Genomic DNA, 218,861 nt, shown 5'->3' with positions numbered 1-218,861 from the left:
AACTTCTTAATTATTGTATCTATTTAATTAAGGATTCCCCTTTAAGAAGGCTGAACTCCCATGAGCCTTTGTTCTTTTTTAAACAGGTAGAGGGTTGAAGGGAGGCAGGTTTTGTGTTCTGGGTTCCTCCATTTTGTGTATGGTGGTGTGGTTTGTGTGCAGGTTCTCAATGGGTTCCAGTTGACTTTCAGGATTTTATTTACAAGAAAATTATATTAAATAAGAACTATACCTACCTTGGAGCATCTCTTGGACAACTTGTTGCTGTTGGACTGCCACTGGAACTACAGAATAAGCATCAACAAACAAACAGTCAGGTGAGATCATTCTGGGGTTGTTTCCATTTTTTGCATTTGTTTCTTTTTTGCTCGGTTGGATTACTTGGATTGTTTTTTGGGCTTGATTTGTTCGGGACATTGTTTTGCATGAGTGATATGTGTGTGATAATTTTTGTTATATATATATATAACTTATACATTTATAAGTTTTTTTTACTATATTAGTAATTGGCTATTTCATATCTTTATTTCCTTGCCAGACTTTAAAATTGTTTGTTGCTTTACCCTCTACTATTTGTGGGCTTGTCTTAAATCATTTGTGATTCACTTGTGTGTAGTTTACTGGTGTGTGTGGCATTAAATTTGTTAATTGAGGACCCTCGTTTTTTTTTTTTGTTTTATTCGCTGTTGGCTGAAGCTTTTAGTTTCAAACCGTTACAATGTGGCAACCAATTGCAAAAGTAGAAGTTATGAGTCATGAAGATAATTTTGAGCCACCCTTTTGACTGTCTGTTCTACTAAAAATATGGTCTCTGTCTCCTCTGTATGCAAGAGTTTTGCTCAAGTTGCTACATGCCCAACTGTCACATAGACAGTTTGTGGAGGTACCTATAAATATCCAAGTTTGGCAGTGTTATGTGGGCTTGTTCTCAAACTGACTCTGCACTGAGTGTTGTGACAGGCTCCAGGTTTGCAAATCTTAATAAAGCTTGCTGTTTGAGAATCTACAGTCTCTCTTCCTTTCAATAGAATTTCCAAGACAGTTATTTCAATAAGTCAAGTGAAATCTGTTTTTTGCAAAAATTTCAAGGAATCTCCAAAAGGGTTCTTTAATTATTCAGGGGTCTAAAGGGTTAAAATGTATAAAAGAAAATAAAATGTATATCCTAAAAGGTTGAAGGGCTCATAAGTGAATGGTCATGGGTCAAGAGGCAGTGGTCGGGGGGGGGTGGTCTATGTCCAATGTGGAGGGGCGCGGAGGATGAAGAGGGGCAAAGACGAGCCACGCGCGTCAAAAAGACCAGCGCGCGCTGGCCTTTTTGACGCGCGTGGCTCGTCTTTGCCCCTCTTCATCCTCCGCGCCCCTCCACATTGTCCCTCTCTCTTCTTCCCATCTCTCCACCCCCCCCCCTTTCCTTTCCTGGGGGGCTCCCATCTCTCTCTCTCTCTCCAACCAGCCTTCTTTCTCAGCACTGTATTTACTCACACACATTCAATCTCAGCCACTTCACTCATACCAAGCACAATCACTAGCTCAAGCCACACAGCTCTTGCTATATAATATATAAAGAGTTCAATTGTTATTTATAACTCATATAATTAGTCCAAAGTCTATTTGTGGTTAAATTTTATTACAGTATATTTCTATCTTAAAATGATAAAAAATATTATATTGTCACCAAAGTGGTCATTGAGGATTATATGGTTAATGTTTTATACAATTTTAATTCTTTAAAATAAAAAATATATATCTATATCTATATATTACACATAACTTTTGATTTATTTCTCACAAATCAGTAATTTTACAATTCAGGATAATTGGGAGATATGCTAATTACATCATTCCAATAGCTATTTATAATTCGTATAACTAAGTAAAATTCAATTTAGGGTTACTACCTATTAATTTATATATTAAAATAAGTTCAAATATTATATTGTTACCAAAACGGCGTTTGTGGATAATATATGTTCAATGTTTTATACAATTTTAATTATTAAAAATATATATTTAATTTTAAATATATGTACCTTTCGAGTTAAGTGTCACAAATTGAATTATGGGTAATATGAAAATATACGGGATATGGAGAAACCCATTGAATTATTCTGCCGTAAACACCGCAATTAACCACCAGGGGGAGATGTTCGGAAACTGCATGCAATCTTGTATTTGACCAAATGTAAACAATTATCATTTTGTCTACGAACATCCGATCCAGACGCATGATACGTCTTTGGAAAGCCACAAAACGGCTTTTTTAATATAAAAAAAATAACCCCTGCATATTGAGCTACAGGGCACAGCACGAGCAGTGAAACCGGGGTCCCCACAGACTTCTATCAGGCGCGTTCACGGTCATAACAAAGCCTACGTCAGCATGCGCGCTTCACAGAATGTCCGCCCCCATGCTTGCCTGGAGTTTCACATCGCAATAGGAGGATTCTCCTCAGGTAAAACAAAACCCTATTGTTATTTATACCTGTTTAAGGGGCTTGTGTTTTGGCTGTACGGCTTCATCTCATCCTTTTTGTTTGTCATAATCGAAAGCGCGCCAGCCTCCGTTTTCTGTGTTTGTTTTTACCCTTTGCAGTCCATTTATTAAGTGCGCAACAGGCACGTCAGGTTTTCACACGCGCAGTTCATTTTAGACGCGCTGTTTAAAAGTATTTTTTTTTCACAGTCAAACGGGTTTAAATGGCCCTGCATATCAACAAAGCACTCACTAGGCATCTCCAGCCCCGCCCCAGCCTTTCGTTTGCTATAGCGTTTACCTATGTAAGAAATAATAATAATAATAATAATAATAATAATAATAATAATAATAATAGTCGTACATACCGATCGATCATCTCCGGATCACTCGTTTTATCACCAAACTCCTCAATAATGCGATCCAAGTCATTATTTTATTACAATAACATCTGAAAAAAGCTCTACAAATGTCCATGATAGTCTCTGTGCGCTGACGCACTCAGCCAGCTTGTTTACTATGAACGCCCCGTTATCTGATACCTGATACCATGTATGACTATTCATGAGATACGCCTTTTTTTTTTTTTTTTTTTTTTCCGACTTGTCTCGGCTCCTGTCGCTCCCACTCGGCAATTGAATGGTTTTCTCGGCTTTTTCCGGAGAAAAAACGACTAAACACCCGTTTATTGCGTTGCTATAATGATGTCGGACTCAGTCCGACAAAGGACCTGTGAGGAATAATTGCAATGTCGGACCCAGAACGACAATGGACCACAAATTAATGTTGCTGTGTTGTTTTTTGCTATGGATGATTTATCTGATTGCCCCGCTAATGCTTTATTGTGCACACACGAGGTTGTTGCCTCTTCATGGTTTTAATATCACCGGGTGTGTGTTAATTTCTTTTTATTGTTGGGAGTTCGCTGCACACGAGTTGTGAAGGAGTGGCGTCGCTGTTTATTATATTGTTGTTCTTGTTCCCTGCAGCATTGATTGTTGGCCAATCTGTATCTATCATTTTGGGATCCATGGTGGTTGATTACATTAGTCACTTAAACTGTAATTTCTGATTAGAATTCACTGTGTTGTTTATGTATTTGTGTGGAGTTTATTGTTTTAATTAATATAGTTTTCTGTTTTAACAAGATATATACATGAAAACACACAATGTGTGGGATTTGTCAGTGTGTGCCTCGTAATCACGTGACCCACGATTTAAGAATACAGGGGGTGCGTTCACGAGAGGCAGACTTTGTTAAGTCTGCGCAGATTCTGCAAAGATTCCGAAAATTCATTGGCTACTTGCTCCGATTCTGTGCGGATTCTACGCAGAATGACGGAAGTCTGCGTGTCGTGAACGCACCCGAACTCTCTCCACACACAACACACAGCGTTCTTACGCCTGCCGTCACTCCAGCACACGTGAGGGGAATACATGCAGGCTAGAGTGTCTCACGCGTGTAGGGCTGTGTGTTGAAATGAACCTGGAAACAAATTCAAATCCATGCGTTTCCAGCAGATGTGTCCGTCCTCGCCTCTTGCTTTGCTCGACTACCTCTAAGAGAAATGTGTTGGGCTTGTATCTTCACCTCAGTGTTGCTATTGTGTTTAAATTGACATATTGTTTTCGGCCCTTGCATTAAATGTCGGTTCATCTGTGAGACTGAGAAATAATTCACACACAATATTATGGCTGTAGACCAAGAGCAAGTTCATAATACTGGTCTGTGACAATGTGAAGCACTTCCAGTGTATTTATTTATTTATTTATTTATTTATTGCATTTATATAGCGATTTTTGTACAAGCGTTTCACAAAGCACTGTACAGTACAGAGCACAAAAAAAGAACAAACCACAATACATTTCTATAGCATGCCACACATACAGACCATAATAATACAAAAGCAGCAGTTTTTATAAAAGTGTGTTTTTGCTCTTGACAATACTCGACCGTCCCCTCGCTAGATTGCTCTGATACTGTGTGTGTGTGTGTGTGTGTGTGTCTGTGTGTGTGTGTGTGTGTGTGTGTGTGTGTGTGTGTGTGTGTGTGTGTGTGTGTGTCTGTGTGTGTTCTTGTCTCTCGCCTGTCCGGTGAGGATGAAGATGTGGTTTCAGTGTTTAATGCTCATCCCCTCACTGTGTGTTCTTGCCTCTTGACAGGTCTGTGAGGATGAGAAGGTCTCCACAGTCTGGAGTCTGGTCTCTGACAGGCTCAACATACCTGTCAATCAACAGGGACTCCTCTACAAAGGCAAGGCGCTGGCAGGTAGGCTGAACAGCACAGCACAGCACAGCACAGCACAGATCACCCCTCATCTCGCCCCTCACCTCACCCCTCCTCTCACGCCTCGCCTCACCCCGGGTCAGTGTGGCACAGCCTGCCTGCTCTTCTGAACAAACACTTCAGCCCTGCAGACGCAGTGAGAGTCTGGAGCAGCTACACAAGGTAACCTGAACACAATAAACACACACACTGCTATACACACAGACACACACACACACACACACACACACACACAGTGAGAGTCTGGAGCAGCTACACAAGCTAACCTGAACACAATAAACACACACACTGCTATATACACACACACACACACACAGACACACAGTGAGAGTCTGGAGCAGCTACACAAGCTAACCTGAACACAATAAACACACACACACACACACACACACACAGACACAGTGAGAGTCTGGAGCAGCAACACAAGGTAACCTGAACACAGTAGACACACACACTGCTATATACACACACACACACACACACACACACACACACAGACACACAGTGAGAGACTGGAGCAGCTACACAAGGTAACCTGAACACAATAAACACACACTGCTATATACACACACACACACACACACACAGTGAGAGTCTGGAGCAGCTACACAAGGTAACCTGAACACAATAAACACACACGCACGCACACACACACACACACACACACACAGTGAGAGTCTGGAGCAGCTACACAAGGTAACCTGAACACAATAAACACACACACTGCTATATACACACACACACACACACACACACACACACACACACACACACACAGTGAGAGACTGGAGCAGCTACACAAGGTAACCTGAACACAATAAACACACACTGCTATATACACACACACACACACACACACACACACACACAGTGAGAGTCTGGAGCAGCTACACAAGGTAACCTGAACACAATAATCACACACACTGTTATACACACACACACACACACACACACACACACACACACACACACACTGCTACAATGCACACCGGATTTAAAAGTATGTTCTGTATTACAGTGCCACATGTCGTCTCTTTTGGCAAGTGATATTTTCAAAATAATATTGAGTGGCAATAAAGAGTGCTGACTGTATTTGAACCCGGAGTAACTGTTTGTTAAGGTAGTTAGTAACACTTGTGATTGTATTTAATGATTCTTTATATAGCCGTGATTGTCTTCATTTCAATGCAGTTAATTAACGCAGAAGTTGTTCTTCCCTGCAACTATTGTAAGGATTAATGCTGCCTCTTTCAACTTGGGGTGCATGCTATGTATTTTTTGGGGGACACTTGTGGGACAGGTAAAGTTGTATATAATGTCCAACTAGGCTAAAAGCATTTATAGATTGCTTAATTTTTTTTTATTATTATTTTAGGTGATGAAGTGACACTTTGAATATGGGGCCTGATGAGAGAAGTATCCTTTTCATGTGGTTTTGGTTTTGCCGTTGTGAGCAGGTGTGGGAGACAGCACCGTGTCTGCATGTGAAATAACAAAGTCATCGCAGTGGAGGGACTCTCTGAAGGCTGCTGTTTGTGGATTTGTCTTTTAATGTGAGTGATCTACTGTACTGTGATGCCACTGACTGTACGCACGCTGCACTGCAGGGGAGACACCGCTGGCATTCACAGGGCATGCTAGTTCATTTAAAGCACGCTGCACTGCAGGGGAGACACCGCTGGCATTCACAGGGCATGCTTGTTCATTTAAAGCACGCTGCACTGCAGGGGAGACACCGCTGGCATTCACAGGGCATGCTTGTTCATTTAAAGCACGCTGCACTGCAGGGGAGACACCGCTGGCATTCACAGGGCATGCTTGTTCATTTAAAGCATGCTGCTGTGGGATGTTTGCACAGTGATCTTGTATCTTATTTTCAGGTGAAGTTTTGAATGCATCAAGTTAGAAGACTTGGCTTAAGATAATGAACTCCACTTTTCATAATGTAAATTGTTTAGTTTGCATGATTTGATAATACAGGTGGATTTAATTAGACAACAAAACCAAGATGCGCCATGTGAGGGAATAATGATATTTTTATTCTCAAACTTATATACCTCCATTGAATTACTTTACAACAACATCTGCACACACACACACACACATATATATATATGTATAATGTATGTATATATCAATACATGTATATATGTGTTCTTATCTAGTGTCGTGGTAGAACAGTTTTGGCCTTAGCAATAGTCAATGCTAGTAATTGGAAATGCTAGTAATTGAAAGTATTTTATGTGTTTCACTGATCTGTCATGAGGGGTGTTTGTGCTGCACTGTGGGTCACTGATCTGTCATGTGGGGTGTTTGTGTTTCACTGATCTGTCATGAGGGGTGTTTGTGTTTCACTGATCTGTCATGAGGGGTGTTTGTGTTTCACTGATCTGTCATGTGGGGTGTTTGTGTTTCACTGATCTGTCATGTGGGGTGTTTGTGCTGCACTGTGGGTCACTGATCTGTCATGAGGGGTGTTTGTGCTGCACTGTGGGTCACTGATCTGTCATGAGGGGTGTTTGTGCTGCACCGTGTTTCACTGATCTGTCATGTGGGTTGTTTGTGCTGCACTGTGGGTCACTGATCTGTCATGAGGGGTGTTTGTGCTGCACCGTGGGTCACTGATCTGTCATGTGGGGTGTTTATGCTGCACTGTGGGTCACTGATCTGTCATGTGGGGTGTTTGTGTTTCACTGATCTGTCATGTGGGGTGTTTGTGCTGCACCGTGTTTCACTGATCTGTCATGTGGGTTGTTTGTGCTGCACTGTGGGTCACTGATCTGTCATGAGGGGTGTTTGTGCTGCACCGTGGGTCACTGATCTGTCATGTGGGGTGTTTATGCTGCACTGTGGGTCACTGATCTGTCATGTGGGGTGTTTGTGTTTCACTGATCTGTCATGTGGGGTGTTTGTGCTGCACTGTGGGTCACTGATCTGTCATGAGGGGTGTTTGTGCTGCACTGTGTTTCACTGATCTGTCATGAGGGGTGTTTGTGCTGCACCGTGTTTCACTGATCTGTCATGAGGGGTGTTTGTGCTGCACTGTGGGTCACTGATCTGTCATGAGGGGTGTTTGTGCTGCACTGTGGGTCACTGATCTGTCATGAGGGGTGTTTGTGTTTCACTGATCTGTCATGAGGGGTGTTTGTGCTGCACCGTGTTTCACTGATCTGTCATGAGGGGTGTTTGTGCTGCACTGTGGGTCACTGATCTGTCATGTTGGGTGTTTGTGTTTCACTGATCTGTCATGTGGGGTGTTTGTGCTGCACTGTGTTTCACTGATCTGTCATGTGGGGTGTTTGTGCTGCACTGTGGGTCACTGATCTGTCATGAGGGGTGTTTGTGCTGCACTGTGGGTCACTGATCTGTCATGAGGGGTGTTTGTGTTTCACTGATCTGTCATGAGGGGTGTTTGTGCTGCACTGTGGGTCACTGATCTGTCATGAGGGGTGTTTGTGCTGCACTGTGGGTCACTGATCTGTCATGAGGGGTGTTTGTGCTGCACTGTGTTTCACTGATCTGTCATGTGGGGTGTTTGTGCTGCACTGTGGGTCACTGATCTGTCATGAGGGGTGTTTGTGCTGCACTGTGGGTCACTGATCTGTCATGTGGGGTGTTTGTGTTTCACTGATCTGTCATGAGGGGTGTTTGTGCTGCACTGTGTTTCACTGATCTGTCATGAGGGGTGTTTGTGTTTCACTGATCTGTCATGAGGGGTGTTTGTGCTGCACTGTGGGTCACTGCCACACAGGGTCACTGTATTTTGGATCATGTTTTTTTGTTTTTTTTAAAACCTTTATTGAACCAGGAAGTCACGTTAAGATTCAAAATCTCTTTTTGGAGACAGATCTGACCAAGAGGGCAGCAATACAGAAACAATCACACACATTAACAGATTAACAGAAACATTTAAAAAATAATAATACCATTAAACAGTAATTAATCAGGACATTTCATTGGATCATTGGATTATTGGGTTAGGGTTGGGGTTAGGGTTAGGGTTAGGGTGGAGGTTAGGAGGAGGAGTTTGGCTGGAGTCGGAGGTGGGTTCAGAGGGTCCAGTAGGTGTGTGTACTGGCAGTCGTAACCAGGATCTCCCCGGTTCAAATCCCGGCTCACTCAGGTACTCATTGTGTGACCCTGAGCAAGTCACTGAACTTCATTGTGCTCTGTTAGATGAGACGTTGGTGTAAGTGGCTCTGCAGCTGATGCAGAGTTCACACACCCTAGTCTCTGTAAGTCACCTTGGATAAAAGCATCTGCTTAATAAACAAATGATTTATTTATATACAGTGTGTGTACAAATGTATATGTATTTCTGAGTATAAAACCTTTAAACATTACATTTAAAATTACGACTCTAAACTTGCTTTTAACAGATTATTGTTTAAACTATTATACAAACGAGAAACTGTTGCATTTCCATAGAATTGGCAACCAGGCATTAAATAAGCAAGCATCTTTTTAAATAATGTAGTTATTGTTTTAAAAAGTTGATATTCCTTGTTCCCTCACCAAAGCAATTCCCACAACAGCTAGAAGGGTGGTTAACCAACCAGCTACTTCCTCTATTGACTGACATATTCAGTAGCCAGTAATGTGCTTGGAGCTGAAGACTGAGGTGAAGGGAGGTGCCATGTTTGCTATACCATGCGTGTCTTCCATTCACTACAGGTAAGATTTATGAAATGGTTGTGCTGACTACAGCTGCTCGAATGAGAACGAGTCATTGCATGGAGACAGTACCTGGACTACACAGGAGTCCAGAGCCCTAACCACTACTCCAGCAGTGTGGAGTAGTGTTTAGGGCTCTGGACTCTTGACCGGAGGGTTGTGGGTTCAATCCCTAGTGGGAGACACTGCTGTTGTACCCTTGAGCAAGGTACTTTACCTAGATTGCTCCAGTAAAAACCCAACTGTATAAATGGGTAATTGTATGTAAAAAAAAAAAAAATGGGGATATCTGTATAATGTGAAATAATGTATAATGTGATATCTTGTAACAATTGTAAGTCGCCCTGGATAAGGGTGTCTGTGAAGAAATAAATAATAATAATAATAAAAACCCAACTGTATAAATGGGTAATTGTATGTAAAAATAATGTGATACCTTTTAACAATTGTAAGCCGCCCTGGATAAGGGCGTTTGCTAAGAAATAATAATAGTAATACACGAGTCACTGCATTTGTCTGAGCTAATGAAAACACATCAGCACACACATTGGAGGAACACATATTCCACAGAGGTCATGTTTAGATATGTTTTTTTTTTTGTTTGTTTTTTTTGTAAAAAGTTCATTTGAAATTAAAAATACAAAATGCAAGTGTGTTTCACATTGATATTTTATTGATTATTGCCGATTGCATCTACATAGAAATATAGGGAGCATTAAAAACTATAAAATATGCAAATTCAAAAGGCACTTGAAGTTGCATAACTCGTGATCTTTCAGCAGTATTACATACATAGTGTTAGTAGCAGCATTTAATGGGTAAAATCATTTGCAAATAAACAAAGAAAATCAAATCACTGCATCTAGTGCTTGAAGAATAATGACATGTCCTATGTGCGTATGTATGTGTATAGTATAATTATGTAAATATAAAATGTCATTTTATTTTTAGGTACGCAATTTTTGTCCATATACAAAAAAAGCCAAATAATAATATAAGTGGATACAAAATATATAATGACCTGTCTGGTTACAGGAAGACTTCAATTATTCTTATTGGTAGGAAAACAAAAAAGCCTGTAACTAAAGACCCTTTAGTTACAGTACTGTTTCAAATAACCAGTAATGATGTCATTTCATAACTAAATAACACCACGTGACATCACTCAAACCATCTGTTCTTCTATTAAATTGAGTGTGGCAAGCTGTATTCAAAGTGCTCAGACTTAAACACACCACTCACCCAGCAGGCAGTATGAAGGTTCAAACCAGCACTTGGTAAAATGTGAGCTGGTTTTGTATTAATAATGTATATTGCTTATACTACTGGCATTGGCTACATGGTTCAAAAACTAAAACAAAGTCTCTGTACTCCTGAATTGTGCACCGAAGCCCAGACTCAGAGTGCAGTACATTGCTGTTAACTGATCAAATATCTTAAATTGCCAAAGGGCACGTTTAATGCATAATCAGGGTGCAGAAAGTCTTACTGTAAATAAGGCTGCTATTTAAATGTGTGGGGTTGTTTTATGCCGCTACTTAGATTCTTAAAATACTGTGGTTCCCATTTCCAATGAAGCTCTTTACAAACTGCCCTACCACGTGGTCTGAGTGCCAGCTCTGCTACCTTGAGTTAGTTTGGGCAGATTACGGAGTGACAAGTTTCATTGTGTTACATTATCTGTATGTTGTACTGTACGGGACAAAAGAATGGACAGTCAGGATTCTCACTGGTCAGAAACCATTCCTGAATCGAGAGTAATTATCCAGCTTAGCGAAGGAATACAAAACATCAAGGCTGTAAATTTGCTTTGAACAGCTTACTGTTTAAACTATCATATAAAATGTATTTAGTATATGTAATATTTTGTTACATATATTTTAATACAGTATTCAATTACAGTGGTTTCCAATGTATCCACATTGTCTAAATTTAAAATGCTGCTTCAGGAAGGGAAGTGCTGAGCCAAGCTGAAGGTTATAGTGTGACTAGAAACCAGTAAAAAAGGACTTTTGTCATTTTAAACATCTCATTATTTAAATACTATTATTTAAATTATTTAAAAGGGCTCTTGCTGCTCATTGAAGACAAGCACAGTCAAATTAAAAACCCTTTTCTGTTGTAAGAAATCTGATTTAATACCCTGAATTCATCGTGGATTGTCTTGACGATTCATTGATCCCAGGAAACAGGAGTCATAGTAAAAGCACTTCTCAAAAGAGAGCTTTACCAAGGCCAACGTCTTTCTTTCCTCTGTTTCTTATTTTATTGCTGATACAGTTAAGCACCATTAGAAAAAGGCTTCCGATTAGTGGAAAAGCAAAGAAAAACGACAACCTCAATGCATCCCAAACCCAAGAACTTTTTGCAGAGTAATATTGAAATGCTGGTACAGCTGTGCAGAGTAATATTTAAATGCTGGTACAGGTGTGCACCGTACAGTGCATGTTCATGGTTACACTTGGTCAAGAGGCTGATTTCATGTCTACAGACAATCATCCATTACAACAGAAGCTTATTTCTATAACCCTGTTTCTTACATGCGGATATTCAGGTGAGCTATAAAGGGAATATGAAAAGGGTTGAAAGGCAAACGTCACTATTTGAGTCGCAGATCATTCGTATAAATCAGTGAGATTACGAATGTCAGGAAGCGCATGAACAGAAAACACAGCAAACAGCAGCTTGAAAAACAAGATCAGGTTCTCTTTTCACCCCTAGTGTCTTCATGTTATATAAAATATTTATATTAAAAAAAAAAAGATACATTACAAAATGGTGTCCATTATCATTTGCTTTTTAGCTAACAATAAAAAATTCAGTGTATCTGCTAGTGAATAAATCTACTACATGGCATAAAAATAGATGAACTGACAATGTCAAGTGATTTTGGTCCTATGTACTGAAACTACAAATGACTTCAAGTATTTGCAACTTCTACAGGTATAGAACAGTTAATAGAAGGAGGAGCACAATATAAAGTCTGTTTTAAATACATTCTCATTTGGTTTCATTCGAAAGAGATTTAGATGAACACCTGGAGTGATGCGGGGATTGTGGGTGGCAGTTTGTAGTAATAATTGGCAGGCACTTATTTAATTGGAAAACTACCCAAGTCCGTGTTCGACTTTCACATTTATATGGTGAGGCATAGGAAGAAGAGTCACGGGTGTAAAATACGAGCGAAATAAAAATAAATCTAAAAAAAAACAATGATCCACTTAATCTATTAGAAAAATAAATAACAAGTAAAACAGTGTTTCTGTAAACTGGGATTAGGAGCGAGCGGTTCAGTTAGCTGCTTGTTGGCATCATTAGATCAAGATCTTTGCCCATCTCCACCATGCTGCTGTTCAGGCAGCAGCTGTTCGGCAAGTCTGCGGTGGAAACCAGCTGGCTTGTTGGGCTGGACGACTTGGTCGAGGGATTTGGAGACGCTGGCGACTGGGAAAGTCCCGGCTTTTTGGGTGGAATGGGGGGTGGGTTTCCCCGTTCAGACCTGGGCATAGTCGGGGATTTGATCCCTGGTGACAGGGGACTCAAAGGGCTGGAGTGACTCGACTCTCCCTTGGGAGAGCTGCTGGAGGCCAAGGTTCTATAGTCCGTGCCGAACGGCGAGCTGTTTGGGGAAGTGGGTTTGCCCGATTGGTTGGTGAATCTGGACAAGACTTGGGTCACTGTATTGCGAGCCATCTGCTTGGCGGCAGTGTTATCCACAGCGGTAGGGGACAAATCCCGGGGAGAATGCGGAGCGCCGTCTTGTTCAGACTGAGCTTGGAACTTATGACGAGCTGCATGGAAGCGCTGGTTGATTCCTGCCTGGTACGAGGACTGATATCCAGGACTGCCAGCTGGAATCCCCCCCAGCCGCTTGGTTAACACCGGAGAGGAACATGGAGATGAGGTCAGAGAGGAAGAGGCCGTGCTGCTTGGCGAGACGCTCATCAGAAGCTGTGAAGCCACCTGCGCTGGTGAATGAATGCCACTGGAGCTGCCATTCTCCAAGCCGTTCTCTTGGTTTACAAACGCTTTGTCCTGGGGATCGGTTTCACTTCCTGCAGGTAGATCATTGGCTTTCAGTGTGGCGGAGCTGCAATGGCCGTTCACACGGCTGTGCGGAGCAGGAAGGGCAGAGGGCTTGGTTGCTGCAGGTGATGTCGACTCGCTCGGCCCGCCTGTGGTTTCCATTCGGGAGCTTTCGGTTTGGCAGGTGGTAGAGATCAGATCAACACAGTCGAACCCAGTCGCTACAGACACCAGATTGTGAGTTTCCTGCAGAGCCTGTCCTGCTGATTGTAGTTCTGCAAGGGCTTTCTTTAACTGCTCCACTTCTTCCTCCAGACCCCTCGTCCTGCTCTCTTCTCTCTTCAGTCTGGCTCGCAGCTGTTCCCGTTCGGTATCGAACTCCGACAGCTGTTTCTCAGCCTGTGCCTCCATGTGCAGGCCTCGCTTCCTCTCTGCCTGCAGCTCTTCCTCTCGCTGGTGCACGGTACTCTTCTCTCGCTCCAGCACCTGTACCAGCTCCGCGGCTGTCTTCTCTTCCTCTGCTGCTTTGGCTTTTGCTTGTTTGCATTCTTTGGTCAAAGCCTTGGAAAGCTGCTTGTGTTGAGCGCGCTCCTCCTCCAGCTGAACCCAGTGTTTCTTCTGCTCCTTTTCGAGCTTCTTTACCTGCGACTTCTCAAAGTCCAGCTGGAATTTAAAATGAAAAATGAACACCAGATCTCATGCATTTGTTTTCAAATTCTCACATCCAATGACTAGATTTAAAAAAAAATGAAATCCATTGCTTTCTTAAAATGCAAAACATTTCCCCAATACATTGAGTTTTGCATTATGCATGCTGTGTTTTTTTCACTTCTATCTAGTTCAATTGACACAAGTTATATTTTACGTCTGTGTAAAACCTTATAGTTCGATAACTGTAAAAACAGCCCTATTACTTTCCAAATTCTATGGCTGCATTCAGTCAATTTTCAGAGGTGCTTATATATTTTAATTGAAGGGCTTTAAGATCACAAATGTAACCTGTTTGTTCAGGCAGGAACATGTTTATGAAGTATTTTCCTATGCTTGGATGTTTGCTTGAATAGCACCGTAGAATAAGGAAATCACATCAGCCGTGTTTTACAAAAGTTTATTTAAAATCATGTTTTTCTATTGTACAACTATGGCCAAAATGTAGGATTGACACAATTCTGTAACTATGAAGCGGTATGCAATTCAATATGTTAACGCTGTGGGGCTCTCCAGATACCTGCTGTAGGAGACGCTCCCGATCCTTCTCCAGCATGTAAGTGACATCGTCTCCCTCGGCAGAGTCCTGAGCGTGCCTGTGCCTCTCCTCCTCCAGATCCACGATCACCTGCAAGCAACAAGCAGATCCATCAGCAGCGTGCTCAGAACACACTGGATGAGAACAGCAACAAGCAGATCCATCAGCAGCGTGCTCAGAATAACACCTCATATGGTGCTAGCAACAAGCCAACACTGTGAGGGGAGTGATGAAGGCTGTGAATGCCCTACACTGTGAGGAGAGATGAAGGCTGTGAATGCCCTACACTGTGAGGGGAGTGATGAAGGCTGTGAATGCCCTACACTGTGAGGGGAGTGATGAAGGCTGTGAATGCCCTACACTGTGAGGGGAGTGATGAAGGCTGTGAATGCCCTACACTGTGAGGGGAGATGAAGGCTGTGAATGCCCTACACTGTGAGGGGAGTGATGAAGGCTGTGAATGCCCTACACTGTGAGGAGAGATGAAGGCTGTGAATGCCCTACACTGTGAGGGGAGTGATGAAGGCTGTGAATGCCCTACACTGTGAGGGGAGTGATGAAGGCTGTGAATGCCCTACACTGTGAGGGGAGTGATGAAGGCTGTGAATGCCCTACACTGTGAGGGGAGATGAAGGCTGTGAATGCCCTACACTGTGAGAGGAATGAAGAAGGATGCTTCACGCATCTTTGACTTGTTCGGTGGCGTGCTGGACTTTATACTGCACATATATTTATTTTTCATATTTCAGTGGCGACCTTATAACAGAGTGAGGCCACAGTAGCGGCTTCACTACGCTTTGAATTCATTACTTAATTCAGTGTATCATGTAAATAAACAGTTAATTCTGTGTGGTATAAACAGGAAACACAATGGCTCTTTGTGAGTAACTTCAAAATAATGTGTGAATAAAAAGACACAAACATCAGTGGACTTCATCACTCTGTGTTTATGTCTTCCATGGCGCATTGATTATTTTTGTGTTACCCACTTAACTGCAGCCCAGTTTGGTACTAGAAGGAGAGGAGACGGACAGAGCGGTGTAGGGTGCAGGTGGAAACGTGGCTGAAGTGACCTCGTACCTTCCTGTGCCTGCTCTCTGCAGCAGCCAGCTGAGACAACATCTTCTCCTGCATGGTCTTGCAGTGCGACATGACTAGCTTAAGCACGGAGAGGGGGTTAGGGCAGGCTGCTCTCTCCTCTTCTCGTCTGTCCTTCGGGATGGTCTCATAGTCTCTCTGCAGGGCCAGGAAGGGGTCGCTCACATTGTATTTCCCATAGCGCTTCTGGATGAACAATTCCCTTTGCTGTGCCTGGAAGAGGAGAAAGCAAACACTCCAGTTACATTACGTGATGCACAAATCATGCTGTTCACAATACCATGTGTCAAGAGAGCAGAAGCGAGTCTGGAATCCCAGAGAAGAGTATATGGTGGTGTTCCAGTACTAGACCAGAGAAGCTAAGCCTTATACCAACAGGTGGAACGGAATTACCTCTATTGAAACTTAACCAGACATAGCACAGTTCATCTAATAAACAGCACCTTCAAATCTGCTTTCATAACAGCAACGAGGCATTAAGCACACATTCTCGTGTTATGTTTTACAGGGTTCCTATTGAGCTGTAGCGAACACATTCTCGTGTTATGTTTTACAGGGTTCCTATTGAGCTGTAGCGAACACATTCTCGTGTTATGTTTTACAGGGTTCCTATTGAGCTGTAGCGAACACATTCTCGTGTTATGTTTTACAGGGTTCCTATTGAGCTGTAGCGAACACATTCTCGTGTTATGTTTTACAGGGTTCCTATTGAGCTGTAGCGAACACATTCTCATGTTATGATTTACAGGGTTCCTATTGAGCTGTAGCGAACACATTCTCATGTTATGTTTTACAGGGTTTCTACTGAACTGTAATGAACACATTTTAAAGTGCAAGAAGAATGCTAACATGACACTGAGCAGTTTGATGTTTAAGAGTTATTGTGACTCTGTCACCAAGGAAGAGAACGAGTTTCCAAAACATTTGAACAGGGCTACAAATGCAGGAAAACCGGTTTAGTAACAAAACCTTCCTGTGAAGAAATTGTTATGGAAAAGTCCCATTCCTTTAACTAAAGCATGGTATGTGGTACACAGATTGACGTAACATGGAGTTTTACTGAATACATTACTTCCAAGTTATATATAAAAAAAAAAGACTGCATTGAAAAGAAATGCTGAAGCAGTAGATTTCAACTCCTATTATTCCAGGAAGCTTATCTTCAACCCTCCGTGTGTTCTCGTATTCCTAAACAGGAAATTAGGACCCAGCAAAGAAGTGTCAAAACAAAACCGTTTTTGGAGGTGTTCAGCTGGTGCCAAATAAAACAAAGCATGAAGAGACTGAAAATGATTTAACCCTTTAGTGGCAAAAGAATGTCCTGGTTTGAGAAGGAATAGCAACAGATGGCTTCTATTTGTGGACGGCCCTCGACCTGAGGCTGTGGTCTCATCTGGGACGTGCCAGACTTTGTGAAACCGGTTTTTATTATTAGGGTTAAAAAGAGCAGTATTTTGTTGTTTAATGGAAGCGTTGTTTTGCCTTACAAAACCAACTCAATGGACAACATACCCTTCATCACTCCCATTGAGCACACTGCTTCATCTGCAATTGCACCAATACAACATACCCTTCATATCCCATTGAGCACACTGCTTTATCTGCAATTGCACCAATACAATATACCCTTCATCTCCCATTGAGCACACTGCTTCATCTGCAATTGCACCAATACAACATACCCTTCATCTCTCCCATTGAGCACACTGCTTTATCTGCAATTGCACCAATAAAATCAAGGGCTGTGTTAAGGTAACATTATTCAGCAGGTTTCATTGGACTTTGTTAATTCTACAGGATGATGCTAAACGTTTGTCCGTAGCTGTAGACGGGCACTCCCTTGGCATTGTGTTCAAGAAGGGTTTGGCTATTCTTGCACTGAATCACTGAATCTCTGGGTAGTTGCTTCGCTAACTCAAGGCTGTCTCTCCTATCCTTCCATTTCTAGTAGCATTTACTCCCTTGCTTATCTTGCGGTTCATACAGTAACTTCCTCTGTTAGTTATAAGTGGCTGTGTCAGAATTGGACTTTAGACACCATTTCCTGTTTTTCTCAGACTGCTGAGCTGTGATTTCTGTGGAAAGGGAAATGAATACAAGATCAAAACCAGGGATTCAATCATGGATTTAAATAGGACTCTGGTGATAGAATAAGCAGCCATAGGAAATCAATGCACATTTCAAATAACAGCGATTGAAAACAATAACACTGGCTACTATTGGTCTTCACATCAGAGGTCTAAATGAGGGACCCCACATTCACCCAAACCCTGAATGAGCCTCGAACCCTCAAGGTAGCTCTTACCGAATCACACCAACTCCAAAGCACTCTGTGAGAAGGTAAAATACAGCCGCTTCTTTACTCCCTTTATATCCCTGAATGTATCTGTGCACAGATCAGGTGGATCCATGCACTGTGAAACACAGGAATCTGTGCGGAAGCATACTTTAACAATGCAGCAGGTCTTGAACTTCCCTCTGTGAAGTGTGATTAAAAATGTTAGTTAACAGATCACTGATTTGATCATCAGCAGTCAGCATGCTCTTCATTGCTAAATGATCGATATCCCAAAATGGCACGCACCCTGGACTGCCGTAGTGTTAGTATAAAATGGCTGTGACATCGTTCATTTATTAGCTGTTACAATGTGGCAGAACATCCGTCTTAGATACAATACTGTTACATATCCGATGGACCGCTGGAGCCAATTAAAATCAGATACGATGGCTTCTACTGTAATACAAATATCAGTGGTTGAGCAGAACATTCAGCCTGTTGGTAACAGAATATGAAGCGGCGCTTTCTAAATGGGAATTGTTAGGTGTAATTATCCTACTGTCTATGACTTCATACTAGAAACACAGGCTTTACTTGGATCAATGTGCCATCTCTCTGCTACAAAGGTGAAGTGATTATAAATGGAATGAGAAAGACTTGCAATGTAAAGTCCAGACATACTGTTTAAACCTGGGTTATATTTATAGCTCTATCTGTATTGCAGTCATTTTCATCTGATGAATAGTGTGTCTGGGGGAAGCATTACTAAACACTCTGCCTGCCTGTCTGTCGTGTTTCATCTTTCAATTACACTGGCATGTGAAAACACGAAGCGGCCAGCCTGCAAACAAGTCAAACAATGACTTCCCAAGACTAGCGGCACACACCCAGCGCTCAGTGATCCTGCTACAACAGCATTCAGCTGAGATCCCAAAGCCAGCGCTCAGTCATCCTGCTACAACAGCATTCAGCTGAGATCCCAAAGCCAGCGCTCAGTGATCCTGCTACAACAGCATTCAACTGAGATCCCAAAGCCAGCGCTCAGTGATCCTGCTACAACAGCATTCAACTGAGATCCCAAAGCCAGCGCTCAGTGATCCTGCTACAACAGCATTCAACTGAGATCCCAAAGCCAGCGCTCAGTGATCCTGCTACAACAGCATTCAACTGAGATCCCAAAGCCAGCGCTCAGTGATCCTGCTACAACAGCATTCAACTGAGATCCCAAAGCCAGCGCTCAGTGATCCTGCTACAACAGCATTCAACTGAGATCCCAAAGCCAGCGCTCAGTGATCCTGCTACAACAGCATTCAACTGAGATCCCAAAGCCAGCTCTCAGTGATCCTGCTACAACAGCATTCAACTGAGATCCCAAAGAATGAGAGTAATCGAACTCAAAAGAAACTCACTATTACAGAACTTGTAGACGTTACTCAGAAATCTTTATTGTTGCATTGTTCTGTTGTGAATCACTTCCCCCAGATAGTGCACAGTGACTAACTCACGAGATCAGAACCCTGTATTTGAATTTACACACCCATTAGTTAAATAAATACTGTAGCTATTGTTACACGCAAGACTACAGCGTACTATTAAATGGAGTTTAATTATCACGCACCAAAGCAATTAGATCCTATTTGTTTAATAAAGAAAAAACTCCTTCGAATTCATGTTCACGCATTATAATTCCTAAATATATATTTTACAAAGGAAACCACTAATTCCTAATAATACGATTCGGAGTTAAACCAGGAGGCCACTACAAAAACAAAGTCTGAGCCAAGTAAGGCAGAATAAAGTAATTCATCCAGGACTGTTAATAAAAAAAAATAACTCAGTACAGTAACTTTGGAACCATACTGAAGCACCAAACATCTATTAGTACTTTATGGTCTATTTAAAACAACAGTTTAATGAAAAATCAGTATATTGTATGGTTCCAAAGTTCCTGTAAATATCTATCCTGAAAACACAATTCTTTGTGTACCTTCTAAACAGTGTTTGCACGAGTAAGATTTGAAACATTTAAAGAGTGTTTTCTTGCATTGTTCTTGTGTTTTCAATCGTTCTTTATTTTGCTTAGTCTGGTTAAAGGGTTTTCACCAGGAGTTCAGGAGATGCTCTTCTGTTCAAGTTGCCTGTCATTGATACACTGGTGTGTGAAACGTAGGTTAGATCAATCAGATTGTCTATATCTGAGTAAGCGACAGCACCACGTAAAGCACTGTACTTCCAGAGTGCTCCTGCACATCCTGGGGCTGGCTCTCACTTCTATAAAAGCACTGCTGATCCATCCTCAATGGAATGCAGAGCAGCTCCGGAACTCCAATGAAAGAACCGGAACACAGCCTGGCAATTAGAACCACACAGAGCGGGTAGTAAAAAAATGCACCATTACATAATCCTAGTGCTTGAAACGTCCATTTGAGAACAATCAGAGAGACGTTAAATCAAGGAGACAGGAAAAGCCTGCCTTCCATTTGTAAAGATTAGCTGCATTCAATCCAGCAGCGACATGAGCCTCCCTGGAGAGGAAAACAGGCATTCCCACAGTCCCTGTTTCAGGCTGTTCATTTAAAACAAACTACACAATACTTCCTCCCTCCCTCTCTCTCTCTCACCACCACTGTGCCAAGAATGAATGGGAAGATTAGTAGCATTCTGGAATGAAGAACTCAGCATTTCATTAGAACATCACAAGCAAGAACTACAGAATAAACACTCCTCATGATCAGACAACAATACAACAACACTAGAACATCACAAGCAAGAACTACACAATAAACACTCCTCATGATCAGACAACAATACATTATACAACAACACCAGAACATCACAAGCAAGAACTACACAATAAACACTCACCTCCCATGATCACGCAACAATACATTATACAACAACACCAGAACATCACAAGCAAGAACTACACAATAAACACTCACCTCCCATGATCACGCAACAATACATTATACAACAACACCAGAACATCACAAGCAAGAACTACACAATAAACACTCACCTCCCATGATCACGCAACAATACATTATACAACAACACCAGAACATCACAAGCAAGAACTACACAATAAACACTCACCTCCCATGATCACGCAACAATACATTACACAACAACACTAGAACACCACAAGCAAGAACTACACAATAAACACTCACCTCCCATGATCACGCAACAATACATTATACAACAACATCACAAGCAAGAACTACACAATAAACACTCACCTCCCATGATCACACAACAATACATTATACAACAACACCACAAGCAAGAACTACACAATAAACACTCACCTCCCATGATCACACAACAATCCGTGAAAGAGATTCATGAAGGAATCAATGTAATTGAGTATTCAGAAGAGTTCTGGAGTAACCTACCCGAAGAGCTTCAATGACCAGGTCTCTTGCTTCAAGTTCACCCTCAAGGACACTGAACAGCATCAGCAGCTCTGCCTTGCTCAGGGTTTCCATGTTCATCCTGGCTTTCTGGGAAATCAAATATGTTTGCAATTATTTATTAAAAGGAATAACAGAGAAGCTGCCTAACAATACAAAGCTGCACAGGTACAAAATCATGCAGGGAAAACAAACAGACATTTCTAATTAGTATCTGAGGTCATCAAAGCATTGCTCAGACACAGGCCATGTGGACATGTATACTGGATGAAATTGTGTAGCTCTGAGGCACAACCAGCCTTGGGAACAACACCCACTTATTTCACCATGGTCCCAAAACCTGGGACTTGGCATAGTTTGAGTGTGATAGAATGTATGCTATTTAAACAAAGCAAATGTTACTGTTTTGTGTACTTAAAGCTGTGTTGTTGTATTTGTCTGTCCACAGCAGTGTCCTGCTAATTAAAAATGGTCATATTGAAATCCATCACACTGTTTGTACACTGTTGAGAAATGCTAAATGACCCCTAATTTAGGGTTGAACACAGGGGTCCTGTGCTGGAGTATCACAGTACCCTTTAATTAAGTCACATCTGGTTGACCAGAGTTACACTCAATCAGATACAATAAGAGACACATCACTTTTTACTGGTTTTGCAGCCTATTTACTATTGGCAACTATGAGCTTTTTACCAAAGGTCTGTCCCGAGTTTCAGCAGTATATCGTTGGGTCCAAAATAAATATGCTGTGTATTGCAAGATAAACAAAAATAAACTTGAGTCAAAGTGACAGATCACTTCGTATGATCTGGCTTAAGTTACATATATCTATGGCAGGCAACTAGTAATTAAGAACAAACCCTGAACTCAGAGGAACGCCGCACTGTACTCAAGGCATTTCAATGCAGACACTGTCAATGCAGTTCACTGTGATCACAGGAGCCCCTCAAGCATCAACGCAGTTCACTGTGATCACAGGAGCCCCTCAAGCATCAACGCAGTTCACTGTGATCACAGGAGCCCCTCAAGCATCAACGCAGTTCACTGTGATCACAGGAGCCCCTCAAGCATCAACGCAGTTCACTGTGATCACAGGAGCCCCTCAAGCATCAACGCAGTTCACTGTGATCACAGGAGCCCCTCAAGCATCAACGCAGTTCACTGTGATCACAGGAGCCCCTCAAGCATCAACGCAGTTCACTGTGATCACAGGAGCCCCTCAAGCATCAACGCAGTTCACTGTGATCACAGGAGCCCCTCAAGCATCAACGCAGTTCACTGTGATCACAGGAGCCCCTCAAGCATCAACGCAGTTCACTGTGATCACAGGAGCCCCTCAAGCATCAACGCAGTTCACTGTGATCACAGGAGCCCCTCAAGCATCAACGCTGTTCACTGTGATCACAGGAGCCCCTCAAGCATCAACGCAGTTCACTGTGATCACAGGAGCCCCTCAAGCATCAACGCAGTTCACTGTGATCACAGGAGCCCCTCAAGCATCAACGCAGTTCACTGTGATCACAGGAGCCCCTCAAGCGACAGGGAAATCATTCCACTCCCTGCTGCTCATTAAATCAACCGTGCAAGTCGACCAACTGAGCAAGACACAACAGGACTTCCAAGTGCAGCGTCAGTGCAAACACAAGCCCAGCAACATTCCTCATGTGCTGTAGGAGTCCAGGAGCAGCAGCTAGATCTCAGAGTTCATCTACTGAACTTCAAGGAGTAACACCCATTTCTGAGTCATTGCTCTCTGCCCTCGATGCAGCCTGTTCACTTTGAACAGGCCACAGGAAATTATTACCTGCCCTGATAAAAGGGCTGGATACTTAGTGTAAGGGTGACAGTAACTGACTGACAATACCGTATACTAAAACTTTAGATACTTTGTTTAGGATGATCAATGGTAAGTCCTACTGATAATGTGGTATACTAAACTGTATATTACATTACAAATAAATAAATAATAAATACATGGAACCACAACACTAGGCAATTCACTTCTGGTACAAATTCTGCTCCTGTCACAAATAAGAATCTATTGTGAACCTTCATCCATAACTATTAAAACACTCAACAGTGTTGAATTTAGAAATACTTTAGAAAGCTCCGGATTATTTTGACATGAAAATGAACTAGAGAGGAATATGAACATGTTGGGTTGGTACTCATGGGAGATCGATGACTACAAAGCGGACACGAGGGCTCCATGGTTGTTTAGGCAGGTGGGTAAATCCACGAATACATGTACAATAAATCACCACCGACTGCAACGTTTAACAAATGCACAAAACACGCCGATTCGACTGGCTGTAACTGAAGCTCATTCATTACAGAGGATGGATACAGTTTCAAAACTCAGCAAGCTGCTACTTCCAACCTGCAATGCAACGACTGAAACAGCGTTCCGCAACCCATCAAAATCACAGCACATTGGTTATGTGTGCGCAACCCGTACCGCCATCACTGCGGTACATTATTACAGCGATTAAACTGATTGCAGCGACATACATCTGAAAATGTGTTTCGTAAATCAACAGTGTTCGTTTATTAGTTTGCAACCCAAGCAATGGTAGTTCTGCTTTACCGGTTTCACCAAAACACCCCCTTTCTCAGTCTAAAATGCGCGTTAGTTTAGTTAGCAAGTTACAGCTCACTGCCTATACGTGGAACGTGTCTAATGTAATGAAGACGGTGTTTATATTAAAATAATGCACACAAAGCACACAGAAACACACAGAAATGTACCTTTCTACTCCAAGCCGCTGATTGTTTACCGGTATTTTTCCTCCATCCAAAAAATAAATCTCTGAACACTGTAGCAATCGCAGCGGAAACTGGACCACGTTGACTGACATTGTCACAGACAAATAAGTCAGATGGATTTGGAGGGATGGAAGGTCCGCGCAGCCTATGGGCAGCGGCAGTGGGCGGGTTGAAGGCAGTCGCTCAAGCTTTGGCTAAATCTCTTTGTTTAGGGTGGATTTTTTTTGTAGCCCAGTTCTGATTGATGAAGTAATTTCCGGCAAATACTTATCTTCCACAATACACCTTTTCTTAAGTTTGTGGGCGTGGCGTTTTCCAGAACACATTTTTTTTTTTCCTGGTCCGGTAACACCCTCAGAATATGCGTCTAAAACAGGATCGCCTTGTTCAGCGAGGCGGTGGCTGCGCAAAGGGGTGGGATCGGAGCGCCTCCAAACAAGACTTCTCCTGCTGATCGTCAACACTACTGCAGCGGAAGCTGTTGTAATTGCAGTGAAGTCTGTGTGTGTATTAAAAAAGAAGGTGCAATGTTAATGCAGGTCTTCAAAATAACAGTACATCGACCCAGAAAACGAGACTGCATGCATACAAAGCAGGGAACGGAGCAGCCTTCACAGCAGGTGAATTGGAGCCGGAAAATATGACTGACACCGCTGACAATAAACTCCCCCTGCTGGTGAATCTTATACAGTTCACTTGAACCTGCTTTAAAGTCAAGTTTCTTATCAGCGCATTCTTACCAGATTTTATTTTTAAATTTGAGATACAATGCAATGCTATAGTAACTGTGCCCTGATACCTGTGCTTTAGGGCACACTGTTTGGTCTACAGTCACCAGGATGTGATGGTTTATGATTGCTAGATCTAGATGAGATATAAGCACCTGCCAACCAAGCACCTTCATGTACTCTCACTCCATTTTTGTGTCCAATGTCCAGTATATCCATTAAAAAGCAAAGTGTAATTAAGCACAGTGAAAGCATGGTAAAGCATAAGTAAGCATTGTAAAACACAGAGGTATGGTAAAGCGCACACACACACACACACACACACACACACACACACACACACACACACACACACACACACACACACACACACACACACGGCTAAGCATGGTAAATGCATACGAAAACTGAAAATCTACCATGCAAAAATACTGTGGTAAAGTTATATAAGGGACTCCCTTGAGTTTTAGCTATAAATGACTGGTAAGGTTATTGAAGCATTAGATTGCAATTGCAATTGCAAATAATGTATGTCTGAATTTTTAACATAGGATACTGTTTGTAGCTAATACCAAATACAAGAAGACATTTATAATACAATTACAAACACCCAGGAATATACATTGCCTTTCATATTTTGTCATTACAGACAAATATACCGCAAGCACAATAAGTGAACACTTTGTGACAAAGAGAATAAATGAATTATTGACTTGGAGGTGGGATCTAATTTGCTGTCTATAAAAAACATGAATAGATTTCATTTCACTCCATATTCCACCCACACTATTTGTATCAATCAATAACACTCTCAGACAGCTTATTTGTCAAGCCGAAGACAATTAAATTGTACCAGTGTGTAGGAAACTGCCCAGACAAGTCTAAAAGAAAAGATATTAAGTGTATAAAAAAATTAAAATAAAAACCAATTTTGGAAGAGTGACTCAGAATACTGACCAATATTCTCAGAAAGACCAGACAAGGGACAGTGGTTTTTGAAGAGGTGGCCTTTATTCAGTACACTGATTACATCAGTGGAGAAATACTCTAAAGAAACCTGTTTCACCCCAGCAGTGTCTGCTGGGTCATATTACTGGCATGTAAGCACATCAGTGAACAGGGAAGCAGCTGGCTGGCTAATGACAGGATTTGGGGGGGATAACCATCCCTCCCTTATTAAGGAGAGTGTCTCCCCAGTGGGTTACTCTCCATTTCCTTTTCAGCCTGCATTGGCCCATTTTGACCAAACGACACTGATGGCATCCTGTCTCAATGTTAACAGTGATAGAAATACAGTCTTTGAATAAATTGCATTAAGAACCACTCATAAAACACCATGACAATGGGGACAGTAAAACAGGTTAATATACTAGAATACCAGATTGAAAAGATCTTAACAGTAAAATAAAAACAGAAATACGTATCTACACCTGAATTCAGTTCATTTAATACAGAAAGCAATAAGAAAATATTGATACTAACCTGTCTCTTAACAGACATGATCCAGAGTGGGCCTCACAATAAGCAATTTTCTAGACCCCTAGTCTAGAATCATTAGACACATTTTCAGTTTCTACAGTCACCCAGTAGGTGGCAGCACACAGCTGCTAGACTTCACATTAAGGACTATGAGTGATTCATTCAGTGTGCTGGTTGACTGTCAAAGCTGACATCACCAGAATACAGTCCTGTTAGAAATTACATCACCAGAACACAGTACTGTCAGAAATGACATCACCAGAACACAGTCCTGTTAGAAATTACATCACCAAAACACAGTCCTGTCAGAAATGACATCACCAGAACACAGTCCTGTCATAAAATGCAGAAGGATGAGAGAACTATAGACAGATGAAAAATGTAATAAAAAATATGCTGGAGTTTCATATGCAGATATAAATTCATAAACGGTTGTTTGAAAGTGTAAAAAATCGTACTATCTTAAAAATTATCTCCCAAACAATGTAATTGTTTTCTGATAAATATTCCCAATGATCTTGTTCATATCATCTTTATTTAGAATATGTAATTACTTACCTGTTTGATAAATCATTAAATATATTGTGTATGATTAATTCACTATCAATGTTACTGATTAGATAGCCATGCCACAACTTGCTTCTGAAAAGACTCCTCAAGCCATATAGAGGGGAATTGAGGTGGGAAATTACTTTGTTTAACAGTTCATAAATAAGTGTGATTTTCTACCTTTACCTGCTTTGAGCTTGTCTGGAGAACCATAAGTGCCGGGACTGAAGTGCCTTAGAATCATGTGACAATGTGACCTTGTGAACTCTGTCAGCTCACCTGCGCTGTAAATCTATCAGGAGAGCTCTGTAGTGTGCAGAATGGAGCTGTGTCCTCATTAGAAGCAGCAAGCAGTGTAGGTACAAGCGGCTGTCCTCCCTGCTCACAGTGCACTTCATTGAGGTCTAGGAGATTCAATTAGAACTGACTGTCTCGTAACTTAAAACAAAAAACAAAGCAGCTGTAACTTTGTGATACTTCAGCGTGTCAACAGCAAAACAGTGTGCTGCAGTGTGCTGCAGTGTGCTGCAGTGTGTTGCAGTGTGCTGCAGTGTGTTGCAGTGTGCTGCAGTGTGTTGCAGTGTGCTGCAGTGTGTTGCAGTGTGCTGCAGTGTGTTGCAGTGTGCTGCAGTGTGTTGCAGTGTGCTGCAGTGTGCTGCAGTGTGCTGCACTGGCTTAGGAAGAGACCGGGGATGCAGATCGGTGCTGCAACACAACACTGCTTATTGTTTGTATTTGTGTTGATCATCTCTTAGCAGTTAAACTAATATTCATGCATTCCAAATTCATTTCAAACTGACTGAAATAGTTCCCAGATAGCTCCTTCAATCACGGCTCTGAAGAACAATGTGGATTTCATTTTCAAACGTCTACTAAACTCATCATTCATTATCGCCTTCCTCACTTAAAGGCCCTACAGACTCCCCATTGCTCCTCAGCTGAGTGGCAGTGATAAAGCGGAGCTCCAATGCATTTGTAATATACATTTCACACCTGCCATTCAGCAGGAGGTGCCAAGCTTGCAATGACACACAAAGCAGTGCATTGATCACAGCGCTAAAAATAGAACAGGCATCTTCAAGAGATTGCGACTGCCAATTCCCGGAGTAATTTAGACCGCTTATCTGCATCTGTTTGGCAGAGAATCACTGTGTATTGTGGGCTGATTAGCTATTTATTAGTGGCATTCCTTAGGAAGGCTGCAGAGTCCTTGTCTAAGCATTAGCTCAAAGGCTTTATAATATCATTCTCCATTTCCATATTAAATACTGACTGACGTCACAGGGCAGGTATATTTGTCAGTTCATATTATCCCTGATGTGGAGTTAGAACTGAATAGCCTTGAAACGAGAGGACAATGAATCCACGTTTTCACTTGCAGTGCCTGGGACCCTTGCATTTAATACATTTAAGCACGTAAAGCAAGCGGTGCAATCAGGCTTCTGTTTACGCTGTTTTGTTTGATGCTGCTGTGGTACAGTGGGAGCGGATGGCACAGTGTTCCCTTACTCTTCTATATGAACACATGGTTTATCAGCCATAATCATCTCCTGAAGCGTTGTGCTTGAAGAGCATCTCAGGAAGTGCACGTGAGTGTACATAACAAAGCAATTCCATCAATCTTACCTGCTTTGCACTTCTATTAACTACAGAGGTCTCACATGTGCAGTTTGGAAAGAAACACATGCTACAGAAAACATGCACTTTGATTTTTAAAAATTGATATCTGGTACTGAACTAAAGAAAGTTCCATGCCTTACTCTCAGGAAGCCTGTTACACTTGCACTTCCTAGGTCATTTCCCCTCAGCAGTGTCTGAAAGCATGTCAGTCACTAGAGGAAGCAGCTGGTTGGTTAAGACAGGAAATAAGCTGCTGAAGGGGCGGGGACACCTGCAGACCCACCCGACTGATTGTAAACCCCACACAATACAAGGGAATATAAATCTCTAAAAAGCAATCTGAATGACATCGCCTTAGTCTTTAAGATCCACCCCCTGCTGGCTTTGTTCTGCAGGTGTTGAAGAAATATGAAACACTAATTTGCTACAAGGACATTTAGTGCTTGTACAGTAACTTAGTATTAATGACTATGGATTTGGCAGCTGATTTGTTCAGTGAAAGATGTTCGTCCTTTATAAAAGCCCAGAGGAGTCCATGCTTTCCTTCTTCCTTCACTGATGAAGGTAGCTGTCCACTCGTATGTCACTGCCATGTCTGCTTTGCAAAGCAACGGCTCACTGCTAAACAAATACACGAGCCAAATGCACCTTATCCTGTGCTAATCAATATGGCTCGTTAATATGATGAGACAATCATGTCTTCTGTGTCTGGAGCCCAGAACCTCTGAATAATAGCTTGCCAAGGCAATGTAATTATACCAGTGTCTTACAAGTGAAGCAGAAAAAAGCTAGCATAGTGATTTAGTGTTTTTTAATCATGCTGGAATTGCTTGTGTGGTGTTGATGGCTCGGAGCACAGAGGAAGCTGCTGTGGTATAATAAACAAACACAGAGGCCTATGAATTACACTGATAGCTTTGCTTATAGTGCTGGCCCATTCCCTTTGAGAGCCACAACTGCCACCCCTTTCCACCTCATACACCCAGCAATTCCCTGAGCTTCACTGGGAGTCCCATATCATTCCCTTCTCTGCTATTTGGCATGTTTGTTAAGATGATGAATGATAATGAGAAAGTCAGAAATGTTTCTTCAGCTCTTTTGTATCAAGATTAATGACCTTGTTTTATTGCTTTGTTCCATGAGTTAACTTGCCCTTGTAATTACAGCACCTTTGTATTCACTTCTTTATTTATTGCGCCTGTTTTTATGCTGTTGTTGGGATCATTTGATACCATTCCATACTACTAGGCTTCAAACTACAGTACAGCCTGTTCTGCACTTACTGTGGCTATCAGTCATGATCGCCAAGCTTTCCATCACACTGATAGCTCTAATCTTGAATGTACTGGCGTGGCAGGAGCCTGGAGCAAAGAATTATAGGAGGGGCATGACTGAAGCCTTTAACATCTTAAAAGGAGCTGACATAGTTAACCTAAACCAATACTTTAATCTTAAAAGGAGCTGACATAGTTAACCTAAACCAATACTTTAATCTTAAAAGGAGCTGACATAGTTAACCTAAACCAACACTTTAACATCTTAAAAGGAGCTGACGTAGTTAACTTGAACCAATACTTTAACATCTTAAAAGGAGCTGACATAGTTAACCTAAACCAACACTTTAACATCTTAAAAGGAGCTGACATAGTTAACCTGAACCAACACTTTAACATCTTAAAAGGAGCTGACATAGTTAACTTGAACCAACACTTTAACATCTTAAAAGGAGCTGACATAGTTAACCTAAACCAATACTTTAATCTTAAAAGGAGCTGACATAGTTAACCTAAACCAACACTTTAACATCTTAAAAGGAGCTGACGTAGTTAACTTGAACCAACACTTTAACATCTTAAAAGGAGCTGACATAGTTAACTTGAACCAATACTTTAACATTTTAAAAGGAGCTGACATAGTTAACTTGAACCAACACTTTAACATCTTAAAAGGAGCTGACATAGTTAACCTGAACCAATACCCTGAACCTTTTAGAACTGGAACTCCACCTCAGAACTGTGTGTGTCACAGTGTTCTTAGAACATTCATCTGTAATTCACTGTAACCACATCAGTCTACCAGCTATTTCTACCATGCTATCTGAAGACATGGGCTGATAGCAAGTCATCTCAGGTAGCATTTTCTGCGATGCCAGACTTTCTACAAATGAAATCAATGTTAGGACGGACGAGTCCCAATGTTGCATTTGTGTTTTTCAGCTGTGAACACAGGGACAGGAACACCTGTTTAATGCCGTTATCGTTTCCACGGTGAATCAGAAACAGCAGCACGTATCCATCTCAAAGCCTATCACTCCATGTGGTTCCTAGTACACTCCACTGCCATTGCCAGTCCTATACAAACACAGCCAGCTGACAGGTACATTACTGGAAAGCAACCAAGCAGTTAAATATTGGAGTGACAAAATAGAAATTGTAATTTAATCACACAATCACGTTGGCACTCCAGCAAGCTAATTTCTTCTTCTGCCTCATTTCACCCACTCTACTATATGAATGTTAATGAATGACACGATGCAGATCACATTTTTTTGATCAATTTAGCGATCTTTAACACAGCTCTAATAAATAAATCACTTCACAGTCCATCTACAATACATTGAATTTACTGAAAGCCTCAAGCTCTCGGTTCTGCATCGACCAGGTTTATTAAAGTTTAACCAGGAACTGTCTTCATACTCTGCTTTAAGTGACACTGATTTGAGTGCAGCTGAAAGACTGTGAACATTACTGAGAGTGCTCTGAACATTACTGAGAGTGCTGTGAACATTACTGAGAGTGCTGTGAACATTACTGAGAGTGCTGTGAACATTACTGAGAGTGCTCTGAACATCACTGAGAGTGCTCTGAACATCACTGAGAGTGCTCTGAACATCACTGAGAGTGCTCTGAACATCACTGAGTGTGCTGTGAACATCACTGAGAGTGCTCTGAACATTATTGAGAGTGCTCTGAACATCACTGAGTGTGCTCTGAACATCACTGAGAGTGCTCTGAACATCACTGAGAGTGCTGTGAACATCACTGAGAGTGCTGTGAACATTATTGAGAGTGCTGTAAAGTTCACTTAGTGTGCCACTGGCCTGCTGGGCTCCGGGTAGCAAAGTCATTTCACAGGTTTTCCACCAGGTGGCAGTGATGTAAAGTGCAGATTCAGTACCTGCATAAGACACTCTGTCAGCCTCTTACCACGTCCATACATTGCACTTAACATATAATAGGTATTGCATGAATCACACCCTGACTCCACCACCCAAAACGCCATTAACAAAGCGGCCTCTTAATTCTGTGAGAGGATGAAGCCGTGGGAGGAATGTGAATGCAGGGCCGACAAATACACAAGTAGGGGCTGAGGAGCATCAGTTATGTATCTTACTTCAAATATTTATATAGCCCTCATCGCTGTTGCTTATATTATACTTGACAGCAAAGGACATCTAGAGCAGGGGTTACTCCAGGCTGAGTAACTTTACATCTTTACATCCTTGCATCATGTTGCCTTTGCCTTTGCTCGGGGGGGGGGGGGGGGGGGGCGGGGTCTCCAGGACAACAATCATTTCTCTTCTAAGGATCTCAGTGTATCCAGATCATGCTCCCTCTTGTCACAATGCTGCTTTTTTTAAAACTTGATTCTGCTTAGAACAAGGGAGAATCAGAGGGGACTCTGTAGAAGAGATTTGAGATCAATCAGCTAGCAGTAACTGGATGAGCACCGATGGGCCAAACGACTTCCTCTTGTTCTCAAAGGTTATTCAGAGCTAGCGCTCTCAACACAGAAGATGCTCCATTCCAAAATATTTATTTAGATGTTTTGTAAAATAAAGATACAGATGTCAGGACTGCCCAGTCCCTGACCACATTCTCCTCAAGATTCACCTCTTCAGAAAGCACCTGTAGAACTCCTCTGTTTTTCCCCTGGGACACTTATCATCCTTCCTTAAATGTGCTTTACTTGCTTTTATCTGCCCCCTATTTTACTGCATTTAATCCTGTACTTTAGAGTACTGTAATCTGTCAAGTGTTATTTAATCTGTAGTATTTTGTATTTAATTATATCCTGATGTAACTATCACTGACACTGACATCTGCTGTATTATTGAATCGTATTTTGTCATACTTGTACTTGCTAGAACCAAAGTCATTGTATTTATCTTGCTCTTAATTGTATTATTACTTGTACTGTGATTCTTGAAATGTATTTGTTTTACGACTGTAAGTCGCCCTGGATAAGGGTGTCTGCTAAGAAATAAATAATAATAATAATAATAATAATAATAATAATAATAATAATAATAATAATAATAATAATAAAAATTATAATAATAATAATAATCCCGTCATTTTAAATTCAGCCTTCAGCCTTGTCCTTGGGTTGTCAAAACAAGACCCTCTCCCTCCTCTTTCATCTGATTGAGTGACATTCCTGGCCTGCAGGTGAGATGCAAATAGGATAAGAGCTGGTTTGCAGCTGCTGCCCTGGAGACTCTCCCCGCTGCAATGCAGCATGTTATGGCATGTCATGTTTGCATTTTAATGCCTTTCTGACATTTGAAATGAAATGAGTAATAAAGTCAACATGTATCCTTATCCTTTACTCCTGAGGAATGTGTTCCTCGTCCTGCATAACTAAACACACTCCGGAGCGTCTCAAACCACGCTTCCTGTGTTCAGAGCTCACTGTGTCATCCACAATATCACCAGAATCCATCCAGTCATCCCAGCTGCATTGTGTTTAAATGCAAGCAGTGAGTCGTGTGTCAAAGAACACTGTGATATGAACACGTGTGCTGTGATATGAACACATGTGCTGTGATATGAACACGTGTGTTGTGCTATGAACAAGTGTGTTGTGCTATGAACACGTGTGCTGTGATATGAACACGTGTGTTGTGAAATGAACACGTGTGCTGTGATATGAACATGTGTGTTGTGAAATGAACACGTGTGCTGTGATATCAACACCCACACCGCCTGTGTCTCAGCCAATGATCCTGATCCTTTTTGTAAAAAAAACCAGAAAGGTAATAAGTGTATTAATATGGAGTTATATTCAAATGTAAGATATACCTTCAAATTACAATCTCTTTTAGATATATGTATGGTGTAAGGTGATACATTGTGTTTCAATGCACTGAAGGGCCTATTTTTTATGGTTATTTGTTTAAAATTGTCCACGCTGTGAGAGGCTGTCAGATATCAGGAGAATGGTAGACTTTCAATTCTATTCCCAGGAAATGAAGTCCCAAGGTCATAAGCAATAGTGCCTGTCGACGGCTCACTCCTGCATCACAGCCGGGTGGGTTTTCTCTAAACTCCACAATATTTCCATCCCCCGTCTCGCTCAGTTTAATTTACATTTGAAGTGCCCATCAAGGTGATTGATAGCAGTGCTGAGGGACGGAAAGCGTCATATCGCTGCCAGAGGGAGCATTGCATTGGCTCTAGCACTCCCACAGGTTAGGGAGGCAAAACCCTCAGAGACTGCAGCAGTTACACCAAATAAAGCTCAGCTTCAAGCACTGAATAGACCTCAATGTCTCGTGAGGTCATGTGAGCATTGTCACCGAATAACAAAACTGATGGCTTAAGCAGGGCAATGAACAGGACTGCTGGCAATTATCCATTGAGCAAGAAGTCCTTCACTTTACAATGGGATTGTTCTCAAAGCCAAATTGAAGTAATGATTAATAAAGAAGTCAGGGCACACAGGGCTTAATGGGGAGTGAGAACCCAGCCAATGGTAAGAGAGAAGATCACAATTCAGGGATAAAGTGCATCATTAGCAAGCATTGTGTGCACAAAGCACAGTGAACTGTAATGGCATGGTCAGGCTCAGCTGGGTAAGGAATTATCATGTAGAGCTGTGTAGTGAACTAGCTTCCTCCTTTGCACTGCCAGTGGATAACGCTTCTTCAATTCCTGTAAGGATCTAGCAGTTACTGTAACTTCCAGAAATAAAAAGCCCTGGAAGTTTAAAGACAGTGATAGCATAACCCTTACCTGTTCCATTCATTATATACAGTCAATCCTCATTAAGACAAACTTGATTAAAACAAACTCAAACACATTTCCTGATACTATGGATTTCCTACAGTCCCACACATATGTAGCAGTTGCTTATTATAAATGACTTCTTATAATATAAATTCACTTAACACCAATTTCCTGGTTGTACTAATTATTATGGAGCATTGTTAATTACACTGATTGCCCTAGTTCAAACAGCTGAGTGTAAAGTATATTGAGAAATTAACTTGCATCCAGCTTACCACCTCTGTACTGTATTTTGGTGCTGTTTTGGGACTATTGATTCTATGATGCATTTCGAATTGCAATAGACACAGTTTTCAAGTTGCTATAGTGCTCATGCATCAATGCCATTTCCATGAAGGATTGAATAAAAAAAACACATGCATTATCCTTGCAGACAAACGTGGAGATGTTGCAAGCAGTGAATAATGCAGCACCGTACAAGAAAAAGAAAGATGCTGCTGCAGATTTCAACATGCCCACAAACACTTTATCAACCATCCTGAAAGACCAGGATACAATAATACAGGCCTGTGAACAGCAACCTGTGGATGCAAGTGCACTGGAGACAGAGAGATGTAGTTCAGTAGTTCAGAGGGACAGAAAACTACATCTCCCAGAAGGCAATGGTCAATTGGGTATAACAAATTAGCTAATTATGCAGCTGGTTACAATTAACTAGACTAGGCTGGTATTAAAGACCAGTTCAAACAGTCCTTGGTTGGTGGTGTTTGTTTGGGGTGTGGTTGCACTGCTGAAGGAAACCAAGGTGTAAAGGCAGTGAAACGATATACAAAGGTAAAACTAAAGATTGCCTTTTGGTTTAAGAAAGAGGGAACAGGAATTAGTCAGGGATAAATGGGTGAAATCACCCAAGTTAAGGTAGAGCTCAGAGTGAGACAGGTTTTTCTTTGAATTTTGTACACCGTGTTTTTTTGTTTGTATTTAAAGGGCTAGTCACCCTATTGCTGTGGTTTAGACAGTGAAAAACAGAACACTTATTCACTGCATGTTATGTGTCAGTAGTCTGCCTACAGCCTGGAAACCCTGGAAATGACGTGACTGTGAGGACAGCAGCCTAGCCACACTACCAAAACAGGTATGAATGCAGTATTGTATAAATCAGCAGTGTTCACTTTTGAAAGAAATATATTTTTGCAGCAGCTGGTTGGCTGAAGACAGGAAATAAGCTTTTTAAAGGGGCAGGGGCAGTGCCACCCTCCAGGTGAAATCGAGGGAGTGCAGCATGTTCACTGTATCACATGTTTCTTGCAAAACTGAGTGTCGCACATCATGTTAGATTTATGGGAGTATTTTATCAGCTATGCAATCACTTTAATGCATACACTTAATATATAACCAAGAATCCTGATTGCCTCTTGTAATTTCCTGGGTTGCAAAGAGTCCATTACAACTCCAGAGTTTCACTCCAACCTGCATTTGTGGCAGGCAGGAAGAGCGTCTGTGAGGAAACCACAACCGCTGGCACCTTGTATCAGGCTGAACCAACAAATACAGAACATGAAACACAAGGTGTGGGGCCAGGAGAAGAAGAATGGAACTCAAGAAGTGTGATGCTAAAGGAAACTGTAGGGGAGCGCTGGAAAGCTTATTAAAAAAACATACCAAATGGTATGTCTATTAGTCTAACGCAGTCATAATTCCCATTAATCTGTGCTCCTGTCTGCTTCAAGACATTTTCTAAATGAACAGTAATTGAATGGACTTCACTGTTGTGGTTGAGTGTCCTTTACAACACATTAATGAGGTGCGCACGATGGGGGCTGTAATCAATACAGAGAGTCCTTTTTACAGAACACGGTGAACCAAATGTCAGCCATTCTTGCAGGGACCACTAGATGGAGTTTGTGGGCAAGAGAAAGAAACTCTGAAAGTTTGCTTCATTGCCTTTTATGGGTTTACAAGTTTTATTCTTGAGCCTCGCCGATACCTACATGACTTGGCATGAGAGAGACATTTTAACATAAATACTAATCCAGAACTACAGTGTGATGTATTGGCTTTTGCAAAGCTCATATCTCATCACCTACACAAGCTCATGAAATATTAGGATCAGTGTGTTAATATATTCCTGTTCCGCAGAATAATGTTGCTTTAGAATACACTCCTTTTTCTGTTATTAAAATAGCAGGCAAATCAAGCATTTCTTTGCCCCTGTTGGTGTAATGTACTAGATTTTCAATACAGAAATATTTTGTTGCTGTTGCATGTTTTTCAATATTTTAATTTAAGAGGATAACACTAATGAAATGAAATTCATTTTTCCTGTCATGCAATTCAATAACTATGCAAAAGGTAAAATGTACAATAAACATAAGTTTAATTCATATTTTGAAGGTCACTAATTCTTATGTTTTTGATAGTCCTTTTTAAGCCACAATCAGTACTAACAGTGTAATTATTAAATACAGATGCTTCAGTAAATGTTGTACACACCATCCTGGAAAGACACTCCCTTTCCACTTTCTGCCTACTTCTCTGCACCAGTTGCATGAAATATTAAAAACTGAATGGATTCCTTTGACACCTTCCAGCACCTTGTGGCGTCTATGCAAGTCCTGATCTGGAACAGCAGCACAACTAATATGAGGCATGGGTCCTGATGCCTGCACAGTTTAATAGATAATTATGCAAACAATATGCTATTCAACTGGGCAAATACTCATTTAGGAAAATCTAGAGAATGATATAAAGTCTCTGTTTTAATTGCATGCCTAATGTTTGTTTTTTGAGACTCATTTCCACTGACATTTATAAAATAAAGGAGCCTGGGGGCCTAGTTTTCAGAAGCAGGGAAAGCTGTTTGTTAATTGCATCAACTTTGCCACACTTGTTACTTTGCCACACTTGTTCTATTTCCTCCGTCCATCTGAATACCACAGACCAGGCTGTGTCCAGTTCTGCTCTGTCACAATGAGCCTCCAAACATGGAAGCTAATTCATAGCTTTCACTGCTGGATCAAAAACAAGCTTCCTGCAAACCAGAAGAGACCTTTTAATCTGCAGTTGGTTCAGTGCAGGATTTGGCACAGAAACCATCTTATTTGGCTTTTAATGGCTAGTTCATGAATATAAAGTTTCAAAAGCAGCAGTTTCTCGTAATGTATTGCAATTTTAATGCTGGTTAATTTTAGAAATATTAAAAAGAGCTTCCAGTGGCAGAGTCTTTCTCAATGTTGCAGTGAGTTCTGCTTCCCATTCTTATCTCCTTCCAGGGGTGGAAGCTTACTGAAATCTGCAGTCGAGCTCTTGGGTGTGAGGTGAGGCTGGGGTTGGGATCAGAGTACACCCACTGACCTTCACTTTGCTGTGGGGTGTTGCTGCACAGAGGGAACATACATTTCCCATAATGTGTGCAGATTTCATATAAGAATAAGTAAGACCTAGCCAACGACAGTAATTAGTATTCGGTATGATTTACTGGAATTATTGTATTCACTCCATGTCCTTTTAAATAAAGCTGACAGCTGGGATTCTCTGCAGTTTAGTCAAAGATTGGATTTAAATGTTAAGTGACATTTATAATCATTTTTCTAATTGTTTGAGTTTAATAGACTCCTTAACTCTCTTCACAATATTAATGGATTCATTTAATGTACAGTGTGTTCTGGTGTTTGTTTGATTTAATTAGTCCTTTTCCAGTCTCAGCCAGGACCTCATTTAAAGTGTACAAAGATCTTCATTATTTAGAGTAAATGTGATTTCTGAGTTCTTAAGTCTTTATGTTGATTAAGTCTTCCACGGTGTAGAACGAATGCACAGGATTCCAGTACAGAATATCTTTCAGCTTGCATTCTCCAGGCTCTACAAGCAGCACGTGATGCAAAATGGACACATTTCACCTTGGACCCAGTACTGGGGATTTGAGAATAAGTTATGTCTATAAATCTGAATGGGACTGAAATGTGTGGAACAGGCAGAATGTATGCCAGCCAAAGTGTAAGAAAACTATTTAAAAGCGACAATTAAGAAATGCTTCCGAGTTGAATGACAGGAATAGGCCATGTGCTTCTATGATTCACTGCAGGCCCTGTCATCTCCAATCCTATTTGTTATTCACATATCTCGTGAGATCCCTTGGTGTGCCACTGAAGGACTTCATCTCTGTTCTTCCAGTACTGCACAGCCCCTTGGTGTGCCACTGAAGGACTTCATCTCTGTTCTTTCAGTACTGCACAGCCCCTTGGTGTGCCACTCAAGGACTTCATCTCTGTTCTTCCAGTACTCCACAGCCCCTTGGTGTGCCACTGAAGGACTTCATTTTTGTTCTTTCAGTACTCCATAGCTGTCTTACCTGCATTTATTGTTCAACACAACCTTATTTTCAAGGCTATTTTCACATTTTCTGAATATTTCTGGATATTTGCACTGTGTGTCTTGCAGTACAGCCTAGACCAGACAGTAAAATAAAACACATGACCTGTGATTTAAAACAAATGAAAGGCTGAGGCCACTCCTCTATCAAGCCTTGAATAAACTTTTCAGGAACATGACACTCCTTAATGTGAGTAATGAGTTTAATGATAGAAGACCTCGATGCTGGAAACTGAATGCTGCTGTATCTTAATAAGAGACAAGTAATTATGAGATATTAGCTCAGTACATGGTTCATTTTCTTTCACAAATGCTCCATTGTGAATCCACAGAGCTTCATCATTATTACACCACTTTCCAGGCTTAGTCTGTTAGTAAGCACTGGATCATCTCAGAGTTTTCTGCTTAATCTGTTCAACTTCACACTCTTTTAAATTACTGTCGCTTCTGTCAACCAACAGAAGTGCTGTCGACTTTAAACAGTGAAATGCCATGATGAGATTTACTTTTTATAAAAAGATACCACTTCAATTCTGCCACAGTCAAGCGCAGGATGCACACTTTTACTGAAGTTAATCAAACCAAAAGTCCCCTTACTGTAGCCTTAAAAAAAAAAAAAAAAAAAAAAAAAAAAGAATATTCGCATATACAGTGTGCTCTCGCTCCTGAGCTCTGAACTGTATATTCGCATATACAGTGTGCTCTCGCTCCTGAGCTCTGAACTGTATATTCACATATACAGTGTGATCTCGCTCCTGAGCTCCTCCTGAACCAAAGTGCTCAGCTGGTTACAGACTTCTATAATCACCTGGATTGATTAACCCTTGATTGATTAATCACACTGCCAATCAAAGCTGATCTATGAATTTGAATAAGGGGGGGGGGGGGGGGGCTGAGTCTTATCATCTTAAAGAACAGATCACTGGGTGTTAAAATGTTTTTGTGCTGTCCTTCTAATTTAAAGGATATATTTTCAACAGATTGATAAATAATGGATTATGATTGTGTTGTATCCTATTAGAATTCACTGGATTTGTATTTATTTACTGACTCCTACTCGCTCAAACAATTCTCCTGCCAGCATATTCATATTATATTTACTGAGTGAAAAATAAAATGAGTTCTTGTAGAACAGACACGTTGTACACAATGAATGCATTGCTTTGCCATGTAATTGACATTTACACTGAACTGGGATTGAGCGAGACCATTACTGCTTACTGAGATTCATGTGCTGATTTCATGCTGTTTTCATATTATCCTTCTTTCCTACTTTTGTACTGCCTCCTATTCACAAACTTGATAAGTTTTGAAAGATCTATACCCGCGTTGAGTGTTTTATTGTGCAAGTGTTTCCTTGGGATCTTGAGCTCGTTCGGGAGAGATGTGTAACTGAGAGGGCTAACTGAATGAAACCATTCTGCACATGAATAGTCTTCGTTGGGTATTAAACCCCCGTACTGCCCCCATAGGCACCGGACTCCCCTGATTGACGCATACAACACTGGATCCTCCGCTAATGCGCTATCCTTGCACTATTGCACTGCTATTATGTCATTATTGATATAACTTGCTGCAACCTCATTCATTTTGTCTTTTAGTGGCATTATTTGCACTTACTGTAACTATATTATAGATGAAGCTTGTGTGTGTGTGCATATATATATATATATATTTGTAAACCCTCCTTCTGAAAGCACAGATTCATAAAACATGTTTCTAAAAATACAGATGACATTACAGTATGACAGTTTTTCTATCAGCATGATTCTCTTTTCTTTCTGTATCTTAGCAACAAGTGCTAGGCAACCTATTGTTGGTAATCATGGGTTGAGAGGGAGGCCTTTCTCATGTGAAAACCCCCAATTTAGTCTCTCTTCGGTACTCTAAATATGTTCTTGCTGAAAGACAAGGTCATACAATCTATAAACAGGTTCTGTTATTTTTGCAGTCAAATCTGTATTGGCCTAGATAATTGGGACAGGGGGGTGTTTGTAGAATTGACTGGTTAATTTAATTATGCAAAGTGGTTAATTTGACATTCCCTATCACTTCAGAAAAAATGACATACAGTAGTCTCCTGCACTTTCAATAGAGTATTGAAAGGTGCTTCTGTACAGACAAGGTCAACTGCCAAGGCAATGTCCAGTAATCAAAGTGTTCCTGAATGTGGTAAACAAGGACCCCTTACTGTTATTTTCAACAGTCCCTGACCACACAGGAATCCCCAGAGAAGACTTCATACAGCCAGGACGTGAACCTGCGCTGTCCTGAATGTGTGACTCACCCTTTAAGTGCTCCCCGAGTGTTCCCCCAGTGGCTAATCACTGTACACAAACAGCACAAGACCGTTTCTGCATCTTCATTAAGCATCTTAATTAATAAAAACATTCCCCTCTATATATTACAATGTGTTCTTAGTTTGACTGTTGCACTGCTACACTGCAGTGCAGGATCACTACAGTGGTAGAAGTTCTGACTGAATTATATAACATCCGTTCTGAAGTTGCTTTCAAGCTTCACAAGTTAATTTAGGTAATGCAAGTTTAAGGCACACAAGACAGCAGTTACAAATCAGTCCAATTTAATTACAGCACCGCTTGTGTGATTCCAAATTAAATGAAGAAGAGATTTGATTGTTTTGATTCACTTTGAACTTCATAAAACTTCAAACCTGACCAAACAGCAGCTGGCAAGCAAAGCCTTCCAGACAAATACTAATGCTGCAGAGTCCTGATTTTCATTGGTTTTGTCATTCTAAAATATTACAGGCAAGTTTTCCCATTTTTTTCATTTAAAAAGAACACTGTATGAAATGAGTCCCTCCAGAAAGAGGTTTTAAATCTCCCCTTTCCAGTTCTTTTGCTTACTGTGCTGATTGATTAATTAATAATATGTTCTGCAGTACCGCTGAGCAGCTGTTCTGTTGTGTGTTACCTCAACCACAAGCATTTCATAAATAATCAACGACCCTCCAAAGGCTTGGATGCAGACAGGACTGATGCACTGGCCTTTTGCCACTGGCTGTTGGATTTAAATCTAACAAAGTCCAAAGAGGCCAGAGAAGCTGCAGTTGTTCTGTGGTGAAGGACTTGCAGGCGCCTCAGCACTTGGAAGTACACAGCTCATCAGGCACATCATTCTCTACTAAGCAGAAGAGCGCAGACACCTCCGCTCACATCTTCTTGGGGTCCACAGGACGCTTCAGCAGGCAGTTAGCTTCTTGGTAGCTATTGAGGATTATTGCTTGTGACGAGGAGCCTCCATTAATTTGATCAGACCTCATCACAATGCTCACTCCTTTTTTAACTTGGGTAATTTAGGTCGTCCACAGTTCAGACAGCATCCGCTTCTGTCAAAGCTGATTACAGTACACACACTCTGAGTTCAAGTCTACAGTATAATGCTTCTACTACTGACTGAAAAATGACACTTTCCTAGGAAGAAACCATGCGAAATCAAAAGCCCTACTAGTGCCATTTACCGCTCGCATCCAATTCAAGACTCTTGTACTAGCCTACAGATGCCTTGACCAGTCTGCACCCAGCTACCTCCAGACCCTCATCTCTCCCTACACCCCCACTCGACCTCTCCGCTCCGCCTGCACTAGAAGACTAGCTCTACCACCGCTACGCTCCCCTGCCTCCAAAGCCCGCTCCTTCTCCACCCTTGCTCCGCAGTGGTGGAATGACCTTCCTACAGATGTCAGGACTGCCCAGTCCCTGACCACATTCCGGCGCCTCCTTAAGACTCACCTCTTCAAAGAGCACCTGTAGAACTCCTCTGTTTGTATCCTGGGACACTATCACCCTTCATGTAAATGTGCTTTATTTTGCTCTTATCAGCCCCTATTTTACTGCATTTAATCCTGTACTTCAGAATACTGTAATCTGCCAAGTTTTTAACCTGTAGTACTTTGTATTTAATCACATCCTGATGTAACTATCACTATTTAATCATATCCTGATGTAACTATCACTATTACCTGCTGTATTATTGAATTGTGGTTTGTCAAACTTGTACTTTGCTTGAACAAAAGTTATTGTATTTCTTGCTCTTATTGTATTACTTGTATTGTAACGCTTGAAATGTTTTTGCTTACGATTGTAAGTCGCCCTGGATAAGGGCGTCTGCTAAGAAATAAATAATAATAATAATAATAATTTACAATAAGGAAAATGGAATAGTCTTTGCTAAACCAGGGGGGAGAGGGTCTTTTTAGGTCACAGATGAAGGCACTTAATGCTTTGAACCAAAAGCATTCTGAAGCACTCGATCATTCAAAGTCACTTTGCACAGTAGCTGAAGAACCCTTTCCATTCCACCATAGAGCTGAAATATATCATTTCTAATAAACTGCCCTCGTAGGACTTTATAAAAAAAAAGCCCTATATTCAGAACACCTGTTTACCAGAAAGGATGGTGTGTGTGTTTGTGTACATGCACATTGTTAATTAGGATGCCACTTCACTTGGCACACTAATATAAATGTTTACACTGCTCAGTGGCCCACAGTGACCTTCTCATTTCACAGACTGCACACCCGACAAATCCCTGACAAGCCTCTCAAAATGATTTCGAGTGTCGCCTCAGTGCAGTGGAAATTACAAAACCATTTTAGACAAAACAAGAACTCCAACAACTACTCTGTCCCTTCTATACTGTCCATATTCATCTCATTTCAAAAGTCTTCTATCATAGATAACTGTACAGCACTGTACCTTCAAATGAGTCAGGGTAGCTGCAAGATTCTTACTGATATCTTGTTTATAGAAAATGTAAACATTCGTGGTATAAACAGGATGTGCTTCTGCCACACATTCATCATGAATCATTTGAACTATGATGGTTCAGAATAACTGTAGCATTCTGCTAACATTTCCAGTGTCAGAGGACTTTGCTTAGGGATAGCTGGCTGTGTATTTCTTCAGTCATGATTGTGACATTGGCTTCCCAGGTATGAATGTCTTTCAGACACTTTTGCTGTTTTCTATTAATGCCTAATTTCTTGTGTTCTGTGATTCAAACCAATGTAGTTGTCTGTTGGTAAGGTTTTAATAATCTGTCACTATAACAGACTGTGCTGTGACCCTTTCTGGAACTAATAGTGTTCCAATCATGTTAGTATACTAACATGATCTGGAGCTGAATGGGGCCCTATAGTGAAATGAATGCACGGTTCTTTCTTTTGCATCTTTTACATGTTTATTTTGTTAGAAATCAAAAATGGGGAAAGATGTAACAGCGTTGGAAAGAGGCATGATTGTGGGTGCTAAATATCATCTTCTAAAGTAAAAAATAAGGTTAAAAAATAGTTTTCAAATTGCTGTAGCCAAGTGCCAGTAGATGATTTCCACCTTGAATGAAGCCATCCTCATGTCTGAAGATAAAGGTAATTCAAGCCGTCCTGATGTGTGAACATAAAGACAGTTCAAGGGCAACCAGTTGTTGTTAATGTCAGTTAGTACAGTAAATCACAGAGACATGTAATTACATTCTGAAGTAAGTTTACCTTCCTGCTTTATAAATCCTCTAATGCCAGGCTGCTTGACTGAGCTGGATGGAACGAGCACCCCTGCCAGGCTGTACTGCAGGGATGCAATTCCAAGGCAACTTGCCCATCGGCATCCAGAGAATGAAAGCTCCCTTTATTGCTGCATTTAAAGAGGTGCTGACATCCCCAGTTCAGAAATCCTAACTCAGAAGGTACTTGAAGAACACATCTGCTCTCCAGGGCCCAAGAACAGTGTATCATAATGGGACTTTAAGGCTTTTATTATGATGACCTATAAAGTGCCAAGCTCTTGGAAAATTGAAACTATACAGAGCAGCATTATGCCCAGCATGCAATTTATAAACCATTATCCCATGTCAGGTGACGGCCTATTTAACTAATAAGATTGCAAAACTAACTGTGATTTAGGAGCAATATGGATGTGAATGTTTACTACCTTAATACATAGATTTCTGTCAAAACTACACATTCACATCTATAGTGAATAAGGACACTGGGTGAACAGAGAAGTGTGTTCTTCTCCTTGACTTTATTTGCATTCAGGGTTTCCATTTCTAAATCCCAGGAACGGTAATGGAAAGGGGCAATTCTGAAAGCAAAGCAGTGAATGGGGAAACAGAATCTCCGTTAAATAAAACTGACCTGTTACCATATCTTTGCCTGATGCATTGCCTGGCTGCCTCTCTCTCTCTCATTCTCAAAAGGATCACAAGCAAATTGGCTTCTAACCTGTTTCCGCCTTCGCAAGCCTCGACTGGATTTCCAATCACTCCCTCTTCTGACACATAAGAAATAGCCTATTTCTGTGTGGGAGAAAGAACAGCATGATCGAAAACTAATGAGTGTCCTTGAGCTCTTGAAACATCTATTCCATACAAGACCACTGGGTGCCTTCACTCTCTGTGCCTGCTTTCTGATAAAATATCAAATAAATTAATGGGTTCTGTCACATAATAAATTCCTTCCCAGGAAACTCATATCCAAAAAATAGACCATAATGACAAAGACTTTTTCTCCCCTTTGTGAATGCTTGATCTTTTTTCTGTTGCTATGGGAGATGCAGTCCACACACTGTAAGGAATGGGAAATACACTTCATCAAAGTTGAATCTAAAAAGTGTTCAGGAAAGTAAAATGATACCGTGACAAGCTGTCAACGAGCCCATTAGGAAATATTAGCTTATCGACAATCATAGATCTCCCATTTATAGTTCATAAAAAGGTTGAAATGTTTAGAGACAAATGTTATTGAGGTCACAGTAAACATTTCGCTGTGATCTCCATATAGCGACACTACCTACAGTTTATAAAAGGAAACATCCCATGTGTTCTTGCTGGTAGTCAGACTTAAGGACCGATTGACATAAACCTGTTTCTCTAACAGCTGTAGATAATAAGTGATGAGGTATATGCACAGCTATAGTCAGAGAAATAGCCTTATATCCTATGAGATTGTCCCTAGAATTCAGGGCACAGTAAATTAGTCTGTCATGAATTGCATTTCCCTTCATTTGTTTGATCTAAATACATTAATTTTGCAAACCCAGCAGCTAGACAATCAGAAAATGAATTTTAAAATCATGAAAAATGTCTGGAATAGCTTAAAATGATAGAATAGGTGGAATATTTAAAGTAGCAAGATGTTTAGTGTGTTGAGGGGGAGGGGCACACATTTTATAACCATGTCATGATTTGCAATCACGCCTCAACTTGATTGACACTGCGTAACCACGAGTGGAACAGCATTAGAGCTGTTCGTTTAATCAGAGATTTGCATTCAAAAATAATAGGCTCACTTCTAATCTTTTACAATATGGGAGTGTAATATGCTCCATCGTAGCTTCCATTCTAATTACTGCTGTCCAACAAAAGTATTTTCCACAGTCTAAGAAGAGACCTGAACCACTCACAGTGGTGATTATAGAACAAAAATTCATAGTAATTAATGGAATTATTTCTATTCAATAAATCAGAAACATGATCAACTTAAAACATATATCAGAAATATCAAATCACACAGAGTATACCCACATCCTGTGTGCCATGCATATTAAAACCAAACCACACGGAGTAAAGACTGGCAGCACTGGAGCTAACAGTCCAGATCTGATTTCAGAGCCTCCGCAGTGTTATTGAGTGCCTGCCTGCTCAGCAGAGCTGAAGGGCAGTGGGCCTCCTCTGATCCCATAACCAAGCCATTGTATCTTTACACCCAGGAGTGTGAGACTGCCCTCGCCCTGCGTGTGCTCACCCAGCGATCAGCTCCCTTGACTGGAGGACTCACCCTGCACACCACACGGCTCTGCCTTTACCTTTAACAAAACTAGTTATTGATACACAGCAGTTTCCACAGTCCCATCACCAGCGAACAAGACCCTTTGAATTCAGTGAACTTAGCAAAGGTTGAAGTAGACTCACAGGGATTGGAAGCAGTTCACAATTGCAGACATGTGGCACTGTGATCATGTTTCCATTCAGCTTCCTGGGAATATTGGGGAATATTTAATTATAGGTGTTTTTCTTATTTTACAAAAAGTGATTGATTCAAACTGTTTCACGCCTTCCTTATGTTTGATTAAACAGTCCTAAAATGGTACAAAATACAATATGATGCATCTGTATTTTCTCAGTTTGTTCCTAGTAACACAGCTGGAGTGCTTGCTGCATATGTTAGCTTTGTATTAAAGCTGAACAAAATGCAATGGATCATAATAATAATTTAGGATAATGAAATCTGTCAGCACTGTCAAATTACACTTTGCAATAAACACAGTAAACAGGTTTCAATTTCCTTTTTTCTTGTTTTTGTAATGATACAAGTTTAAATAATACAGTATATTACCCTTATTTGCAATGTTAAAGAACACAAATATGTCTTGAATAAAGAATATGTGTTGGTGCTGTTGCTTGTAGGTAATAATAAATCCAATATTTACATGTACAGTTTGTATTGGATGCTGTGTGTGTTACATACTGTCTAAGATGTGTTGGATGCTGTGTGTGTGTTACTGTACAGTTTGTATTGGATGCTGTGTGTGTTACATACTGTGTAAGATGTATTGGATGCTGTGTGTGTGTTACTGTACAGTATGTATTGGATGCTGTGTGTATGTTACTGTACAGTATGTATTGGATGCTGTGTGTGTTACATACTGTGTAAGATGTATTGGATGCTGTGTGTGTGTTACTGTACAGTATGTATTGGATGCTGTGTGTATGTTACTGTACAGTATGTATTGGATGCTGTGTGTGTTACATACTGTGTAAGATGTGTTGGATGCTGTGTGTGTGTTACTGTACAGTATGTATTGGATGCTGTGTGTATTACATACTGTGTGAGATGTATTGGATGCTGTGTGTGTGTTACTGTACAGTTTGTATTGGATGCTGTGTGTGTTACATACTGTGTAAGATGTGTTGGATGTTGTGTGTGTGTTACTGTACAGTATGTATTGGATGCTGTGTGTGTGTTACTGTACAGTTTGTATTGGATGCTGTGTGTATTACATACTGTGTAAGATGTGTTGGATGCTGTGTGTGTGTTACTGTACAGTATGTATTGGATGCTGTGTGTGTGTTACTGTACAGTATGTATTGGATGCTGTGTGTGTGTTACTGTACAGTTTGTATTGGATGCTGTGTGTGTTACATACTGTGTAAGATGTGTTGGATGCTGTGTGTGTGTTACTGTACAGTATGTATTGGATGCTGTGTGTGTTACATACTGTGTAAGATGTGTTGGATGCTGTGTGTGTGTTACTGTACAGTATGTATTGGATGCTGTGTGTGTTACATACTGTGTAAGATGTGTTGGATGCTGTGTGTGTGTTACTGTACAGTTTGTATTGGATGCTGTGTGTGTTACATACTGTGTAAGATGTGTTGGATGCTGTGTGTGTGTTACTGTACAGTATGTATTGGATGCTGTGTGTGTTACATACTGTGTAAGATGTGTTGGATGCTGTGTGTGTGTTACTGTACAGTTTGTATTGGATGCTGTGTGTGTTACATACTGTGTAAGATGTGTTGGATGCTGTGTGTGTGTTACTGTACAGTATGTATTGGATGCTGTGTGTGTTACATACTGTGTAAGATGTGTTGGATGCTGTGTGTGTGTTACTGTACAGTATGTATTGGATGCTGTGTGTGTTACATACTGTGTAAGATGTGTTGGATGCTGTGTGTGTGTTACTGTACAGTATGTATTGGATGCTGTGTGTGTGTTACTGTACAGTATGTATTGGATGCTGTGTGTATTACATACTGTGTAAGATGTGTTGGATGCTGTGTGTGTGTTACTGTACAGTTTGTATTGGATGCTGTGTGTGTTACATACTGTGTAAGATGTGTTGGATGCTGTGTGTGTGTTACTGTACAGTTTGTATTGGATGCTGTGTGTGTTACATACTGTGTAAGATGTGTTGGATGCTGTGTGTGTGTTACTGTACAGTATGTATTGGATGCTGTGTGTGTTACATACTGTGTGAGATGTGTTGGATGCTGTGTGTGTGTTACTGTACAGTTTGTATTGGATGCTGTGTGTGTTACATACTGTGTGAGATGTGTTGGATGCTGTGTGTGTGTTACTGTACAGTATGTATTGGATGCTGTGTGTGTGTTACTGTACAGTATGTATTGGATGCTGTGTGTGTTACATACTGTGTAAGATGTGTTGGATGCTGTGTGTGTGTTACTGTACAGTTTGTATTGGATGCTGTGTGTATTACATACTGTGTAAGATGTATTGGATGCTGTGTGTGTGTTACTGTACAGTATGTATTGGATGCTGTGTGTGTTACATACTGTGTAAGATGTGTTGGATGCTGTGTGTGTGTTACTGTACAGTATTTATTGGATGCTGTGTGTGTTACATACTGTGTAAGATGTGTTGGATGCTGTGTGTGTGTTACTGTACAGTATGTATTGGATGCTGTGTGTGTTACATACTGTGTAAGATGTGTTGGATGCTGTGTGTGTGTTACTGTACAGTTTGTATTGGATGCTGTGTGTATTACATACTGTGTAAGATGTGTTGGATGCTGTGTGTGTGTTACTGTACAGTATGTATTGGATGCTGTGTGTGTTACATACTGTGTAAGATGTATTGGATGCTGTGTGTGTGTTACTGTACAGTATGTATTGGATGCTGTGTGTGTTACATACTGTGTAAGATGTATTGGATGCTGTGTGTGTGTTACTGTACAGTATGTATTGGATGCTGTGTGTGTGTTACTGTACAGTATGTATTGGATGCTGTGTGTGTGTTACTGTACAGTATGTATTGGATGCTGTGTGTGTTACTGTACAGTTTGTATTGGATGCTGTGTGTGTTACATACTGTGTAAGATGTGTTGGATGCTGTGTGTGTGTTACTGTACAGTATGTATTGGATGCTGTGTGTGTTACATACTGTGTAAGATGTGTTGGATGCTGTGTGTGTGTTACTGTACAGTTTGTATTGGATGCTGTGTGTATTACATACTGTGTAAGATGTGTTGGATGCTGTGTGTGTGTTACTGTACAGTATGTATTGGATGCTGTGTGTGTTACATACTGTGTAAGATGTATTGGATGCTGTGTGTGTGTTACTGTACAGTATGTATTGGATGCTGTGTGTGTGTTACTGTACAGTATGTATTGGATGCTGTCTGTGTTACTGTACAGTTTGTATTGGATGCTGTGTGTGTTACATACTGTGTAAGATGTGTTGGATGCTGTGTGTGTGTTACTGTACAGTATGTATTGGATGCTGTGTGTGTTACATACTGTGTAAGATGTATTGGATGCTGTGTGTGTGTTACTGTACAGTATGTATTGGATGTTGTGTGTGTGTTACTGTACAGTATGTATTGGATGCTGTGTGTGTTACTGTACAGTATGTATTGGATGCTGTGTGTATTACATACTGTGTAAGATGTGTTGGATGCTGTGTGTGTGTTACTGTACAGTATGTATTGGATGCTGTGTGTGTTACATACTGTGTAAGATGTGTTGGATGCTGTGTGTGTGTTACTGTACAGTATGTATTGGATGCTGTGTGTGTGTTACTGTACAGTTTGTATTGGATGCTGTGTGTGTTACATACTGTGTAAGATGTGTTGGATGCTGTGTGTGTGTTACTGTACAGTATGTATTGGATGCTGTGTGTGTGTTACTGTACAGTTTGTATTGGATGCTGTGTGTATTACATACTGTGTAAGATGTATTGGATGCTGTGTGTGTGTTACTGTACAGTATGTATTGGATGCTGTGTGTGTTACATACTGTGTAAGATGTGTTGGATGCTGTGTGTGTGTTACTGTACAATATGTATTGGATGCTGTGTGTGTTACATACTGTGTAAGATGTGTTGGATGCTGTGTGTGTGTTACTGTACAGTATGTATTGGATGCTGTGTGTGTTACATACTGTGTAAGATGTGTTGGGTTTGCTCTATGTACCGCTATAGTGTAAACCCTTATAAAAGTTTGCAAGTAAAAGCATAGCAAAGTGTAATAAAGCAGAGTGAAAGCATGGTAAGGCATAGGTAACCGTTCTAAAGACTAGCGAAGCATGGTAAAGCATATTAATAAACATGGTAAACTATGGTAAATGAATAGTATTATCAATGGAAAAAAATGGGAAAGCTACAAACGTGCCATGATTTTATAAGGGAAAAAACAAAGGACAGAAATAATAGTATAACAACAAAGGTCAGCTGTGTTTGTATTTATAATCGAAATGCAGTTTCAAGACTGTAAGCAAGACTTCTGCTGTTGTGACTTTCAAATAACTTAATTAAATAATTCTAATGAGCAGCAATGTACAGCCTTGTATCAGAGGTCTCTTATAGCATCCCCTATCATTCTAATGAACAGCAATGTACAGCCTTGTATCAGAGGTCTCTTATAGCATCCCCTATCATTCTAATGAACAGCAATGTACAGCCTTGTATCAGAGGTCTCTTATAGCATCCTGTCAGGGTATCATCAATGTCTCGGTAAAGACTTGACAAACGGTCTGTGATTAATGCAAATCAGGATACCATCATCCATCGTATTTGGTAAAATGCAAGCTAGTTCCCACTGACCTTATACAGTATACTGATTTCATCCTGGAGTGAAACATGTCACCAGATAATTGTCTGCATATCAAGGTGCCTTGTATGAAATGACTTTCCAAAGTCTGCAAATGAAACAGATTTGCTTCGGCTAGCCAGTAACTGCTTTTAATGGGGAAGACAGATCCTCCTGCCTTTACAGTATATTAATTAATTGCATATCACAGGAACAGAATGGTGTCTTCCTAGTGGCTTTAATAATAGCTTTCCATAGCCACTGATTTGCATTGCACTGCCACTGAGAACACAGCCATTAATTTACAGTAATGATGTTTTTAAATGTAAAATTGCCCTGGAGTCACATGCATTAAAGGAAATGCAAACAAAGGACTTTTAAATGCTAGATTAAAAAAAAACACAAATATACGATTTCCACATTGCAAACAAAGAGTTCCAAACACAGGGTTTACTGAACCTCTTCTATTTAACATCATCATAACAAAATCCCAAGAATACAAAGAGAACTAGTTTTGGTTTTCTTCCCGTAGTTACTGCACAAATGAGGCTGCATACCTAGCGAGCCCCCATAGGCTGCATAGAGCCATCCTCATGAATGAGAAACAGCACCACGAACTTTCACTGAAATTCTGTGTTTATGACAATGTAAGGAAAAGAAAGTAGTTTTAAACCAATTAAACAGATGAATCTGCAGGCTGTCCTGGGAAATGAATGAACGCAATTCCAATTCCAAAATGGGAAGCTAGGTTCCAACTGCAAGGAACAAATCAAGGTCAACACGGCCATCAAAAACAGGCCCTGTTTGCGTGGGACTGACCGTCTGTTTAGATCAAAGGTGTACAGTATGCTGGTGCAGATTGAAGCACTCTGGAAAGGTGAAGCACAGCTAGCTACAGGCCCCACAAGAGCCTCGCCTCAGTCCTGCTCTGAGCACCCCCTGCCATTTACTGCTTCCCTCAAGCTGCTTCCTTGATATTCACTCATTTCCACTGAGACCACCAAACTGAAATTACTCCTGACCTCGGCCAATCCCACTCCTCCTGAGGCAAATGCTTTGCTAGTGAGTTGTGAGCCCCCACTGCCACCTAACTGAAATAAAGAAAGAAAATGTCTTAATGGTTAAGACGGGTCAGCTCACATTCCTTCTAATAAATAAATCAATGATGGTTGCACCAATTTCATTACACCACCAACCGTGTGTGACGGATAGTGTTTAACACACAAAGGGAGAGCTGTTGCAGCCCACTATTTATAGTGCTTCTGGGCTCCAGCTTTCTATTAACGGCAAAGCAACACGATGCTATATCCTTCAGCAATGCTCCGATGCTAATGCTCTCGGCCACCGCAATGTGGTTCATTGTGTTCCTTGGACCTCAGCATCTGACATTGATCATTCTTTGGTGCGACAGGATAGATATCATCTATTACTTCAAGCACTCATCGTAAAATAATGAGTGATATTTCCAAAGGTGCAGCGATTCTTTAAAGAATCTATATAAGTTTGAACGATACCTGGGAGATGTATTGGACCTTGTTGTTTCCGGGGGTCGCTTGAATAACTTTCAGCACTTTTCAGATTTCTGTACAGCTTCGATCATTCCAGAAATGGCAGTGCATCACAAATATGACAGGTTTTTTGGTTGCTTAAATACATTAGTGTCAGAAATTATGAAGCACTTATGGGTCATTCCAGGTCACATGGATCCAATTCTAGGGAACTGTTTCCTCCATTTGTAGTTGCTGATAAATAAAGCACATGTTCTTGGGAACATGATGCCAGGGCAGGTGCTGTGTGAATGCGAGAGAGGATAGCTGTGGAACTCCTGCCCCTCACGGTGACAAAGTGTCTGCAGGTGTCTAAACTAAGTTTCATCACAGTTGATTTAGCACTTCCTTAGAACGGAGAGAGACATACTGGAATGACAGAGACAGACAGTGGATCAGTGATACTCTAAATAGCTATAACAGTGTCTTTAGCACGTTCCATCACAATCAGACAAGCGCTTCTCTAGATCTATGCAAACATATACACATACACAGAGCAGACCTTAGGGGCAAGGCAAGAACATCCACAAGACAAGCAGGAGTGAACACCTTGTTAGTGTGGTGTGATGGAAAGAACGATGAATGAAGAGCAGATAAATCAAGGGAATTCGATGCAGGATGTTTTTACCTGGCGCTTTAGATTACTTGCTAAGCTGCAGGCCTTTGAAAATGGAACTCCATCCTCGGCTGCGTCGCAGGGCGATAGTTCATATTAGAGATAGTGTTTTCATTGCCCATTTTCTCCAGAATAGATTGGAGTTAATAGCTGTAAAAGTTTTCTGAGGAATTCATCAGAACTGTATAAACTGTGAGATAAAAGGTCATGCTCACCCTGCAGGATTATTTTGGGAAATGAGTCTTTGAATTTCTTTTTATATTATTATTATTATATTATTATATGGAATAATGAAATGTTAAATATTTAACTCAAGTCACATTTTCTACACTTAGTATTGTATGATCTTGGCAATCATTCCCGGTCAGTCTGTTATTCCTCTGATATTGAATTATTATCATTCTCTAAATCTGACTACCTTTGAGCTTGTCTGGAGAATCCTAAGTGTCTGCACTCAACAGCGTTCCTCGTTTCTACAAGTCTTAAGACATAATTTTATAAATCGAGTCTCTTTTGCACTTCCATTACCCACATAGGTCTTGAAAGTCCAGATTGGAAAGAAGCATGAAGCATACAGCAAACATGTGTTCTTTTTTTATTTTAAAACGTTACATATAATATCAAATCTCTGTTTGCAAAGCCGTGCTTTCAGTTAGTGTTGTGCTTGCTTGGTCACCTGGAGGGTGAAATGGTCCCGACTCCTTCAGTAACTTCTTTCCTGTTGTAAACCTCTTTGCTGTTGCAAGCTGCTTCCCCTATGGACTGACATGCTTTCAGCCAGTAACATGACCCAGAAGACACTGCTGAGGTGAAGTGACCCAAGAAGTGCAACAGATGATGTGAAAAAGGCATATAAACTGATAACTTCCTTTAACCTAAACATATCACATTTAAAACAGAAAATACATGTTTGCTATTATTTAAAAACTGCATATTTAGCACTGATGTTAACAAAAGTGCAAAATAGGCCTATGGAATTCTTTAGCTGCAATTACTCCAACATTAAAGACATAGCTGAGGTTTTAGTCGTATTACATTTTCATACAGACAGCTGTTGTAGCAACAGCTCTGGGGACTTGGTCTCATAGTCTCCCTTTCTGCAATTCACTTTGATGTCCACAGCATACATACTGGGATCATTTCAAAAACCATTCCCACAATCAGCTACTGAGATGAGGTTACACAGTTAATAAGGATTCTTAATGAGTTTAGATCTAAATGTAATTACACTGAATTGCTATGTGATCTGTACTGTTCTCTAATTCATGGCTTGTTCTTGATTGAGTTTAGCAATCTTCACCTAAGCACAGTGACCAGGAGGGGGAGCACTGTGCCTTAATCAATGTATCAATATAATGTGACCACATTCCCACACATTGATCCTCATTCACCCACAATTAGCCCAGGCCTATTCAAACACACACACTTTCTTTGGATGGCCTCCCAGCTGGAGTGGAAGTATCTGTTTGCATTTGCTCTTTTCACCTCCGCAGTTTTGCTTAACTCTTACATTTCGTACCATATAAGCATTTTGAGGCAGAGATTTCCATTCTTGAGTTGTTTCTAGAGCTGTTAAAACACACAATGCAAAGCAAAGATGAAATTAACATTCTCCAGGCATAGTGTGTCTTATCTTTAAAAATGAACATGAAAGAAAAGATATGAAATTCTCTGCATGCTTTGAAGTTGGTATACACATTGATTACATTCTGCCCTTCAGCACAGAAAAATACTGAAGAAAATTTCAAATGACACCAGTATGGGACTCGAATGATATTTTCTATGTAAGGAAATAAAGTAAGGTCAAAAAGTTTCTTTACAGGTTAACTGGCTTTTCATACACCAACATAGTCAATACAATATCGAAGATTACTAGTCAATCAAAGAATGCTGAAAGCTTGCTCCAGGCCAGGTAAAGAGAGCTGGACTTGAATATGAGAGGAACAGATCCTAGAAGTAATCAGAAAGATAGAAATCACCATGAGATAGTAAGGGAAAAGTAAGACACATATTAAAATGACATCAAGCTACACTTGCTCTTTAAGTAAAAGGCTTTGGGGATTTCTCCCATAGAAATCTCTCCTTATCATCCTCCGGCCCATATGTGCATTCCTAATGTATGACTTGACCCATCACATTGGATTTGCTTTCAGTAATGGCTTTTCCATGTTCACAGAGTCTGCTTACGGGTCCTCTGCAAACTCTGGCAGCAGCTGGAAGGAAGCTGTCAATATCACCCGGGGCTAAGACCTTGAAATACATCATATTAACGGCTATTCTTTCAGACTCGCTGTTTCTAAGCTCACACATCACAAAGCTATCGTTTGTGAAATTATTTTCAATATAATCTGGTCATAAATGTATTCTTTGAGTTTCATCAGTAGTTGGACTTAATGGAAAACAAAAAAGTGGAGATGTAGAGAAGTTCCTTGTCAAGAACGCAAAATAGAAGCAAACCATTGGACACAAGAGCTGGGTTGAAGCAGCCCAACTATGCCTTACTATCCAGTGTGCGGGTGTCTAAGCAAAGCTTCATTTAGCAAGGGAATACACCCCAGTTACTAACAATGTGTAACAAGGGGCACAGACCAGCCACCACACAGACCACAGACAAGTGCTTTAACCACTATGCAAAAGAGCCCGGCTCATCTGCAGGAGTGGGGATAGAGCTGTATCAGTTAAAGCAGATTATGACCTCCATCCACTGTAGCAGAAGTTACAGATAGATGCCTCTATATAGCACCCGTTTCTTATACATTCTGCTAAAGCTAACCAAATATCATCACAACTGAGTAAGTGCATCTGTAGATATGCAACAGCAATGCACTGATAAAAGACAAATACAGCCCCAACTTTATTTGACACTGTAAGTCCTCTCAGATACTGCAACATTACAAATTATTTTACAGTGGTTTAGGTAGTGGAATTGTAGCTTTTAAAACCTCAGACAAAGCATACCATATTGAATAGCGCCTGGGTTCAATGTTACCCTCAGGAATTGGCTCTTTCAGTATGAAGCGAGGTTCCAGTGCCTCTGCCTAATCAACCAAAGGACACGTTTGATTGTGTCAGATTGTTCTGGGGTTTGGGGAAGTCTCAGATGGCTCCCTACATTATAGCACCGAGCAGAACTTACATTTCTGTCGCAGGCATGCTGAGTAACAAACTGTTATTAGGAAACCTGCTAGAAACCAGATGCAGATACTCTGCAGTCAAATAGATCGACCAGTCCCCACTGCTGCCTTTGCAATAGGGTTTTATTATTATTAAGAAATGTTGTTATTAAGACTGAACGCTAATGCAGGTCAGAGAGACTGGGTTCACTGCACCTGCTGTCAAGTTGTTGTGTTTGTTCTGGGTCTTGTTAATAATGTCACCTGTAGCAGGTGATACACGGCACTGGTGCTGAGCAGAGGAGATGTTTTTTTTAGCACTTTATCATTATTTGATTGTGAAGTTTCTGTGTCGATCACAACATTGTGAGTCCACACTGTGACACAGGGATCTCGGTTACTCTTGTGGTTTCAAATCAAACAGGTCCTAGTGGGATACTTAGTGGCAACAATATGAGGGAGGTACCAAGGTAACGAGTTGTGGGGGAGGAAGATTCTCTTTCCCATTTTAGTCTTCAAAGTTTTGCATCACCTAGAATGTTAGGATTGAGACAATTTAAAAACAAACTCAACTATATGAACATCATTTATATATTTTATTCAACATCATGTAATCAAACAAACTACAAAATGAAATCATAAAAGTCTACCGGAAGCCATAATAGTAGTACAGAATTTCATGTTAGTTTTTCGTTAAGTATATGTAAAACTACAAAGCGTGTGTAATTCAATATAAACGTAACATTATTCCGCAAGTTTCATTCGACTTTATAAAGCAAAATTTGTTAATTCTTTAGGGCGATGCAAAACTTTTGGCCATAGTTGTAGAGTGCAGATTGTTGAAACTCAGATTCCCCTTGGAGGAGAAAACAGCAGGTGGTAAACATATAGTGAAGGCGAATTCCAAGGAGTTTGCAATTCATTAAAAAAATATGAATATTATTCTGGTTTTAGAAGGTCAAGTTTTGAAAAGAAAAGGACAAATTCATTGCCTATTCTCACAGGAGTCTCTGTTATAATTTTAATGAATGTGAAATTTCCCCTGAACAACTAAGAACAATTACTTAAGCAAATTACATTTTCTAAAATGTTTAGCATTTGGGAAATCTCAGTGCCAATTTGTGAAAAACAGACAACTTCTGTCAGTGTTAATGAGTGCAGTCCTCATATCTGCAGCACTGTGTTAATGAGTGCAGTCCTCATATCTGCAGCACTGTGTTAATGAGTGCAGTCCTCATATCTGCAGCACTGTGTTAATGAGTGCAGTCCTCATATCTGCAGCACTGTGTTAATGAGTGCAGTCCTCATATCTGCAGCACTGTGTTAATGAGTGCAGTCCTCATATCTGCAGCACTGTGTTAATGAGTGCAGTCCTCATATCTGCAGCACTGTGTTAATGAGTGCAGTCCTCATATCTGCAGCACTGTGTTAATGAGTGCAGTCCTCATATCTACAGCACTGTGTTAATGAGTGCAGTCCTCATATCTACAGCACTGTGTTAATGAGTGCAGTCCTCATATCTACAGCACTGTGTTAATGAGTGCAGTCCTCATATCTGCAGCACTGTGTTAATGAGTGCAGTCCTCATATCTGCAGCACTGTGTTAATGAGTGCAGTCCTCATATCTACAGCACTGTGTTAATGAGTGCAGTCCTCATATCTGCAGCACTGTGTTAATGAGTGCAGTCCTCATATCTGCAGCACTGTGTTAATGAGTGCAGTCCTCATATCTGCAGCACTGTGTTAATGAGTGCAGTCCTCATATCTGCAGCACTGTGGTGCTGATCGTATATCATGTATTAAAGGATTAGTCCTATCGTCGGCTGTATCATTTCTGCTAGAACATATGATTTTGCTGCTGTGATATTTTTGCTTTGCGATATTCTTTTCTTGTAAGAAGTGTTTCGCACCTCCAGGCTGCTGCATGCAGTGGTTTTATGAATGATAGCTTTGAAATGAATGCTTTCATTTCCAGAAGATGTTTTTTTCTGTTATTTGGCAATATGCACGAATTTCTAACAGCATTTGGAAGTATGAAATTACCAAGTCAGAATATTGATGCACCTTGTTGGCAGCCTACAGCAAGAATCACACGTACTTGATAAAACACTATTTCGGATAAAAAATTAGTGAGCCTAAATTAAATTACAAAACCAATCTACCTGGACGCATTACCCTCCAGTCCTGATCTAATGGAATATGGAAGCTGTTTACCATCTTAGACCTATTTCGTCTTCCAAATACATTTTATTTAACATATCAAATATTTAGTAGATATAATATTAATCCAGCTGCCAACATTGTTCAGTTTTTGGGGTTGTAATTTGATCCAAAAAGAACACCAAACCCACTTTCCTTACACATATCAAATTAAAGGCATATGTGTTTTTTTCAATCATTTTAAAATATGAGTGAAAGACCTTTTTAATGTAGCTTGAAGCACAGAAACTCATCTTTCCCCGACAATCAGTTAAATGTAATCCATAAAGAGCAGACAGAGTGGGTGTTTTAATACTCCAGAATAAACCAGTGCTTTGACATTGTAACCCTGCTTCCAGGTGACAGAAAGATGGATTTGCTGACAAAGTGCTTCATTTTGTAATGCTGTTCTTTCAAAGGTTAATAGCTTAAATGAATTGCAGCTAACAAAGTCATTCCATAAATACGACCTGTTCTTCCATTCGCTACATAGGCCTCAAATGTGCAGTTCTGAAAGAAATATGTGTTACAGTAACAACATGCAGGTGATTTCACCTCCGTGTCTTACAGCTCTCAGCAGACTAAGATACTGACGAAGATTTCCAATGTCAAGGTAGTATCCCTATAAACCAAAGTTTAATGGAAGCAATTCCAACAAAGATTTGTCACATAAATGTAAGCAGAGAGAGACACACAAAGAAAATCAATGACCCGTGACAAGACATTGAAAAGGCCCTCTAGTGGGAAGTGTTTGTCATTGTATTTCTCTCCTTTAGTGTTTCTAAATGTATCACTGTTGAGTGTGTAATAGTTCTGAATGATGCATATAAGCATGGAAATCCTTTACTGGTGAAGGGGATTATGGGAACTCATATTTCACTGACATGAATCGCAGTTTGTTTCTCACTTCCACAATCATTCATTTCATTTTCATACTTCTTTATCAAGTGTCATTGGTGAAGCTGTATCACGTTATTCACAGGTATTTCCTATTGGCAGCATTGATTACATGAATCAATTACATACGTAGCTTTCACAAAGCCTCCCAACAACTGAAACGAATACCACGTCTTAAACTCTGAATGACAAAGCAGGCTTGACAGAAACTACTAAAACAACAATGGAAAAATTGATGCAGCATCTACAAAACCCAATTGGACGTGAGCTACGTCTGCACAGATCGTATATAAAAACAACCTCTTTAAAGCTGAAAGGACATATCAGGTTCATTTGCTTTAATCTGTTTCAATCCGGCTCCTGCTGAAAGAGATGCAAATGAAGGGGTGACCTGATTCACTTGCTAATAGATTGGCTTTTAATTTAAGGAATGAAATCACAGAGACTTCAAGATGATACCTGAAACACAGATGATAAATAATGGAGAGCTAGGCTGTTACCCTAGAGACATATAAAATAACTGCTCCAATGAGCTCACTAGGATCTACAAGAGAGACAGGACACATCGGAAGCGTGTTTGTTTAGAGAGAGCGTTGTGCAAGTTCAGTTAGAACAGCAGCACTGTATTGAAAGCTAAGTGGAACAAATCAAGATGAACTGATTTCCATATTCATGTTGCTTTTCTACAGGATCAGTTGAAAAGCAGGTATCAGGTCAAGCCTTGATTCAGAAAACAGTCAGCTGGTTTACAAGTACAGTTGCCAATATAGAAAGTCATTATTATATATTTAAAGTAGCTGCATCATATGTACTCTTTGGGGTTGGAGGAGGTGGGGTTTGACAAACTTGTCTAATTTCTACGTTCCTGAATTCATACAGTACAGTCGCATGGTAAATGTTTTAATGTTCAATGAAATGTGAAGTCAACTCTGGTTCTACACAAAACAGTACCACACAAGTGCTGTGCGTGTGAGATGCACAGTGACACCCACAGCTCCCCTGGCTTGTGTTAATGTGTCCTTACATTTCCACAGTAAATGAATTACTGGTGTACACCTAAAGGCGACTGGAGCTTTGACCTCATTACATCTGGTTAAAAAAAAGCCTTGGGACTGTTTGTGTGTCTCAGAATAGTGTTATAGACCACAGAGGAAGGCAAATGCTAAATGATTCTTTCTGTAGGCAAGAAAATGATATACGCAAGTAATATACTTTTGTTTTATAAGTATAATATACTTTTGTTTTATACGTATAATATACTTTTGTTTTAAACCGAGCAATAAACCGAACTCCTGATGCCAGTTAATAATAATCCAGTAGCCAGGTGGCCCAATAAATATGCATGGGGACAGCATTAATAAACACAAGAGGAAGGTTACCAGACACAACCAGTCAATTAATTCATTTATGAAGCACTTTGAAATAAAAACCACCCTGTAACATTAAATCATCCTCAATAATATTAGTGCTGACGGTTCATTATATCTGTGTGGTTTTAGAAAGGGCAGATGTTTGAGGTCTGAGGAGGCTGGTCCAGCACAGATGTACAGCTAGGCTTTGCATCACCCTCTAGAATTAAATAAATTCCAAGGAAACCTGCTGAATAATGTTCCGTTAACATATTGAATTGAATGCCGCTTTGCAGTTTTCCAGATACTTAACAAAAAAACTGACAAAAATTGAAAAATGTGACATTTCGAAATGTAACATGAAATACTATACAATTATTATGGCTTCCGGTAGAACTCTTGTAATGTAATTTTGTAGTCATTCTGCAACACTTTTGGCCATAGCTGTAGACAATGTGAATGGCTGTGCGCGACAGGTAAGATTGATGGCAATTCATTAGCTGGAACAATTTAAACAGCAGGGGCTCCATTCAAAAGCACTACATCATGAGGTATTTGAAGCACGTTTTGATAGATTAAAGACATCTTGATATTCACAAAACAGTTCTGGACTGTTGTTGGGTTCTTTTAAAGCTTTGTGATATTGCCACATATTATTCATTAATTATGGAAGTGGTTAGTATTAATAAATAATATGTAGGCAATACTTCAAAATGCTCAACAGCAGCTTCCCTCATTAGACTTGCCATTGATTTATTCTTTATGTATTATTTATCTTTGGTGTTTTCATTAGGGGTAGACAAGCACTCCTGGTCTTCTAGCTCCATTATTAAAGCAGGGATTTAAATATTACAGTATTATTTTGGAACAAGCAGTTACGTTATCACCAGAAGAGAGATCCAGGACCTTATGAGAAATACAGAAATGTGACTACTGATTTAAAAGAAGTGCCAACTAATTTCAAGCTTAGAATTACTTGTAGAAATGGTCAGGAAGTCAAGGTGACATGGCAGGGAAGTGGGTCATTTCACACTGACCAGATTCACTGGCATAATCTCTGTCCCAAGTTGTTTTAATGACTGGCATCATTATCTGACTCCGCCTAGCAGTATTGCACTGACATCAAAGATCTGAATAGTAAGCCTCAGGACAGACTGAACTCACAGAACCAGGTTACCAGCAAGCCTCAGGGCAGACTGAACTCACAGAACCAGGTTACCAGCAAGCCTCAGGGCAGACTGAACTCACAGGACCAGGTTACCAGCAAGCCTCAGGGCAGACTGAACTCACAGAACCAGGTTACCAGCAAGCCTCAGGACAGACTGAACTCACAGAACCAGGTTACCAGCAAGCCTCAGGGCAGACTGAACTCACAGAACCAGTTTACCAGCAAGCCTCAGGACAGACTGAACTCACAGAACCAGGTTACCAGCAAGCCTCAGGGCAGACTGAACTCACAGAACCAGGTTACCAGCAAGCCTCAGGACAGACTGAACTCACAGAACCAGGTTACCAGCAAGCCTCAGGACAGACTGAACTCACAGAACCAGGTTACCAGCAAGCCTCAGGACAGACTGAACTCACAGAACCAGGTTACCAGCAAGCCTCAGGACAGACTGAACTCACAGAACCAGGTTACCAGCAAGCCTCAGGGCAGACTGAACTCACAGAACCAGGTTACCAGCAAGCCTCAGGACAGACTGAACTCACAGAACCAGGTTACCAGCAAGCCTCAGGACAGACTGAACTCACAGAACCAGGTTACCAGCAAGCCTCAGGACAGACTGAACTCACAGAACCAGGTTACCAGCAAGCCTCAGGACAGACTGAACTCACAGAACCAGGTTACCAGCAAGCCTCAGGACAGACTGAACTCACAGAACTAGGTTACCAGCCTGTATGGAAAACAATCGGACCTGTGAAATACAAAACAAACATTTCTTCAGAAATGACAACACTAGTTCCTCAAGACTGCCGGCATTCCCATGAATAATTAAAATATCGGATGAAAACCCATTATTTAAATAAATGATGATATCCATTCCCCTCTCGGTTTGACATTTGTTTTATGATTAAGTTTGCCTTCGACATCCATTTTACAAGCCTACAGCCGACTGGAAAATCCGGGCACCAATCTGTGCCGTTTACAGCTGCAGAATCACAGAGGCATTTCATTCTGTGTTCCTCACAATTTGGGGACTCCTGCGCTCCCCTGACTGTATGACTCACCCTGCACGTAACGCGACCGTGCTTTTACCAGGGGAGACCTCGGGGGCCCCTGCGCTCCCCTGACTGTGACTCACCCTGCACGTAACGCGACCGTGCTTTTACCAGGGGAGACCTCGGGGGCCCCTGCGCTCCCCTGACTGTATGACTCACCCTGCACGTCAAGCAGCCATGCTTTTACCAGGGGAGACAATCTGGCACTAATATTATAAGGTAATGTATCCTAATTTTAAAAAGTTTTAAACGAAATGACCCATCTCAAAATCTGCACATCCTTTACATGTATGCTCTATCACATAGTATTCCTCTATCCAGCATTCTTTGATCTAGAATGTACACTGGATGCATTATGTATGGAACTGTGTAGAAGAGCAACACCTTCTGTACAGTGGTGCCTTTGGGATTACTCTTAGTAATCTCAGTAGGAGGACAAAGGGAAGAAACAGCATCTTCAAAAGATTTCTCAGCAACAGCACTGGATTGAGAAGAACTTGGTATTCTCAGCACATTGCTAGTATTGATGTACTGCTTCTGCAAGAAGCTCAGAAATGCCATACAGATAAACCCCCTGCTGACAGCAGTAGGCTATTGTCACATCCTGTACCAGGGATGCAACACGATGGCGGATTCCGGTTTACAACATTCTTGTGCATACCAGCCTATTATTATTATTATTATTATTATTATTATTATTATTATTATTATTATTATTATTATTAATAGCAAGACCTATAGAAACATTTCTCTTGCCGGTGCCTTGACTTACATAGACCAGTTTCTTCTGCCACTCTTGTTGCTTGATAACAACTTCTTCTTCTTCTTCTTCTTCTTGTTCTTCTTCTTCTTGTTCTTCTTCTTCTTCTTCTTCTTCTTCTTCTTCACTGGGCTTGTGGTCCATCTCATTTGGAGTACACATTGTGTTATTCACCTATTTAGAAGTGAACTGTCATTTTCCAGTAGGATTCTGTGAAGAAGGAGCAAGCGGCTCTTACTGAGGTCTGTGAGGAGAGACCCAGTAGGGGCTGTACATACGTTTACACAAACTGAAAACACAAAGGGGCGTACCGAGATAGACTACAAAGTGCACACTTAACTAGGGGTGCACAATTCAGTTAAGATGAACTTTTAAAAAAGCCTTTAAACAAATATGTGTTATAAAAGCAGAACCCATCTTTAAAGAAATGCATGACGGTTTGTGTACCTGCTGCAATCTGATGCCAAGTTACTTTGTAATTGAGTCTGGGATGAGATTCCTGCTGTAATGCATTCTCTAGTCTCTTCTAGTTAAGCGTTTCTCCGTTGGTTATAGAATATGGCAGTTTCTATCAAATCTGTTCAAACTACCAAACGCAAATGTATTCATCAATATAGCAGATCTCATTCTCCTCCCCAAATTGAAAAATCCATCTGCTGGGTGATTTGTGCTTCAGTGATATGAAATATTTAAAACGGTCATGGTGCTTTAGCCCTCACTGAGGTATGTAATAATATTCAGATTGTTGAGAGTTGAGCGGAAGCCATTCAATAAGAAAAAGCAGATAATATTCTTGTGTTGATGGCTGGAGTGCTAACCATGGTTTAAAATCCCTTTTTAGTACTTGTGCCAATATTCTCACTGCTCCTCTGTCCACTGTTGGTTCTTTGCTTGTTTACCAAAATACAAATGCTTTTCATTTCAAAGCTATATCTTCACTTGTGTGGTTTATAGTAAGTTAATATACCATGTGTACGGTGTCTCTTGTAGGAATTTTGTAATAGTTCACAGATATTAGAACAACTATTTCTTTATAAATGTTATTTTCTACAACAGAACATTGAGAAGCTGGGTGGGGTGCTTGAGCTCAGAAATGCATGAGGGGCAAAGGAATGTCTCTGTGTTGCTTTGGCTGTATTGCCTATGCAGAACAGACAGTGCCGTGTTTGCAGGAAATAGAGAGAAGGGGGTCATACATGACGTCACTACAAGCGTGTGTGTTGAAAGTTATTAACTGCATTGAATGTATTTCTCAGAGCTCAGGTGAATCTTGCTGTAGCCCAGAGCCTATAACTCTATCCATTTAAAGTTATTCTTTTCTGAGCTATACAAATAAACATATGTTTGAGTAATACTGTTTATCAGTTTTATTTTTCCCTGCACTCTTATTGTGCACAGTTTTAGCAGTCAGAATGGCTCAGCATTGCTTTGCATTCATCTCACCCAAACTGATTGCTTTGCAGTCCTCTCACCCAACCTGCTTGCAACTCTTATGCAGTGAGAGACACCTGCACTCAACATATTCACTTAGACAGTCAAATACAAGTGCTTTTGTTGGATTTTCAAAATCCTTGCTGGAGTTGAACTGACAGCAGAGAATTGATTGCAGATTAGGATGAATCCCTTTGCACAACCGCCAGTCCCTTTACAAGTTCATTAAAAAGTACCTGGTTCATTCAGTGGCAATCCAGTGGCTAACTATTCCCTGATACACTGCCATGCACCTTCCTAAAGCCCAGTGTTGGGTTTAGAATGCTTAGCATACACATTTCAACAGAAACCGTTTGCAGAACTTGAAGTAAGCAATGTATTTCCTCAATGGGAACATTAAAGGGATATTTCTGGCAGTTTTATTAAACCAGAGGTCAGTTTGCAAAGCCCAGATGGAGGACTGTTGAAGCATGCTGCTGAAAAAGCCACCTGCAGTTTCCGCCTAATTGGCATAACCTTGCCATAAGCAACATGTAGTCCCCTGTTATTCAGCCAGAGCCTCCAGTGTGTCTCCTCCTAATAATCAGCTTGTCTAATAAGCTGTGGAAACAACAAAGCGATTCTCTCTTCATTTAAACTTCAGCAGGCTGGCAATGTGTAGGAATTTACCTTGCTTTAAACATCCCTCTACATCAGTGCTTCTCAACTAGGAGGGCACAGTGAGTGTTCTAATGATACAGTAATTACAGCAATAAGAAAACATTTCAAAAGAACATTTTACAACTAAATAACATTTACAAACTCACTGTGCTGCCATATCAGTACTACAGTGTGGTACAGTCTCCAGACCACTATAATAATAAACTCACTGTGCTGCCATGTCAGTGTGATACGGTCTCCAGACCACTATAATACTAATCCCTGGTTAGTTTATTCACTTTGCACCTGCCAACCCCAGCACAGGTCATTGACATACAATAAGCATTATCAACTTGCATTTTAAAACTAAACAATCATTAACTTTAGAACAAAACTTTATAGGAAAAACATCTGCTTCTGAGAGAAGTCTGCTGTCAGCATTGGCTGCTATTCAGCACCATGGATCAGAGAAGCCAATAGAAACTAGCAGAGTGCGTCGGCTCTCCTTCCGTCTGTCAGCGACTTGCATTCAAACTAATTGGGGCGCTGATGTGAACGAAGGAACAAGATTCAAACCAACTTCCACTTGCGTCAATGAACCACTTGAAATCAAACCTAAAGCCATAATGTAATGTTGAACTTCCTCACACATCAAGCCACTTATCAAAATATCTTTGTATTTATTTATCAATGATGAATGTATTGTAGCAGTCCTGTGGGGTTGCTTATAAAATGACTTATTTCAGGGATATTTTTGGTGTTTGGCAGTAGTTTTCAACAGTTTTCAGAGTTTTACATGCACTAAAACAGATGTTAGTCAAGACCTAAAGCTTCTCACCAAATGACATGGCTGTCACGAAAAGTATTGAAAACTGTAAATATGCAATGAATTAGTCTGCTTTACACACAAACATAATTCATCCTGTTTAGTCACTAAACTACAACACCACTGGCTGGGTTGCACTGGTGCTACACTTGGGTCATGGAATCTCTGTTTCAGGCCTCTCATGGTCATTTACCTGGGGAGTGAAACTGGACACCATGTGTTAGCTCCTACAGCTGAACCAGTGAGCACACTGTGAAGTGTTTATGGACAGGCACTGGATAGAGTGTCACACAGTGGAAGCTGGCAGCTCTCACTAATGCACTTACTTTAGCTCTGGAGGCCAATGTGATGGAGCCAAGCTGTCTGCAATTCTATTACTGGTCCAGTTCATTTCATCAACTGGGCCCAGCTGACCTGTTTAGATGCATTTAAGTCTTACCCTTCTGCTCAGAGACTGGCAAGTAAAAGATACGAGTGGACAGTTTGCATGATTTATAGGATGAAATCCCAGAAGACACTTGCTTTTTATTTTAGCATGTACTACTCTTCATTCAGGAGAGTGGAGCAGAGCCGCACCAGAGCGCCTTCAAAGTGTAGCACATTTCTATAAATAAGGCAATGATGAAGATCTCTGGTGTATGAATTCTATGGAGTGCCACAACAACACTGTGTGTGATGAAACAGTACCTGACATGTGAAGCTGGACCTCAGTATGTAAATAGTGCCCATGAAACATATCTTTTTTTATTTTGTGTGCCCAATTATTTTATACCCGATTCCAGTTAAGTTCTTTCACCTCAGCAATTCCCCTCACAGCCTAGGAAAACCCCATGCCCCTGGAGGATAATGTCCAGGTCAGAAGGTGTCTGCTTGAGCTCACCAGACCCCAGGCCTGTAGGGGAGAAACACTTCCTAACCCACAGAATGCAGAGCCCATGTGACTCCCTCTGGAATCCCAGTGAAGTCAAATGGAACACTGCGCTTAGAATTTGATGTGTTTATGAGATTTGCTTCTTGGTCTGTTTTTCTTTGCATCTAAATATAAAAAGGAAATTAAAATGACATTTGAAGGTAAAAAAAAAACGGTTCACCTGGATCTTATTTAAAACATAATAACCAATATGGACAGGGATCAACACTTCAAACTTTAAAACTGAATTTTTAAATTGTCATTGGAAATATGCTATCATGTGACTCAATGCTCAGATAATAACCTTCCCTACAGCAGAAGTATCTTATGTATTAACCCTGAAAAAATGTAATTAACCTTAACAGAAGCACAGAACAATTGCTGAAACCACGGCTCTCTGAGTCACAAATACAATACAACAATGGCCTCTCTTCTGCCAAGTAAGTATGACACACACTCACACAAACACACACACGCACACACACACACACACACACACATATACACACACACACACACAGCTGCCCAATGTTTAGATATGTTGTACATATCTTAAGGGAGCATGTGTTTGAATTAAAACATTGGAGGTATTTATAGGTTTTTGACGGCATGACAACTATCAACACAAACTCAACAGCTGTAATTAAAGAGCTCTGAAGCAGTGTTCCTTATTGATACCAGAAAAGAAGATCCCCATTTGCTTACTATAACGATGCTGCATCTCTGGGCTCAAGGCCAACTCGTGCCAAGAGAATGATTATCCTCAATCGAACCATTTCAAAGTGACAGCCGACAGCTTTAGCCCAATCAGTAATGTATTTGCTGGCCAGTGAGATCAAAGTGCTGGTTGTGGAGTTTCTTTTCCTAAGGGCTAGTGTCATAAAGATAAGCATTACATTGAGGTTGGCTATGAACAGAACACAAGTACTGTAGGACAGTGACTGCTGCTTTTAAATGGGTGTTTAACACTGGGTTGGCTATTGAACACAGTATGTTGAAAAGAGTATTCAGTCTAAAGCACTTAAATAGCTGCATTGACAGTCCCTCCCTGGCCTGAGCGCATTGACAGTCCCTCCCTGGCCTGAGCGCATTGACAGTCCCTCCCTGGCCTGAGCGCGTTGACAGTCCCTCCCTGGAGTGAGCGCGTTGACAGTCCCTCCCTGGCCTGAGCGCGTTGACAGTCCCTCCCTGGCCTGAGCGTGTTGACAGTCCCTCCCTGGCCTGAGCGTGTTGACAGTCCCTCCCTGGCCTGAGCGCGTTGACAGTCCCTCCCTGGCCTGAGCGCGTTGACAGTCCCTCCCTGGCCTGAGCGTGTTGACAGTCCCTCCCTGGCCTGAGCGCATTGACAGTCCCTCCCTGGCCTGAGCGCGTTGACAGTCCCTCCCTGGCCTGAGCGTGTTGACAGTCCCTCCCTGGCCTGAGCGTGTTGACAGTCCCTCCCTGGCCTGAGCGCGTTGACAGTCCCTCCCTGGCCTGAGCGCGTTGACAGTCCCTCCCTGGCCTGAGCGCGTTGACAGTCCCTCCCTGGCCTGAGCGTGTTGACAGTCCCTCCCTGGCCTGAGCGCATTGACAGTCCCTCCCTGGCCTGAGCGCATTGACAGTCCCTCCCTGGCCTGAGCGCATTGACAGTCCCTCCCTGGCCTGAGCGCGTTGACAGTCCCTCCCTGGCCTGAGCGCGTTGACAGTCCCTCCCTGGCCTGAGCGCGTTGACAGTCCCTCCCTGGCCTGAGCGCGTTGACAGTCCCTCCCTGGACTGAGCGCGTTGACAGTCCCTCCCTGGCCTGAGCGCGTTGACAGTCCCTCCCTGGCCTGAGCGCGTTGACAGTCCCTCCCTGGCCTGAGCGCGTTGACAGTCCCTCCCTGGCCTGAGCGCGTTGACAGTCCCTCCCTGGCCTGAGCGCGTTGACAGTCCCTCCCTGGCCTGAGCGCATTGACAGTCCCTCCCTGGCCTGAGCGCATTGACAGTCCCTCCCTGGACTGAGCGTGTTGACAGTCCCTCCCTGGCCTGAGCGCGTTGACAGTCCCTCCCTGGACTGAGCGCGTTGACAGTCCCTCCCTGGCCTGAGCGCGTTGACAGTCCCTCCCTGGCCTGAGCGCGTTGACAGTCCCTCCCTGGCCTGAGCGCGTTGACAGTCCCTCCCTGGCCTGAGCGCGTTGACAGTCCCTCCCTGGCCTGAGCGCGTTGACAGTCCCTCCCTGGCCTGAGCGCGTTGACAGTCCCTCCCTGGCCTGAGCGCGTTGACAGTCCCTCCCTGGCCTGAGCGCGTTGACAGTCCCTCCCTGGCCTGAGCGCGTTGACAGTCCCTCCCTGGCCTGAGCGCCTTGACAGTCCCTCCCTGGCCTGAGCGCCTTGACAGTCCCTCCCTGGCCTGAGCGCATTGACAGTCCCTCCCTGGCCTGAGCGCATTGACAGTCCCTCCCTGGCCTGAGCGCATTGACAGTCCCTCCCTGGCCTGAGCGCGTTGACAGTCCCTCCCTGGCCTGAGCGCGTTGACAGTCCCTCCCTGGCCTGAGCGCGTTGACAGTCCCTCCCTGGCCTGAGCGTGTTGACAGTCCCTCCCTGGCCTGAGCGCATTGACAGTCCCTCCCTGGCCTGAGCGCATTGACAGTCCCTCCCTGGCCTGAGTGCATTGACAGTCCCTCCCTGGACTGAGCGCGTTGACAGTCCCTCCCTGGCCTGAGCGCGTTGACAGTCCCTCCCTGGACTGAGCGCGTTGACAGTCCCTCCCTGGACTGAGCGCGTTGACAGTCCCTCCCTGGCCTGAGTGCATTGACAGTCCCTCCCTGGCCTGAGTGCATTGACAGTCCCTCCCTGGCCTGAGCGCGTTGACAGTCCCTCCCTGGCCTGAGCGCGTTGACAGTCCCTCCCTGGCCTGAGCGCGTTGACAGTCCCTCCCTGGCCTGAGCGCATTGACAGTCCCTCCCTGGCCTGAGCGCGTTGACAGTCCCTCCCTGGCCTGAGTGCATTGACAGTCCCTCCCTGGCCTGAGCGTGTTGACAGTCCCTCCCTGGCAGTTATTAAAGTGTTTAAACAATATGTAAGGTATAACCCACAATGGGCTGTACTGTTTTTATGTGTTCAAGCTGTATGATTAAGACTTAGCCAGTAGACACCGGCAGCTCCCCCATCTTCATTAAGTGGAGTGTACCATATACGTGCCCCACAGTGATATATATCAAGACCTGTCAAGCGTGTTATTTAGTATTATAGTTATTTAGCTAGATTGCAACATGGCTGCATACTCGCTCACTGTGTATTGTTGATTTAATATTTCTGCAGTGAGTCTCAAGTGGTAATGATGTTGAGCAGGTTTATCAGTGAATACAGAGTCTATAGGGGCAGCATTGAAGGGTATTACAGAAAAGCAGTTGCTGAACCAGGGAGTATAGAAAGAGAAATTACTCCACGATAATTTAGATTGATATGTAAACTTCTATTAGAGATACTCCTTTTATTGGCTTCAAGAGGATAATGCAAGCAGCTGCGTCAATAACTGAAGACAGTTTATTAACCGACTTGAAATACACAAGGCAACACGAGGAATGATTGATGGTGAACAGAAGCTAGTTTGAACATTTTACATATAATCTGAGGTTAGCACCTTTTGTGTCGTAACCTTCACGGGCAACAGTAAAGATTTATGAGACATAACGGTATACCAATTAAGCAAACTATGATGTGAATAGGAGTACAGGATATTAAACTGTAATTCAATTACCAAGGTGTCACCCAATTCATTTCAAAGACTTGAATCCCTATATCTGAAAGAGGCATTAAAGATCCAGAATTGAAAGCACTGATGCCTTCCTGTAGTGCTGCATTTCTGCAAGATGCTGAGCCAGTCGGCTGCCCCTGGAACTCCTTGACAAGAGTTTCTTCTGTCTCAGTAACCCCTCATTGTACAGACTGGATCTACACAATCAATTCTGAATATTTCCAAGAGACCATCAGCAGGTAAAACACCCACAGCTGTTTAACTCAATACCCTTCCAAGCCAACCTGTCTCATGGGAGCTCTGTGGACTGTGAGGACTGTGATTCAAGCCAACCTGTCTCATGGGAGCTCTGTGGGCTGCGAGGACTGTGATTCAGATGGAAATCTGCACTGAATGAGCCGACTAACTCCTCCACCATCTCCTCATTTCAATTCTCTCCATATTCCTACTCCTGGAAGCTTTACAGCTATGGCCAAATGTTTTGCATCACCTAGCATTTTAGGATTGAGACATAATTTAAAAAAATATATATGAACATAATTTAGATCTTTTATTTAACATCATGTAATCAAAGAAACTACAAAATGATATCGCAATTTGTGTCAGTGTTTTGTTAAGAATATGGAAAACTACAAAGCTGTACCAAGACTATTTCTAAGCCCCTAAAATACAGTTGTTTATTTCTGGTTTGGTAAATTGAGTGTGTGCTTGAGAATCTAGCCCATCTTCTTTTGAACCTGAAGGGATGAACCATTTTCTCAGCAGGAGAGAGGACAGACAAACGGACAAATGGACGGACGGGGGGGGGCTGTCTTTAAGCCCTTCGTCTGCCTACAGTCATTTATGAATTTGTATTTCAGTAACCTGTGATGACAGTGAGGCACCGACAGCTTCCTGTGACTGATCTACAGCTTGACACAGCAGGGAAACGGCACTCATGTGCATCACACACAGCACTCTCGTGCCCTAAATACAGACCAGCATTGGTTGGCAGATGCATCTCCACAGGTACCAGGTGGCAGGGTTACATTTGCAATTGGATCCAGTGCAGTTCCTCAGTTATTTACTTTGCCCTGTCTCTGTACAATAATGTCAGCATTAGCGCTAATCATCACAATCTCTGTTTCCCATTGCCAGAGTCTCAGGGGGTAAGCAGTTGCTGTATTGTTTTCTTGTGGCTGTCTGCTTTATTTTCTGATCTGCTAGGGAACCCCGGCTATCAAGTTTATTGTCCTCCCCCAGTTCAAACAGTAGTTCAATTCACCAACAAACATAAAGGTGACACAAGTTTTATGAGTCACATATTCTTGAGACCCATTATCATGGGTTTAGCTTTTTAGGTTACTTCCCTTCTGATTTTATTTGGGAAAATAACTATTTTGAAATGTAATGTGCTGTGACAAACAAATGGATAGCTGCATCCGCTTTTACTGTGAGTTTATTTAACAAGGATGATAGAGTCATGAATAGAATGGTTGTAATGTTTTAACAGCAGCACTGGTTGATGTTAGAAAGGTGTAATGAAATTGCTTTCCACATTAGGTTGACCCCCAACATGTAGAACTTCACCCCTATAATGTACAATATTTAATCTGCAGTACACAAGACAAGAGATGTGTCACAAGTCATAAGACACCGATGAAATTTTAATGATTTTCTATCTTCATTTAAATATATATTTGATCTATTATACATTTGCTGAAGGAGGCATGGTAGCTCTTGGGAAAACATGGCTCAAAGGCTAAGTGGTTTGAATCTCATAAAGAATTATGAGAGATTTAATATGGAATTAAACTAATGCCATTGTACAATTGTACTGCACAATGAGACCAGACAGCATGTCTCTCCTCTAGTTTCTATATCAAACTGGGAGTCTTTATCAGTGCCTTCAAAGACTTTGCAATGCTCAAAACATTGAAGTATTTTAGTACCCCTCCAGTTTAGTTGCATATTGTAGCTTTAGTAATTGCAACTTTATTACTGAACAGCATGCCCTACAGAAGCCTGTTGCCAATCCTGTAGCTCTCCCCAGCTCTCTTACCGCTACCTGGGACCTAACTATATACCCACAGGAAGTCCCTCCCTCCAGGGGCAGCCCAGCCTATCAGGTGTCCAAAACAACCCCAACAACAAAGCCGTGGGCCTCGGTACACAATCAAGAACCCATTGCGTGCCAAAAATACTGCCCAATCCCCATAGCCTCAGGTGAAGCCCCATGGCTTGGCATCACTGCCAGCTGAGTTAGGTTCTCCATGGCTCTGCCATCCCATACACCCCTGGGGGTGGGATGCTATAAAATATGCACAAATATGAGCAGCAACTTGAACATTCAAACTGTGGCTCTTTTTCCTAAACATATTTTTTTTGTTGTTGTTGTTCACTGTGGTGTAGAACAGTCAATATTTAAAACAGAGAAAGTTATGTAGCTGTGGAGCCAAACAGCTTAGTTCAATCCGACACAAACTGCCAGAAGGACTCTCTAATTGAGCTGGGCTGAGCTCCAGGCTATCACATGTGACTGGAGCTACACAGCGGCATGACCAGCCTGCGTTCTGCATGGTCTGGAACACAAGCCACGGTAATCCAAATGCTTGATCCCAATTAAACTGCAATTCCATTGCCCACTGTGCTTCGACCCATTGCTTAAAGCTCTTCTTGCTAAGCACTTACAGGTAAAGGTGATAGTTCCCACCTCCAAGGCTGTGCTTTGAGGTAGAAGTTCGCTTGTGTGTGGGAATGCCCCTCTTTAGAATGTTCAATTACAGAAACTCCATCAGGAAGCTTAATAGAACTGGTCAGTGGCGCCCCCCGATCCCCAAGGCAACCTCCTGTTTTACACCCAGAATTATGACACTTGATGGGGATTCAGCTGGCTTGAATGCAGTGTATAAGAATATAGCCTGTCAGCCGCATATACTATTCCAGAAACTTTTGTCTCGGTTTCAAAAATAATTTGTCTGCACTATTGACCCCTGAAAAGAAGACAATTGTCTATTCAGGCATCAAGGCATTCATTGAAAACACAAGGAGGTAAAATGGACAGCAAATGCCCACCTGCAGTCATTCTCCATGTATTCCTCCCAGTACTCCTAGGAGGATTCATTAGTCTTCCTTGATAGTGCCAGTCAGTCAAATATAGACTGCATGCTTAAATCCACGCCTCTTACTGACGTGACTTAAGGGATCATTTCCTTGCAAATTTAAAGTCGTCTCTGTCACTGAGGTGCCAGATGTTTACTCTTCAGCTTCTCTGACAGATTCTCTTACAGTGGATGACAGATTAAGGGCATACAACCCAAGGACATTTTTCTTGTCATTTTGATGATAAGACCCACATTTATTCTTTGCTAATACAGGACATAGGTTTGATGACAGCTTCAGTGTGTTGCCCAACATTATGAGATGTGATTAATATTAAAATATATTTAAAAAATGACCTTAAAATGAGAATGATTGAACAAGTATGAACCTACTTAGAATTCACTGCACATAGAACATAAAACATAAGAATGTGATATAGGTCAGGTTCACTTCTGCAAATGCACTCAATGGTAGATCCGTTAAAGGCGAAACAGCCATAGAAAAGATCTTTCTCGCAGGCCAGATTCCCTTTGCAATCTGACGTCTTAATAGCCGCAGCAGTCTGTGTGAATACAAATATCAAAACAATTGTGGTTATGTTGAAAACGACGGAGACAGCAATGGCAAGTAAAGCCTGTTGTGGCATCCCTTGAAGTGGTGAATTTGTCAGCAGTGTTTTTTGGGGTGGGAAGCTCACTAGCAGCTGAGCTGTGCTTGAGCAGCGGTGGCAGACCTATTAGAATGGGATTCAGAATGTGTGTAAATGGATATCCATTCTGAGAGGGGTGACACAGACCCAGCTGCTGTATCAATAAAGAGATATGTTATGAAGTGCTTGTATAGATCTTTCCCAATCCGAACACTGATCTAGCAGATCAAGGTCAGGACTGCTGTGTGAAATGACCACTTGGGTCTCCCGTATTTTCTCCTGCACAGTGAATGTTGTTTCCTCGCTACAGCTTTCTGTTATCTGCAGCTGCTGTTTTATCCCAGGGAGAGGCATTCATGGGCATCGGGCTGCATCGCTGCCTTTCTAACTTGCAATGATAGCTCACTTCTGTGGGCAGACACACTCACTGTGCAGCTCAAAAGGGTTCTTTTCCGCCAAGTGAAAATGAATGACCTTTAAAACCATAACCTCAAACTTTATTCCACATGTTTTTTCCCTCTCGTTCTCTCTGCCATTTGGAATAATTCATCTTTATTAATGTAATGTGTCTACATAGTCTGGCACTGGCTTCCTTCGAAGAAACAGCCCTCTTGTATTACTGAAGTAACCCAAACAGAGCTATTATCAGACTCTGATAGCTGGTGCAAGCAGGCCAGCAGACACTTAGCAATCACACAGAGAGAATAGATGGAGTTCTGCACATTCTGTTTGAACAACACAGCCCATGTTATTGCAAACATGCGCTCCCCTGACTGTATGACTCACCCTGCACACCACGCGGTCGTGTCTTTACCAGGGGAGACCCTCTGGGACCCCGGCGTTCCCCTGACTGTATGACTCACCCTGCGTGCCACGCCGTCGTGCCTTTACCAGGGGAGACCCTCTGGGACCCCGGCACTCCCCTGACTGTATGACTCACCCTGCGTGCCACGCCGTCGTGCCTTTACCAGGGGAGACCCTCTGGGACCCCGGCGCTCCCCTGACTGTATGACTCACCCTGCACGCCACGCCGTCGTGCCTTTACCAGGGGAGACCCTCTGGGACCCTGGCGCTCCCCTGACTGTATGACTCACCCTGCACACCACGCGGTCATGTCTTTACCAGGGGAGACCCTCTGGGACCCCGGCACTCCCCTGACTGTATGACTCACCCTGCACGCCACGCGGTCATGTCTTTACCAGGGGAGACCCTCTGGGACCCCGGCGCTCCCCTGACTGTATGACTCACCCTGCGTGCCACGCCGTCGTGCCTTTACCAGGGGAGACCCTTGGGCACCCATTGCCAGTGTTGTGCTACTTCTGCATTGCCATTGAAGATCCACTGGATTCTCTAATGTACGAAACAAAAAAGCAGTAGTTAAAAATTATATCCTACCCCAGGGATCTTTTTGGAGATGAATTTAAGAGCAATAATCCGGAATCTGGAATGAATATGTTAAAGCTTACTTTGATAACCAGCTTTCAAAACTTCATGTTCTTTTCTAAACCCCAATCTTTCCCCAAATGGAATAAATGAGTTTGAAACGTTGCATATGCAGAACATCCCCATGTTCTGTCCCTCAAGCTAAATAGAAGCCATATGCTGTGTGTGTTTGTGCTGCCAAAGAAATTGAGCTGTTTGATGGATAAAGCCTGGGCAGGGCTGACAAGCAAAGCACTCTTTTCTGAAAGTTTAGACTGAACATTGATCTCTATGGGAGATTAAAAAGACAAAATCTGATCATTCAAGAGCCACTGACCCGCGGCTTCATCCACTGAAACTCCACTGAAATTGTCATTTGGAAATTACAGCATCACACTTTTTATTGGGTCCTATATTATCTGCTTATTCAAAGAGGCACAGACACAAGGCACTTTTTTTTCTTTGAACTGAACATACTTGTAATACCAGCATACTTTGTGGGAATCTCTTTTCTTCCTGGAAGGCTTTCGTTGCTGGGATGTCAGCTGGGGTTCAGCTTGCTAGGCTGCAGGATGGGATGCTGGGAAGGTCCATATTCTCAGTGCATGGGATATCTAATGAAGACAGAAATTAATTGAATATTCTGCGCCATCCTTCCTACCTGACAATGTTTCTGACAGACACCCAGCTTTGAAGGCAGTTCATATGGCAAGCATTTATCAGAAAACAAACAAAAACTGCATTTATTTTTTGGCACCTTTAGCATGATATAATTACACAGCTGTTATTTGGTGCTTCTTGGAAGCTGGTATAGAAGCACCATAATTACAATGTAATGGTGGCCTATGAACACAGTCCATTTCCTAAATTACAGTATGTGCTCCTTTCTGCTGATAAGCATGGCTGCACAATTCTTATTTGCATTCCCTTCTCCCCAGCCCCTATGTTTGCTGAAGATATTTGGGTTCTTTGCTTGAATTTTGAAATAAGAAGCTATAGATGAACAGTTTCAGCTTCCCTGTCGTTGTGTGGAATTGCAGTAAAAGTACTGAAGTGAATGTGACCTACAGCACAGGAAAAGGTTTGGAATCAGGAAGCAACAGCATCTTTCAGTGTATTGTGCTGCAGAAGGAACGGGTGATAATGGGGCATATTGAGCAAGAACATGTTTTTTAATCCTTTTGGTTTACAGTTTGAATCCAAAATGTGAGCCCCATTAAACTTTCCAAACGCTGTCAGTGACCCCCGTTACTGCGTCATCGTCCAGAGGAGGCTGTGTTTTATATGTGGTTACATTTACAGAAGATCCTATATATCCTATATCTATATCATTTGAGTTTTTACCTTCACTGAGTAGATACTAAAATAGAATGATCCATATTGTAATAATGCTAGCGTATAAGGTCAAACTGAACAAATAGCTGATGTGGCAAAATATGATTTAGCTGATACAGCAAGTTAGAAATCCATTTTCTTTTACCTTAAGGAAAGTGCAATGTGCCCCTTTTCTGCAGAAGTAGGGTAGCTGCTTCCCATTGTGCAGCTGTAGCCTGCAATGTAAACGTTATCTTAATAAACTTACAGGATGCAAAAACCACTTAGGAATAGTACAGTGTTGCAAATTTAATTTGGGACATTTATATTAATTACTGAGGAAACATGCTGAGTAAATCGATGTTTATCTGAAATTCAAACTTGTTTGTGTTTCAGATGTAATTAATACATTTTCAAAGTGGATCCCCTGCTGTTCACATTAAGCTGTGTGTGAACTATCACTTTGCAACTGGATTTGAACTGTATCTCTGGGACAGCTTGTTATATTGATTTGAAACTTGGTCTAACTATCGTCTATGTTATGTCACCACTGTTATTTTAATTTAAAAGAGTTCAAACCACTATCTGCTGAACCATTAAAAGGTTAGTTAGTTCCCCACAATGGAACATTCTTTTTCTAGATTCGTGATGTCATGGTGCTGTAGTTCGTTTTCTAGATTTGTGATGTCATGATGCTGTAGTTCTTTTTCTAGACTCGTGATGTCATGGTGCTGTAGTTCTTTTTCTAGATTTGTGATGTAATGGTGCTGTAGTTCTTTTTCTAGATTTGTGATGTCATGATGCTATGGTTTTCTAGATTTTGGAAATAAACTAATGAATAAATAAATACATGCTGTCTTCACCTTGTCCCTGTCCTTCGTCGCTTCTTTAAAGAATCTCTCTGATCTCTGAGATGCAAGGCATTGTGCAATGCAATACATTGAAGTGTAATCACTGTAAGTCCAGTCTATGCATCTATTGTGCTTTGTACCTTGAGTGAGTCACAGGCTTGATACGTTTTCTCTCCAACACAATGAAAGCTAGATGTGTCCTTGGGAAAGCTGTGCTTTATTCATAGCCATTATTCTTACTGTGCAGGTAACAAAAAAACAGTACATTTTTCAGAAGGACCTTCTTGATCATTCTTTTCAAACACATTCGTTTTTCAATGAGTTTCTTTTGCAAGAGATCACTGTTTATCCACCGGGGTTTCAAGTGAGTTATGCTGACAATGCTTTCCTTGAAGTTTACAGAACACCCTGCAAAGTTCGCAAGAAACACATTACATTCCCTTTGCTGTGTCCCGTGTCGTCTATCTCAGCCTTATATATTTTTAAATATGTTGCAAACTCTCTTACATTTTTTACTCACACATCGTGGGTCATAAATCAACTGGGCAACATCTCAACATTTACTCTAGAGAAGTGTGAGGGGTGAGTCAGCTGCTAAATGCACCACTATCCATAATCTTCATATTGGATTACCATCATTGTTCACTTAATGCAGCATAGTGGAAACCGATCAGAGGACAAGAACTAAAACTTCAGTATGCACATTGTTACAATGTAATCAGCCATTGCCATTCCAGCAATCTTATCCATAATGCACATTGTTACAATGTAATCAGCCATTCCAGCATTCCAGCAATCTTATCCATAATGCACATTGTTACAATGCAATCAGCCATTGCTGTTCCTACAGCATTCTAGCAATCTTATTTGTATGAATACAACCCAGGGGTAGATGCCCTCTTTTGATAATTGAGGTTTGTTATGATATATTTTCAAGCCGCAAACAAACTTTTCTATAAGAACACAATGTGCGAGTTTTTCACATGAAGCATTACAAAGCTCTTCATTTAGTTTCAAGTGGCAATATAAAATTTGAAAAATGCATATTCCCATTCAAGTGCAGATGGACAGCTCATACACAGGAGATGAGGATAATTATCAAAACACATAACAATTGTACACATTTTTATTGCACAATATGGACAATTACCAGAGGTACGTGTGAACCCTAAAACTGACTGTTCTCATTCAAAATTAGTTATGAGAATTAAAAAAAAACTGTAAAGCCACACATTGTGCTATTATCCTGCTGTGTGTTTCTCAGTATTTGCTAGGACCCTCAAGCCGCTAGGAGTGGCCAGCTATGGTCCTGGAGAGCCACAGGGTCTTCTGGTTTTCATTCCATCTGAGTGAACCAATTATTTTCTTAATGTGTCAACACTGACACATTTTACAGGTCTTCAGACTCCAGGTCTCCAGGTCTCCAGTTCTCCAGATTTAAAGATACCCAGAAAACCTGCAGGATTGTGGCTCTCCGGGACCAGGGTTGGCCCCCCATGTAGGTGACTGAAAGCAGGACTGCTGCTTTCAATCATCTACTGCTGGGGTTTTTATTCAGGGACATGGGGAACGAATGACAGCTTCCACTCATGCTGGTGCTTCTAGGGCCTCACTGAATTCTCATATATATTGTCATTGTTAATCGTATGCACATAATCATTCATTTTTAGCAATGCAGCGACAGGCTTCTACAGTGCGGATGTTTATGTTTGGCAGGGATAGGGTTCAAATTCCCGACTCTCTCCATTCCAGCCTTCTGGGATTGTAATTGAGGAAATGGGAGCCTTGATTGGCTGGCTAATTGGACAATCAGTAAATCAATGCAATGAACTGCTGTTTACTAGCTGCAGAAGGTCCAGCCAGGGAGGTAGGCTTTGCAGATAGTTTGTGAAGGAAGCTGTTTCACTGCAGACACAAGGGCTACCAGAGAGGACTATTGAAAGTGCTTTAAGGTTTAAGACAGAAGCTCAGACCTCATATTTCTCTGCTAGTGAAAGGGTTGTAAGAGCAAGCCAGATAGCTGCAGATAGGCAATATGTTACGACTGTAAATCTGTCAACTCCAACTAAGGCACACACAGTGGCATCGGGCAGGCTACAGTGTGGCATTGCTTTTGATTTAAGGCCAAAATGATGGGGCCTGCTATGTCATTGGAAGAATAATACAAGTAATCTTGTGTTAATTCTTCAATGAGAAACGCAAATTGAAAAGTTCAGTTTGGTGCATATGCAGTTCAGCTGTTCCAGGTATTTTTTTTTTTTTTTTGGAGAAAGCTCTTCCTACTGTTTCTAGGTTCTGTGCATGCATGAATATTAAAAAGTCAAAATGTTACTGTAGTTATTGAAAAAAAGGCTTTGCCACTTTCAATGTTGACCACTCCCCTTTGATGTAACCCTTCTGAGCAGTAGAGGGAGTGCATTGAACCTGCATGTCTTACAGAACGTATTTCAGTGTGAATCCTTGTCTGGGATTGTACCTTGTCCTAGATTGTTTCTAGGAAATGTTTATATACTTCCATGTCTATACTCTCTAATAAATCATATCTAAGCGGCTGATGGTCATTGATACTGACATCAGTATCATTTAGTGGCATTGTAAGACGTTCGTCTTTGAAAGGTATAGTTTTGCGTTTCACCTTAATTCAGTAGTTGAGATGCAGTGCTCTGATGCTGTCAGTGTGCCGGTAGTAACCTTTATCCAATGAAGGTTACAGCCAAAGAGAAATAGAAAAAATACCACACAAAAAGTACCAGACAGCACACTCTGTACTGCAGGAGTTCAAAAACACAAGAAAATGAGCAACCTGAATAGAAGAGGGAGGAAAAGAATCAGCACAGAGGACAAGACCATGCCAGTGTTACCAAGGTCAGAGAAACAGGGAAGTGAGTGCTTCAGATATCGTGCAGGAGCTAGCTGAAGAATAAGCTGCTATGGTGTCAGTGCAAACAGTAAGAAATAGATTGAAAGAGAAGAGATTCAATGGATGGGTTTCTAGAAAGAAGACATTCATCAGTGCAGTAAAGAGGAGGAAGAGGAGGACAAGGAGGAAGTGGAAGAAGAAGAGGAAGAAGAGGAAGAGGAGGAAGAGGAAGAAGATGAGGAAGAAGAGGAAGAGGAGGAAGAGGAGGAAGAGGAAGAAGATGAGGAAGAAGAGGAGGAGGAAGAGGAGGAGGAAGATGAAGAGCTTTTACCAAAAAATACCCCCAGAAGCCAGAAGCTTTTTTCAAAGTAATTTGGTCAGTTGGGTCTAAATGTAATTTGCTTGCCTTATGTTGTTTCCTTCTGGTTTATATCACTTATTGTTTTATTCCTCTCTCGCTTCCACTGGTTCAACAGGTTTTGTTATTTATAACCCTAAAATAATAAACACATTATAGCAAACTGTTTCAGAGGCAAATAACTCATTTAAATGGATGGTAATACATTATTAGCATCAAAACAGGACTAGAATTGACTTAGCCCCCAAGGGAGTTTTAAATTAACATGTTATTTTCCCACTGCGATACTTGCATTCACAAGGGGGTGGTAAATTAAACCACTGTGTGCGAATGACCAGAGCTGAACAAAACCCTGACAAGAACAGAAATGTAATCGGGACATTTGTGGAGAACTGCATTGCAGGTTTTGAGTTCTGAGATTAATTAATGTAACCCCAGGTAACACACATATCAAACGGCAGTCAACACAGCTGCCACAGGTTTCACACGCACTGAGAGTACACAGAGCAGAACAATTCCAGTAAATCTCACGCAGTACTGGATGGGTCCTGAATTCAGCTGATGTCAAGCCCAGAGTCTGGTGTTTTACTGTTTCTGCAGTGAGAAGGAGAAACACCTTTTAATCAGAAACACGGGTATCTTTATTGTGAAATTACAGGATATGGCAAGACTAGGGCCAGTGCATTTTCAATAAGTACCTTTTCAAGAACTACATGTGTTATAATTCCAGATTGCTTTAAATTAGCTTTGGACTCAAAATACCCGTCTGACAATTACAACAAATGGAAATATTTAATTACAACAACATAAAAACAAAAAACATGCCAGTATTTTTTATTATTTTAAAAATAACAAACATTAATTGAAATTGTACATCAGGGCCTTCTGGCAGTGCACTGTTTACATTGTGTTGTGATTTGTTTTGCCGCTTGCAGCTCAGTACAGCTAAGGCCAAAAGTTTCGCATCACCTTGAATTTTAGGATTGAGACATAATTTTTTAAAAAAAGGTGCAGAAGTCTACTGGAAGTCATAATAGTCGCACAGTATTTCATGGTTGATTTCAAAATGTCAAATTTTTCAATTGTTGTCAGTTTGTCGTTAAGTATATGGAAAACTACAAAGTGGTGTGTAATTCAATATGTTAACGTAACATTCTTCAGCAAGTTTCGTTCGACTTTATGAGCAAAATGAGTTAATTCTACAGGCTGATGGTGAAGCTTTTGGCCAGAGCTGTGCAGTATAATTGTGATGGATTACTGGTGTATTTGAAACACTTTTGATGTCTGGATTCAGGCTGTGTAGCCCAGCATGGAGAGGCTTGACAGCCAGTTGCCTGGTTACTGGATAAGCAATTCCCTTTCAATTTCCTTCCTATTTGGTTATGCTAGCTGCACAGTCTGAAAAGGGGAGTTAAGGGTTTGCGTGTTCTTCTGGTCTTAATAAATCTCCACCTAGTACACATCGCTTATTCCTGTGGATGCTTGGCATTTTAATTCAATCCACCAACAACTGCTGTTTTTTGTTTTCTTGTTTCCTATACACACTGAGGGGGATGTTTAGCAGATTTGGAGCGCCGCTGTAGTTGTATACTCCAGCATTGGACAGCGATCGGGGCATTTGTAAGGAAAGTAATCTAATGTGCAAGAGGACTTGCTTTTAAATGCAGATTCAGAATTATTATTATTATTATTATTATTATTATTATTATTATTTTATAAAAACACATCCAGTTGGCCACTAACCCAGTGCTGCATGGCAGACATCGCAACTGGAGATCAAATCAACCATTTTACTGTAAAACCAGTACAAGATACAACTAGAGTGTTCTGTTAAGTGGATGCACAGATTGTGACAGTGTGAGTTTTCTTTCTAGAGCCCTCTGAGCATGCCTCAGGCCTGCGTTGTAGAGGCCCTCCTCTGCGGGAGTGAGGGAGCATTTCAGTCCCTCTCCCCCTTGCCTGCACACACTGTATTACCCTGTTGAATTTGGCATTGCACTGGTGTGGGTGCGGGGGCATGTTCTCTGTGTATCCTGGGTTCCTTGATTACCCTGGAAGGGCATATTGTCATTTTCTTCATCATTGTTGTGATCAAATTCACTCAACAATGCTGCACTTGTACCTTGATGGGCAGTGGCTCCATGCAATATGATAACACACATATCCACAGTGCCAGAATTGTGCGTGAATCCTTTGTGGAGCGTGACAAAGACCCACAATCCCTGGATCTCAATCCCATTGAGCATATTTGAGATGAAATGGCAGCCCAATACTGTTTAATTACATCTCAATCCTAAAACTCTCAATCGCTGCCCCAGGGAGCCACAGATCAATTTTCATGATAAAGATTTTTAACCGCCACCAAAACACAAAATATACACTTACAATGTCAGTGAGAACATCTCACCCTATGAATCAAAGTGTCAAAATAAACAAACACACACAAATATACACACAATGCACAGATGGTAAATGCTACCAAACATGACATTAGATATGCTAGACAGAATATAATAATTTCGTTTTGTGTAAACATAATTAGCAGCACTGAGATTCTGGAATTCTGGGTCTTAATAGGAGCATGAACAGGTAGCTAGGCTTGTTTTTTCCTCTTTTTTGTTTTCAGCTGACCCAATTTTTTCCCAACAAACAGCTGAGCAAAAAAACAGTTTAGTGAAAAACTACTGCTTTTGGTCAGCATCCCAGTGTGAATCCGGGATTTAATAAACATCCCAGGAAAATGTACTTGAGAGCCTGAACCTTTGCCCTAACATGGCTGCCATATAGACCCATGTGACTGTTTGGTTTCCAGACGAGAGAGACTACATCACATTGCCTTGTCCCCTGAGTACATTTGATGCGATGCAGTGATAAACATCACTAGTGATGATGACTGGATAGTCAAACACTGTACTGTGGTCACATTACTGAAAACCCATAGCAGTCTTGTGCTTTGTAATGTTTATGAAGCAGAGACATGCTGGTAATACAAAGCGGGCATGTAACAGTGCACACAATCAAACTACAAAAAAGAAATGCCATTTTATACAACATTTAGCTGGTTAATGGAAAGTGAAGTACATTTTATCGACTAGGTGGAAGCTTTAGACCGATGTGTAGCTTTACACAAAGGGCCCAGCTAATATCCTTTGTGATCATTCACTGCGGGTTTGAAAAGATGCAGAATGCCCAACAGTGGCTTGTACAGGAGAGATACATTTACTAGAGCAGCTTCAATCTAACCCCATACAGCATCAAAAAAGAGTCTGCAGATCTAATGATAAGGACAAGTCCATCCTGATCCTGAAACTCAGCTCGACATGCTCCTTTGTTACAGAATTGATCTGCTGTTTTTCTTTAGCTTCATTTCTTTTTGTGACCTTTCAGTTGAAAATGAGCCACTTGTGGCGTCTGTGGGCGTGTTCTTGTTTGAGTGTTCCAGTACTGTGACCAGGTGTCTCGATGGCTCTCCTGGTAAGGCATGAGTGTGGGGTGTGCAGAGTGGACTAGCATTCGCTCTGGCGCGCCCGCAAACTTCTCAACAAACCCCCTGCAGGGCTCGCCTTTGTCCTCTGGGGGGCGCTAGCTCGCCAACATCCACCGTTAAGCCCTTGGGTGTAACGAGGGGATTGGCTTTGTACTGAGATCACACCAACTGATCTTCAGTTCTGCTGAGCAGTTGTGGGGAGTTACTGTGATGAGAACATAACTGTCTACTTCCCTTATTATTATTATTATTATTATTATTATTATTATTATTATTATTATTAGTTTTATTATTATTATTATTATTATTATTATTATTATTATTATTATTATTATTATTATTATTATTATTAGTTTTATTATTATCATTTAATCCTTTTAAATAATTATAACTCAAAATGTTATCTCCACATCTTCAATTTAAAGATATTTCTTTAAGAGCTTGTTTCAGAAGCAATACTGTATTGGGGCGTTAAAAACCTGTTGAAAGTAATCTTTTAATTGTATCTCTTTCAGTTTCTGATTGGTGTTGAAGTACATGTTTATCTTAATTACTACACTACAGGATCTTGCAGTTAATTAACAGTTATTTTATCTCAGTTCCTAAATCTAAATAACGGGCCATTTTGGTTGAGAATAATTTGCCAGATGAATGCCAATGAGAGAGCACCAAATCTGTAACACTGATAGAAAACCTCATACCTTGCAAAAGATTTGTATTTCTGTATTTAAACTGCACTTGCAAGTTTACAATTAGAAATCTTCACTGGTAAAGACATGGTAAGTTCATACCATAAGGCTAATAATTTATTGAGATATAATATGTATATGTGTGTGTGTATATATATATATATATATATATATATATATATATATATATATATATACTGCAGCCTCAATGCAGGTTCTTAGTTTAAAAAATCTAAATGAAATATTAAGGCTTTATTTCTTATTTATTTTCTACTGTCTTCTCCTGTATAACTTGTGCTGTATTTATGTGTTTGTCATTGACAGTAATCGTTGTATAGCACACATTTTATATCCATTACAGTGATGTAGTGGGGACCCATAGTTATGGGACTTTGAGCCTTGCCAGTGGAATGGAATTATAGGGCAGCTGGGAGCCACGACCGTGCAGGCCCTTATACCTGACTCAATGATATGAAGGGCTGTCTTTAAAGGGGAGCAGTGCACAGACATGTGGGTGTTTTCACATTAACAATACAAGTATTGGGACCCCGTATTATTTTCTGTGCTTTTTTACATTGAAATATATGAAATTTCATGAAAAAGAACAATCTAACACAAACACACAGACAGGCATATGAAAATTATGTTTTTGATACATAGCATGGACAGTGCCATTTTGTTTTGTTTGCCCCATGGGTTGAAAAACTGCATGGACAGACCTCTGTTATAATGAATAGGACAAGCACGACACACTGCAGATTCACTGCTTCAGTCTAAAAGCTCTCCTTGTCTTGACTAAGAAGATTGACGGAGGGTAATCCTATAAGATGAGCTCACAAGTTCCAGAAAAGGTGTAATTAAGGGGCACGCTTCGACTCTTCACGCCGCATGGGACTGGTCATTTCTGGAGGGATTCCCCTGAACGTGGTGTGGATTTGTACTCCTGTGCTTTGCAATGCTTTCAAGAAGGCTTGGCTTTCCTCGTTCTGCTGTGCTCCAGCTGACTGGCATTCTGCACTACTGAGCTCACACCTAGTATGATAAAATGACGACGGTTCCAGTGGCAAGGCTTTTATATCGCTCTAAAAACCAGTGTGAATGCTTGAGCTGTGACCAAACCAACTTGTTGAATCTAATTTAGTTCCCCCTCCTCAGAATCCAGCAAGTGTTAAACCGCAAATTGGATTTCTAAATGTTTTCTATGTGGATGCCCCCACTGCTTTTCAATTGACCATTATATCCTAGGAGGCCAGCTGTTATTTTCATAACTGCAGGGGCTCGGAAAAAGAGCTCAGCCCAGCTGGTTCGACTCAGTTTAATGCCCCTCTCTCGGTTCAGATGGTTTGACCCAGTTTACTGTCCATCTCTGTCCAGATGGTTTGACCCAGTTTACTGTCCCTCTCTGTTCAGATGGTTTGACCCAGTTTACTGTTCCTCTCTCGGTTGAGATGGTTTGACCCAGTTTATTGCCCCTCTCCCGGTTCAGATGGTTTAACCCAGTTTAATGCCCCTCTCTCAGTTCAGATGGTTTGACCCAGTTTATTGCCCCTCTCCCGGTTCAGATGGTTTAACCCAGTTTAATGCCCCTCTCTCCGTTCAGATGGTTTGAACCAGTTGCTGCTCAAGTATAGCCCTGTATGATTTGCTGCTGTTGGTTCTGCTTCGATGATTATCTACCAAACTTCCATGTCAAACTGACCCTGAAAAGACACCTCAAGGATAATATGCTTCCCCTCTTCCCCATTAACAGTCTGGTATGAATGATGAGCCAAGAGAATCATACAGGGCCCCGATAAAATGATCTAAGCAGGAAATTCAGAAGCAATGTTGATATATAAAGTATGCCCCTTTAACTTCAATTCCCACCTATTTGTTTTATCAGACACAAGCATGGCTTCCTGTAACTCCCTCTTCAAACCCTTGTTTACCAAAATAAGAAAAACACTGAAGGTTCTATTATTAACTTTTTATTAGAACGTTTGAAAAGGCGATTGCCATGGTTACCCAGTTCAAACGGCTCCTTTAGCCCCTTCCTCTTGTTGTTATCCTAAAAATGAAAAGTTTGGATGGTTGTCTTTTTATTTTAGCCCTCACTGCTGAAGAACTCTGTACACAAACGGTCCATTTAAATGTCTGACAGTTTGATTGCAGATTCAATTTCATCTTTGGTAGCCTGAAGGGGGAAAAAAGACAACTACAGTATTGTGTGGGCTTCTTTCCCAACATTTCACAATTTGATTTTATTGTACAAGATAAGAAAAACACTAAGGTTTGAATCCGCGATGTATTTTTTTGTCAACAGCAATGATGAAAAAAAAAAAAACTACCTAAACAATTATTCTGTGTGTTATAAACCCGAGACTCTCTGAGCTGTCTGTGTTCCTGTTATTTTTGAATATGCACTTCACAGGTGCTTTATGCATGGCAGGGTTCAGGTTTGAAGTGCAGAGCAATACAGAGAGCACTTGAGCAGCTTGCTGCCTCTATATCTATATAGGCAGTCTACAGGATTGGCAGAAACCCTCCGCAATGCCATAGAGAAGGGAATTACAACACATAACAAGCCCTGAGGCACACAATGACCATTGTACCATTGGAAAAACAAATGTACCAACTGTGTAGTCCCTTAGGGCTTGAAAGACAGACCAAGCCAGGTGTAATGTAATTGTACCGAGGCATGCAACACACATTCACATAAATAAATCACAGGGGGGATGTAAATAGATGAGTAAATAAATCATCCTTGGTAGAAAACACCAGCAAGATTAATACATGTATGCTTTCAGTGTCAGTGTATGAGCCTGCACTGCAAGCCTGTTAACATTAATACATGTATGCTTTCAGTGTCAGTGTATGAGCCTGCACTGCAAGCCTGTTCAGATTAATACATGTATGCTTTCAGTGTCAGTGTATGAGCCTGCACTGCAAGCCTGTTAACATTAATACATGTATGCTTTCAGTGTCAGTGTATGAGCCTGCACTGCAAGCCTGTTAACATTAATACATGTATGCTTTCAGTGTCAGTGTATGAGCCTGCACTGCAAGCCTGTTAACATTAATACATGTATGCTTTCAGTGTCAGTGTATGAGCCTGCACTGCAAGCCTGTTAAGATTAATACATGTATGCTTTCAGTGTCAGTGTATGAGCCTGCACTGCAAGCCTGTTAACATTAATACATGTATGCTTTCAGTGTCAGTGTATGAGCCTGCACTGCAAGCCTGTTAACATTAATACATGTATGCTTTCAGTGTCGGTGTATGAGCCTGCACTGCAAGCCTGTTAACATTAATACATGTATGCTTTCAGTGTCGGTGTATGAGCCTGCACTGCAAGCCTGTTAAGGGACAGACATGTTAAGAACACACGCTGGCAACAGGGGGGTGGGTTGGGGTTGGGGTTTGCAGGGCTTGGTGTGAGTTCAGTCACACCAAGAACGCAAGAGCAAAACACTATGAAGAATCAAATGCACAGTTAACACAATGTGAGCATTTTTTCACCCAGGAAAAGGGGACCTCTTCAAAGTGATTGAAATGCACATGAGAGGTGCTGAAATGATTTTGGTAGCTCTGTGGCCTTTAAAGGTGTAACGGAAATGCAGTGCAGAAAATCACATTAAAAGAAGCAAACCCCCAGTAAAGCACAGCAGCAAAACGATAAGGCACGTGGGAGGTAGTTATGCTAAGAGCATGTTTCTAAAGTCTGGATTGTTATCACCTCTTTAATTCTGATTAAACTGAAATTGTTTTTCGTCCAGCAGTAAGCCTAATCAGCTGGAGGTACGTCTTTATAACCCATTGAGGCTCAGCTCACACTGTTAATGCACAAATCAGCTGAGGGATATTGACTCATTTTCAATGCTGCTGTATTTAATTACACCACAGTGAAGTACCATACATGGCTGTGTTCTCTGGTGTGTGATTTGCATAGTGTTTAGGACCTCTGAATACAGATGTTTACATTAATGCATGTTATGTGGGTCATGTGCATCGAGATGAATGAGCATGTTTATTCAAAACACTGAATCTTGATGCATAATGTTGATCGCATTATGATGGCATGCTATTAAGAAACCATTTTGTTTTAATTTGCAAGTCATTTTTAGCACCTGGCTGCTTTGTGTAATTTCAAGAGGTTTAAATCTCAGTGCCAGGATCTTTGTGCATTGATTAGGTTTATGTGATTTGTTACAAAACCTGTTGGGTTACCCCTATACTGTAAAAAGGGGTCATGACAGTTTGTTCTAAAAAGACTATTTGAAGGTATCTCGAGGTGTTGTTGCTCCAATACTAAGCTGTTATAATGTATGTGTGTTTACCTGGCCGCTGGGAGCTTATCTGGAGAATCCTAGAAGCCAGATCTGAACAGCCTTCCTCATTCTATTCCATTAATGTGACTTTACTAGCCACCCCTCATGTGTCACCTTTTCATTTTGAGAAAGTGGATTGTGTCCTTGTACACATAGCTGCTCTCTAAATAGAAACAAAACCGTGGAAAATAATAGAAAAAAAACCCTAAGCACAGGACAGCTCCATCAGCTATTACATGTATTCTCTGTCCTTCTCGATCTCTGGCCTCTGTGCTGCAGGAGTCCCTACAGCAGTAATACAGTCTGGAGCGCACAGGCTCACATCCTTTCTGTGTGAGCTTACTGATCTTCATCAGGGATTCCAATGAGGAATGTAGCATTTCAAAACTGCAGTAAAACCATCATTAAACTATACAGCAATTCAATTAATTAATACATTTGCTGTATTTTAAGATTCTTTTTTATTTTTAACTGCGATTTTGCAGCACAAGTTTGATTTTGCAGTTTTACTGAAAAGTCACAACGTCCAGAATACGTTATCGTAAAATAACACCATCCAATTTGTAACCTGCTTTCTCGGCTGTACCCTTTGAGAATTCAACCCTCAGTTATGGCTATGATGAAGCAGCTGAGGGCCCAGTCTTGTTGATTTATAATGTAGAAACACTCATTCATCACAGAGGGTATGAGCCAGAAGCAGTGTCCGAGACAAAAAGCCACTCAAGGTGTAATCATGCCACGCCCCGGAGGGGACGGGAGATCCATGAACATTTCCCACGGCAAGGCATTTCACATTGGAATGAACACAGTTCCAGGATCTTGTCAAAGAACCAGACATTTCAAATTCAGACATTTGTTACAATGTATATGCATAATAAGGCTGCATTTGTATCAGTCTGGTTGCATTTATAAACCACAAGAACGAAAAACCCTGAAAGGAAACTCAGCTGTGGTGTTTGATGGCACCTACAACATATACAATGATTTATTCTTAGTCATTTTTATTTACATCACAGTGTCACATAGTCACATGGCATCTGCAACTGAGACTGGATTGAAAACCTTTAGAAATCAGTCCTGTTTGTTTCCTTAGCAGCGGACTGTGATCAAACTACTTTGTCAGTCCCAGCTGGGATTCAGTATGCTTGAAAGTTTAACAGAGAGACACAGGAAATGAGGTCATTGCTGTGAACAGGTTGAGCTGCAATCTAGAACTACTTCAGGCTCCTCCCCTTTTGCTGCTACACATTCCTGTTCCACAAAGTCTGTCAGGGCTGCTAGTCTTGACTCTGTAGATACTGGGTTAGAGGAGAGTGTGTTGGTTGACCGGGCAGAGGCAGACCCATGACTTTGAATTCGCAGCAGCTATTCTGAGTCTATTGTTTAGAAGTACAATCCCTATGAGAGTGAGATAGAAGATGGAGGCAGTAAAGATGACACAGCACAATGTGATTTAGAGAGGATGGCTGGAGTATTCAGTGCTCGAACTACAAGGCATGTTTCTTCTGTCTCTTGGTCTAAATCTCCCCTTGACTTTACTGCAAAATCTACAATTATTATTTATTTATTTTCATCCAGGGTGACTTACAATTGTTACAAGGTATCACGTTATTTTTACATACAATTACCCATTTATACAGTTGGGGTTTTACTGGAGCAATCTAGGTAAAGTACCTTGCTCAAGGGTACAGCAGCAGTGTCCCCCACCAGGGATTGAACCCATGACCCTCAGATCAAGAGTCCAGAGCCCTAACCACTACTCCACACTGCTGCCCCCACTGCTGTGGTCTCTGAATTCAAACAGAGACCACAATAAGAATGAAGGGAAATCTTTATGTTCAGGTGAAATAAATGTGGTACGCAATGAACCAGGATGGTATTACTCCTGGAGAGTTTACATTTAAATATTCTAGGGAGCTGCCTTTTCAAAGTCTCATCTATCACGCGCTTCTCGTCTCAAACGTGGTGCAACAAGAAGCTACTGGAAATGTGTAATGCTGCCGTCCTAGAAGCTGGCATCGTCAGCTGCATGAAATACAGAGTACGGAAAATAAAAACCCTGCCTTCACTTTGCTGGTGGTTATTTATCTATTAAAAATGAATACAAATCGATTTTAAAAAAGAAAAACACTTGGCTTTGTCTGCCTACAGGTTATAGGGTAACCTTGAAGAGTTTGCATGCTGTTTACTTTTTGACTGGAATTAAAACCCTTGATACTTCAAGCTTTGATCCAATTTTAATATCGCTGGGCTCAGGAACTCAGTGAACCCCCTCAAAAATCACAATTAAAATGGTTTACATTGCAGTAAATGATTCCTTCCTTTACAAATCTCCAGTGCTACATTACATTCTGCACGGTCCCATATACAAGTACCCCATAGTAAAAGCATAGCCAGTGTCAAAGCAAGGGAAAGCATTTTGAAGCCCAGAGAGGAATGCTACGGGATATTCAATCCATAGTATAACCATGGGAAATAAGCATGCAGAAAAGTGTACTGTGGTAAACTTTTACAAGGGCTCCCTGTCCACACCAAATTGATAACCCGTACTACTACAAATACATTACTGTACATGTTTGGATGACACTTTACATGAAGTGTCTCCAATTACTGTGCATTTACATTTAGTAGGTAGGCAGTAACTGCTTCAGATAAAGGTAACGAACCTCTGTCGACTGTTAATAATAAACACTTCATCATAGCGCATCAACTTATTAAAAAGAACGAAACAGACAGCGTGGCCGTGGCTGAATTCCAATACCAGTTCCAGCAGAATTCTGGAATAAAAAATATTATTATTGATAACAAATATTCAAATTTGTATGAGCATGTTTAATTAAAAAACACACGTGCTGAGACTCAAAGAAAAACCAGAGGACAAAAAAAACGCACTCCATCAGCCTGCAGTGTGATGCTTGGTGTGGATTTAATAGAGTTTCATTTGCTGGTGTCTGAGAGCACACAGTGCCTCTGTGCGAACTCTTCTGGCTCTTGTTAAGTGAGAGAGAGAGAGGGAGGGAGGGAGAGAGAGAACGCGCTCATATAGACTCACCCACTTCTGTCCATCATTACTGCATCCACAACCCAGACGATCTGGGTACCATTCGCAGCTTATGAAGCGAAAGAAATAAACCTTCATGCCGGAATCGGACCTGCTGCAAGGGGACGAGCTGGTTACAAAAGCAGCTTTTGTTTTGTCGCAACAGTCTCTTTTTTGTGTGCTTATATTTCATTGATTTTTCGGTATCACTCCAGTTCGGACCTAACGTTCGGATAAGGAGCAACAGCTTCCCGTTTACTTTATATCCATATATCTGTATCTATATCTATCTATATATAGATAGATATAGATAGCTAGATATACGCACCAGGTTTTACAATGTATTTTCCTTCTTAGAGGTAAGCACTTTCTTTCTTTATTGCTCTCTTTCATTGAGCGTTTTTTTTTGTAAAGTTAACTTGCTCTGTTACCCTGTTGCTACTGTTCTTTATGACGTGCTTTTTAACATCCACATTCTGCAATAATTAATATAAAAAACTAACCGTGTTTGCGGTCTATCGTCAGCGTGAAATATTTTATTATATTATAATGAAGTACATATAAAACAGAAGCTGAAATCGATTCCATCATTTCTATACATCACTACTTCAAGTTCATCCCTTTTAACTCTATTTTGTTTTTCTTCGTGAAATATATACAATTTCATTTTTAAATAAATTCGTTATGTCTTTTCCAACTGACGTATAATAAATTCTATATAGAATCTCTTCTTCTTCTTCTTCTTCCTCTTCTTCTTCTTTGTATCTATTTGCATCTATTTGAATTTTGTAAAACGGCTTTGTATATACCATTACGATTTATATTTAAATGCTGACCGTTTTAAATAAAATATTGACTTGATGTAGAATCCCAGCATGTTTAAAATGTTTACTGTTGAAGAATGCATTTCATAAAGTACATTACATAGGCCGGTTATTTTAAGGACGCGTCTTGCGTTTCCACGACGGAATGTATGTAATTAGAACATTTCTGTCTGCAACGTTAATCCACTTAAAAAAAAACATTTTCCAATCAATCAATAAATAAATCGAATTGTTAATTTACCACTTTAAATACTAACAGAATATTCGGACTCAACAGGTACCGGCTCTTGTAAATCCCGGCACAGCATCAGAAACTGCCGACAATACTTTTGCGTTTTACTTTTTAAATACTACATTGTCAACAACGTATCTATAAAATCGAGAAATGTTATTATTGTTGAGTTTATTTTAGACTGCTTGTGTAACATTGTTTCTCTTTGGCAAATCCTTGTCAAATTTAAATATAAATAGATACATAAATAAATAGATACGCGTGAAGCTCAGAGCACTGAACCTAACTGCATTGGTACTTCTTTAAAATGACATTTTCAGGTTGCAGCGTTACTGATTGTACTCCTTATTGAAGGAACCATTAATCAAAGGGAATCACAACAATTATTAGGGGGTGTTTATTATGCGCGTGTAAACTGGACTTTACAATATAGCATTATTGTATTATACTTACCAGCCTACTGTATCTGATGTTAACCCATACAAGCAGCAAGAGTAGCATGAGCTGGTAATGTGCAGAGACGCGTTTAAAACCTGGATGGAAAGCCTTGGTGACTATGTTCTGAATCAATACATCCTAAATGCATAATTAATAATACAAATATTGATATAAGTTACTGCCGCTGTTAAGAAAAATCAAGCCACATTTATTTATTTTTTTTGGTGTTAATTAATTTCTGTATCAATTATAGATTATTTGGAACAAGGACAAAACAACAAAAGCATCCAATACCAGTTCAATAAAACTACAGCCAGCTGCCTAAAAGGCTTCTTTGTTGTATATCAGTACTAATTCGATTAGAGTCATTAGTAATTCCTTTTAATCTTCTTGTAGATGTTTTTTAACCTGAAGGCAAGCTGGTTCTGAAGGCAGCAGATTTGTCCTCCACGCCCTGACTTGGAGTCACGATGGCGGGAGGTGTCGCGGCATGGCTACCCTTTGCCAGGGCTGCGGCCATTGGTTGGATGCCGGTGGCCAACTGCCCCATGCCCATCGCCCCTAGTGACAAAAACAAGCGTCAGGACGAGCTGATCATTCTGAACGTGAGCGGACGTCGCTTTGAGACCTGGAGGACCACCCTGGATAGATACCCGGACACTCTGTTGGGCAGCTCGGAGAAAGAGTTCTTTTACAACGAGGAAACTAAGGAGTACTTTTTCGACCGTGACCCTGACATCTTTCGAAGTGTCTTAAACTTTTACAGGACAGGCAAGCTGCACTACCCCAGATACGAGTGCATTTCCGCCTACGATGAAGAGCTCTCCTTCTTCGGCATCATTCCAGAGATCATAGGGGACTGCTGCTATGAAGAGTACAAGGACCGCAAGAGAGAGAACGCAGAGAGGCTAATGGACGACAATGAGAACGAGAACAAGGACAGCAACCTGCCGCATATGAACTTCCGGGAGACCATGTGGAGAGCTTTTGAGAACCCGCACACGAGTACCATGGCCTTAGTCTTCTACTATGTCACTGGGTTCTTCATCGCCATCTCGGTGATCACCAATGTGGTAGAGACAGTCCCCTGCAGTTATCAGATGAACCAGAAGGATTTACCCTGTGGCGAGCAGTATGGGGTGGCCTTCTTCTGCATGGACACTGCCTGTGTGCTGATCTTCACGGTGGAGTACCTCTTGAGACTCTTCGCAGCCCCCAGCAGATACCGTTTCATGCGCAGTGTGATGAGCATCATAGACGTGGTGGCCATTATGCCCTACTACATCGGCCTGGTCATGACCAACAACGAGGACGTCAGCGGAGCTTTTGTGACTCTGAGGGTCTTTCGAGTGTTCCGGATTTTCAAGTTCTCCCGTCACTCCCAGGGCCTGCGGATCCTTGGCTATACCCTGAAGAGCTGTGCCTCCGAACTGGGCTTTCTCCTCTTCTCACTCACCATGGCCATCATTATCTTTGCCACTGTGATGTTCTATGCTGAAAAAGGCTCCTCAGCCAGCAAGTTCACCAGCATCCCAGCATCCTTCTGGTACACCATCGTTACCATGACAACCCTTGGGTAAGCGTTTATCGTTCTCATATTTGCCACACTATCTTTATTAACAAGTATTGTTCTAAACTGGCAAAGGTTTCTATCCCCCCTATTACCTATCACCTGGCTGGGGTTGGATTTTTGGCAATCAAGGTAAATGCATTAGTGAAATACTGTTGGATTTTTTAATCTTAAAGCCTTGTTATCCAAAGCTTTCTTATTTTTGAAATGCTAAACTTTGCTGCCCAGCCATCATTCTGCTCATTTTGAAGAGGAGGAGTGTGTTACATTTTTATAATGGGTGAAACTCCACAGCTTTTGCAAAAGACAGTCTTCATTCCAAAATATAACATTTTTTCAACTGTATGTTTCACCAGTGCAGAGGTGGGTGTCAGCACGGCTAATTATATGCAACTCTTATCAGCTCACTATTCCCTAGAACAGTATTTTTGGTACCGATCACAATGTTGATACAGGTCATTGCTGCCTGTAACTGAGCATCTCTTATACTAGTTTTTCAATGTGTCTCTAGTGATAGGCTGGGGAATCTCAAAGCCCATTAATGAAACTGATCATGACTTTAAAAGGACGCCAACACTGTGGTCCTTCCTGTTGTGTAAGACATTGTGCTATTATAAAAACAGCTTATCTTAATTTTACAAAAAAATGTTCATCCTTGAAGCACATTTGACCTTTCCAAGGTACAAAAATTCCAAGTGACCTTTTAAAATGTACAGAACTGCTGCATAAAAGATCATGGGTTAGATCAAGGGTTGGGTTAGACTGCAGACTGGCTTGCTTCACTGTAACTGTCTGTTGACCACGGAATCCGTCTCATGCATTTAAATAGCCCTTGACATGTTCAGAACAGCTAGAAAGCAAACAATCCAAGATATTTTTTAGTATAGCTTCACTGGAGCAAGTGCAGAGTTCAATACTCATGACAACCAAAGGCCTTGGCACTGAAGGTTTTTAATCAGCATCTTGGGACGACCAGGCCAGCGTTTGCCAAAGGCAAGGACTCGGGATAGAGGGAGGAAGCAGCTCACAGATAGGATGAGCTGAGGGTGTGTATAGCTGTGCAGGTGCTAGGAATACAAATGTAATGTTGGTGTTTCTGTTTAGTATGTTAGAGGAGTGGAGATACCCAGTAGTGTACAAAGTGAATCAGGTCTGATAACATGCTTGTCACCCTTATCAGGTGTAGCGTAGAATAAAAATCACCAATATCTCGTTTGTATAGTGAAGATACTAAAAACAATTGAGGTAAGATTTGTGTTGGAGGTCATCAAGGACACAGTTGTGGATCAGTGGTCTTGAATGGGGCTTCACCAAGGTGTATGTTTGGAGGAGGAGCAGTCTCAGTTCATGGATATTGATTACAGGCTTGATGCAGTACTTGCATGTCAGACTCACAGAGAAGACTGTAAGCTGGTAAAACAGGCAAATCCTATTTGTGGTGCTGTCTGCTTTTTAAGATTATAAATGACATTTGTAATGGCAGGGCTCCTGAGTAAACAAAGGAGTAATATTGTCATGAAATATTTAGGAATGTCAAGGAAGCAGAAAACAGCACAGTGCTGAATTCCAAAGACCAGCCCTGTGCATTGCTGTTCCTGAACGTCAGTGAAACCTTGAGATTTATTTATTAATTTGAAACATGACATAATAATTAAGACAAAAAAAGAAAGGATATGCGGGGGGTGTTTGGCAAGTTTTAATCAGGTTTGCTGGGTTTTAAAAAAAAATGCAATATTATCCTGAACGAAATCTGAATACATTAACTGTACTTTCTCATTTTGCAGTAAACACGTGTTGCTTTCTCTGTGATTGTCTATAAATCAAATTCTCATCTCCCCCACCAGGCACAATGCCCAGCACTACATTAGATGAATCACCTGGTCAAAACTCAATGACCATTCTCATCTGTTGTTCATGGATCTATACAGATCACTACTCATTAATGGACCTGATTTGCTAAATGTGAATGCAATTGATCACTATTTAATTAAAAACATGGACCAAGCCCAAATTAGATGTGATTGTGGTGTTGAAAGCAGCATGCAGGGATCGTGTTCCTGTCTATACGGTACCTCTTCTCATGAGGAGGGTCTGCAGGTGCTATGTTAATATGTTTTTGTTTGGATTAGGTATCAGACACAGTTATTTTTAGATTGAGAGAATTGATTGGTGTTGGTGACTCAGTAAGCCATACCAATGCCTCAGAATTAGTGCAGGGACACATACTGAAATATTGTAGCACTGTTTAAAAATGTACCCAGTGGAAAAGGACCATGTTGGTTTACCTGAATACATGCCAGAGATTTGAAAGCGCAATCCAGCAATGCTGTCATTCTGAATTGTTGGTCAATTAATAATACAGGACATCATTTTTATACTTTTAAAATATCCCAGTTAACATTTCAATCAAACACATTTCCTCAGAACTACAATCCTTTTAAAATGGATTCCTTAAAAGCACAAGTCATTTTTTATAAAGTGAATATTTAGTGTAAATTATAAAAAGTCATTCTTCAAACCTTTGGAAATATCCTCAAATTAACCGAGAGACAGAGATCTGCATTTGAAGTAATTAGACTCATTTTTAATAGACAGTTACACATTCAAATACAGCCCTGGTTAATTTAGAGTTTTGGGATTCTGAAATTGTAATTCGTCTTTGTTATTATTCAAAGAATCGAACCAGTTTTCTGTTTTTGATTGCGTTCCGGGGCTGGCTTTGTGTATGCAGCATCAGTAACCATGGTAACCCAGCCCTTGCCTGCTGGGGCCTATGCTGATGGTGTGTAATTTTATTGTGGCATCTTTCTGTTTCCCCTGCTTTTAACTTCCTCTGCACTGTAGTGATTCTGCGTGAGCAGGATGGGGCCCCTTTAGGAGTGTTGGTGTGTTTCTGCTTCACACAATGTTTTGCACTGTGGTTAAGAGGCTATCTTAGGTAATGCAAGACCTTATTAGCACCATGGCTGCCGTTTAAAAACCTGTTCGGTTTTAGTATTGAATAAAGGACCAGGCTCTTTTAAACGCTTTGTAAAGATTATGGAACACAACTGTTTTATAGGCAAGGTTATTGTTCTGTCTTTTTGTTCATTTTATTTGAGGTGGATGTAACTTGAAACAAGTAGCAGGAAGCAGACAGGTGTGTAGACACCAGTTTATACAAAAAGATAATGTTGTAAAAGAAAGAGAGACGGAAATGTTTACGGGCCTGGCTGACCTGTGTCTTCATTTCAATAAATCTTTAGAGATTACAGCGTCAGGGTTGGGATTCACCACGACATACTGAAGGTGGAATTAACTGCTGTGAAGCCATGTTGTGAAATGAAAATGCACTTCATGTTAGCTAAAATCTTCTTTCAAAACAGCGCATTTGAGACCGATATAGTGCACTGATGCACATGGCGTGGAGAAGTCATGGAATTGTTTTGCTTGCTACAAACACATTCGTGGGCTGCTGGGAAATTCATTAAGGTTGCCTAGCAGGGTATTTGCTTGTTAGCCAAGGGGTCAAGGGGTCGTAGGTCATGCCCATGGCCACAAGAGAGCCATGAGATTAGCTGCCTATTGAATGCATTGGATAAGTGTCAGGAACTGCAATTAGTTTGCATGACAAGCACTTTGTGAGGCTTGACATCAAGAAAAGAAGCATTCTTGAAGCTAAACATGGTTTGAAACTTTCACCCCTTCATTTCCAATTAAAATGATTGGAGCGACATGGAAAAATAAAGCAAGTAACCCTGAATACCATTAGGGAGATCAGAGCTGAAGAAATGCATTCCCCGTGCAGAACGACATCCTGAGTGAGGATGTCAAACGCATTGGAAATGAAATGGCACTGAAAAATCTACAGGTCAAGTGAAATAATGGATGTTCTGAAATTCATAGAGAAACATGCTACAGCTCTGGCCAAACTTTATGCATCACCTAGGATTTTAGGATTGAGACATCATTAAAAAAATAAGCGATGTGAACACAATTTAGATCTTTTATTTAACATCATGTAATCAAAGAAACTACAAAATGAGATCACAAAAAGTCTACCGGAAGCCATAATAGTAATACAGTATTTCATAGTAGATTTTGAAATATCACATTTTTCAATTTTTGTCAGTTTTTCATTAAGTATATGGAAAACTACAAATCAGTATGTAATTCAATATGTTAACGCAACATTATTCAGCAGGTTTCATTCGACTTTATGAAGCAAAATTATTTAATTCTCTACGGTATTGTAAAACTTTTGGTCACAGCTGTATATGATTGCTGATTTCTAAATCATTATGCCTGTCTCATCTAATCACATTGCATGGTTTATGAATGCAGTGTTATCCCCCTGTTTCTGTTCTTAGTGCATGCTTCATTCTTCATTCTCTTCGTTCTTAGTGCATCTCTTGATGCAGTTCTGTGTTCAGTTCTGGGGTGGGACAGATTTCTGTTCTCAATTCCACAAGTAATCTCTCTGAGTTCCATTTTAGAACCGCCTGTAAACACCAGAGTCCTGCTATACTCATATACTCAATCCTAATCTTTCAACCACCATTTATTCCCATTAAAGAGAGTGCTTATACCATAATCCCTCCATGAAGGACGAATGTTATACAATTGTCTTAGCTGAAATAATACTCCCTGTTCATTATATAATGGTCCTGTTATTATTAAAATTAAACCATTGGGCTGGAGTGGACAAGCTCAATACTGCAAATGGATGTTTTGACAATATTGACTTTTATTTTATCTAGATAACGATTTCAGCAACATTTTAGCTCAGCATTATGTTAATAAACCCAGTTTGGCTGGTTTAAGGATAATGCTTTTCAGAAATGTAGGAAGGGGTTTAAGGTTTGTAGTTGAGTACACATTTTAATTTAAATATAATACGCTTTCAAATTGTCTTTTGGAAAGTATGCAAAAGCCAGACTCCTATTTGAAACTCTTCTGTTTAAAAAAAAATGCATTAATGCTAATCTAATTAAAAAATAAAATCTTTCGGAAATAAAAATAGAACCAAACAAATCATTCAGTTGCGTGCCTCTTTTTAACAGACGCCATCAACAGCATCTTGATGCTGGACGATATGTGCCTGGAAACCATCTCTTTCTAGGAAAGCTTTGATCGTTTCTAAGTAATGCTCTTGCAGCAAATCAAAAGAAAAGTAATTCCTAACTCACACAGGGACGCACATAAAAAATGTGCACAGTTTACAACTGTGTGATGGTGTTTCATGAATTCTTGACACGTAAAGTGTAGGATTTAGCACTTCAAATTAACTTAACCATGCAGCATTTTCTGCAGCAGTCCAGGCTTAATAAACGGGAAGTAGGATGAAAGTGCAAAAATAGCTATCTGCTTCCCTAACTCCCTTCCACACTATTAGCCATGTGGAGTCATTTCAGAAGCAGTGATTGCTGGGATACTTAGTAATCCTGCTCTCAGCACTAACATCAGTGGGATATGACAGTGAATACTGGTTTTGATTCACCTTGTATATTATTTTCTGACTCAGTTCTCACATCCTGGTGACTTTTTAAAGCGCTGTTTGAAAGCAGCCCTGAAACATATCGCCTCCCTAACCACAGCACTACCCGCTGAGCTGCCCCTCCTGTGGTATTCCTTACATTCACTCGGGGCAGAGTGGTTAGTGGGTACACTCTGGTGTAGCAGCTGTAGAGAGAAGACATGTCTGAGAGCTCTACACACAGCACATCTGTATATGGAACCCATCTGGCAGGGGAATCGAATGATGTAATGCAGGTTATATTAAATCATACTTTCACAACACATAATAATCCTGCTTTATTCCAATCCCCTCCAAACACAAAACATATGACATCCCCACAATAGTTGTCATTGTTTCAACAAGAAACCAATCTCACGTCACCAGTGTGTATTGTTTTGATTAATAACGACCTTAGTGGTGCTTAAAAGTAAGCCACCAATTTTGTTTTTTTAAATCCAGTTATGGTGGTTTCAGAGCCGTGACCTAAACTAATGAAAAGTGGGGAACAGCAAGACTGTTGCAATTATTGCGTAGCACACAAAGCCAATATATGGAATCCTTGTTTGGTCTGAAATACTTGAAAATGATTCGCAGATAAGCTCCTATCTGCCGTTGACAGGATGTGGCACAGACTCCACAAGGAGCTGGAAGGTGTCTCAAGGGATCCATTCACTAATTCGTATTTCACACAATTGACACAGAATGGTAGGCTGAGGATAGTGGTGACGAATTGTTCGAGTTCATCCCAGACATGCTCACTTGGCTTAAGGTGTATAGGAGTTAATAAAAGCCTGGAATGTGCCACAGTGGTGTGTGCCCAAATCCAGGTTAAAACAAAACCATGAACTTCATGTAGGTTTCACAAAACGCATTGGCACTAATATTCAACCAGAACGTTTGAGACAATGCTTCTTATTGTATTCTTACTCACATAGATCTCTTGTGAAATATTATTCTTATCATTATTTATAATGCCACGCGATATATAATTACTATTTATAGGCTCCTGGCCCCTTTCCTACAGGCTGTTTTCAACTGGGTAATTTAAAAGCCATTTAGCGCTATCTCCCTCCAGATCGATAACTCTTTGTCAGTGGGGGGGAAGCATCAGCGCATACTGATTATGCTCAGCACAGAATGGTGTGATTTTTCCTTGACTGTTTGTCAGATGCTAGGTAGACATGATCACAGGACACTGGAGTTGAAACATACCTGACATTGCTGGCTTTAATGAATCACATTGAATTCTTTCGGGGCCCGCTTATCACAATACAGACTCAGAAAACATGTCTTGCATTGACTAATGTTGTTCTCTGTAAATTCGTTAACCAGACAGGGAATGTCCTTGAGAAGTTTGTTTATGCTCAGGTGAATAGCCCGGAGAGGAGAATTCAAAGAGGGAATGAGAAAGACTCCAGATTTGCATTCCATGAGAGTTGCTGTTATTTACTTCATGCTAATATTTGACTCAGCTTTCACAAGACAAAATTAGACGGTAGTGGTGAGGACCAACAAAGACGTAGCTTCTCTGCACTGTATGAGCCTTCAGAGCTTTTCCTCTGGGTAGTGTGGATTTCCTATATAGGAATTGGGCTGTAGTTATTGAGATCAGATTATTATGGTATGTTTTAAGGACACATACTATAATAATTATGTTATGAATAGTTTTCTGTTAACTCGTCAGGACTTTTTATTGACAAAAATGCTTCACATTGTTGGAGTTATTGATTTAATCTTTTAATATTCCTGCAACTACTGTTTTATTTAAAAAGTAAAAGCTTCAGTGCATGTTATTTGTTAAAGACAATCGCCCAGCATCTTGGTAAATGAATGCAATATTCTCTCTCTCTCTCTCCTTCAATTACGTGCCATCTTGTTGTTCTTCTCTCCCTTTTTTCCAATATCTTTTTTCGCTTGACTAATCCATGGTATCGGTAACCCCGGGCACATTGATCTAAATGATGTTCCAATCCAGAGCAAAACGCCTATTGTATGCAGTGCATTTTTAAATAATGACCCGGGGACAGACACAGAAGCCATCAATAATGCTATTCCGTGTAGGTGGGTATTGCTTTGGAGGTAATGACATGAGGCTGCACTGCATTACATACCGGCACAGCATCATGGGGGAATGACAAGTCTTTTTAGATTGTTCTACATTCATATAGACCGGGGATGAGCAGCTTTGAGGAGTTAGATGGCCACCAAATCCACTAAAAACCTTTCATGGTTCATGCATTTATATATTGATGTCGGCTACATAGTGGGTGGATATAAAAAGGGTATTGTGTGGCCTTGTAGAGAGTCCAGAGAAGAGCAAGCAGAATAATCCCAGGACTTCAAGGAGTGATCTAGGAAGAACTGATTTTATTTCACAAATACTTCCTAAAGCCTTCTCCAATTCAGAGCAAGAAAAGACTTTGAAATTCACAAGGAGCCCACAATCATCGGGGGCATGTCCATCACATGTTCCTCTATTTGCTTCCATCTGTTTCATTCGAGACAGTTCAGTTTGTTCACCGCAGTGGTTTGATTGTCTGGATCTGTTTCATTCGAGACAGTTCAGTTTGTTCACCGCAGTGGTTTGATTGTCTGGATCTGTTTCATTCGAGACAGTTCAGTTTGTTCACCGCAGTGGTTTGATTGTCTGGATCTGTTTCATTTGAGACAGTTCAGTTTGTTCACCGCAGTGGTTTGATTGTCTGGGTCTATTTCATTCGAGTCAGTTCAGTTTGTTCACCGCAGTGATTTGATTGTCTGGACTGGTTGGATCTGCAGGATTATTCTCATTCTCCGAGGCAGGTACAGAGTGCCAGGAGTTTAACACAAGGTGGACTGGATCATCCAGAAGGAATTAAATTAAATATGATTAAAGTCTTTAATGTGACTGGAAGTATCTGATCCAAACAATGGTAGTCAGTTTATAGAGAAAAACACCTGATGATTTTTTTGTTAAAGTAGGACAACTCAGTGATGTAACTGAAGGTTAGTTTGAATGACAGAGATTCACAAGATTGTGAATGTATTTGTTTTAAAACTTATTAAACACATTTTTATTACAAATCAAGTTTAACAATATCTAAACCCCAACTAATAATGTCCACGTAAATATATAATTGCATACACTGAAAATAACAGGGCAAATTCCCCACAGAGCAGTCAACCTTCATTTAAACAAACCTGTTAAATATATGAGCATTTACATAATTAGATTTGCATTTGACATTATTACAGGCTATGCCTGTAATTGAGATTCGCAGCTAATAACAATTTATATTGTGTCCGTCAAATCTCAAACAATTTTCCCCCAAATTACATGATGAAAGCACAAAGCTCTTTAGACAGCTCAGCTACCAGTTATCAGAGAAACACATGCGATACTTTATACGTTCATTTTCCAGATTCCAAGCTATACATCAATGCAAAAGATTTCCCATTTGATGACCCTTATTATTTCAAATGACAGCCATAGTTTCTCCCCTACTTGATATTCATAGACAATGAAATAATGAAGACAACACATTATCTACTTCGGCAGTAGACACAGTCCAGCTTTGAAATTCCAGGCAATAGCTCAGGCTGGTAATCACTCAATGTTTGTCGCAAAACAATAAATGAACCCCCCCATGGCGATTCTAATTTCCATGCAATTCCAAATCTCTAACGGCAAGCATAGAAAGCAGTTATTTTTCTTGGAAAGCCTTGGAAAGGACTGTCATAAAACTGACTCAGGCAGTCATTGCTGGTACAAAGGACCTCACAAAGATCCAGTCATTGGATATTAGATTGGATATTAGATTGTATGCAGGTCAAGACTGCAGAACTGCATACATGTCTAGGAAACTCAAAAATGGTTTTCAGCCTTTTCATCTCAAGTAGCAGTGTTTCCAGCAGGTGTACCAGTAACTATGTGCAATCTTAAACAGCTGTTGTAAAACAGAGACCCACCCCATTCTAACTGGTCTTCTCATTGAATCAGTGCATCTCAAGTAGCAGTACTGGAACACGTACCACAGTTTGAAAAGCACTGCTCTAGATCTTGTGAAAGCCACCCCCCTCCCCACACACACACACACACAACACAGTCGCTTATACCACCCAGTCGCTTATTATGTAAATGTAGCATTATAGTGATTTTTCTCAGTGGCAGTGTGGGCTTCATTATTATATTAATCAATCCTCAATATTAGCTGGATATGAATGTTTAGCTCTTACTATGTCCAAGGACTGTGTTATCCTTGATTACCGAATCTGTAAAAAACAATTGCATTGGGGATTTGAAGCATCATCAGATCAATTCAATAATGTCAGCTCACAAAAATAAAGCAGCTCTATATGAATCTTGATCTGTATTGCTGCTGACACTTCATATCAATCGGCAGCGCAGTGCAAGCAAATATTAATCTCACAGATTCGACCTGTAAGTACTGGGAGTTTCCAAAGCACAAGGCTGGACCTTTTGATTCCACTTGTGGAGACGTTCAGGATTATTGATAAACCATCTGCCGTGTTTCGGATTACGGGAGAGGAAAGAAAGCTGCAGCAAAAATCCAGGTGTTCCTGAACTGTGGTGTGGGAGTAAATCTCAGGCAGTCACTAGAAATCCAACTTCCCATTCTCACACCCCCAAATGAATAACCTGCTGCACGGAACGCAGCATCTCAACAAGCAAACAAACTATCACTCTCGACATTTCTATTACAACTGCTAATGATTTAATAGGTTCAAACGAATCAATCACAGATACAATGTATCAGCTGCTCATTGGTGAACTTTATACTAGGTTTAAGTGATGTGAACTCTTTTACACTGCAGGCCTGTACCGGAAAGATAACTGCACTCAACAACACTGCAGAGCACTAAACTAATCCAGTATACTAATGAGTGCATCTCTGCTGAAACTATTAATGTCGTTATTTCTGTGAAGGCACTTAAAGCTGAACAAGTTCATTTGTTTATATTTAATATAGTCGAAGAAGCTAATTTTCTACCCATCAGTAATTTGTGTTTAATTGTCTATTATTTATTACAGTACAAAAGAAATCCAAACATACAATTGGTGATACAGAAGCACACATTCTGTTCACAGCTGGAGTGTATTACATATCAGGAGTGCAGATGTACCCTTAAAAGAAGGAGAAAGACAGAGCTTTAGGAACATGATTCCCCATACACACCTACAGATAGGATGACTTGACAGGCAGACAGGAGAGTCCCAGCAACAAAAACTAAAGCACAAATTGGACCACCAATCAACTCACTGTACCACTTATATCCGAGTCAGGTAATAGTCTTTTATCTCAATGGCATGTTCGGGTTTCACACACCTGTCCTAAAAGGGTTTTACATGTTAAAGAAAAGCAGAGCAATCGTGATGAGACATGCCTGCGAGTTTTCTCAAGGACTGCACATTGTATTCCCTTAGGGAAGACGGCTCACAAATCTGGCTCCTTCAATCATCTCTTCTGAGACGTTTTATTCATGGAAGTCGTTAGTACAGTCTTGAATACCGAAGTACTAGACAACCAGACACATACCCAATCAGAGACTGTCCAGTGTGCTGTCACCATGAATCAAAGAGATTTACAAAAGGGAGCTGCAGCTTCTCTATCCAGTGAAACCTGCATTAACCGGTCACCGGCCAGGAATGGTATGTGTGGTTTGTCCCCGAGTGGCTCACCTGGTAAAGGCATGACAGTGTGGTGTCAGTGCCATGTATAAACAATATGTACAGAATAGTATAGATTACGGATTACCAACTTTCATGACAATTTGATTAGTGGTTCACAAGCTGGGAAGACTGCAATGAAGCCTCTGAATTCTTTGTACAAACAAAGTCTAAAAATTCTAGATAAAAAGCCGACAAGATATCCTCATTGTTATATACTCAAGAAATATAACATGTTGTCAATTACATAAATTATTCATATGTATGTTTGGTTTTTAGGTCTTTGCAGGATTTAGCTCCCCCACCATTAAGGAGTTTGTAAAACTCTGCTCAGACGGTAATGCTAGAATTACTAGAGTAACTATAAGAGGTGATTGCACAGCTCCAAGACCACGTGCCACGTTTGCACAGACAGTTCTCTCAATGAAGGGCACCATGTTCAGGAATTTGCCATCGGAGGATATAAAAGGTTCTTATAACTGTAACAGTTTTACAAGTAAATTAAAGATCTGGTTAAAACAAAGACTGTGATTATGAACTGTAGCTATGTGTTTGTATTTGTAATACAATGGTAATGTTTATAGATTTGTAATATATTATGCATTGTAATGAATTATTAGTTTTAATATCCATAAGATAATGATTTTAATATATTATAAGGGTTGGCTGGGTATTTATTGAGGGAATGAATTTCAGTTATATTTATTATGCTGATAACAGTATTGCTATTTGGTAGCTGCTATGTTTATAATTATAATACAGTAGATGGGATTTTGGTTTATTAATCTATTAATTTAGATGTATTTATTGTAATGTGCTGTTTGTATGTGTTGGTTGTATATTATTTATTGTTTTGGTTTCTTATGAGCCCAGGGACTCCCGATGTAAATTAGTTTATAGCTAGTTCTGGGTGCAATGCATCTTGTGGCTTGTCATGAATGTTAAGTTATCCATTGTCCCTGTTAAATTAAACATTTGCATATGTACAGATATATGAACAAATGTCCATGTGACATGCAGATGTCCACGTGTACAGGCAGGTACATACCTAGATCTCCAGAGTTGATGCTAAATCATGTTCAAAGTTTCACATGTACTAAATTCCCTTCTCGGGCCAATTATTTGTCAAAACCCTGTCGTACCCTTAAAACAAATGATGAGCCAGACGTTCCCCTGCATCTCTGCTGTGGTAATGGATTCATGAATGATTCCTGTGTGTCTCCTGTTCACTTCAGCGACCTGCTATGAAAATCTGTGTCAGACTAATGTGTTTGAAAATCGCTCTCAAGTATTTCACTGAGCCCAGTCCCAACTTCTGTTAAAAGGACATTAATAATCTGTCCCAAAATAGAACTGCTTAACGAACAGGGTTTAGACAGAAGAGAGAGGCATGACGGGAAGGAGGAGAATGTGATCAAGCTGCTTTAACGGTTGTGTTTTCCTAAACCTCAAAGCACAAAATAACGAACACTGTATTCTGACATCAGCACAGTGCAGTGTTACAGAGCTGTGATACTAATCCAGATGAAAACCACATCCACTACATCAGCACAGTGCAGTGTTACAGAGCCGTGATACTAATCCAGATGAAAACCACATCCACTACATCAGCACAGTGCAGTGTTACAGAGCCGTGATACTAATCCAGATGAAAACCACATCCACTACATCAGCACAGTGCAGTGTTACAGAGCCGTGATACTAATCCAGATGAAAACCACATCCACTACATCAGCACAGTGCAGTGTTACAGAGCCGTGGTACTAATCCAGATGAAAACCACATCCACTACATCAGCACAGTGCAGTGTTACAGAGCCGTGATACTAATCCAGATGAAAACCACATCCACTACATCAGCACAGTGCAGTGTTACAGAGTCGTGATACTAATCCAGGTGAAAACCACATCCACTACATCAGCACAGTGCAGTGTTACAGAGCTGTGATACTGATCCAGATGAAAACCACATCCACTACATCAGCACACTGCAGTGTTACAGAGCCGTGATACTAATCCAGGTGAAAACCACATCCACTACATCAGCACAGTGCAGTGTTACAGAGCCGTGATACTAATCCAGATGAAAACCACATCCACTACATCAGCACAGTGCAGTGTTACAGAGTCGTGATACTAATCCAGGTGAAAACCACATCCACTACATCAGCACAGTGCAGTGTTACAGAGCTGTGATACTAATCCAGATGAAAACCACATCCACTACATCAGCACACTGCAGTGTTACAGAGCCGTGATACTAATCCAGGTGAAAACCACATCCACTACATCAGCACAGTGCAGTGTTACAGAGCCGTGATACTAATCCAGGTGAAAACCACATCCACTACATCAGCACAGTGCAGTGTTACAGAGCCGTGATACTAATCCAGGTGAAAACCACATCCACTACATCAGCACAGTGCAGTGTTACAGAGCTGTGATACTAATCCAGATGAAAACCACATCCACTACATCAGCACAGTGCAGTGTTACAGAGCCGTGATACTAATCCAGATGAAAACCACATCCACTACATCAGCACAGTGCAGTGTTACAGAGCTGTGATACTAATCCAGATGAAAACCACATCCACTACATCAGCACAGTGCAGTGTTACAGAGCCGTGATACTAATCCAGATGAAAACCACATCCACTACATCAGCACAGTGCAGTGTTACAGAGCCGTGATACTAATCCAGATGAAAACCACATCCACTACATCAGCACAGTGCAGTGTTACAGAGTCATGATACTAATCCAGGTGAAAACCACATCCACTACATCAGCACAGTGCAGTGTTACAGAGCCGTGATACTAATCCAGGTGAAAACCACATCCACTACATCAGCACAGTGCAGTGTTACAGAGTTGTGATACTAATCCAGGTGAAAACCACATCCACTACATCAGCACAGTGCAGTGTTACAGAGCCGTGATACTAATCCAGACGAAAACCACATCCACTACATCAGCACAGTGCAGTGTTACAGAGCCGTGATACTAATCCAGGTGAAAACCACATCCACTACATCAGCACAGTGCAGTGTTACAGAGCCGTGATACTAATCCAGGTGAACCACATCCACTACATCAGCACAGTGCAGTGTTACAGAGCTGTGATACTAATCCAGGTGAAAACCACATCCACTACATCAGCACAGTGCAGTGTTACAGAGCTGTGATACTAATCCAGATGAAAACCACATCCACTACAGAGCGCTGCTCAGTGCCTTATTTTGCTCTGTCTAGGAACACAAGAGTAATTTCTCCAATCAAGGAACCTCCTACAAAGATCCTTTACCTGTAGCTCTATAACATACAGCGCTGACCTGGTCTGTAAGTGCCAGATACTGGAGGCTGGGTCGTGCATTTTCTTTTAGAACAGGCTATAAGAGCACAGAATACAGCAAGGTTACCAAAGGGGCTGATTGGGAATAAAGGTGCTGTTGATTTTTAGCTGCCCCATATTTGGACATTGGCTGCCGATTCCACCTCCAGTTGCATTGTGCCTCTGCACCTTCTATAGATGCTCCCCTGCTAATTCTGAATTGAACTGGCTCCACGCTGGCTTATATAAAGACAGTTCAACATGTGTTACATTTTGATTAGAGTTTTTTCACTGAAGGGCATTTGCCATGGTGATTGAGGGGATCTATTTATAATTGAAACTCCCCCATCAAGGCACTGGTCTCCATGTTGTTTGTCAAATAGATGGATAGCCATGATGAGTAATTTGGAATCATCATTTCAGCGGCTGATAAATGAGGGGAAGAAAAATTTGAATTTTTTCCCCACAGTTTATGGTCAGTGTGTTGTTTTTTTTTTAATGACAGTTTTGCTCAGATAATCCATCTTTGGTGAAGTATGTTGTTGTGGAAAATGTGAGTTTAAAGACATTAACTGCACTTATTGGCTTTCCGAAGTGCAGCTTTATCTCTGACTAAAGTGTGTCAGTAATTGTAATTTTTAAAGACGTTTTTACCTTACGAATAACAGAGCTGTTTATTGGTGTTGCTTGGGTCTGTAATTAATGTGCTGTGCTTTTGGGATTTGGTAAAAAGATCAATTCTTATGTTGGTTTATGACACACGGTTCTGTTCGGATTTCATTTTTATTGTGTCATGCAAGAAAAAAACACAAAGGACAGATATTTATTGTGTCAAGGCTTTTAAACTCACAAACCATTTGGGATTTTTCCCAGACACATTAGACACAATGATGGCCTGGAATGCATTTGAAGGCATGTATTATGGAAACAGTAAGGTTTAGCTAAATCTTTTGTGCCTGTAAGTGGGTTTTAATGTAACTTTCAAATTGCTGCTTCTTAACTTTATTTTTTTTTAGATAGCGTTATTTAACATGTGGCAGTTGTGTGTGTGATGTGCCTGGGGAGCTTTATATAAATGCATTGTGCTGTGTAAATGTAAATGCTTTTTGCAATCTACTGTACAGTGCTTTGTGATCATTTTGTATGAAAAGCGCTATATAAATGCAATAAATAAAATAAATACAATATTGGAGCAGCAGAGCCAGGCACCATTAAGAATGATTGCAAACAGTAAGGGATGTGTAAAATCCATACTAAACGGGGGGGAAGTTACTGTTCCTTAATATGAATAGACCCCTGTTCCAAAAAGCAGGATAGCTTATGCAAGTACATGTGCAGAAAATAGGAGGAATCGTGCTCCAGCTACAGATTCATAACTCACTTGGCCTAGGTGTATCTCCCATAATAAAAGCAGAGCAACGTGCTACTGGAAGTATATTTTATTTGATAGAAAAACATCACCGTTTGTATTGCTTTAGCAACCTCAATTAGTGTGAATCTCATTGTTCTCCATGTTTCCCAGCAAGCTGGTGTTTAGCTGGGTTAGTAAAGTCAACGAATGTATTATTATTATTATTATTATTTATTTATTTATTTATTTATTTATTTTAATAGTTTGAATTCAGCCTGTAGGCACGGAGGGAAGATTGTATTCTCTCCATTATGAGAATGCTTGCTTTTGTTCGCTGCACTGGTCTCTTGTGTCATCTGTACTAGCAAAAAAGTGACATCTTGCTGAGGCTGTGTTTGGAAAGCTAGAAAAAATGTGTCTTCCACTGCTTACAGGTGTGCATCACAGACAGCACTGAAGAATAAGATGCTAGTTATCTGGACTGTTTGCAAACGTGTGTACCGCGCTGGGGAGTAACACCTTACCTTACATGCATCACATTTCTGTAATCTCATTACCGCTTCATTGTTTCAGTAACTTGTAATTGTAATGGTTCCTTTTTCAGGCAGGTAAATACATTTGCTATTACATTACATTACATGGAAACCAGAAAGCACTTCAACAGTGCAAACCGTACCTGTCATATGAGCATGCCTTTTATATCATCTTGCAAGAAAATGGTGTCAGAAGAGGAAAGGAGTGGGTTTAATAGCTGAATCTTTAAGGAATATTTTGAGAGGGTACAGCTGTCTAATAAGGTGATAGCAGGTTTGATAGCTGGATCTTTAAGGAATATTTTGAGAGGGTACAGCTGTCTAGTAAGGTGATAGCAGGTTTGATAGCTGGATCTTTAATGAATATTTTGAGAAGGTACAGCTGTCTAGATATACAAGAGGCAGTTCTAAAGGCAGGTGTTAGAAGTTACAGATAAAACCCTCTTATATAGAATCAGTGCTTGTGGAAACCAACAAGCCAGGAGATTAGAGAGCAAAGGTCCTGTCTTGAGTTTCCAGAAGCGATCAATACAATCTGCTTGGGAGCCCTTTGGGTCTCTGTTTACCTGGGCAGTGAAGCAAAGCTGACAGCCCCAGTGGGATCGCTTTCACACTTGAGGTTAGGAACCTGTTATACTCTAGACATGTTTAAGGTTTGGTTCCGGCATATATAACACATCCAAGCAGTTTGAGGACTGGACTGTGCTTTGTTAATCTGTGTTATCACTTGTATTTGAATGCTCTCAGCAAATGGCATGCAGTTCTTCAATGCCACTTGATTTGTCATTATGCTGATGGCTCTCATTGTGAATGCATAGCCTTGGCAGGGGGTGGATGGTACAGACATACGTCTTAATGTTGTCATTTGGAGGAATTGTATAAAAAGAAAGAGGCAGTGTTTTGTTTTTAAATTCTCCCTATTTACTTTTTATGAGGTCGATAAGTCCTCAGTTTTCTATGAAGTTTGCAAATGATTTCAGGGATTATGTGCATAATTGCTTGTCGCTTACGCTATGTGAAGCGACTAAGAACTTATTATTATGCAGTGCAGTTTAATTAAAAAAACACAAAAACAGCTTTTGCATAAGATTAACCAAATCTTGCAGACACAGCTGTAGAAAAGAAGTGTCTTTGCTGCGGAGAGCGGAGAATCTTTTTGAAGCTGTCCCCTCTATCCTGCCTCCAGACACAGGGGTTGTATACAATTTCCACATTGAAACCGAAAGAGGTGAGCTACAGCCACCGATTCAAACAAGCAGGAAATAAAAAGGTAAAAAGAAGCTTCGACTGCTCGCTCCTCGTCCGTTTCCAAGACTAATGTGAAAAGAAAGCCCTTGGTGTTTATATGAATTGTTTCAACATATTTATCGATTTTGTCAGCATAATGCTATTATCCTGCTCTCCCAATTGAATTGCTGGCTGATCCCTCACGCCTAGCAACAGGTGTTCCCATGGTAACTGCGTAGCTGAGAACGACTGTATTTTTTTCCAAACGTTATTATATAATGGATGGCCGGCAAAAAAAAAAAAACATTTCTTATGCACTTCAAAATGGGTTTGAAAATGGCCCTATTCTGTCTTTAGAAATAGAGTCCACTTATACAAGTGTGTTAGAGAACAGAGTCCACCTATACAAGTGTGTTAGTGCTTCATTGATAGCTATAACAAATAAAGAGGTTCTTTCATCTTCTGTCTTTATTTTCATCCCTTCTTGATACATATTGTATATGTATACTATATATGCTAACTGGCAGCTGGCTGCTGTGGGATGTTTAAAAAAAGTGATCATTCATTCAACACAGCGAGTTATTTGCCAATTATAGTTCAACTGTCTCAATGCTTTGAAAAAAACCTTTTTCAAAGCCTGTATTTTGTAACTTCCTATTACAGTTTGCAGAAAGTATCTACAGGAGTCCATATTTTAAGAGAAAGTAACTGTCAGCTCCAAGTATATACAGTCGTGTGCAAATTTATTCAAACACCTCAAGATGTGTCTGCTAAGAAATAAATAATAATAATTTCAATCCTTTATATACCTACATGCATGAAAATCTCTGGGCGTGAGAATTTCAACTTTCAGTCAGAAACAATAGGCACTCATAGGTGTGAAAATGTTAGACCACTTTGTGCTTTAATTAGGCTTCTTAACAACTTGTAAAAAGTCTCCTGCATGACCATTTCTGTTCACTCTGTGTTCCTTTTCTCTTACTATTTTAAATTAAATGTGACTATTTTGACAATTTTCCAAGATTTTCAGTTACAGTGGTTTGATTTCATAAAGCTACAGAAGCAATGCGGTGTTTGAATAAATTTGCACACTACTGTATAATGTATAGTAGACGCTGATACAGTGTTATTATTATTTTTTAGCAGACACTTTTATCTAAAGTGACTCACAGAGACTTCATAAGTATGCATCACAAGTGCTGCTGCAGAGTTACTTACAATAGGACCTCAGTTTTACATCTCATCCGAAGCACAGAGCACAAGTGATTTGCTCAGGGCCATGCACAGTGACACAGCGGCTGGGATTGAACCTGGAACCTCCTGGTAACAAGCCCCTTTCTTTAACCACTGGACCACCAAGCCTCCTAAGTGTTTCTTTGCATCAGATGGCTTATATCAAATGGAAATGACACTAAGATTGTATATAGTAGTATATTATTCTTATTTACCTGTACAGAATGAGTCATAATTCATGCAACATTGTCAGAGCATCTCAAAAACTGGAGTGGATGTGGAGGATGATATGCAAAGGGAAAACATCAATGACAGAGACCCAGCAAAACAAGAGTACTGCATGAATTATGAATCACCCTGTATATTATTAAAACAATGATATAGGGTCTGTGTAGAATGCAAGCTGATTTAAAGCTGGGTGTGGCTCTCAGTGTTGAGTCACATGATTTTAATGGAATGAGGTAGGCTGACTGGATCCTCCAGGCAAGCTCAAAACCAAAAGCAAAATTAGAGAAAAGGATAATTTAATATGGGAGCAACCGAGCCCAGAGTTACTCAGAATGATTGCAAAAAAACATTTGAAGCGATTTACACTTTAACTGTGCAGACACATGCTCATTCCTGACACTGTGTTCTCGATACTGTTCTACACATGAATATTGAAGTCTGGACTAGAAACAAGAAGGTTAACAAACAGAACAGACTTCCACTGACAGGCTGCACTGACAGAGGGTCGCCATGGCGACTGCTTGCACACCATCGGGGGGTCTGGACCAGGTGCAGAAAGGACATGCTGCTGGATGTCTGTCAGCCAGTCCTGTCAGGCACATTGATTTTCTTCCAGGGGAGGCCAGCGTCTCTGCTATCTTTAGCCCCTGTGTTTCACACATGGTTCATGAGAAGGTTGCTCTTATCAATGTGAAGCACAGTGGGGCAGGTTAGGAAGTGGATAGGAAAGAAAGGAAGTAGATTCTATCTTTCAGAGACACCGCGGCGGTGCTGAGCCACTGCTTGCTTTTAACACTTCCACAGAGCCACACTCTGGTTTGCTGTTTGAATCTCCGTCTGAAGCCCTTATCCTGCACAGTGTATTAAAGAACAGTGTTGTGAATCACTGAGGAACAAGGCAGACATTCAGTGAGCCACCAAATAAACTTGTATTCCAAGGCTTTGCTTGCCATTGTTACTTAAATAGATTAGCGGTTTAAATAGATCCCTACATCATTCAAGCTTTCCATTAGGGTAAACCAACATTAATTAGACACACCAACGATATAAACGCGTCAGACGAGGCACCCATTGTGAATGGGATGTTTTCCTGATTAGAAGTGCAGCAGTTTTATACTTTTAGAAGGGATACTGTGAATAATGTATGTATTGTCTTTATATAGCAGAACCTGCTTCAGTTGTCAGGATGATTCAGAGCTCCTCAGATATCATGAAATATGACCTTATCTGAATTCTATAGATTTTTATCAAGTATGATTCGAACTGGGAATTCTGTGGGCCGAGCGAGTGAAAACATTAACTTCTAGCGATCAGTCAACATCATCCTTCCCACTTAATATGTCAGAAGAGCCTTTTACTGGGAAAAAAATGAGAGTATCTTTTATTCAGTGATGAAATGCAGCTTCATTCATTTATATCATGCCTGTAAATGCATTACATATACAAACTGCTATCATCCATGGCTGGCAAGTACCTTTAAACTTACAATGACTCTTGTTGTGTAATATAGGGGGCGAATGTAACACAAGTGCACGGATTTACATCTGAGTCCACTACTCTCCCTAAAGGGGAAAGACTAGTGCGTTAACCCAACCCCCCCCCCCCCCCCCCCGCCCCAGCTTCTCAAGTTTCTATTATAAAAACACAGCCCTGTGATTGTAACCTACTGTCTTTATTGCAAAGCACTGCTTCATCTAAACAGATCTCTCTCCTGTTCATAAAAACAGAAGATCCTTTAAAATATTCATTGTCTAGTCAGAAGGACGATTATAATATCTGAGCCACTGTTATTCCGGGCACATTTCCAGAGATCTGGAGAAAATGTTTTTAACAGTGTAAATAACCAAGGCTTGAGAAACACCAGTCTATCTCATTAGCATAACAGCATTCTTTTTCACTTTGACTCAAGTGAAGAGCCCATGTATCTTCCCACAGCATTCTTTTTCACTTTGACTCAAGTGTAGAGACCATGTATCTTCCCACAGCATTCTTTTTCACTTTGACTCAAGTGTAGAGACCATGTATCTTCCCACAGCACTGTGACCTGGTCTCACAGACCCATTAGCACTGATATTCATGTACCTGATGCAAGCTGACATTTTTAAAGGCTCTTTTTATCATTGATTTTTCACGTTACTGTTTTATGGTTTTGTAATGATGTGGTTCTGTAATCCCAGTCTGCCTTTACCTGGCTTTCAGGGCACAGTTAATCTGGATTGAATGACCATCAATTAAAGTCTGCTTTGTATCGAGGAGTCAACTGATTGCTTAACGAAGGACTCTGCTGAAATAAAGCAGTCACTGTGTTTGCCAATTAGTCACACAATGAATGCGTGAGCTGCAATCTTATTTTAATGAAGAGCAAAGTGAAAAAAGCATGTGCTACCATGGCCTCCCAAAGGCAATCTTCAACTCATAACTGGGAATTGATCAGTCAGCTCTGGGGAGTACAAGCAATGCATTCTTAATTAACAGACTGACTGGCAACTGGTTAGTTTATTTTCTGAGGAAACCTGCAGGCTTTAAAATAAGCCTTTGTAAACACTTTACTTATCCTACTTAACAGTCATCCATCTAGCTCTCATACCCATTGTGACAGTTTTATTTCAAGGTTAGAAATGTATGCATGAGCATGCCTGGGTATTAGTGAACGACCCATTCCACGTGTCGTGCTGTGCTGTGCGTACGGACAGAATCACTGCACCTAAACAAACATCTTTAAAAGACATTACAGGGTGGATCATCGTCTTTTAAAATGCAGCGACGTGCTGTGCTGTGGTTCAATGTTATCAGTGGTGTGCAGCTTTCCAGGTGCCCTGCTCTTAGATTCGGTGCTGTTTTCTGGTGCTGTGTGTTGTGGACCTGGGTTCCTGCTTTACTCTTTAAGCTATGTAAAGAGCAGAAACAGCCGCATAGTCTTCTACTCGTGCAGCTGTAGTAACATGGGTATGTAAACCAACTGATCTGCAAATGTTTGCATTGAAAGAAGAAATAGCTGCAGTTGTCATCTGAATAGATTTTTTGATTATGTGTTATTAGTATTTGATGGTGTGTGCTTCTGGGCTCTGTTCTCAATATTGAGTTTTCCTTTTTCTCTAAATCTGTCTTTGCTTTGAGCTTGGCAGGAGAATCCTAAGTGCCGGGACTGAACATTCCACGTTCCATTCAAACTATGTGACAATGGAACAGCTCAGCTGTGACAGCCTGGTCTGCTCTCTCTGCTGCACACTGTTAGAATAGGCGGCTCACATGCTTTGAGTGCATGAGGAAGGCTGTTTAGTCCTGGCACCTGGGATTCTTCAGACACCCTCAAAGCCAAGTAAAGGCAGATTGAAGGAAAAAATGATAATAAATCATATATCGGAGCAACAAATCCCAGAACCTACAGAAACTATAGCAGCTGTACCTTCTCACAATGGTTGCATAAGTAAGGAAAATAGCAAGCGGAGGGCTATGAAAGTCTGACATCTAACAGAGTAATATCCATTGACGTTAGTAGGGAGTGTGCTCAGTTAATGTGCTCATTTTACAACAAGAGAAGTTGCCTTTTCTTACAATCAATGGCAATTAACCTCCTCAATGAGGGATTTAAAAGCCTATTGAAATCGAATTTTCCTTTCACCTGGGGAGATTTCTACTGCTTTACCGATGACGTAAACTGACAATGAAAATATAAAGCTAGCAAATGCAACTGATCCATCAGACAGGCATTTCCTTAGACATAACTTAAGAGTTATCGACGTGCATGCTGGGATATGTAGGCCTATTTCTTGTCCAGGACTACAATCCCACAATGCACAACAGTGATGAGGTCTTTTTTTAAGGAAAACAGCAAAGTTTCCTTAAATGATTTTATATAATTAAGGATAAAAGAATGGTATAACAAATACTCTAACCTAACAACTTAACACTTCTTAAAGGTAATCACAGAAAACAGGAGTATCTACACACTCCTACTGTATATACTAGAACCGTACATTTGCCTTTTTATTAAAACAAGGACTATGGACAGGCAACTGTGATAATCCTTTCCCTTTCAAACACATTTCTAAAAACGTAGAACTGTACGGAGGTAACAGGATTAGAGAATTGTATTAAATACAGCACAGCCTTTATTAAAGTGGGTGTCAATGTGCCAGTGTGCCTGTAGCTGAACAGAATACAAAACATGACCTTGAGTATAAGTCAAATAATCCCTGTTTCCAAGAGAAACTGAAACGGGTTTGTAATTCATGACCACAGCCACTTCAGTTCAGATTCCTACAGCAGTGTCAAAGCAGTGCAACGAAGGAAAGCATAGAGGGCTCGCATAAATGTTGGTACTCTTACTTATTTATCTTAGCTATTTTTCCTTTTGATGTTCCTGGAAAGATGAAATATGCTACCTATACAATTTTCTAAAAACTGAAATCTTTTCCACTGTATCTTTTGCAATGTTCCAGAAAAAAGATTTCAGATAGGAATATTAAGCACAACACGGTGAAACTGAAACTATGCTAGGTACAGTTTTTCACCACTTCATCTTCAGATTGGTTTGATCAATTAAGAGATGGGTCCGGTATAAGAAACCCAGCTTTAAAGAAAGGGGTACAAGATGAAACCTCTAAGCGTGTGTGACAGTACATCTTCTGAAAGGGCCTTCTGTTTCATGTTCTGACATTGGCATCTGAATTATGAAAATCCCAGCTCAGATGCCCTTCTAAAAGAGCAGCTTTGTGTCACTCTGTGTGCCAATACAGACTCAGAGCTGACAGCTAGATCAAAACACAAGAGGCAGGAAGGGAGGTCAGCTCTCTGTCCATTTAAATGTGATGAGAGAGAGAGAGCTGGATTCATGCAAGCGGCAGACTGGAGCCTCTTTCTCTTTCATGTGTTTCCATGACCTTCTCCCTTCCTAGCGCAGAACAAGTCCTGGGTCTCCCTACATTCCCACCTGCCCTTTGAAACCCATTATAACAGCAGAGATCTGGCAACGAGTTCTCTGTGTCCAGCTCAGACACAACACCTTGACCTCTCAGCGAAAAAGCTTTGAATTCTAGAAAACAAGCGCCCCCACAAGGACAAAGTGGTGGTGCAGCAGGTCACGTGACTCTACCCATCATTTCCCTCTGTGTGTTTTGCTACCTGTTACATCACGTGACTCTACCCATCATTTCCCTCTGTGTGATTGCTATCTGTTACATCACGTGGCTTTACTGATCCTTGCTCTCTGTATGATTAGAATCTGTTCTTCATCATTGCAGTTTATCCCCCCCCCCCCTCAAGGTGCTTTGTAAGGACTCACTAATTGCACACTAAAGAGCGTCATGAATTAGGAAAGTTTAAAGAAATGTCTGCTTGCAAGCCATGCTTTCAGTCAGTGTTGCACTTGCTTGCATATTTTACTGGAGGGTGGAATTGTCCCTACCCTGTCAAACCTGCACATTTGAGACATATGTAGCTAATGGAAAACAGGGAAGATTTATGGATTCATTTTTGGATAATAATTTCAAACAGGCTTGAATCTTTGCAACAAATGAAGCCCTAATGAATGATGAATTCTGGTGTAATGGAGTGCAGACTTGTGGACAGGTATTGAACGCTGCCCTGTTTGTCATTGCCATAGCGCCGGCCCCACCAAGCTGCGCTTTGAAAATCACCCTGCTAGCTGGAGTCAGAAAAATGAGTTGAAACTGAAGACAGAGGCATAAACTTCAAGCTTGTACCTTGAGACCTCTGTGCATGTCATCATTTCTCTGTGCATGTCATCATCTCTCTGTGCATCTCTCTGTGCATGTCATCATCTCTCTGTGCATGTCATCATTTCTCTGTGCATGTCATCATCTCTCTGTGCATGTCATCATTTCTCTGTGCAGTCATCATCTCTCTGTGCATGTCATCATTTCTCTGTGCAGTCATCATCTCTCTGTGCATGTCATCATTTCTCTGTGCATGTCATCATCTCTCTGTGCATGTCATCATTTCTCTGTGCATGTCATCATCTCTCTGTGCATGTCATCATTTCTCTGTGCAGTCATCATCTCTCTGTGCATGTCATCATTTCTCTGTGCATGTCATCATCTCTCTGTGCATGTCATCATTTCTCTGTGCATGTCATCATTTCTCTGTGCAGTCATCATTTCTCTGTGCAGTCATCATTTCTCTGTGTGAATGGCACATAGAGCTATCAGAGAATAAAGTTTTTAGATCCTGGAGGGCTTCTGACACATAATTAAAATTGTGAAAATAACAATTTGATTAAAAAGCACCGCCCGTATTGAGGCACTGCCCAGCTAGAAGCACAGTGTGGGGAATGCTGAGCGGACATTGCTTTATAAATCCTCCACAGCTATCAAAACTTCAAGAAATATGAAAATACAAAATAGAAATTCAATGACAAACGTTCAAGTCTTTTTCAATTACATTTCCAACATTTTGAAGATGTTGAAAAAGTCGCAATGTGTACCAAGGTTATGAGACAAACCCCTAACTCTGCGTCGGAGTCTTTCGTATATGCCTATTTCTGTAAAATAAAAAAATGCTTCAGCTTCCCCCTAGAGGCGATTTATTTATTGTTTTACTAAATTTGATTTAGTAAAACAATAAATAAATATCATATCTATCTATCTATCTATCTATCTATCTATCTATCTATCTATCTCGCTATTGAAACATTTTTTAATAATTGTTATGCAAGATGAATCCTGACAAAGAACAAGCGCAGAAACCATCATCTAATAAAGCAACATTGCAGTGATTGCTAATATTGTATCAGATTATTCGGACATTGATCTGAAATGTATGTTTGTTGATAATACAGCATGGTGCAGCGTGATATTGTCATCACACAACACAGCAGCAGCAAGGAAGATGTGTATCTCATGGTGTGACATTGTTTCCAGATTGGATTAGAATAATCTCACTATTCCAGATCAATTGAATAGAATATTTGATGTGTTCTTATCCTGAGATCTGAATGATTAGAGGCACTTCCATGAAGTAAGCTTTATATAGAGACGATGATGCTCTGTGGTATAATTGCAGTCGTCTCTAAGATGCTTCACGCAGCCCTTGGGTTTGGGAAAGTGTTATGAATATTTGTATGGTGATAACTGGTTGAAAGGTCACATGATTAGGATAGAATGAGAAAAGCAGGTCAGTCCCAGCGCTTCACTGCTCAAAGCCAGATAAAGGCAGTCTTGGTGAATATTATACTGGAGAAACAGACCTCTGAGAAGGATTGCAAATACCCGAAGAAAAATAAGAAATAAAAATGACATCTGAAGCGACTTAGTCTTTAATTAACACAGCATGCAGCCCCTTATTATTGAGTTGCTTTTCCTCGCCTTACTATACATTCACTTCCTGTGCAATGTGTAGGAACCACCTGACCCGCACTGTGTGTGCAGGGGCACCTAATACCTGCTGCACAGGAAGCTAATCCGCGGTGAACGGGTAAAACGAGTCCAAGTGATTAGAAATGATTAGACTCCTTTAAATGAGTCAGCGGGGAAACGAAGCCGTGTTGTGAAACCCAATGAAACGCCTCTGTGTTTTCTTTGAGTTCGTCTGCATTCATTGTGCCCATCTGGAGGGCCACCAGCATGTGCTTTGAGTGCTGACTTCCTGGTGGCAGCTGCTGATAATTTAGGGTTGCTCAGGACATGTGTAGAGATTACGCATAGGTAGACATGAAGCGTCTTTTCATTTGACTGCATTCCATTAAAACTAACTGCAGCTTGACAAAAATAATAAATGGGCCTCTTTCCTGGAGAAGATGCAGTTCCGATTCCTTTATCTTGGAACGTTGGCCGCCGAATAAAAAGCTAGCTATAATTCTTGTTTTCCTTACAATACGGTTCTTTGTAGTCACTGGATTTACGACTCTAAACTGAGATTCAAAGGAGGGCTAACCAAAAATGTTCTTTCCTTTTCGCTTTATAAACCTCATTACTGTTCCTCATGCAGAGAATAGTTCAGAACCTTTTTTTTGGGGGGGGGGGGGTATTAAAGACCTGCAACACTATAGATAAACTGCATAATAATATATGCCACAGGTCCAGAGAGACATAATAGACGAGCCCAACTCACAAATATCATTGTGTATTTCATGTCTGTTCTTGTCTTTTAATGTATCTGTGGCAATACTTGTTGAACTTTTCATGCCAATAAAGTATCAGATCTTGAACTTAGAGAGAGAGAGAGAGAGAGAGAGAGATGATAACTGATAACTAAGGATAGTCATAATAATGTTAAACATGATTTAACATATTCAGGATTACCATGATAATGTTTTTGCAGATAAGTGAAAATTAAAAATGTCATTCACCGTTGAGGTGAGGCTGAGAGAGTTCAGAAGGAGGGAGCGACAGCATGAGTGCATGCAGGTGCATTTAAACTGTGACAGGGCTGCCCAGCATTGTTACTAGAGGCACATTCCCTTTGCTGTGACCCACGCTGTCCCCATGGGAGAAATGCATTTGTCAACATAATCCCAGTTGCTGTGATATTTTTATTCACACGTCACGGCTCATGAATCTCATTTTAATAAATTGCATACAGTGGATCCATATCATGCTGTCCCCTGCAGCAATGCACTTCAAAAGAACTGACAAAATAACCTGGCAAAATAAACATTAAAAAACAGACTCAAACAATGGGTACTGAAGTGATTATACAAGCCTGCGTGTGCATGTGCGTGTGTGTGTGTGTGTGTGTGTGCGTGTGTGTGTGCACGTGTGCATGTGCATGTGCGTGTGTAGAGTCAAAATGCTTGTCAATTAATGAGTTTATTAAATTTTTCACTAGTAAGTGTTTTATAGTTATGGCTATACCTGTTAAGGAGAGCAGTGTGTGTTAGTAATACAGTATGCCAATGTTTCTGGACACTAAAAAGAACTTAATCCCAATATATTCAATATGTGATATATTCAGTATATTCAGATGGGAGCTGTAGCAGCAGAAGAGCTTTAATGTCTCGAGTGAGCTCACTCTGTGGGGTGCCATGCCTTCTCACTGCACTCACTCCTCCAGCTGTCTAAATATAGCATTTGAGAGAATGGCTCACTTCAAAACAATTGCTTAACACAAGAAGAGGGGCTCTGAAAATATGTCTTTATAAAAGCAACGATAAATCAACAGGCGATTGTAATTTAAACATGTGATTCAATCCATGTGTGCTTTATAGAAAAACGCAGTCCGGTTTTGGACCGCTGAAAATGTCCCGATTCAATTTGTCAGAAAACATATCTGAATCTATAACTGTATATAATTGGATTAGTTAAACCCCAGCCTGCTCATCTCTTACCATAATAATATCAAACTCAGGGGGTTCACAATCCCTCAGTTCAAGGTTAAGCAGTACTGGGGAATCTCAGACATCTGCTTCGCTCAATGTACATTTTACTTGTGTCTGATGGCCCAAAGACACACTCAATTTAAAAATAGCAGCAAGTCTTTCCTTTGACCTCAGTGCCATCCATTTAATTAACAGCAGTCTAATTTCCATATGTTGAATTGTAATCTAGATGGACCATTTACCAGAGCCTGTCTCAATCAATGGAACTGCAGTCTGTTAACCCATTCATTCCTGGTGTATCGTGTACTTCCAGTCACTAGACAGGTCTGTGCAGTTTTAAAAGAACACACTTGTGCGTTATTCAGCTGTCCTTATTAGTGGAATAATGATCTACAGCACACCCTCAGCACAGTTACAAGTGCATCTGCAGCAGCCCGGCACAGCATTTTTCAAAATGGTATCATCCACTAACTATTAAACACTGAAGACATTGAAAAAGGTCAAAGCATTTGTCATCACACTTTAGTTTCTTTTAGTATTTCTTTTAGTTTGTGTTCTGCCAGTTGCAACAATTAACACATGTAGCTACGGAGGATGGTGTAGAAAATGCTGAAGCTTTGATATAAACAGCAGATGTGCTACCAATCATTTGAGATTTATTGCAAACTGCAGATCTTCACCATAATACAGTTCAGCTCTGTTTATTCGCTACCTTTGAGACTTGTGCCTAAGGAGATGTAACGGTACACACATATTTTGCAGATAATGATGCTGTTGAATATATTCGCACCAGGTGCTGGGTTAAATGATATTACTGACGCACTTTGTCACAGAAGGATAAATCATGCAATGGGAGGTACTGCGCAGGGGCTGCAAAGCTTCATCACATATCATGTACTGTCTTGAGATCAGGTGGTTTTATTCAATTGATCTTCATAATCAGGGTGTCCTGATAACTCCCTTTAAGAAGTTTGTTAGATGCAAATTGAACAGAATAAAATGTGTTAATTACTACAGGCCAGCTGTAGGGTTTATGTAGGAAGTGTATGAGTAACATGTCAGGTGTGAACCAGTGACTTCGCAAAACACAAGCGGGTGTCTTAACCACTGTGTAAAAGAGCCAGGCTCATCTGCATGTGTGGTTAGAGAGTGTTTAACCTCCTCTCACCTCGCTGACACGGGACAGAATCCCTACCGGCATCGCTTCACACAACACTGCCCATTCCATACAGAGTAAGGTCTTCATTGAGCTTCATTCCAAAGCCTTGTGTTGTCTTATCCACAACAATGTTGTACAGTAGTGTACTGTCAAAAAAGTAGCAGCAACCTCTCGTCATCCATATCTGAAGACACAGAAAAAGACTTATTTTAGTGTTTCTTCAATTTTCAAAGTTTGTGTTCTGCCCGTTGCATTTATTGCCGTAGCTAGGGGGGAGGATGCTGTCAGAAGATAGGTAACAAAAGTAAGATGAAAACACATTGCGGGACCTGCAGGATGTGCTGAAGCTTTGTTAAAAACAGATGTGCTGCAAGTTGTTTCAGATTTATATTGAACCACAGATCTTTACCATGATATGGCTGAATTCTGCTCACTCACTGCCTTTGGTGTATGAAAGAGTAACAGCACTCTATTAATGGTTAAGACAATTCCCAGTATATTGAAGTTAAAACTTGTTTAACCAAAATGTGTCAGAAATAAAACGCAATCTAACATCCCTAGTAGGTCCTGATACTGAACGTGTTATTTTATATGCTGTAGTGCACAGAGGTGTTTTTCAAAGGCGGTGCTCCATTAAGACTCACCTGCACCCCAGTCATCACAAGACCTCGAGGTAGAGGTTGTGGATGCATGTGGGAAAGCTCTTTGTTAATAAGAGATTTGTCCTTCAGGTGAACTGAAGCCGATTTCAATCGCAGGTTGGGTGATTATTGCAATAAACTGATGTGAATAATCATGCTGCGCCTCTCTCTGTAAATGAGCTGCACTCGAGGTAATGACATGGAGCACATGCGGCTGCCGTTGTTTGAATTCCACTCACTTCTGTGTTATTGGAACTTGTTAGCGGCTAACTGAAGACTCGTGAGGCGGGATGTTCTTCTTGTTTACATGTAATGCAGCACACAACTTCACAGCACTGGCAGAAACAACTCCTTCCAATATTAAAACCCTGTGTTGCTTTATTAAGCACCAGCTGTCAAGCAACGTCTCACTGCTTCATCCTGCAGCCCTCTAATTGCACAGCCCACCTTCATGAATGAACATGTACAGCTGTCTCATACTGACTGGGGCTTAACGGATCAAGAGCTGGCAGGCGCAGGTGAACCTGGTGCTCCAGACCCTCCTGCCAGCACCCAGGCGAGTGGCAGGAGGAATGCATGCTGCAGGAGAATGAAAGGAATGGAAAGCAAGCTGATTATGTGAAATAAAAAAAGGTCAAGGCCCCATACAAGGCAAATGACTTCCACAGTAAATATTTCAACACTTTACAAATTGCCCATCATTATAGAGTCCTTTTCTGAGAATAAATGATTTTTGTAAAGCCAAAATCTTAAAACACTTTCCAAAGAAGTTCACAGTTTGCGTAGGAAAAACCAAGTCCTGCCAAATGTTCTCCGTGGTTAAGTCTGCGTGCTGTTCTGCACCGTTTTGATTTGTGTTGCTTATTCCCATGTTGTCTCCTCCACTTGCCAAAATGTAACAGCAGGGCTCTGAATGCTTCCTCTGGAAATAGATTGTTTTTCATGGCAGTGCAAACACAGGCTTTGCTTCTAGGCACTGAGACAGAGCTGGAGTCTCTAACAGCAGCTTCTTCTCAAATATCCCCACCGGACAGCAGAGCCTCAGAGCAAGCGCCAGAATTTAAACACTGCATTTGGGTTCATCAACTTAATTCATCCAATAAACAAGTAACACAAATATATAAAAAGGTGATTCTCCTTTTAAGTGTAGTTTATTGTAGTTTACTGCAGCTAGCAAAACAATGCCATACAGCCTGTTCTTTATACAGGGCTCAGATGTGCAGTTTTGAAAGAAACACATGTGTGTTTCTATTTTAAAACATGATATCTGGTACTACACCAGGTCTCAGTGTGCAGACTACTCCTCCAGATAGGGCTGCACTTCTCTGGTCATTCCCCCGCCCCTTTCCGGTCATTAACCAACCAGCGGATTCCCCTACTGACTGGCATGCTTTCATCCAGTAAATCAATGCTGAGGTGAAAGGACCCCCTATTGACTGACATGCTTTGACCCCAAAGACATGGCTTGCAATGTGCTGGAATGTAAGACACTCGATCATGTCATTACGAGTCGTGGAATAAAGGTTTTACTCGCTGTTACTGTGTGCTTTTGGTCATTTTAGTTAGTCTGCAGTCATTCATTCAGAATGATGTGACCACACGTATAGTGTGGCTCATTTATAGAATCCCATTTAAGGCTTATAGTGTTTCTGAAAAGACTGCAAAGACGATCTGTAGTCTATTTTCTGAAAGGAGAAAAAGTCATGTTAATGTTACAAAGTAAAGAACCTTGGGGCGTGCTTTAGAGAACTTGAAATATATCACTCAGTTGTTTGGCTTCTAGTTTTGTAAAATGAACAGGTGTTTTAGCGCTTTCAAAAAACAGCAGTTCATTAAAGACTGGAGTAAACGCTTTGAAAATATGGATGACTGCAAAGATGCTGAGTAAAAAATGTGAAGCGAAGATTGATGCTTCACCTGTAAAGGAACCTCATCGTGTGCTTGCCAAACCCCATCAAAGAACCATTGCAAAGGAGCGCCGTGTGGGCTTGCTGTGCTTCTGAATGTCGCAGCAAGATAAAAGACTTCATTGCGCTGGATAAAAGAAGGAAGCCACAGCCAGCGGCTTGTATGTGTTCCACAGCTTTAGTTATTTCAACTCCTTTAATTGAGATTTCTGTTAGTTTACAACCAAACAGCTGAAGAAGACGAGAATGACCTTCAATGAAGTCACGCTTCAGTGGCTGTTAACACGTAACCTTTGTTATTCATGCATGATAATACTGCAGGATTTTTCTTTGCAATAAAACAGAATGGAAATGAAGCAGATGTGTGCCCCCCCTCTCAATTAATGATGTCCCTGGTGGCATTGTCATCTGTGTGACTAACTGCTAGCATCTACACCTCCTCAGATCAAACGAGGAATTTGCTGCTGAGGGAAGAGTTTTGACACCACTTTCATTCATTATGTCGTGCCGGCCTTCATTTCTGTAGCTATGGATTAAATTAAAGTCCCAAAGTCATTTTGCATTTCCTATTTGTCATGATGCTGTACCTGTAAAAACGTGCTGCAAGTGACAGACAGACAGACACTTCTGTGACATTTTTAGCAATAATTTTGGCCCCATTTTTCCCCAGATGATCCCTTTTAACTGTGGAATATGCAGAGGCTCTTCTACTTAACTCACATGCGTTTCTTTAATAGAAGTAACGGCTGGCTAAGCATTAATGTCCGATGCAGTGATTATTACCTGTGTCCCGAGCTGCATGTTTAATTAAATGAAAACTCCTGAAGTTTTTTAGTAATCTGCAATTCTTTTTTTTTCATCAGTGGTATTTTTTCTTCTTTTGTCTTGTTTTGCTTTTCATCCCAGCCTTTCCCAGTATTCATGGGCTGCTATTTCAATACCACAGGCTAATCGCTGTTATCAGTACAAGATAGATATTTCAAAGCATTACATTCATTAAATTATTGAAAAACCACTCAGATATCTCTTGCCATCAGTGACTTTCCAGAATGTATGGCCTGTATTATTACATTTTTTTTGCCATTTCTTTTAATTCATTAATGTCTTCTCCCTTCTCCCTGCCTCATTTTTTTTCTCAGCCACAAATTGTTTTAAAAGCAAATTGAGAAAGAATTACCATCCGTCTTTAAAGTACAGGGGAGGTACAGGAAACTAACGCCTCGATATTTCCCAGCCTCTGAATAAATATGTCATGGACATCAAGCTCCCTTCCTACTCATGTATTGCCATGGCAACTAATTGCATTGTATAGAATTAACGGTTCTTCTTTAACTGTATAGCTCAAGGCCTGGCTAATCTAACCGCTATGGCTGGACAAAGAGTCTTTGTGAATTCATTAGAACAGTTAGTCGTAGTTAGGACTAAGAAGTTTCTTAAATGTTATTAATGTAGTTAGGCCTTGTTTTGAGGACACCTCAGTACAGTCCCAATCTGGTCCTTTTGAAGGCATGTAAAGTCACGTTCAATATTAAGTCAGTCGACAGGCAGTCTCCAGATGTTACACACCTCTGTTAAAATACCTCTCTAATAAGATGCTGTTTGTTCTTATTGTATTTACTCAAATTGAGCGTCTTGGAAATGGACACGGGAAAGTTGAGGATGTAATTGCTCATCAGAATCCTTGTGGCAGGTGCTGATGTGAAAATAAAGCACTTTGAAATCATAGCACCACTGAGACGCGACGCAGATCAATAAAACACACTTTACTTTCTTCTTTTACCTGTGCCTGGAATATTCAAGCATCTTCAGCTTGATATTCTTACAATGTTACATTATTCTTACAATAGAATCACGTCAATGTTAAGCTGAGCCTCGGGGACACAATTTTTAAATAGGGTTAGCTGGATTGGTCAACGTTAATGAACACAGGCTGCCCCTCAGGGCTCCTTTTATATACCCTCTATTACACAGAAATGATGCGCCATCGTACCTAATAATGTGCCAATCTGCATGCTGCCACGGCTCCTCTCGATGTTTACAGAATGGTTTGCAAACTGGCCAAGTGGAAATCAACCATTTAGGATGAGCAAACACTGGTTTGTTTTACATGGCTCCGTTTTATAGAGGAAGTTTTGTATGCAGTTTGAATTTCCTGGTTTGGATAATATGTATAGTTTTAGGGTTATTTCTTTTTCGATTGCTCGTTGATTTTACTGGGTTTTTTTTACCACTTTGAAATGCCCAGTTTGAATGGAATCTCGCTGATGAAGAGCAGCTCCAGGACTCCTAGTCAAAGCACCTTAATACAGACTTATCAAATAATTCAGTTTCATCAATAGGGATAACAAACCACTCCGAATCATTGCAAAATGAAAGGGGACAGTAAAAAACAAAGACAATGTCATTTGAGCTTCTATTTCTGTCTTTCCAGAAGTATAAGGGTTGGATGAAGTTCAACAGATGCTAGAGAATTAGGTTAACAACACGCATGCAACAGCTAAACAGAAAACAATATCTTTCAGGATTATTTCCACTGGGAATCTATTAGGATTTCAAAAGTTCATCTCAGTGCATTTGAGATTATGTACTTCAAGATTTGCAGCAGTTTCTTTTTTTCATCAAACAAAAGCCAGTTCGATTTTGCTTGCCTTTCAGATGTTATTTTCTCCGCAGAGTAAAATCTTTTGTTCTATGAAAGAATTCCAGATAGTAATCTGCACAGCCAGTCTTTATAAAAGAGAAGAATCAATACCAAGGAGCACTGGCAGTCATTTCCTGTTTGTATTTAATTGACCTGTTCATGAGTGTCCTTTAGCATTCTGGGTGTTTTGTTTTAGATTATTGTGTACTGTGCTTCCTAACTATTCCAGCTGAAATTGCTTTTCAAAAGACTCCTCAAGATTGATTAGGAGGAAGTGAGGTGGAGAAGCATATAAGCGCTGCACAGGCGTCACCGATGGGCTTTAGTGCACTGCGCAACGCTAATATGTTTCCCCTTGCACCTTAAAGGTTCCATCCAACTTGTACCAAACTGATCCTCCCCTCATCCAGCCCTTCCTAATGAATTATTCTATTTAAAAGAGTACAGTAAATAGCTTCAAATGTAAATTTAATTTCTTAAAATAGGGTGTTAGAAAATACCAAGGATAGCGTGAGCAATCTCATTGGCTAACGAGTGTTCCAACCTGTGCAGTTATGTCACCAGACTCTCACGACTGGGAACATTCAGAATGCTTTCTGCCTGATTATTGAAGGGGGTTAAGTAGTTTCTTTGATTGACAACCAATTATTAGAGCCCAGCGCACTGCAGGTGAGAAGCGGATCTGCCCACTAGTTCAATGACAATTCTATTGCTTCATAAAACTCATAGATAAAATCAATTTCTGCATCCTTTTCAAATGCATGTTTCTGTACGTTTCATCAGTGGCCTGCAGTGTTTGAGTTATGTAATACATCTCTCTGGTTTGGTTCCCAAAGAAGTAGGACATCGCCCCACACACCACAGAAACACTGGCTCCTGCTCTCCAGAGTCTCAGCTGACCTACTTTCAATCGTAACATACTTCACAAGTTACACAAGGAAAGCACCGTCTGCACAACAACACACTGAGTACATGGGACACATTTATGAGTGCTTTTCAGTGAGTCCACCGTGCAAATCCATTCACTTTAAAGGTGTGTAGTTTTGAAAGAGACACATGTTTAATCTAACATGTAGTCTTCATTTTAAACCATATTTAACATGTCTGATCCATGGCTGTTTCACTTAGAGTGTGAAATTGTCCCCACCCCTTCAGGGCCTTTTTCCTGTCAGTAACCAACCAGCTGCTTCCCCTGATGATTGATGTGCTTTGCAGCCAGTAGGATGGTTCAGAAGACGCTGCTAGGTGAAATCACCCAGGAAGTGCGAGTGCAGATTGGGAGCTTCCTTTAATCTCAAGTAGCACCAGATATTTTAAAACGAGCATCAATGTGTGCTAAAACAGGTGTTTCTTTCAGAACTGCACATTCGAGACCTACGTTGCAACATGGAAAATGCGTGCATGATTGCTGCACTGATTGTGTTGTGATTACTAGAAGGGCAGGTATAGCAATTGTATTCGTCTTAATTCGCATAGATTTACAATGCTTGGATGCCCCAAAGAAGTTCTCAGACAACTAGATTGAGACTTGATGAGTCATAGGTTTGTTCACAGGCAAGGAAAGGGCGATTTGCATAATGAATGACATATTTCACATCATAGTTGGAAACGTTGTGAAATCATGTCAGATAATTACAGTGCGCTCAACCCTCTCCGAGACTGCCTGCAGTAAAATCAGCTCTAATAAAAGGCTAGGAGACCTTGGCTTCCACATTAAGTGCTATTAAAATGACCTTCATTATAATGATTAAAATGCGCACCTCATCATAGCACATGGAATACTGAGCTCTCAAGGGCAGCATGAAGTCCGTGCAGGGCAGACGTTAACCCCTTTCTAGATCCAGACCTGCATTCAGTACCTCAATAAGCTTAGGGCTTGATTTTAATCCCAGCAAGCCCCATGACTGAACACAGAGCAGTAGGGTTTTCATAATGCAGGTTCACAAACCCCACAACTCCATGATCACCCCACAGGGGGTTGATTTGGTTCAGGAAATACAGCACTGCTACCTCGCTCTATGAAGTGGCTGGCCATTTTATTAGGACAAACCCAGTTGGATTTGGCGTTGCCCTGAATTGTGTTCTACATGATTGTATGAAGTCCACATAACAAGGCTGCCCTTGTACCCAGGTGGCATAACAGCTGTTAGAAATGTGAATTATGAAAGATCACAAGCAGAAAAGGCCCGCGGATCAGAAAGTGCAAAGCTGTTTGTTTTTTTTTTTCTTCTTCATTTGGTGTTCATGTTATTGTTGATGAGAGGCGGCTGGCTTTATAGAAATCAGGAGCAGCGGCAGTGTGTTATCAGCGCTGCCCATCTGCTCTTCAGCGTGTTTGTGTGGCCTGTTCACATGTGACAGGGCAAAGTAATGAGAAAGAAGGGCAGCGCATTACAGCTCGATAGAGGCTGACTGCAAGCAAGGCTTTGGTTTGATTTCATCTTTAACAGAATACAAATCAGGGAGAACCTGAAAAGGAATTGTGTCTTACAAAATAATTCAATTTGTGAAAAAGAAACATGTACTTTTATTTATTATTATTATTATTATTATTATTATTATTATTATTATTATTATTATTATTATTATAAAACATTCTTCTCTTTTCCATATACAATCAAATATACCCATGCAATCGTATTCATGAATATCCGATGCAGTAATCCATGCAGTAATAGACTAATCAACTATTTTCTTTTGATTAGCAATTTAAACAGATGGCTCTTGATTACCAAATACTGGTCATTTTGAAGACTAGGAGACAACACATATGATTTGCTTTTTGAACATGAAGATTGCTAAAGAGCGGTTGAGCTGTGATTGGAAAGCAATGTCGTGCTGAATTATACCCTAAACTAGTAGAGCTGCCTTCTTTGAAATGAAGGATGCGTCTCGAACTCTACCTGGGACCTGAATTCACCTCCCAGGTGCCGCTCAGCTGTGGATTCTTTCTTTTTGTTTTAGTGTTTGACGGTATCTGCTGGAGCTTCACAGATGATTTGCTAGAGTGTGCCTGCACCAAATCAACTGAAATGGGCTTTGGTGTAGTCCTGTATACAAATAATGACTTCCCCTGTGCGGATCAGTGTTTTCTAAGCAGATGACATTGTGTTTGACTGGCGGGGAATGCTGTGTACAGACAAGCTTTGAAAGATTCAATTTGATGTGAACCTTGATTTTGAAAGAAGCTCCCATCAGCCACAAACCTTACATCATATCCACAGAGATAGAGAATGGCCACAGCTAATTCTCTTTACTGGAGACAGACAGGATTGTGCTGAGCAACAGCTAAAGCTGCTCATCGATATTCTCTGGGTGCTTCATCATGTTAATAATGTGTATTACTAACCTTTTAAAAACAGCACCTAACCCAGCCATCAGCTAAAGTACCAATACAGGTAAAACAAGGTTCACACGGAATGTATACTCACAGGAATAGGTGCATTTATGGATGGGCTTCTATGACAGACTATTTTAGAAAAGAGAAAGCAAAACATATATTAGAAAGCCTATTGCCAGGCTTTAATGCGGTCCTTTCTCACTGTTATTGTCATGACTCACCATACAGATGTATAGTAAAACACGTCTACAGACATCATAGCCTTGTATCTGAACTTCAGCCATCAGGGCAGAGGTTGAGTTTAATTCATTGTGATGCAGGTTTCACCCGAGGCTGGAGTGGATCTGCGTGGCTTTAGTTACAGAGCAGTATAACGGCATGGTTTCAGGTGCGTCTCTGCTTTTCTTGAGTAATAAATCACCGTGGATCTGTGCAATTGAATGGAGTGTTAAGCAGAACCTTTTAAAAGCGATTTTGCATAATCTGAGTGTCTGCAGAACATCTGAAATATGTGATATTTAGTTTGCACTGTCTGGGGACCGGTTCATATCAAAGTTAAATGTCATAACCTTTCTGTGCGGTCACAGCGAGAGCTCATATTATAGAAATGATAGCAGATGACAGCAAACAAGCGTTTCTCTAAGGACAAAAAGGAAGTAATTAAGCAACAAGAAAAAAAAATCTTACATTAAAATAAGACAATTCCGGTACAGTTTTTTAAAATGATATTGAAGTTCAGACCAATAAATAAAATCATGTTTCTGAGCAGAAAAACTATAACTACAGACTTATAAAAACTTGTCCTGAGCCCGAAAATGTGTGTGGGCGGCACTGGCTGGCAATATCAAGATCTATTGAATAAACCACAGTGATTTCCTAATATAGGCGTCCTGTGAATGACAACATCATTAGCAACCTTACCAGCCAGACAATACAACTTAACAGCACTAGAATATACAATGCTAAACATCTCAATAATCTGACCAGACTACAATGCACTTTGTGTTGCAATTCTCTCCCAAACAAAGAAAGGAGGACATCGCTTTTAAAGTAGCGACGTTTCGGACCGAAGACTGATTTGCCTAACTAAAATAGACTTGCAGTGCGATGAATCAGCTGCCTTTTAATTTGCACACAACATTCAGACAGTAATACAATCAGTAGGATTCCTTTATTTGAACAAAAGAAAAAAGAATTCCGTATGAAACTAAAATAGAAACTTGACAGTAGGGATATGCAGGATTCTAATGAATAGAACACTTTTTTTGATTTCATTCTCAGCAGATAAGCAGGTTATTCTGTGGCTTTGGAGCACATTTTCCTTGTAGAATTCATGTCAAACTTGAAGGTGCGGAATACCACGTTTAAATAATACACCCACCGCTGGTAAATCAATCTCAATTCTCCTTCTAATAATGTGTTGCTGCGTTACCTTATTATTTTCAATGGGGTGCGATGCGATCAATAGAACTCAGCAAAAAAGCACAGAAATATATGCATTTACTGCTGACAGCATTTGCATTTTCCCCTGGCAAACTTGTATCAGTGTCACAAAGTGCTGGGATATTTTTATAAATCTGTGTATCCTAATGAAAATAGACTCCCTTGCAGGGCTTGTAATAGAAGTGGGAGGAAACAATAATTCTGATTTCTTTTAAGGTCCAGAATTACACTATGATAACTCTTACAGCCTACAATACAGTAGGAGATTCTTTGTATTTGTTATTATTGTAACTGACGTGTGTGTTTGCTTGTTTATTTTGATATCCCCGGAATTGTACATTTAGAAATCATTCCAGAGCCAAAGAGGCATGCATATTGCAGTCATTTCAGATTCATTTCAGATTCATCAAAGAGGCATGCACATTGCAGTCATTTCAGATTCATTTCAGATTCATCAAAGAGGCATGCACATTGCAGTCATTTCAGATTCATTTCAGATTCATCAAAGAGGCATGCACATTGCAGTCATTTCAGATTCATTTCAGATTCATCAAAGAGGCATGCATATTGCAGTCATTTCAGATTCATCAAAGAGGCATGCATATTGCAGTCATTTCAGATTCATTTGAGATTCATCAAAGAGGCATGCACATTGCAGTCATTTCAGATTCATTTCAGATTCATCAAAGAGGCATGCACATTGCAGTAATTTCAGATTCATCAAAGAGGCATGCACATTGCAGTCATTTCAGATTCATCAAAGAGGCATGCACATTGCAGTCATTTCAGATTCATTTCAGATTCATCAAAGAGGCATGCACATTGCAGTCATTTCAGATTCATCAAAGAGGCATGCACATTGCAGTCATTTCAGATTCATTTCAGATTCATCAAAGAGGCATGCACATTGCAGTCATTTCAGATTCATTTCAGATTCATCAAAGAGGCATGCACATTGCAGTCATTTCAGATTCATTTCAGATTCATCAAAGAGGCATGCACATTGCAGTCATTTCAGATTCATTTCAGATTCATCAAAGAGGCATGCACATTGCAGTCATTTCAGATTCATTTCAGATTCATCAAAGAGGCATGCACATTGCAGTCATTTCAGATTCATCAAAGAGGCATGCACATTGCAGTCATTTCAGATTCATTTCAGATTCATCAAAGAGGCATGCACATTGCAGTCATTTCAGATTCATCAAAGAGGCATGCACATTGCAGTCATTTCAGATTCATTTCAGATTCATCAAAGAGGCATGCACATTGCAGTCATTTCAGATTCATTTCAGATTCATCAAAGAGGCATGCACATTGCAGTCATTTCAGATTCATTTTGGAGAAATTTTGAGTTTTATGTTTTGAGTAAGGTAAGATGAAGCAGGGTTAGAATGAATAGTAAGGTAAGGTGAAGCAGGGTTAGAATGAATAGTAAGGTAAGGTGAAGCAGGGTTAGAATGAATAGCAAGGTAAGGTGAAGCAGGGTTAGAATGAATAGTAAGGTAAGATGAAGCAGGGTTAGAATGAATAGTAAGGTAAGATGAAGCAGGGTTAGAATGAATAGTAAGGTAAGATGAAGTAGGGTTAGATGATGGAGCCCGGAGGAGACGCGCACGTTGAGTATAAGAAGCGTGTTTCGCCTCCAGTATTATCTTGGTTGGTGGAGAGATTGGATGCAGTTCTATAGAAATGTAATGCCAAGCCTGCACTTTCTGCACTCAACAGGCTGGAAATGATGCAGTGAAACAATATGCAAATCTCAGAGGTGTAGTACTGACATAATGTTATGGGAACACAATGGTCCATTACCTCTGATGATTGCATATCTAAAAGTGTTGATCCGAGTATCACAAATACAATGCCGTGCTATACCCAGGCTCGGATGAAAACCTAAGAATACTGAAAGATAAGCAGAAAGATATAATACTGAAAGATAAGCAGGCTCCAGAAATTTAAAAAAAAATAGCTTGGGGGAAAATGTAAGATAATAGCGATTGTAGAAATCGTTTTTTGCCGAATTGAGAATATGAACAGATTAAGAATCTGTTTTACCTTCCAGTTGGAGACTAAAGCTCTGCTCAGTGTAGTCACTGTCTGGCCACTTTATTAGGACCTGTCTCAAGCTCCTCCCACAGTGCTGCGTTCTGTTTGCAAACTTGAAATGATTGCACAACATTGTCAGATATGACCCAGTACACCAAGCCTTCAGTTTGTTAGGTAATATTATAGTTAATACGTTATGTAAGAGTAAAATGAGCTTTGAAATTCACTGAACAGAGTCAATACATGTGCGTAGAAAAGAGCTATTTTAAAATCCAAACAGATTAAGAGTTTGGGGGGGATTTAGATTGGAACATCCAAGTCCTTGAACTGAAACCAAGCACCGTGCTATCATTCACAAGAGAAGCGATGTAAAACGATTGGAATGTTCAACAACGTGTTCCCTATTCCTTATTAAAGTAACTGGAGCTAACAAAATCAAAGCACACCTGAGGCTACACCAGGTCAAAGAAAACTCTCTTTGGAAGCCGTGCTATGTGACTGTCTTGTACTTCCTGGAGAGTGAAATGGTCCCCTCCCCCCTTTAATATGCACAAACAGGAGCTTTCATTTGGAGGGTTGTGCTGTAAAATGGCTTGGAAATATCACAAAGCGTTCTTGAATAATAACATGCCTGTGCATGCTAGCTAGCCATGAATCATTCTACCACAACCCTCTCTTCTCCATGAAATATGCTAGCTAGGAAGAAGGGCTGCACCACAGTTTGATTTCCTGTTATCTCCCTCTAGTTTCGCATGCTATTGCTGTAATGAATATTTGTCATGCGGTAGTTAATGACCCTCCTCTCTGTCCCTCGTTTGACAGACAGCAGAGCTGACAAGGCATTTTATCCTTGGACGCCTTGTCATATCCCAGGCATTTCATTTGGTGTAATTGTGGGCTTTGATTCCAATTATTACAAAGTTCTCTTTTTCAATAATCTGATAAAACCTGCTTCTCGAATGACATGAGATAATGAATAACGTGAGTGACCTTTCTCCTCACGCTTCTTATTTTATTTGGCTTGGCATTCGGCCCAGCATGCTTTCTTTCCAAAGAATTTGGGAAACAGAGAAGGGCAGCAGCTTCACTTTTATTTAAAAAAAATAAAGTGACTCCAATGAAAAACATTTCTCATACCTGTCGGACCCCGTGAAACCCTGTATTTCAGTGAGTTGCAGCGGTTCCTATGAAGTCATAATAAAATAGAATGTAGTCATTCAATTAGTGTCGACCTCACAGACTTATCCGTGAAGCTATAATTCAGACACGAATGGAGGTCCCATCGGGATTCTGATTATACTGTAACATCATATCAGCAGTTTGTGGCATTTCTGTTTTTACTGTTGTGAGCAAACGAACGAGCCATCTCTATAAAATGAGTGTTTGTGCGGACCTGAATCACAGGCACTGTGGAACACTGGGAAGTGCTTCACTCTCAGCACTTTCTGAAAGGAAAAGCTTGAATCACGATGTAGGGTCAAAAGCTTAGAGAATCGACTTGATTCTTTTCATTCAGGTAGAGTGAGAAAGGCTGCATGTGGATAAGAGTGCTTTATTACCGCTTGGTTTTCTTTTAATAGTATTTCGGTTCACACAGTATCGTACCTGAAGGATGTTTGCTGTACAAATCATACCAAATGGCTGTGCTCATAGTGCCATGAACAGCCCTTTGCTGTTTCCAGTCAAGCTCTTGATTATCTGTCTGTACGTCTGGGGTTAAATCTCCCACCTGTCAAAACTGAATCAATAGAAGAAGAAGAATCGTTACTTCTGAATCAGTTTGTGAAGAATATTAATAATCTGCTTTATAAAACGATTTGACAAGTGTGATTGACCAAGCGTACCTTTTTCAGTCCTGTAGCGGTTTAGCGCACTCTATCCGAGGTTAATTGAAATGCAGCTCGTATCAAAGAGAGGCTCCTCATGACGAGGTCATCAGTAGCATCAGCTGTGTGCAGTCAGAGGGTAGAGGGGAGGGATCCCGTTTCAGAACGAGTTCTTGTAACTAGATTTCAATGAAAGAAGTACAGATTAAACCGAGCCTTGGTCAAGCAAAACGTGACTTCAGTTATTAATAAGTGCAGCTCTGGCCAAAAGTTTTACATCACCTAGAAATCTAGGATTGAGACATGGTTTAAAAGAAGAAAAAAAACGAAATCAACATAATTTAGATCTTTTATTTAACATCATGTGATCAAAGAGACGAGCAAATGATATTGTAAGAGTCTACCGGAAGCCATAATAGTAGCACAGTATTTCACGTTAGATTTGTAAATGGCACATTTAAAAATGTGTCATTAGTATATGGAAAACTACAAAGCGGTATGTAATTCAATACATTAACATGACATTATTCAGCAGGTTTCATTTCAGCAGAGTCAATTCTACTGGGTGATGCAAAACTTTTGCCCAAAATGTAAATTGTTACCAGCAGCTGTCTACTTGAGCTTCTTAGTCTTACCTCATAATTCTGAACGTTTTGAGGCTTTGAAGGACATTGCAAGGATACAAGAGGCAATATCTCATCCTTACACAATAACTGAAACGGGTTAGAAAGATCATGCCACTCGGGTCTGCAATTACACATTGACTGAAGGAACCTGAGCGGCCATCATGATCATCATGGGGGTGCTTCATGATGCTCTCAATGATCATGGATCAGCCAGGGTTCACTTATTACCCAATCCCCAAGGCAGCCCTGCAGCAAACGCATGCAGAAGATGATTGCTGGTGTGTCACGCACACATGCCAGTGATAGGCAGTTGTTTTATCTTGTTGTCGATAGATTACTGAGCGCACAAGCTTAGCAGATAGATACAGGCTGGGATCCAGCCCTTTCCAGACTGTTTGATGGAGATGACCTCTTGGGATTCCTGCAGTTATTCTCAAATGTCATGTGTTGGCTGGGATTTGCAGTTCACTGAAGATTTAAAAGTCAGGTATAGGGCAGAATTCCTCTACTGCTTACACATATTATTTTAAATCTAAATTGTCAGAATGAATTAGTAAGGAATAAGCGTGTGGGAAGATCAAGTAAAATGACTAGGACTCCTGTACTGAGCACTGGAAATAAACAAACCGTGACTGGTAACTGTTCTCAGACACATTCTGGATGGTTTTCCGTCATATCAAAGCGTGAAGATCACAACAGATAATTGTTGTGATACTGCCCTTGATACTTCAGTGTTGACCAAAGATGTTCATGAGATGTCTTGAATACAATACAAAGCACTTGGTTTCACAGGTCTCTTGAGTCATGTTAAACCGTGATTAATATCTAGTCATTCCTTGTCAAGGGGCGATCCTGCAGAAATGTTTCTGACAGCCTCAAACGATGCATATGCACTCACAGAGAGTGCAGTCTAATGGGTGTCTAAACGCTTAATAACTGGAAAAAGCGTTTCATCGATCCAGCGTGGCATTACAATGGGATCTTAAACTCTTAAAGGCACCTCGATGCTGCAATTAGTCTGGAGTCACTGACGTGAAAAGCAATTATAGCAATTTTCATGATGACAAGAAAGTATCAAAGCCACTGTCAAGCAAATGACTTTTGTTTCAGAATCTCCAGCTTCCACAGGGACTGAGTATGCATTGGCGCATAACGTGGCTGTCAGCAGTGGTATCGTGTCAGGGCATTCGGTAGAGAGGGCTCGGAAAATGGCAAGTAATTTGTGCAGTAAGAGGTACAATGCATGCCGAGTTTAATTTGAAAAGGAGACCTGAAAATGGAGCGCTCATGCGTGGCACACTGTGAATGAATCGGGGGAGAACAGTTTACTCTGTGATTGCAGTTTTCTAAATGCACAGATCTGTGTCTTCCTTTCAGGAGCGGTGCTGTACTGCTGTTTTAATACACAAGCATGTTTGTCTTTATGTCCACTGACATCGTTCAAGCACCATTTACAAAAAAAAAAATCATCCGGTGAAAAGTTCATACAATTTATTTTAAAAAGCTATAATCTTCAAAGGATCTGTGACTGTGTATAGAACCGGAACCATCGGTATAATTATTATTATTATTATGATTATATTATTATGATGATGATTATGTAAGTGTGCTAAGGGTTAAGTGTTAAGAATGCATTAATAATAAGAATGGCATTAGAACCTGGCTCCTATCACTTCCTGTGCCGTAGGCCTGAATGAGGAATATTGGAGCAAAATTGAACTATAACACATAGGATACATCTTTTAGCACTGAATGATAACATAGTGAAATAGAAGAGGATTGCATGTTATGATGGGAGTTCTGTGTTGAAGACACTCCAGTCAGGATTAGAAGCAGCACAGTGTATGTGAACCTCACATGCTTTTCCTTCTCGTTTCCAGTTACGGGGATATGGTGCCAAAGACGATTGCTGGGAAGATCTTCGGCTCGATCTGCTCTCTGAGTGGCGTGCTGGTAATCGCTCTCCCTGTCCCTGTCATCGTGTCCAATTTCAGCCGGATCTACCACCAGAACCAGCGGGCAGACAAGCGACGGGCTCAGAAAATGCAGGTGAGTGTGAGACCAGAGCTCAGCTTCGATGGATCTGGCACTGCACCTGACATGTGAAAGTGCAGGTAAGCACACCTCAGTGTGAGACCAGAGCTCAGCCTCGATGGATCTGGCACTGCACCTGACATGTGAAAGTGCAGGTAAGCACTCCTCAGTGTGAGACCAGAGCTCAGCCTCGATGGATCTGGCACTGCACCTGACATGTGAAAGTGCAGGTAAGCACTCCTCAGTGTGAGACCAGAGCTCAGCCTCGATGGATCTGGCACTGCACCTGACACTAGAACAACAAACGTGTCTCTTTGCAACATTCACGTCGAATGAGCTCATACTCTGAGCTGAATTAAAAGCTGTCCCCTCAGCTAGGACTTTCATCTCCCGCATGTGTTCATGATGATCGCTTAATTAACGTTCCTCTAATTGTCTGTGTAATCACAACAAGACCAATGGCTTTATTCACATTTCAGGACCATTAAAAAAATGGTCTCTGCTGATGAGGAATTAATTTGACAGCAAATGAGGTTGAAAAAAAAACAATGTACACTTTTCAATGAAATTATGTCAAAGATGAACCTGCAGAGGGCGGCAATAAAACTACATTTCAGGGAAATCCTATTAGAAGAGAGTAAAAGTGATATTCTCCGCAGAGAAGGGTGTAATAAATGGAACAGCGTTTAAACTCACACGGTATGAATCTGTTTCTGCTTGGACTGCTGTGTGCTTCAGTAATGACGTTCAGAGTGTTGTGTCTAAATGACATCATTGTCATAAACAAACGCTTTGAAAATCTGAATGTCTTGTTATAACGAGAGGCAGCACTGATGTACCCTGTGCCAGCTCTAGCTGTCACATCCCATAATATACCTCAGATAGTGGTAGCTTTTCAAGACCAAGTAAAACAGTGTGTCCACACCAGTCACGTTTAAACAGCTGATGCAGAAACGAAAATATCTTCATTTAGATTCCACTGGCCTGTTTGTATTGTACATCCATCTTCTTTTAGCTCTTGTTGTGTATTCTTCTATTGCAAATAAACAGCCATCTGTGTCTCACTGGAGTGAACATACAGTGTATCCCTGTGTTTCTGGATTCATCCACTCGCTGCTTCCATTATAGTGCCTGCACCACCCACGGTAAATGTATTATTAGATGCAAAACTATGCAGAAATAATTAAAAATGCTTCTAAAAATATCACGCCTCGATAAATCTAGGTCAGCGATGTGGACTCGTCACATCGTTCTTTGCTCAGCTGCAGCAGTGGCTGGGTTCCTGCGAGTGTGTCTCTCCAGCATGGTATCTGTTCATTCGTGACTTCCTGCCTAAGAACAGGAGGAGACGGCAGCACGAGAAAGCCGGGAAGTCTTTCATCTCCACAGAGTAATGAACACCACCGTGGAACAACGCCACGTCATGTCTTTAAGTGGCTCAATCAAATTATACGACTATAATGAGCCCTGCACAATTAAATGTTCATACTGCTTTCATCCGCGGAAAAAATAATGAAACAGCTGAATAATTTTAACTTTCAAAAGAAAGCTGTTCTTTGAAGAATTGAAAACTTGTCAGAGCTAATGTAATTACCTAGTGTGCCATTGGGGGGGGTGGGGTGGTGTTATTAACAGAAATACTGGTTTCAGTCTCCGCTATTTAATTTCCAGTGCCGCGAGCCTGAAATGACAAAGAAGGCTCTTCAAGCTGTTTAATTACCAGATTGTTACATCTCAAGGAAAACCTTTAAGCTGTTTGACACATGAGAGCTGAACCCAATTGCAAAGTGTTCAGAAAGGTTTGGTAGGAGAAGAGGCCGCTCGGCCCATGGCGGCTCTTCGCTTGTTTGTACATTCTCTGCCCTGCTCGGGAGACCCTTCATAGGACATATTCCCAGTGTTTTAGACCCGACTGCTCCACCTGGTAGGCTATTCCATGCCTTTAGAACTGTAAAGAAAGGGCCTCATACCCTTCGTTCTCAAAGACACAAGCTTACCTCGTTGTTTTCTTCTGACAGAAAACAAGACTGGCCAGGATCCGAGTGGCAAAATGCGGAAGCTCCAATGCGTTTCTCCACAGCAAACAAAACGGCCTTCTGAGCGAACCGCTAGAATTAACGGTAAGTAAGCATGATCCTTACTTTCTAAAGAGAACTACAATGTCCTTACTGTTCATGTGCAGGGAGTATTATAATAGTGTATTACAGTGCTGGACAGTGTTGCATCGTTTACTCTACAGTACTACGGTCCATGCATGTATACAGACAGTGCTTTCACTATAGTAATTAAAGTAACTGCACACTCCATTATAGAATACTGAAAGCCCTGATTATTCAATACGAGAGCACAGTCTGGCACCAATATGGTACCATGGTTCTGCAAGCATTGCTGTGGTTTATTTAAGAAGGAAGTGAAGGCTCCGCCTCCCCCAAATCGCCACCTTTCTTCAGTTACCCCGTGGTTTAGGGACTGGGTCTCTGTCTATTGTAGCAGACATCCTCACTGGAGCTGGAATAATAAATGCTTGTGTCTGAACAGCTACAGTGGAGGGGGCGATGCAGCCAGTTCAGTGTAAACCTGCCTGTTCTTCACTGGACCCACATTAGCCAATTCATTTGAGATGCTCAGTGATAAAGGGCACAGGCTATTTTTAGACACAGCAGCTGCTGAGATCATTTCTTCACTATATCTCCGGGGAAACACAACTGAACCCTGTAAAGCATGTCCAATTTCACTTGTACCTTTTTACCCATTGCTCCGATGAATGAGTTATACTATGACAAGCTATTTAAAGCTGCCCAACTATCATGTTCAGTTTTACACGAAGGATTCCTGGATAAATGTTTCCTGCATTCTTTAATAGCCTTCAGTGAGCTTCATCGGAAGCCAGCTGGCTTGTTGGTTTGTTTGCATTATCAGGCACTTACACATAATTGCAATGTAATTGTGTACATTTTTATAAGAGTAATAGTGGGGGAAATGTCACAAACGCTTTTAGCTCAGAGAATAAACAGGAACATTTCAAATAAAGTTGAGAGTGTAATCTTTACAATTTATTAAAGTCATATAATCTGCACTCACTCACAACAAGGTTATATAAAGAGCATCATTTCATTTTGTTAACTGGAGGGAAATCTTTTGAAAGCAACTGCAATAAGCACAGAATGTTTTGTATATTTGAATTCAATTAACAAACCTCTGTTCATGCACTAATTAAATCCAGCCAAGTCAGAATGTGCTTTTCATGTGACTGACCAATGAAACTGAGACGTGGACAGAGGTTAGGAGACTCTTCTTTATACAGAGAGTGCTGGGCCTATGGAATGGGTTACCTAGCCATCTTGCTGAATCACTGGGATCCTTTCAGATCCGACAAAGATTTGAGATCAATCAACTACTGGGAACTGGACGAGCACTGATGGGCCGCATGCCCTCCTCTCGTCTGTAAACGTTCTTGTGTTCTTAATAAATGGCATCGTGTTGTCCAGTTTTTCCCCTCTCAGACTCTCTGGTTAGGGTTAAACCCAGACCTACGTCTCTCCGAAGCAGCGAGCTGGTTCACCGTGATTCACTGTGTTGTATTGCAGGGTTCAACTGAGGAGGCGAAGCAGTTAAGCAAATCCACATCCATGATCGAAAGCCAACACCACCACCTGCTGTACTGCCTAGAGAAGACAACCGTGAGTAACTGAGCCCGAAGCCTCACTGCCCGCTGGCGTCACACCGGACAAGGGGCCATGCCTGTAGACTGCATTACATTGCTATGTTATAAAACCACAACCTGTGTGTTTACGTTAGTATGGTTTCAGCTGCTCAGTGTATGCACTCCAAATGATTTTTAATAAACACACTAAATAAATACATAATAAATATTATTAAACAGTACGCTTTTCTTTTAATGACTGTTTTATGATTTGAGCGGTGCTCAGTGCAATTACTCAAATCCTCACTGTGGTTTTTATTATTATTATTATTATTATTATTATTATTATTGTGATTATTTTGTAATAAGTCTGGGTTCAGCGTCTTTCCTGTGGGTTCAGGATCTGCTCTTCAGTTCCAGTTGCTGCCATGAATGTCTTTATCCGAGGCTAGATCAGCCATGCTGTGAGCTGCCACTTTGGCTCAAGTTTCCTTTTGTTTTGCTGGCAATACACTAGCTGTGCACTAGATGGTGCTGGCGTGTACTAATATAAAGATGCTTTGGCTGAACTGGCCTCCATTACAGATATCTATGGCAGGCAACCAGAACTAAAGGGTAGCTTCTGAACTCCAAGTCAAAAGCACATTAAATCACAAAAGAAGAAAAATAAAAACAATATTTGAGTAATTGCAGGGACTCAAAACGATTGCAATCATAAAAGGTACAAATTAAACTGTAATGTGAAGCTACTTAATCTCAGTAAAGCGTTCCTGCAGAGCTGCAGCGAGAGGACAGCAGGTTCCCTTTGAACCTGCATGCATGGAGCGGAATGCTGGGCTGGACCCTCGGAATGCTGGAATGTTGCAATCAATTCTGTTTTTATCTTTTGTTGGCATGTTGACCCTGTAGGGATTGTCCTTTCTTGTGGATGATCCCGTCTTTTCTGCACGAACATCTACCATCTTCAAGGTATTCCATTTTTATCCACTCCCTTCATTTGTGTGTTTGAATGCTTTACAACTTCACAAAGTCTTTACATTTGTAAACTGGAACAAAAACATGATCAACAGAAATATTTAACCATAACAGTGTGTGTTGGTGCACAGTACAGATCTGACGAAAAAACTGAAGATGCAAAACATTTGCGTTTCTTCCACATGTTAGTGTTAGTTTTGCTGGTCACACATACTGAGGTTTTCATTATTGAGTTTTAAGTCTGTCTGAAAATGTCTGTAAAATATCCCTACAGTACAGCTTTTTAAAGCAAAGATTAGCTTATTCCACTTTCCAAAATGCTGTAGAAAAATCTGTAAAACACATTGTGACCAACAAGTTTACATCCTGTACCTACACTTTTAAAACAACTAATGAAGTACGTTGCAGCCTCTTGAAAGGTACAGTAGACGGTTCACCTGCATAAAACTCACTACATTTATACATGAAAGTTGTTTCTGTTTACAGTGTATTGTAATTACAGCTACTAAATACAGTCATATCACCCTGGAAGCAAGACCATAACATTTACAAATGAGAAGACACTCTTCAGCCCATCAGTGCGTATCCTGTTCCTAGTAGCTTGACCTTGTTCAATCATTAGGATTCTTTAAGAGCAGGCTTGATAACCCATTCCATACCCTTGCCCCTCGCTGTGTCTTCACTTCCTTCCTCTGGTCCTGGTTTCTGTGCTGTGTCTGACTTGATAACCCATTCCATACCCTTGCCCCTCGCTGTGTCTCCACTTCCTTCCTCTGGTCCTGGTTTCTGTGCTGTGTCTGACTTGACAAAAAACAATATCCCACTCCAGACACAGCATGCACATTCCGTCTGCCTCCATGCTTGCTTGTCGATTGATTTACTTCCCAGTCCTTTAGCTCAAACATGGCAGATCAAACCGGCACGTTTCAAAAGAGAAAGGCGTTGCGTCTGTTTCCTCAACCCTGCTTTCTCGTCCCCAGAATCACGAGTTTGTCGATGAGCAGATGTTTGAGCAGAACTGTCTGGACAGCATGCAGAGCTACCCGTCACGCAGCTCCTCCATCTCCAGCTCCCCTGGCCTGACCAGCACCTGCTGCTCCAGACGAAGCAAGAAGAGCAGCCACCTGCCCAACTCAAGCCTGCCAGCCAGCAGGCTCCGCAGCATGCAGGAGCTGAGCACCCTGCACATCCAGTGCAGCGAGCAGCCGGCTCTGTCCTCCAGGTGAGAAACAGGGCAGTGTGGAGGAGTGCAGCCCCCTGTCCTGCAGGTGAAACAGGGCAGTGTGGAGGAGTGCAGCCCCCTGTCCTGCAGGTGAAACAGGGCAGTGTGGAGGAGTGCAGTGCTCTCTCTGACCTGGTAGGGGTAATAAGTGGATAACCCCTAACGCCCCACCGCGGTATCATACAGTCAGAGCAGCGTAAGTCTTTGCTAGGGATTTCACAGGCAGCGTTGCACTGTGTATATTCCATACACAGTCTTTAAGATATCAAGCAATCATATTTCTTATTTAGCAATAATTTCCCTTTCCTGTTGCAGTCGTTCCAGTCTAAACATGAAGTCAGACGAAGCTTTCAGACCGAATTGCAAAAGCTCTCAGATCACCACGGCGATAATCAGCATCCCCACACCTCCAGGAACCAGCCCAGAAGAGGACAACAACCACCCCCCCAGCCACTGCCAGCCAGCAAACATCAACACGACAGGAAACGTGAACATTGTCAAAGTGTCGGCATTATAAACAAGCGACACGAGGCTGGGGTACAGAGCCCTGATCAGATTGCTGCAAACTGTGCCTGAAGACAAGTGGAACTCCGAACTGAGCTTTGCAATGAGATGCGCACTGGTGAGGTCAAGTGAGTGGAAGTGTGGCTCAGGTTTGTACTGGAAACGATTACCTGACCAGCAAGAAAAGAACGCTGCAAAAGCCAAATTCACAAGTGCACAAGCAGCTTTTTTTGCTGGTGTTTTAATGGCTGATATCAAGGGAAAATAGAAACTAAACATTTTTTTGTTTTTTTTAAGAAGCAGATGTTTGAACATTTTTATTTTAGAGAAAAAAATGTGCGTCTGTTGAGAGTCACAAAAGGGTCAATTTTATTTTTGTGCGTGAGTCACTTTGAAAGATTGCTGTATATTAGAAAAGACCCGATCTGGGGTCGACGATGGCTCATCGCACTTTAGCAAGCTACCACTGAACTTGTCAGATAGCGTTAACATATATAGAATGTTTTGTAACAGATTTGGCAGTCAGCGCAATGCGTGTGAGTAATGTTACGTGAAATTCATACCATGTAAGAGACATGCTTTGCTAAACGCTGGCTCTCTTCTGCTTTACCTGTTCTTTTATTATCAGTTGTGTGTGATTAGATTGAAATGTGTCTGTACTTTTGCAGCCTTGGTGTATGAGAAACGATTTGGTCTTAGATTTGTTATTGAGACATTTCAATAGTTTAAACACCATTACCAACTGTGAAAACATCCGGATGGGATGAATCAAGCACAGCACATCCACACAGTAAATACACGTCACTGGTTAAGGTAGATCTCTGTTAACCACCTCTGTGTTTTATCCTTCATGAGATGCTTTCTGTTACAGGCAAACACACAATATTTTAAGGCTTTTTGCTTACAATTTGACTGGACATTTTTTGTGCAAATATGTGGCTTCCTAATTGTTTGGTACTAGAACGCTGTTTGAATTCCTCACTAAAAGGACACACGTTTTTTGCCAGCAAGCAAAGCTTTTGAAACGGGCCCGTCTAATGGATCTCTGAGTTCTGAGCACTAGAAACGATTGCGAGACCAGGGCACGTCAGCTTTAGTTGCATATGCAATTGTATTAATGTGTTGAAATAACTCAAATTCCCAAAGAGAGCAAAATACATTTTACCTTAGAATTGAGCGTTTTGAAACAGCCTAGTTAAGATAACCACGCATTCTAATACATGAGTTGTATACTGTAGATAAAAAAAAGATACATTCTGTACAATTAATAACTTTTAATGTGTGCTGGAGAATCCTGCAATAACATGCATTCCTGGCTGTAATGTAAAGAGCCTATCCTGCTTCAAGCACACTCAATTGGAATTCTATTGTCAGACCCATTCCAGCACCAGTCCCACAGCCTCTAATAAAGGGCCACTCTAATGAGACCAATATGCTGTAAACCACAAGGTATTGCTTTTAATCTGAAACCTTGCAACATGGTACCACTCGTTTACAAAGAAATAGTTTTGAAATAACGTGAGCCGGTGAATAAAATCAAGCTACCTAATGCCTGGTGTGCATCGTCCACTTTGAAGATTAGAGACCAGTCTGCTTGCTTTAAAAGTAGCCCTTGAAGTCAGTGGGGTCTGGTTATACTAGCAGGTGAATATTTGCTCCTTTTATAATATGGTTTGGCGACACCTGCAGGTCTACATACTTCTATGTGGAGAGTGTTTTCTATTGATAAAGTCAAGCGTTACTTTTGACATCCGAATGTGTAGGTTTGCCTTTGTGTTCGAGGTTACCCTGTGTGTATTCTCCTCTAATTCATCAGGATGTGAAGCTCACCCCTGTGGAAGCTGATCATGCTATCATTTACTGTGTGTTTTGGTAGAACATCTTGATATATTCAACAGCCTTCTCCAGTTTCTTATACTAAGGAAGAAAAAAAACATAACATTATGCCATGGTTTTCTCTCTGTTGTGCAGAATATGTTGAATGTTGTGAATCATTTCTTGTGCCATCACTGTACCCGTGTAATCAGGCTGGTAAAAACAAATACAAACCTGTGGGATTTGTTCGTCAAACGTTTGTGATTTCATTTAGTTTTCTTTGAGTGTGTGCGTGCGTGCGTGCGTGTGTGTGCGTGTGATGGGAGGCAGCCAATCTTTGAAGGAACAAAATGATAAATTAGAATAAGTTAGCTAGCACCTATCAACATAAAATAAGGATTCTCCATTTGAAATGAAACTTCCTCAAATAGTCACCCATGATAACATTCATGTTTATAATTTCCATTTTTACAAATCTGAAATACTGTACAGCAGCTTACTGTTAATACAAGCATGTGCAAACCTGGTGTGGCAGCGTTACAATGTAACATAAGAAGAGAGAAAATATCTCAACACAGGCAAGAAGTGCACATTTCAGAAGTTCTGACTGTGTTTTCAAGTTCTGAAAGATCAGACAGTAGCTGCAATACCCTAACCTTGCACCACTCAAAGAGCGATCAGCTTTAATCTTGTGTATTATTATTATTATTATTTATTTCTTAACAGACGCCCTTATCCAGGGTGACTTACAATTGTTACAAGATATCACATTATTTTTACATACAATTACCCATTTATACAGTTGGGTTTTTACTGGAGCAATCTAGGTAAAGTACCTTGCTCAAGGGTACAACAGCAGTGTCCCCGACCGGGGATTGAACCCACGACCCTCCGGTCAAGAGTCCAGAGCCCTAACCACTACTCCACACTGTGTAGTTATACCAAGCATGTTTAATCAATAACACTCATCAATGCATTGACAACGCATTCTCTTATTGATTCACATCCGATCTTTCATAATCGATCAGCCATTTCCTGCAGGCAGGAAAGACGTGAGTCAAAGCCGACGCACGTTCATGCAATGCCAGTTAAACTCTATGAACAACTGCAGCCCAGATTCATGTGACGTCCCTATTAATAACACAGAGACTGGTATGCTGTGTTTCTGATGGAAACATCTCCACCTCATAACGGGGTGAAGGACAAGCATTAGAAAAGAACATTGTGGACTGGCGCACATTCATCTCTGTTATAAAATCTATCACACACATCATAAAAGATGGATCAGCCTCACACTGAGGGAATCGACATAAACAGGTTATTTATCCACATCAGTGTAATCTGAAACATGTCAGGTGTGATCGATTAGACCAGATGTGCAACCAATTAGTATAAAAATAAATACATACAAGTACAGAAAATGACAGCGGGTTTCATGACCAAGCCTGAGAAATGATTGTTTTTCTACAGCGTTTTGTGCCTTGTAAGACATGAGTGTCAATCACGCTGATTGAGTGAGTCGCACCCATCAGGAATCTGAATTTTAGACACACTTCAGTGTCTGCAAAGAGACACATTTATTTTCTGCAAAGAATTTTTTGCGGCAATGACTTTTCAATGCAAAATAGTTTTAATGAGTGTTAACAAATAAGTCAGTCGGCTAAGTAAGCAAGAAGCCACATTGTGTTGGTCCCTTGCCTGACTTTAATAGAGACGTTTTCCCTAGATTCACTTCTTCCTCCATTGCATTTCGATTGGTCAGTCTTAATTGATGAAATGAATGGAAACGTGCAGCCTGTTGGTTAAGGAGCTGTGTACAATGGGTAACCCCAATACTAAGAGTCTCTTTAATGTTACAACAAGCAGGGTCCAAAGCGTTCTTTAATTAACTCATGTGAAAGTTACCAACTGAAATAAAAAACACACATCTTGACAGTGTTTGAAAAGACCCTGGAATATTTAACTTAGTTAGGAACATGAACAGATGGCTTACTTTGAACAGGAGTTAATTTACTACTGGAGTAAATCCTGCATTGGAAGCTCTTTGTGATCACACAGAGGTTTGTGGTTTGTTTTATTGCTGTCACAGGCTACAGTTGCACAGACAGTAATTTGGACACACTGAAGCAATATTCAGTCTGCTGCTGCTGTCGACTGGACTTGTATTTCTCCTCTAACACACACGCGTCAAGACTGGTGAAGGTTAAGCTGTTTTATGACATTGTTATAGTAATGTTTTATTCAAGTGCTCCTGCAATAAATGTCACTGTGTGTGTGCTATTGAAATAAAGGAGTCACTGAAGACAGGTGTGTGTGTGCTATTGAAATAAAGGAGTCACTGAAGACAGGTGTGTGTGTGCTATTGAAATAAAGGAGTCACTGAAGACAGGTGTGTGTGTGCTATTGAAATACAGGAGTCACTGAAGACAGGTGTGTGTGTGATATTGAAATACAGGAGTCACTGAAGACAGGTGTGTGTGTGCTATTGAAATGGTAGAGGTAGAAAAGCCTCTGGTTAAGCAGTAATGTGTTTGTTTAGATATTTGAGTTTTTAACACATAAAGGTTTTTACACCATCGCTAAACTAAGATTAGCATCGTTTTTATTTGTGGGACACATACAGTGTGTACCTTGTACCTTAAGGGGTAAACATCTTGTGGGTCATTTCCAGTAAACGACACTAGGTGGCAGCATTCTGCTAAAAATAAAAATAGTAATTATCAGTCACTCCCAGCCCTGCTTTGACTGACACTATTAAAGAAACCCCCGACGAGAGCCGGTCATTGATTTGATATTTATAAACTCGTCACACTGGAATGAGCTAGCACTGGGTTACATACCTGCATTTTACAGAATCAGGGCCACCCCTGACCTGCAAACATATTCATTAATATACTTACTGAATCATCTGTGTGGTTTTTACTGTAATAATATATATTACCTGGATTCAGGAGCTGATCTTCAGTACTAATTTCCTCCCACAGAATACAAATATAATGCAGGCTAGATCAGCCATCACTGTATGACACTGGAAACTCAAAATGACTGCAGCCTTTTTAAAAAGTTAAATAAATAAGATAATGTCTTTTGAAGCTACTTATTCTTTAGACTTTTCCATTAAAGGTTTGTGAAAAACAAGATTTCTCATAACTGGTCGGGACCTTTGACAGCTTTTTTTACTTTCACAAACATGGTGTAAACGTATTGATGGTATACTGTATCCATCTAGGGTTTGCGTGCCCTAATAGCTTAAAATGAACTGGTGATCAAACCATTGCACGGCTAACCTTCAGCACCACGGACAGCTCCTAATCATTTCTGTAAACTCGTCTCCAATCGGGTAGAGCATCGTTTCAAACGAGAAACACCACGCGCTCAAGCTAGTTTGAGTGCTAGTTAGGACTGAGGCGCGCAACATGAGAAGCATGTCTTTCATGTCACCGCAAACAACGCGCTTCTGAGCGCAATCACCCAAGTAGTGAGATCAGTGTTGGATTTCAGTTCGGTTCAGATTGAAGCCACGGAATGTCTCAGGAATTGCAATCCTCGCGTTGCTGGTGCTGAATCAGTGGGATCGTTTAAGACCCGTCTTGACAAGGTTCTGAGATCAGTCAGCTACGAGGAAGCGGAGGAGCGTCGATGGCCGAATAGCCTCGTCTGGTTCTTAAACGATGTTCTTGCAGCGTGTTCTAGAGAGAAATCGGCAGGGCAGCGTCTGCATGCTTTTTCTCGTGTTCTTTTTTTTTTTTGCTCAGACAAGGAAAACGTGAGTTTACAGGCTCCCCGTTTCTCTATGAGCCTCGTATGTAGTTTCTCCATTTGTTAAACACTTTTCGGAATTCACAGCGAAACTGCCGGTTCACGACGGTGTAGATGAAAGGATTGACCGCTGCGGGAGCGCAGGTCAGCGCCACAGCCAAGGTTTCCAGCTTCAAAAGCAACGTAATCTAAAGGGGAGAGAAAACACAGTCTTACATGAGCAAGCACCAATGAAGACTCCATTCAAGGGGTTACTGCTGGTTAATAATGCCATGATTGTCTGCTACCGGATTAGGTGAGAAAAAGCAGTTTCCGTGTCTTTCTTTCACGTGTTAAACCATCAGTAAAATATACAAGTTGCAATTCAGTTTCAGTCACGATAGGCAAGACAGTACACCTTGTTTGATAGAGGGCTGATTGTTTGCTCTCAGTTGGCGGGTGCTTATATATTCCCAAGCTACTCCAGATAAGGAATCGATTCATCCATTATTGATTGCTTTTACTTTAGACCCTCGATTAAACCTCGATTGATGAATTGCTTGATGCCCTGTTTGGAGCCTCTGCTTAGTGTTGCAAGATTAAAGTTCTGTTTCCTGATGAGAAATCGGATGCCTTCATGCTCTGAAATAATAACGTTTTTCTCGAGGCATATTGTATATTACTATGCGACGGCTGTACATTCAGAGTCAGAGCTATTCGTCCGATGAAGCGTTGATGACCCTGGCGTGTATCTGCAGTATGTATAGTGCGGCATAAGCATGAACACGGGTCATGACACCCCCTCAATCCTCAGAATCCGATACTCAGTAATCCGCGCTAGACAATGTTAACACCTGTTTCATGACAGCAGAATAAGCGGTTCTCCAGATGTGTGCAACACTGTACGTGTTACATAGAGGCAACTTTCCGAATCAGTCCCGTTGTGGATGGCCATGGTCTCCCTTCAGCTTACTGACGGTGTTATGGCCGGTGGTTTGTATTTTTTGTCGGCCACTGTATGCTTTGTACGTGTCTTGTTTGTGTTAAATACAAACGGACATACGCACAGTATACCGTACAGTTCAAAACCCCACGTGACTGAGCTAAGTTTAGACAGCAATATGTAAACTGAATAATAAAGATAACCGGTCTCCTAGCAACTTCTATAACGACCCCCGTGTGTTAATTTGCACAAACAGATGCAGTAATGAAATGTATCATGCAGGAAACAGGCCCGTCCCGCTAGGTCAGCTCAGACTGCGTCTTTAACTCAAGGAACGAAAGATTAATCTTATGTAAGAGTAGGATCAATTAACTGCTCTTAAATATGTTAAAACAACATATAACCCGCGCTAAATATCGCGCGTGTAGTCACGCTGGCTGATCTACAGCGTGACGGAACGGATGAGTGAAGCTTGTGTGTGCTTGCAGCTGAACATGTAGGGAATGTAAACGAACAGGAATGTCAACAAAGCATAGACATCCGCGTTGTACTTAGAATGATATTACAATGCCGTCATTTACATAGTCATTTATGTGAGGTTACTGGTAAAATACAACATGAAATTAAAAAACAACAGCAAATGACATCATATCACTTACATTAGTCAAATCCTTTTCCAGAAAGAAGTTCAGCAGCAAAATGACGACCACTGGCATCCAGAAAACCAGAAAAGCGATGATGATGTATCCAAATCGTTTAGCCACTTTCCCTTCAATGCTTTTTTTGGCGTGTTCCCTGGATGTTGCTGTGAGAAGGCACACCGCACCCACAAACTCGGGGGCTTTAGGGGGCGACGTTCCTGAAGAGCTGGATTGCAAAGCGGGCACCGAAGTGCTTTCAGCCGCCGCTTGTGCACTTTCTTCGGCTTGAGATATGGCTGACTGCCCAGAGTTGTCTTGAGAGCGGTGTAGCGGTCCCGCAGTAGTTACATTTTGCCATGTAGACTCTGTTTTACCAGAGGTGGGCTGAGATAAAATGCCAGCGTCGAATATTTTATTGGCATGCTGTCGCACCACCGCGAAAATCCGCAGGTAATTAAAAAGAATCAGCGCCAAACTGACAGCCCAAGATGGGACCAAGACGTACGTTCCAAAGGGATTGAAGTAGCTCTGAGCGTCGAGCGGAAGATGCCGGCACATTAAGTACAGCGGAGTGTCCTTTGCCAAAGTAACCGACAAAACCGACATCGAAAAACCACAAGTCCAGATCATCAAAATCCAAAACTTGATTCTTAATTTTCTTTTATCCGTTTCAAAGGGGTGCGCTATCGCTTGGAACCGTTCCGCGCTTATGATAACCAAGGTTGTCAACTGCACACAGCTACTGAGAGAATAGGTAAATTGTTGCATAATGCATATCAGTTCTCCCAAGTCAATCTGGATTCTCCCAAACAGCACGGCAAGCATGAACAGCGGGATATCCAGCGTGCATTTGAGCAAGTCGTTCGCGGCCAGGTTTACCAATAACGCGTTATTCGCAGTTTGCAAACTTCTGCATTTATAAACCACGCAACAAACCAGCACGTTCCCGAAAATACCAGCAATTAAAGTGAACACCAAAACCAGGCTGGTGGGCACAAGGAACGGGGTGTCCATCTGTATGAATATTCTCGCAGAAAAAGACCCGTTTGCCGCTGAAACGCGGTGCATCTTTGTGGCACTAATCTCCAAGGATCCAAGAAATCTTAAGACCCGCATGCTAACTTTCTTTTAAAGTCGTCCCCTCATAACTGTCTAAGCAAGGTTCCACCTGCATGCAATTCATTTTTGCTTCGGTGGTAACGCACCTTTTTATTCCTCAGTCACAGTGTATTTAACACCAGTGTTAAACATGCGAGTGTTAAGAGACTGAATCCCTTCTTGTGGAAATCAGCAAGCTACTCTTTGCACGCTACGTCAGCAGGCAATGCTTCTGTACTGATGTAGCGCTTTGTTGATCAAAAGAGGCTATTGTTTGTTCAAGGTTTAATAGACCCTTTGCTTTACGACATTTCGGTCTGTATATTATTAGGATTCATTAACTACTGCCTACCTGCAAGGAGAAACGTCAAACTCCCCTCCAAAAAAACACTCCTACATTATCACAAGAGTCTAAAAGCGTTTAAATCCAGCGGCCCTGCTCCCAGTTTACTGAGGTGTCGGATTGTTTCCACACCCATTCCCTCTGATTAGCGACCTTGTCCTCAGATAATTGCCGCAATTAACCGCAATCAAGCTCTCTTTGTGTCTTCGATGATAATGTAAGGGAGGTAAAAACAATGTGCTAATTATATATATATATATATATATATATATATATATATATATATATATATATATATATGTATGTATGTATGTATGTATGTAGATGATATTTTTGGGGTTTGGACACATGGAGAAGAATCTCTTTTCCAGTTTCATAAAATGGCAAATGAAATACACAGTAATATTAAGGTGGACCTTCGATGGACAAGGAAAGAAATATAATTTTTAGATACCATAGTAAAACTTGAAGAAGGTTCAATTGAGACTGACCTCTTCTGTAAACCTACTGACATGCACCAGTATTTACACATGTCCTCTGCACATCCGATACACACTAAAAGGGCAATCCCAAAGGGTCTAGGAATAAGAATACGAAGAATATGCTCAAAAGAAAGTGACTATGTAAAACAAAGAAATGTATTAAAAACAAAAAAAAGAGGATACAAAGAAAGAATTATAGAGACGGAGTTAAGAAAAGTGGATAAACTAAAAAGAGATGATCTACTAGATTATAAAAATAGAGATAAAAAGGTCAAAAGAGTCCCATTAATAATGACTTACTCTAAACTTTTGCCCAATATTTCTAAGATAGTTTGGAAACACTTGCGGATTCTACATAATTCAGAAAAATTAAAAAAAGTGTTTCTTAAGGCCCCAGTTGTAGCATTCAAAAGAGAAGCTAATTTAGGTGATATTTTAGTTCACAGTAAACATAAAAGAATAATTGACAAAATAGGTTCTACGAACATATGCACTAGTAGATGTAAAGTGTGTAAATACATAGACAAACGTAAAAATATAATTAAACATAAGAACACCACATATCCACTAAAAACTAATACCTACTGTAAAAATAGCAATGTTGTTTATGGACTAGCCTGTGAAAAATGTGATGAAATCAAATATGTTGGAGAGACTGGAACTACTTTATATAAAAGAATTCAGAACCACCTTTCATTAATTAGAAATAAAAAAATGAATGAACCAATAGTACAGCACTTCACCAGTCAGGGACATGACATAAATGATGTAAAGTTTGTAGTATTAGAACAGCTCAAATTAGACAATGCGACATATAGAAGAATAAAAGAAAGTAAATGGATAAATAGACTGAACACGATTATGCCAGCGGGACTCAACAGAAAAGAATGAACTAATTAACTTCAATAAATATATAACATTTAAATAAATAAACAAAATTCATTCAAAAGTTGTGCATGCTGATGCGCTGGGGAGGCCAAATCTAGACTGATCCTCAGAGCCAGCATTGCATGATATAATAAAAATATAAGTTTATATAAAGTAGTGTTAATTAGAATTAATACAGATTCAAAGATAGAAGTAAAAATGATGTCACAATATATAGAACACCATTACATCATGTAAGAATAAATCATGGATTTGAATGTAAACAATAACAAGTAGTTGTCATGCCGTCAAAAACCTATAAATACCTCCAATGTTTGGATTCAAACACAGGCTCCCTTGAGAAAGATATGTACAACATATCGAAACGTTGGGCAGCTGGCTCTTTGAGCTAAAATATATATATATATATATATATATATTATATATGCACACACGCACACGCACTCACTTCCCAGCACACTGTGGGGGTCTGTCGTGCCTGGAATGGAGGCTGTGATCTGGGCATAAGGTGGCCCAACCCAATACTATGAAGGTCCTAACAAAACGGGCATCTCCCAGCTGCAGGTCAGCGTGGATCACAGTGGAGCAGCGGCACAGCTGGCTGGACAGTGAACAGGGCTGCTGCTTGCTTGGAGGGTGCTTCTCATTACTGATAAATCGGTACCTTCCTTAGAGGAATCGGAGGTGGTAATGACTGCATTGAGGGATGGTAAATTATCCCGTGACAGTCATGCAAGATGGTCTCGCACTACTGAATATTCCAAAACACAAGAAAACCATGCAACTAAAACCTTTTCTTATTACAGCAACGATTTCTTTAACAGCTCAGCAAGGTCATTCGGTCCCTCCGTTTCTGTATTATCTTCAGTGCTGTTTTGACAATTCCCCCATAACTGTGCAGTTACATTTCTAGCATGCACTTTAGTGCCAATATGCTCTACTTAACTCCCTGGTATCACTAACTGACAATGAACGAGTGAGTGGCTGTTAAGCCAGTTTAAAGAAAACTAAAAAGCAATGAAAATCAAGAACAAGACTCTACTTGAAACCTTTGTTTTGTATTTTGTGCTTTAAACAGGCCTCGGATTGGCTGCAACTTATGTCACAGAACACCACATGACAAAAGACAGAGAACGACAAATTGCTATTTTTTTAAATTTTATATTCACCAGAAAAAATAACAGTATAGAAAACAGAAATCAGCCATTTTAACAATGTGAAGTACTCGCTTTTACCAAGTATGTAACTATATTGTATCTACATGAAATCAATGCTGTCTTGCCCGATAAAACAACCTTATTAAATTATTATCCACCTATGTGCTTCGACAATAACCCCCACTGTATTAAACTAGAAAGTGGGGAGCTTCATTTTGAAAGGTCCCTTCACTGACAGCACTTCTCAATGCTTGAGCAGCTCTTCCATGTACACGGAGTTCATCTGATACGCACTCATCCAGTTAAAAGATCTTCGGTAGCCTCTATGATGGGGCTGCCCCACAGCAGCGTAGTATCTATGCCAAGCCTCAAAATAGGCCTTCCAGTATTCCTGAGGACTGTCCTGCCCGGGCTCTTCAGACCCCTGGTCTTGGGCTCCGTCATGGTCCTCAGCACCAAACCGGCTTTTCTCAGCTCCTCTTTTACGACTCGCCTTGGGCTTTTGCCGTGGTGGTTCAGGGTGGGGACCCAGCCCAGCTCTGTGTTCTGGAATGCCAGTTTTACCGGTGGCATGCTGACTTAATGCTTCAGCAAAGACACGCTGGTTACGAGCGCTTGGTTTAGGAACAGCAGGTGGAGAGGTTGAGATCTTCTCAATAGAACGTTGAATTGACATTGAAACCTCCATCGGTTCTCCAAGAGCTTCATTGTCCACGCCCTTGGAATCCTCACCGGCCACGCCCCTGGAATCCTCACCGGCCACGCCCCTGGAATCCTCACCGGCCACGCCCCTGGAATCCTCACCGTCCTCAGAGGTGCTCCTGTCACTATATGAACTAAGCCGAGCGTTGAAGCTGCTCTCCCTCTCGCAGTCCCTAGAAACAGCCTGTGGAACCCCTTGCTCTACACCACCTTCCACCTTGACTTCTTCAACGGTCTGCTGGCCAGCGTCATTCAAACCAGTATACCGTCTGATAATCTCCACTGTTCTCCCGGGCCCATCTTTTATAAAGCTTTCGTAATCTTCAGCCAGCTCTGCAAGGCTCATGGGTCTCATGCAGTGGGGCTTGGCTTTGAAAGAGGGCAGCGGAGAGATTTTAGGCAAGGCATCTTGCAGAGCTGCCTGGTCCTGGATGGAGAGGCTCTGCGGTTTCTCTCGGAGCTCCCTGGGGGTTGTTTGAGAGGTGGAAACGCTTCTCAGCACGGAGACGTTGACAGGCTTTCTGGGGGTGGGATCTGTCTTGATGGGTCGGGGCTGTTCAGGTTTCTTGGGTTGGGGTCTCCCCAGTGAGAATGGTTGAGTGTTGTGGGGTTCAGCCCCCCGGGATGGGAAGGGGCTTGCAGTGCCTTTGATCTGAAGTCCTTGGTTCCGATACTCCATGAGCTTGGGGGAGGCTGCAGGTCTATCCGGTAAGGTCTGGACACTTTCAATGGTAACATCCCAGTCAGAGGGTTCTTCCATTAATCCTGGTGGGAGAGGATCTGGAAATAAAAGAAACGGGTCACTGAGGAGCATGTGTCTACACAAGTTAGGCTGGTACACAACCAAAGTTACTGTTCTCCTGGTTTTCGCCCCAATTTAGACTAAGCATGCCCAATTCCACACAACTGTATTATAATATTTTTTGCCAACAGTAAAACGTTGAGAATTTAGGCCTGTATCTTTCACTGTGGGCAATTGCCCACTCCACAGTAAATGTATTATACAGGCAATTTGCCCACAGTGGAGAGGGGAAATTTTTTTTTAAAAACACACTACAAAAGAGGGGCTTTACAACAAAAGGCATACATGGTAGCTCTCAAATCAGCACCCTTACTACAAACCAATTGTGAAATGTTCTAAAAGATTTCTTTACACAGGCATCCGCACACACAATAGCTGTGACGTCCTTTTCCTTCCTGCAATGCCCAGCAGATTCCAAGCATTTCAGAAACATGGTGTTCTCATTCTGAAAGCAGTCATTATTTCCAGCACGTGATCTTGAATGGTCTCCCTGTGCCTTAATGTATTACTGATTACTTTTTAAATGAATCACGCAACATACAATCCTCCAAAAGACTGCACCCTTTTCAATAGCTTTCAAGGACTTCCTTATACAACAGTGCTTTAGAAACTCATGGAAGGAAGCAAGCAAATTATCTTTACAAATTGGCAGTGCAAAAGGTGGCCTTGACCAACAATAGACAGGGCGAATTTTCAAAGGACTGCATCTGTACTAACGAACCCGAGGCGAGTTTGTGAATGACTCAAGCCATCGTTACAGTAGCACCATGTGTAATTCTTGTGTCTTTTAGACATGCATGTTGGCAACTTCACCTTTAAGTTAAAAACAAAATAAAAAAAAATTTACAGAATAAACTCAGAATGCATTTAAATGCGTTCAATTGCCCTTCAAGGGAAGGCGTGTAATGACAGTGTTTCATACAGTCGGGATCTTGTGAGGGCTTCAGTACAAGCAGCCGGCAGTGATTGCAATTACAATCTCAGGGATCAATCAGAGCGCATGATTAGGAAGTGGAGCACACAGTGGTGATGAAGAGGCTACTCACAAACCCAATCACTCAGTTATCATCGACATCCTGTCTTCTGAACGATTCAGAAACTACACCCCCACGCCAGGAACACACATTCCAATATAGCCAACACTTTAAGCACAAACACAGAAACCACGACCACAGTGTGGAAAATGAAACAGACAGATTTGAGTGAAGGAGACGGTTCTTTCCACAGAGAGCAGGGAGGGGATGGAATGGGTTACCTCGTCACCGTGGTGATGCGAGTCGCCACGATCCTTCAACTCATGTGTAATGAAAAGGTAGTTCTCAATCCCATATTCAGAATGTGGGGAATGTATTTTACCCAATATCTCCTGTTAATGAAGTGACAAAACGGGTATGAACTACCAGCAACAGAGCGATTACTTAGGGATTAACTGCTACCTAATGCTAGCTTGAGGAAGGCAGATGAAGAGGAGTGCTAATCAGGGTTGTGAAAGCAGCCGGATCACAAACACGTATGTCAGGGACATTCCTCCCCAGACAGTGGCATGTGTGTGATGCTGGGGAGTCACAGCCCGCACCTTCACTTCCTACAGCAAGACTCTTCCAGCAGATTGCTGTTCACATGGTTTCAAACATGCAGGTACCTGGCAAGCAAGAGAGGTTCAGACTGCACTTCTGAGCAATGGTCATCATTTCATTCTCCTCCTCGCCATGGCAACAGTACGTCACTGCCAAGCCATGAGTGCCTAGTAAAAGCAGAAACTAAAATTAGCACAGGTGAAAACAAATGATGAACAGAGAGGACTGGCCGTGAACAGTCACATGGTACTGTGGTTGAATCTCAAATTCTATTGTTTTCTTTGAGGTTCCAGGCTCTTCAGCCCGTATCCATGGAGAATCACAGCCTTTCAGCTTCAGGGGCGGAATGCAAACCGCCAGCTGTCATGACAACAAGCAATAAGAAGGTACGGCCGCAGGCTGCAGGCTGGCAGGAGCAGCTTCCCAGAGACTGTCTGCAAGCCTTCAGCATGTGAAGCATTCAGCTGTCATGACAACAAGCAATAAGATGGTACGGCTGCAGGCTGCAGGCTGGCAGGAGCTGCTTCCCAGAGACTGTCTGCAAGCCTTCAGCATGTGAAGCATTCATCTGTCTGCCCTCGAAATCCTAGCACTGAAATCCATTGAAACATCCAAGCAGGAAAGGAAATGATTACCCCATTGGATAATAGTAACTGGAGCTTGTAACATTCCATGGTGCTGTCTACTCCTGTCTTGCATTTAAATTACAATTTCTAGGGGACAAAGACAGTGCATGGCTTGCAAACAGAAATGTAGCCAATATCAGACATCTTGATTTCAAATGAGAATATGTATGTTTGCTAAAACATGTGTTTCTTTCAAAACTGCACATCTGAGGAAGTTCATGGAACTCTCTTGTTGGCTACAATTGCTTTAAAATGTTTCAATAAAGAACCGAGTCGAAACAAGCGTTTCTGAGGAGGGATTTCACTGAAACCAGTCCTTTCCTTTACAAAGGACACTGCTGACAGCGTTTCTGAGGAGGGATTTCACTGAAACCAGTCCTTTCCTTTACAAAGGACACTGCTGACAGCGTTTCTGAGGAGGGATTTCACTGAAACCAGTCCTTTCCTTTAAGGACACGGCTGCTGACACACGCCCTACCCAGCACTTTGTTTATCTGTTTCTGGTTCAAATCTTATTAAATAAACATCACTCCGCAGTGGAGTGACCCGTGTTAAACGGTAGATGAACATGCAACGAGCGAGTCACCGAAGCGGCCGGCTCTTCCGATGCGGTGCATGTACGTCTCCCAGTGCTGCGGCACGTCCAGGTTAATCACCAGGTTCACTTTCTCTGCATCGATCCCTCGGGACGTCTGATAAAGACAACAACATTTTACACATTAATAAAGAAGCACCACAGAACAGAAGGATCGCACACGGTTTCTGACGTTACAACAAACCGGTTCAAGAGAGGTTACTGACGGCAACGTAGAGTCACCTTCAACATACACTTCGCAGAAAGGAAAGGACACCCTCCATTTAATAATAGCGAGGTTAACACCTTCCGCTTAACAAAACATTTGTGAAAATAAAAATTCAATCAGTTTGCTGTTGCTCTCAGACAGAATAATCACTGAGCAGCGCGGCCTCACACAGGCTCCTCTTCAGATCTCAACACAGGCAGCAGGATTCGAGAGCTCTTTAAAAAGCCACACATGTAAATATATTGCTCAGGCAAGTAGCTTTCTTTAATGTTGAATTGATTAATCTTCACATGAAAGGGGCTGCGGATTTACATTTTAAAAAAAGAAAAGAAACAGCCACTTGTTATAAAAAGCTAAACTGCTGACAGGCACGGTTTATTTAGATGAAACAAAGATGATGTGAAATCCAGCAAATAGATCTCCGAGATGAAAAACAAAACTCTTTAACCAAACAAATGACCTGCTAGGCACACTCTGCTGCACAGCAAGATGTCTTATTGTTTTTAAATGGGATCACTTACATCACGCACATTTCTTTAATTTTGTACAAAATGTTCTATGTGGTTTCAACTGACCTCAACAGGCAGCTATATTAGATCAGAGGTCATTTTACAGACAGCCATGCATCTGCTATTTTGGATGAGGTTTCCTTTGGTTTTGCTGGGAATACACAGCTGTGCACTAGATGGCGCTGGCAGCTTCCAATATAAAGACATGTTGGACGCTCAAGCCCACAGTACATGGCTCCATAGCAGGCAACTGGAATGGTTCATGGGGTAGAAGCAGCTCTAGAAGCAGCCACCACGTCACTGTCACTCACCAGGTCTGTAGAGATGAGGACTCTGCACTTATACTGCTTCAGTTTCGACATGGCTTCCAGTCTCTGGTCCTGAGTCAGACTGCCTGAAACACACACACACACAACACACAGTCAGAGGGTACAGTGAGAAACACACACACACACACACACACACACACAGCCAGAGGGTAGAGTGGGAAACACACACAAGTTTTTATTTTTTTTCCCCTATAGAAAAGCAACTGAAGCAAACTTTACAGTTTATTTGCTCCTCGCATGGTAAATACGAGGTCGAAAACAGCATTTTTATAGGCAAGTCCCAACAGCAGGTACACCCTGTATCTGTGAACATTAAGCAAGAATAAAAAGCTGCTTCAGCCTTGGCCCTTGCTGCTTCCCACAGAGACTCGTATATCTCACATGAAACACACTCACCTGAAATGCACACAGCAGGGAGGCCTTTTGAAGTGAGAATATCGGCCAAGCGCTGAGCCCTAGTGGGAAGAAACACACATCAAAGGAGGAACGGGATCAGCGCAGCTTTCAGTGGCACTTGAGAGCACTGGAAAGGGGTTATAGTGCCACAAACACACATAGCAAGCATCACAGACTGCGTTTTAAAACCAAACTAGAAACAGGAATCTTTGTGAACACAACACCCCCGGGAGCACGGTCTAGAACTGTGTATCAGACTGAAGGGTTTGCAAACATGAAGCATAAATACGTGGGTCACTGACAGAGCCAGAGGTTAAAGACCATGTGGGAAAGATGCATTTCTCTTTACTGAGAGCAGAGCTGTGCTGGTACCTGCTGTGTAAGTTGGAGAAGACCAGAGCCTGGTTGAACGGTATCTTGCTGAAGAGATCCAGAAGATGCTGCACTTTCTCTTGGAAGATCTTATGAGGCAGCGGGTGGGATTTCACTATTTTGTAATACTGCTTCAGTCCTGTGAAACAGCAGCACAGTTAGAAGACAGGGAGCAGCACACAGCGGCCCAGGCTATGAACACACGCTTTCTTCTGTTTTGAGAAAGACTGCGCGTCAGGGAATGAATGAACAACATCTATCAATAACCTGTAATCTAATGTAATCAGAAAGTCAGATGCAAGAAAAAAAACAACAATTAGAATGATTGCAAATGAAACAAAACGGGGGCAGAAAAAACTACCCTGATTTGAGCGCTTACCTAGCAGCCCCGGGTCACTGGGGTTCAGGCGTACAAAGGTGGGGTCCCTCATGTAGCGGGCGAGGTGCTGTGCCAGGGACTCGGGGTACGTGGCAGAGAGAGCCAGCATCTGCTTATTCACAGGGAGGGATGAATAGATCCAGCTAGGGAGAAAGTAACACAATAGCAATGCAGTCAATAACCTCACGTTAGCCTGAACAAAATTGCTAAGCAACGGTGTCCGTGAACACTGGCATGATAGTCAATGAGGGGCCAGTCTTAGCTGAAATGTGAGGGTCAGTAATTCCTTCTCATAACCACTAGAGGGCAGCAGAGGATAGGAAGCAGTGCCATCAGTATGATGAAAGTGTTGATGACTATGATGCAGCAACAGTGTGTGAAGGACAGTATAGCAGAAACTGAAATGAACAGCTTAATGAAAATTGAAAAAGGCTTCATGTGCTGCAACCTGATGACAATGGGCTTAACAAAACATTACTAACACACAGAGGTTTGGGAAATAGCTCCCGTTAAATTAATGCATGTTTGTCTTCAGTAAAGGGCATTGCTGTGTGTGTGCAGAGTTCAGAGCTTCTCTAGAGGGTGTAAAGAGCACGACAGGCTGGTAACATGCCAGTCCTCTCACTTGATTTGATCTTGAAAGCTGCCTTCCTCCAGCAGTTTGTCAGCTTCATCCAGAACAAACAAGCGGATACTGGCTGTGGCGAGATAGCCCATCTCAATGAGCTGCTTTACGCGACCTGCAGCACAAGGGAAACGCCTCCAATCACTATTAATACCTTTCTCTGCTCATCAGCTTAACTTCAGAACAACAAATAAAGTGAAGCACATCCAGACACTGGCCGTCCACCTTAATGTAAATACATACACAAGCCTGGTCAGCTTATTAGGACGTGTTCTCCTGGGACACCCTGATTAAACGAATGCAAGTCCATCTAACATTTATATACAGTATCGCTGGATCTCTCTGAATCACAGCATGCACTGACCTGGTGAGCCGACAGCAATGTGACACTTTTTCAGCCTGGTCCTGTCCAGACTCACAGGGGTCCCTCCTATGAACACATGGCACTGCAAGCCCTCGATCTCAATGCCGATGGCCGTGATGACAGAATGGATCTGTACCGCGATCTCTCTGGTGGGGGCGAGGACCAGGACCTACAGCGACAAGCACACGTTTCAACCAAGGCACTGTGCCATGAACGAGACATCCGTGTACGTTTCTGATTCGCTCTTTTCATTTCCTCTTCTGTGATGAAAGAAACGTGCACTTCTACTGATAAGAAACGTGCACTTCTACTAATAAGAAACCTTTTTTTCTCACCTGTGTCGCTGGATTCTCCACAATCAAGGAATCCAGAGCGATGGTGGTAAACACACACGTCTTCCCCGTGCCTGACTTGGCCTGTACAATAAGATCTGAAAGAAATGCAGAAACATGCCGCTTTGCTACGAGAATCAGGATGAATCTGCAGCGACGCCCAGCAAACTCGACTGGTGGTTCCACAGTGTGTACAGCGAAGTGCTTTGCTGGTTTTCAAACACACTGAGAGATGCATGCTAGCTAAACACACCGAAACGTTGTTAATGTTAGTTTAGTACGTGCAGTAAGTGAAGCAGGTAAACAGATACCGTACCGAGCCCGCATCTCCCCAGCGGAATGGCCTTCAGCTGTATCGGGGACGGCCTCTGGAAGCCCGAAGCGGCGAGACCCAACAGGACAGGCTGAGACAGCAGCAGCGAGCTGAAATCCAGCCCCTCGGACTGCAAAACATCATCGGTGCGTCTCCGGGACTGGATATCATGAGCAGCCTTCTGCATGCGGGCAGCCATCTTGCGAACAAACCAAACATCGCGGGATTTCAGCCTTTGATTAGGCAACTTTATTCACAGCGGTTTGTAAACATTACAATTTCACTCCGTGCCGCAAATGCAATGAGCACATTGAACAAAAAAAAAAGGTCGCTGCAGAAACCCTGTGATATAAATCATACTACTATGACTTTACAGATTATTGTTGGTATATTAAAGACCTTAAATTTAAACCACACTTAGCATTTGTTTTCTGCTTTTGGGTCAATGAACCTAAACTCCAAAATGATGCATCGCTCTTGCCTTGCCACTAGATGGTGGTGTTCAGTTATAATAAATAATACATGCATACATGCATACATACATACACACATACATACATACATACATACATACATACATACACACATACATACATACATACATACATACATACACACACATATGTATATCCTGTTTCGACCTCACAAGGCAAAGGTCAGCAGTGGTAATGTTAATAACATGTAAGAACACGGATTTGAAAGCGTCGGTTATCGTTCCTTTAAGATGGACTCGTTAAACAGCACTACGCATTGAACGGTGTAGCTGTAAATAACCCCGTACAGCTGCCTCCACGACATGCACATTCATTCAACACTTACAGTAGTTCGTGTCGCTTTGAACGCGGTGAAATGACCTTTGAAATACAAGAGTAACTGGTGTTCTGGGAGGGCAGGCAAGCAAGCTAAGAACTTTCTTTAAACTATATAGTGCCGAACCACGTGTCGTGTTTTGAAAAAAAACCACGTTTCTTTCAAAGCTGCACATTTGAGACCTGTGCAGTCAACGGCATTTTAAACGCAATGGTCCCTCAAGTCTGAAGTGAAATGCTAATGTATTTGACAGAACCCATATGAAAAGTATAATAGTATATCATCTAGTTCTCCACACTGAATCATACAGAACGCATTGAGAGTACAATAGAACTCTTGGCAGGACGGACGCAATCAGCACACTGCAGGACTGTCCAGTTGAGCGCTATTTGCACAGTTGTTTCACTACAGCTCTATTCCAGGATGAACAGACAGCTGAAACGATCAACACTAGAAACATGCCCGAGTGTCTCAGCGCTTTTCCTGTCGGCACATTAGAGACTAAAGCCCAGTTATTTCCTGCAGCGGGTTCATTCACAGCAAGGTGCTTTCAATCTTTAGATCTCCATTGACCAATTCAAACAACACAAAGTCAAAACGTGACTGCAATGGATCAATGTGAGAATCCAGCCCATTCTGGAATGGTTCTGGAATGGTTCTGGACCATGGTTCTCGAACCAATCCGGAGGAAATCGCATAATGGATCTCAGTGATTCATCCATCCGCTTTCTGGATTAAATGCATATATATATATATATATATATATATATATATATATATATATATATATATATATATATATATATATATATATATGTGTGTGTGTGTGTGTGTGTGCATTTATAGAGTTCTGCTAGTGAATATTGTCGCTAGCAGGACTCATGTGAAGGTCCTGTGAGATAATCTATTACTGTTTACAAGGTAATCTATAGGCAGTATGGAGCGCGTCTCTTCAGACAGGTGCGCTGGGGGAGAGAAGGGCATTCACCTACAGTCTTCTTGAAATTCCTCCATTAAAACAGCCTCACGTAAAAATCGATATCACAGTGAAATCTCTTTAGTATTTCGTGAATGCAAGCGTGTGATTGTGTGCCGGCTGTATTTATTTAACATCATCACACACATACATGCTTAGATGAAGAAGTCCGGGTTCATTTGCATCCCATTCTTCCGGCGCTGTTTGTTTGTTGTTAAATTATCCTTTGAGTCTCGCAATCTCCTCCCTCGAATGCGTTTGATTTCCCTTCCCGTCCCCTTGCCTGCACCTGATACACATTCAAGACATCAAAAGGCACTTGTGTTTTGTACGATTCCCTGCAGCGCACATTTCCATTGATCAGATCATTTATTCATCTATTGGGCTTTGCTTTCGAGTGCTTTACATTTCTAAAACTGTACAGGCATCTGAGGAGCACAATATTATTTCAAATGTTTAAAATGTATTTAGGTAAAAAAATATTTTTTTCTTCATAATATGATAAAAACGAAACAGAAAAGTTTATTCTAGTTAGGAATGAAACGTGGGACTTTCTGAATTGAGGAGAAAATCGGTATTTAAATTAAACAAAATATTAAAATAAAATACAAAGTTATGTTAATAAATACAATGAACATCATAAACGTGCTCCACAAAGCTGTACAAAAAACATGTTTAATGAAAGAATTCTGCTTTGCTGTGATTTATGCTTTTCTATTATAAACTGCTGACAATGAATAAAACACACATCTAGCCCCGGGGCATTGTATTAATTCAAAATGTCAAGTTGTTTATGTCAATGCTAACCATTTTATTACAAAGAAAGAAAGAATAGCCATGCAGTTTCTGTATAAGAAGCGCAGCGATGACGCTGTGGTCTCATTAGAGCACGACTTCATTTCTATAACGCTCTCATGCAGTTTTACGCATTGTCAGATGCAATCAAATTCAATTGCGCTGATACTAAGAGTACAGATGAAAAAATGCCCCAGGGAATTAAATGTATTTCTGTTTAATGATCATTGTCGGATTAAACTTCAGCTCATGAGCGGAATGGAACAGGCGTAGGAATGAATCAACTGGAAGAGCGATATATCCGCTTCAGAGGGAACAAAGAGGAGCCGCGTTCACACTAATACTAATAATAATGTAACAAGTGTACAGCCTGCTGCTCGTGTTAGAAAAGGTGATTTAAAAGAGGTTAGCAAATCTGCAAACAAAACAGTGAAGTGTCACTGTGCATGGAAACTCTCTGCTGCTCGCTCCCTTGCAGAAACGTGCGCTGCACTAAATATACCTCCAGTATGGACTCGCAGCCACCACTGGTCTTCGAGTCCTGAGCTCTAACCTCTCCGACTAGCAGGTGTGATCCCGGGGGGTCGCGGAGTAAACATCAGGAATTCTGCGGCTCTGAAAGCAGAGCGCTACACAAGCGTTCCTCCTACGAGATGACCTAAAACATCTACAGGAATTCGTGGTTAACTCCATTCATGCGATATTAAGCACAGATACGGCTTTTTTTCTTGTACACATTTTTGAATATTATTTGATAACTTCAATTTTTAAATGTAATTAAATGATATATGGTATATGATACATTTACACATATTTTCAGAGAAATCAAATCATTTAACCATATAAAATAAACTACTGCAAAAATGTGCGCAACTGCTATTAGTTCAATTGTTTAAACATTTTTTCAAACAACCCGTATTTTGAACATAGCCCGTAATAAATAATCAATAATATTGAACCCAAACAGAATATCAATTTATCATTAATAAGCACTTATTAGCAAAAGAATGCACGGATGTTCCACGATGGATATTTTGGGGGTCAATAATTCTAGAACGCGTTGCTGCAGTGTAATGATATTCTGGTACAGTAAATTCCTATTGTATTATTTATTTCTTAGCAGACGCCCTTATCCAGGGCGACTTACAATTGTTACAAGATATCACATTATACATTATACAGATATCACATTATTTTACATACAATTACCAATTTTTACAGTTGGGTTTTTACTGGAGCAATCTAGGTAAAGTACCTTGCTCAAGGGTACAACAGCAGTGTCCCCCACTGGGGATTGAACCCACAACCCTCCGGTCAAGAGTCCAGAGCCCTAACCACTACTCCACACTGCTGCCACATGCTCCATATCATTATCAATAATTCTAGAGCGCGTTGCTGCAGTGCAATGATATTCCGGTACAGTAAAAGCATATAGAATTACAATTAAATATAGATGACTCTGAAAAGAGAGAGTAACAAAATCAATATGATGATGTTTGCTGAGAGTAGGGAAACTTGATCCCAACAGAGCGAGCACATGTTACTAAATCCTCCCTAATCGGAGTGTTTCGCTGCTCTGCACTGTATAGGATAGACAGCTTCAACACCATTGGACGCTGGCACATTCTCTCAGCGTGCTTGCAAACCCAGGCATAGAAGAGTGCAGTTAGACTAGAGTCGCAGACCGGACTGACCCAGCGGCGCACGGCCAGAATATTAATTTCGCCAGTCAGGCGGAGACGCTTTTAAACATTGACTGACTGACGGGACACTATCAAAGAGGGAATCTCAGTGAGCCTTCAAACGCAGTTTTAATCACATTAATGACTGCTTTTTGAATAAAGAAACCCGGGAAGACGTGTAGTTAGTTTTACAATTTACCAACGGGAGACTTGAGAGACACGGGAAAACAAACATCGTTCAAAGGGATACGTGAAGCGCACCATCGGATCTGAGACGACCTTTCTTTAATATGCGATTTCTGTCCATTTAAAGAAATGGCACGCCAACTTTCCAAACCTGAGAGAAAGACCATGGACACCTGCTTACGACGTTTAAAACAGGAGCTGGTAGGTACTAGCCCAGTATACTCTATCCCCCAGTATACACCTGTATTGTCTTAGATGTGACGTGTACACCGCTGCACGGGGCTCAGCCGGATTGCACGCTGCATTGGCTTCTCTCAGATCAAAGCGTGTCTCTGTGTTATTTAGTCCTGGTTGTTTGATGAAATTGGAATATCGATTAAACCAAGAGGATGCGCTCGTGGACACACACACACACACACACACACAGTGGGGGCGGACCTGCCAGTACATGTTGTTGCCTGCTGGAAACACGAGCGAGCGAAACAGACCGTTTTTTGTATTGCATTAAAACTGAGCAGTCTTGTGTGTCGAGTAAGCGTTTTTTCGCGTTTTACATTTATTATTAAAGGCGCGCTGTCTCTAGTGAGATGTCACTAAGTATTCGAATCGTTACGCTCTATATAATATGCTGTGTCTGTTTAGACGACCTCGGGCTGCAATGTAATCTTGTGTTAACTGTTGTAATAATCTACCGGAGTCCCTATTGTTGTTTTTCTGTCTGTCATAACCGCTGGTCTTGGAGTAAGAAGCCGTGTAACTCTCGCAGTGATTCGGTGTGAGTTTAGTGTGCTACTAACCGGGTTCAGTCTGGATTCATTACATGTTCCCGTCATATTTAAAATAATACGAGAACATGTAAGTGTTATATTACTATATATCGAGTACACCTAATCAAAAAGATGACACGCCCCTATCCAGATGTACCGCTCCCAGCGACAGAGTTGGTTCAAATTTCATCAGTTTATTTTAATTTTATAGATTTCTGCATACACAGGTTTCTCACGCTCCACTCTGTGTTTTGGTAAATACTGTAGTTAAAGATAGCTCCTTTGGACGTTGTAAAAAAATAAAATAAAATGAATAAATATATATATTTTTAAAATGTGTATGTGCATGTATTAGTATGGTGTTGTGTCAACGTGTCAATGCATGATCATATTATTACTGTAGTCCTGTGTTTTGCTGTGGTTTCTGTTTCCCTGTTACTTCCTTCCCTTTCACCACAATAGACCTGACATTAATACCACCTGGTTTATAAATTCACCGTTTCCATTTCTGAACATTGCTTTTTCCTGCAAGTCCCCACTTACGGCCGTACTCAGATAACACTTTGTTCCATAAACAGAACACTCCCAGCATGTTGGTGAGATGTGATTAGGTACTACTGCATGTTTATTTACAGGCAAAGCAATGCTTTTGTTTTTAAATGTTTGATTTAGACCAGAGCTAAAAGATGGTCCGTACCGATGATCGGTTCTGAAAGAACCAAAAATCTAAACGAAAAATCACGAAGAAAAAAAACAATGTTTGAGGCACCCTCAATATTAAAATACAATGCTAGTATTAGAACACTGAGTTCACACAGGAGAGATCTTTAGACTGGTGAGGGGATGGAATGGGCTGCCTAGTCATGTTGTTGAGGTAGAGTCACTGAGATCTTTAGAGACTGGTGAGGGGATGGGATGGGCAGACTAGTCATGTTGTTGAGGTAGAGTCACTGAGATCTTTAGACTGGTGAGGGGATGGAATGGGCTGCCTAGTCATTTTGTTGAGGTAGAGTCACTGAGATCTTTAGAGACTGGTGAGGGGATGGGATGGGCAGACTAGTCATGTTGTTGAGGTAGAGTCACTGAGATCTTTAGAGACTGGTGAGGGGATGGAATGGGCAGCCTAGTCATGTTGTTGAGGTAGAGTCACTGAGATCTTTAGACTGGTGAGGGGATGGGATGGGCTGCCTAGTCACGTTGTTGAGGTAGAGTCACTGAGATCTTTAGAGACTGGTGAGGGGATGGAATGGGCAGCCTAGTCATGTTGTTGAGGTAGAGTCACTGAGATCTTTAAAGACTCAGCTTGATAAAGTTTTGTTAAATCAGATTGGCGTGTTGAAAGCCCCTTTGTGAATCGTGTTTATTTCTGTGATTTATTTCATGTAAACAGTTTATTTACTGTGTAGCGGTACTTGTTTTTATTCACTTCCATATTTTACAGTATAAATGTGTAGAATTATACAACCAGCTACATCAATACCAGTATTAACTTTACATGCCTATTTAAATGTCTGACAGCTACAGTGGACACACACACACGCACGCACACACACACGCACACATGCACACGCACACACACACACACACACACACACACACACACAGAGAGAGCACAGACCCTGGTTTACAATCAGTCCAGTGATCCATGAATATCCATCATGAAACAGTCCTTCATATGCTGACAGGTCCGGCTGGATTGGGAGGAGTCATTAAACTCAGATGCATTCATCTTAGAAGCAGCCGTTCATCTTCTCTGAAATGCTGATGACAGGACTGCAGATTAAACAGGCAAATAAAAGTGATAAATTCAGTTACCCAAGACTGCTGTTTAGCACTGCATTTACTATACGGGACTGGAACGCTGTATTTGGCGGCCATATGAACCTGTGCTATTTGTGATAACGAGAATGAATCTCTGTGATAAGGAGAACAATTGAATATGAATAGGGGGTTATGGCAGGATATACCGCTGATGTACCCTGAGTATATCCTAGAATATACTAACTCGGGAATACCTTTAAGTACAGGGGCGGTCCATTCCACTGTCATGTTATTTAAAACATTCTCAAAGTACTGCCTTCCTGTTGAAATGGAGTTTGTTTCTTTGTCTGAAGTTATGATGGAAAGCTCTAATGACCCCTGGCCAGGGTCAGGTTCTCACAAAGCCAGCACTCAGAGCACTGCACTGCACAGAGAGAAGCTGTGTGCCTCAGTCAAAGATGCCTGGTCTCTCATTGACCTTTCAGGCTGCTTAGTAAGGAAGTACACATTCATATTGAATGAGATGAAGTCAAAGCATACAGGGAGAGAACCCAAGCAGACACAGTTAACCTTCAGTTTGGGGTTTTCCTCGTTCAACTCCTGCAAGATTCCTCTTGTTTGACTGGAAAAATACCCCTCAAAAACCAGAGCCAACCAATCAGAGATGTAAGGATAGTTTAATCCAGTCTTGAATTAACTCCTAAAGTAGATTTTACAAAACTAGAAGCGAACAAACACGTCAATATAATTCCAAGGTCTTTTTACGCCCTCTCGGGTTGTTCATTTCTCATGTCTTAACATTAGCACAAAATCTTCTCTATTCAAAAAATAGGAGTTCATAAAAGCCTATATTATATAAACTGTTCAGAGTAAAATAATTTTTCTGTTATTTCTTTATTCACTCTTCGGAGAAAGGCCCCTGGTTCAGCTCTTTGCATGTAAAACCATCACTAAGAAATACACAGAGCATGTGGTCAGCTGCACAGAGAGGGAGCAGCGCAGGCTGAGGACTCTTCACAGCTCTCCTGCCCTGCAGTGACATTCACAGCTTCCATCGGAAACAGTGCTGGCAGGCAGAGCTTTCCCAATTATCCTTAAAAAACAAAGGATGAAGCATAATTGGGTTCGTTTTGATGGCGACCCTGATGGCTCCAGTAAAGTGAGGAGCTCTATAGAAAGTGTGTGGCTCTGTGTGTGTGTCAATGCAGAGCTCTTTCATGGTGATCTTCGCATGCTTTAAAAGGCTGAACAGCTGCTGTGTGCTGCTGGCAGTTGGGAGTGTGCAGCATATGCTTGGCAGTGGGATTTGGTAACACAATATGGACTAAATGACAGAAATACAGAAATGTGTCCAACAGACTAGATGTACAAGGAACTGAACGCAGCAGAGAAGCACGATGCAATACTGTTACCTCAGCAGAGTATGCACATCACACATTACCAGCATGCATATTAATGGTACAGCAAATTATAATGTTTACTGCTGTAAAAAAAATGAGTATTCGTGTTGCTTAGAATATTTTTTCAGCAAAACTTTTGGAAAAAGCCTTGGGAGATTTCTTACGTTTTTAAAACACTTTCTTTCCAGATAGATATTAAACCTCAATTACGATATTAATAAAAACGACAACATAACATACAACAAAAAGCATATTATCTGAACACAAATATAAAAGTTGGTTAACTATTTTATTAAATTGTTACAAAAACATTTTTTTAAATGTACATTTAAACTTTACACGATTCAGTCAATTTACAAATTTAGTCATGGCTGTAATGTATCTAATGGGTTCAGTGGCACTTTTGGTCTCCAAAGGGCTACAGATTAACAATGTGAAAAGATTATCTGTGTAATCCCCTGTTTGGCTGATTGGATTGTAACTCCCTGTTTCCACAGCTCTCAATGAAGGAGTCTGGGGACGGCCTGCATGATCAGATGAACAGTATGATGGGAGCCCTGCAGGAGCTGAAGCTTCTCCAGCTCCAGAGCGCTCTAGAGCAGCTGCAGATCTCCGAGAGCCAGAGCCAGCTTCCAGCCACGGAGGAAATAAAAAACAGGCAGGAAGACTGGAGAGTCCTGAGGCCAAGCAGCTTTCATACTCCCAGACCTGCTTCTTGTTCCCCATCAGGGCCTGTAAGCTCCTCAAAGCACGTGCTGTGTGCGAGAGATGAAGCTGGGATGATGCCTTCAAGCGAGGTCCACAGTGGAAGCTCCCACCACGGCAGCCGGGTGTCCTCAGCACCCAGTGAAAAGGAATCTCCAAGCCCCATTGGATCATCAACTGTGGATCTTCACAATTGCCCTCCCCAGGCTGTGGATCTTCAAGCCATCATGCAGAACCTTTCCAGAGAAGCCTCTTTGATGGATAAGGGAGTCCCAGAGAGCATGGATGATTCAAACGACTGGACCTCTTCTCTGCTGTGTCAGAGTCGCAACAGGCAGCCTCTCGTTTTGGGGGATAACATTTTTGCTGACCTGGTTGGAAACTGGTTGGATTTGCCAGAGCCAGAGAAAAAGGCATTGGAGGGAGAAAGAAACGATCATCCTTTGAGTGTGAGCAAATCTCAAGAGATCATCAAGAAGTTCTCATTGACTGCTAATCTTTTTAAGAAGTTCCTCAGGAGTGTGCGCCCAGACAAGGAGAAACTGCTCAAGGAAAAGCCTGGCTGGATGTCGGTGGAGGAACAGGGGACAGAGATCTCCAAAAGACCTAAAAAGTCGGTGAAACAGAAGGGCACTTTCTACCTCCCTTTCTGTACTCAGAGCAAAAGCAGGAAAGTCCCACAGCCTTCAGAAGAGAAGAAACCTGGTACTTACATCACAAGAGGGTCTGATGCCGTGGAGAAAGTGCAGCCTGTGTTTGATTACAACACAGCTGTTTGGGTCTAATGAAACTACAACCTCCAGATCTGGCAAAAACAGATTACTGATTCGATACTCCAGTCTTCCAAATGTATATACTGTAAAATACAATACTGTCACAAGAGACTACAGCATCTGCACTTAGGCCTGGGAGTCCGGTCAGTGTTTCTCACAGTATGGGCAATAAGATAGTTCAGCGTGCTGGGAGATGCATTGCATGCTTGCTAATCCGGTCAGTGTTTCACACAGTATGAGCAATAAGATTGTTCAGCGTGCTGGGAGATGCATTGCTACAACAAGATACTCAGAAGGACTTTTGTCTCAGTGACCAGCACAGAAAGCCATTACCTCACAATACTGCACTCAGTAATCTATTTAAACCAAGTAGTTAAAGCACATGAGGAAACATTGTGACAGGAGCTGAGTCAATAAGGGCCTTTCCGATGATACTGTGACCTTTACATCAACGTAAAGAGCTTTACCTTTAAGCACTGCAGTAAATAAACTGTCCTGTAGTCAATTAGCTGTCCCGTATGCTGTTAATGGATTATTGAACTTGAAGTTTTCCCAAGCAAGGTATCCAGACATGAATGACATCTCTGTTAAACTTGGGGACACCAGTTAGATGTAGGAAGTGGAACGGCTAAAAGTCCTTTCTTGTTTGATGTTGTCTTCTTTTCGTCCTTTGCTTTTTAAGGAGAGTTGTGGCGCTACAGAAGTCTTAAAAAGTCCGCCTGTGATCCAGTTACATGTTAACGGAGGGGAAGGTTAACGTATGCTCAGCATGACACAGCAGAGACTCTGGCCTTGAGTCCCACGAACACACGAGCGGAATTTGAAGAGGGGTTCTGGTGCATTACAGGGTGTTTGGAAATCAAGACTACAGTAGAACCTGTCACAGCTGATTGAACTGGTTCCAGGACTCCAGCCCCATTTACAAAAAGCAAGGATCCTCAACTATAGCAGGCTTCTCTAATACATGTGTTGCTTCTTGTCTCCCTTTTCTTTAATAAAGAATCACAGCCACACATTTCACAAGACTTGCTGCTTGTACTGCAGCCCTACAGAACTCCCTCTTCTGCCTTTCACCTTTGCACTCTGACCTTTCACTGTTCCGACCGTCTTGTTCAGGTTCCGGAGTGACGTTCAGTCACCTCCTCTAAGGCCGATGTAACCTTGCTGGGCAATGTTAACCATGAGCCTTTTCAATCTGTTTCCCCAGACTGTTCAACGATGCCAAATGCTACCTTCTGCTCAAACACAGAATAACAAACACATTTAAACCTTTTTTGTAATTCATGTTTGATTACCTAAAAATGTAAGCACATGAACTGTTTGTGGTACGTTTCTTTGTCCTTTGTACTGTAAATAAAATATGTTTCATGCAGATTTCTTTGTTATCTCGCTCTCTCTTTATAGAAAGCATGAGGAATGGTCTTCTAACTGAACAGCTTTCCATTTGTCATCTGCTTCATTCATTGGGACGCTGGCAACACAGTGGGTGGCTCTTTCTGAGCCAAGATCACAAATGAATATCCTGTCTTGGGAAATGCCAACTTCATCTGCCATTCCTACAGGCTGTGCTTGACTTTTCAGAAGTGATGTTTAATAGCAAGTACCTTTACCCTGCGACACATAATGCCTCCCCTTCACCCATGTTTACATTGTGGCATTTTACAAAAGTGTTACTAATTACCCCCTTGCCAGGGATGAAATCCCCTTCAGCAGGACATACAGGGTGGCAGGCGAACACACGCATGTCACACGTCACATGCTTCTACATACACCTGGAGAACTGCTTAGCCAGTTGTCATGAAGCTTGGTAGTGACATTATTGGATTCTGGTCATATAAGGCGGTCTGTATGTCTGTTCATCCATCTGTCTGTCTGTATGTCACACATTTTTGCATTAATCAGGAGAATTCCTTATCAAATCGTGGTTTGTGATCATTCTTCCTCATACTGGTAGCTCTAATTTCGAGTTTACAGCCGTGGCAGTGGAGGGGGCTCATGTTACTGAAATCCTTGTTTCTCTGCACTTGAGAGATGGGAACATGTTCTGACCTGTTGTTGAGTCCACAGCAACCTGGGTAAGTTTAACAAGTTTCAAAATGTATTTAATGAAATTCATTCTTGAGTGCAAAATCAATTTTTAATTCCTGTCTGGAGCCGCGAGATCTCCAGCTGTCATGTGTTCCAGTCTCTCTCCGTGTGTGTGTGTGTGTGTGAGCCGCGAGATCGCCAGCTGTCATGTGTTCCAGTCTCTTTCCGTGTGACTGAATCCCTGACTGAACCACATGAAGTTTCCCATGGGAACAGAGGCTCTCTGCCCTGACAGCTGCCTCCCATCACAGGCATTCTTCACCAGCACGGAATTAAAAATATACTGAGTTACAGCCCCGAATCAAGGCCCTTTATTTTAGTTTTGTATTTCATATATATTATATAGAAGTGTTTATTTACAAACCACACCACCTTGAGTCAGACTGATCTCAGAAGCTATGCAAGGTTGGGCTTGGTTAGTACTTGGATGGGAGACCGCCTGGGAATACCAAGTGCTATAGGCCTGACAATTATAAAATGAACCTTTACCATTAAAAATGTCAAAAACACATCAGAGAGAGATTAAACAGACAAACCCAGAAAATGAATTATTACTCATTTTAAACATTTCAAATTATTCCTGAATTCAACTGTTGTTAATAATAATATGCATGCCAAACATAGTGTCTACATTTGATGGCAGTTTATTCAGTGTTTCTGCTTTTCCATTTCTGCATTACCGCTGCAGACATGCAGTCTCACACACATTAATGTTGCTGTGAATCATGTAACAGCACTGTAATGCAGGGCTGAGCGGGACGGCTTTTCTTATTGATTTCAGAGATTCTCACTACAGTTTAAGTGTCTCTTAAGGTCTCCTGAGTGAATTGCTTGTCAGTGTCTTTGACGAGAGGTCCTGTCATTTTGTCTTTCCTCCCAGCGCCTCTAATTCTTTAAGTACAGCCCAGCCCTGACGCCCCTGTGTGTGATTCTGTTACTGGCGTGCTCCTTGGAAAACACATTCTGTGTTTGTTTCTGTTTGTTTTCCAAATGATGTTCTAATTTAATAATGTCCCTTATGAGAACGTCGGTGCATAAATATTTCATAAGATTACTGTTCCTCGTTACAGTCATTTGGGAGTGTCCTCAACTCGCAATTACAGCATGTTTTTGTTTTTGTCCTTAAAGACAACGCACAGGAATCTGACTTGGACCAGACCCACTGACCCTTCAGGAAGTTCTCCAGAGATCTGCAGCTGCTCTGTGAAAGGAAAGGGCATCCGAACCAAAGAGCTGGAATGCACCCCTCTTCCACTCATAGTCACCGCTTCCTCCTTTAGGAACAGGCTCAGAAGAATGGATGGATCTCCTGGGATAAGGAGCTTGAGAAAATTCTCAAAAAAGAAACTTCACAAAGCGCCCTGCTGGCCCTGTTACACTGTCTTCCCACAAACCAAATCACCGCATCAAACAAGTAACTCTTCATTAACATGTAACAGATTACTTTTTAAAAGTAACTTCCCCAACACTGTCCATTGCTTTGTCCAAGTAAGCCCAATACTGTATCCCCTTGCTGTAGCAAATCCATCTCCTATTCCAGCATCTACAGTACGGTACAGAGTACAGTGTCTAGAATCTATGAGCCAGACTACCTGGCTGCACAGCAGGTAGGTCCTGATAAACAGCTCACATATTTCATTCAGGGGCTTGTCTGCAAACTTACAAACACGCTGAAGCACCTTTGACGTGGCAAGCAGTAAATCACTTCTCTGCTGTTTGATGAGTGCCATGTAATTACTCAGCATACATTACATATTGTACCAAACTTGCAGATTTTTTAAACAATTAAACACAGCAGCTGTGACGGCTCAAGGAAGTGACTCATAACGTCCTGGAACTGGTTTCAATGCAGCGGCTCAGCGTAGCTCAGAACCAAGGGGTTACAGAGAACACGGCTGCTTTAAAAAGCTACTTCCAGAGCGACTTCTCTTTCTCTAGACATGCTTGTCTCTCTAATCCCCAGTAATCCTCTGCACACTGGGCTCATGCTTTTTTTCTAATTCCCTACAATCTGCCTCTTTCTCTAGCCAGTTTCCCTCACAGCCTGCGTCAAATGCAAACACGCTGCATTTATCCCTTTAACAGTGTACCGGGTAAAAGCAAATGAAAAGCAGGCATAGTATACCTGAAAGAGGTAAAGTATATAAGATAAATATATATATAAAGACAAGTCCTAATCTTGGGTATGTGTGGTTCTTAAATACAGTAACTGCACAGTCAGAGTTTTTGTATTTGATGCTTTTTAAAAGCAGTTCATACATTTTAATCCAAGACCTAGTAGGACTGAATTTGCAAGAGTACAGACACAGTGTATATTTTATTGAGAAACGTCCAGAACCTCTTTCCTCTTCTGCTTGGCTTTCTATTTTTATACAGTGAAGTGCTAAGAGAGACGATGTTTAACAGTACAGATGTGCTGTCCCTGCAGGACTTAACACTTAAATAGAATATATCAAATGACAATGCCGGTTCTGGAGAATGAATTGCATCTGGCTCCACTCTGGCTCAAGGGCATGCAAACTCATCAGTGACACTGATGCACACTTGAACATATCTGATATTCACTATGACTGTCCAGTAACACCTCTGCATGGTGATGTTTCAGTAGTGCAGAGGCTTGGAAAGACATCCCTCTCTGTGCATTTCTTTCAAAGTTCTTTGCATAAATTATTAGCTAATCAGCTTAGCGGCAAATTGGGATGCATGTGGTAAAAGGCAGTGCGGTGGTCTGTTAATTAGGAAATGTAAATGAGATGTAAATGATTCTGTTTAACCAGGATTTCTAGACTTGCTCTACATTATATTAAATACAGCAGGAGTGTCTTGGGAGCCTGGGAGGGGTTCCATTGGAATCTGTGTCAATGAATGACAGTATTATTCAGTCGCTGAGTCCCTTTCCTGTGTTCATTGTTAATTCAGCCCAGAGTATTGCTGTGTGGTATTACAGTGGTAGAATTCATAACCCCTTCAGAGAGACTTCGTGACGCAGTATAGCTGCGTGCAGAATCCTTCACAATCTATCAGAAAGGGGGAGGGAACTGCAATTATTTATACAAGAACAAAGAAGAATTGGGGGGATTTGAGTGAATCCAGTGCTCTGTGTGGAACAATCCCCTTGCTGATTAAAAATCCTTGTTAACGTGTCATAGGCCTTCACGTAACTGCAGGGGAGGCTTCGAGAAAGAGCAGGTCCAGCCAGGGGGAGGATAGAATCAAATGAGACATTCAGTAACAGAACGCATTGTTCTCAGCATCGCCAAACAAGATTCCCGGAGACATGTGGATCTGATGTGTGCTTTCCTCAGGCTATCTTATAAATGCATGTCTTTATTCATTAATGATCAGCCTTTCATAAAAAAAAAAAAGTCATACAGTACTAACGTGTTGAGACCATGTGATAGGATGTGTTCTCTCCCTAGTATAAATGTGCAAACAGAAAAATTTCTCAGCTGCCAGTTTGGCTGCAATTTATTTCTGAAAATATATCCGCTTCTAAAGGAACAGCTGCACGTCAATTAGTTCTTTGAATATCAACGTAGGCTGTGATCCAGACTTGGCTGGCTACTGACTTGTTAAAACACAGACTGTCTATTAAGACAGGCTTGTAAAAGGCCTCTTTCATTTCCCCTGACTGATTTTCTGTTAAACGCTTTCCAAATACCAACGTGTGGCTCCGTTGAGTAAGCTAACGGGACAGAATCTATGTTGTTAACTGATCAAAGGTTTTATTTACTCTCTCTCAAGTCTATAAAATGTGCGTAGGGCTAACCGTTTTATAGATCAAAAAACAGCGAGCTGAAAGGAGAATTCCTCCAGTAATGTGTTATACATTCACAAGTCCCAGCAACTTCACATATTAGAAAAAAGAATAAATGAGGGGTGTGTACCGTTTATTGTCCCTGACTCAGGCTGCTTGCTTGCTCTGGGTAACCCATGTGGCTCCCACAGCACTGCCTGTTACACGCCCCCTTAACCTTACCAGCTAATCAATGAGCTCTGAGTCACGGCACCAATGTGACAGAATCTGGATGCAAACAGGTGACTCGGCACGCCTCAAGCGAGCGTCTCAACCGCTGTGCAAGAGAGCCGGGCTCTGCATTCGTCACTGCAGAGCTCTTAACCTCAATTCCTCTCACCGACAGAGGACAGAGTCCATAACAGAGGAGCAGCACCCAACAGACGCAGAGCAGAGGGGGGATTTGGATTTGAAAACATACAGTAATTGATCAGCTCCCTGTAATGAGAGAGGATGTTGAAACCGAGCCTTCTCATTACAATGAAAGGGAATAAGAATGCATTCCTGCAGCAGGGCACAGAGTGCAAGCTGAATGAAACTCTGAGATCGATTCACTGTGGAACCAGCAGGGTCTGGACTGCACTCCTGCATCAGGGCACAGAGTGCAAGCTGAATGAAACTCTGAGATCGATTCACTGTGGAACCAGCAGGGTCTGGACTGCACTCCTGCATCAGGGCACAGAGTGCAAGCCGAATGAAACTCTGAGATCAATTCACTGTGGAACCAGCAGGGTCTGGACTGCACTCCTGCATCAGGGCACAGAGTGCAAGCTGAATGAAACTCTGAGATCGATTCACTGTGGAACCAGCAGGGTCTGGACTGCACTTGCTGACACAGCCATTCCGTTTCTCATTTCCGAGGCTTGGCTGGGTTTGCCAGCACAGGAACGTCAGCTCAACTTGATGTGAACATTACGCAGGTTTCAACTTTAGTAATACATTAGTAAGCACAGTCTTATCAATATCCTTAGGATTGCTTTTTTTTTGTTTTAGATTCAATACATGGTTATAAAAACATGTAAATGAATCCTTTAAATATGGACGTTAGACAGGTGCCCCCCCACCCCTCTACATCCTGCCCATCTGGACGGAACAGGAGATCCAGCTGCAGTCTCAGCTCTACATCCTGCCCATTTGGACGGGACAGGAGATCCAGCCGCAGTCTCAGCTCTTCATACTGTCAGCCGCGTGTTGGGCTGTCTGGGAAATACGAGCCTCTGTTTCACAGCAGTGTTTACACACACAGTGTTTGGCTGTGGATATTCCAAGAGCCAACAGAATGCCTTGGGGTGGTCCTGTATACTGTGTGGGTTGCTTCACAGTCTAGGGGTATATAGAGGCATCTGTCTGTCCATCTGGATGTCATGACCTGTGTGTGAAATGAACGTAGGTCATGTGCTGTTTCATGTTACTGATAACTAGAAATATGGATTAAATTAACAGGAAACGTATGGCTTTATTCAGGGTAATAAAAGTTCTATCATAATGGTATCAATGCTATTTTTCTGTAAAGGTAATCGCTCCAGCACCTGAATCTTATATAAGCAAGGTTTGTTTGAGCAGTGCAGTTTGATACAGATTGAGAGTGACGTTGTTACAGAGATGCACAGTTGTGCTGGACGGCCTGGGGTGTCTAACAGGGAGACTAGAGGAGCAGGAGCAGACAGGGCCATATGGATACCAGAGGCTCTTCTCCTGGGAGTTTTCAAATGAACATGATGAGCAAAACCTTTCCTTCATAGATTAAGATTCTGATAATAACCTTGTGCAGAAAATAAAATGATCACACTGAAACCTGGTTTCTACCAAATGGTCAGTTCTGAGTCCCTGGGTTCAGATAATATAAAGTCTACTGCACACAGACAGGCTGCAGAAGGAAGGGCCCCCTCTGGGCCAGGCCCAGGGCACAGATGGGGAAGGGAAGATTCCAAGGTCTGCTCAGGCCGGGGGGCCAAGGGCAAAGGAAACCAAGCAGAAAATGAAAAAGCAGGTAATAAAGTGGAAGGAGACTTGGCAGGAGTGAAGCAGACAGGTGATCGGTGTGTATGAGGAGAGACAGGGAGGGGAGGAGAACCTTTATCAAGCGAGGAGAGCTCTTCTGTCTAAGCACTCCAATAGCATGGACCTCCAGGCTGTATTGCCAGTAGTGGGGACTGTAATAATTCTGCATGCTGAAGAAACAATGTTTTGCTGCTGAAAATGTTGGTCTTCTTGATTTCTAGTAGTTTGACTTCACGAGTTTGGGTTTGACTGTTTGAATTATAACCCTCTGTGAGGAAAATCCTTTCTGCACTGAACTTTCATACAGTATCGTAAGGCCTTGTGTCAGTTCAAACGCAAGTGACCGGTCAGCGGGTCATTTGCAATCCGATCTGTTAAAGACTCTTTTATTGAATAAATCCCCTCAGGGCTCCTGAGTGCAGTTCAGCAGTGGAAGTGAAGGGATCGTCCAGGTGCAGGGCCATTGTGGCAGATCTAGCCTGCTTTACACGGGTCTGTGTTAGGCACTAGAACTGAAGAGCATCTCCTTCACTCACAGGAAAGGCAATCTTAACACAGAAGAAACAAACACAGTGTTTGTGTAATTGCAATAAGAAGCACTCAGAACAATTAAAGATATCAGTTAAGCTTCTTTTAGGAAATCAAGGAGCCCATAAGCATTGTATTCATTTTATTGACTTAAGACTTTAAAATAGACTCTGGAGTTAAAGCTGGGAAGGCAGTATTCTTTATGCGTTGAAAGAACGGAGGACCCATCAGTGAGGCAGCAGACCTCTGGAGTAGACGGACTGCACATCAGAGCAGCTACAGCCCTCCGTACAGCCAGGCTACAAGATCTGCATGGAGTCGACTCTCAGCCGCTCTGCAGAAACCCTGCACCTGCTACAAGCAGCTCTGAAGACTGCACTGAGGAGCCAGATTAACAGCAGGACCCTCAGACTCCCGCCTGTCAAGAGGAAACGAGGAGCAGAGAGGCACTGTACTGCTCTTAAAGTACTGCTTTGGGTTAACTAAGATTGCAATCAATCCCGTCAACTGCAAAGTCCTGAAGACAGCATGACAATCACACACTTAACAGTATTGTCTTCATGAACCTCTTCCCAAAGACACGCTCAATGAAGGCTGCTCGTGAACAGAAAACCAGTAGAACAGGCCTGCGAGTGTGTGTGTGTGTGTGTGTGAGTGAGTTACAACAGCCTTCTCTTCCACATGATTCACCCCTACCTATATCCCTACAGTACACAACTGCTGCCAGTGAAAAAAAAACAGCATTGTTTCAATGCGACACTGTGAGCGATATCTGTTCCAGCATTGTGCTGCTCCACAGCACTGCCACTTGACTCGCATTACAGCCGGCGTCTCTCTCTGCTGAAGACAGGCTTGGTGATTCTCTCAGCTGTCTGGGAGAACGTGCCAGCTTCTCTCTTTCTGTCTTTAACAGGACTCCTTGTTGTCTGAGAGTGCGGTCCTTGTGCAGGACGATCGCTGGCCGACGGCCAGTTCAGGGCTAATGACTGACATGAAACCCCACCTGGAGTGCCTGCGCTAGCCCCCATCACCACGATGAAGTCATTCCGAGGGTCCGATTCCTGCATCATTAATTTAACACAACAGTCACGGTTACCGCCGCAGGCTGCCTGGCACATCGTAAACGATACGCTTCGCTGTTGAGACTTTATAAGAAGTATTTCCAAAGCAATTCAGAGGCTGCTGCAGCACAGGATTGCCCGCTGAGTTGTTCTGAAGGAACTAATTGCAGTAAGTTCCATTCATTGCTATTAAACCAAAGTGTCGACAGCCAGCTGCACTGGAGGGTAGCACGTGGCAATTCAAAACAATGAATACCATCTTACTACCCAAGGACACAGTGCCCTTCACAAAGCCCCTCTTTATAATCAAGCTCCCTCCCTCATATCATATGCATAGAAACTGGGTTGCAAGGAGACTTTACCTACAAATTAACCCTTTACTTTTTATCACATCAGGGCGAATTGCTGTCATCACCTGGAATGTACTGCCCTTTGCTGATGGGATCAAGTACTGAACACACATCATTGTGACACTAGTTCTCATCAAGAGATCATTGTAAAAATACAGGAGTTATCATGACCTGCTGTATAGGCAAAAGTGTAGAGCACAAATCCAAGGAGGCTGCATAATGCACTGGTGAGACTGCAGTTACAAAACTGCGTCCACTTCCACAGGGACCCTGCGGCCCTGGAGAGAGAGGGCAGAGACGAGCAAGCAGACAAACCCTGGGGCTTACAAGGACTGAGATACAAAGACAGGATGAAAGAACTGAAGCCGACGAGAAGCCAATATCTGAAATGCATTTGGACGTTCAACATCACATGACTACAATGTAAATAAACTGCAACGCCAACAAAGCCTGTTTCTGATGGAGGCTGAAGTGAGTGAAGAACGTCAGCCAGGAAACATTTTTAGAGTCAACCCGACGTGATGCTGATACAGTAAAGGTGCCCGTTTGAAATGCAACCCCAACAATTCCCCTCCAGTCTCAGGAATACATCCAGCTGTCCTTTGAGTGTTCTGAAGTGCCGACCGAGTCCAGTCCTTTACGGTCTGAAGCACTCCACCGCCATCTTGTGGTAGAAATGAATTACTGCACTAACAAACACAAGGCTGCACTTTTCACAGAGTACACCGACATGCATATAATGTACAATCCACAAAACAAAACTTAGATGCAAGATCTAAATTATGTTCATCTAGTTTTTTTATTAAAAAATGATGTCTCAGTCCCAAAACTCTAGGATGATGCTAAAAAAAATGAACCAATGCTGCCGAACCCATCAAGGATTTCATTTCTTCAGGCAACTTCTTGATTATTGAGAGAGCGTTCCATTACATGAGAAGCACAAGGGTTTGGGAGGGGGTGAGAGAACACTTTACTGACTCTAAGGATGCTTTTAGGAATGTTTTCATTCATGAAATCAAGCCTGCAGCTCATGAAAACTGTTTCACAGAGGCTTAGAATTATTCATTTTTGTCTGATCTAAAACACTATTCGACAAACATTCCTTAATAAAACCATTTTTAAAAATGCTTTGCGAATAGGCCTTTTGATTCTTAATTTAAGGAAACAAAAATAAAAAAACAAACGCAAAATAATGAAAATGTACTAAAATTTAATCATTCATAAAAGCTGAAAATTAATTTGTGACAGTAAAACACACGAAGCAACATTAGAGTTGGTTTAGTAGAATATATTTTAGCTTCGAGAGACATAGAAATCAGTTTGTTTGTGTTTTCCCACAGTTTGTTTTTCTATAAAAGACCCATTTTTCCAAAGCATTACACACAAAACATTTGAATTGGAATATATTAAAGGGATGGAATTCCTTAACTCCCAGGATAGAAAATGAAGTCACTTCAGAATGATGATGTCACTTCAGAAAGATGATGTCACTTCAGAAAGATGATGCTATTTGTGATGTCAGTCCACTGGAATTCAAACTGTTACCGCTGGACTGTTAGTACTTAAGAAAGAAAAGGGGGATTATGAGAATAAAAAGGCCAATATGTTATCAATTCTTGATTTAACTTGCAACATCTAACATTTGAAATGTGTCCATGCGTTCATATGATCATACAACTAAATTCAAATAGAATTATTTTTATCTTTTAATTACTATTGCAAAGGTGAAAATACTGTTGTTTTTTTTCTGCCAAGAAGCGATGCGGGTGGGGGGGGGGGGGGGGTCGGGGGACGACAGTTCCAATCCATCCTCCGAAACTCTTCAGTTAAACGATACAAAAAAAGCACAGGAGCCTCTTCAGATAGGTTGTAACTTTCGAATTGTTTTGTATTAATCTGGAATGCTGGCACTTTCCAATTTGGGCAACAGTTCTTCATTCCTGCATTCTGTGGTGAGAAAGAAAATAAACATTTAGAACACAAATCGCAGATGAATCATTTCCAAACCAGAAGTGTTTATTAAAAAGACAAACTGTACAGCTGTGTACAAATCATGTCTTATGAGTGACGCTCCAATGGAATAGAATACTTCACTGCAAACAGTATGGATCTGACTGACTCCCTTCACAGCTCCAGAGCACAGCACACACCCCTTCAAATGGATCTGACTGATTCACTTCACAGCCCCAGAGCACAGCACACCCCCCTTCAAATGGGTCTGACTGACTCCCTTCAGAGCACAGCACACACCCCTTCAAATGGATCTGACTAATTCACTTCACAGCCCCAGAGCACAGCACACACCCCTTCAAATGGATCTGACTGACTCCCTTCAGAGCACAGCACACACCCCTTCAAATGGATCTGACTGACTCCCTTCAGAGCACAGCACACACCCCTTCAAATGGATCTGACTGACTCCCTTCAGAGCACAGCACACACCCCTTCAAATGGATCTGACTGATTCACTTCACAGCTCCAGAGCACAGCACACACCCCTTCAAATTGACCTGACTGATGCCCCACAGCTTGTTGTAAACATGCATGAGGTGTACTCTCCCTTAACGAATTCAAAGAGTTTTCATTTGCCTTCACTGAAGCCCATCAGACAGAGAGGCGCACTGGATTGATGCATTCCTTTCCAGTGCTTCCCCAGACCCCTCCAGGCACTGCTTAACTGCATATATGTCTCATTTGAGCGTTTAGCTTTTATACATGATGCAAAGCACAGACGACAATACATATAGATAATAAGCAGGTACATACACAGCAGCGATGCATCCCGTACAGTCTACAGCCTGTCAACCCCCCAGGCCCCTGTGCTCAAGTGACAGAGCAAGCCTTTCAATTGTAACAGCTCCCTTCAGGCTACTGACACACTCTACTGCAGCTTCCAAGCGGAAATGAATTAGTGTACAAATACCGTCACTGACCAGCAGGGGGAGCTGCTGCTCTCAGATCGAGCTCAGCAGTTTCATTTAAAACAGGAAACAGCTTCAGGGCTGATCCAAAGCATGAAAAAGCACAAAACAGGGTGCCGTCCCCCACACCAGAGCTGTCCCATCCTTCTGGTTTAGAGATCTGAATGGTAGCCAAGACTTTTGAAGAACAGAACACGGTTTATGGATTAATAGTTTAAAGAATTGAAATACACAAGGACATCTGGTATTGCAGACGCAGACTCGCAGGAAAAGGCAAATCATTGACACCAGATAAGCACCTGGCAGGTGTTCTGTAAAAGTTTCAAGACAATGCGGTCTTTCCGTTTTGAGATTTCTCCCACTGCTACTAAACGCGAGTGCAGCTGTGGATGAGGCTGGCGTGCCTGTGCTAATGTGCATTATTTGAGGATTGCATCATCACGGTTTCTCTTTCACTGGCTTCCAAGGTGCAACACGCAATTAGACACAAGGTTTACAAATTCTGCAATTCAATTCCAATGAATTCATGTAAACATCGCTTCTCTGTGCAATCAGCCACGGGGCAATTCAGAGCTACAAGCAGAAACAAGTCTGTGTGGAGTTGATCGAACTCCCACACAATTCACTGCTCGTTTATTTATGATTTTTAAAGATGCATTTTCTCGGATGTTACACAGAGAATACAGGCAGCGCAGCAGCATTGAATGCTATAATGGATTATTGATCTCAAGAGGATTTTATTTTTCCTCAATTAAACAAACACGCTGCTGGACTAAAGCGCTCCTGTTTCTTTTATAATGAGAGACGGCATCATCTAAAACAAACACACAAAAAGCAGCGATTACCATCTGAGCCTAATTGTGTGGCGTATTAATAAAGTGTGCATGTGTGTGACTCGCTCCAGAGTGCAATGAACAGCACTATGAAGCAATGTTTCCATTGTGTAAAGTCTTCCTGTCGCTGGAGTGTGTAAAACCAGGGCCTTTCAGCAGACGCAGCAATATTATTTAAAAAGTGTGTCGCTGACTGAACAGAGTGCGTTCCGTTCTGTCCGTCAGCATTTTCTTGTTCCTCTTTACAGCGTTAATAAACCCACCACCTGAATTTTCAAAGGCAACAACTCGGTTTTCAGATTCAGTGGCATTCATTTACTTTCTCAAGTCAGGATGTTGCTATATCAACATACTGAAAGCAGCGTTGATTAACCCTTTCATCCTGGAGCCCCTAGTGGTGGTAGTCAGCGATGCACGTTCTGTAACAAGAAGAGCAACATGCTACAGGTGTGACATCTTTTTTAAAGGTTATGGCAATCCTGTTTCTTAATGGAGCTCCCCCAGAGTGTAACCATTAACATGTCCCCCCTGCAACACTCCTCGCCAAGTGGAACTAATGCCTCATAGTACTTCCACTAGCTGCAGTAATAGTGGCCACACAAGATACTGTATACCGGAACTACAAGAGATCCAGATTAATAACCAATTGATTGTGAAGCGCGGTGGCAGCGAGCCATGCAATACATTGGAGATAATCTCTCAATCTCATTCACACATTGAAACATAAGGAAGTGAAGCAGTCAAAGAGAACACAAGGGAGGTCACTGTACCGCAGCAGAACTAAACTAACCCGCTCGCCACTTCATATGCAGCCAGCAGACTCGGGGTTAATGATTTCAAGACATTTACAAGAACCACCACCAGAAAAACACAACACTCGAAAATAATAAGGTCTTCATAAGCTCAATGGCGTTTCCATGGAAACATGCCCAAGCACAGAAAAGATTAAAGGAAACGATGGCAATCTCCTGTGGTAAGTGCTCCTGTGGGTGGCTTCAGTTCTGCTGTATGAAAGATAAGGGGCACAAAACAGCAGACCATTCAAGCCACCAGGACTGATTACATTCATTGGGAGACACTGGGACGCACACTAGCAGCACAGCACACCTGTATCGAGGTCTATGAAAAAAGCTCCTCTCAAAACTGCAGTGAACTTATCAGCTCTACCAATGTATCTGCATGTATATATCAGCACACAACCCATTCCGTCTGCACCATGAGACCAGCGTGTGAAACTGTCATCTCGGAATGAAACTGGGGCTGCAGCCGGCTCCATCTGCACCATGAGACCAGCGTGTGAAACTGGAAATGTACCGAGTGAAAAGCGAATGCGTTCTGAAAGACGGCCCGTTGTCCCGGTGGCAGTTTCTGCAGCAGGTCTCGTCAAGGCTGGCCAGCACTGGTTCACTCACCTTGCTCAGAGCTGCTGCTGCTGCTGCTGGCTGGACTCTTACAGCAGCAGGCAGGACGATTTCTTTTTAGCCTTTTTCTTTTCCACTGGCGTTTTCCTATTGATCTGTCTGACCAGGTCATAAAAGATCTATGAAAGGAAAAAGTGTATTTGTGTTAGTGATCGGCGCTTTGCTTGCTGTAAAAGGAACTAAATCAATTCAAAACTAAAGAAAGCTTCATGCCACATGGGCGGTTCTTGACTTCTGTCCCCATCTTGTCATTTCATTTTAAAAGCAGCCCTGAAAGAGTTTCCCTATGATTTCTCTTCTGGATGCTGTATTGAAGTGTCTAAAGTAGAAAACTCCTCAGAAAGCATGTTTCTCATTTGGGATCAGGAGGGTTAAGACTTCTATTTATACAAAAGGCTCAGGAAATAGGGTGGGGACATTGTGCTTCAAACTGTAAATCTATTCAAAAGGAACTGTGGCCTGCGCCGTCTCCCCAGGGAGATGAAGAGCATCACATCATTGTCTTTTTTATTTATCTTATTTCAAAAGAAAAGCAAACAGTCTTTGTTTGCAGAATGATTAAAAAAAAACGTGAGCTCTCTTTTCAGGCTGCTTTCATGACCTTCACCTGTGACCCTTCTATGAATGAAAAACAAACTAATCTGAAAACGGAGGCTGACTTACTGGAGAAATATATATACATAGCATGCATTGAGTGCCTGGTCGCTTTCTTAACGTCACTGCAGCGAGAGCCCTGGAATCAACACGGTGGCGCTCGCTCACTGGCTGGTCTGTCAGTCTTACCTCATTAACGTTGATCTTTGACTTTGCAGACGACTCTAAAAAGGCACAGTTGTTCCACTGTCTTGCTAGGTTCTGACCCTGTTCCTTCCCCACGACCCGCTCGTCCTCCAGATCACATTTATTGCCGACCAGAATCATTGGGACCTGCGGGGACACAAAAAGGGGAGCTGGTCAGACACTGGGCAGCAGCCACACAAAGGCGGACAAAGCCTTACTGAACTCTCCCAATCCAGAATCATACATCCAGTTACAGACGTCTTTAAGCCATCTCCCCATTCTGCTTTTAGTCTCTTCTTTTAAACTGCACCGTGACGCAGGGGTGTGGGCCTTGCTTTGAATGCTTGCTACTGCTCTTAGACCACCTACAGTGTGTGCAAAAGGATCTAATTCACAACTGAAGAGCGCATCATTTCCCCTTGAGTTTCAAACAGGGCTTTAACCCCACTAAACCAGGTGGGAAATGTATTCAACCAAGGCATGGATTGACGTTCTCTTTGGGTTCCTTTATGAAACAAGCAAAAGGTCCCTCTTAACGAGGTTTCTGCGCTAGCAGCATTTATTAGTACTTGCAGTGCTGCATTCCACATTTTCTATTTTCTGCCAGACACCAAGTACCCAAAACACAATCAAAACCATAATTCTGAGCAGAAAGCTCACCTCCAGGGCCCAACTGATTTTATGCAAAGCTCTGCACATTTCAGACCAAAGCCAGTTCCAGACCAGGTAGATGTAAAGAAATGTACAACTTGATATTGGAGCAACAGAACCCAGAAGCACTCGGCATAACCGAGTGGAAACAGAAATAAAACGACACCTGGAGCTGCTTCCTCTTAAACCAGCTAAGTCACTTCATGTCTGTGCTCAGAGGAGCCAGCTGCCCTGGCGCTGGGGTTTGCTTCACGCGCCGTCCTCTCGGGAGCGGGCGCTTCAACACAAGCACTGCGTGGATGTGTGGGGGTTTACTGGCACAGCACCTGCTTGTTTAAATGCGAGACCACGTTGGTGATGTCATGGGGTCAGGTTCGGATCTGCAGCACAGGCGTTCATAGTTTTGGATCGATACTTTCGGTTGCTGTTGTAAGCAGTTACTGCAAGAAAGAAGCTGCTGTAAAAGGGATAGGGGCAATGTAACCCTCCAGGGGAAATGACCAAGGAAGTGTAACACTATCTGAAAGCATGGATTGCAAACTGAGATTTATTTAACTTGTGTAGCACCACATTAAAATTATTATTATTATTATTATTATTATTATTATTATTATTATTATTATTATTATTATTATTATTTCACGGTTTCAAAACTGCATAACGGATGCCTCTACAATGTACAGAGCAGCTCATATCCGTGCCATTATTTTGTCAGCTGCATTGAATCGCTCTGTAAAATCACGTTGTTCTTGAATAAATGGAAGTGCGGTAGGACCTGGTGAAATAATCCTCTTTCTCTTCCCAATCGCTGACAGCTCAGCGCAGAGCGGCTCTGCATCTTGAGATGAAATAAAAGGGATTTTTATTCAACGCGAATGAACTGCAGAACGCTCGCTCACATAATAGAAGTATCCCAGTCTGTGGGAATAGTGTTTTTTTAGAATGGCTTTGAAGACGTGCTCCTCTGCTGAAGTCTGTTTCAGCTCATTCAGACAGCTTGCACGCTGCATTTCTTGGTATGATTGAATTCACCTTGTATGTCCCTGACAGTAAAAAGCCCTCTGTTTTGTCGCCATGTTTTTTGTAGTCCTTTGCATAGCAGGCAGGTAACTTCCTCCTTCAGTGTGAGGGGGAGGGACAGACCAGGGCAGAAACAAGATTGATCTCAATCTGCTGCTAATGGAAATGAACAGGGCTGATTTCAAACGGTTTTCAAGCCTGAGCCCGTGGCAGATGGAAACATGTACAACAGATCTCTGCCTGGGGAGATAATAACCTCATTCAGCTGTGCGCTGTACACACAGGAGAAGAATAACCCTCTCCGATGAGCATCAAGACCCGGGCCATCACGGATTCACAAGCTATAAATATCCTGTTAGCACCTCTAGCTGCCTGATCATATTCATGTATTGTAGTGAGGTTTTTTTTTTTGGTTGAATGTATCCGATCTCTGGTTATATTCTCTATATAAAACCCTCTCTGGTTATATTCTCTATATAAAACCCTGCAGGAAACGGGAAGGCTCTGTGCACCTCTCAACAAGGAGGCATGAGTCACACCAACATGGGCATAATGCAGCCTCACGGACTGAGAGTCATGCTTCACACCCTGCTGTGGAATCAGAGAGGAGAGCCTGGTAACTGCACTTCATTTCACTTGTATTATTAAAAGCTAGTGTGATCCATTTCTGCTTAATGACAAAAGGCCAGTTTAACGTTGACTCGTCAGCGATGGAACAGCGGGATCGTCACAGAACTCCATCTGCAGTAATTGAATGAAAGCAGCACTTCAGCTGTGTGTGAAAGCCAAGCCGTACATCACTGCTAGAAACGAAACCGCTGAACAGCAGCAGCCATACAGAACTAGTCTGTCAGTGAGACCCATCCCCTGCCATGGCTGTGCCTTCATAACTAGAGCGATCAGCATGTTGCAAAATGGGATGACCATGACATTCATCCACTACAGAAGAGAAGAATTAGCAATGTCATCTTTCAATCAAAATGTAAGTGTGGATTAATGACCGGACACACAGACTCCGCGTTGTCTCTCCAGAATCCCAAACTCAATAACTTATGTAGCTTGTGCTGAATAAAGGTAACAGCAATTGTCATGACAACTGGATACGTGATTATCTAGATATAGCAAAAATGTCGTGTGTGTCTGACTGGACAGCAACCATCACACAGTGTCGGTTTCCAATCATATACTACTCCCAGCAGAACGACAGGCTCTCACATTTAAATACCAGGGCCATCGACAAACATGACCCCACCATGAGCAGAGAGAGACAGCAACACTGAAACACACACACTGAGCAATGCCTGCATCAAACCTGATCTCAACAGTGCACCCATTTCAAACAGCTGGAGGAGAAGTGTGGTGCAGTACGGAGGTACAGCGGTATATTCATGCCCACTGCGCGTAACACAGCCCCGCAGTATCAATGCAGTCCAGAAGCTACTTACATCTTCAGTGTCCTTCACTCGTAGGATCTGTTCTCTTAAGTCCTGGAGGTCGTTAAACGTTGACTGTGCTGTAATAGAATATACTAAAGCGAAACCCTGGCCGTTCTTCATATACAGGTCTCTCATCGCTGTGAACTGCTCCTGTGGACCAAAAATAAAAGAAGTGTTCAGGGTCTTCATGTGACCGCACAAGACCAGGGTCCCCCTTCACTGATCGGGTCAATCTGTCTGTCTGTCTGTCTGTCTGTCTGTCCAGATGAACATGACCAAGCCTTGATCACGCACTCCTAACCTGAAACACATTCTCAGCAACAGGAATCTACAGTCCAGTTATTAGTTTAGAAAATTCATTATCGTAGGGTTACATTTTATATTGTATCTGAAAGTTATTTCTCGTTTACGTATTCTTTCAAAATCCACACATATATTCAGAATTCATAATTAAACCTAAACTCCGGGATTGGATAATGTAGATCAATTATCAAAACTATTAACAAATGAGGAACAAACAGCTTGAGGTAGTAAGGAGGGCCTGAATTCTATTCCTGAGTACAACTGGAATAAGCAGAGCATGTGGTCCTGTGTAATTAATTTCAGGGATTGATAGCTGGTTGATCATGGTACCCCCTGCCCTGGTCACTCATAGTAAAACAAAGTAAAACGCTCTCTTACTGTCCCTGCTGTGTCGAGAATTTCAAGCATACATTGTTGTCCGTCTACTTCCACTTGCTGTATGGGGGAGGAGAAAAATAATGAAGAAATGATAAATAACTACACAGCCATTATACACCACAGCACCACAGGGACACTGCAGCCCTGGAGAGAGTCCAGCGAACAGCAACCTGACCAATCCTAGCAGGGCGTGGATCCTTTAAAACCCGACTTGACAAGGGTTTGAGATCAATCAGCTACTAGGAACAGGGCGAGCTTAGATGGGCCGAATGCCCATCTAAGTGTAACAACTCATTTAAAATGGGGTCTGATGAAGGGACGCAAGAATTTTGATATTATTGGTCATTTTGTCCAGGCACGATTACTTATTGCACTGAAATCTTATCAGTAACTGCATTACTAGCAGTGATTGTGTTTCTGAAAGTTGGAACACTTACCTTTCTGTATGAATCTTCTATTGTGGGGTCATATTTTTCAACAAATATTCCCTGTACGAATTGTACTGTCTGGGGAAAAAAAAACGAAACAAGGAATGCATATAAAGCACAGTATTGAATAAGATCCAGTCATTAATTCACTATTTTTGATGTGCCAGAGATAGCGAAAGAGGAAGCACTGTCCACGGTACAAGACAATGCACAGAACAGACAAATTAAAACCAAAAAAAAGTCTATGTGTGTAACGAAAGCCTGCACAGCACTGCTTCTCGATTTGGAGAAGCAGAAGTGATAGAGGAAGCAGCGAGGTGCCAGCATGGTTTCCAGCAGCTCTGCTGTCTGCTTTTCCAGTGAGAGTCAGGGTCCGCTGTACTCTAGAGTCAGCCCTGCCAGCGTACTCACCAGAGCAGACTTCCCCACACCCCCAGAGCCGAGGACCACTAGCTTGTATTCACGCATAGTGTGGCCTGTTCAGCAAACAGCGTCACAATCTGAAAGGAAAGAGAAGAGGAGAGGCACAGATTACAGCTCACACTAAAACGAGAAGAGACGCTTCCTAACCCTAATGCAATGCCTAACCTCAGCATCCTTCCACTGCACTGGAACAGAACAGTTTAAAAGGACGCTGGAATAAGACTGAAGGAGGGAGTAAATACGGTCCTCACGGAGCTCCAAAGTACTGTGCCCAATTTAAAAGGTAAAGTGTTGAACTGCAGTGACAATTCCTACCAGCCCTGGGTAGAAGGCTCAAATGAAATGCAACGGAATTAAAACTTGCAAAATTTTAATTGGTGCATAAAATATAACTATTCCCAATGGACCATGCACTGTACAACAGGTCAAATATCTGTAGTGATTTTACAAACCAGGACACATCTGAGAGGGGATATTAAAGTGTGCATGGGGGCCACCCTTTCCATAATACTGCTAAGAATTTTTAACTGTCTATTTTAAGTGTTATTTTATTACATTCTTCTGAAAACACGACATCAAGAGAGATGTTAGACACTATATTTTCTTGACACATTGCTGAGAAACCGATAAGAATAAAACTGATTAAATCAGCCCTAAAATAAATGCTCTTTGAAAAACACACTTCCACCAGTATCCTCATGCTAATTTGTAATCACACGTATGGTATGTGCTGTCTTCAGTATCCACGGGGTTAGTTTAGAATTCAGTCCCGATAGATTCACAACAGTAAGAGACACATCTAAAAACCTGTGTAAGACAGGCGCCTCCAGGCATGAGGGAATGAATAATGCAGAAATACTAATCCTTCAAGAATAAAATCCCAAATTAGAGAAATAAACACATACAAATCAATGCAAAGCCAGTTCTACAGCCTGTCAGACTCGATCAGGCGTGACGGCTCTAAAAAAAAACGAGAGTGTTTTTATCCAGCGTATCATCCTGGTAAAGACACACATAGCATTCCTCTCTGGAGGATTGGTGAGCTAGTCCAGCAAAGGTGGAGAGTTTAAAGCAAATGCACGCTCTAGTTTCTAATCCAGCCAGCGCTGGACTTAAACTCAAACCATACTTGTTAATTAACCCAAGAGTCATTTCTGTTCCTCAAAGACTATAAGAAAACATTAATGATAAATGGAGAGCATTCATTTCACACACACACACACTCCATATTAGGAAACGCCTCTTCAATGAACCTGCAGCACAGGCATCAATTCTCTTTTGTCTCAGAGTTTCCCCGACAAATAAGGAGAATGGAGGAACATGCCATAAACACTGCCTTCCCTTGTCTGTGCTCTGCCTAGCTTTCTAGAGCAGGGCCCTTTTAAAACAATGACATCATCAAACAATTATCCTTTTCTGGCAAGGGGGCTGTTTCTCCATGTAAGGCTGTGAATACTCCAGAAATATGACAAGTGGTTTGATTCCTGGAATTCATATATCCCCCTGCCTCTCCCCGGCAAACAACAGCTCTACGGATCGTGGACAACGCCTCGACAAGACAAAAACCATGCTTTTCAAAACCAGCGGAGGGTTACGATTGCAGCCAATACAGTTCAGCTGCAAAAGAAAAAAAAGCACCTTGTGAAATACAGGTGAACCGATTCCGAAATGAAAAGGAGCTTATATGACATCGTGACTCATCAAAAGCACCAAAACCTCATGTTTGGTGTACAGTTACTGTGCTTGCAAACGAGGTTGAGTGGAGAATCCAACACCTCACAATCAGCGCCCATCCTCTGTGTCTCTGTCGTATCACACTGGAGCCCCACGACTGCAAGTGAGCATGAACAGCAGCGAGACACAGGGCCTCCACAGTGTGCAGTGTCTCGTAAAGACTAGCTCTGGTTTAGCAAGTGAAACGCCTTCCTGGCAGTGAATACAACCATGCACTCCATTAACCTGTCCTCACAGCTCATTCAGTCCTGGGATCAGCCTAGTTGCTCTTCAAGTGAGGGGACTGAACTGGACACAGTATTCCAGGATAAATGCATTACAGACACATGTTTCTACTTGACTGTAGTTTTAAATGGACGTGACGCACTCTGTAAAAATAAAAACTGTTACAGTGCAGTCAGCCCAAGTTCACAATCGCTGGAAAAAAAAACAAAAAACTAAACTATTTCAGGGAAAAAGAGCAAAACAATGTTCTGCACCCACCCAGTGTCCTGGGAGTTTAACTGGAGGAGTTTAAGTAACCATGATATTAAATACAAAACAGCAGATCTACAGTAACAGAAGTATACACTGGGCATGTACAGCATGCAGGTGATTGTGAATCATGTGGCTCTCTCCTTGGCATGTACATAATGCAGGTGATTGTGAATCGTGTGGCTCTCTCCTTGGCATGTACAGCATGCAGGTGATTGTGAATCGTGTGGCTCTCTCCTTGGCATGTACATAATGCAGGTGATTGTGAATCGTGTGGCTCTCTCCTTGGCATGTACAGCATGCAGGTGATTGTGAATCATGTGGCTCTCTCCTTGGCATGTACATAATGCAGGTGATTGTGAATCGTGTGGCTCTCTCCTTGGCATGTACAGCATGCAGGTGATTGTGAATCGTGTGGCTCTCTCCTTGGCATGTACAGCATGCAGGTGATTGTGAATCGTGTGGCTCTCTCCTTGGCATGTACAGCATGCAGGTGATTGTGAATCGTGTGGCTCTCTCTGTATCAACTATGCTGCTTTACAGTGTAAATGGGGTTCAAAGTCTGCCAGCACCGTGTGATGCTGCTTCTGTTTACAGTGTGTCTGTTTGTTGATAGTCAATGGCAACATCACAGACTAGGAGGCAGACAAACAATTACCCACAAGAGGTTCTACATCCTTCATTGTTCTGCTTTAGGAGGAGTTTCAATGTAATCTCTTCTGAGGATCCCAGCGTATCCAGATCACGCTCCCTCCTGTAACAATGCTGGTTTTCTGTTTCCACAATACGCCACTCCTCTCAAATCAGAGCACCAGCATTGTTGAAAATACACCTGTTCATTTAACACAATTCACAGCAAGCAAACAAGCAAGCAAGCACTCTCAATGTGTTTGTTTCTCATTTACGAGACCGTTGTCTCCAGTCTGGGTGCAGATCAATATTCCTGTTTCTCTTGTGTTTCAGACTTCGCTCAAGGTAAAACAGCATTGCTGATAAACACATTCTTCCACATGAAGGTGACGAGGTATTGATTTGAGTTCCCACAATTTTTTTCTTTTAGTTTTCCTGTTCCTGAAAACAAGGCCCTTCAGTCAGAAGCAGAATACAGTGAAACCTTGAATTATCCAAACCGTGGTTATTGGAACCCTGTAACCCCGACCAGCCCTTGATAAATCAGTCCTGCTGTGTGCCGTGCTCTTCTGCTCTGTCCTGTATGCTATGCTGTATATATTTACAGGTAAACGGGTTTGAGATATATCTCAAATTGGGAAAGCAAACTCGACAAAGCTAAACTGAAACCCAGGCCTCCTGTAAACCCTGTGGTCAAGCCGACAATGCAGAACAATTCCTTCAGTTAGAAGTGACCACATACTGAACCCCAGCAGCCTTCACTGCACATGTGCTCAATGTGTTGCAGTTCACATGGCCTTCTCAAACACCTGATCAAGTAGTATTCGTCTTCAAAGAAAATATTTGAATGCTTGTCCCCCCCCCCCCCCACCCACAAGCACAGTGAATCCAGGACTCCCCCACCCCCCCACCCCCACAACGTGCTATGTCTGCATGACTCTGAATGGTGTTGGCTTAATGGATTGGACGCAGAAACATTTAGCACTGAGTAAATGGACTTCAGATCTATAAAGACTGAACACTGGCATAACTGAATTAATCCACTGAACCGCAAGGCTGTCTTTATTTTTTAACTGGACAGCTATTCAAGTTTAATTGCATTTCATTGGAGAGAAGTGCTTTGAAACCATGAAAGACTTGAATGTGAGCCAGCGCCGTGCTGACCTGCTGAATGTAGGTCCAAGCAGGAAGTCACCAGGAGCTACAGTGACATTCATTAAAACAGGAACGCTCTAAAACCAAGCAAACAGGAAGCAAAGAGCTTGTACTGAACAGGGAATTTCCACCATGCCTGGACGGGACGGGTTATTATTGAGAGGATACTGGCAGAGAACAAGGTCTTTTCAATGGAGGATTGAGCACACAGCCATCACTTTAAAACACTACCAGCATAAGAGGAGAAGAAACCGTGAGCTCGCCCAGGTCCTCGTTTGGATCCTGATTCGCACACTGCCAGGACTGCAGGTATCAGGTAGGCAAGGCAGTCAAAGTGAGAACTCGGGTCCGTGAAACCAGACGGAAGAGTTTCATTTGAATTAAAAATAAGCCCTTTATACTGAAATCTCCGTTTTGCACAAGACCACATTTAAGCAGTTGTCACTCAAAATGCGTGCAAGCAATTACATTTTTTTGTGCTTCTTAATTATTTTTGCATTTAAAAATACCCCACAAAAAAAATCACAGTGAAGGAAAAATATTTTGCAATATTAATCCCTCTTGTGTGTTCTCGAACATCGACAAGAAAACATTCATGATTAAAAACAAAAGTATGTTTTTGTAAGACTCAATAAAGATATGAATATTTGGGATCATTTACTATATAGCCAGTTGACTTTCTGAAGCTTGAAATCCCAGAGTAATTTCTTATCAGCCCAATGGAAATGTTTAACTACCCACTAGAAATTCTCAACTTGTGGACAAAGGCTGGCTTGAACAAGCTACTATTGTAAACAGATTTACAAAATCCCCTTAACCCTCACAGTAACACCAACTGCCAGTACTGCATGTACTGGACTTCCCTCGTGCAGAAACTAGCTGGGCTCACTGTACTACAAAACAATGTGAAAACCAAAAGGCCATTGAATTCTGCATCAGCATTCATTAATTCAACACTATGACAGAGAGGGATGGACTGACTTGGAAATACAAGATCATTCTAGGGAGGACATATTTTCAATCCTGGGTAGAAAGATTTTTCATCAGATTTCTTTATTACAGAAAGTACCGTTGATGGTTTGCAGCAGTCTGGCTTTCAATAAGTCGTGACTAATAATGAGCTCGTTTTTCAGTTATCTCCTGTTGACTCACTGGTTATGAAAATGCTGTTCGCCCCAAACCAGCATGAAAATCCCCTATTGCAAGGGAGGGGGCTCAATCTTTCATGCCTGCCTGAAGCACTGCTACAGTAAGTGACCCCTCTCGTACTCCAGTGACTCATTCTGATAAAACTGCTCACACAACGACGCTGCACAGGAACACGCACTTTCAAGAAGTTCACAAAAACCCGGGAGTCTTGTCAGAGAAACGCGGCTCATTCACATTATTAACCCTGTGCTTAAAAGGGTCATTTAAAAACATCCCAGTAGAAGATTACATTTGAAATCCAAACCCAGAACTGCTTCCTCGTGTTTCAACTGTTTAAAAAGAACAAACCAGAGACGGGGTTCAGCTGCAATAACCCACAGAAAAACCAGGGACGGGGTTCAACTGTAATAACCCACAGAAAAACCAGGGACGGGGTTCAACTGTAATAACACACAGAAAAACCAGGGACGGGGTTCAGCTGTAATAACCCACAGAAAAACCAGGGACGGGGTTCAGCTGCAATAACCCACAGAAAAACCAGGGACGGGGTTCAGCTGCAATAACCCACAGAAAAACCAGGGACGGGGTTCACCTGCAATAACCCACAGAAAAACCAGGGACGGGGTTCAGCTGTAATAACACACAGAAAAACCAGGGACGGGGTTCAACTGTAATAACCCACAGAAAAACCAGGGACGGGGTTCAGCTGCAATAACCCACAGAAAAACCAGGGACGGGGTTCAGCTGTAATAACCCACAGAAAGTGCTTGTTTCTGATTTCACACTAGCTGGGTTTTACAATAGTAACCAGCAAACCAAAACTCGATGAAACACATGGGAAACAAAATGAGTTACGACTGCAATTACTTTTCATTTTTAAAATTTAGATTCAAGTTTAAAATAAGTACAACCTGTGTTTAGCAAACCGTCCTAATCCAAGATAAGACATTTTACATAAAAAAAAGAGAGCAGGTTACGACTAAACCAAAAAGAAAAGAAAAGGAAAGAAATTGCTGACTTCATCTTACAAGACTGGTTAATCTTATATATTCTAGCACATTTCATGCGTTATCAGCTGGTTTCACGGGCCCCCATCAGCACTCATGTGGAGCTATTCAATGGTACTTTAAGTAAAGTGGTCCCGACTCTGATCACTCTGAGATGAAGCCTCTTTGTGTAGTATCAGACACGGCCCCTGTCCTTCCTGACTGCCACACATTATCAGAAGCCTGCTGCATGACTGCTACAGCACGTGGCAGGAAGTGCTGGCCTACCTTTAGAAGGCGTTTTCCTCTTTAATGTTACTGAAGACACTCAATGCCAAAAAGTCAAGTAGCTACTGAGCAGTTTACTAATTCCTCCGCCAACTTGGACTGAGTTTGCCAGTCCTGTTCATTTTCAAAGCAATCTGAACTGGATCGTGGGCAGTCAGAAAGCAGCGTCTCTCCAACTCTAATGGAAGAAGTTTCAGCTGCAGCGTCGGTGTGAAGGACGTATTTCTACAAGCTACACTCTAGTGCCAGATATCATGTTTGAGAGACATATTATTTTGTTTCTGTAGCTACAAAATCACTGAGAAATTGGTAGATTATAATCATTTATCAATGGCATTATACAGAAAAGGCTTTAGCTTTCTTTACTGTCTGCGGATTGGATCTCAGCCTGCAGATGGAACCGGCTGCAGCCCCAGTTTGATACTGGAATGAGAGGAGATGGAGTTTGAGGCTGGTTTCACATGCAGAGTGCAAGGTGGTCCTTTCATTCTGCAATGAGACAAGGCGCTTTCAAGGTTTCTACAGGGAATTGAAGCAAAACAAAGTAACTGCAGCTTTGTCACAGAGAAGAACAAAACGTACGCCACACTGAAGTCTTTAAAAGGGTGAAAACGCATCCACCATGGAAACAATGGCAGCTGGTACTTCGGCAGGGCAGAGACATTGTGCTCAAACACACACAGTGGACCCCTGTCATTAAACTGCACCCCCTCATGACAGAGTGTCAGACAATGAGCTCTTCATCTGCATTTCATCACTTCAAGTTCCATCGGTGCTGAAGGATGCATTGCAACAAGAGGACTTTGAAGTTTAACAAATGTCATCAAAGTGGTCCACTTGGCAGCCGTGCTACAGAGGACCGTGTCAGACCAGGTAGCTCCGCGGTACCCACTGATGCAGAAGGAGTTTTTCATTGGGTTGTAATCTGGATAAAGCGAGGCTTGTGAAGGCAAACACTCCCCAATCAGCACTGATATGGGACTATCTACTGTCGAACATGGGCTAGATAACACAGAGCACCCCGACACTTTGCATTGCTGCTGCAGGAAATCCCTTTGTCTCAAAACTGAAGGAGCTCATTAAAAGTAAGACCATTTCCGAGATACATAGATCCTTGGCATTTCTATTCACATTAAGGGCCCGGTTTATATTCCATGTAGTTTCTAATGATCTATGCCAAAGTCATGATGCCACACCCCATTATAAGATGTCAGAAAATCCGTTCAAATCGTGGGTAAAAACAAACAAACAAAATACCACACCATTGCTTAAACTGTGTTTAAGAAGCCATTGGGCAGCATTGCACTTTGCGCCACGAAAAACTCCATGACCTAACCGCTGACAAAGAGCCACACTGTACAAAGTGCACCACAGGCAGAGAAACCAGTGTCCGTCGATACAGTATCTGTCATCCCTCCACCAATGGGACTCGTTCTGCATTCAAATGCTTTCTAACATGCTCTTCAATCTCCTGAAACAAACTACAAAAGTATGATTTCAGATAAAGAGGAAGCTTCTTGAAAAGGCCTGTAAAAGTTTTGTGATTCATCAGCTAATCTTCGGACTGGTCAACTAATCATACAGACTGTGAGGAAAATCCTACTGCTGCAGAACTGCAAAAAAACACACAGTGCTGACAGGAAATCTAAAAATAACAGCAATACAGAAATATTCCAGTCAGCTGCTGCACGGTCACAGCGTAAAAATACTTCCGCACAGTAGCTTCCAGGCTGGTGCGTTCTGGAAGACCTGAATTCCTAAATCCAGCATGGCGAGGGGACAGACTGGCACAGCGAGTTCATGCAAAAATCCTGGACTCAAGTCTGGCTCTCTTCACTGGTTAGACGACTCTTGTGGTTTCCACTTAGTCCCCCAGGGAGTTTGTGTGAGCAGCGCTCTACACTTGAGAGCACACAACGCAAACGCGCGAGGTGCAGCAGATAAACGGGAGCTCCCCCCGGGCCGCCCCCTGGGAGCTCCCGTCCACGGTCGGCAGTGGAAGAGCCTGGACTCGAACCGGCGACGTCCAGGCTATAGGGCGCATCCTGCACTCCACTCGGGAGCCCATGTCTGTCTTTTAACATCATAGCTCCTCACTAAATTATCCATCAGGACGATCACATGTGATGCACATGGTATCACGACCTGCATATCGTGTTACACATCGTTACCGTGAGATTAGGGTCCCGTTACACCCCTAGTTAGAACACATCAGAGTCGAACCAATGATAGGAAGGGTTCAATCTAAAAGAGCTGTTCCTGTAAAAGGAAGCAGGAAGGAGGAACTTCAAAAAGATTACAAGGAACCGAATGTGTTCAAATGCTAAAACAGATAAGAACCCAAAACAAAGCCAATAAAATAAAACGTGTAACTAACAGCAACCAAATAAACAGTGCTGTGTTTTCAATGACCTTTCTTTAAAGTGCGTTTCAAACACTACAGCCCTGCTCACGGCACAGCGCTTACAGACTGCAGCACAGTATCTGCATTGTTTCACTTTAATAAGCTGACAATTATTTGTGTTGCAATGCATGAACATTACAGTGTGGGTCGGCCCCCATTGACCTGCTCATAGCAAAGCACGCATAGTGGTGTCCAGTTACTCCTGCCTTCAACAAACAACACTGTGCACACAGCCAAGGGAAAGGCTTTGTACTTAACCCTGTCCACAGCCTTCTGCTCCACGCCTCAGTGTGTGTTGTCTCGCATAGGGTTATGATCACCTGTGTTTTCATCCAAAGACACTTTAAATCACCCAATCACTACAGTTAATGCAGCTAAAAAAAAAAATAATAGTTTGCAATGTTTGATTTTTTCCCTTTCATTCATTCAGGTCTCAAATGTGCAGTTCTGAAAGAAACACATGTTTTAGTGTGTTATAAAATGCTCAAATCCAGGGGTGGCTTATACTAGCATGGTAAAAGCTGATCAGATGATACTGTTTCGTCCACTGCAATTCTGTGTAGAATTACTGGAACATGGAAGCCCTTGTATGGATGATATAGAAACCTCTTTAGGGCACAGTCTGTGCAGGGCAAAGTACTGGAGGAAAATGATAAGCCAGCACATTACACAAGCCCAGCAAATTCAACATTTAAAAGCCCCATATAGTGGAAATTCTGACGACTGCATAATTCAGTCCACAATCGCTACCCTATCAAACTGAAATCTGCAATTCGTATGAGGCAGCTTTTCCTGTTTGATCATTTCCTGAGATTTCACAGTGAAGCATGGCGACTGTGTTAAGGCTGCACAGCGCACGTAGCACGCTCCTGAACTGTTAAAGTGACCATTCACTGTTAAAGTGACCATTCACTGTTAAAGTGACCATTCACTGTTAAAGTGACCATTCACTGTTAAAGTCCTGGTGTAAATGCTTCCGCTTTGAGAAGGAAAGGCGAGAAAACTAGAGAATAATTCATCTGATTTTTTGTATTTTTTAGTGAACGGTTTTGAATAACACTGAGTATAACTGTCTTCAATATGTACAGGTTTTACAATGTTGAATTATTTTGCTCAGTCCATTCTTTTCGAATCAGGGTTTACACTACACCTCAGCAGCTCACAACACCATTTCCATACAATTTGTATGAAAGCGTTGGGTTGTTTATTTGCAAAGAGTATTCCACTCTCCACCTGACATAGGAAGTGACTTGAAAAAAAGAGACTTCATACCATCTTTAATGTCTTTCCAAACTGCACATCGGAGTCCTACATAGTGAATGTATGGAACTATTTTATTGGCTACAATTACTTTAAGCTTATAATGATGACAGCAGCCTATATGTACAGTAAATCTTACCTTAGACATGAAACTGCACAAGCTGAACTAAAAAGCCAGCTTGGTGTTTAATTCTGCTGCTCCTTCTCCTTTTTCATCTGGCAGTAACTCTACCCAAGAAACAATGAAGTGAAATGCGAGTCCTGCCAGCAGCGTCCACTTTAATCCCTGGGAAGCACAGGCACGCGTTAGAGATTGCAGAGGACTGCAGAGGACTGCACAGTGCCAAGCCAGCCACAGGAATAGCTGGGGATCAGCAATGCTCTCAGGACATGTATTAACTCAGAACGACTTACAGTCTTCAGACTGGAGGACTCCACTCTGCCCTGAACTGGAGGGAGCGCCCTTTCTGTTAGGGGAGAGGGAGCAGTACAGACTCTGCCTCCACCCTGCCCTGAACTGGAGGGAGCACCCTTTCTGTTAGGGGTGAGGGAGCAATACAGACCCAAGTAATTGCTCATGCTACAGTACAGATAGATGTATTAGCTTTAAAACTAAAATATATAAATATCCTATTTAAAAAGAAAAAGCAGTGTTGTGAATGTTATCAAGGGATGTGTGCGACTTCCTTTACAAGCCCTACCGAGGAGAAGAGCAGCACAGGGAACGGCAGCTTTATCTGCCAGGCTAACGCAAGCTTTGTTGAGAGAAGCTCAATCCCAAATCCTCAGCAGAAGGATGAAAATTACCAGAAACCCAGCAGCTCTGTGTCAGTTTCTTCAAAACGGCTATTCCAACTGGCAAAGGTTTCAATGCAAGAAAGCCAGACATCAGCTTTTACTGCAACCGGAATTACAGTAAAGGAGAAAGCCAGACAGAGCAGCCCAGCTCACCCTCACTCAGAGCAGCCCAGCTCACCCTCACTCACAGAGCAGCCCAGCTCACCCTCGCTCACAGAGCAGCCCAGCTCACCCTCGCTCACAGAGCAGCCCAGCTCACCCTCGCTCACAGAGCAGCCCAGCTCACCCTCGCTCACAGAGCAGCCCAGCTCACCCTCACTCACAGAGCAGCCCAGCTCACCCTCACTCACAGAGCAGCCCAGCTCACCCTCACTCACAGAGCAGCCCAGCTCACCCTCACTCACAGAGCAGCCCAGCTCACCCTCACTCACAGAGCAGCCCAGCTAACAGCTGAATACAAAGAATCGTGTACTGCTTTAACTGCTATGAATTGTGATTATTTCAATCTCACACACTCTCCTCCCCCCCGCGTATTCTGCTTATTAAAACATGTCAGTAACACACACCCTCCACCACAGCGGGACCTTCAAAGCTATCAGTATAATGGAAACGTTCAGGACCATGACATACATTGCAACAGTATTACAGAACAATACAAATTCACAATGGAAATCACAATTCTAAGAAATTCTCCAGATTAATGAGAGTATGTAGGAGTGACACACATACATCCGCCTCCACTAAACCTTCTTTGGAAGTCACAACCGATCTCTTTATGGGAAAAACTGGTCGTCTACAAGAAAACAAACCAACTCGACAGCACGGGTTCATTCTAGCTTGCTTGAGATGACTGTCGTCAACACAACTGATATCCAATATACAATTACCAAACAACTCCAAAAATCTGAAATACGAACAGAAACCAAGATTCAACGGCAAATGTTTATTTTCCAATTAAAAAATAATAATAATAATGAAGTACAATAATTAGACTAATAAATAATTCCAACCCTAAATCAGTAAATACATAGTTAGTACCTACTGTAAGATTGGCTCCTCAAGCTGTAACAGAACTACGGCATTCAACCCCCTCAGCTGCTATAGCAGCAGAAGAGCAGTTCTGTTCACAGAGTGGAAAGAGAGGAAACGTGTGTGTGTGTGCGTGTGCGTGTGCGTCTGCAGCTAGAACTGCCTTCCCTAATAGAAAACAAGGTCCGATTGCTGTCGAATGCACACGAAAGAACACAGCAAACATTCACCGATGAATCACCTGTTGTGGTGGATACAAAGATAACCAGGTGCTGCTGTACCTAAACACACATGTCAGCAAACACAATTCGCTCCACTGAATGTCAAGAGTTTGACATGGAGACAGGTCGTATCCGTACTGTACATCCCCACACTGCTACTTTGATCCAGTCAAGGGGTGGTCAAACATGAAATAAGCACTGTCCTCAAGCCTGATTAAAAAAGGGCTGTTCTGTAGATGTTTTTCAAATGAATAAACTGCACTATCAGTCAAGCATGTTTAACAAGAGGTTTCGTCACTCCGGAGTCTGCTGTCAAATGACATCGTGTTTTACAGTCCAACACCTGTCTTCTGGCAATCGCTCCCAAATGAACACAGTGTTAATGCAATCCCCAGTCAGAAACGGCCCAGCGTTTTCTGTTTGGCAGTAATGACACAAGGAGGGAAAGCTTGACTCCCTCCAGAACACATCACGCACCAAAACATCAGCTAATCAAAAAAAATCAAAAAAAATCCCTGGAAAATAAACACGCTTTGAAACTTCCAGTCTTTACCAGATTTAAAGAATGCAGACGCGAGGCTGGGTTCATACTGTACCTTCACCACCTATCTGTCTGCTGCTGCTGGGGAGCCATCCTGGATTAAAAACACACAGCCTTGAGAGCTACTAGAAGATACACTCAGTCTAAAGAGCAGCTCAGCATTTTCAACCAGGAGTAAAAAGAAAAGTACTTTCTCTTGCACAGGATACCACTTCGACTGCTGACGTACGCTGTAGCAAAATCCTGCCCACAGCAGAGCCAGCTTTCATCTCTGCAGTGTCAGCGGCTACACTGCAAAACAGCATGGTTTGGTGCTGGGGGTATGTTTGAATGATCCAAGATGACTTTATTACGAGCATCATCGGGTAAACAAGCAGTGAATTACTTCATTATCACAGTGCAGGAGCAGCTATCGGACTGCTCTGTAATCTGAGCAGTGAAGAGTAATTACTGTCACTAATGAGTTTACAGGAAAAAAAATAAATAATCCGCAACAATCAGAGCCAAAAACTACAAAAAACACATAATCTGCACATAATCTAGTTTCCACCCATCAGGGATTATTTAGCGTGCTGCAGAAGGACACAGACATCAGTACATCAACCGTTCAATTACCCTAAACACAACTTCATTTGAACTGCCAACAAATCTAATCACTGACAAACAGAACTCTGTTTATTAAAAGGATGAGCACAACAGGCGTGGCTGTAGCAGACAGGGTTATAAATAAAGGTTAATAAGACACACACCTATAAACTGAGGATAATCCAGCTCGTATTAAAACCTGGATTGGATGAAACTGCTCTGCAATGGGAGTCTTATTTCCATCCCTCTTCCCCCTGCACGCAGCCAGTAAGAGGCTTGACTCTGAAGACACTGCCGAGGTGAAATGACCTACACTAGGAAGTGTAAGATTTGCACCAGCAGGGAATGCAAACTGCGGACTTTCTTGTGCCTGGTGCGTCAGACGTCACGTTTCAAAATGATCATGTTTGCAATCTCAGATTTCCTTTCAGGCGACACCTATCTAGGGAATGGAAGCCGCTCACAATAGTATTGTATTTTGTCGGCTACTCTTTAATGCATCCTGGACAAGATGATCTACCGCAACTGGACGTTTCTGTACCAGGAAAAAAACAACAGCTAGATACAAAAGCAATGACAAAAATAATAAATCTGATTTTGAAACACAGAAATACGCAAGACAGGAAGCAACGACAGGAAGCTGCAGAACAGAACAGTTCTAACCTACAGTGTAACATGCTGAGCAGCTAAACAGCGAAAACAATGCTGAGAAAAACAAGTCATGAACAGCAATACGAGTTACTTATGAGTCTGGTGTTTGATAACCCGACAGGTAGAAATGCAGGGCGGCAGAGTCCCCTCAACAGCAGCACTGCCCGTTCCACATTGTGCTATTCACAGCCTTGTAAGAAAAGTCAGATTGCCTTTTGAGAACAAGGATGTCTGTTCATTTATATTTTCTGATTTTGACTTGACGATGCTCAGAATGCCAATTCTCACACGCCGGATGCGATTGCTAGGGTTCAGTAAATTAGTGCTTCGTTAACAGGACAGAGTAAGCGGACTCGAGCGGAAATCCAAACGCTGCTCATCTCCCAGCATCACACACACCTGCTCCGATAACAGCACTGTGGGCTGCACTGCAAACCCCTGACAACGTCCTGAATCTTTTACAGGTGGGTTTCCAGCAACACGTGAAACCAGGAACTCCAGAGATGAGCTTCGTCATACCTATTGTGTGAGCACTAAAACAAAGTGCAGCACAGAAACCAGGACCAGAGGACACAGGTGAAATTAAGGGAGAGATACTTCTTCACACAGAGAGTGGGGAGGGTATGGAATGGGCTACTTAGCCATGTTGTTGAGGAAAAAATCACTTGGCTCCTTTAAGACCCAACTTGACAAAGATCCGAGATCAATCAGCTACTGGGAGCCGGACAAGCATAGCTGAGCCGAACGCAACCGAAAACATGCATGTGCTAGCAATCTCATACATACAGAACATGCATGTGCTAGCAATCTCATACATACAGAACATGCATGTGCTAGCAATCTCATACATACAGAACATGCATGTGCTAGCAATCTCATACATACAGAACATGCATGTGCTAGCAATATCATACATACAGAACATGCATGTGCTAGCAATATCATACATACAAAACATGCATGTGCTAGCAATCTCATACATACAGAACATGCATGTGCTAGCAATCTCATACATACAGAACATGCATGTGCTAGCAATATCATACATACAGTAAGGAAGGCAGGCAGGCTCCAGAAAAGGGCACCCGGGCATTTAAATGATCAATGAATGAAAAGAGAGGCACATTAAAACCTGCGTTGTTAAATCCTGCCCTGGGTGCCAGTATAAACAGTGCTTTCCTGCGTTGTCGGCCTGCAGTTGGGAAGCACTCTGTTAGTGGCTTTGCCGTGTGAATGAAGCCAGGCAGCACTAGCCTCCTCTTGTTTTTGCATGCTGCAGTACTGCAAGGCCAGTGAAGGGAGCTGTCTGTCACAAACTCAGCCTGGGGGCCACACACGGACTGTAACAAGAAGCAGCCTCTTACAACTGAGCCCGTCCAATCAGAAGGCTTGATCTGTCCCTGCAGCACTGCGCAGTCAAGAGAGCACCCTAGTACCAAGGATTGTGAAACGAGCTCAAAACTGTATGACAAAGATGTCACCGTGCTTTCCAAGGCTTTATTAACACAGGAATGCTTACATACAGCACGGCACACACACACGTACTCTCGCTACAGCAAGCTTTCTCTAAAATGTTCCCAAGCTGCTTTTCAAAGCTCCAGTGCAAAATCAGAATCATATTCTCGTGCAATGCAAACTATCAAGCAGCAGCACAGGTGCAGCGCTCAGTTTGAGATTTGTTATGGTGCTAGCAAGCGCAGTATCTCATCTATCATCTATCTCATCGCTACAGCACTGTATTCAATTCCGACAAATAGGGCACGTTTTGCTCATGAGGAAAAGTCTTAAAAAAAAATCTACCCAAAAATCCATCAATATGAATAATGAACTTCACAATCGTACAAGCCTCTTTCTAACAATGTTTTAATAGCAGCTCGCTCTCACAAGATGGTGTTGCAGGTTAAGTCGTGTTTAGCGCTCGCAAACACACAACGCTGGACTGCACACTTGTTTTTTTTTATTTTTTAAGCACACCTCAAAGAGACGCCGTTTCATTTCAGTACACAAAGCAGCTGATGTACAGATGTTTAACAGAAAATTACAAAAAAAAATAATATTTGAAATCAGAAAGCTACACAAACCACATCGTAGTTCTATCAACGCCATCACACATTCTTGTATCTAAAGACACTGAGACTGGAGGGAATCGCTGTCAGTAATTCATTGTGAAGTCTACAGCCTGAAGTTATGGATTTACACCATTAATAATACAATTCAGAAGACCCCCTATCCATTGGTCTACATGGTCTAGGTGTTAAATGTATGAACTGTGTATGTAATATTTAACACACTTATAACACAGGGGTCAAAAACGGACTTTCAAACCACACGTCTCTGTGTACTGTACATTACGTTATTACCTTAACAACTAGACAAGTGATCATTTGAGTTAGGTGCAAACACATTTAAAACGAACAGAAAAAATAATTATATATATATATATATATATATATATATATATATATATATATATATATATATTCACATACAAATTAAGACATAGCTTCCGTACAAATCCAAGAGCTGCTAAGTGTAATTGATAATAATACTCGGTAATTATACCCAGCACTGCATATTACCACAGAGTCTCCGGTAACAAACATCACACAAAATTACACGACTCTTTCCGCTCGGGAAATGACACCCAGATTGTGTTAACTGGTAGCATTGCAAATGTCTAATCCTGTCGTGACCACACACACACACACACACACACACACACGTATTATTATTATTATTATTATTATTAGTAGTAGTATTTACAAACAGCCGCAAAGCACACATTCCAGCAAGTCAAAACTTTGGAGTGCGTGTTTGTGAATGTGACACAACCCACTTTGACAGTGTGGACGTGAACTGTGACGGGTGACTGTCATCCCCCCGGATCCAGACGGATGGAAAGCAGGGAGCTGGGAGCCTCCGTGGATGTTATACGAGGTGTACTAAAGTCTCAGCACTTTTTCATTTTTACTTCAGCCCGAAAGTAAAACAGAGCGCACAGATTCGTTACACTTACAAGATAAACCTAGACTAGGCTCCCGGATCTGGGATCATGTGTCACAACGCTTAGCAGTTAACATGCTTTTTCTGAGAGCAGATTTAAAGGGTGTTTTTGGTTTTTTTTTTGTTATTTTTTTTTTCTTTAGCAGTGCAATGCAAGTGATCCGTCTCTCCGCCATTCCGCTTTCCTGCTGAACCTCCCTCCCTTCCGCCCGGCCTGGACAGACTACAGGAGTGTACACACTACCCCCGCTCCTACAGGAGACAATCCCAAACAACCCCCTCGTCTGACCGCGGATTCCAGTGCTCCGGACTCCACTGTTCCCGAATCACCCCGGTTTGTCCCTACTCTGACCCGGTTTGACAGTCACAATCTCCGGTTAAAGTTCGCCTCGGATACTCACCGTCTCTCGCTCTCTCCGCCGCTGCACCGTGCCTTCGGATCAACTCCAGTCTAGCGCTGCTGACGTCATCCCCCAGCCTCTCTCTCAGTGCTCTTAAAAGGGCAACGACACTGGACCCCCTATACATGGTACCAGTACTGCAAAAAATTACAAAAAAATACTAACCATCAAAAAGAGCTGTCAAGCGCACAGATCATATTTTGGGTTGAAATGATGGCTTTATAATGATGGCTATGTCAAATTTAGCTTTTAAAATATTAATAATAAAATTGCTTCAAATGAGTCATTTTACAAAACTAGAACCAAGACTAAGTTATATATTTCAAGTCCTCTAAGCATTCTTAATGTGTGTTTTTTTCATTTTGTAACATTAACGTGATTTGTTCTCATTAAAAAAAAAATAGGAAACTGTTTGAAAATATGCTTCCCAGTATTGCAGTCCAATGATACAGAAAAATGCATAGAGCCTTCAGCAATGACAGCATGGCCGAGGAATGAGAAAAAAATAGGTCTTACATCGCTCTTTCCCTGAGTCAATATGTTGAGAGAGTCTAACGGGTCACAAAGAGGGCATGTGATGGTCAAGTCAGAAGTCAGCTATACAAATGGAGAATCTTGTCTTCCAAAGCCATGATGATCACTTTGACAAACACCCCTGCAGTCTGAAAATAATCCCTGCCTTTCCTGGCTTTACCAGCAACCTGATAAGAGAAAGATCACCCGCAGTGTGCACAAATGGCACAGAAGCTGCATGTTCCGCTGTAATGTACACTGAAGCACTGCAGAGATCTTCTATTGCCTTGCCAGCGAGGTGATGCAGGACCAAGGTAAAGCTGTATCTTATGATGCACAACGCTCAGTCTCCATGCAATGCTAGTCATGCCTTTGAAATCTGCACCAGATCCGTGTACAAATGTATAAGCAAGCTTCATGACCTGGAATTGAGGGTGATGGCATTGCTGTGGTTTGTTATGAGGTAATAATAGCACTCACAAGTGGAAAACCCCAGAGAAGGGAGTTCCATTATTAGCAAGTTCATTTGCTTGGGAGGCTTGTGTCCATGTGGAGTGTTTCATCAGTGAGCATTGGATTTAGAACAGGTGTCAGTAATTAGGGTCATCTTTTCTGTTACTGAGTCCCAGCAGAACGACTCACCTCTATAGAAAACAATGGGGGAGCAGCCTTGTCCGTGTGCTGTATACTGTATACCCCCAGATTACAACACTATGCATGACACAATACTACTGCAATGTAATGAAGTTTTCATCTATAAATCAACATGCAATCATTCAATCTGCCACACTATATTTTCTTTACTTTTTTCAAAGGAATACAAAGTGTAGATCTTTTTTTAAAACGATTACTCCCCAAGGAATCCTGCTGTGTTGTGTTCTGTTTGCCGCACTCACATATAAGCTTGGCTCGCTGGATTTATTCAAAAAGGGAGTGCACTTATTCCACTAATAACCATACACTCATATTTACATGTTTGACTGACTCTGTTTTACATAAATGAGTACTGGTTATGCAATAATTCCACAAGGGGATTCTCAGGGAATAAAACATTCATCTAATGAACAAGAAAATGAGAAATGATACCAAAGAAAACCTCATTAAAATTTGAACAGTCTACTGCTGGAGATGAACTGCCAGAGAGTGAGTTAGCTACCGTAAGCTGACAAATGACGAGTGTAAATGACGGCTGCACTTTTCATCCAGCAAACAGGAATTCCACTGCAGTGCACTGCCACACGGGAGATGACACATACAATGTTTAGAGTTAAAAAACCAAACAAAATCGCAATCTGACTCTGATCGGGCATTGCCTCCCAGTGCGGTCAACGAGCAGGCGAAGAAACCAATGACATTGTTTTCAGTTTCCAATTCTGTGTCAGGCTTCCTTCCGTTGTAGTTTTTGGTTTTGAAAGGCCTGCAATTCCAAAATAGGCGTTGCCCTTTTAAAAAGGGCAAAAGGAACTTCCTCACTCAACCCCTCTGGGCAATAAAATCAGTTGAGCCTGTCCAATTGTTTACCTCTGACCTATTTCCTCTGTCTAATGCATTAAGCAAAATAACTGTAGTATACACGCCACTCAATGGACTGAGGGAGCAAGACTGCGTTCACAGATCTGCAGCACATGTACCAGGCCAGTGTTTCAATGAAAATCATTTCCCTTAACAAACATCCCCCCCCCCCCCACACAAAAAAAAACCAAGACAGCCAGAGCCAGACAGTGATCAAAACCCATCAAGGATCGCTGATGAAACAGCAGAATGAGAAGTCTTGTCCTCAGAGAAATCATTTGGTTTGGAGCTGTGTTTAAGTGATTTTATATGACCTATTAAAAATATGAATGTCAATGCAATACCTCTATGGATTGATAACTACACATTATTAAAATATGACAAGCTGCCTGATGCTTGGTGCCACTCCAGTATAATGCATTCACAAGGCACACACTTACTGAGCTTGCACACTGCATTCACACACATAGGCACACATTTACTGAGCTTGTACACTGCATTCACACACATAGGGGCACATTTACTGAGTTTTTGCTCCTGTGAAATACGCTTCTATTTTGTAAATGCTGTCAGAAATCTATTTGCAAGCGGTGTTCTTCCTTAGCCGAGATTTTGAGTCGAACACAGTCAATAAACAGCACAACTTTTCAAATTCATGTCGGTTCTAGCTGACCCATGCAACACACCCTTTCCTGTTGTTTATCAGACAACACATACAGAACAACTAT

At 41.6% G+C, this 218,861-nt stretch overlaps 6 protein-coding genes and 1 long non-coding RNA gene across 10 annotated transcripts in view; 3 read left to right on the top strand and 4 right to left on the bottom strand.

Annotated features, from left to right (window-relative positions):
• LOC131702797 (uncharacterized) overlaps window positions 1-7,232 on the top strand; it is a 7,360-nt gene extending 128 nt beyond the window's left edge. Inside the window, exons 1-3 of the long non-coding RNA XR_009309544.1 lie at window positions 1-317; window positions 4,640-4,745; window positions 6,139-7,232. The exon at window positions 1-317 is cut by the window's left edge and continues 128 nt beyond it. This is a non-coding gene — a long non-coding RNA (uncharacterized LOC131702797). The remainder of the gene's footprint in view (window positions 318-4,639; window positions 4,746-6,138) is intronic.
• Window positions 7,233-10,082: 2,850 nt separating this feature from the next.
• On the bottom strand, window positions 10,083-24,407 carry LOC131702745 (CTTNBP2 N-terminal-like protein). Its single transcript, XM_059004751.1, has 5 exons — window positions 24,250-24,407; window positions 21,484-21,591; window positions 15,790-16,020; window positions 14,692-14,799; window positions 10,083-14,126 (listed from the first exon to the last, which is right to left on the bottom strand). Exons 2-5 carry the CDS (start codon window positions 21,580-21,582, stop codon window positions 12,732-12,734), a joined length of 1,833 nt encoding a protein of 610 aa, XP_058860734.1. The 5' UTR covers window positions 21,583-21,591; window positions 24,250-24,407; the 3' UTR covers window positions 10,083-12,731.
• An 11,002-nt stretch (window positions 24,408-35,409) lies between these two features.
• LOC117426346 (potassium voltage-gated channel subfamily D member 3-like) lies at window positions 35,410-151,841 on the top strand. Of its 3 annotated transcripts, XM_059004844.1 has the most exons (9): window positions 35,410-35,488; window positions 35,714-35,789; window positions 95,767-96,946; window positions 142,795-142,963; window positions 144,967-145,068; window positions 146,536-146,628; window positions 147,501-147,560; window positions 148,547-148,788; window positions 149,104-151,841. In XM_059004844.1, the coding sequence occupies exons 3-9, from the start codon at window positions 95,841-95,843 to the stop codon at window positions 149,303-149,305; spliced, it is 1,974 nt and encodes a 657-aa protein (XP_058860827.1). In that variant the 5' UTR covers window positions 35,410-35,488; window positions 35,714-35,789; window positions 95,767-95,840; the 3' UTR covers window positions 149,306-151,841. The 3 variants fall into 3 exon arrangements, 2 of the variants coding, with proteins under 2 accessions (XP_058860827.1, XP_034776369.2); XM_034920478.2 differs by lacking the exons at window positions 35,410-35,488; window positions 35,714-35,789 and adding an exon at window positions 93,876-94,235 and having other exon boundaries at window positions 149,104-151,840; XR_009309514.1 differs by lacking the exons at window positions 95,767-96,946; window positions 142,795-142,963; window positions 144,967-145,068; ... (2 more) ...; window positions 148,547-148,788; window positions 149,104-151,841 and adding an exon at window positions 36,140-37,239 and having other exon boundaries at window positions 35,717-35,789.
• Window positions 151,842-151,845: 4 nt separating this feature from the next.
• On the bottom strand, window positions 151,846-157,644 carry LOC131702758 (5-hydroxytryptamine receptor 1-like). Its single transcript, XM_059004845.1, has 2 exons — window positions 156,448-157,644; window positions 151,846-155,054 (listed from the first exon to the last, which is right to left on the bottom strand). Exons 1-2 carry the CDS (start codon window positions 157,543-157,545, stop codon window positions 154,899-154,901), a joined length of 1,254 nt encoding a protein of 417 aa, XP_058860828.1. The 5' UTR covers window positions 157,546-157,644; the 3' UTR covers window positions 151,846-154,898.
• A 2,741-nt stretch (window positions 157,645-160,385) lies between these two features.
• Window positions 160,386-168,765, bottom strand: LOC117972136 (probable ATP-dependent RNA helicase DDX20). Its single transcript, XM_034920476.2, has 11 exons — window positions 168,530-168,765; window positions 168,217-168,311; window positions 167,882-168,050; window positions 167,518-167,632; window positions 166,893-167,035; window positions 166,514-166,652; window positions 166,142-166,200; window positions 165,728-165,810; window positions 164,691-164,796; window positions 163,544-163,645; window positions 160,386-161,879 (listed from the first exon to the last, which is right to left on the bottom strand). The coding sequence occupies exons 1-11, from the start codon at window positions 168,723-168,725 to the stop codon at window positions 160,642-160,644; spliced, it is 2,445 nt and encodes an 814-aa protein (XP_034776367.2). The 5' UTR covers window positions 168,726-168,765; the 3' UTR covers window positions 160,386-160,641.
• A 3,916-nt stretch (window positions 168,766-172,681) lies between these two features.
• Window positions 172,682-179,773, top strand: LOC117965949 (PAK4-inhibitor INKA2-like). The gene is made up of 2 exons (XM_059005024.1): window positions 172,682-173,176; window positions 177,401-179,773. Exons 1-2 carry the CDS (start codon window positions 173,105-173,107, stop codon window positions 178,391-178,393), a joined length of 1,065 nt encoding a protein of 354 aa, XP_058861007.1. The 5' UTR covers window positions 172,682-173,104; the 3' UTR covers window positions 178,394-179,773.
• A 9,622-nt stretch (window positions 179,774-189,395) lies between these two features.
• Window positions 189,396-216,211, bottom strand: LOC117431526 (ras-related protein Rap-1A). 2 transcript variants are annotated; one of them, XM_034052524.3, is made up of 8 exons: window positions 216,109-216,211; window positions 198,788-198,876; window positions 198,386-198,454; window positions 197,949-198,005; window positions 197,277-197,417; window positions 194,164-194,307; window positions 193,372-193,499; window positions 189,396-190,152 (listed from the first exon to the last, which is right to left on the bottom strand). In XM_034052524.3, exons 2-7 carry the CDS (start codon window positions 198,842-198,844, stop codon window positions 193,410-193,412), a joined length of 558 nt encoding a protein of 185 aa, XP_033908415.1. In that variant the 5' UTR covers window positions 198,845-198,876; window positions 216,109-216,211; the 3' UTR covers window positions 189,396-190,152; window positions 193,372-193,409. The 2 variants fall into 2 exon arrangements, with proteins under 2 accessions (XP_033908415.1, XP_033908423.1); XM_034052532.3 differs by lacking the exon at window positions 216,109-216,211 and adding an exon at window positions 209,019-209,140.
• Between the last annotated feature and the right edge of the window lie 2,650 nt (window positions 216,212-218,861).

The sequence above is a fragment of the Acipenser ruthenus genome, chromosome 30 (genome assembly GCF_902713425.1).
Source record: "Acipenser ruthenus chromosome 30, fAciRut3.2 maternal haplotype, whole genome shotgun sequence".
NCBI lineage: Eukaryota > Metazoa > Chordata > Actinopteri > Acipenseriformes > Acipenseridae > Acipenser > Acipenser ruthenus.
This window is presented reverse-complemented; position numbering and strand designations above follow the sequence as displayed.

Bases quoted from the DNA above. Each gene is read 5' to 3' on its own strand.
- LOC117426346 (XM_059004844.1), top strand. From the start codon at position 95,841: ATGGCGGGAGGTGTCGCGGCATGGCTACCCTTTGCCAGGGCTGCGGCC. The intron at 147,561-148,546 runs GTATTCCATTTT...TCTCGTCCCCAG, and splicing joins GAACATCTACCATCTTCAAG to AATCACGAGTTTGTCGATGA. The intron at 148,789-149,103 runs GTGAGAAACAGG...TTCCTGTTGCAG, and splicing joins CAGCCGGCTCTGTCCTCCAG to TCGTTCCAGTCTAAACATGA.
- LOC117431526 (XM_034052524.3), bottom strand. From the start codon at position 198,844: ATGCGTGAATACAAGCTAGTGGTCCTCGGCTCTGGGGGTGTGGGGAAG. The intron at 194,308-197,276 runs GTAAGTAGCTTC...GTGTCCCCGCAG, and splicing joins GAGTGAAGGACACTGAAGAT to GTCCCAATGATTCTGGTCGG. The intron at 193,500-194,163 runs GTAAGACTGACA...TTCCTTTCATAG, and splicing joins CAAAGATCAACGTTAATGAG to ATCTTTTATGACCTGGTCAG.
- LOC117972136 (XM_034920476.2), bottom strand. From the start codon at position 168,725: ATGGCTGCCCGCATGCAGAAGGCTGCTCATGATATCCAGTCCCGGAGA. The intron at 166,201-166,513 runs GTACCAGCACAG...TCTTCCCACTAG, and splicing joins TTCTCCAACTTACACAGCAG to GGCTCAGCGCTTGGCCGATA. The intron at 164,797-165,727 runs GTGAGTGACAGT...TGTCTTTATCAG, and splicing joins TCCTCATCTCTACAGACCTG to ACGTCCCGAGGGATCGATGC.
- LOC117965949 (XM_059005024.1), top strand. From the start codon at position 173,105: ATGGCACGCCAACTTTCCAAACCTGAGAGAAAGACCATGGACACCTGC. The intron at 173,177-177,400 runs GTAGGTACTAGC...CTGTTTCCACAG, and splicing joins GACGTTTAAAACAGGAGCTG to CTCTCAATGAAGGAGTCTGG.
- LOC131702758 (XM_059004845.1), bottom strand. From the start codon at position 157,545: ATGCGGGTCTTAAGATTTCTTGGATCCTTGGAGATTAGTGCCACAAAG. The intron at 155,055-156,447 runs GTAAGTGATATG...TCTCCCCTTTAG, and splicing joins TGGAAAAGGATTTGACTAAT to ATTACGTTGCTTTTGAAGCT.
- LOC131702745 (XM_059004751.1), bottom strand. From the start codon at position 21,582: ATGAACATGGAAACCCTGAGCAAGGCAGAGCTGCTGATGCTGTTCAGT. The intron at 16,021-21,483 runs GTAGGTTACTCC...CTCCTCTTCCAG, and splicing joins TGGTCATTGAAGCTCTTCGG to GCACAGCAAAGGGAATTGTT. The intron at 14,800-15,789 runs GTACGAGGTCAC...TGTTGCTTGCAG, and splicing joins CAGAGAGCAGGCACAGGAAG to GTGATCGTGGATCTGGAGGA.